The sequence below is a fragment of the Gopherus flavomarginatus genome, chromosome 2 (genome assembly GCF_025201925.1).
Source record: "Gopherus flavomarginatus isolate rGopFla2 chromosome 2, rGopFla2.mat.asm, whole genome shotgun sequence".
Classification (NCBI taxonomy): Eukaryota; Metazoa; Chordata; order Testudines; family Testudinidae; genus Gopherus; species Gopherus flavomarginatus.
Window position 1 is genome coordinate 290,717,685 of NC_066618.1, and position 243,793 is coordinate 290,961,477.

Below are 243,793 nucleotides of genomic sequence, written 5' to 3' on the forward strand. Positions count from 1 at the left end.
GGCTTACTGGCTGGTACTCATTTAAACCTCTTTGTTTTCATTATTGTAGAGGACCTGTCATCCCTGGTACGTCTATGTACTGACAACTTAACCGCTGATGTCAGATTTTGTTGAAAAATGAGTTAATTTATGAGTGCATGAAATGTTTGTCAAAAAGACAAAACACTTGGATCTGTTGGCAGTATATAAAACTATAAATACTGAAGAACTTGATGACAGGAGCCAGCATTTATTAAAATTATGATCTGTAATGTTTTCAATAACCTCTTTCATGTGTACATTATTATTCTGCAGCAGGAACTTTTCAGATAGCCACAAATCAGGCAGCTGAAGCAAGCCTAGCATATGTGTGGGCAATGCACTTTAGTATCAGAGAATGGTAAAAGTTGAGCATAGGAGAGATCTCTTAGATCATCAAGTCTGGGACGTCTCAGACTTTTCTCAAAAATGTGGCTCACACCTCAATGGAATAATTGTCTTGTGGATGCATCGCCTCCATTTGTGACTGTATGAGGCCCCTGTGGCAACTGCAGCAATAGCAGCCAGGGAAATGTATCAGGAAAGTATCTTACATACTGACTGACTTTGATAAAAGGTTTTGTCCATGTTGAAAGAGTTAATCATGCAGTTTCCTTTTGTTCATTAATTGTTTGTATTACAGTAGCATCTACAGGTCCCAGCTGAAGTCGGGGAGTCTCTGTCCTGAAGACTTTTAAATCTAAATCTATTAGACAAATGGTGCGAGGGCAATCAGAAGCAGAGAGAAGGGAAGTGACTTACCCAAGGCCAAACAGTGAAAAAGCCAGCGATAGAACCCATGTCTTCTGACTCCATTCCCAGTCCCTTATCTACGAAACCACACTGCCTCCCTTCCATTTCTCCCTCCCAATCTGTCCTAGTATTCTCCATCCCTTTGCTTCATACAAATGCTTCTCTGCCACCTGGTTCTTTCCCAGACCCCTCCACTTTCTTTCCTTCTCATCTGCTTCCCTGGACTTGGTGCTCACCTGCCTTGTCCTCTGCTTCCCTAGCATCCCTCTCCTGCTGGTGTCTGCCAACTCCAGTTCCACTGGTAGCTCCTGTTTCCTAGCTTTATGTAGAGGAATCCCTTAACAGTTCCAGCTGGGATAGATCCTCCTCTCTTTTGCTGCCAGTTGCTTTTACAAGCCTCCAAACTTTTCTTTGGGCAATGAATGCAGCAGCAGCTAGAAACAAGAAGCAGCCAGCACCATTTCATCAGCCAGCTTGCTGCAAAACACCATCAAGCACCCTGCAGCAACATGATCCACAGACTAGGATTTGGGAACCATTCCCTTTCCAGTGCAGGATTGTTCCCTGCAGTATTCCCTCCAGTTCGCTAGCTAGCCTAGTTCTAAATGACTCAGGCAATGGAGTTTTCCAATTGCTTCCTTTAGGAGACCATTCCAAAATGCAATATTGTTTATCATAATAATTTATTGAGTGTGGCCAGCATGCTCAGCTTTGTCAAGACAAAGGGTATGTCTACACTACAAAATTAGGTCAATTTAATATAAGTTGATTTTGTTGAAATCGATTTGATACAGTCAATTGTGTATGTCCCCGCTTAAGACCATTAAGTCGGCAGAGTGCGTCCACAGTACCGAGGGTAGCGTCGACTTCTGGAGCATTGCACTCTGGGTAGCTATCCCACAGTTCCTGCAGTCTCGGCCTCCTATTGGAATTCTGAGTTGAGCTCCCAATGCCTGATGGGGCAAAAACATTGTTGCTAGTGGTTCTGGGTACATGTCATCAGGCTCCTCTCCCTCCCTCCATGAAAGCAACAGCAAAAAAATCATTTCTCGCCTTTTTTTCCTGGATTACCCATGCAGACAACATATCACGGCAAGTATGGAGCCTGCTCAGCTCACTGTCACTGTATGTCTCCTGGCTGCTGCTGGAAGACGCAGTACTGCAGTGCTACACAGCAGCAGCTCCTTGCCTTTCCAAGTTAGCAAAGACAGTTAACAGCTGCATTGTACCTTCTGCTGCTGTCTCTTGGTTCCTCCTTGCCAGCCTCGGTGAGGTCAGTCGGGGACTTCTGGGCAGACATGGGAGTGACTCCCGGTCAGTCCCTTCTTTAAGTTTCACCTAATGGACATTTAGTCCTGCCTGGAATATCAGGCAAGCCTACCAAAGAACCAGAGAGGCAAACAGCTGCTTCAGGTCAGAGCCCCAGACATCTTGCTTCTATGATGAGCTGCATGCCATTCTAGGGGGTGCCCCTACAACTACCCCACCGCTGTGCTTCCCTCTTCCCCACCCCTCCCAGGCTACCTCAGCAGTTATCCCCCCATTGTGATGAATTAATAAAGAATGCATGAATTTGAAACAATGACTTTATATCCTCTGCAAGTGGAGATCAAAGGGGGAGGGGAGGGCGGTTGGCTGACAAGTAAGTAGAGTGAACCAAGGGGGCAGGTTTTCATCAAGGAGACACAAACAGAATTTTCACACCATAGCCTGGCCAGTTATGAAACTGGTTTTCAAAGCTTCTCTGATGCACAGCGTGCACTGCTGCGCTCTTCTAACCGCCCTAGTGCCTGGCTGCACTTAATCATTTTGTCTTTTAGAACAGAGTTCTGACAGCACAGATTCATCACCCAATACAGCGATCAGATCCAGTACCTCCCATTTGGTTCATGCTGGAGCTCTTTTGCGATTCTGGGACTCCATGGTCACCTGTGCTGATCAGCTCGCCACGCTGGCCAAACAGGAAATGAAATTCAAAAGTTTGAGGGGCTTTTCCTATCTACCAGGACAGTGCATCTGAGTTGAGAGTGCTGTCCAGAGCGGTCACAATGGAGCAGTCTGGGACAGCTCCTGGGGGACTGGCTTTATGACCCCTGGGGCCTGATTGGAATACCAGGCGGCGGTCCAGGGCTTCGGCAGCACTTCGGTGGCGGGAGGTCCACTCCAGGTCTTCCGCAGCACCGAAGGACCCCCCACCAAGAAATGCTGCCAAAGGCCCCCAGAGCAGACCCCCACCACGAAATGCTGCTGAAGACCCCCAGAGTGAGGCCCCCTTAGGCGTGGGTGCAGGGCCCTCTTCAGCATGGGGCTCAATTCCAGGGAACCAGGGGAATTGGCGTAAAGCCGGCCCTGGACCCCAGAGGCCAATACTATCGAATTGCGTCCACACTACCCCAAATTCAACCCAGAAGGGTTGATTTCAGTGCCAATCCCCTCATTGGGGAGGAGTACAGAAATCGATTTTAAGAGCCCTTTAAGTCGACAAAAATGGCTTCATCATGTGGACAGGTTCAGGGTTAAATCAATCTAACACTCCTAAATTCAACCTAAACTTGTAGTGTAGACCAGGGCTAAGATATAGTCCATTCACCAAGGAGCTTACAATCCAATCAGATTCCAGCCTTTCAGCTCAGACTCCAAGAGGAGGATCAATTTTGATGCAGTGCCAGTATTTCTGGTGGATCATTAATAGGACCATTAGGAGATTTGTTAAGTTCATGATTAGTGTCAACCAATATGTTAGAAAAGCTTCAGGTAGCTAGCTATTCCTTTTTCCTGCTCTTCTGTCTCTGATTAATAGTGATGGAAAGGAACAGCACTATAGCATTGGGGCACTAATGTTCAGTAAGTCTCTGGGAGACCATCATTTGCTTCTTTGCTGGTTGAACCTCTCTTTTGCCAGGCATCTTAATACAGGGTTGCTGGCTTTAATGTTTAGCATCCTGACTGAGGTGTTTTATACCAAGAAATTTAAACTGGTCTGACTGAGGTTGTTTCTATCCCTTGATTTCCACTTGCCATGAACCCCAATTCCACCTCTCAGGGAAAAAAAAAGAACCCATTCTATAGTTAGAGCACAGGTTCTCAACCCCCTCGCCCATTCCCCCTTGCTAAATGGGAGGGGAATCCCAACTGGATGGGAGTGAGGCTTCTGGAGATACCAGTGTGGAAGAGGTGGAGAACCGAACCACTGCTCTGGAATTCCAGCTACTCATCAGTGCACTTTCCAGGCTCACTGGGAGAAACTCCCAAAAAAATCACTGCTCCCTGTTTGGTGTGTAGGGAAGAGCTAGCCTGACCAGCTTCCCTATACATATAATGTTTCAACCTGCAAATGGGGTTGCTTGATCTTGAATGTGAAACCAGTCAGGCAGAGAGAGACTGTGATCCCAGACTACAAAGAGCTCATCAAGGCAATTACCTATTTCTTTCCTCAGAGAGGCCCTTTAATGATGATAATTATGCTCTCCCTCCAGGATTATTATGATGATGAAGAGGTATTTTGAAAACTATATACAGGGTTTCAAGGCTCCCCAGCAACAGTGATGGCAAAAGGGACACTGGTCGTACAATCTCACCCCCTACTCGAAGAGCTGAGACTTTTCCTTTTACAGCAGCCCAGAGATCAAGTGTTTCAAGGTCAGAGTCTTCATACCAGCTATTCAAACTCTTGGGAGGAGGGTGTGATGCTGGGAGGCCAAGTGCTAGCTCGTGCCAAGGCTGCAGGCATTAGCTAGGAGCTGACAAACTCATAGCTGGAGACCAGACCAATTCACTAATATAGTAGTTTTGTTAAAAATGGTCTTGTAAGAATACAAGTAGTGTTTAGACTCTATGAAATGTTTGTAAATTGCCGCATGTGTTAATCTCACTTACAATGTCGGTATTCTGGGCTATAAGGAAGTACGTACATTTTGCTTTATAACTTTGAACATGTTTGCTCTAAACTTGTGAACCCAGGCTCAGGAATCATTCGCCCTCTCTCCTTCTCCCCTGCCACCAGTCAAGAAGGACTATCAGAAACGAAGTGGGACATTATAAGATAAAATGTTGTTAATTGCCCCCTCCACCCTTGGAGAAGTATGTGCAGAATGCCTCGTGCCATCGGTTTGAATGATAGAAGAGGAAACTATAAGTAGCTGACATGAAGATTTTTCATCTCTTTGCTATTTGAACTCTCACAGGGCCAGAGACACAAACGAAGCCACCTGCCCCACCCCGGGTTCCCCAGAGTTTATCCCGTTTCCACCCTGAAAGATAATTTGAATTGAAAGACCACTGCAACTGTCACTCTTACGATTTAGACTGCAACTCAGTTGTGCACGTGCTTGCTTGCTTTAACCTGTAAATAATTCTTGATTCTTTTTCCTAGTTAATAAACATTTAAGTTAGTTTATGACAGCATTGGCAAAAAGCATTGTCTTTGGTGTGAGATCTAAGGTACAAATTTATCTGGCATAGGTAACTGGCCTTTTGGGACTGGCAGTCATCTGAATATTTTGTGATTTCTGGTGTAAGTGACCATCTATCACTAAGGCCAACTTTCCTACGATACACAGGAGAGTCTAAGAAAAGTGTCTGTGCCTCCATGGTAAGATTATTATAGTGATCAAGGAGTTCACATTTTTTGCCTAGTTGGTGAAATCTAATTATAGAACATATCACCAGTCTGGGGTGTCTGCCCTGTTTTTAACACTCTGCCCTGAGGGATGCACTCACGGTCATGCACCACTCAAGACAGCTTGACAGAGGGCATTCGTGAAAGGCATAGGATTGACACCAAGTGTCTGTTTATCCATGCAGCAAAGACAGCACAGGCAATGAAAATGCCTCATGCTCCCCCTGCCAATGAACCTGACCTGGAAGAATTCTTCATTTGAAGTGAGTGAACTGGCATCAAAGATGATCTCCTGAGGTCCCTTCCAACCCTGATATTCTATGATTCTATGAATTAGGCCCAGTGTCTTTTCCAGCCACCAAGCTGAGTGGACGATGGGGAACGATTGCTAGCATTTTATATGCACCACCTAAAAGAATGACGTCTGCAAGGAAGTACATAAACTGGCACTGGGGGAGGATAGTCTCATCTGTTTGAAATGAAAATAATGGATTTAAACTGGGACAAGAGTCTTTTAGTTTAAGGAGCATTAAAAAAAACCCACATTTTAACTCACCAAGAAATTATATGTTCTAGTCTGCAAAGCCAAATCGGGGCTTAGAAGGAAGTGTACTTTGATGGAACTGCACACTTCTTACTGAGAGACTCACACTTTGAAACATTTGATCACTGGGCTACTGGACAGGTCACGTCTCAGCTCTTCAAATAGAGGGAATGAAAGTGGGTAGGTAGATACGCTCCAGAGACTGATGGGTTAGTAGTAAGGTCACCCAGATCAGCAATGTCCTGCCTTTTCCAGCAATTGTTCCAATTTTCCAGACTCAGCTGCATCCTCCATAAGCCAGTGCCTGTTGCCTCCCATTCTCTTGTGCAGTCTGCATGGAGGTTCATACAAATCATACAAATGAGGTCTGGAGGAGCTCAGGTTCCACTGAGATTAAAGGGAGGAGGGCAGCACAAGCCATGCTAGCCTAGCACAAAGATGTATAATTTGGCGCTCAGCTGTGAGCCGGCCTATGTGTCAGCAGAGGGGAGTAAGCCATTGCCTTACAGGCTAGCCATGTCACGGCTCACAACTGCGGTGAGAGGGGAACCACTTCTGCCAGGTGGGCAAGGAGTAGGTGAGCAAGAGCAGGGAATAGGCAGAGGCCTGACTCCCCTAACTCCAGTATGCCAACCAGCACCGCTGATCTACTGTTGTATGGGAAGTAAGCTGTGCCAGGAGTGGGGCTGTTACAGCTTATTCTACCAGAAAGCAAAAGGGAAGCAGAAGCTGAGTTTGACTGAGTCACAGTTTGGTCCCTACTCTGCGCCTGTGCTGCCCTTTACTTCAGACAAACAGCAAGGTGCTGAATTAGCCTAGGATTGGGAGGACAGAAACCATAGTGACAATCACGACCGCTCAGTGGCCCTCCTTGTGAGCAGGCACCAGCTTCCAAAAGAGCTGGTAGAATCAGGATCTCCGCTTACATCACACCTTGACAAGCTGGAGATAGTTCAGAGAAATCAAAGATAATAGAGTCCGGGGCATGGGGAAGAAGGCAGGAGATGGACTAAATCTACCACAGTCACTTCCATTTCTAACAGTTCCGTGAACAAGGAAATTCTCTTTGGCTACGTCTTCACTACCCGCCATATCGGCGGGTAGCAATCGATTGCTCGGGGATCGATATATCACGTCTCATATAGACTCGATATATCGATCCCCGAACGCGCTTATATCGATTCCGGAAGTCCACCAACCTGAACGGAGTTGCGGAGTCGACATGGGGAGCCGTGGACATCAATCCCGCGCCGTGAGGACAGCGAGTAATTCAATCTTAGATACTTCGACTTCAGCTACGTTATTCACGTAGCTGAAGTTGCATATCTGAGATCGATTTTCCCCCATAGTGTCAACCAGCCCTTAGATGCCTTTCAGCACTACTGGAACACACAGGAAACAAATCGATTACACTGTTCGCAGAGTGCTGTGCAAATCCCTGGTCCTGGGATTGGTATACTTGATCCTCATCCACTCTTTTATGCATCTTCTCTATATCCTTAGATATGAATTCAGCTTTTTAAAAAAAAAAATTGTTGGAGATCTTGTATTTTAGCCAAGCTTTGATGTACTTTTCGATGTCGTCAGATTGGAAAATCTCAGCTCAAGTTTGAGCTCTAAATCAATGAGCTCTGAGACCTCTACCTCAGTGGGAAGATTTATTTGTCTTTTATTGTTGTTCTTGGCTCCTTGTGAGTATTTGTCGGAGTTTCCTTACCTCTCACATCACAAGTGTCACAACAAAATGACAGAGCAGTTGACAATACAGCCATTAGAGCATGTGGCAAGCTGCTTGCCAAACTGGACGTGTCACGAATAACCCTGTGAAGAGCATCATTCCAAATCACAGGGATACCTAGGACCCTCTAGCCATGCTGTATCTCTACACAGACAGGCCCAAGTCCCATTTCCAGGTGCATGATCCTGGAATGATGCCAAAGTGGCAGCTGCCTTGAAGTAGAGATGAAGGGGCATATCACACAAGACACAGCCTGGAGGAAGGAGAATGGTGTCGAGCAGAACACTGACCCTTTCAGGGCCCAGCCAGAACCCCTTCACAGACGCTCAGCTCCTTGAAGGCAAGGCATTCTGTTATTTGTAGCCCCTACAGAGCATGCGACTGGGCCAAGAGCAATGCCAGCTGGGAGAAGAGACGGGAAACAAAGACGGAGCCTGTTTGTTATTCAGTGTAGGAAAGAGTATGGACTCTTTCAGTGGAATGCCTGAAGGGGAACGTCTGCAGCTGCTTGGTCAAGGCTGGTAAGGGTCTAGAGAAGGAAACTGATTAAAGTAGTAGGCAAATTCCTGCAGCTGGGGTGGGCCCCTGACAGGGTAAAAGGATTATTCCTAGACTCTAGTGGGAGAGCTGTACAGAATCCTGGCCCTGATCTGCTCCCAGCTCCCCCGACATACCCCCTACATTGGGGCCACTTAGTGCAGTTAAAGTATATACCAGAGCAGCACATAAAGGCTTAAGGTGGGGGCCAGCATCGTCCCTGAAAAAATGAATAATACATTTGCCAACTGACATGAATCAGTGCTATTCTGTGAATCAAATTCTATTGCATGACTATACCGGGGAGGGAATTCTTTCCTAAATGTCTTTAGGTGAACAGCTCATGCCATGTTTTCCCTCCAACCTTCAGCCACTCGTACTGGCTAATGGCAGCACTGGCACCTCAATCCCCACTGATTTGAATGTGGCTTCCGGTTCTTTGCTAAATTAAATCCCTGCCCAATAGGTACTCTCCCTTTTCTTCCATCTGCCCCCATTGTCAGCCTCCTAACCCTGCCAAAGAGCTGTTTGATTATCTCGCACTGCAGAATTGAGCTCTAGCACATAGTATAGCAGTCCACTGGGTAATAATCTGGATCACAGGCTCTTCTCTGACTTTGATGCCTGTGCCCTACATGTTTTCATACTCGAGGTGAATACATAGACATCTGACCACAGACGGTGAACAGACGGTGAACCATGGGCAAGATTGGGAATTTAGGTTACTAGGCATGGTTGGAGGCAGTGCTGAGATGGTTCCAGGTGCAACTCATGTACACAGTATCTAGGAACGTGGGCCACAATGCCCACTGCTCTCCCCATCCCCTCATGCCAACCCAGTTTTTCTGGCTATGTTCTTCTGCCCCACCCGTTCCCTCTTGCACAAGGCTCGTTGCAGTCTAGCCCAATGAGTACTATGTTTTCTGGAGCTAATGCTGAACTAGATAATATTAAAATATTACCAACTGTTTTAGCAATAGAGAATGTTACTCTGAATAGGAACAGACAGACTGTGGTAGATGAAATTATAACCTGTAATTTAAAACTACTCAGTATAAAGGAGGACCAGAGACTCAAATTGATAGGCAGGTTAATTGAGACCATTTTGGACACTAAATTTGACTCAAATATAGAAATATATACGTATATAAGCTCGATGGCATGGTTGTTGAAAATCTCATGAACGTTTTAGCTTGGATGCTAATGAACCATACAATACAGAGAGCAGTGACTGGCTGGTTGTCTGACAATGCTTGATAGTAAGAAAACGAGATGAAGTGTAAAAAGGGACTGGACATAAATCCAGTAAGTAGTTTTTTATGCTGTCAAGAAAGAGTGTGCAGTCAAGGTGTGGAATTCTACTAAATAACAATGGAGGTATTTAAAACAAATTCTGTTTGATCTTTCATTCTCATGAAGTAGGGTGTTGTTATTTCTTATTCATTTTATTTTTGTCATGAGACAAGCGTTACAAATTGTCTGGGAGGAAAATCATAAAAAAAATCCTCTATTATTAATAGTTAGGTCCCACGGGTCCCAACCATGGCAGGAACCTTGCTGTGAGGAGTTTAAACAAACACACCAATCCTCTGTATTTCCAGTTCTTGGCTGTCCAGCAAGCATTTTCAAACAGAAAACACAGATTCATATTGGCATTCGTATTTACAGCAAAATTGTTCCTGGCAAGCAGCAGAGGGAAATAGGGGAAGAATGCAAGGACTCATCCTTCTCTTTATGTCTTAATATCTTTGTTAAACCAACAATATTAGTGCATCTCATTACACACTCTCCCAACCAGGCAAAACATATAAACAGAGGAATACTGCGTAGAAATAGGAAGGAGGCAATATTGCATTTTGTATTAGTGAGACCATTACTGGATTACTATGCCCAGTTCTGGTGTTCATACTTTGAAGAAATTAGAAATGATTCAGTGGAGAGCAACAAGAATGGTTTATGGTCTGGAAAATATGCCTTACAATGAAATACTACAGGAGTTTGATCTAGCTTATTGTAGAGAAGGGTAAGAGGCCACTTGATCATGGTCAATAAGTACCTGAACAGGAAGAGGATATCTGATACAGAGTTCTTTAATCTAACAGAAAAGGGCATAACAAGAGCCAACAACTGGTAACAGAAGTTAGGAAGGCAAACTGAAAGTAAGGTGCACAATTTTTAATAATGAGGGTAATTAATTACCAGAATAGATTACCAAAGAAAGTGGAAGGGTCTCCATCACATGGAATCTCTATTTAGAAGCAGATCTCTCTCCAAGAGGGGTGCTATAACTCACCAACAGTTTATTGAGTTCAATGCAGGAATTACTGGATGACCGTGGATAACCTGTGTCATGATAGAGGTTGGATTAGAGGATTTTAAAGCAGATTTCCCTTCCGCTCTCAAAAGTCTATGCAAATGATTTCCTAGGAAGAGTATAGCTCATGATAAATCAGTGGTCAATACAATATTCTTGGAGCATGAACTTTCGTGGGTGAATGCATGCATCTGATGAAGTGGGTATTCACCCACGAAAGCTCATGCTCCAAAACTTCTGTTAGTCTATAAGGTGCCACAGGACTCTTTGCTGCTTTTACAGACCCAAACTAACATGGCTACCCCTTTGATACAATATTCTTGTGAGTAAGCAGGTGGGATAATACTGCAAGGGACTGATGACTGCTACACATGCAAGAACTTAAATACTAGCTTTGAAGACAATTCTTTGTAGAAACTATATGTAGTCCCAACCACCGCCCGAGATAATCAATGTCTTCATTAAAATATTCAAGGTTACTCTTTCATCTCTCTTCACTGGCCCTACCATCTGTCAGTGGTAAACTAATAGGTGAAACCAAGTTATAAACTTTACAGTTCAGAGCTGCTGACTCAACTTTCTTTAAGAAGCACTCAATTAAGTGCTGTCTAGGATTGTTTCCTGGTGCTTAATTAGTGGAATGGCTGCTTTTATTACAGGGATAGAGGATGTCAACTGGTCACAACAGAGACAGAATTAGAAAACATTTTCTTTTAATAAGGAATTGGGTGAGACACAAAACTGATTTTTAAGCTCATTATGTGTAAGGCACTCAGAGTCACATACAGTAGGAACTTTATTGTGCATATTTGAGTTTGTCTGATGTATCATGTATATGTGTAAATGTACGGAATTCACATCACTCACTCATACTGCAGTACCTGCACAATATTTTCTGTTCTGTTTGGCAAATCAGCAACTAAATCTAAGACAAGGCTATATAAAATTATTCACTCAAAATGTTTCTGACTTCTTTTCTGGATATTTACTTTCCTTTATGAAATCACTTTTTTAAAAACAAAACCCAGTTTGCTTTGAATTATTATTTATAAGTGATCAGTTAACTTTTCTAAGTAACCATAAAATATTGTTTAGAATCAATTCATTTCAAGGATGAACTGTATCTTATGGATGCTGAAGAAGGAGAGAAACACCTGAAAAATAACCATTCCATTTGATAATGCACTGGCCCCAATAAATATCACACCGTACTCAGCAGTAAAAGCAAAAGATGGGCCCAGGTTGTAAAGTTTATATCTCGACTCAGACTCAAAGTTTGCCAAACTCTGGGAGTGTTTGTATCTGAAGTTCCGACTCTTTGGGGGGAGGGGGGTGTTAAAAGGAGAGGGCAGCAAACTTTGAGGGTCTGCAGAGAAGGGTGTTGTAGTAATCAAGGTGTGACATGACAAAAACAGGAGGAATGAGCAGCTCAGGAGAATGAGTGTTTAGGAGCAGTTAACATGGGCTGTTCTGGAAAGTGGACTGTGCTGAAGAAGTGACCACAAGTAACAGTGCCTGAATTTGCATTATAACTATATCCAAGCCCAGGAGCCTGGGCCCAGATCCACAAAAGGACTTAGGTGTTGCAATGCTCAGCATCACAATATCTAACTTTTAGGTGCCTGGAAACATCACTTGGATCCCTAAACCCTGAGTTAGGGGCTTAGATTCCCTATACAATGCATGGGGAGACATAGGCAGCTTAGAATCCAGTCCACAAAAACCAACACCCTAGGCGAGGAGCCACCTAAGTTAGCCACTGGAAGATACCCCTCATTGGTATGTCCTAAGCCAGGACTCTCACAAACGTAGGTGCTTTCCTGAAGCTTGGGCTTAGGCCTATCTCTGCTTGCAGTCCATAGCCAGGATTCTCTTGAAGCCAGGTGGCTTAGGCCTCATTCTGCTTCTTTCTCCTCCTCATCCTTATCCTGGTGCCATCACCACTTGGCCCCCAAATAAAACTTTTAGCCAAGTGGTTACAGCGCTCACCTGGGACATGGGAGACCCAGGTTCAGTTCCCTCCTCTACCTGATGGGGAGCAAGGATTTAAACAGAGGCTTCCCACAGAAGAGTGCTCTAACCACTGGGCTATGTGATAGTGTGGAGGCTATGGAGGCTGCTTCTCTTTGGATTAAATAATGAAAGAGTCATTGGGACAGAAAGAGAGAGGCTGGGAATACCTCAGGAGCTTGGTACTCACATGGGAGGTGGGAGACCTAGGGCCCAGTCACCCTGCTCCAATGGCTAAGTATATAGCCAAAGTGAAACATCTTCAACAGGAGAGATTGAGGGAGACCCAAATCAGAATTTCCCTTAGTTCAGTGGTTAGGGCACTCTCGTGGGAGACCCCTGTTCAGGCAGAGAAGGGAATTAAAGCTGGGTCTCCCAGATCCCAGGTGAGTGTTCTAACCACTGGACTAAAAGTTACAAGATGGGCACCATTCCTGCTCCCAAATCTCGCATGAGACCCAGTCAGGTAGGTGGCCTCTGAGAATGCCCACCAGATCAGGCCCCATGGTTAGACAGGCACGTCTCAGTCTATCTTCCCTTGGTGCATGGGGCATAGTTGGGAGGTAAACATAGAATCACAGAATATCAGAGTTGGGAGGGAACTCAGAAGGCCATCTAGTACAACCCCCTGCTCAAAGCAGGACCAATTCCCAACTAAATCATCCCAGCCAGGGCTTTGTCAAGCCTGACCTTAAAAACGTCTAAGGATGGAGATTCCGCCACCTCCCTAGGAAACCCATTCCAGTACTTCACCACCCTCCTGGTGAAAATTTTTTTCCTAATATCCATCCTAAACCTCCTTCACTGCAACTTGAAACCATTGCTCCTTGTTCTGTCATCTGCCATCACTGAGAACAGTCTAGATCCATCCTCTTTGGAACCCCTTTCAGGTAGTTGAAAGCAGCTATCAAATCCCCCCTCGTTCTTCTCTTCTGCAGACTAAATAATCCCAGTTCCCTCAGCCTCTCATCACAAATCATATGCTCCAGCCCCCTAATAATTTTTGTTGCCCTCCACTGGACTCTTTCCAATTTTTCCACATCCTTCTTGTAGTGTGAGGCCCAAAACTGGACACAGTACTCCAGATGAGGCCTCACCAATGCCGAATAGAGGGGAATTAGCATGTGCCTCAATCTGCTGGCAATGCCCCTACTTATACAGCCCAAAATGCTGTTAGCTTTCTTGGCAACAGGAGCACACTGTTGACTCATATCCTGCTTCTTGTCCACTATAACCCCTAGGTCCTTTTCTGCAGAACTGCTGCCTAGCCACTTGGTCCCTAGTCTGTTGAAGTGCATGGGATTCTTCCGTCCTAAGTGCAGGACTCTGCACTTGTCCTTGTTGAACCTCAGATTTCTTTTGGGCCAACCTATCTGGACACCGAGAGTGAGTGAGCAGTGTACAAACCCAGAGGCAGAAATTTATGGTCTTAGGGAATTTTTACAGGGAAAATATAGGTACCAAGCACAATTCAGCCGAGCAGGGATTTTGTGGATCACAGTGGTGCCTAAAACTGGGGTTTAGGTGCCTAAGTCCCTTTGTGGATCTGGCCCCTGGTGACTACCTGGTTAAGAGCTAGTGTAGACAGGGGACAACATTTACCAAAATATTCGAGGGCCAAAAGATGCAAGACAGAAGTCAGGTGGGATTTACAGATGTGCCACAGCAGGAAGTCAATGGGAATTAGGAGCCAAACCTGTGCCTATGAAAACCCCACTAAATGCCTACTTGCATCTTTAGGCGCCTACATAGCAAACCTTTGTAAACTCCCCAGAGGTCTGATTGTATCCCTGTAACTGTGGTTAAAACCTTTACAGCCAGTTTCTACACACAAAAGTGAATCACAAGAAGCAGAATTTGTCCTTCAATCTTCATCCCTTCCCCCGCTCCCAGTCATCTTCAACAACCCACAAGCTGTGCTTGGAGCAAAAAGGCAGTTTTTGCTGGAGGAAAACAAGCAAAGCTGTGCAGGCAAAAAGTGAATATGTTCACAGTTCTAACATATTTTGCCTGAGCTTCTCTCCATGTGCCTTGGGGGCCTGTCTCAGTCGTCTTTCGCTGTCCTGTGCTCCCAAGATCAGTACTAAGTTACTTGATTAGTTATCAGCAGACAATGGGAGCTAGAACTTTTTTTTAATTACATGCTTTGATTAGGGAATTCACTGCCTATCTCTATTAAAAATTATCGCTCTGGACTGCCATTTAAAACATATTTGCCGCTGCTTAGTGTTCTTAAGGATTGATTAGTGTGTTATACGCAGAACTGGGAGCACCGCCTATAGTTAAAGATTCCCTGGCATTTTCTCTCATAAGACCCTGGTTTTAGTTGCCTGTGAAACTTTACCAAATTTTAAGTGTTTGGGCTGAAAGCTTCCGTACCGAGCATCTGCCTTAAGCTAAGTCTTTTTGTGGGAAGTTTCAGCAAAAACGATTTAGCTGTTTCAGAGAATGAGGCGACACATTTTGCCCATGTTAAAACATTCTAACAGTCTTTTAACTGCAAAGCTCCAGTACCTCTAAGCTTTGAAGCAGGGTCTTGAAATTGTGCAAGGGGGGCTTACGTGGCAGACATGTGCCTTTTGCATAAACATTTGGCTGTTATAAGCATTGAAAAAATTGCCGTTCACATACACTCAGTAAGAGTATGTTACATTTGGCAGCTAAATTCTGCTAAACTTCTGTATGCACTTAGCATGCTCCAACCCGTGTCCAAAGAGGCTGAGCAGAACATTCCCTGAAATTGCTCCTTCTGGCTGTCAGGGGCCGCTGTGGCATTAGCACAGAGCCCAGGCAGTAGTATGACAGGAAAGCACAAGGGACCAGAAGCAGAGGAGGGGGAGAGGAGGACGGATGAGTCTGGGACTCTGATGAGGAGCCTGGATGGAGGGAGAATTGGGACTAGGATGAGAAGCCTGGAGGGAAGAAGAGCAAGTGAGATGGGACTGGGAAAGGTGCAGGCTAGAGGAGTCAGAAGCAGCAGCACAAGCCCTCACCGGCACCTGGAATTGAACCCACAAATTCCTTCAGTCTCAACCTTCCTGCATTCTACCAATAATGAGTGTATGTCAGGGCAGCTGGTGGGCTCATTAGCACAAGCTGCCTCTCTCCTACCACTGCCCCAGCACAAGGATGAATCTGGTCCTCCCTCTCCACCTAAAGAGGAGGGCCTACTGCACAAACAGACCAAGTCAGAGATCTCCTGGCAAGTTGCAAATGAAGCTCTTGAGCAGGCAGGTTAAGGCACCTCCATCATGGATAAAGAAAACAGTCTTGCACTGGGAGACAGTGGGGATAAAAAACTACCACGCTGCTGTGCAGAGGCAATGAGCATTCAGAGAAATGCTCAGCCAGCAACTAAAATAGAGACAGAAAACATATTTTTGTCAAGATTCAAGTCACCTCAAGGAGTAATTTAATACTCACCAATTCGGATCGCCTCACCCCAGTCGGGGTGGAAAGGTTGCCATAATTATCATTACAGTAAGCTCAAATTGCTGGAACAAGGACCATTTTAAAGAAGGCTAAGCAATTTCAAGACATGATGGTTATAACAATATTCGTTGTGCAGATGGCAGTTCTTTGCCTGGGCTATTTTTAAAGTCTATAAGAATTACTCATCTATGTTTAATGCTGCTAGAGAAAAAATATCTATCCAATATGTCTCAGGCCACAAGAGAACCTGGGATCTACAATATATGGGTTGTCTACAGTTGGTATTCTGCACTTGGATTAGGATTCCAGTCCTATATTTGCATATCTAGTTCCCACTGAGTCAACCTGGAAACAGTGAAAATGCATACTACCAATAATAGCATTTATTGGCAGAATTCAATATTTATTTTTATAATTTCAATGGATAATATCAATATTTATTTTAAGCATTATTTTCAATTGTTATTGATTTACATTTTCATAGTTGTGTAAAATTATGGGACTTAAGCTTTTTTTCCTTTCCTTTTTTTCTTTGTTTTGTCAGTTTAAAAGTTTTACAGTTGCAGGAACTTATGGGGACCAGACAATAATTAATTACCGCAGACATTGAGGTTCAAAGAGTTGCACTTTATAACTGTTAAAAACACAAATTGCCATCACCACATGTCAAAATAAATACCCTGAAATCAAACTCTAACAAATTCTCAAGCAGCATTTTCTTACTGTGCCTATCCGTTAATCTCTGCTATGATGGTTGGAAATAGCTTTTCGATGGTTTGTGTGTGTATATGGTGAAACCAACCTTTAGCAACATTTACGGATAAAAATCGAATCCTCCCACCCCTATTTATACACCACCGTTTTTTTAGGCTTCAAAGCACTTTACAAAAAATGAAAGTCTCCACACCCTTGGAAGGTAGGTAAGTATTGTTACATCCATTACATAGGTAGGTAAAGCACAGAGAAGTCAAGTAAGTTTCTACATAGCACTTCAGCGACTGAGCTGTAAATGATACCCAAGTGTCCCAGATTCCTCTCCCCTGCTCTGACTAGACCACTGCACCTCTTGGAGCGCTGCTACCAAAAGGAAGCGATACTGATGTTTTTACAACTGTGACAAGCATTCCTCAATTAATATATGTTGCAGGGCATGCTCATCTACCTGGAGAGTTAGATTATGCCTATCTAAATTCCCCTTCCACTTTCAGCTGAACATAAGAGATTCTGATTCCATTCCTGACCACCACATCTACACAGGACGGCACATTTTATTGACTGTAGCTATTTTATATTGTGATTTCTGCAGAATTTAGTTTTTCTGTAACTTTATTCAAGACTTACAGTATTTGAGCTCTTCTGTGAGTCAAGGACTACTTTGCAATATCAGCAGAACACGACCTGTCTAAAAATCTGATAGGAAACAAGATATTAGCCTGTAATATCACAGCATCTTGACCTAGGTAGCAAAACAATTCATAGGTCTGGCAAGAAAAAACGCTATGGACAGCTCTGCCGTATATATGACAGGACAAGCAATCAGAATATTTTTCAAAGAGACATTATTAAGGGCACAAGAGCAAACTGTCCCACGGGGTAGAAAAGATAGGAAGTTTGGCAAGAGACCACCATGGCTTACCCAGGAGATCTTCAATTGTCTGAAATTCAAAAAAGAAACCTTTAAAAAGTGGAAACTATGTCAAATTACAAAGGATGAATATAAAAAAATAACACAAGTATGTTTGGACAAAATTAGAAAGGCCAAGGTACAAAACAAGATTAAACTAGCTAAGGACATAAAAGGTAACAAGAAATACATTAGAAGCAAGAGGAAAAATAAGGACAGGGTAGGCCCATTACCCAATGGGGGGCTGGGGAAAACAGTAACAGAGAACGTGGAAATGGCAGAAGTTCTAAATGACCTTTTTGTTTCAGTTCACACCAGAAAGGTTAGTAGTGATTAGACAGCTAACATAATGAATGTCAGTGAAAATGAGATAGGATCTGAGACTAACATAGGGAAAGAACAAGTTAAAAATTACTTAGACAAGTTAGATGTCTTCAAGTCAGCAGGGCCTGATGAAGCGCATCCTAGAATACTCAAAGAGCTAACTGTGGAGGTATCTGATCCATTAGTGATTATCTTCAAAAACTCAGGGAAGACAGCAGAGATTCCAGAGGACTGGAAAAGGGCAAATATAGTGCCCATCTATAAAAAAGGGAAATAAGGACAATCTGGGGAATTACAGACCAGTTAGTTTAACTTCAGTGCCTGGAAAGATAGTGAGCAAAAAATTAAGCAATCAATTTGCAAACACTTAGAAGATAATAAGTAACAGTCAAGATGGATTTGTCAAGACAAAATCATGTCAAAATAACTTAATAGCTTTCTTTGACAGGGTAACAAGCCTTGTTGATAGGGAGGAAGTGGTAGATGTGGTATATCTTGACTTTAGTGAGGCTTTTGATACTGTCGCGCATGGACTTCTCATAAACAAACTAGGAAAATACAACCTAGATGGAGCTACTATAAGGTGGGTAGATAACTGGTTGGAAAAGCATTCCCAGAGAGTAGTTATCAGTGGTTCACAGTCAAGCTGGAAGAGCATATCAAGTCAGGTCCCGCAGGGATCAGTTCTGGGTCCATTTCTGTTAAATTTCTTCATCATTAATTTAGATAATGGCATAAAGAATACACTAATAACATTTGTGGGCAATACCAACCTGAGATGACTAGCAAGTGATTTGGAAGATAGTTTCAAAAATCAAAATGATATGGACAAACCAGAGAAATGGTTTGAAGGGAATAGGATGAAATTCAATAAGGACAAATACAAAGTACTCCACTTAGGAAGGAACAATCATTTGCACATATACAAGTGGGAAAGGACTGCGGAAACAGATCTGGGGCTTATAGCGGATCACAAGCTAAATATGAGTCAACGTTGTTGCAAAAAAAGCAAACATCATTCTGGGATGTAGTAGCAGCAGTGTTGTAGGCAACAAATGAAAAGCAATTCTTCAGTTCTACTCCATGCCAATTAGGCCTCAGCTGAAGTATTGTGTCCAGTTCTGGGCACCACATTTCAGGAAAGATGTGGACAAATTGGAGAAAGGCCAGAGAAGAGCAATCAAAATGAGTACAGCTCTAGAAAACATGACCCATGAGGGAAGATTGAAAAAACTGGGTTTGTTTAGTCTAGAGAAGAGAAAGACCAAGAAGAGACATATAACAGTTTTCAAGTACATAAAAGATTGTTTCAAGGAGGAAGGAGAAAAATTGTTCTCCTCAAACTGAGGACAGGACAAGAAGCAATGGGCTTAAATTGCAATAAGGGTGGTTTAGGTTGGACATTAGGAAAAACTTCCTAACTGTCAAGATGGTTAAGCACTGGAATAAATTGCTTAGGGAGGTTGTGGAATCTCCATCATTGGAGATTTTTAAGAGCAGGTTAGACAAACACCTGTCAGGGACGGTCTAGATAATTAGGGTGACCATATTTCCCCAAGGGAAAATGGGACTCTTCATGGGGCTAGCTCTCCCCTAATGGCCATTGGGGCTGACCTGAGCTGCTCGCCTGAGCCCCCCTCCTCACATAGGGCTGTACTGAGCTGCTCATCTGAGCCCTCCCCCCTCCTTGCCAAGCAGGGCTGGTGTCACTGCTTGCTCGAAGCCTTCCCCTGAGGCTGCCCCAAGCCACTCACCCTAGCCGTGCCTGCCCACCGTCCAAGCCCTTCATATGGCTGGCAATGCCACTCACTCCCTCCCACATGTTCCTCCATACCCTAATGTTTTGACAAAAGTGAGCATTTGTCCCGTTTGCTCTTGCCAACTGATCAAGTTGGCAACAGCAAATAGGACAAATGCCCACCTTTGCCAAAAAAGTTGGAACAGCTGGGGCAGGGCTTAAAAAAAGGGACTGTCCCAGCCAAAATGGGACAATGATCACCCTAAAGATAACACTTAATCTTGCCATGAATGCAGGGGACTGTACTAGATGACCTCTCGAGATTCCTTCCAGTCCTACCATTCTATGATTCTCATATTTTTGGAATTTTCCAGCACATATATGGAAGATAAAAATATTAACCAAAATCTGCTGTGCATGTTCTTCCACCAGTTCCTAAATACATGGGAATATTCATAGAAGCCTTCCCTCTGCTTTCTAATTCAAAGAATTGAAGAGGTCGTGCCAAGACAGCCACACTGATTTCCTTCTGCCTAATTTAGAAAGACTGGTAATCAGAGCAGAATAAAAATTTAATATTACTAATATCAGCAAGCACCACTGTGTGATTCAGAGATGTGACTTGCACACATCTGAGTTCAGCTCTGCTACAGGCAAAAATTGCAATATAAGTCAATATATTATCATGAAGACCAATGCAGTTATGACATTTATAGCAATTAACTAAATACAAGAATCAATATATGGACTAAACATTCCATGACTATTTAGAAATCACAAGCCAACTACTAGAGGAAAAGTTGATCTATCAATAGCTAAACACTTCAGCTGCAGTGACTGGAGGTTTACAGACAGGAACATTTCCCAAATAAAGATTATTCAAGGGCTGAACAGTATAACTGGGCTGTGTGACTAGGAACCAGTGATGCCTTTTATTTTCTTTGCACTGTATCTTTAAGTTTCTAAGTATCCGCCCTGGTGGCCATATTAAGCAGCCATTTTGTTCTTACAGTTTAGTACAGATTGTCAGAGGATTGTCACACACTGTGTGCGCTCCTTTGGAGTCTTTACCTTTGTTCTGTATTATTCAGCTCTTCTTAGTCTAAAAACAGTATCAGTTTACTTTTTGTGCATGGAAAAATAAAACTTTCAGAGAATTTCAGGATATATTATCTGAAAACACTCTCTTAATGAACACAACTTTTAGGATAATATTGTACATCCATCTGAGGGGGAATCATTATTTCAGTACCTAGAATTTTTTGGCTCTTCCATGGAATGAACGAACACACACACACACACACACACACACACACACACACACACTGTACTATCGAGCTGTGTGTTTTTATTTTGAATGCCTCGTTAAAGTCTGATGTCTTTTACTGCCTGAAGGAGGTAGAAACCAAAGCCTGGATGGATACATATTGTGGTGGTATTAATAACAAATAGGATAGGCTTGCATTTAGGCCACTATCAGTATTGTCATAAGAATATAAGAGCAACCATCTGTCCCAGCATCTTGACTTCCACCAGTAGCCAGTGTTGCCAGCTGCTTCAGAGGGAGTGAACAGGGCAATTATTGAGTGATCCATATGCTGTTGTTCAAGCCCATCTTCTGGCAGTTAGAGGTGTAGGGACACCTAGAGCCTGGGGTTGCATCCCTGACCATAAAGGCTAATAGGTTCATCAATGGCTATCCTTCATTAACTTATCTATCTCTTTTTTGAAACCAGTTATACTTTTGGCCTTCACAACATTTCCTGGCAATGAATTCCACAGGTTGACTATGCATTGTGGGAAGAAGTACTTCCTTATGTTTATTTTAAACCTGCGATCTATTAATTTTACTGGGTGAACCTAGTTCAGTTGTTATGAGAAGGGGGAATAACACTTCCCTATTCACTCTCCCCACACCATTCATGATTTTATAGACCTCTATTATATCTCCCCTTAGTCATCTGTTTTCTAAGATCAACAGTGCTGATCTTTTTAATCTCTCCAACTGTTCCATACCCCTTAATCATTTTTGTTGTCCTTTTCTGTATGTTTTCCAATTCTAATATATCTTTTTTGAGATGAGGTGACCAGAACTGCACAAAGTATTCAAGCTGTGGGTGTACCATGGATTTATATAGTGGCATCATGATATTTTCTGTCCTATTATTTATTCCTTTCCTAGTAGTTCCTAACAGCGTTAGCTTTTTTGACTGCCCCTGCACATTGAGCAGATGTTTTCAGAGAACTACCCATGACAACTCTAAGATGTCCTGAGTGGTAATAGTTAACTTAACCCCCATCATTTTGTATATATAGTTGATGTTATGTTTTCCAATGTGCATTACTTTTCACTTATCAACATTGGATTTCATCTTCAATTCTGTTGCTCGGTCATTCAGTTTAGTGAGATCCCTTTATAACTTTTCTCAAGGAGCTTCGGATGTAACTATGTAGAGTAATTTATTATGATCTGCAAATTTTGCCACCTACCTGTTAACCACCTTTTCCAGATCATTTATAATTTATAAAATGTGCAGTTCCTTGGGCCCCAGTTCTCCACTGTGCAAACTGATGATTTATTCCTACCCTTTGTCTTCTGTCTTTTAACCAATTAGTGATCTATGAGAGGACCCTACCTTTTGTCCCATGACCACTTATTTTGCTTGAGAGCCTTTGGTGTGGGACCTTGCCAACCCCAAGAATCCAGAAATCAGGGGTTCCAGAAAATCTTAGGTGTCCTTCAAAAGAACAGATTTTGGATTGTTTTATTTACCTTCTGGTTTCTGAGCCTTTAGGGTGCACTTACTTCAACTCCCCAAGCTTTTCTTTGCAACCACAAAGGCCAAAAACTTACCTTTTGTTTAATGCAAGCTACGAGTCTCATGGATTTGCTATTGAGTCCAATAGTTGGGGCTTTCAAGAAAATCAAAAATCACTAGACTTGTGATCAAGTCATGTGAGTTGGCAATAATGTACCAATGTTTACCAGGATAACATCCCATACTTTTGTGTTCAAGCATCCCTATCTCAAAAAACATTTTCTTCTCCCCCACCCACTCCAAAATATGAAATGGGTCAAAGCAAGGACACAGTATTCTATGGGCCCAAGATCTAGAACTGACAATATTTAGCCTTAGACTAATGTTAAAGTCCAGTATTTTCTGAACCAGTAAGACTATAAATAGATCAGGTATCCTGTTGAGAGCAGTAATTCCTAGACCCTGCACTCATAGTCTTCTAGTCTGGTAAAATGCAAGATACTGGTCTGTAATATCACAACTCAGAGGATCTTTAGAAGTTTTTTTTAAAATATATGTATAGTTACTAATTTCTCTCTCACATCACCTGGTATAGTTGGACAGATGGTAATTAAGGTAAGCAGGATTCACACAAGTGCAGTACCCATGAAATATTTTCTAACTTTCTGGTTCAATTTTAGAATAGGTCTTCTGTAAGATGGATGGCAGATACAAAGTACAAGGGTAAGGGCTGCTTGTGAGTAATGGGGTCTTCCAAAATGTCAATGAAATTGTAATGGTCTGAAGAAAACCCATAGGTACAGAACCACCTCTAGACACACACATATGAGATCTACTTATTCCACATATTTGGTGATGATAGCCTTGTGGTAAGTCACCTCACCTCCACTCTGACCACTAACTAATCTCCACCAAGATCATTTCTAAAATTCCAAACTTTCAGCTTCAAACAAATGCCTCACCCGAAAAAAAAATAATCAACCTGCTATAAAAATGTTTCTTTCACAAGTATGGAATTCCCCACTTAAAATGTCATTTGGCCTAGGATGAGCAAGATTCAGTCATGCACCAACTAGTTAGACATCCAATATCTCACAACCCTGCAGTGCTAGGAAATGGAACATTTTACCACTGGTGATGAGGATGCAGGGCATGTATGGGGTACATGTTAGGGAACAAAAGGAGGCCATCTGACAGCAGACAAGTGGATTAAGTTAGTTTCAGGAATTCAGGAAGAAGTCCCATCCTGGTCCATTCCTTCTCATGTGAGAAACTTCAGCCTTTTATAATTAATCCTTTCATGTGGGTCTTCTATGCCATACCTAGAGAGGAATATAAAACAGAGGCTGAGCTGAATGTTTGGGTCAATGGGCCTGGGCATTGTCCCATTAGAGCCTGAAATATTTATCATATTTTCAATTGAAATAAAAGTAAGAGATAGCAAGTAGCTATCTGGAATCAATCATGAGATTCCCTTGTGAGTAGAGCTGGTTGGGAGTTTTCTGTTAGAATGATTTTCCCAGGGAATATCAAGTTTCTGCAAACCTAAAGTTCACCCATGGGAAATTTTTGATTTTGCCAGAAATATTTGATTTTCCATCTGGGAAGGAAAAAAAAACCAAAACGAAGTAATTCATTTCAGGTAGATACAACACAACTCAAAATATCTGGCTTTGTTAAACTAACCGGAAATGTTTTGTTTTGAATCAGTTCAGTAAAACATTCGACTGCATGGCTTATTAGTACATTGCCTTATGAGAGTTGTAGTTCAGGCCCCCATTCTCTCATAGGGAACAGACTCCCTAAAGGACTACACATGACTCTGGGTGCGTGATGGGAGATGGGACAAAAGCAAGTGTTGAAATGTTGACACATTACCTAGGATAGAAATTCTGAATGGATGGATGAGATGGGACCAGCGATAGGGTCGTCTGGTACCAGGTCAAGCCAGGACCTTTTCTCGACCCAGAAGGGTTCAATCCAGTCCCAGCACTCCATCTCTGGTGTGCATGATGCAGGAGAGGGGAGCTCTGGTAAGTGATCTTTCTGAGTTGATGCTGCTCGGTTATGAATGGTAGAGCTGTCCTTCGCTTTGTTATATGCTAGAAGTGGGTTAAGGGTTAGAAATGTACAAACCTTGCTGTTTCTGTGTGTGCTTCACATTCCCCCGTGCAGCTATGCAGTGGGGCAGAATAGTGTGTCAATACACACTGAGATTTCATGGGAATCCTCCAGAGAGATCTCTTAGGAAACTTTCCTGGAGGTACTCGCCAATCATCTGCTGAAGGTTCCTTGGCAGAACTGTTTTGTTCCTTCCCGCATTGTAGGACACTTTCCCACACCAATCAGCAATCATTTGTGCAGGAACCAAAGTGGCACATGGCTGAGCAACATAGATACCCAGTCTGAAGCCACAAGAATGCAGGAGATGCCACTACTTACCCTCAGTAATGAGATATCAGCTTCAGTGACCTCTGCCTGTGGAAAATGGTGGCAATTTGCATTGTTGTCCCTAGTTGCTTGCAACGGTCTCCTTAAAAAACTGCCTAGACCCTTTGCCCCATCTTGAGTGTGCCCTTCCCGGGCCAAACTCACCATGTTTAGGGCATTCACTGAGCTGTGTGCTAGCCAAGGGACAGTGAGAAACTGATTTGTATTTTAAAAGAGGTGTATTTTACTAACATGATTCGATGCTGTGAGTGCACGAACAATCATGCTTCTGTTTATTGTTTCTTGTGCTTCAGCAGAAGCGGCCTTCAGGGAAACCCCCTACACACTGGTGGAGCCAGGGCCGGTGCTTCCATTTAGGCGACCTAGGTGGTCGCCAAGGGCACCAGGATTTGGGGGGCGGCATTTTGCCACCCTTGGCGGCAATTCGGCGGCAGGGGGTCCTTCCGCTCTCAGGGTCTTTGGCGGCAATTCTGCGGCGGGTCCTTCACTCACTCCGGGACCTGCCGCTGAAGTGCCCTGAAGACCGGGAGCGCGGAAGGACACCCCACCCCCCGCCGCAGAATTGCTGCTGACCGGGAGCGCGGAAGGATCCCCCCCCTAGGGCGCCAAAAACCCTGGCGCCGCTCCTGGGTGGAGCGCCTCTGCTAGATAAGGAAGTGACTGGGGAGAAGCAAAGCGGACATGTTTAGAGAGGTGCTCCAATCCTCAGATGCAGAAAAACAAGAACACAGGGCATGGTGAGAGACTATAAATGAAAATCAAACTAGACAAGCAGGACTGGAAGGAGAGTCAGGAGCATATTTTAAAGGGCCAGGGGTGGATGATAAAAGTGAGGAGGAGCAAACAAAGATGTTGAAGTGCCTAGTCACACTCCAGGCAAAATACATACATGCTCCCGCTCCCCTGTAGCAGATACTGAACTGCTTGGTATGCTCTCCCCAGACTCCTCCCAGGTATTCCTTGCATCTTCCCAGCTCATCTCAGTACCCCATTCACTCCACCCCTTCAGACAGCTTCCAAAAAGATAGCTGGAGTTACACACAGCTATGAGAGCCTACATCAAGACATGTCCACCAATGTAATATACACCATCATGTGCTAGCAATGCCCCTCTGCTATGTACATCGGCCAAACTGGACAGTCCCTACGGAAAAGGATAAATGGACACAAATCAGACATTAGGAATGGCAATATACAAAAACCTGTAGGAGAACATTTTAATCTCCCTGGACACACAATAGCAGATCTTAAGGTGGCTAACCTGTAGCAAAAATACTTCAGGACCACTGACTTCAAAGAGAAACTGCTGAGCTTCAGTTCATCTGCAGATTTGACACCATCAGCTCAGGATTAAACATAGACTGTGAATGGCTAGCCAACTACAAAAGCAGTTTCTCCTCCCTTGGTTTTCACACTTCAACTGCTAGAAGAGGGCCTCATCCTCCCTGATTGAACTAATCTCGTTATCTCTAGCCTGCTTCTTGCTTGCATATATATTCCTGCCCCTGGAAATTTCCACTACATACTCATAGACTCATAGACTCATAGGTCAGAAGGGACCAATCTGATCATCTAGTCTGACCTCCTGCACAAGGCAGGCCACAGAACCCCACCCATCCAATTTTATAACAACCCCTATCCCAGGACCGAGTTATTGAAATCCTCAAAAATGGTTTGAAGACCTCAAGCTGCAGAGACACCACCAGCAAGCGACCCGTGCCCCACGCTGCAGGGGAAGGCGAAAATCCTCCAGGGCACCTGCCAATCCGCCCTGGAGGAAAATTCCTTCCCGACCCCAAATATGGCGATCAGCTAAACCCTGAGCATGTGGGCAAGAGTCACCAGCCAGCACCCAAGAAGGAATTCTCCGCAGCAACTCAGTACCCATCGCATGCAACATCTCCCCGCAGACCATTGAGCAGACCTGTCTGGTGGTAATTCAAGATCAATTGCCCAAATTAACGATCCTATCATAACATCCCCTCCATATACTTATCAAGCTTTGTCTTAAAGCCAGGAAAGTCTTTTGCCCCTACTACTTCCCTCGGAAGGCTATTCCAGAACTTCACTCCCCTAATGGTCAGAAACCTTCATCTAATTTCAAGTCTAAACTTCCTAATATCCAGTTTATACCCATTCGTCCTCGTGGCTACATTAGTACTAAACTTAAATAATTCCTCTCCCTCCCTAATGTTAACCCCCTTGATATATTTATATAGGGCGGGCATCTCCCCCCTCAGCCTTCTTTTGGCCAGGCTAAACAAGCCAAGCTCTTTGAGTCTCCTTTCATAAGGCAGTTTTTCCATTCCTCGGATCATCCTCGTAGCCCGTCTCTGAACCTGTTCCAGTTTGAATTCATCCTTCTTGAACATGGGACACCAGAACTGCACACAGTATTCCAGATGGGGTCTCACCAACGCCGTATACAACGGTACTAACACATCCTTATTCTTGCAGGAAATACCCCGCCTGATGCATCCCAAAATCGCATTTGCTTTTTTAACAGCCGTATCACATTGGCGACTCATAGTCATCCTGCTATCAACCAGTACCCCAAGGTCCTTCTCTTCCTCCGTCGCTTCCAACTGATGCGCCCCCAACGTATATCCAAAATTCTTATTATTAATTCCTAAATGCATGACCTTGCACTTTTCACTATTGTATTTCATCCTATTTCTATTACTCCAGTTTACAAGGTGGTTCAGATCTTCCTGAATAGTATCCCTGTCCTTCTCCATGTTAGCAATACCCCCCAGCTTCGTGTCATCCGCAAACTTTATTAGCACATTCCCGCTCTTTGTGCCAAGGTCAGTAATAAAAAGGTTAAATAAGATCGGTCCCAAAACCGATCCTTGAGGGACTCCACTGGTGACCTCCTTCCAGTCCGACAGTTCACCTTTCAATACGACCCTCTGGAGTCTCCCCTTTAACCAGTTCCTTATCCACCTTACAACTTTCATATTCACTCCCAGCTTTTCCAATTTAACTAACAGCTCCGTGTGCGGAACTGTGTCGAACGCCTTACTGAAATCTAGGTAAATTATATCTACCGCATTTCCTTTATCTAAGTAATCCGTCACCTTCTCAAAGAAGGAGATCAGATTGGTTTGGCACGATCTACCTTTAGTAAATCCGTGTTGCAATTCGTCACAATTACCATTGACCTCTATGTCCTTAACTACTTTCTCCCTTAAAATTTTTTCCAAGACCTTACATACTACAGACGTCAAGCTAACAGGCCTATAATTACCCGGATCACTCTTATTCCCTTTCTTAAAAATAGGAACTACATTAGCAATCCTCCAGTCATACGGCACAACCCCCGAGTTTATCGATTGCTTAAAAATTCTCGCTAACGGGCTCGCAATTTCACGCGCCAGTTCCTTTAATATCCTCGGGTGGAGATTGTCCGGGCCCTCCGACTTCGTCCCATCGAGCTGTTCAAGTACGGCCTCTACCTCAGTTGCAGTAATATCCACTTCCATATCCACATTCCCGTTTATCATCCCTCCATCATCGCAAGGTTCCTCACTAGTCTTATTAAAAACCGAGGCAAAGTACTTGTTTAGATGTTGGGCCATGCCTAGGTTATCCTTAACCTCCATTCCATCCTCAGTGTATAGCGGCCGCACTTCTTCTTTCTTTGTTTTCTTCTTATTTATGTGGCTGTAGAACCTTTTACTATTGGTTTTGATTCCCTTTGCAAGTTCCAGTTCAATGTGGCTTTTAGCCTTCCTCACTTTATCCCTACATGTTCTGACCTCAGCAAGGTAGCTTTCTTTACTGATCCTGCCTTCCTTCCACTCCCTGTAAGCTTTCTGCTTTTGTCTAATCCCCTCTCTGAGTTGCTTGCTCATCCAGTTTGGCCTACAACTCCTGCCCATGGTTCTTTTCCCCTTTCTCGGGATGCAGGCTTCCGACAGTCTCCGCAGCTGTGACTTAAAGTAATTCCAGGCCTCCTCCACATTTAAATCCACTAATTCCTCCATCCAGTCCACTTCCCTAACTAATTTCCTTAACTCTTTAAAATTAGCCCTTGAGAAGTCAAAAACCCTAATCGCAGATCTACATTTGTTTATCCTTCCATCTAGTTTGAACTGAATCAGCTCATGATCACTCGAACCAAGGTTGTCCCCTACCACCATTTCTTCTACGAGGTCCTCACTGCTCACCAACACCAAGTCTAAAATGGCATCCCCTCTTGTAGGTGCTTCAACTACTTGATGAAGAAATCCATCCGCTATCACATCCAGAAAAATCTGACCCCTATTATTCGTGCAAGTACTCGTCCTCCAGTCTATATCCGGGAAGTTGAAGTCCCCCATAATCACACATTTCCCCTTTGTGTTTACTTCATTAAAGACATTAAAGAGGTCTCTATCCATATCCCAATCCAATCCCGGCGGTCTGTAGCACACCCCAAGCACTATCTCAGGGGAAGCTCTAGTTGCTTTTTTACCCAGCATGATTTTTGCCCAGACGGACTCTGTCTTATCCATTCCATCACATCTTATTTCGCTACATTTAATTTCATCATTGATGTACAAGGCTACTCCCCCACCTTTGCCTTTCTTCCTGTCTTTTCTGAACAGCACATAGCCTTCAATACCAGTGCTCCAGTCATGAGTACTATTCCACCAGGTTTCGGTAATCCCTATAATATCCGGCTTCACTTCCTGCACGTCTGATGAAATGGGTATTCACCCATGAAAGCTCATGCTCCAATACATCTGTTAGTCTATAAGGTGCCACAGGACTCTCTGCTGCTTTTACATCAAGACACTGCCCTTCACTGTTTTCTCCCTTTCCATCCAAACATTTTCTATGTGTGGTTAATTGGTATTTAATAAAAACATACTCTCTGAAAGATAATCAATCTCTGTCTCCTACACACGGTGGTTGCTGCTGGAATTAATACACAATGGCAGTTGGAACAATTGCAGACTACAAATCATGATCGGGGGAAACTATCATCAACATTTTCATGCACAGCGGCCAGTTAACAAAGCACGGCAGAGTGATGTATAGAAAGACACATTACTGGAGCTCATTGTCAAAATGGTGTCTCAAAGCCTCCCTGATTTGAATATCACCTTCCCCCACACACACCCCATTGTGCCCCTCTAATGGTCCTGGTATCTGGCTGCTCAAAATCAGCAGCCAGGCGATCCACCTCAACACTCCACCCCAGGGGGAAATTTTCACCCTTAGCCTCACAAATATTATGCAGCACACGGCAGGCCGCTATGACCATGGAAATACTTTCCTCATTTAAGTCCAGCCATAAAGCTAGCGTCAGCGTGCTTTTAATCTGTCAAACACACATTCAGTAGTCATTCCGCACCTGCTCAGGCTACTGTTGAAGTGCTCCTTGCTGCTGTCTAGATTTCCCATGTCAGGTTTCATGAGCCATGAGAGTAACGGGTAGGCTGGATCTCCCAGGATCACTATGGGCATTTCAACACCCCCCATTGGAATCTTCTGGTCTGGAAAGACATTTCCTGCTTGCAGCTTTCTATGCAGGCCAGTGTTCCTGAAGATGCATGTGTCATACACATTCCCTGACCATCCCGTGTTAATATCAGTGAAACAACCATAGTGCTCCTGCAATACCACAGACAAGTACCCCTTTCTATTGATGTACTCCATGGCAAGATGTTCTGGGGCCAAAATTGGGATATACATGCCATCTATCGCCCCGCCGCAGTTAGGGAATCCCATTGCTGCAAAGCCATCCACTATTTCACACACATTTCCCAGAATCACAGTCCTTCATAGCAGAATGTGATTAATTGCCCTGCACACTTGTGTTACCACACAGCCCCAACGGTGGACTTCCCGACTCCAAACTGATTCGTGACTGACAGGTAGCAGTCTGGAGTTGCCAGCTTCCACACAGGGATCACCACACACTTCTCCACCAAGACAGTAGCTCTCATTTTGGTGTTTTTGCACCAGAGGGCTGGGCTGGGCTGAGCGCCGTGCACAGTTCCAGGAAGGTTGCTTTCCACATCCTAAAGTTCTGTAGCCACTGCTCATCATCCCAGACCTGCGTAATGATGCGATCCCACCACTCAGTGCTTGTTTCCCAAGCCCAAATGCAATAGTCCACCATGTTCAGCTGCTCCATGAATGCGGAAAGTAATCTGGTGTTGTTTCTTTCCATGGCATGCAGCAGGACAGGCATCTCGGATGTTTAGATTGGGAGCTCATGATATACTGCATGACCAGCCACAATGTGTTCAAAAACATGACCACAACAGTAGAGAGCAGCGCAGGATCCATCCTTTCTGACAGCAGGCACTCAGTAAACCGGGGTCGTTGAAAAATGGTGTTAAATGCAGTCAGAAGCCCATGGAATGATGGGACAGAAAAAAACTGCATCATGGGATGTTGAGCCTGTGCCCATGATGCACTGCAATCCACTCCGCCTTCCCACAGCTGCTAGCTGCAGAAGGTGGTGAGTAGCACAGTGGGGATAGCTACCCACAGTGCATTGCTCTCACTGCCGATGCTAGAGCACCAACTGGGAACACGCTTCCCTGAGAGTAGGAGTATTGTGTGGACAATGCACAAGTGATGTAACTAAACCAGTTTTTGATCGTCAGCTTAACTTGAGTCAACAAAACTCTGTAGCGTAGACAAGGCCTTAGTCCCGCTAAGAACCCTGAGTCTCTGTGAGCCCAATTCTTATCACCACCTCCTATCATCTCCACCCATTATCCTTCTGCTGCAAAGCCATGCAGAGGTCTCACATACAGCCTGCTGGGAGCCTCCCATTGATAAGCATTAACTGCTCAGTCCTTAGGTTTCCATCCTCTCTGTCAGGGTCTTCCGTTCACAGGGGTTGATTCCAGGCAGTCCTTAATGACACACGCATATCACCCAGACAGCTATGTGACACAAACCTCTCCTGTCTCCTGCTTTGCCCCAACAGCACCATTTTAACCCTTCTGCATCCACTGGGTACCCAGGTGTTAGAAACTGAGCATACAGATAGATCATAAAAATATTACAGAAAATGCCCACTTCTATCACAGCTACGTAGCTTTGGAACCACATGGCAACCATGGGCTATAGCTTAGTGGGAACAAAGAGACAACACTGGAATGTTGCATTAAATATTACTCAGCAATAAAAGAGTCATGCTTCAGCCACCCAGACCATAGGCGCTGACTTCCCATTGTGTCGGGTGGTGCTCGACCCCCAGCTCTGCCCTAGGCCCTGCCCCACTCCATCTCTTCCCTCAAGGCCCCACCCCTGCCCTGCCCCCTCCACCTGACCCACCTTTTCCAACCTCGTTCTGCCCCCTCCCCTGAGCACACCATGTTCTCGCTCCTCCCCCTTTCCCCCCCAGCCTCCTGTACACTGCGAAACAGCTGATTGCAGCGGGCAGGAGGCATGGGGAGGGAGGGGGAAGCACTGATCGGCGGGCCCCACAAGCGGGCAGGAGGCACTGTGGGGGGGGAGCTGACGGGAGGCTGCTGGAGGGTGCTCAGCACCCACCATTTCTTCCCTGTGGTTGCTCCAGTCCCAGGGCACCCACAGAGTCAGCACTTATGACCCAGACAGTGATATACTTTGTTCAGTAGCACAGAAGGAATGACACACACCTCAGATACAGAGTGAACCAGGCAGCATTACAAGCCTTTCTTCCATGAAAGCTGCAGCAATTAGAATTTAGTTATTTATAACGTTAAACCAATGAAGTGTGAAAAGGCAGGTGCAGTCTCTCATACAATGCCCTCTTTTGGAGCTGCAAGACATCCTTTGAGTTCACCCAGCTCTGCCTTAATATCTTCAGCCCTGGCTTACAGGAAGAGTTGAAACTGCTATTGTTCTCCCTTGGCTCATAACACAAGAGCAAGGGGACATTCAATTAAATTGAAAGGTGGCAAATTCAAAACGGAAGAGGAAACACTTTCTCACTCAGTTGGATAATAAAACTTCGGAATTCACTGCCACCAGATACCACTGGGGACAAGACTTCCGCGTGATTCAAAGATGAGGTGTAAAATTATATGAATAAATAGCCAGAGTTATAATAACTAATACTAAAAGAAGAGTTTTGGAAGAGATCTAAAACTTCATGTTTTAGGGTCTAAGCCAAGACCCTCACGGAGGCAGATTACTCCCTATCTGCCTACTTTGAGATTTCATTTGCCTGCCTCAGACGCATCTGGCACTGACCACCATCAGACACAGAAGACTAGACTATATGGATCATGGGTCTGAACACTAGTATGGCAATTCCTAAATTGCACTATTTCTTTAAGAATGTCTTGTGATTGCCTGCCATCTGTAGCAGCACTAGCAGAGGAGAACCTGTTGGATGAGGGATTCCCTCCTCCATTCCTGCCATCCATATGTGGTGCTCTTCAGGTCCTGCATGATAAAAGGCAGTTGATGGTCCTGCTCCCATGTTCTTCCATCCCAAACCTGAATAGATTCTTCAGGCTCTGCAGCTCTTTGGAAACTTCAGTGCCTAACTACAGCCTATTCCAGATCAGGTTTTGAGTAGATAGGTGGCACAATGACTTAGTGCAGGAACCTAGGGTCTCACTATGGGGTTCACAAACAGGTATTAGGGAGTCACAACCATCCTATCCTTGCTACTGGTAAGAGGCTTCTGGCTAGATGGGAAGGGTAGAGTCAAGGTGATCCTGATTTGGAAGAGGGTGTCCTGGTATAAAACAGTTAAGAACCACTGTCCTAGCCTTCACTTCTAACTTCCAGGATTGTTTAAGCTAAATGGGGAATGAGTTTGATGAGCTGGTCCTGGTCCCTGGATGACAGATCTTTTCACATCACTTATCAGAGGCAAGCCAGAGCTAAAATATCAAGAGTGTTGCACGCTGGGAAAGTTGTGCCATGGCAGCACTATGTAGGAGGGCATACACAGTATCTGCCTGCCTCTAGCCAGTTAATGGTTATTGATTATTTGTATTACTGTAGAACCTACGAACCCTAGTCATGGCCAAGGATCTCATAGGGCTAGGCATCGAGCGAGTCCTTAGCAAGAGAACCCCACATTTTCATAAGCACTAGCTTTTCATTCCTTTTTTATGATGAAGAAGAAGAAGAGATCTTAAAGCTTATCATTCCCATTGATTTTTCCCTTCCTGCCAGATGTTGCATCGTGTGGCTGTGGCTGTCCTTGAGAGGACAAGAAGCGAGGCGACATTAGCCATGTCAGACTTTGAACTCCTGGATGCTGATGTCACAAACTGTTTGCTAATGAGGTGACGTGATGCTCTGTGACCCAGGGAAATAAGACTCTTGGCATAAGGAACAGAAGGTGAAGCAGCTTGGGAAACAGAGTGATCAGTAGTCTAATGACTCGAAATCTAGATCATCTAAACGGTGCCGACTCCTGCATTACACACAATAATTTGATCCCTGGCACGAAACAAGAGCCTTTGACAGATTATAACATTAAATTCTGGACAGATAATTTTTGTATGTGTCTGATGCCTAGACCATTTTTATTGAAGGTGGGGATTTATAATGTAAATAACTTACACTGCTTTTGATAAGTATCGCTTTCAAATCGGATTATAATTTGCAAAGTCACACAATGTTCCATGTCAGATAGCAAGATAAAGATTCAAAGAGACCCCACCACGCATTAGCTCTGGGGAGGAGCCAGGTTACTGGGAGACAGTGTCGAAGAACAAGCATGAGTGTAAAGGACACCGGTGACAAAGGGGAATTCTGCTTTTTAATTCAGGCTGAGACAAAGAGGAGATTTATCAGACATCCCAAGATGATACCATAGACAGGGATGTCTGTGCGACATGCAGCTGTTTCCGGTTGCTTGTGGTCTTCTGGCTCAGATCCGATCATCTGCCTTTCTGGCTGCGCTCATTCAGATCCCAAAAATCTCTCCCCCTTCCTTGAAATGGGTGAAAGACTACTGCATTCACCTCTGTGCCAGGAACCATCCTTCCGGCTTTTTTATTGTCTTTTTGGTACTGTACATCTCCAGTCAAAAAAAGCAGGCTGCTAGGAATCTGTGGGTATGCTGGATATCATAAACCACTATCTGTAGCGAGTGAGCCCAAAGGTTCACCTGAACAGGACACTCACTCACCATTGCTAGGAGCCTCTCGCTGGCTTCACAGAGAAGCGAGAATTTAAGACAGGGAAACAGACAACTATTCTGTGCCCCTCCTGTGTGTGGTTCATCACAGAGACGTCGACAGCGTGAGTCAACCACAAGCTGCTGCTGCATCATCTTTGCAGTCAGCTGGGGTAGCAGCCCAAGGAGACGCGTAGACACCAAGAAACTCCTAATCAGCTTGTTGTGGGGGATGGGAGGAGAGAAAGTGTCATTTGCCCCTGAGTTAAACCAAGGCTGTGTTATTCCAGGAGCGAGTGAAAGCCCTTCAAAAGGAGTGGCACTCTCCCCCGCTCAGGCATCCCTTCCTGCTAATGCTCTCTCTGTTCCATCTGTGCCCTTTGCCTGAATGGCAACACCCAGACTGTTCAAGGGACATCAGCTACAATGCTTATGCATCTCAACTGAAGGCTGCACATGTTAGGGACAAGCTCACATCTTGGGGCTGACTGACTACCTATAGCACATAGTGTATCACTTGCTGTCATTTCAGGATGTCATAAGAACACAAGGACCTCCAAGGTCATCAAGTCCAGCCCCATCCTATTGCAGGCAACAGATCAAATGTGCTGGGTTCAAGTCCCAACTCTGCCACAGACTTTGTGGGAGACCTTGGGCAAGTAACTTAACCCAGTAGTTCTCAGCCAGGGGTATGCGTCCCCCTGGGGGTATACAGAGTCTTCCAGGAGATACATCAACTAATCTTGATATTTGCCTAGTTTTACAACAGGCTACATGAAAACCTCTAGCAAAGTCAATACAAACTAAAATTTCATACAGACAATGACTTGTTTATACTGCTCTCTATATTATATCTCAATCTGGAGGGGTGCAATTTATTTTATAATTATATGGTAAAAATGAGAATGTAAGCACATTTTCAGTAATAGTGTGCTGTGACACTTTTGTATTTTTAGGTGTGATTTTGTAAGCAGGTAGTTTCTAAGTTAGGTGGAACTTGGGATACACAGGACAAATCCACCTCTTGAAAGGCGTACAGTAGTCTGGAAAGGCTGAGAACTACTGACTTAACCTCTCTGTGCCTCGGTTCCCTGTCTGTAAAATGGCGATAGTGATAATTCTTTCACTTATGTCTGCTTATTTTATATCGTAAGCTCTTCAGGGCATCTGTGTGTACAGCTCCTATCACGATGGGACCCTGCTCCTTTATGGCTGTGTCAGTGAGTGAGTGTGGTTGCGGGAGAGGTGAGCGCACAACGTTATTGAGGGAAATTTTGTTTCAAAACTAGAAGTAGGCATTTAGCTCTTCATGCAGGTAGACGAATCATTCTTTCTCTTGTCAGAGACAGTCACCAGTCCAGTTCCAGATTTGCAAAGAGAAGTTTTCATTTTCACCTGCGGGACAGAGCATCTGACAAGAATTGGAGAGTGGTTCTTCCATTAATTATGCCTAAATCCAGTCCAAAATATGGCCAATGGTGTTTTCCCAAGTCCAGAGATTGTTTCTGAGAAACATAACAGGTAGAGTTCAGGCTATTCTATGACCCCAGTGGATGCTGACATCTAGGACAGGGAGACTTACGGAATTCACCACTATATCAGGCAGCATCTTGATCAGCTCTTCTAGAAAGAGTAGGTTATTCTAGACTAGCAGGACACACAGGTCAGGCATTTCTGGATTCACAGACTAAGTGGATGTACTCAGAGGATTTTGATTTGAATGAGCTTTCCCTGCATTTGAGCCTGGAAGAGATCTGTCCTCCTTGATCCTGACTCTGCCACCCAGTTTCCTCAGCGTCCCTGGACAATTCTCTCAACCTCTCTGAATCCCATATCCCCTATCACCCGTAAGGGGAGCAAGAGTCTGTGGCAGCATGAGGGAGGGGTACAGAAAATCAGGGCCTCTGCTTGTGATTCATCCCTCTCTGGGAGGCAGAGGCAGACCCTTAGTCTATGGTGTGGAGCCTTCAGAAGGCGCACTCTGAGGAGGGAAGAGATCAGGAAGCAGCTGCCGCCTGTGCAGAACACTGTCGTTACCCATGCTGATATCACAGTGGAGTTAATTCTGTCCCTACCAGCATTAACCTCCACTTGCACTTGGAGAGGGTGGGTTTGCTTACCGCCTGGCTCCTTGCCCCAGCAGGAGGGGAAAGGCTGGGCATCACCAGCACTGCTGAGTCATTTCTTCTTTTCTCTGCATTTCCTGGGTACCATGAGACGTGGACACAACACCCTCTGCCTCCTCCATGACTTCCCAAGACCTCTGTCTGATGTAGGAAGCAACAGTCCCAGAGGGTCACCTGACAGAGTTTCCTGGGTTTCCTCGGTCCTTTATCACATGGGTACAGGGTGTCCCAGGATGGCCCATGCTCTCTGTCTCCATCATGGAGACACCAATCCTTACTTTCGGGGGTGTTGTGAGGAGGCTTAGTTAGCTAATAATGAATATTTAGCGCTCTGTAAACATTAAGTGAGGCTGCCCCTGAAGGGAACTAAAGGCTCTGGCTATCTGGAAAGCAGAGCAAACCATTCTTGGAAATCTACCCTAGCTTCTTTGACGGATGTGCAGTGTGACATGGCACCTGGGAAACTGGAACCATTTTTTTCTTTAAGTCTCTGGTGTAGAGAAACAAAGTCACATAACTAATTAAAACCACAAGCTGGCTACGGCGCCACTGAAAAGTGCAAAGCATGTTGTACATAGGTATAGGATTTACTGATGAAGGATATAGCTAGCAATCAAGCACTACATATCTTTCCACATTCTGTGTGTTCGCGCACGTAGGGGTGGGCAGGTGGAGAGGGGTGCATATGGGGCAGAGAGAGGTGGGGGGAGGATATATAGTGCCTTTTGACAGTTATTGCATCTGGATTAAGGTAGCAGCCAGAGGGCCTAGTCAAGTCAGGCCTCCATTGTAGCGAGTGCAGTAAGAGCAGAGCAAGACACACTCTCTACCATGAAGAGTATACAATATTTAAGGAAACAAGAGTCAAACTTACTCTGCCATGCCAGCATTAGTTCTTCCTATTTATTTCTAGGTTTCTCTTCTTAGATTGTAAGCACCTAGTGGCATGGACCATGCACCCTCTCTCTCATCTAACTACAGTATTTATATAACACCGATCACTATGGTAACTCTTCTCTCCACAGCACCAAGTATCTTGTCAGTGCTCAAGAACTAAAGAGACTCATCACAACACTGAAGCCAGGAGATCAACCCATCACCTGGTGAGAGGTAGTTAGGCATTATAATCTTACCAAAGAATTTTTATAGCATATTTAGATAGGGCGTATAGCAGGCTACGACCCAGCAGGCCCTTTAAATTACCCCCAAACAGCTCCTACACAGACTGGCAACAAAGCACAGAATGTTAAATTAAATATTCAGCAACCAAACTATCTTTCTCCCCTAGCTCTTCCCCCGCCCCTGCCCTGCCCCGAGGTGGAGTTCACACACAGTCTTCTCTGCAGTCTGGAGGTAGAGTCCAAGTAATTCAGCCTCACTCACATACCAGTAGGGCTCTTCCATCAAGCATCAACTCTGCTATGAGGGAAGAGGCAGATTATATGCTGGCCTCCTTTCCAGAATTTGCCCTGATTAGCTAAGAGCCCTGCTCCACCCAGTTCTACAAGGCTGGTGGTCCTGGGCCTAAGGAGAACAGCATATGGGGGGATTTCCAGAAACCAACTGTTTATCACTTCTTCTCTCCCTCTCAATAGTTCACTCTCTCTTTCATTCCCTGGGTCTTCTGCAGAACTGGAATGGAGTAGCCTGATCCCAAAGACATCCCCATGTGGCCTTAAAGTGCCAATATATGTCATTACAAGGCCGCAGCCTGCCCCACTGGACTCAGAGGGTGTTTTACCATTGACTTCCATGGGAGCAGGACTAGGTGTCTCAAAGTGATTTATATGCCCTGGTAGGAATTCTTTCTCCCACCATTAAAATGTAACTATCTCTGATGTGTGCACCAGAACTCTGTTGAGTTTAGCAAAGGAAGTGAAGAACATTGTATCCAAATGCAGCTGCAGGCAAATTCTACATAGGTAAAATGTTACTATCTCAAGTGAAATATCCAAAGTCAGATCAGAGCTAGTATTCCTATTCTTACAAGAAGTGCCATGGGATCTGTAAAAATCATGAGTGATCGGGATGAATTGAGTTTTAACTCTCATCCAAAAGATGTCCCCTCTTTTCATGCAGTCCTTCCCCTCTCTGCTGAGACCATACCATTAGAATACCAGTAGAACTGCCAGTTCAGGCAGAGTTTGTGACATTGACAGACCTGCCTGCTTTAAGCTAGACTGACACCGCAAAATCATTTCACATAAACTATGAAGATATCATCAGATTAAGTGACACTCGGTCACGGACAACCCAAGTAGCTGCATTTAACCCAATGAACTGAAAGTGACAAGTAACTGTATTCCATTAACAATCCCCTAGGCCACCCAATACCACCCTGCACAATTTCAGAGGGAACCACGAACCCCTCTGTAACCAAGCCTGCCCATATGCACTGACCTAAGGGAAGCTGGCTAAAAAAATACCCCACAAGTGATATCCCAATAGAGATAGAAAAACAAAATAAAACTGATTGAAGAAGGAAGGAGAGTAACAAGATCCTCATTTCATGTGTACAAGCTGAACTTAGATTTACTGTCACCAGTTAACTGGTTCTGTACAGCAGCCACTTATGTGTAACTGATAGGTAGTAAAAAGAATTATTTGATGATTATCCCATTGCCTTTCCATTACTGGCCTGACCTGATAAGAAGCAGCTCTCCTATCCATCAAAGCTGCGACCGCTCTTACTGAACTCATTTTTCAGACCACTATCAGCCAGCCTTGGCTATTTTTACTCCTGGATTTATAGGACAAATTCAGCCCCTAAATTCAATTTTCTTTGACGAAAGCTTTTCACAAGTTTCTCCCCTGCACCCTTTGTTTTCTGTGAATTATGTGCTATCTTCTCTGTCCCAGATATAAGTCCCAGACAGTTATCTGCAGGGAGATCATATTGCTTACCTACTCCTTTTAAAAAAAAAAAACCATTGAACTGCTTCAGCAATTATTTTCATCCAAACCTCATTTTAATGTTTACGAAACTTGTGAACCAGGAGAAATCTGTGCTTTTGTCAGCGTGATTATTTTATCTCGTCATTGGACCTTGGATCAGATTCTGATCTCACTTACTCTAGTGTGCATCTTAATTTCAGTGAGGCTACTTGTAAAAGCTAGTGCTCACCATTGCTCTGAATTATTAGTATTATTATTTCAGCTATATAGTAGCAAGCAGAGACCTAGATCTGAGTCCCATTGTGCAAATACAATCTCATTGTAGAAGAGCAACTCCAGCCGACATGTTCCCTTGTGGCTGGGCATGACATAGCAGGCTTCTTCCCTGGCACCTCCTGATGACTGCTACTCCAGACCTGCACCAGACTGTTTCTTCTCATGACTCAGCCTTCTGGCCAGGTCACTTAAAGTTCCCCCTCAAATAGCTTCTGGGAGAACAGAAAGTCCCACCCACAAATAGCTCATTGGCCTTGTGTCAGGTCTTCAGCCCCTGACTCTGGGATCAGGGGTCCTTCCACCCCTTTCCTCAAAGCTCCATGATCTTGCTATTTCCCAGGCCTCAAATCCTCTCAAGGTTCACTCTTCTGTCAGGACAGAGGCTCATAAGATGCGTCAGTGGAGTCCCCCACAAATCCCTACTGAAAATATAAACTTAAACCACTTCTGCTCTCCTCAGGCTTGAAATTTCATCCGCCTCAAGTTTTTGCTATGCTCCATTCCTCAGTTGAATAACAACTCCCAGGGCTGCCTCACCTGGAGTCTTGCCCTTATTCCAGGGCTTACAACAGCTGCTCCCCCCTCCATGGCTTTCTCTAGTTCTCCTTCCACCTCAGTCTTAACAAACCCTTCACTGGAGCAGCACTCTCAACCTCCTTCCTCTCTCCTGAAGCTTTCCCCTTCACCATTGAGCTCTCTCTTTGTAGACCTTCCTCAGGTCTGTCCAAAAACTGCAATTAAGCCACCAAAATCAGGATCAGCTGGGAGATAGCTCCTGCACCAAAGGCAAAGCTGAGCTTGAATCTTCCTAGCCAACCTGTGACATTAGACAAAACAACATGGACAAAGGGTAGTAAAGGAAACCAAAGCACAGAAAGAATTAACTTGCCCAAAGTGACACAGTAGTTCAGAGCCCTTATTCACTGATTCCCACACTGATTCCTTATTCACTAGATCAAAATGTTACGCATGCTGCAAACACATAGATTCAGGTTTGCATCTCAGAGTATGTTTAGTCACATCACAACACAATACCAGAGGATTTGAAATAAAGCCTAATCTGACCAAATGTAAGAGTAACATTTGGAAGAGAGATGTTAAGGAGAGATATGATTGAGGTCTATAAAATCATGACTGGCGTAGAGAAAGTAGATAAGGAAGTGTTGTTTACTACTTCTCATAACACAACAACTAGGGGTCACCAAATGAAATTAATAGGCAGCAGGTATAAAACAAATAAAAGGAAATATTTCTTCACACAACACACAGTCAACCTGTGGAACTCTTCGCCAGAGGATGTTGTGAAGGTCAAGACCATGACTGGATTCAAAAAAGAACTAGATACATTCATGGAGGATAGGTCCATCAACGGCTATTAGCTAGGATGGGCTGGAATGGTGTCCCTAGCCTCTGTTTGCCAGAAGCTGGGAATGAGCAACAGGGGATAGATCACTTGATGATAACCTGTTCTGTTCATTCCCTTTGGGGCACCTGACACTGGCTACTGTCAGAAGACAGGATACTGGGCTAGATGGACCTTTGGTCTGACCCAGTAGAGCCATTCTTATGTTCTGAGAACAAAATAGCTGCTGGCCTGTGCACACAGGGGAAAATGTTTACCAATTTAAAGGTACCATATGCAGAACACAAAGACACTACTGTGACAGATTTTTTTATCAATCTGCCTGAGGCATCAGGTGATCAGGTTGAGGCTGCAGGATTGTTAGGAGAGGAGATGAAGGAGCACACCAAATGACTAAGTTTTTAAGCTTTATTAATAAAATAACAGAGGTGAGTGCTGGGTGCTCCACATGTTACTTAGAGGAAGGAAGAAAGTGTTAGTGCCCCAAGCCCTAACCCACCTTCATACTCACACATGCACAACCCAAGGCTGAACAAGCCTGAGTGTAATGTACAAAGACTAGGGGCAAGAGTGGACAAGAGTTCTATCCTGTGCACAGGCCGTCCAGAGTTCACTGTTGATCTCTGACTTGCTTCAGCTCTTGGGAGGGCTTTAAGCCCAGGGTTCTTCTGGGGGTGTTTTGTTCAGGGACCTTTGTCCCCCGTGCTCTTTGTACCAGTCCCAACCGGCTTTCTGTGGCTTCCTCAACTTTCTCAAAACATACTGGCTTCAGGAACACGAGACTGTTGTTTTCTAACTCACAGACCTTCGCTGTTTTACTAGCTTGCCACCCCTGCAGTTTTGTTCAGCTCAGTTCTTTTTCTTTTCTCACAGTCGGTTGGGATTGAAATACGAACTCCCGGATTTTTGGCATTAGAGAGTTTGTGTGCATTGGCCTTAGGCAGCTGGAGTCAACTTCTTCTTATCTTCGGACCTAGCTGGAGCACTGAGTTAACCCATTCCTTTCTCCCTTCCTCCTTCTATGGCCTCTCGTAACCTGCAAAGGACCCTTTCACTCCACACTCACACCTTCAACCCTTCCCACAAAACACTCCACTACATATACAAGTGCTAGCAACATATAATGCTAAACTGCTTACCCAGAGGTCCCCCTGAGGCAGGGGAGCAGTTATATTGTGACGCTACAATGATAAGGCTCAATACGGAACAGATCTCTGTATTCAAATCTCTCCCCTCACACCCAGAAACCTGAAGACCTTGGATATGAGGTGCTCATCTCTGCTAACCACATATTGGATTATTAAACTATATTACTTTCATCATTTGTGCTATTTATTCATGTTGTGCCTGTCACTCAGCTCAGGTGGTACAGCTAGATTGGTCTCTTTCATATAAGCCCCACGTGGTATGGGAGATTGGCATGGCTAAGCACACTAAGCTAGAAATCTGTAGAATACTAATTTCTGGTCCTCATTGGTCAACCCAATCTGCAGGCTGTTATTTAACAATAGCCCCCAAATGTCTCAGGAATTGCTACCAAGACAATATTAAATTGGCTACTGTCCTGTTTTTCTTGCTGTTCTTAGCAGGGAACAGAGCTGGGACTCAAACATATGTCTAAATGCTGTAGCTTTGTCTGTATTGAGCTTTTTTCATGTAACCCTTCTGCCAGAGGGTGTTAGCAGCAACAAGGGCGGAGTAAATATCTACTGACTCCTCTTAACATTATAAAACAGAAACAGCTCACACCCCACTCAGAAATCAGGGGAAATTAAACATGATTCCGAGCGCCGCTAAGAGACAATACTTTGCAAGCACTGAGTATAACAAATGAAAACTTTTATTAAGAGGGGGAGGGAAGTCAGCATTAATGTGAGCAACCACTGCAACAATGGTTTAAAAATATGCAATCATCCACCCCACAGAATATTGGGCATTGTCCTTTGCCTCAGTTTCCCCACCTTGCAGTATGAAAGTCTGACAGACATAGATCCCTTTAACACCCCCCTGCTCTTCCCCTCTGCTACATTCCACTCACAGCTGATTGTCTGAAGTCAGGGAACTCCCAGGATTCAGGGGTACATTCAGGTGGATTCAGCTCAGACCCCTGAAAGGCGGGGGAGGGTCAATCAGTGCCACTAAAGGGGACAAAGCACCACACCCAGGAGACATGTGAGTTACATGAGCATCTCTGAGGCCAGCGCTTGGAATGATAGGAGGCAGGGTTGAATAAGTGAGTGGGAAGTATAGTCTATACGAGTAGTGGGCAACCTGCGGCCCATGGGCCCACTGGCGGGCCGCGAGACAGTTTGTTTATATTGACAATTACAGGCACAGCCACCTGCAACTCCCAGTGGCCACAGTTCACCGTTCCTGGCCAATGGGAGCTGTGGGCGGGTGTACCTGCAAACAGTCAATGTAAATACTGTCTCGTGGCCCGCCAGCAGATTACCCTGATGGGCCGCGTGCAGCCCACGGGCCACAGGTTGCCCACCACTGGTCTATACTGATCAGTGTGTGCACAATCCTTACTATTCCCAGAACACCGTAGGCTTATACAGACTGCCGCCCAGGCTTGATCTGAAAATCCTCTAGTCTCAATCCCCCTCAAACCCAATAATGGAGCTTCTCACCAGGGACGGCATTTCCCATTGGTTGCCACACTAGGGCTCTGTTGGGTTTTGAGAAGCTCTGTAAATTACAGGTAAAATAAATGGGAAAGCTTGAACAGGAGAAGGAAATCTGGAGGTGTTCAAAAAGCAGACCAGCAAGCTGCACAGGGTGCACACGGCTGCCTATTGAACATGAACGCACAACAGAGTTATAACCTTTTGCAAGGAAAGGCAAGGAGCCTGGGGTTCGCTGCTAGCAATCCACCCCAGGCTTTACTGTTCACTCACTTGGCTTCCTGTTAAGTGTAATCCAACAGGCAATTTCCTGTATCAAGTAGCACTATGTTTGAAGCTCCCTGCGGGAGGGCATTCCAGGAACTATGTGGGAGAGTCAGCCTTGGGCTGCTGCAAAGCCCGAGGAGAGGTGGTTTGTTCTGTGCTTAGTCATCTACCAGGGACCTCTGCAGCTCAAGGCACAGCCCTCTAGTGTGCAGAATGATCCAGGTGCAGGACTGTCCCAGCTATTTCCCCTCCCACTCCTACAGACTGCCCCTGCCTGCCTGAGAACCGGCGTACAGGCCCCCAGGGGAGCTGAGATGTGCTGTAAAGCCCCTTTGCAGCACCCAAGCTACTGCCAAAGGGCCTCTGGGCTATGTTAAATTAAGTCTCATTCTCCATTGCCCTGCGTCTTGTGCTTACATTTCCCCATGGGATTCCCCCTCACATTTTGCCATTGATATGGTGCCGTGGTTAAAAAAAAAAAGCTCTCCAATGGGTGCGCATTGTACCCACAAGGGTGGGATTTATTCCTTTGGCTCAGGATTTTCAAAGGAGTTTGTTCCAGGCATTTTACTGCTTAGCAGCAGCTTGTGTCCTGATTATAAATATCAGAAATCGAATCGAGGATGTTTCTAAGAGAGCAAAGCTCTATAAAAATTATGCCTAATAATTTTCTACTGTAACCACATCTCTTGCACTTTCAGAGTAGCCCAGAATTTAATACAGTTTAAATAATGTATGTGGTGGCAGTGGGAGGTAATCTCCAAGCAGAAGAGAGCAGTTTCAATGACACACATTATTCCAAGCGATTACTCGCTGGTACTGCGGCATATTATCACATCATGAGCTTGGAGCACCAGATGGACCTTAGGATCCTGTCCCTGCATGAGGCTTACTTTAAAAGATGCTTGAAGGTTCTATGTGGGGTTTTGCCCTCATCCGTGACAGTTTGGCAGGGGCAAAAGGCCACTTTGGTGAGTGAACCTCAAAAGCAGCTGGATTTAGAATCCTAGGAGGACCCTTGCTGGAGATCTCCAAGAACCTTAACTAATTGCCCACAAGAAATGTTCTCAGGGAAAATGACTTCCCAGCAACATCGTGTCCCTCCTCCCTCCCATGTGTTTTTCCCAGTATTCAGTCTGGTGCTGCTAGCGCTCATCTGGTCTGCTGTGTCCTTCCCAGGTATCTTCCTCCAGCTCTCTTCCACTGCTTCTTTGGGCCCCTCCAGTGCCACTTTCCAGCCTGTGTGCCAAGCCCCACTAGTTCTCTCAGACTCTCTAGTATTTCTGCCCTCCCTGCAACATACCTATTATTCATTATTATGTCTTGTACTGTGGTAGCACCTCAGAACCCAGGACTCTATTCTGCCCAGCACTGTATAAACAAAAAGACAGTCCCTGTGCTCTCTCCATGCCAATCCCCAGACTCTCCTCCTTCTCCCATCTCATCTTCACTCAGCACTCACTGCTCTCCCTATCTTCTCTTTCCCAGCATTGCGCTGGAAGGCCTTATCCAGTCTAGTTTCTAACATCTCCCTGGGGAGACTACTCCTCAAGAGAATTCCTCTGGCTGCTAGGAAGATTTCCTATAATAGTCAGCCTACCCCTGAGGAACAAAAAACTGTATGGCCCCCTAGAGTGCCTGGGGAGATTGTTTTATTATTCTGCGAGGGCTAAGTCTGTGCATTCCAGTGATGGAGCCTGACCCAATGCCTTTCCCCCCTGTGGATATGTTGCCATTGGCTAAAGATGTTGTTACTTCTGATACAATCTACAAACAAGAGCCTACAGATCCTGGACCAGAGAAATCACTGAGGTGCTCAGGGATCATTAAAAACCTTAAAGCCCTATTGGACCAAAATAAGCATGTCTATTTTTATTGTATTAAGAGTATTGCTTATCATCTGTATTGTGGATCAGTGCAGATCAGGCCCCATTGTGCTAAGCGCTGTACATGTTTTTTTGGAAGAAAGCCCCCAGCTGCAGGGGGGTTGTGAGGCTGTAGCCAGGGAAGAAAGTGCTGGTTTGTGCTTTCCCTTGCTGCAGCCCTGCAAAACTGCCTGCAGCCAGTGCTCAGCATGTCCTCGAGCTTCCTTGTGGGGCTGCAGCTCTGCTAACCTATCCTGTGCAAAGGACCTGCACAGGAGCTCTGGGCTGGGAGGGGAGGCTGAGGGCAGAGCAGTAACAGGGTGGGGAGGGCTGCAACCCAGATGGCATAGCTGCACAGTACTTCTCCCTGAGCTGTATCCTGTGGGAGGGCTGCTCCCAGCAAAGGATGTGCTGAAACATTTCAGGGGCATGAATCGCTCAATGGTTTGAGCATTGACCTGCTAAACCCACGGTTGTGAGTTCAATCCTTGGGGGGCCATTTAGGGAATGGGGTTTTAAAAAAAAACTGTCTGGGGATTTGTCTTGCTTTGAGCAGGGGGTTGGACTAGATGATCTCCTGAGGTCCCTTCCAACCCTGATAGTCTATGTGGAATCCCTTGGTGGCATCCACACAGCTTGACATAAATAAGCTTCAGCCACTCAAAGTGTGTTTTATTCATTAAAGTCCTAATCTCAGCCCCAGTGCTGAGCCTAGACAGCCAGGCTCTGCACTGGGGGTTTCCTCTGGGGTAGGACAGGCACAGAATTTTCTGTCAGACCACAGAGCTTCAGTAGCTGCTATTCCACTGCTAGTCTCTGCAGTGTTTCTACACACCCTATGCAGTGTTTCTACACACCTTATGCAGAAGGAAATGACCTACAGTGATCCCACTGTGACATACCAGGGCACAATCCAGACTAGTGGGAGGACTGCGTAACCCCAGCCTTGTAGCCTTGGGTGCCTTGCAATGCCTTGCTGTAGTAGCTCCCACCTGGGCTTCTCACAAACCACACCCTAAGCATCTCTGTGTAACTGCAGATTGCCAGCTATGCCCTGGTTCTCACCAGCCTTAGTTATACTGCAGGGTGATCTTAACACTACGCTTCCCTCCACCCCTAGTCCAGGATCTTCCTCCAGAAATGTATGCCCTGTACTGCCCAGCACTCTCCTGGACAGTATACATATATTAAGTCTGTTATTCCTTTCAGGGAGTAATGTGCCAGTTTATTACCCAAACACTTCAGTTTAAACACAATGGATTAGATAAAACAATAAAGCAAGTTTATTAACTACAAAGAGAGAGATTTTAAGTGAGTACCGGTAATGAGGCATAATAGTCAGACATGAGTGCAAGAAAAAGAAAGTAAAACACTTACTAGTATCTACTTAAGAAACTGAGTTGCAAAGCAAACTTTCTCACTACATGCTCCTGCAGATTACTGACCAAGCTTTTAGGTCAGAAACCCTCACCTGAGAGGCCAACAACTGTTTCCTTGTCTTTTCTCAGGGATGAATGAAGTAGGCAGGAGGAGACAGACAGTGGGGTTCCTTGGGGTGTTTGTGCCTCCTTTTTGTAGTTTCATTGTTAAATGGCAGAGAGCCAAGAACTGATCCCTGCAGAACCCCATGGGAAACACATCTGCTCAATGATGATTTCCCATTTACAATTCCATTTTAAGATCTATCATTTAGCCAGTTTTTAATCCATTACACGTATGCCATGTTAACTTTACATCATTCTAGTTTTTCATCAAAATGTGGTGCAGTACCAAGTCAACCACCTTATAAACGTATAAGTATATTACATCATCACTATTACCTTTATCAACCAAACTTGTCATCTCATATAAAAAAAAGATATCAGGTTAGTTTGACAGGAGCTATTTTCCATAAACCCATGATAGTTTGCATTAATTACATTGCCCTCCTTTAATTCTTGACTAATTGTGTCCTGTATCAGTCGTTACATTATCTTGCCCAGGATAGATGTCAGGCTGACATCATCCCATTAGGGTTAGAGCTTCAACCTACATTTTTCATTGTTAAAGAGTTTAGGGCTCACTGAAGGTACCTGACTGACATCCCCAGAGAACAAAGTCCTCTGTATATCCATAGCTGTAGTGCAGGCATCAGCAGCACTGTCTTGGCAATGCACCTCATCTGCGGGGCTGGCTCTAATAGGTGAGAAGGTAGTTCAGTGCTAAATACTCATTCAGTCCTTGCCAATAGAGAAGCTAACTGTGATGTGGACACTCACCCCGGGGGAACCGGACTGAGCCATTCAGCTCATTTCATATAGGCCACTAAGAAGTCATCAGAGGCTAACAACTTTCAGCTAATGTGCACACGGCTCAACTCTGCACCAGTGACCTAGAGATGAAAGATTCTGGCCCCCCATTAGCAACCTTGTGAGCCCTCCAGTCTTTTCATGGCGATGATTTGCAGATTTATGTCATCTTAATAAACATCTCCCTTCAGTGTGCTCCTGTCCTTACTCCCTGTGGTCTGGGTGTCCTTTCTCGCTTTCACCAGCAACGCAGAGCAGTCAGGAATTGTCGCTTTAATTGCATTTTATTTGCTGAGGTTAACAATATGTCAGCCCTTAGGTGCCTTTCGGATAGGATCGAAAAACATTTCCCCCACGCCCTCAGAGCACTGCTTCACTGTTTGTGTGAGGAGCTGGCTAGTCCCCAGCCCACTGCCGCTCCCAAAGTCTCTTACCCAAGCAACTTTTACTTCTCAGGCATAAGCAAAGTACCTGCACAGTTGTTCCGCCTACCCTGGGCTACAGCTCCCAGGCAATATACCCCTTGGCCTCGCTCAGTTCCTCCTGCTTCAGGGCTCATTGCCAGGTTCTCCCACACTCTGTTAATTAAGCCTCCCAGCGGTCTCTCCCTGGAAACTCTTTTCCCACTGCCTCCCCTCCCAGCAGGGGACTCTGGCAACCTCTCCCAGAGAACTTCCTGCTGCTCCTGCTCCCTAAGCATTCCCCTTCCTTACTGACAGCCGGGCCGTTGGTAGCCCCAGGTGCTGATCCTGTGAATTGGCCCAACTGGGAGTACCTGTTCTAGCACCGGAGAGCTAAACCTGCTTCCTTGCAAGAGGCCAGCCATTCTATGGCAGTCCTTTATTCTGTGTCCCATTGACAAGTGTGTGGGCTTCATGTTCAGCCTCCATGTGGGTAAATATTACTAGTATGGTTTATCTGAAAATCTATAGCCAGGGATGAGGAGGGGACCTCTGTTTGTCGCTCACTCTCTCTCCCTCATGTTCTCTCTCCCCACAGTACTCTTCATACGTCACTGCTTTCTGCAAGCTCTTTCCTAATTCCTCACATGCCACAAAAATTTATAGACTATTAACCTTGAAAACATGCCCCCTTCCACCTCCCGTCTTTTTTTAGAACAATTCACTGAGCCTTGGATCCATCTCACTAGGCTGACTTTGCTGGCTGAGGTTAATTTCTGCAGGGACACTGTGAGAGTTCTGATCCTTCCCTTACAGCTGAGACAGAGATGATGCTTTTGTGAACTGGGGCCCCATTTTCTTCCTTCTCTTCGCTTTGCAGGACGCTACTAATTCGCACAGCCTTCCTTAGAAATGATTGTGTGTGTGTGGTGGGGAGAGAGGGTGGAAATCAGGCCACTGCAGGATGCTGCCAAATGTGGTGTTAATGATATGGTGGGTAGCATTCTTCCTCCCGAGTCATTATTAAACTAGTGCCTTGGCCTGGACTTTATGGCACTGTGCTGTTAGGCTGTCAGTTTTCAGATGAGATGACTTTGGTCCTGACCAGCTGTGGTCCTCAAAGATCCATGGCACTCTTTGCCAAAACATAGGTTAGTCCCAGTCTCCTGGCCGGATTCCCAGTGGAGTCAGCATTGGGTGCCTAGCAACATTCCCCCAGAACTTGCAATGAAATACAGTTTTTCTTCATTTATTCCTCGAACTCAGCTTGTCTTGAACTAGTGATCTCAAAGGAGAGGACTATATGGGCATATTCAGCTTATGCTGCCAGCCATCTAGCCCCCTCCAGGGTAGTATTTCTTGTTTTCTTTTGACTTCCATAAGAGCGAGAGAGATATCTATGGTAGCCAGCATTTATGAGTCAACGGTTCCTTTCACTCCATCCCCAGAACTCTAAGCGTCAGCCACAGGTGACATGTCTGGGAGCAGTGTTCTTGGAACATTGTATATGAGTGCATGCATCTTCTAGCTTACCAATTCCAGAGATCATAAGAAGGGCCATCCATCAGCTAAATGCAGCAGTGGGTGACACATGCTAAAAAAAAGACCAGTAGCTGTAAATGGGAAGTGAGCAAGGCACTGGAATTAGGTGTCGGAAGGCTACGCTGGGATGTATGATGCGTATGCAGCGCTGCCTGTACAGCTGTGTTACGTCAGAGTCATTGTGTAAAAGACTCAGTTGCATTTGGGGGTCTTCACACAGATATGTGGGCGCTCTTCTTCCATGTGCTCACTTTCTATCTTTCTCAGTTGAATTTAGCGCTATTGGAAGGTGCCCAGTGGACAGTACTGGAGGCTAAAGTCCTCTGTTCACAGAACAGGTAGCCCATGCTTCTCACCACTGTGCCTCTCTGCATATCAGAAAGCTCTTCTATATTGGGCCTGTGTGTTGACACTTTCTTACAGGCAACCTTTTAGCCTCAATTAGGATGGCGCTTTTATGACATGGATCCTTGTCTGCCAGTGATCTGTCTGTCTGCAGGGCTTGTCTGCTACTCTCCTCACCAAAGCCAGCATTCTCTTCAGCTAGGATCCTCCGTGGGGCTCGAGGCAACGATACCGTGGGAAGCATCAGCTCCTCTGGGCCCGCATCTTTGATCCAGCAGCCTGACCTGCCTAGAGGGGTTTCCTTGGAGTCGAGGGAAGCAGGTGATGATGCTATAGACAGCAGTTGCCTCTCTGCCCCTGCTCTCTCTCCACCTTCAACACACGTGGATCCTCAAACATACAGAGTGGAGGGATTCTCTTGAGGCCAGGGGATGTAGGAAGTCAGCGTTGTGGAGCTGCAGCTTCCTCCATCCCATTGGATCAGGCTTCCCACCTCTCATGGAAGCAAAGAAGACAATTCAGACCTAAATATTTTCTGCATGGCTCAAAATATATTGCCACTTGCCCTTGACAGCGTGACCTTGATGACCTGTGAGCACCATTGGGCATATGTCTATCACGGCTCCTAGGCTTTTGCTGTGTTGTGGAGGGGAGGGGCAGGTGTTGCAAACAGACTGTATTTAATATTGCTGTTTCTCTAGTAATGAGACAGCCACACTAATAATCATGTTCTTCCACCTCCAGCAACAGCTTATGCTGTGAGAATTAAAGTGCATAGTGTCCCGTGTGCTCCCCCATCCATCATGTCACAGTCTTGAGTGGTTCATGTCTGTCTGCATTTACAGGAGTCAGAGTAGAGCCTGCCCTGGGAGGCCTCACTGCTGCAGGTAGGTGACCAGATGTCCCGATTTTATAGGGACAGTCCCGATTTTGGGGTCTTTTTCTTATAAGGCCCTGTTACCCCCCACCCCCATCCTGATTTTTCACACTTGCTGTCTCGTCACCCTAGCTGCAGGCCAAGGGTTTGAATCCCAGTGGTATACGTGCCTATATGAGCAAGCATGACACTCTCTCATGGGCTGTCGGTGTGCTGGGAGAAGGTACTTGGGGAGGATGGCTGGAGGTGGGGGGAGGAACATTCTTACAACAGGCTGCTTTTGAGTCACTGAAGTCAGTAGCAATTTAATATTAATAATAGCCAGCTCTTATATGGAGTGGTGTTGCCGTATCAGACCCTGGATATTACACAGGCAAGGTGGGCGAGGTAGTATCTTTTACTGGACCTAGTTCTGTTCGAAAGCCTCTCTCTCTCACCAACAGAGGTGGGTCCATTAAAAGATATTCCCTCACCTACCTTGCAGGGCCGGCTCCAGGTTTTCTGCCACCCCAAGCAGCAAAAAAAAGAAAAGGTTGTGGCAGTGCAATCCCGCTGCTCCACTCTTCGGCGGCAATTTGGTGGCAGGTCCTTTGCTGCGAGAGGAACTGAGGGACCCGCTGACGAATTGCCGCCAAAGATCTGGACGTGCCACCCCTATAGTGGCCAGAATGCTGCCCCTTGGTATTGGCTGCCCCAAGCACCTGCTTCTTTTTTCCTCTAACTTTGATACAGCACTTTTCATCAGTAGATCTCCCATTGGCATCAATGTAACTGTCCCTCTGGGAATAGAGAGACAAGGTGGGAGAGGGAATATCTTCTATTGGCCCAGCTTTTGTTGGTGACAGACAAGCTTTTGAGCTGACATTAAAGCATTTCCTGGCTCGCAGACTCACTGCTGCCTGGAAAATGAGAATACTAATGATATCCTACATTCATGTAGCACCTGAATCACAGAGCACTGTACAAGCTTGACATCTGTGGGAGCAACTTCACCAGCCACGGCAATACAAGCCTCTAACCTCCTGTACCAATAGGCAAATATTCCTAAATTCAGAGGATACCCTAAGTATTATCCTAATTCAAATATAAGCCTCCTCCTTTCAATTTTCCTGGACTAGCGCTCCTCCCTAGGTCATCTCCTTGCCTGGCATTGTCTTCTTGGGGTAACCTCCCCTTCAACAACTCAGAGAGGCTACGACCTTCTCAGATATCCAGGCAGCAGCCAGGTGGGCTGCCCACCACTCCCTCCCATTTTGTGGGAAACAGCCAATAGGCTCATCTGGCCCTTAAATTCTAGTATGGCTCTGAAGGTATTAGCCCCTCATCTTATTAGACTGTAAACTCTTCGGGGCAGGGACTGTCTCTATGTGTTTGTACAGCACCTAGCACAATGAAGCCCCATTCTTGGTTGGCCTCTAGGCACTATCATAATAAATATAATAAATAATAATAAGGCATCAGTGGAACCAGGAAACGTTTTTTCCCCCAGTCCCACAACTGCTGCCTTTTAGAGCTGTGGGACTGAGACAACCGAGAATTCACAGGGTCTCTGGGTAGTTCCCCAATGCATTCATTCAGGAAGCTGGGCAGGCTTCACCATCTGACGACCCCTGTCTGAATATGGGGTAAGTTGGCTTCCGAAAAAGACTGAATTTGAGAGGGGACCAGGCCAGATAGCTGCTCAATGACAATGATGGGGAATAAAGGAAACTGTGTTGCTACCCAGAAACCAGCACCACACAAGGGATGATTGGCTTGCACCAAGTGGCAAATACATATATATATTAAACAACATAGGGTGAGTATCCTCAGCCCCCATCCAAGGGCTTCCCCCCCACATAGTGCACAGTACAAATGCTACCCAGGACCAGCACTACACGATACTGGGTCAGAGGAAGGAATGCCATCTCCATTTGCTTGGGCGAGACTGTTGAGGCTCATGAACCCTGCCAGCCTGGTGTCCCCAGAGGCTGAAGTCCTCTATTGCTCTACAAATCAGACTGAGCACAGGCAAGCACAGTACAGCTTCTTGCTGGCGCGCCACAGCCTTACACTGGGGAACCACTGCTCAGGGTGAGAGGATAGTTTTCTCCCAACAGCCTGTTCAGTCCTTGATCTCTTTTGTGAGCCTGGCAACAAGGGCACCCCATGCAAAGATATTTTTTATGGGGACACCTGTCCACCAATTCCATTCATGTAGGTGACGGAACAGCCGTGAAATGGTAATAGCTTTGTTACCGCTACACATCTGGTCTGGACTGAAACAGTTAAGTTAAGGTCAAAATCTGCTTTCAGTTACACAGGTGCAACCACCATTGGCTTCCATGGGAGCTTATACCCATGTAACGGAGAGTAGGGTTTCCTCTATAGGGCAGCCTGCCTGCCAGTCCTGGCCACCCGCTGGTCCTGCAAAGCCTGCCATTTACTGAAAGCCCCGTCTCCCTCCCTGGAGTAGCCTGGATCTGCTCTGCAAATCTTTCATTCAAGAATTGACCGGCTGAAGCCTGGGAAGTCACAGGGCTTGGTAAGTTGTATTAGCCCTGCAAATAATTCACAGAAAGATCCCAAACGAGCCTGAGAACTCCCACAGGACTGTAAATGTGGTGCGATTTGCTCTCGCCCCAGGAGAGCATGCTCAGCATTGGCTGTAGCAGCTGTATGTGATTAATTTAAGTAATTTAGCACCCAGCGATTCACACTGACACGGAGATCGATGATTTGGATGTTCCCTGCTTTATGACTATCATTACAATTACCTCCCACAGACACTTGCGCTCATGTTAATGAACCAGAGGCCATTAGCTCCCCCGTCCACCACCTCTACATACCGTGAAGCTGTAAAAGGGCTCTTCCTCAGTGACCAGATCTCACTCGCTGTAACGCACGGGCAGGTGAGTTTACAGTACATGAGAAAAACCTGTTCCATGCACCTCCGGGGAAGACAAAAAGGTGAATCTTATGAACCTTACAAGTAAATGGTGCCTTGGGCTTGACACCTTGAGGGAGAGGGCTAGCTCAGCGGTTTGCGCATTGGCCTGTTGAACCTAGGACTGTGAGTTCAATCCTTGAGGAGGCCACTTGAGGCACTGGGGCAAAATCAGTACTTGGTCCTGCTAGTGAGGGCAGGGGACTGGACTCAATGACCTTTCAGGGTCCCTTCTGGCTCTATGAGATAGGTATATCTCCATATATTCTGATCCCACACTGGTGTCAATCAGGCTGAGGGCAGTGGAGATTCATGGGTATAAAACTAAGTGCAAGTGAAAAAGAGAATCTGGTCCCAGTTGCAAAAAGAAAGGTGTAATTTACGTAGCAGGCATAAGCAACCCCTAAACAAGGGGGTAAAGAGCAAGGGTGTGTAATTTACACTGATTTGGCATTCAATGGGTGTGTTCTGAAGGGGGAATATTCAACCACAAAATCAGTGTGAGTTGTGCCAGGGCTGAATTTGCCCCCTTGGTTTCTGTCCTAGCAGAAAACAAGCAGATCAACTTGCATTCAAGCAAGAGTGGGAACACATGTAGAAAAAAAAGCAATTTATCCAAATCTCTGTCAGCCAAGAGGCTGCAATAATAGGACATGCTAATACTGTATATATGTATCGCAATCAGTTGGCTCCTTCTGAGGGAACACTGTATTTTTTCCCTTCAGCAACCAAAATGGTCTTGCAGTAAAATGCTGGAGCCACATCCAGCCTAGCTATGAGCAGCTGCTAATCTTTTGCCTTTGACACAGCTACACCCTCTTGCAACATGGCTGATCAATGTCCAGCCTTCGGAATGACCTATCTGAAACATGCCTTCCAGAGCCTTTCGCTCCTCCTTTTGCAGTTTACCGTGTGATGCAGTTTTTAAGGCATGTGAAGGTAACCCCATGTTTGCTGTTAAACACTTCCTTATGCAAACATAGGAACTGACTTCACAGATCAGACCAGGGGACCAGCATCCTGGTTCCAACATCAGTCATTCACGGATGCTTCAGAGGAAAGTGCAAGAAATCCTACTCTGCACTGTTTCCCAAATGGTGGGTTGGTTCAAGATGGGTCATCACAACCAGGGTTGGATTAACCCATCACTGGCCATGGCCTAGGCAAGCACATCATTCTCCCAGACCAGTGCAGAGGGGAGGCATTAGGGGAAGGCAGGGTGGGGGAATGGGTTGGAGATGAAGCCCACTCTGCACTCACCTCACAGCAGTGGCTCCTGTCCCTTGGGCTGGCTGCCCACTCTAGACATTGTGAACTGGCACATGGAGTTACATCACCCCTGAGGGCTGGCCCAGCTACTTCTCCATGATGATTGGAGAGGAAAGTGCAGTCACCAGAGCCAGTCAGGTCTGGCCTAGCTGTAAATTTGTACTAGGTCACACTGACACTGACTCAAATTTGGTACAGCTACCCCTCCATCATGCCCAGGTGTGGGGGTGGGAGCCCTGTGCCAAACTGGAGTGGCGCTTCAATACTATGCACCACATCGCTATGCCTGGAGTGGACAGCCAAGCCCACCCCCACAGGACAGGAGCAGCTGCTGCAGAATGATGACAGAACAAGGAGCAATGGTCTCAAGTTGCAGTGGGGGAGGTCTAGGCTGGAGATTAGGAAAAATTATTTCATTAGGAGGGTGGTGAAGCAGTGGAATGGGCTACCTAGGGAGGTGATGGAATCTCCATCCTTAGAGGTTTTTAAGGCCCAGCTTGACAAAGCCCTGGCTGCGATGATTTAGTTGGGAATTGGTCCTGCTTTGTGCAAGGGGTTGGACTAGATGACCTCCTGAGGTCTCTTCCAACTATAATCTTCTATGATTCTATGATGTAAAAATCTACACACTTGGACTGAAGTGGAGATGGACATAGGAGACGGAAGGGTGGAGACTCTCTGGGTTAGGCTAAAAGGGGTAAAAAACACAGGTGATGTCGTGCTGGGAGCCTACTACAGGCCACCTAATCAGGCCGAAGAGGTGGATGAGGCTTTTTTCAAATAACTAACGAAATCATCCAAAGCCCAAGATTTGGTGGTGATGGGGGACGTCAACTATCCAGATATATGTTGGGAAAATAACACCGCGGGGCACAGATTATCCAATAAGTTCCTGGACTGCATTGCAGACAACTTTTTATTGCAGAAAGTTGAAAAAGCTACTAGGGGGGAAGCTGTTCTAGACTTGATTTTAACAAATAGGGAGGAACTTGTTGAGAATTTGAAAGTAGAAGGAAGCTTGGGTGAAAGTGATCATGAAATCATAGAATTTGCAATTCTAACGAAGGGTAGAAGGGAGTACAGCAGAATAGAGACAATGGATTTCAGGAAGGCGAATTTTGGTAAGCTCAGAGAGCTGATAGGCAAGGTCCCATGGGAATTAAGACTGAGAGGAAAAACAACTGAGGAAAGTTGGCAGTTTTTCAAAGGGACGCTATTAAGGGCCCAAAAGCAAGTTATTCCGATGGTTAGGAAAGATAGAAAATGTGGCAAAAGACCACCTTGGCTTACCCTTGAGATCTTGCGTGACCTACAAAATAAAAAGGCGTCATATAAAAAATGGAAACTAGGTCAGATCACGAAGGATGAATATAGGCAAATAACACAGGAATGCAGAGGTAAGATTAGAAAAGCAAAGGCACAAAATGAACTCAAACTAGCTATGGGAATAAAGGGAAACAAGAAGACTTTTTATCAATACATTAGAAGCAAGAGGAAGACTAAGGACAGGGTAGGCCCACTGCTCAATGAGGAGGGGGAAACAGTAACGGGAGACTTGGAAATGGCAGAGATGCTTAATGACTTCTTTGTTTCAGTCTTCACTGAGAAGCTTGTCTAGTATAGTGAATGTCTAGTATAGTGAATGCTTACGGGAAGAGGGTAGGTTTAGAAGAGAAAATAAGAAAAGAGCAAGTAAAAAATCACTTAGAAAAGTTAGATGCCTGCAGGTCACCAGGGCCTGATGAAATGCATCCTAGAATACTCAAGGAGTTAATGGAAGAGGTATCTGAGCCTCTAGCTATTATCTTTGGGAAATCATGGGAGACGGGGGAGATTCCAGAAGACTGGAAGGGGGCAAATATAGTGCCCATCTATAAAAAGGGAAATAAAAACAACCCAGGAAACTACAGACCAGTTAGTTTAACTTCTGTGCCAGGGAAGATAATGGAGCAGGTAATCAAAGAAATCATCTGCAAACACTTGGAAGGTGGTAAGGTGATAGGGAATAGCCAGCATGGATTTGTAAAGAACAAATCGTGTCAAACTAATCTGATAGCGTTCTTTGATAGGATAACGAGCCTTGTGGATAAGAGAGAAGCGGTGGATGTGATATACCTAGACTTTAGTAAGGCATTTGATACAGTCTCTCATGATATTCTTATAGATAAGCTAGGAAAGTACAATTTAGATGGGGCTACTATAAGGTGGGTGCATAACTGGTTGGATAACCGTACTCAGAGTGTAGTTGTTAATGGCTCCCAATCCTGCTGGAAAGGTATAACAAGTGGGGTTTCACGGGGTTCTGTTTTGGGACCGGTTCTGTTCAATATCTTCATCAACGATTTAGATGTTGGCATAGAAAGTACGCTTATTAAGTTTGCGGACGATACCAAACTGGGAGGGATTGCAACTGCTTTGGAGGACAGGGTCAAAATTCAAAATGATCTGGACAAGTTGGAGAAATGGTCTGAGGTAAACAGGATGAAGTTCAATAAAGATAAATGCAAAGTGCTCCACTTAGGAAGGAACAATCAGTTTCACACATACAGAATGGGAAGAGACTGTCTAGGAAGGAGTATGGCAGAAAGAGATCTAGGGGTCATAGTGGACCACAAGCTTAATATGAGTCAACAGTGTGATACTGTTGCAAAAAAAGCAAACATGATTCTGGGATGCATTAACAGGTGTGTTGTAAACAAGACACGAGAAGTCATTCTTCCGCTTTACTCTGCGCTGGTTAGGCCTCAACTGGAGTATTGTGTCCAGTTCTGGGCACCGCATTTCAAGAAAGATGTGGAGAAATTGGAGAGGGTCCAGAGAAGAGCAACAAGAATGATTAAAGGTCTTGAGAACATGACCTATGAAGGAAGGCTGAAGGAATTGGGTTTGTTTAGTTTGGAAAAGAGAAGACTGAGAGGGGACATGATAGCAGTTTTCAGGTATCTAAAAGGGTGTCATCAGGAGGAGGGAGAAATCTTGTTCACCTTAGCCTCCAATGATAGAACAAGAAGCAATTGGCTTAAACTGCAGCAAGGGAGATTTAGGTTGGACATTAGGAAAAAGTTCCTAACTGTCAGGGTAGTTAAACACTGGAATAGATTGCCTAGGGAAGTTGTGGAATCTCCATCTCTGGAGATATTTAAGAGTAGGTTAGATAAATGTCTATCAAGGATGGTCTAGACAGTATTTGGTCCTGCCATGAGGGCAGGGGACTGGACTCGATGACCTCTCGAGGTCCCTTCCAGTCCTAGAGTCTATGAGTCTATGAGATGTGTGCGAAGTAGGCTCATTCTCCAAACACCCCCCACTCCAAGTCTTTCCACACCAGACTGGGATTATGGTTGTGGTGTGAGGGTAGAGGGTGCAGATATTGTGGTTCACAAAAAAGACAAAATGCTGTTGGGGGTGGGGAGTCACCTGCATAAAAAGTTTGGAAACCCTTCTTCCAATGGATTATCTTGAGCAAAAGAGAAATTTCTTCCTATCCCCAGGCACTTAGTATTTGGATTATGCCCTGAGGTATGAAAGTTTTGCATCCATTATGTATTTTGTATCCTTTTTAATGAAACTGTGGCTGTTTTCTTAATCCATGAAAGTGTCTAATCCCTTGTTAACTTCTATTAAACTCTTGGCCTCAGCATGCCATCTTGTTCCAGCAAGATCCAATGGTTATTGTGGGTCATGGTTGTTTTTTTTTAATGTTTCCACGTATCCTTTTCAAATGTAGAGTCTTTCAGTTAAATTGGATGTCACCTCTTTTTGTATATTGAAAAAAAAATGGTAGCAGCTCATTTCCCTTCTCTGGCCAATTCATTATTCTGCACACCTCTAGCATGTACTGCTCATTTGTCTCCACTGAATGAAAGCCTTTCCCAAGGGAGTGACCAGAACTGAACACTCTATTCCAGGTGAGGTGCATATGGCGCAATCATATTCTAGGTTCCAGGTTTCATACCTGGTAATGTTTGTTTGGTTTTTGACTGCCACTGCACCCTGAGCGGATGTCTTCATTGTGGTGCAGAATGGTTGTATTCCTCCACTGAGTCTTTCACAGATAGGTTCCAGCAGATTCATCCATGGAGATGCCAGGAAGGGTCAAGGTTTAATGGCTCTGGGCCAGATTTTTAAAAGGTATTTGGGTGCCTGTAACGGGGTTGGCACCCACCTCTCACGAATGCCCCCTTCTCATTGGCCCTGTCTGCGTTCTTTAGGTCTAGAGACCCCTTTCAGTGGTTCTCCAATGGGTTTTCAGTGCCTCAGCCCTCTGGCTGAGTCACACTGTCTGCACATTAGCCAACACAAACCCCTTCCGGGGTATGCAGTCCACAGGGGCCTATCTAAGTACCCCTCTGATGGTGCTTCCCTCTAGTCCTCCTTGGGCTTTATTCTTGAAGTAGTCCAGCCCTGGTATGGAGCTGTATCCCCAGGACTTCCTCCCTGGAGACATTATCTTTCTGTAGCCCTCCCCAGACTCAATCCTTACTCAGTCCCTAACAGCCAGCCAGGAGCCTCTCGCTACCCCAGTCCCTGCAAGCAGTTTTAACTATCCATAGTCCGTCCTTCCTTCTGCTCCATGCAGCAGCTAACTACTGCACTGTTCTGTAGCTCCTTTTATATGGTCCTCCTGGGCCATGATTGGCTACTTCCCCTGCAGCCCCTCTAGCCTGCGGACGGATAACCTCTCCACTGCTCCTTTCCTGGGATGGATGTGACAGAACCCTGAAGCCTCCAGCAGGGGGCCTTTTGGCTTAGTCCACCTCATCACATGCCTAAAGCGGCAGAGAGGTGTTATTGTCCTGTCTGTCTCACTCCCATTGATTTCAATGGGAATTAGGCACCTAAGCGCTTTTGAAAAATCCCACTGAGGCCAGATCCTCAAAGGTATTTAGGTGTCTAACTCCCTTGATTTTCAAAAGTGCCTTATTCCCATGGGAGCCAGGCATCTAGGTGCTTTTGAAAATCCCAGTAAGCACTTAGCTGCATCTTCAGGCAGCTAAAGATCTTTAAAAACCTGCCCCTTTAACCAGCACTCTTTATTCCTTAATTGAATAATTACACCGAAAAGTGTTTGCCTGCACATGGGAGTGAATAAGGTTCAATAACTATTTCCTCTGCTTTGTTCAGCCTGGATAAATAGAGGTGCTAAAATATGCCACTGAACCTACCAGTGACAGTCACCCCAAAGAGAACAAAATTCTTGGCCCTAGTTGTGAATGATGACACTGTGTGATATGCCACAAAAATCGCATCTTAAAACAAGATTGTGTGGGTAGTGTTTATTGCCACCGTTAAAGAGGTCCTCCTCCTTTCTGTGCTATGAGGATGCCAGTTGACGCTCCCAAACCATTCCATCACCACCATTATTTAGCTATAGGCCAAGGACAGAATGGCAGATATACACTGTGTCCCACTGGAAGGAATCTGCCAGACCCACTTGTTTGTTTATAAGTGAAGTTAGTTGATTCATCACCTTTAAGGCCAGAAGGGACCATTACGACCCTCTAGTCTGACCTTCTGCATAGTACAAACCACAGAACCTCGCTCAGCAATTTCTGCATCAAGCCCAGAGGTTCAGTTTGAGCTCATGCGTGTCTTTTATAAAGATAGCTAGGCTTGATTCAAAGAAGGCAGTGATGGCGAATCCACTGTATCCCCAGGTAGTTGTTCTAATGATAATCACCCTCACTATGAGCTATTTCTTTATCTGACCAAGTAGAGACTTGTATTACTGGAGCCAAAGGTGATGCCTTTGTTCCTGGTTGCTGTACCGCTGTGGCTGGCTGATTTAGTTGGGGATTGGTCCCGCTTTGAGCAGGGAGTTGGGCTAGATGACCTCCTGAGGTCCCTTCCAACCCTGATCTTCTATGATTCTACAGTTGCGGGGTCTATGAGAAAGGAGGGTGTGTTCATTTCTCTGATTTTTTTTTCTACTGTTAGTTTAACAGCCCCGGAAATAAAACCCTCCAGTAGCCACAGAACTGCTGCAGCTGAGGAAGTGACAGTACTCAGATCCCATAGTGATGGATGTGGCAGAAGAGGCGTGCAGGGGAGACTCTGATCAGTTGGCATGCCCCAAGCCCCACCTGGAAGGGACTGCCATTAAAGGGTGGTTCATTCGAAGTGCCCATTCAGTCCTCTCCTCACTGCTGAGACTGCCAACAAGGATGCCAGGTGCGGACACTCCCCACTAGGAATAGCACTGAGACCCCAAAACCCACTTCACGCAGACCAACGCACAGGCAGTAATTTGGGGGGTGAAATCCTAGTCTCAATGACGTCAGTGGAAGTTTTGCCACTGACTTTCATGGGGCCATGATTTCACTCTTGACCTACACACTAGCAGCCTAGAAGTGAAAGGCTCAGTTGCCCATAACTAATTCCAGTCCCCCAGCTATGGCTGCTTTTTACTCTTTTCCCATTAGCTCTCCTTTCGATCTGGCTGCATCTGATTCACCTGGCCACAGCCTGAGCAAATATTTGATAAAAGTTCATATTTCACTCTCCACATACTTTTTTCAAAAAAAAAGCCTTTATTAGAATGCAAAATATCTTCTGTATAAGACATGTCTTTTGATTTTCCCCTTAAATTTACTGAATAAATCTTATTTTGTACATTGTGATTCATGTGTGTGTGTGCGCGTATGTCTGTGTGTGTGTGTGTGTGTATATATATATACATACACACATATATATCTATCTATAGATATATCAATACATTCATTATATACATCTGAACATATATAAATAATATATATATTTATACACAATACTATATATATATGTATATATATATACACATATATACACATATACACATACACTGGACATCTACTGGTTGCTGAGGGACTTTTCTTTAACAAAATAGGTCTCATCAGTGGACTTTACGTCTGCTGTGCAATTTTACAGGAAGTTAACATTTCCATATTCAATATAAAAGAAACAATATACCTTTGAAAACGTGCCATAGGATTTTTAATGAAAAAATTAGAAAAGTGCATTTATTTTACAATACTACAGTAAATGAGTCTTTTTCTTTTTTGTAAAGACATTGTAAAATATATACAGCGTTGCTTAGTGCATTCATTACAAAAGAAAGATGCAATCCCTTGCATAAATTACATAATGTACATGGGTTCGCTGTCTACTTGGACTTGTAAACATTTGTGTGATACAGTTTTCATTCTTTACATAAGCTGCAATAAATCTCATTTTCATTTGACTGTTGTTTCACTCTGCTAACTCCCGTACGGCATTCTAAGGCCATGAGTGAAGGCATCCTCTCTGGTAAGGGAGGAGGACAGAAAAATTTTTAAAAACCACAAACAATTAGAATGCTTTAATTGGTTCTCTGTAATCAGGCTATCACTGGCTTAACTCATTACATCTTGATGCGTGTGACCTCCTCTATCTCCATTGCTAGGACCAGCTCGACCACCACTGTGAAATTAAAAGTCTGAGATTAGGCCTGATCATTGACCCAGACAAGACAGCTTCCTGGAGGTAAATGTTCAGTACAATACACAGCCAGTTAAGAAGAGTGCTCCTATTTCTTAGTTTTTGCACTTTGCTCTTGATGCTCCGTGCACTGCACATGAAGTTTACCAACCAGGGGAGAAACGTAGCTTAAATGCTATCTCACATTGTTGAGAGCCTTTAGAATGCCGCCAAAATACCCTCACTAAGTCCTCCTACGCACATTCCGAAAAAGTACAAAAATGTACCCAAAAAGTGTCTAGAGATCCAAAAGAGACACAGCGGCAACACACACACGAGCTCCTGTTTGAGCACAAAAGCTCACTTTCCCAAGTGGAGTCCACAATTCATTTCCTTCATGTATGTGTGTTTGGAAATCCAAAAATTTCTCCTTGGGTCACAAATGGAACACTTATATCCCTGTTTCTCATAGATAAACAGTTTGTTGAAGTAAGAAATTGCACCTTAAAGAGACAGTATCCACATTCTTTTGGCCTGCTGGAAACAATCTGACAAGTCGATTTCTCATTATCTCCCATATTGACCATTTTGACTCCAAACGATTAGTTTCTTTGCACTCATATCACTAAGACCAAACATTTTCATCAAATATTCCTTGATGATAATAACCAGCCAAAAGAATCTTTAAAAGCATCTGGAAGAGCCACAGTTAACCCCACACTCTCAAAGAGAAGCATCTGGATTATTGGTTAAGTAGAAAATTATGAAAATTCTAAAAAGCAAAAACAAATTGTGTTTGTTTTCCGAAGAACCAGCAAGCCTCCAATCATTTGAGTGTGTTGGGTATTTGGTAAAGAGGAGTGTGGTGCTAAATAGGATACGTTCTATATAATGATTATCTTTCTCTTATGTGGTCCAATCCAGCAGTCCTCATGCACTTCAAAACCCATTAAATTCAATGGGACTAACCAAGCTTAAGGTCTGCAGGGTGGTGCCCATGCATTGGCAGTGGATTTCCAGTAAAGTCATCTATGGGAACAGGGGTTCTCAAACTGTTTCATAGCATTGACCACCTCTGAATAACAGGTTGTCTCTTGGCTCACATTCTCTCTTCTCCCATTCACGATTGTGTAGACCATCTCCATTCTACTGACAACTAACTAACATCAGTGTGGCAAGTGCAGCAATTGTTTATATGGAACAGTAACTTTCAGTAAGTCCTGCATTTGTAAGCCAATTTACCAGCAGGGAAGGGGGAGAGCCATGTTATCAGCCAGCTCTGCTTGGAACATCACCAAGTTCTCAGTGAATCGGTGGTGGCCCAAAGGCCACAGTTTGGGAATCACTTCACTAGAATAGTCATTCCTAATCTGAATACGAGACAAGTATGCAGTGAAAAATAATGAGAGCTTTGACTACGCCTTGAAAAAATAGTCTTGCAGAGGTGATATTTATTAATCCCTGTGTATAGTCAGCCAATTGCAAGACAACATTACAGGTTCCCACAGGATAAAGAGCTACTTTGGGCCAGATTCTGATCCCTTTATTTGCAATGAGTAGCACCGTACTATGGGACCCCACATTAGGGTCACTCACATGCTAAGAGTATGAGAATCTCACATTAATCCATCTGCATTTTGATGTTTGGGTTCATGGGAAGCTGTGACGCGCCAACTATTCTGTTCCATTCTGTATAGGTTCTTACGCCACCCTCATCACTTTAGTATCTGAACATTTCACTTAGGAAATCTATTGGACAATTCAAAAGACATGTATTCACAGGCAAAAACAGAGAGCTGGAATGAAGGTCCTGACCTTGACCAGTACAAATGCCAGTTTGAGTTCTACTTTTTAGAACTCTGATTTCTTTTTCTTTTTTTTAGTCCCCTAAACATGATGCAGTGCCTGAAGACGTCATATTAGATCCCAATGATTTTCTTGATGGGGTTGTTGAAATCACAACTGAAATTAGAAGAGTCAGGTAAAAAAAAACAAATCATGGGTACCAGTTTGATTCCTCTTCTCCTTTCCAGATAAGACTTTGTTCCCTGGTTATTTGCAAATCATTCTTCAAACCAGTGTGTATGAGAATGCTTTGCACTTATGGTCTTCAAAGCACTGCACAGACATTAGCTAACGAGTCCTCACAAAACCACTGTGCACTGGTGGTGTGCAAATCTTACAAAGAGTGAAACACATGCAGGCCCTGATCCCAAAAAATGGACTTCCATGGGGCAGACTCCCCCTGGCCGTTAGGCAGTTGCACAGTTTGAAGAGAGGGCACTTGGAAGTCTTCCCTAGCCACCATGCTTCATGTGAAGGCCAAGCAGAATTCCACTCCCTGATGCTCTGCACTCTTCACACCAGGGCAGGAAGGGACTGTGAGGAGGAAATGGATGCCCTGGCCACACTGACTAGCAGAACAGAGAAGAGTATTCCTCACGCATGCCTGGGAGTCTGGGAAATGCCTCCCTGTGCTCACACTGAGATGCAGCTTCACACCCACCTTACACTAAGCTGTGCCGTATGGGCCTGATCTATCCCAAAGGGGAGAGGCCCACAAAGAGGTTTATTGACAAAGCCGAGGTCACACAGCAAGTCAGTGGCAGGGCCAGGATTAGTCCTCACACGTTGCCCCTTGCTCAGTCCCCTAGCCCATGCTGTCCTTCTAATATGACACTGCTGGTTTCTCTTTCCTGTGCATGAGACAGGGCAGGGGCCAAACCCCACTCACTTTACTCCCATGAGCAGTGGGATTGAAGTCAATGGGATGATTCCTATAAATAGGGCAGCCCTGGTTCAACCCCCATCTGCCACCACGTCCTTCTTATTCTCAAGCCGTCCCTGGGAGAATAGCCTAGTTGGGACGTCAGTCTCTGGGAGGCACAATACACTCGCCCATTTTATTACAGCTAACCTAATTAAATGCCATGATCAGATTAACTAGCCTCTCAGTGATAATGATTACAAAAGAGCTGCATGCAGAAGCAGTCAGGATGGCCAGCAATATTTCATTCATGTCCTTTCTCTCAAGGTCAATTTTGATTATTGTTGTACAGTTGAAAAGTCCAAATGTACCAGAAATGAAGCTCATTGTGTAGCAAATCCCCTATCCCCCAAACTCAGGATGAGGAGCACTTTAGTGGCTAAGTAGCCCCTACTCCCTCCAGTGGGACAATGCATGAGGTCACATTCAGCAGCATCTGTCCCTTTATGAGGAGTAGGGATATTCTAGTCTAGGGGTAGATTGTGGCTTTGCCATAAACCCTGTGAATGGAGCACTGTGTAACCACACTATCCCAAGAGCAGGTCACGGAATGTCTCTCTCTGAGACACAATTTCCTCCCTGCTTGTTCTCAGGGTTGCCTGCACTGGCAGAAGCCAACACTCTCCATGCCAACTCCTGCATTTCGGGGGGAGGAGCAGAGCCAAGCTTCTCTCTGCTTCCTACCCACCTGTTTGCTGCTTTCACTCCCTCCCCTCCACAATCTCCTCTACCAAAGGAACAGACTAAAATATCTTGTCCTCTGGGCCTACAAATCGCATCTAATCAAAGTGTAAGTAGGCGGCACACAGACAGGTTTGTGCAAATTGCATTTCCTGTTTGAGTCCCTTGTTTTGGTTTTTAATCAATCTATATATTTCTTTTGCCAGTAACAATTAGAGTGGAACATTTCCTTCCCCAGTGTGCTTTTCTGTAATATAATGCTCTTCATTAATACATAATGGGGAAAAGTACAGCATGCAATGATCCTGGTTGTTAATATGCTTCTGTTAAATGGCAAGCTAATGAATTAGTGCAGAGGTAGTCAGGGATGCTGTGCACAGAGAAAGCCAAAGAGGGACACTGTCTGTAAAATGGACCCTTTGTTGTTCCTCCACACCCTGGCCCCAGATACAATGTTCTGGGTGGAGGAATGACTGCAAGCTTTGCCACATGCCGAAGAAACAATTTATCAAAGTCAGACCAGCAGCATCAGAACTGGTGCATGAAAAAGATGCATTAAAGAGCACGGTTTCAATTATTAAGCTTGCTTAGATCCACTTGTGAATTAGCAAGCAATGATAATTCTATTGCGCTGCTGTTTGTTCTGCATTTCTCGAAGTGAGCCCAGACAACACAGCTTGGAACTGTGAATATTAATTACCAACACAATGATATCATTAATTTTTTTTTAATCTGCTGCGGGTGTTGATGTGTGGCGGTGCTCCATACATGGCCAGGATGCAAGGTGGAAGAAGGCTGACAAGAAAATTAAGTAAAAATGAAACACACTGGGATTTTTGTTAATTACAATATTCATCTGTCACAGTTGCAGAAGGAGAGATGACTGGAGACTGCAGGCTCCAGGGATAATATTGCCATCCTAAAATTAGCCAGACAGATTTGTTGCCAGGATTCCAGGATTATAAAGCAAAAACACTGCAGTACAGTTGGGCTATTTAGTTTTCTTTAGTACTTTCTACAGTGCTGTTGCCGTCATTATAATGGTCAGGAAGGACTCTTTACTGTGAAGCAGTCATTGTATATATTTATTATAGGATGGTGTATAGAGATTGAGCTACATTCTGATCCCACTAACACTGGTGTTCGTCAAGATTAACGGAATTGTATTCAAATCATCTGGGTTACTCTAGTGTAAAACAATTGTGAGATTAGAATTAGACATATTGGGTCAGACTCCTCTCTTTTTTACACCAGTATAACTCCATTTACTTAAGTGAAATTACTCCTGCTTTCCCAAATGTCTACTTAGCAGCACCAAATATAGCATGTCCAAATCCAAACCTTATACATTTTCAGGGCCTAATTCTGGTCTTTCTAACTCCTTCGCCAGTTAGGAATAATTTAGCTGAAACAAATGGAGTTACCTGTATATGTGTAATCAGAATCAGGTATTCAATTCGCTGAATTCAAATTTCATGCCACAAGTTCTCCAAAGAAGTGCAGACTTGGACACATGAATCACTCAGGAGTCTATATAATTAGACAGTTTCATTAGATTTCTCAGCAATTTTGGAGAAACAAATGTGTATTTATATCTTTGGAAAGGAACAACAGAGCAATGTTTCCTGGGCAATCAGGGCCTTTCGGGATAAACCAAGCTGAGGAAAACTCACAGTGACCTCAATGGGTTGTCACAGTGCCTCAGGCCCCAGTTCAGCAAAGCACTACGCCCCATTGAATTCATATACTTAGGTTCTTTACTGAGCTATGTAGTATAATATACTGCAAAGAACAATCCTGCACTGGTAAAGGGATGGAACAGATGATTCAGTGTCTGTTCAGTCCCTGCTTTCTATAGATAAGATTCTTCTATATGCAGGAAAAAAGCTGAGCAAGTTCCCCCCTCAGGAGCTATCACTGAAACGGCTCATTGTAGGGTACGGTCTGCACCCCACAAAGTAGGCAAAGAGTTTGGCCATCAAAACCCAAGTATCTCAATAGATCTGCAATGGTCCAGGCCATCCATGTGGAGATCCTGATCTTCCATGAAACTCCTTGTCTACCATCTTGGACCTTCTACAGCAGTGCAGTCCCTAAAGGAGTCCCTGAGTCTCCATGCTGGCCTCTGTCCCAGAATTCAATCCCCAATTTTGGGTGAAGAAGTTGTCATTGTGGAGAGGAAGCTAATGTTAACCAGGTTACATCTGGTTCTAACAGAAACAGACCAACTCTGGGCTATATTCCTTCCTGTTCGAGTTAAAAAGATTATACCAGGGATGGGGGTTAGCTCTGGAAGGTGCTGCATAAAGGACACCTCACAGAACTGGGCATTATTTGGGGCAAAACACACAACTGCTGTCTTCAGAACCACTCCATTAGGATTTCACATGGAAATTATATTTGTGCTAAAATCTCGTACTTGAGATCTTTGCTTATTTTTGCCTCATTGGTACTTATTGCAAATTCCTCTGCCACCCTGGTTAGAGCAAGGAGTAAGAGAAGTTGGGGGACCCTAATTCAGTCTCCAAATCCTGATTAAATAGCAACAGAGTCCCTGTGTGCATGCCAGCTGTAATCAATCTTTCTGTGTCCAGTGTCATGCTATCTGTTTTGCCCTCCATGTATCTTGATGTTGGCTAATGCTTTCCATACAGTTTATCTAGCTGAGTTTTCTAAAAAGAAGTTGGATGTTAAAGCTGGATGGCAGGCAGGTAATAATGGGCAACCTTTCTGTTTTTGAGTCTGGAAATATCATGCACCCTTAGTTGCAAAATTAGTAACACTGTGATTCTGATTGTAATTTGGGTAATATTCCAGTTAATAATAGCCTCTCATTAAAATATGCATTAGAAAGGCCATAACATTAGTGTAATGGAGACATTCCAGCACATCACTCTGTTCCGGCTTCCCCAGTAAAGGCATTAAATGTATGTCTTAATTAGATCCCAATATTAACAGGAATATTACACAAAGTAAAATCAGGCCATAAACTTCTATTATGGGTTATTTCCATCATCATTCCTCCCTCCAGCATCCACATACCAAATAATTTCCCTTCTCCAGCCTCGTTCCACTGATTGCACTTTCTAGCTTTTAGCATCTAATGATGCCTTTTTTATACTGCCAGGAACAAAACCTTTCAAATCTTTCAGAGATGAGATAAATTACCTGGACAAGACTTAATTCTTAGGATTGTTGGTTACTGTCCCAGTGTTCTTTCAATCGAAGTACTAGGATAACTAACAAGATGACCTACAATACAGTAGATTAACTTGGTCACTTTCCTTTTATTTTAACGTATTCAGTTCTAAATGATCTGTTACAGAGGAGTCCATGCAGAAGAAAGTCCTTCGCTTAGGTTTAATATTCATCTTTTCCATTTGTTAATAACCTAGAGGCTATCTCGGAGTCTTGACGTAACATCCAAAGCTGCCTTCCATAGGTGTCTCCTTAAAAACACTGTACTGCAGGCATCTCTGCAAACTTCACAAACAAGGTTCTAGAAAAGCAGCCCGTTAGATCAGCCAGTGGATTTCTTACATAGTAATAAAGACTAAGCGGAGGGTTACGCCTGCATGGTTCTATTAAGTTTCCTCTCTCATTTCCATACCACAGCATGCTCAGTCAAAGCTATTTCAGGCCCTGCACTGATCAAACTGATTATATAACAACTCTATTGTACTATCATATTACATATTATCATCAAAGAGAAAAAAAATCAAAGTCGACTGTGGGGAGCTAAAATGGTGTTGTTTTGATAAAGAGCACATTGGTGTGACATAAATAGACTAATCTGATTTATTATTATTTCTAATGCTTAATAATGTGGAGGAGTGGGGGAAAAGAGGCACCTGAAATTGAGAATGCATTCCAAAATGATCATGCGAGTCTCTATGAACTGAGCTGTAGCTCACAAAAGCTTATGCTCAAATAAATTTGTTAGTCTCTAAGGTGCCACAAGTACTCCTGCTCTTTTTTGTAAAGACATTGTTTAGTTCTTTTGAGTATTATGAAGTCTTGTTATAATTAACTCCACTACTGCATGCCTGTACCCCATCAGAGCTTTCCATGCAGCGATGTCAACGGTGGGACGATAAAACTATTGTTTTTGTTTCTTTCAAAATAAAACAAAATTCTAGGAAGCAAAAAAAAAAGAAAGATTTATATAAAGAAATGTATTCAAATAAAAGATTATGTACAATGAAAAACAGAGTGACACAGAAACAAGCAAGAGTTTATATAGAATCCAGCGACCCAGAGATGGAAAAGACACATCAGATCTGCCAATCCCCCTTTACAGGGTGAATGTTATGGCTAATCCCCCACTGAAGTCAATGGGAATTCTCATGGCTTTTTTGTGTATGATTGTATTGTATATAATGTTTCCTCTAGTGCTTTGTCCATTCCAGTTCTAAATTCCACATGCAAAGCTGGACAAATATGGCAAAAGAGCATTCCAATGTGTATTTTAACTAGATTTCATTGTTATGGTTTTATTGTTATTATTGTTTGTCTGCAGATGTTCATACAAGAGAGTTTCTCTATGGGAGACCGGACACAATGCAAATGGTCCAAGATGACTTATGCTGGAAGTGTTTGGGCAGCCGTCATGAAATCGCTTTGATTCTTCCCCATCCATTTTACAAAATTTTCAGCCAACCAATCAGGGAACAGAAACAACACCATGTAATTTGGGCAATCCGCCCTGTGCCATAGAATTATAGAAATCTATGGCTGGAAGGGACTTCAATAAAACATCAAGTCCAGCCTCCTGCATTGAGACAAGACCAAGTAAACCTAGACCATCCCTGAGAGGTGTTTGTCCAACTACCCATAAAAACCTCCAATAACGGGGATTCCACAATCTTTTTTGCAAGCCTATTCCCTTATAGTTAGAAAAGTTTTCCTAATAGCTAGCCTAAATCTCCCTCGCTGCAAATTAAGCCCATTACAAACCACTGATAACTACTCTTTGAGAAGGGTCTTTCAACTATTTGCAAACCTACCTTACAGCACTTTCATCTAGACCACATTTCCCTAGTTTGCTTATGAGAATGTCATGTGGACTGAATCAAAAGCCTTACTAAAACCAAAATACATCACTTCTACTGCTTCCTCACATCCACCAGGCCAGTAACCCTTTCACAGAAGAAAATTGGGTTGGTTTGGCCTGATGTGTTCTTGACAAATCCAGGCTGGCCATTCCTTATAAACTTATTATCCTCTAGGTGCTTACAAACTATTGTTTAATAATTTGTTCCATTGCCTTTCCAGGTAGACTGACTGGTCTATAATTTCCCAGGTCCTCCTTATTCCCCTTTTTAAAGACAGGTACTATGTTTTCCCTTCTCCAGTCCTCTGGGACCTCACTGTCCTCTCTGAGTTCTCAAAGATAATTGCTAATGATTCTGAGATTGCTTCAGCTAGTTCCTTAAGTACCCTAAAATGAGTTCCATCGGGCCCTGCTGGATTGAATACATCCAATTTATCTAAATATTCTGTAACCTGTTTGTTCCCTATTTTGGCTTGCATTCCTTTCTTCTTCTTGTCAATATTCATTGTGCTGAGTATCTGGCCATCATTAACCTTTTTAGCAAAGACTGAAGCAGAATAGGCATTAAACACCTCAGCCTTCTTCAGGTCATCAATTATTACCTCTCCATCTCCATAAATAACTAATTGTGAAGAATAAAAAATAGACGTGCAACCAGTAGTGCATGAATATAACCCAGAGGCTGAAATATGTTCACAAAAAGACCCAGAGTTTGAGCTGTAGTTGAAGAGCAGTTGCCACAGTTCAAGGAGGCATAGTGCCAAGGGGGCTTTAAACTACCTTCACACTTCCCTTTATTCTACACCAATATACACGGGCCTGGGCCCTAGGCAGACTTAGAGCAGTGTGTGGACTGCTCTAAGTGGTGACTGCTACCAACAGCAACCAGGAAATCACCTGGACATGTTTATGCCCCAGTCAAATCTCCCTTTCCCCCACAGGAAGAGACATAGGAGCAGCTATATCCCCATGGCTTCACATTTACTGCTTGAATCTGGGACTGCCTCCTTCAATTGTCCCGTTTTCTCTAACCAAAGCATTTCTTGCCACCTAGCATCAGAGAGTGTACCACAAAATACACGTCAACATTTTCATCTAGTTCAAGAGGGGGATGAATACACAGACAAGAGGATTCAGCTAACTATACTACAAGTGCTTGTACAAAAGGGGTCTTATAAAGATTTTATATAAGGGACTGGTTTCAAAATGTAAACAAAGAGACATGAAGATCATATTTAAGATAAGAACACCAGACAGATTTACAGATCTTTCAGGCAGAAAAACATATCCTAAGGCACATAGACACCTTCTGTCTAATGGCATCCCACAAGAACACACTCTGTCTTTACATTCAGAGATTTAAGGTTAAAAAGGAGTATTATAATTATCTAGTCTGTCCTCTTTCATAACACAGGTCATAGGAATTTGACGCAGTAATTCCTGGATCAAAGCCATAACTTCTGGTTGAGCTGTAGCATATATTTTAAAAAGACAGACAGTCTTGATATAAAGACTTCAAATGATGAAGAACGCACCAATTCCCTAGGTAAGCTGTTCCAATGGTTAATTCCCCTCACTGTTAAAAATGTGCACTTTATTTCTCATCTGAATTTGTCTAGCTTCAGACAGGAGAATCTATAACTTCTCAGTTAGAACACATTACAAACACTGAACTTCTAGAATTCAAAACCTTGTAGAACTTTTGACAATTTAGTTCCACTTGGCAAGAAAAGCGATTCCTCCCCCTCTTAATAAAAAAAATCCAACTTTTTTTAAAAAATTCAAGTTTTTTGAAAAAAGTTCTCCAAGCCAAATTCTCCCCTCAAAGGCAGGCAGAATTTGAATGTTCAGAGCTTTGTGAAACCAAATATTTTGTTGATTTTCTTGAATTCCTAACATATATACCAGATATGCACAAACAAAAACATATGCAACAGTGAGTTTCAGAAGACCAGTAGATCTCACGTCTTGAAACAGATGTCTAGTTGGTTATCATAGAGGTGGATCACAGAATGTTAAGACTGCTTTCCAAATGTTTACTGGTTTCAAAACTTCTAACATCACCCTAAGTCTTAGAGTCTATTGGGTACTTAGAGCATGTCACTAGTTAATTATGTACACACAGTACCCATTAACACTAAATAAAAACATATTTCCCATAAATTAGGCTAAAATGTTCATTTCAGTGTCATGGTCACTCAGAATTCTAGTTTAGTATTTCACTCATGTTATGGGAGGTTTTAGTGTGCAATACCAGCATGATTTTGCAGAAATTCCCAAAAGAGGAAGTAATAGAAAGTTTTCAAAGCTGTGGATACTTTTGTGTTATAACACACTGAAATTACAGACTTTGACTTTATTGAATGATTAAAGCCAGGAGAAGAGAGTTGAAAGTAGAGGTCATTACTATCTTCTGCCCACTAATGCCCTGACAAATTAACCCTAGGAAGGCAGTCAACATCCCATAGGCGCACACGGCTGTTGAGGTCAGATCTGAAATGGAAGTTTGCATGAATTTGAGAAAAAATATTATTCAGGTACACTTAGAACTATATATGGGGGGTTATTGCTTTTATATAGCAAGTATATGCTAGTGTAATCAGCAAGAGAGATGATTTGTGCCAGATAGATAATGCTTTTTTTGTACATTGAATTAACCCTGAAGGTCTTTTAAAAGGTAGGATTATTAATTCAGACGCACTACTGTACCCTGATATGGGTCCCAATCCTGCCTCCATTGAACACAAAGACAAAAATCCAGTGTACCATATCCTGCTTGCATTCATCATGACAAACTTCCACTAGCATTAGTGGGAGTTGGACTAGGACCTAGAATTTGGTTCTGTAAAGTCAGTTTGGTTCAGATCATTAGCTGGGTGATGAATGATCCCAAAGGAACAATTTCACTTAATGGCATCATCAGCCTTCACTCCATCTGGCTAATGCAATCTGCTCCCGATATAACCCTTCAAAACACCGGAGTGCAACTGTTCTTGCCACATACAGGCACATACTTATGTCTTTCAGACTAGCCAAAAAGCAAGACCATATCTACTACTGCAAGTTCCCAGTAGGCCAAAAACGATCAAGATACTGTTCCTTGAATTCTTCCTGAGACCAACAAAGGCTTTCCACTATTTACAAATCAAAAGCATTTAGAGACAATCATCATTATTTTTTTTTATTTATTTAAAACAAGGAATGCCTTGTCACTATTATATAAGAAAAAATATACATCCGCCTATTTATACCCACCCTCATTCAAGCATTCCAAAAAATATAATTCCTATTCATGCAGGTAGTTGCTGCACCAAAAATTAAAATAAAATAATAGCCTTCATAATAATATTTTTTTAATAAATAAGAGTAAAGTAACAAAATGAAACTCTATAGTTCCAACAATTTTCCCAATTTCTCTTAAAAAGTTCTACTTGCACAACAATTGTTGGAACAGTAGCAAATGGTGAAAGTAAATGTAGTTAAATCAATTATATTATTTGCTTTTGATTATTAATTCCATTGCTAGTTTTTCTTGTGTTTTTTTATAATGCATACCAGTTTTACAAAGTGCATGCTTTATTTTTATTTTATTTTATTTTTAATTTTGAACTGGCAAACTAAAATGATCCATCTTTTCCTGCTTCTTTTTTTTTTAAATGTTAATACAATCTAAAATCTAGCATTCAAAAATTGATCATGATACACCTGGTATATTGACTGCTTATGACACATGCTTGACTTGGCAAAAACAAAACAAGTTGGCTCCCCCGTCCCCTATTCTTTTGGAAGCAGTCTAAAAGTTAAAAGCAGGCTGGAACACAATTGCTTCAAGGGAAAAAAAATTAATACCTGATGCATTTTTGTCACATGGCACTAGTTGTGGAATTGCACACACACGCACTCAACACACACGCGCACACGCGCACAGCGACCTGCTTGAGAGGAAAATAGTTTATTAGGTCCGGAGTGCCAGCGGCACAAGAAGGCTCCCAGCTTTGTGTGCAACTTTGGATTTGGTACCCACTTCATGTCACCTTGAATCCTCTGAAATCCACCGAGGGGGTAATGTAAGGCATACTTTGCTGGAACAGTAATAATCCATGCTTCATGCTCATGAGCTGAGTCTCAGAGGAGGACTGGCTTTTTCTATTCCCTTTGGCCTCACTCCGTCTCACTCAAGAAACAAAAAAGGTAATTGGGGGAAACAAGTAAAGCAAAAGAAGAAAAATCACTTTAAATGGACTTTCGCCTTTTCATCAGCCTGTGGTTATCTGTAAAGCTGTGCAACCCAGGTGAGATGGAGCTAACAGGAGATGGGAAAAGGCTGTTTTTTAATGTGCTTGGTGAGATCTCTTCTATCTTATAAGAGATGGAGTGAAAGTACTGAGGATTCAGCTTGGAGCTGAATGAATTTTGGTGAGACACCATCCGGCTGGTGTACTCATGGGACCTGTAACACATGCAGGAACAAACTGACTGAAGATCTGTTACTTCAGCCTTGTACCGTGGCCGAACATGCTGGGCGTCCTCTTGAATGTGGATAATCATGCTGTTGCGGTTCCCTGCCAGGGATGCCCGCTCCTCAGCATCCCGTCTCTCGTCCTCACTGTTCATGGTTAAGAACCTGAGAACAACCAGATTTAGAAATGCTCCAATGACTGTCAACCCCACTAGAATGTACATAAAGCTAAAAGCCACGTAGAGTGGCTTCTTTTGGAGGGCCCCTTTGGTCTGCAGGGCCACATAGTCACCAAATCCTATCGTAGTCAATGTTATAAAGCAGTAATAGTAAGCATGGAAAAAGCTCCACTCCTCATATTGGGAAAAGGCTGCTGCTCCAATGCAGAGGGTTCCCATGCAGGAGAAGAAACCCACAGTGACCATATTTTCCATGGAGACGTCGGTGCTCCTCATCCCGCAGCACTTTTTGATCCGTTTCAGGAGGTACTTGACAAAGGTGTTCATGCGCTCGCCCAGGCTCTGGAACATGACCAGCGTCAGTGGGATCCCCAGGACAGCGTAGAACATACAAAAGGCTTTCCCGGCATCCGTCCCTGGGGCAGCATGTCCATAACCTAGAGAAGGAAAGGAAAAGATAGGAGTGTCAGCAAGGAGTGGGAATTCCAAAAGCTTCCTCATCAGACCGGCAGCACAAATCATTAACAAAAATAACTCAAGCACCCTGTCAACACCCACGTCTTCCCCAGGTAGAATACTCTCCTTGCTGGAGAAGTCAAAGCCACCTCTTTCAAAATCTTTGGAAGGCACAAGTGACTCCTACTTTAATGAGGACTTCTTTGCTGCTGCAGCAGTGGAAGGCTTCAGCCTGAGAACACTGCAATGACGAACTGCACTATTGCAACAAGGAGCTCCCAAAGCCAGCGAAAACCTTAGGTGTGCATGTGCCTGAGGAGAAGACGGGATGAGGGAATGGAGAATCTATTCTGTTCCGTTCCAATTTAAATGAAAGCCTTGTCCTTGTAAGCAAGCAAGAAGAGTTGCAACACTGCTTAATGGCAAACAAAATTATACAGAGTTCATTTGCTGGAGAAGTTTCACTTCCTTCCTGAAGGATTTACAATGGAGTATAGCATAACATTCAACCTTTATAACCGGACATGATTGTCTTCACCAGGGCATTTAAAAAAACCACACACACACTGATACCTGGCATTGGAATCTGGTCCATTGCAAAGGCAGGGGATTTTGATGACCTCAGAGGTAAGTATTCTCTGGCAGGAGTGATTCAGCAGTATCCAGAGAACCATCAGAGGTAGAGAAACCATCCCAAACCTCTCTCCAGTTTGTTGGTGGAATTTTAACAAGCTTCTCCTAGGAATCCTGTGAAAGACACTCACTGCTGGAAGACTGTAGGGTTTTGAGGGGAGGGTTAAGGCTTGCACTATTTTTAAGTACGGAGGATTGCACAATTGATTCAGCTCATTCTACAATTACTAGAAATGGTTGGAACTATTAATTATATCTGGTGGCTCAGGTAGTCCAGGACCGGATATGTGGTATGTTTCCTGTTATATTAGTAGGGATATGAGAACTGGTTTACATTGAGTAAGAACCTACTCAAGCCATTGTGACTTAACTTTTTCACCCCACATTGTTGCACAAATCCATACTTCCTGCTAGGAGTGGGAATGTGAAAATACCTAGATCCCTGCGCGAATACAAAATTTGTATCCGCACCCGATCTGCAATCTGCAAACAAAGTCCGCAGATATCCATGGATACAAAGCTGATATCCGCAGATTTTCAGGGCTCTAAAAATACCTCAAGAGAGAAAGATCTTGCAGGAATTCTTGTCCAGTTTTGCAGTCCTAAGAGGTTTCACAGAATCTACATGTCCTGTTCCCCACTCCATTATGTTGGGGAATATGACTCTTCTGGAATCAGTGGCAATACGCAGGTATAAAACTGAAGTGGAGAATCAGGCCTATAGATGGTCATGGCCTAGTGAGCCATCTAATCCATCTCCTTGCCAATGTAAGACACACACAGGCAGGCAGGAAAAAGATCTCAACTTTTAGATACTTATCCACACTGAAAGTAATCTCTAAGTGTAAAATTCACTCCCTTGCAGAGAGATTGCACAAGGTCTTACTCACCACCTATTTTCCACTGAAGCCCTCCAAATAGGAATGAAGATGGCCTCTTGGCCCTCCACACAGGAGTGAATTTCTTTTGACATTTCCCCAATCAATACTGTAGCCCTATTCTGATATTTTCAGTCAGACTCTTGGTCCAAAAACTACCCATTTGCAGTGTGCACAGTATGAAATGCAACTAGTAGTTAATTAGCTACACTGCTGCAGGTAACGGTAGTAAATTGTCCTGCGCTTGGCTACTGATGCAATGATCTATTAATGCACTTTCACCAGAACTCAGTACTGAATACCATGCAAAGTAGAAAGAAACACTGGTCTAGAAAAAGAAACAAAAACTAGAAACTAAATCTTCAAAGATCCAGTAACAACCATTATTAACTCAACTGCTAGTTGCTGGCAGCTGGATGGTGATATAAAAACAAATCTGCAAAAAAAAATAGAAACAAGTTATTTTTAAGATTACAGAAAGAACAAATTGATTCACCTGTTGTACCAGACCTTGTTTTCAGCTCTTTACAAAGAGCAGCTTCCAAATTTCCTGGGGGAATAAATGCCTCCCATAGATTGATGCTGGATTTGTTCCACCTGACTATCCCTCAATAAAGGCTATAATTGCCTCTCATTACTAAGATCAGCTTTTGAACTACAGGGGTGTTAATTAAAGCAAGGACATCTTCCCATTTTATAGCTTTAGTTACAGCTGATAAAGGGGAGGGAAGCTCCAGAAAATGTGATTTTCCAGATGGTGACGGAGATGGCAGTTGGTAGAAACAGCTTTCACTTGGGCTCTAAAGAAAAGGGTTAGGGATGAAAAAAGATTTCCTTTGAAATTGTCCAATCCCACTCCTTAAGGATCCAGAGAGACAATTTAGGCAGATTATAATAAATTAATATTATGCACTTACAGAGTATCTTCCATCCGAGTTTCTCGAAGTACTTTATAGACCCCGTAATTAATTCACTTACAATACCCCTGTGAGATAGATAAGCTTTAGTAGCCCCATTTTGCAGGTAGGAAAGGTGAAGCACAGACAGATGGTGACTCTCACAAGGTCACACAGCTAGAAAGAGAATGCTTACTATACAACTTTAGTCATTAGACCACACTCACTGCGTCGATGTAGGTTTATACAATCGGATATGTTATATCACAGTTTGAACATAAACACGTAGCACAGACAAGGTCTTTTTTATTGAGATGGAATCAAGCCTTTAAAATAGGTACATGAGTGCTAGGCAAAGAACATTTCTTTAGTGCAGACAAGGCCTTGGAGCATACGTAGCTCCGTGGCACTGGCCTCAGAGATTAACAGTGAAATGCTCTGAACTTTACGAAGCAAAAGCAAAACTCTCATTTGCTTAAGTGGTGCAGAATCAGGCCATAAACACTGCAAATCAGCAAAAACCAAATGATATTAGTTAAGTTCTTTAAGTTTTAACAATGTAGGTCTGAAATTTAAAATGGGACACTGTCCCTTTTAATTTCAAACTCCCTCAGAGGCCCAATGTCAGAAGCCAGAGGAAGATTAAAGTTTGCCAGAAGAAAGTGGAGGATAAACAGTTTTTCTTACCTGTAAATAGTGTTCCTCCAGTGGATAAGGTCAGGCTCCAACTAGATGGGTTTGACTTTCAACAAGCCTCGGTGGACACAAGCGACCACTTCAGTAGCAGAAGATGACTGCCTAATAGGGTGACCAGACAGCAAATGTGAAAAATCAGGATGAGGGTGGGGGGTAATGTGAGCCTATATAAGAAAAAGACCCAAAAATCGTGACTATCCCTATAAAATCGGGACATCTGGTCACCCTACTGCCTAAACAGGGTGTCTAGAGACTCTTGTTAACTTCCCCAGCTCAAAAGCCGGGGCACTTTATTCAAATATGAAGAGAAATACTTACAAGTTGGGAGATGAGAGACACTGGGTTGGAATGAGCCTGGTTACAGAAATAAAGGCATCTGAATACACATGGTATTGGGTTTTCAGCTTAGATCATTTTCACCACCCTGAGAAGGGGGTGAAGGTTATGCAGAGGATCCTAGGACCATGATATTGAGAAGACATCCACTTAAGAAGCTAAGAGACTGAAGAAAACCAGGGAACTTGGGCATCCACAAGAAAGGAGAAGAGGTGCATAAAGGTGACACACCATGTCTACACCAGGGAGTGGAGCACTGCAGAGGGGACAGTTCCTTCTGCCAGGTTAGAGTTTCTGCTTATTCTGAATGTGAGCAAGTTCAATGTGCCTGGGAGATGAGCAACAGATAGAGGAAAGAGGTTTTGTTCTGCTCATCTGAGCAGTAGGATCAAACAGTAGAGAAGCCCAACTTGTGGAGCCTTAACTTGGAGCAGGGCCATATCTATCTAGGTATCTAGAAGGCTCCCATCACTGCAGTATCTGGAACGGCAGAATGCAAGGACTAGATTAACAGCAGGCAGGACAGTGAACAAGGAGAGTGATCCCTAATGTTTAAAGAGACATTACCAGATGGAACAGGGGGTGCACAAATGACTTTCACCTCGAATGGTGGAAACAAAGTGGCTTCTGTACCCATTCTTTCCCTGTTACGCCCAGATGCTTGCTTAGGCTTCACCGATGGGATTCTTCAGTTGTGCCCTGGTTTGGAGAAGGATAGTCAGGCATGAGGAACATGTCGTGTCTCGAAGTGTTATCCCTGTTTTGAGCCAATCTGTGTCAATTGCAGTTTCCTCCCCAGCTACAGCTGAGGAGATATGGAGCGTGTCCATTTCCTCAAACAGTCATGCAGAATGGTTGAGAGATTTAATCATGAGAGGCAGAGACTTGGGTCACCACAGCCTCATCCCAAATGGGTCACTGAGTTATTTTCTTCTTTGCTGGCTCTGAGGGATGCCTCTGGAACTCAACAGCACACTAAGGACAATTCTAGAAAAGCAGCGAGATCTAAACACTCATGTTTGCTCTGTTCATAGCAGAGTATAACTTGGGAGGCTTGAGGCAACCTGATTTGTTCCATTAAGTTGGCTGTTCCATTGCTTGTTTGCGCCCTTTTAAGAATAAGGGAAAAGGAAACCCACTTAGTTTGAGGCCGGCACTATCCAGTCAGGGAGAAATACTTGGTTAGTTTCCTTTCAAGCTTCTAAAAGAGTAGTACAGACACAGTACTGACCTCTTAAAGTCCCACTTATCCGACAAGGTGAATTCCATTGAACCACATTGAGTTCCTGTGAGAAGACAGACGTTCCCAGGACAGCTGGGAGTATTAAGCCACCAGCACTAAGCAAACAATGAAACGTAACTGCGATTATGCATCTTGTCACCTGGAATAAGCAAGTCAATGATAATTGGTATAATAAATTAAAAGGGAAAAAAATTCTGAACATTCCCAGTGCAGCGTGTCTACACTGTGGTCACCGTATTTAGACCGTTAGCAGTCCAGGGCAGAGTCTGTGTCTGTACTGTGTCCTGTGCTCTCAGCTCTTGGACAGGCATGGTTGCGCCCTAGGCCCTCGTACCAGACCAAGCACATGAGCAGTGCTTACCAAATCATCATATTAAAAATGAAACATACAGACAACAAGCTGTTTGGTATTTGGAAACGGTGTCAAACCCATGGTAAAGCTGCAGAGCTGCTGGGTTCATTCACATTTGCACTCAGATTTTAGACCATCTCGAGTCCTGAAGCAGCACAGCTCTTGGTGTTAGTCAGGGGGGAGAACTGTTTCCTCTGGGGAGTAGGATTTATTGCCTCTTTCCTTCTCATGTCATTCACTGCAGTGACGGCCACTTGGCATCTCTCACCGGGCCGCCTCTTCTTTGACAACAGCATGTGCAAAAAATGAACCGTGCCAGCCCCGTGACTCAACCCTTTCTTACTCATTCTGGCTGCAGCTCCGCAAAACAGATCATGAAACGGGAATGATGGCATCTGCAACTCAGACAGGGAGGCATAATTCAGATAAAAAAGCCAGGCTGGTGTCACAGGTTCACTTCAGAGGTTTATCGACATCAGGGAAAGTGCCCCGAAGAATTACCGGCACTTTTCTGACTTCAGAGCCACCACTTCAAATGGGAGGGAGAGGAAGCCACATCCTTTTTATTATAAAGATGAAACCGGTTGACATCAGGGTTTGGCAAGGGGGCTCTGGAGTTGGCTCTTCTACAAGGCTCGCTGTGACCAAAAGCAATTCCCATCTGCTCAGTGGCAGGTGTGAAGGGAGCTGCTGGGCTTCACTCGCTTCCCCATGAATAGCAAACAGGAAAGCACTATCGCAACCGGCATTCTCAGAAGACAGGCCAAAGACTGAATGAACCATGGTGACTGAACTCTCTTCTTGCCCTCAGAGATGACCCCTTCGGGCTGGAGGCGCACTGCATAGAAACGTGCACTGCTGCCGTCCATGGAACACATTTGTTCTGGGCAGATTTCAATCCTCAGGGCTGCCAATGATTTAAAAAATGACAATAAGTAACAGGCCTTGCCCAAAACCAGCACTGCAAACTGTTATGGCCCAAAGGGTTTCCCAGCACCAGTGGAGAGAGGTGTTAATCCCCTGTTAGAGAATAAAAGGGGTTCACCGTTCTTTTTCCCAGGCAGCCTTTCAGCGGAGAAATCCATTCATTCGGCAATGTTATCATCCACTGCCATAACGCCACAGGCTGTGCTCTCATTGGAGCTCTTTTTAAAAGGATGGGGCATGATTATTATTGGATGGGAGACATCCAAGGAAAATCCATGTGCTGGAGGAAGCAGTGTTGTGTGAGGACAAGTTTCCCTAGATGCCAGCATGAGCCAGTGACCCAACATGGTGCCGAGTGGCGCTGTGCTCCTGGAGTGCCCATCTTTCCCATCTTCTGACCACCTGAGGTTATTAAACATCCTGGGCAATTTTCTGCAAGATTGGAGGGCTAATCCCAATTCCTGGCTACCTTCCTGTCTGATTATATTCTGCTGAATTAAATTTCCCCTCCGAGTTTCCGATGGAGTTATTACTCTTCCTGTCTGTTGTGTAGCATAGCTGCTGAGTTCCACCCCAGATGTGGCCACATATCAGTGATGACTGGAGTGATATCCAAACCAACTAAGCTATTCAGCCACCCAGAGAAAAGAAGGTAAACAAATCAGACTCCTGTCAGAAAAGCAACAGCTCTCCATCTGATCTGTGCTCTGAGTCTTGTTCATCTGGATGAAAGATGCCTTGTTAAAATAAACATCCTCCCTGGCATTCAAGCAGTTATTCAAGGAAGTTATTTTTGACTCCTCCCTCTCCCTTGTCCCATGTATCCAAGCTATCTTTTTATTCTGTATTTGTACATCACCTAGCACAATAGAGTCCTGGACCATGACTAAGGCTCCTAGGCACCGCAGGAATACAAATAAATACAAAATAACAATATCCAAATCCTGCTGCCTTTTTCTTCCTGAACTTCTCCAGGATCCACCCTTTTCATTCCCTTCCTACAGTCAGGTTCGAGCCCTCATTATATCTTGCCTCAACCACTGCTACAGCCTCCCCTCTGGTCTCCCAAACGCACAAATTTTCCGCCTTCGGCCCATATAAAAGGCAGCTGCTAAAGTCATATACCACAACACAATGGCTTTCTCTCGGTACAGGGTGATGTGGTGACGTGGTGATATCACACACTGCTGTGAAGATGTCGTTGTCACAGATAGGAACCCTGCAGAGTTTGGGGAAAGTCCACTGCAACCTTTATGTAAAAGTAGGCCGGTACAGTGTACCAGTAAGAAGTAGCCACTTCTCCTGGCCTGTACGCAGCCAATGTTAAAGTTTGCCACCCCACCCTCACCCTCACCCTGTCAGCGGCCCTGCCGGTAGGGACCATAAGTCGTCTGTGTTACTTTCACCTCTCGGGGTGGGTGTCAAAATCTTAGCAGTATCCCCTATGAAGATTCCTTGTATGAGGGTGGCTCAGTTTATAACAACTGCTAATCTTTCCTCTGCTACCATACAACCCACTTTCCCCAGTAACCATGCTTCCTCCACTCTGATTCATAATATAAGTCTATATACCCTGTTTGGAAATTACACCGAATAGTTCATGTTATATCAGGGTCCACAGGGCGCAGCAGGTGACTTGTGTGGCTTTGTTCTCACTGGGAACCTTTCTTGTTGAACTTGAGACAAGTGTTTTAGTTGCTCACATAAAACAAGTTTAAATGAGCCTCAGCAGAGACTTGGCTGGATCTGTGGATCCCTCCAAGAGAGAGGCAGGGACATAAAGGCAGGAGGAATGGGCTGCTTCTCCTCTGATTTGTTAAGTTATTTGTCAGGTGCCAGCCTGAGCCCCTATTCTTGAGGGTGGGAGGCCAAGTCAGACCTCTGTACATCGTGAGTCATGAGACAGATAACTGCCTCAGCCTACAAAATTACTCCAGGAGCAGGAATCTCTTTAAGCAAATCGGAGAGACTGAATCAAACGCCTGCCAGCAAACTGAACAGATGACAGCAAAACAGCAGAGATGAAACATTCCCTCAAAAGATAGATAATGGCTGCTGTGTCAGCACATCCCTGTCCTCTTCAAGTCAGGGACTGGTTTCTTCAAAATCTTGTTTCCTCAAGCACTTTTAGATCATGTTATAGCCTAAATTCATTGTATAGAATCTTCTCTACCTAGATCTTCCCTGACTTATGAAACTTGTACCTTCTGTTTTAGCAAGGCCTGTCTAGTTATTGTAATTGTTTCCTTTCACATATCTCTGCGTAGCAACAAGATGCCCTAAGCACCAACATTTCCAATCTATGTAATGTACATGTGCTACGCACGATAAGTGGTGGCATAAATACCCCTGCCATGGCTGTTACACACACGTATTAATAGACTTCTTGTTAGGTGAGAGAAAACAGCAGCAAAGAACATATGCACTCAAAGAGACATTTGAGAAAATAAATGATGCTTCTGTTGCTCAGTAAAGCTAGCCGAACACAGGCTGCTCTGGACAGCTGGGGGGATAACAGTGGCAGGCCATCAACCAAGAAAACCTGCTGCATGGTGCTAAGCAAAACTCCATGAATCAATAGCCCCACCTGATCTCAACTGCTTGCCTGCCTTTGCTGGGAAGATACATTTCTTAGACAACCTTTGGGTACTGCCCCACCAAGGGCCACATTCAGGGCCAGATTTAGGGGCAGGCAACCCAGGTGACCACCTGTGGTGCCAGGCTTGGGGGGCCACCAAGCTCAAAGTGCTGTTTTTGTTGTTAGCATGAATAAATGCAGATGTACAGATCCTAGCATGCAAGCGTATTGCCTTATATGACAGGGATAAATCATGCATTGAAGTCGTGAAATGGGCTACAAATGCAATAGAAATAAGGTTTTCAAAAGTTTAACAAATGGCGAGGGGCACCAAAGACGATCCTCGCCTCGGGCACCATCATTTGGTCTAGGACCAGGCTGGCTACACTGACGATTTACCAGTGGCTAGAGGGCAACATTTAATGTGTGTAAACTCTTTTTTAACACAGGGCTGTAGCCCCTATAGACCTCAGGTCCGCTTCTATCGAGATGGAGTATTGCACGCAAAATTCAGAGGTCCTGTAGGTTCCCTGAGATGGGACTGCCTTTGAGTAGACTCCTCAGTGCTTTTCTAGGTGGTCAATGAAAGCAGCGCACGCAGCCCCCACCTACAGCCCACCCCTGCTTCACTCATGGGTCTTTGATGGATCAGCTTCCAGAGGAGACAATTGCGAATAGTGCTTTAGAGGCAGCATTCACCCTACCCTCTGCCATGCATTCAGGGTGTACATAGATGCAGGTCACACAACATGGCCTTGTAGGTAAATAACCAATGTATATTGAGGAAAGATGGAGCCAGTGAGATGAACTGGTTAAAAACAAAACATTAGAAATGGACAGAAAATAGTGAGCAACTTCCAAAAAAGGTTTTAAAATAAAAATATCTTGCTTTTCAATTTAGAAACAGAACCTGAAAAAAGCAATTTTTGAAAACCAACACATGTATATTGGAGCATGGAGGAGGGTTGGTTTTTCATCATATAACAGGATCATTTTGAAAGTAATGAATTTTTTCTGTGACAATTTTTGTTTTTAAAAAAGGCTGTTTAAAATGTTTTTGAAATGACAAATTCTGACTGGCACAACAAATTATTGATACCTATTTTGTAATAGTAAGTATGCTGGGCACTGAAGGTTGTAACCCGTAATCTCTATTACCTCAATTCTGCTGTATCTCATTATCTTGTACATTTTCTTTTTTACTGACAAGGTAAGAAATAACTGGGACTGTCAACAGTTCTCTTTACCCTTTAATAAAAAGCCTAATAAGTAAAATGGCCAATGTATCTGTTCTTTCACACAATGTTCTTAGAAAGAACAGGAGTACTTGTGGCACCTTAGAGACTAACAAATTTATTTGAGCATAAGCTTTTGTGGACTACAGCCCACTTCATCGGATGCATAGAATGGAACATATAAGAAGAGTATATATACGCATACAGAGAAGATGCCATACCAGCTCTAAGAGGCTAATTAATTAAGATGACCTGTTATCAGCGGGAAAAAAACTTGTAGTGATAATCAAGATGGTCAATTACAGACAGTTGACCAGAGGTGTAAGGATAGTTATAATAAGGAAATAGATTCAAGCAGTGTAATGACTCAGCCATTCTCAGTCTCTATTCAAGCCAGAGTTAATGGTATCTAATTTACAGACTAACACAGCTGCTACTCTGAAACCTGTCGATGTTCTTAGAGTACTGGAAATCAGAGACCTGTTAGATAACCTAGTCCAGCTCCCATACAAAGCAGAATGACTCCCTGACGTATATCCACTAGTGTTTTGTCCAATGTCTTGTCTACTCTGAAATGTTTCAAGTGACAAGGTTAGTTCAGAGGAAGCCTATAGAAACTAAGGGCACAGAGCCTGTTTCTCTCATTTGTCTCTCTCTCTCTCTCTCCCCGTGCTGTTTCACCTCCATTCCTCTCATTGTGTTTGCTGTCTCATCTAACTCCTGTCACATATGAGAACAGACATGACTAGCAGCAGCTTCTTTGTTTTATCTCACAGGAGACGCGGTAGCTGCATCTCCCTAATGGCATGATGCAGCGTACAGAACTCAAACTGTTGAGAGCTCAGTGCCACAGCCAGGATTGGCTTGGATGCTTCATGACTAACCATTTTCTTTTGGAGGCTGAATGCCTACTCCAAAGCCAGTTCTGTTTTGTCCATCATTTTCCCTCTCTGTGGCCATCATCCAATATGTACTGGAGCCCCACAAGGCAGGCTCCAAAGGGTGCTGGAGCAACATCCCAAGCAAAGTTTAGGGAATATTAATGCCGCTTTCCCAGGGATGAATGTATGGAACTACACCCGCAGGAGATAGCTCTGCTCTGCACAGGTGCCACATTAAGACACACTTCTCCACTGACAGAAGCAGTGTATTCTGTCAAGTCACAATAATAATGAACACATCACTTCAAAGCATGGAATGAATATTAACTAATCCTCAGAACCTCCTTTTTTATTTGTTGCTGCTGCTCTGATTCTCCTCTCCCTTGTGTAGTCACTTCTGCAAAGTAGCTATTTGGTGGCTTCAGACCATTCTCAGAGGACAAGAGTCCATATGACAGAACAGCCATCACAAGTGGTATTTTGCTGACCTTCTCTGCAGACATGCCCTGAACGGAATGGGTGTTGCAACTGAGCCGTGCCCTCAACACTAGGCTCCCCAGGGCAGAACTGAGCACAAGCATGAAGCACCAGGAGGGAAAGTTTCCAGTGCTATTGCCTGTGCTGACCTTGCTCTTGGGAGAGAGGACACCAGCCTCCCCCAGACTGTCCACCAGGGAACTTCCCCCTGACTTCAATTCACTTCAGAAAAAGAAATAAACACTCAATAGCAACAGCCCCTCCACCCACTCTAGGGCTCCACCTAGTGACTCTGCAGTACTGCCCTGGCACCTGGTGCCGAAGACTGTGGGGCCTGTAGCTTCCAAGCACTAAGGAGCTGGGAAGAGGCGGGGAGTCCTTTATCCACCCGTACAAGGCCACTGGCATTTCAGGGACTGAGCAGAGATTTTGGGTTAATCTGATGCTGCTAAGCAGACCATTATTTTGCTCTGGATTTCCTGCTGGTCAGTTGTTGACAGTTTGCCAAGACTACAGCTGAGCCTGGGCAACTTACTAAAGGAATAAACAATGCAGCAAATCAGCAGCCAGATGCCCTCCCAGGATAAGCTCCCTTTGGACTCATTATACACCAGGGGGGAACTGGCATGCTGGATTCTTCCAAAAATAACGATCCTCCAGTCACCAGGATGCGAGGAGTCACTGGATTCAATGGCAAAGGGAAGGAAGCAACTGACACTGAGTCTCTGGGTTCAGAAGACTTGCGTGCATCGCAGTATGGACTATTTAACCATTTACAGTGGTAGGGCCAGATTCTCCACTGCCTTGTACCTTGTGCCATCATTTACCAGTGTGGGTGCAAAATACTAGGATTCAGATTTGGCAGCATTTGACATCCCCTTTGCACTAATGTAAGACTATCAAAAATGCAAGGCAGTGGAGAACCAGGCCTCTAGCATTTCTGATTCCAGTTTCTTCCCCACTCAGCTCACATTCCCTCCATCTGACTCTATTCTAATGGTTGTTAATGAGCTCAAAGCACTTTTAGGAAGCTGAATTCATACTTCGCCCCTATATCCCTTCTCTCTACTTCCTGCTCCTCTTCTTGCTCTGAAGATGTCACAGGTTTGATCCATGGGTCACATCGCAGACACTCCCAAGACAAATCATGCCTAGAACAAGATCTCAAACAGAAGCGAATCATAGAGACAAGTAAGAAAAGATCTATTATGTCATGTCCATTCCCAGGGGCAAGTGCAGGCTGTTCCGTACAGTATATTCTCCAGGGCTTTGTCCAGTCTTGTTTAAATGTTTGAAATAACAGGGCTTCTGCCATTTACCTTAGGAGATTTGTCCACTGTCCAATAGATCCTACAATCAGGAAGTCTTTCTGCTATTCAGCTACATTTTCTTCTGTTCTTTTCCCCATCATTATTACTTCTATACCCCCATATCCCAGACACAATTCTCCCCTTCCTTGATGTTTAACTCCCTTGAAATACTTGTAGATAGTTATTGTCTCTCACCATAGTCAATAAGTTTTACATATTGTAGTATTCATGGCACAATCCTGCACTGAAATCAACAGACGTTTTACAGCTTTTGCTTACCTATACAAATACAGTTTTTAAATCTTTCCCCACATGCACATCCTTTCCTTGATCATTCTTATTATTCTTTTCTTAATTTCCTATAATCCCTCAGGATCTTTCCAGGATCTTTGCTAGCAATGTACACAGTCTGTCACATGATGACTTTGCCTATGTAGCTCCAAAGGGCCACATCTTTTTAACTATCCCATTGCATTACAAACTCATATTGAAATTGCCATTCATTATCACCGCTAGGTCTTATTTGTCATCACTGCTTTCCAGGAATCTTCCTCTCCCTGCACATCTGTGATGCAGACTAGGATTTGTGACCCTTGATCATATATTTATAGGGCAATAATAATGCATAATTACAGAAGACAATGTCCAGCTTGCCTGTTTCACCTCGGATCACTGTTCCATTGAACACATGTCACTGAGATGTGTTAATAATGAAAACAAGTATAAGTTTATTTAACAAAGAGCAGAAATTCAAGTGATAGCAAGTAGAAGTAATGGAAACAGATGGTTACACATAAAATAACATCATAACACACAGTCTAGAGCCTAGACTTAACTAGATACTTTCCTGTCTTATACAGCAATGCTTACCCAAAGTCCTTCCCATGTTTTACAGCCAGGCTTGGCTCTGCTCTTCTGTTCATGAGACAAGTCGCTCTGTCAGCTTGCCTCCTCATAAATCCAACCCCCTCCTGCTGTTTATTTCTTCCTATAAACTTCCTCTTTTAAAGCTTTCGCAATCACTCAATCAGCATTTGGCTCAGTATGCAAACAAGCATCCACAGGGCTGGATTTACATCTTACGCTCCCCTCAGCATGGCATCTTCCTTGTCCCCTCCTCCCCAGATCTACAGCTGATCTTCATGTTGCACACAGTTTTAGAAAGGTAAGGCACCCCTAGAACACCGATGCCCCTGGACATGTGCCTACTGTGCTAAACTGGAAATTCAGCTCTGAGCATACACCGTGAGACATATGATGCCCAGCACACACACGACCAGACAGAGGGATAAGCATGTGTTACCTCCTATTTGAAATGATCCTGTCTGAGACATGTCACCTCCTGGTTACATGTCTTAACAACAGAACTTTCAGCATAGACACATAACTCCTTAAATATTATCTGTACACACATACCACAACCATTACGATGTCCAGTGAGCTATTGGCTCTCAGTAGAGACCACACATAACATCCTTTAGTGAATTATTATGCACATATTCAACCCAGAAGATCACCATAAATCTCCGAGCAACCCCTGTGCCCTCTGTCAGTTGGCATCAAGAGGCCCCTGTGTCACAGAGTTCAACTTGCTCAGAATTCAGTTGTGATGTGCTGGGCACCCTTCACAAGGGCAGGGACCTAAGCGTCTCATGTCTTGTATGAGTCGGCAGGTCCATTTGATTGGTATGTCTGAGTAAGAGGGTAAGTACTTTCAGGGCAGAATACAGGGGCTTGTGGGGTAATGATCCCTGCAAAGTTACAAATGAATTGAGCTTCTTCTCATCATTAACTGATCTAAGAAACGTGGACTGGAAGCTGTCTGGAAAGCTTTCACTGAAAGGGTCTCAGGTGTTGAACCTTAAAAACTCTAGTTAAATATGTGTTGACAAAAGCAACCAAGAAACAGAATGTTTTAAATGTCAAATAAAAATCACTTCCTGTCTCCATTAAACATTTCATCAATACCTGTGATGACATTATCCTACTGGTTCTCCTGCAGTCCACAGAGTCTTACAAAACGAAGGCTGAGGAGAGATATGATTGCTCTCTATACACCAGAGAGATAAATACCAGGGAGGGAGAGGAGTTATTTAAGTTATGGACCAATGTTGACACAAGAACAAATGGATATAAACTGGCCACCAAGAAGTTTAGCTTGAAATGAGATAAAGGTTTCTAACCATTAGAGGAGTGAACAGCTTTCCAAGGGGAGAAGTAGGGAAAATAATCCAACTTGTCTCAAGACTGAGCTTGATCATTTAAAGGAAGGGATGGTATGATGAGACTGCCTACAATGACAGGTGGCCCATCCGTGACTGCCATTAACAAATATCTCCACTAGACAGAGATGGGACACCAGATGGAGAGGGCTCTGAGTTACTACAGAGAATTCTTTTTCAGGTGTCTGGCTGGTGGATCTTGCCTACATGCGCAGAACTAACTGATCACCAAATCTGGGGTCAGTCAGGAATTTCCCCCTGGGTCAGACTAGCAGAGACTCTGAGAGTTTTCATCCTCTTCTGCAGTGTGGGGCACAGGTAACTTGCTAGTATAAACTACAGTAAATGGTGGATACTCTGTAACTTGAAGTCTTTAACTCAATATTTGTGTAATTCAGCCAGAGGTTATGGGCCTACTACAGGGGTAGGTGGGTGAGGTTCTGTAGTCTGCAATGTGCAGGAGGTCAGACTAGAGGATCATGATGGTCCCTTCTGGCCTTAAAGTCTATGAGTCTTGATAGTCTTCCATGGGAAGCAGTGTGGCATCACTAGCTGCCTTATGAAGTCTATAAAACTAAGTACATCCAGTTAACCCCCCTTGAGAGAAGCAGGTTGGTAATCTACAGTAGCAAGAAAGGCTGTCACAGGTGGTCAGAGCTTGCCCATGATCTCTGTAAGATACTGATATTTTATCTCTATTAGGCTCCTTCTTTTCAATTAAACTAAGATTTATAAAAGCATAACAATTGCCTTCATAGGTAGTTTCCAGTGCATTTACAGGTTTATCTTGTTTTATTTACTGCTGTATCCGCCATAAATTGCACCCTGATAAAAAAAAATCAGTCTTTGCAAACTCTGAGAAGAGGTCTTTATGTGCATGGATTTTGAGTGTGGTGTCTCCTCAGCTTTCAGAGAGATGCTATGGCTTTCCAGTCAAGACGAAGGCTAAAGGAAAAGCTATGTGACTTCCTTTCACTGGGCTTGGGCTGGTCTACACTAGAAAAGCCATATTGGCATAACTATTGGGGTGTGATATTTACCAATACAGTTATATTGGTATAAGTCTTGTGCAGACACCATTATACTGGTATATCTTATATCACGTCCCAAATGGAAATAAGCAATACCAATATAAACACTTTTATACCAGTATAGCGGTATCCACATTAATGGGATTTGCCACTTTTACTACACCAGCAAAACTTCCTAGAGTAGACGAGTACTAATGGTGGGTTCACTTCTAAACATGCTGGGTGAGGAGGACCATAAAGCAAAAGGGCTAGAATGTCTCTGTAAAATGGGGATAATAGACCATTACGATTCATCTGCTATTGGAACTGGAAAAGGTTCAGAAAAGGGCTACAAAAATGATTAGGGGTGTGGAACAGCTTCCTTATGAGGAGAGAGTAATAGGATTGGGACTTTTCAGCTTGGAAAACAGAGGACTAAGGTGGAGGGGGAATATGATAGAGGTCTATAAAATCATGACTGGTGTGGAGACAGTGAATAAGGAAGTGTTGTTTACTCCTTCTCATAATACAAGAACTAGGGGTCACCAAATTAAATTAATAGACAGCAGGTTTAAAACAAATAAAAGGAAATATTTCTTCACACAACACACAATCAACCTGTGGAACTCTTTGCCAGAGAATGTTGTGAAGGCCAAGACTATAGCAGGGTTCAAAAAAGAACTAGATAAATTCATGGAGGATAGGTCCAGCAATGGCTATTAGCCAGGATGGGCAGCCTCTGTTTGCCAGAAGCTGGGAATGGGTGACAGGGGACGGATCAATTGATGATCACCCGTTCTGTTCATTCCCTCTGGGACATCTGGTAGTGGCCACTGTCAGAAGACAGGATACTGGCCTTGTCAGACCTTTGGTCTGACCCAGTATGGCCATTCTTGTGTTCTCAGCCAGTTCCAATATTTGCAAGCAGTTGAATTTCCCAGTTTGGAGGAAGCTGCTTTCTTAACTTTTTGCTTTTTTGTTGCCATCCTGTCACCATGCACAAGATCATGATCAAAAGCTAGCCAGTGGGCAAACAGCTCTAGGCTTTGAAAGGCTTCCTGCAGCTACTGGAATGGTATTAAACACCACTGTCCCAGGTTTTAGTTCTCCAGATCACTGACTACTTCCCTCATGTCAACAATCAGAGAACTTATTTTACCCCCCTCTTAAGGAAAATCTCCCAACGTAGTCTCACTCTTACTGGCAAATCTAGATTGCACTGCTGGGCAACTGAGTACTTGCCAGCGAGACCAATCATTGTTTCCCCAGCAGCTGTACCTGGCTTCAAGCAGCAGAAGTGCTCTGATAGGCAAAGCCCAGCTCATGGCCACCCTGCATAAAGACTCAATGGTGATTTAATCAGATTTACCTAAGGAACTGGGTCAAAAAAAGCTAAGTATATTTCATGAAAAAGCATTAATGAAATGAACAATTTTTGTTGTGTTCAAAAATCTTCTTTACATTTTTTGGGTTTTTTTCAGAGAAAATGTTCAAATTGTTTTAAACTGTGTTTTAAAAAAGAAAAAATTTGTGGTTTTTAATTTAAGGTTTTTGTTGGTTCCTCCCTCCCATTTCTCTTCTAAAAACCAGAAAATGCAAAAAATGAAAATTGGAAAGCCACAATAAAACTGTTCACAATTTTTTAAAAAAATTGCAATGTTTTATTTCAAAAATTTTCATTTAAAAATATTTTGACACAATGAACATTTTTCACAAAAATGTTAATTTTGATCAAAAAGGCATTTTTGTTTCAAAAAAAGTTAATGGAGAAAGCTTGACCTGTTCTATAACTGGAGCCAAGGAGGCAGTGGTAAGGTCTGAATTAAGCTTACCCAAATCAGGATTCACAGAATCCTAGATCAGAGTTTACCTACATGGAAACATCTAGTGGCATTAGTATACTAATATAATTATATTGCTATAGTTATACTAGTCTAACATGGACACTCTTCTTCAGAATAATCGTAGCATTTTTTAATTAGCTTATAACAGAAAAAAGGCCACTATTGTCCCCTTGGGTTGCTGTACTGGTGTAGTAGTGCTGGTAAATTTCCCCAGGTAGAGAAGCCCTGAGATCTTTTAAATTGTTGTCATGAGATTCTGGCCTCAGTTGACTGAAATCATTTCAGATAGTCAATTGTGTGATCTTTAACACTCCTCAGATGTGGAAATACCAGGTTCCACTTGCATCCAAACGAGAATCAGAAAAATCAGACTCCTTCCAGTTTGGGATCCAGCCTGGAATCAAAACTGAAGCAAAAATTGATATAGAGATTTGAATCCAGAACCCACCTCCCCGTCATCATAAGCTGAATGGATTTAGACCAGTGTGACCCATCTGTAAAAATTCACAGAACCTTATTTTGATCTCACTTAATCTGGTGTAAATCAGGAGCAACTGCACTGACGTTAATGGATTTGTAGCAGTGTAAAACTAGTAAAAATGAAATCAGACTTCAGCCCACCATCCTAACAATTAACTGGAGACGAAGCCGCGCTCTGATGCTTTGAAGGTGAAGGCTAAGAACCAAACCTTGCAGACACTGCAAATTGTTCTCCAGCAAATGACCCATGGAATGCAGGCTAGGATATGTGCAGTATTGAATCTCGAAACTGACAGACAATCCCAATTAGCCATTCTAAATGCCAGGAGGGTTCTACTTTGCCAATATACTTCTAGTTCCCAGCAAAGCCTTTCACACGAAACAAATCAAGTGAGTTTTTTCTTTCTTCTTTAGAGTTTACAAAACATCAAGCCTTTCCATGCCAGCCTGCGACACACACATAACCTACTGTAAGCTCGTGGGAGGCAACAGAGTGAGACACACCATTTAATGTACCTGACTAGGCATAAGCAGAGTAATCCATCATTTTTGTTTTCCATTTCCAGTGAATAGGAATAGACAAACTGGCTGGGATAAAATAAGAAACCACCTTCCAAAGTTTAGTTCAAAACTCTAAACTATTCCTTTCTCTTTGGGTTTTAAAAACATTCTCTTAATCTTTTTAACCTCATATTTTTCATTTTCTCTCACTTCAGAGTTCCTGGGTTCCAGGTAGAACAAAAAATCAAATGGACAAAATATTTCCTTCTGGTATCCATCACTGTCATATCTGAGCTGCTCGAAAGCATTGATTATCACAATTATTTATGATTTGTATTGCTTTAGGGCCTGGCAGCCTCCATCATTGTGCTTGGAGCTGTACAAACACACAAAAAATTATGGCCCCGAGTCTTCCTAAAATGCCTGTGAAGCTGGGCATTTTCAGCCTCCCTTTACAGCTAGAGAATGCTGAAAAGGGAGAGTGGGACAGGAGGATGTGTCTGGGAATGATGGGATGAAACAATGAAAGTAAACATTTAGACTGACTCTCAAGAAAGACTGACAGGGAAACATTCCAAGCAATAATTTCAAGGACAATGGAGTAAACCCATCACTTGGGACATTTAAACTTAACTTGGGTGAAACATAGGGACAACTTCTGCAGTTACAGGGAGATTGGGTGAGATAAAACAATAGGTCTTTTCCTCTTTGATTTCTATAAGCCAAATTCTCCTCTAAGTTTCATCCTCTGTAAACCCAGAGTCATCCCACTAAATTCAGTGAAGTTACTTAGGATTTGCAATACTGTGAGTGGCAGCAGAATTTGGCTTGGTGATTGACATTCCAAACCCACGATTTAGTCCCCTGAGCTCTTCCCTCAGGCTGCACAGCACAGTACCAGTGATATCACCACTGGCAGGCAGAGGGACTGTAAAATATGAATATTTGGCTTCTACTTGACACTAGCTGAGCCTGAATCTAACTAGCTTGGCCAAAGTGAGGTTCTCTTTCAGCTCGACTGGCAGAACAAATAGTACCATGACGGATGCAGGTTAAGTTTGAGTTGTGGGAGTGTGCAGGGCACCCAAGCTATGAAGCTGGTGTTTATATGGAAGGAGCAATGCTTCTATGTGTTTGCTATAGAGTCTGTCCATCAGATGCAAAAATGTTTATCTTTTCTTTTTTAATTCTGCAAGTGTACATCCTGCTCAACCCCACTCCCCAAACACTGCCGCCAAGATATACCCCATACTCCTTAGGCCAGGGGTTCTCAACATTTCCAGACTACTGTATCCCTTTCAGGATCCTGTCTGAAGCCCAAGCCCCGCCATCCATGGCTGAGGCCCAAGCTCTGCTGCCTAGGGCTGAAGCATGTAAATTAGTTTTGTGGGCCCCCCATTGAGTGGGGCCCCAGGCAACTACCCTGCTTGCCACCCACAATGCCAACCCTGCACTTGTGACCCCCTAAACCGATCCTGTGACACACACCCCGGACTCACAATCCCCAGGTTGAAAAACACTGATCTAGATGAGTTGATGTACCTCCTGGGAGACCTCTGCATACCCCAGGGGTACACATACCCCTGGTGGAGAACCACTGCCTTAGGCCAAACCCTCATTGCAACAGGGGTTGCAGTCACTCAACAACTCTCAAAATTTGGCCCTGAGTGACAAATGGAGTTAGTGGTGAGAAAGGTTCCTTGACACCACGTTCCCTAACTGTGTCAGCAGCAGGATTTTTTTCAAGGCTTTGAAGTAAAAGCTCCATTTCCAGGCTCGATGCAATTTGCACTGTCCCTCATTTATTGTGACTCTCCATTTCCTTTGAGGAGTGCAGGTCTGCTCGCATTGTACTTGAACACTTGTGCAGAAAAGGCAGCTATTTCCTGGCACCGCACAGTCATTCCCTGACTAAGCAGCCCCAGTGTAATAAGGTGGGAGATATTTCCTTTACCTTTGAAAGGTGCCAGCATTATTCGATTTCGAAGACTCAAATCAGAACCACGACAGTCAGCAGAACATCTAGCGCTAGTGGTTAATCAAGTAGGTGGGTCGCGGATAGCCTAGCTGACAGAGAAGCTGCAAATATCCCGCACCAAAGGGAAAAATCCTCTTTGGAGGCACTGCCCCTCAAACACAGATCTCCTCTGACCCGCATCCCTACTCCTCACCTCAATTCCTTTCTCGCCCTCTTTCCCTTGTCCCATTCTTATCCCATTCCCTCTCTTAGTCCCTTCTCTTTCATTCCCATTCCCAATTCTCTTCACAGTCTCTCTCTTTCATTCCTCTCTGCTACCTGTTCCCATTTCTCTCTCATTCTCCTGTCCTCTTTTCTTCGTTCCCCTTTTTTCCCCTCACACCTGGGTCTCACTCTTTCATTTCCCTCTGTTGGCTACTGCCAGCATTTACCTCATCAGGCAGCGCACAGCAGTTTGGGGAACTTTATAGCCTATAACACTTCATACAACAGTTGCTCTATGATCATAATAGTTGTCTATAAAACATCTACCTTATCTTCGCAGAGGGGATTAATTCTGGCATGATAGACAATAAAATTAGCCATCCCTGGCAGAGGGAGACAGACCAGCAGCATTTACAGAAAACAATTACATGTCATTTTGCACAAGCAAACTACAGCAAAGCTAAGAGGTGATGACCATCATGAAGCTGTTAGAGTGGGATGTGAGGCAACTGTGTCTTGGTTAGATCTGGCACTTGAGTGGGTTACTTCAGAGGCATTTTGTTAGCTCTTTTGTCTGCCACTACACATTAACTGGATGCTTTCAGAGAACCATCCATGATGACTCTAAGATCTATCTGCAACAGGATAATCTTCCTTAAATGCACCATTAGCACCATGATCACCCAGTGGCCCCACTGACTGTATAGCATCCTTCCTCCTTCTGATGTCCTTTGAAAACAATTGCAGCTCGTTTTTGCATCCTCGCTTAATTGCTCTTCATATTCTTTCCTGGCCTGCCTTATGATACTTTTACACTCGACTTGACAGAGTTTATGCGCTTTTCTATTTCCCAAAGAATATATTTTCTTCTAATTTTTAAAGGATTCCTTTTTGTCTCTAACTGCCTCTTTAACTCTACTTTTTAACCACGGTAGCAGTTTTTTTGTCCTTTTATTGTTTTTTAATTTAGGGTATACATCTAGTTTGAGCCCCTGTTATGGTATTTTCTGAATAGTCTCCATGCAGTTTGCAGGCATTTCACCCTTGTGACGATTCCTTTCCATTTCCATTTAACTAGTGTCTTCACTTTTCTGTAGTTTCTGTCTGACGTTAAATGCTCCTTTTTTTTTGGTATTTTCCCCCCTACAAGGATGTTTAAATTTAATTACATTATGGTCGCTATTATTGAGCGGTTCAGTTATATTCATCTCTTGGACCAGATCCTGTGTTCCCCTTAGGACTAACTCAAGAATTGCCTCTCCTCTTGTGGGTTCCAGGGCTTGTTGCTCCAAGAAGCAGTCATCTAAGCTTTGTAGAAATTTAATCTCTGCATCCATTCATGAAGTAACATGTACCCGCTTAATATACTTGAAATCCCCCATTATTACTGCATTTTCTGCCTTTGTAGCCTCTCTAATCTCCCTGAGAATTTCACAATCACTGTCACCATCCTGGTTAGGTGGTCGGTAGTATGTTCCTCCTGCTACACTCTTATTGTTCAAGAACGGAATTTCTACTCATAAAGATTCTATAGTTTGATTCATTTAAGATTTTTACTTTATTTGACTCTATGCTTTTTTCACATACAGTGTCACTTCCCCACCAGCACAACCTACTCTGTCATTCCTATATATTTTGTACCCAAGTATTACCACGTCCCATTGACTAGCCTCATTCCGCCAAGTTTTCATGATGCCTATTATACAGATTCCCTCATTTAATACCAAGCACTCTAGTTCACTCATCTTCATATTTATACTTCTAGCATGTGTATATAAGCCCCTATATATTTTGTCAATATTCAGTTGCTTGCCTTCATGTGTTATATTGAAATGGGACTCTTTTACATTGACTGTTCCTCACTAGCTCCAAACTGGACCTTACCAACTTCTTTCCAATCCCCTCTACTTGGATATAGAGTTCCTCCTTTAATAAATTCATTCATAAGGAATGTCTCTACCTGAACTGTGTGCTCCTCCACACCTGCCAGCTTTCCCCCAGTCCATAGTTTAAAAAATCCTCTACAACCTTTTAATCCTACATGCAAGCAGTTGGGTTCCATTCTGGCTTAGGTGGAACTCAGCCTTCCTATAGAGGTTCCTCCTTTTCCAAAAAGTTCTCCAGTTCCAATTAAACCTAAAACCCTCCTTCGTACACCATGAGCTCATTCACACATTGAGACTCTGCAGTTCTACCTGTTTTCCTGAACCTGCGCTGGAACTGGAAGCATTTCAGAGAATGCTATCATACAAGATAGGCGCCTACAACCGCTACTAGTTAATGAATAACCAGTAATGATATTACTCCTTTAACTCAAGAGGTAGAGACCTATGCTTTTAGGGTCTGAGCCAAAGCCCACTGAAGTCTGTAGCCTTATGGCAAGGGGCTTTGGACCATAATGATGAAGCTCCTAGGTTTAAATTCCATTTTGGGGGGAACCGGGTCCAAGTGTCACAATTGCAAAGAAACTAGAAACCAAGCAAGTTTCGTGTGGGTGGCTTGCTTCACATAGCTCTGCTTTGACACCAACCACAGGATCAGAGCTGAGTAAAAGGAGCTGGCAGCTTTAACATACTGCTGTTTACAAACAGTTGTTGGCCCTCGATTCATCTCCACCAAGAGAAATAATAATCTAGCTCCTTAAATGAACAGAGCTGCAGGATTTTGCCTGAGTGAATATGGCAGGGAGATACAACCATAAAAAGACATTTCATTTGTCCTATTAGTGGCTGACTGTTGTGGAAGGTGTTCAAACAGTTAGAAGGATTCTGGATCCTTGAATTATTGATAGGGTGAGCTGGATTAGTGTCTGAAATGCTTTTAGCTTAATTGGCCAACCAGTCATTGCTTCATTTTTATTTTATTTTTATTAATTTGGTGAGTTGCCAGTTTCTGGGCTTTTTATTTTGTTGTTGTTGCCAAAACGACTCCAAGCTCAAAGAGAAAGTGCTGAGGTAATGGCCAGGCAGTTTTCCTACCAGGCTGCAAAGGAGCCACTCATGAAAAAGGGGGCTGACTTGTTCTGGAGATTAAATGTAATTTCGGGGGGGGGGAGGGAAAGGTAAGCAGCAGCATTTCTCTTGAAAGGGAAATGTGAGGGAGCTCAGAATACCATGGTACCCTCACCTCTGACCTCCCAGGCTGTCACCCTGCCTATTCCATTCACCTCCTGCACCATTGCCTACCCTACCGCTGACCCCACGCCCATCCTCTTCTTACCTCATAGTGTTTATTGCCACCCATCCACGCCCCTCCCATTCCTCTTCCCCTGTCACACGGAGGAGTCACATGACTAGATGAGACCAGTGGACCATCTAGGCCAGCCTCCTGCCTCCAGCAGTGGCAAGTGTAACCCACACACCTCCTAGGTGTGGTGTTCTGTCCCATCTAGTGGCACCGAGACCACTTAGAGAGAGAATAAGCAATTAATGAGTCTGCAGTTGGCTTTTAGCTGATGCAGTAGAGGCTCGTGCACTAAGCTCCAGAGATCCCAGGTTTGATCCCACTCACCAACGACCGGGGTCTGTCAGCGTTACACTAGCTACATTCACACGTCTGCTGTAGACAGTATAAAATGCTCCACACGGTACCATCCCTACTCAGCTTCTCTGATACTGTCCTTCCCAGCCCTTCTAACCTGTCTCCCTACCTGTGGCAGAAATGGTGCTGCTCTGTAATAATTTATGAACACTGTGTGTTGACCTGATTATTGGGATGCTTCCTGGGTGAATGTATTGGTTTAGTTTAATGAGAGGCTGTAAGGAAAACAAGCAGAAAGGGAAGAGAAATAGCTCAAGATAAGCCACTTTTCAGCAAACACTAGGAGGTTGTTGAGAGACAATGCCTGAAATATTAGGGCCCAAGGCCAGGAACCAGAAGACCAAAAGGCCTGGAGCAGAAGTTATGGGGAACCAGACTGACAGACAGGACCCTCCCTCCCTCCTACAAGGGTACCTGATGGAGCTAGGCCTGCCTGGCCACTATCACAGTATGGCCTTAGGTGAGCTAGACATGTGCATAGATGGGTCCTTGTTTTTAAACCCTTTCCTTCTAAATCCCTCTAAATCAAACATGGGCAAACTACGGCCCACGGGACCGTCCTGCCTGGCCCCTGAGCTCCCAGCTGGGGAGCCTAGTCCCCGGTCCCTTCCCTGCTGTCCCTCCTCTCCCGCAGTCACGCCGCCGTGCAGGTCACACTCTGGTCCGCCGCTCCTGCTGGGCAGCGTGGGAAGCGTGGCTGGCTCTGGCCAGGTGTCGCACCTGCAAGCTCCTGAGGTGGTAAGAAGCAGGGCAGAGGGGGTGGTTGGGGAAGGGAGAGGGAGAGGGAAGTCCTGAGGGGCAGTCAGGGAGGAGGGGGTGGTTGGATGGGGCAGAGGTTCTGGGGAGCAGTCAGGGGATGGGGAACAGGAAGCGTTGGGAGTGGGAGTGTCAGGGGGCCTGTCAGGGGGCAAGGATGTGGATAGGGGTTGGGAGGGCAGTCAGGGGACAGGGAGCAGGGGGGATTGGATAAGGGAGTGGGATCTTGGGGGGCAGTTAGGGGCAGGAGGTCCCAGGAGGGGGTGGTCAGGGGACGAGGAGCAGAGGACAGTTGGATAGAAAGTGGGAGTACTGGGGGGGGGCTGTCAAAGGGTGGAGGTGTGGATAGGGGTCAGGGCAGTCAGGGGACAGGGAGCAGGGGGGTTGGATAGGGGACGGAGTTCCCGGGAGGGTGTGGTCAGGGGACAAGGAGCAGGGGGGGTTGGATGGGTTGGGGATTCTGAGGGGGGCAGTCAGGGGGCAGGAAGTGGGAGGGGGTGGATAGGGGGCAGGGGCCAGGCAGTTTGGGGAGGCACAGCCTTCCCTACTCGCCCCTCCATACAGTTGCACAACCCCGATGTGGCCCTTGGCCAAAAAGTTTGCGCACCCCTGCTCTAAATGAAAACAAAGAGTGCTTTGGTGTATAAGAAAGGCTGTTTGGCCAGGATATTCCCCACAGGTCACAGACTCCAGAAGGGAAGAACCGCAGGTGCTGAATCCACTCAGACCCTGGGTCTGCATGGTTGAGCCACAGGGATGTAGCTCAGGGCCTGGTCTAAGAGGTGAGCATTGCAGAATCCCACCTCCGGAGAGATAAAGACCTCACACCTGAGGGGTGAGCTCAGAAACTAAAAAGGGGCTAGAGATGCAGCTAGCTCTGCAACTGTGATACTCCCCACGGTGCCATGTCTACTCAGCTTCCCAGCCCAAGCCCTTCTCCTTACCAGTTAACTTCCACAAAGCCCATCCTCCTCTCCCCTCACCCTGATGTCCCCCTCCTTGTGTCCCCTTGACACTCTCCCCACCTCTACTCACTTCCCTCCCCCACTACTGCCCCTCTCTCACATCCCCACTCATTGCCACCTTTGTCTCTTCTCCTCTCCCAGGTGGGTAACACTGTGCATATAGCGTGGAGTAAAAACCAGCGACTTTTGGCAAGACAAGCAAAGGGCCTGTTAAATCCAGGGAACAGAGATAACAAAGAATAGCATTTGCATGGGCTTAAAGTAATCCAGTGTGCATACAAGGCCTGAGCTTCACTGCCCTTGATTGTTTAAGTCCAACAGCCATTCTGGGACTTTAGCTAAGATAGATTCACTGTGTGTAAGACTGCTCCATATTTTATAGACTAAGTGCATCCTAACTGGCTTTAAAGAATGATCCCTGCTTTTGCTTTGCAGTGTGACCTTAAAGGAGGGAAAGGAGCACACTGGACAGCATAGATTGATACAAATGGGTTCACGAGTTCATGGGTGAGATTCAGCTTCCTGTGAGAGCTGAGGAAACAAGAGAGGCAAGGAGGACGGGGAGAGACAAGAGGAGGATAGACATAAAGGAGAAGAGAGAAATAGAGCAGAGAAAGGGGTAATGAGACAAACAAAAGAAAAGGGAGAGAGAAAAAGATGACAATGCACAGAGCCAAGAACAGAAAAAGATAAGGAGAGAAGGGACAAGGAGAGGGAAAAAAAGAGAGGAGGGAGAAGAGAAAGAAGCAAGAGACTTGACAAAGAGAGGAGGAGAGCAGGGAGCCATTTCAGTGAGAATTGGAGTCGTGGCTAATGTCTGGGGAAATTAAGATGAGGAGCACAGTAACTGTGTGTCTCTGATGTGCCTGCTGCAGCATTTCCTACTTGGGACTTTGGGAGCCCAGGCTGGCTCCCTTGCTGCTGCATGGCATGGTCAGATTCCACATGAGCAGAACTGGGAACAAGGAGAGACCAGGGAGAACTATCCATTTCCCCAGCAAAATGCCCCTTTTCTAGCAGAGATCCAGTTGTGATCACTCGCTCCCGGGATAGAGCAGCACTATTCATGTGCACTCTCTCTCTCTCTCTCTCACACACACACATACACACACACCACTTACAGACTGTTCAAGTAAATAAACAAATGTAGCAACATGGTCATTATGAGAATAATCTCTATTTCTGCTGACTCATAAGGAAACCCAGAGCACAGACAGCATAAGCTGCCTTTCAGCAGGTCTGTGCCAAAAGAAAGAGCTTGTGTGGGGATGAGGAGCCACTTTGCTTACACCAGAAAAGCTCTTGGAGAGTGATTTCATTCACAATAAATCTCCTGCACTAATGGAGAAAAGGACTGAAATCAAGAAGTTTCAGTCTCTTCTCACTGCTAATTCCATTGACTGCAGTGATACTATTCCTGATTTACATTGTGTAAGCAAGAGCAGAATCAGATCCAAGATTCCTGGGTTCATTCACAGCACTGCCACCAATTCCCTGTGTGACTTCCAGCAAGACACTTAACTTCTCTGTGCCTCAGTTTCCCTCTCTATAAAATGGGGATAACACTTCCCTGATTCAGAGGGGAATTAGGAACATTTGAAAATAACTTTGGCTGACAGATGCTATATAAGGACAAAACACAGAATTCTGAGCACACGCACATTCTTGCTCTGATTTACCTAAAGTTCTCAAACTATGAGCTCTCCTACAGGCCCTTAATTTCCATAGATGCAAAGGACCCGATTCTCCTTTCATCTAGAATAGTGGAAATTCCATCCAATTCCCTACAGTTGTTTCCTCCTTCTTCATCCCAAGCCTCTGCCCTCTTGTTTCTCTATGTGCCTTTCCTTTCTGATGTTGTGATAAAGACAAGCTGAAGAATTCCATTTGACATTGGGCTCTCAAGGGCCAGACTCATGGCCCCCTCTTCTGGAAGACAGTTTCATTAGGCTGGCCACTGAGATCAATTGCTCTCCTCCTCCCATGAGATTGAACCTAGAGGTGGACAGCTTCAGAACTCCAGCAAGATGCAGAAGTTAAGGGAGATGATGAGAGAGCAAAGAGGATGTAGCTAGGGCAGTAGCCTGAGTGTTCAGCAACTTGGTTTCAAGATCCATCACTGACTTTCTGAGTGAGCTTGGACATAACCCTTAGTCTGTCTCTACCTCAGTTGCCTCATCTGTAAAATTGGGATAATTGCCCTGCCCTTCCTCACAGGGATATTGTGAAAATAAATACATGAAAGATCGTGAGGCTCTCAGATACTAAGGTGATGTGGGATCAGATAAGCAGACAGGTCTTTTCTTAGATACACTGGGACTCGAGCTGGTTGACTCTGTGTGTGTGCATGTGTGCGCATCTGTCTGTCCGTCTCATTGACAAAGGACTTTTTCTACCAAAACAAATTTTCCAGTTTGTCACTGAGAAAATAGAAACCAAATAAAAATGTGCAGTTTTTTGGTAAAAATTTATATTTATTGGTTTTCAAAAAACAAACATTTTTAATGAAAACCAACTTTTTTTCCTTCTAGAAAACAATCTTCAAAAACTGACCATTCTTCTGTTTTGGTCTTCCAGAAAAAATAAAAGAAAGTTTTGTGAAAAATTCCCACAAAAAATAATGGTCATTTTTCAACCAGCTCTAACTGGGACACTGGGAAAGAGGGCCATAGACATGGGAACTAAGACTTTGAAACTAACCCAGTGTTTTAAGGGAAGCCAATGTGGAACTTCATATACACAGGCAAAAACCAAACCGTGTTATAAAGTGGCTTGGATGCTGTGGCATTATAATACAATCCCTGACACGGTAGGTGCTTCAGGACAGATGGTGAGCTATTTGAAAATTCACAGTCCGATGCAGAAGCAAAATACCAAGAAAAGTGCAGCACGTTACACAGACAACGTGAATGCTGCAGAACAAAGGACAAGGGCAGCATTGCTAAGCAGTGCTATTGCCAAGCATTTTTCAAATACATTTCTTTATATTACTTAAGCAATTATGATCATGACCCAGGGCATTTCCTGGGTAATAAAGATCAGCTGAAAGTACCACACACACAGACCATTAATCCCTAACTGTCATTAGCTGCTATCTCCACTACCACCACTGTACAAGGGTTCTACAACATCCACAGATGGGGTCTCCAGGCACAGTCATAACAAAAATGGCAGATAACAATGATAGTACAGGTGGCACGCCAAGTGCAAAGACAAACACCATGGGAGCTGCCAGAAAGCTGTAGTGCAGATCTGAACTGAAGAGCAGAGCACAGTCATAAGGAGGCAAAACTCAAGTGAGTGAGAGCTTCAGAACTGGTTCATACTTTAAACTCTGCCCTGTCTTCTTTAACCTGCCCTGTCCTTCCTTCAGGCCTTGGCTCATGTTCTGCTTTCCTTCAAGTGAAACAGTTAAAAGGGTTTGTGTGAAGAAACACACTTCAGCCAAGGCTGGGGACAATACCGCAGCACAGCTCCCACTGGGGCATTACGAAGGGAAGACACCAGAACTCATCTCCTGTTGGAGGGGGCATCCATATTTCCAAATCCCCTGACCAATCTGCACTGCACTTGCACTGAAAGGGAAAGTTTGGTTTGATAAAGCCCTAACGCTGAGATGAGCAGTGAACAGTGGAGGCTAACAGAGGGAGTTTGCCTGGGATCTGTCTGAGAAGAGGTACCCTAAGCGCTGTATTAGGGGGGCTATGTTGGTGAGTATCTGAATGCCTGTTGCGGGGACAGTTTGTCAGTTTGACCGTGTGCTTGATTGTTTGTTTGTTTGAAAAGTGTGAATTGGGAGTGCTTTGTTCCAGGTGGGCCTTGAGTGGACCTGACTGTTATAAAAAGGCAGTCAGCAGCAAACCAGCTGAGTGGCGAACAGCGGAGGCTAACAGAGGGAGTTCACCTGGGGAGAGCCCACTGAGGCTTTCATCTTGCGGCCTTCTGTGAGTTGCTGCAATAGTTGAGGAAGCTCTTAGAAGGAAGAAATTATGGAAGGTGAGCATTCAGCTGTTGTAACCTATGCAGGTTGTGCCATGTTTGTCTTTCTTCCACGGGACAGAAGCGACTTTGTCTGTACAAAGAGCAAGCTGGTCTCTATATAAGAAGAGAAGGTTTGAGGTCTGGAGAAACAAGTATCGACCCTGCATTGCATAAGAGAAAATGAAGATTTCCTGGACAGACGTCAGGATATGCTTCTACCGGCACAATGTCCTGAAGAATCGGAGCAGGCTGCGCAGAGGGGACAGAGGGACAGTGAAGAAATTTGGCAGCATGTGACCTCCAGAAGAAGAAAGAGGAGCGTCCATGTACCAGCAATGGAGATACAGGTGAGCAACCATTTTCACGTTCTCTCCACAGGTACTAATGCGGAGAGTGGACTAGATGATACATCTGAGAGAAGGGAGCAGAAAGAGACTCCACCAATTGGAAGGCATGAAATGCACTGTCCTAGGGATGGGGTTCCAGGACCACCGCTCCCAAGAGAAGGAGGCGGGTGGTGGTGATCGGGGACTCCCTCCTTAGGGGGACTGAGTCATCCATCTGCCGCCCCGACTGAGAAAACCGAGAGGTCTTCTGCTTGCCAGGAGCTAGGATTCACAATGTGACAAAGAGACTGCCGAGACTCATCAAGCCCTCAGATCAGTACCCCTTCCTACTTCTCCACGTGGGCACCAGTGATACTGCCAAGAATGACCTTGAGAGGATCACTGCAGACTACGTTGGTCTGGGAAGAAGGATAAAGGAGTTTGAGGCACAAATGGTGTTCTCATCCGTCCTCCATGTGCAGGGAGAAGACCTGGGTAGAGACCATTGAACTGTGGAAGTCAACGAATGGCTACGCAGGTGGTGTCGGAGAGAAGGCCTTGGATTCTTCAACCATGGGATGGTGTTCCAAGAAGGAGGAGTGCTAGGCAGAGACGAGCCCCACCTAACGAAGAGAGGGAAGAGTATCTTCGCAAGCAGGCTGGCTAACCTAGCGAGGAGGGCTTTAAACTAGGTTCACCGGGGGAAGGAGACCAAAGCCCTGAGGTAAGTGGGGAAATGGGATACTGGGAGAAAGCGTGAGCAGGAGAGTGCAAGAGGGGAGGACTCCTGTCTCAAACTGAGAAAGCGGGATAATCAGCAAGTTATCTTAAGTGCCTATACACAAATGCGAGAAACATGGGAAACAAGCAGAGAGAAACTGGAAGTCCTGGCACAGTCAAGGAACTATGATGTGATTGAAATAACAGAGACTTAGTGGGATAACTCACATGACTGAAGTACTGTCATGGATGGATATAAACTGTTCAGGAAGGACAGGCAGGGAAGAAAAGGTGGGGGAGTTGCATTGTATGTAAGAGAGGAGTATGACTGCTCAGAGCTCTGGTATGAAACTGCAGAAAAACCTGAGAGTCTCTGGATTAAGTTTAGAAGTGTGAGCAACAAGGGTGATGTCATGGTGGGACCACCAGACCAGGGGGATGAGGCAGACGAGGCTTTCTTCTGGCTACCAGCAGAAGTTATTAGATCACAGGCCCTGGTTCTCGTGGGAGACTTTAATCACCCTGATATCTGCTGGGAGAGCAATACAGCAGTGCACAGACAATCCAGGAAGTTTTTGGAAAGTGTAGGGGACAATTTCCTGGTGCAAGTGCTGGAGGAACCAACTAGGGACAGAGCTCTTCTAGATCTGCTGCTCGCAAACTGGGAAGAATTAGTAGGGGAAGCAAAAGTGGATGGGAACCTGGGAGGCAGTGACCATTGGATAGTCGAGTTCAGGATCCTGACACAAGGAAGAAAGGAGAGCAGCAGAATATGGACCCTGGACTTCAGAAAAGCAGACTTTGATTCCCTCAGGGAAGTGATGGGCAGGATCCCCTGGGAGAATAACATGAGGGGGAAAGGAGTCCGGGAGAGCTGGCTGTATTTTAAAGAATCCTTATTGAGGTTACAGGAAAAAAAACATCTTGATGTGTAGAAAGAATAGTAAATACAGCAGGAGACCAGCTTGGTTTAACAGTAAAATCCTTGCTGATCTTAAATGCGAAAAAAGGAGCTTACAAGAAGTGGAAAACTAGACAAATGGCCAGGGAGGAGTATAAAAATATTGCTCTGGCATGCAGGAGTGAAATCAGGAAGGCCAAATCACACTTGGAGTTGCAGTTAGCAAGAGATGTTAAGAGTAACAAGAAGGGTTTCTACAGGTATGTTAGGAACAAGAAGGTGGTCAAGGAAAGTGTGGGCCCATTACTGAATGAGGGAGGCAATCTAGTGACAGAGGATGTGGAAAAAGCTAATGTACTCAATGCTTTTTTTGCCTCTGTCTTCACAAACAAGGTCAGCTCCCAGACTGCTGCACTGGGCAGCACTTGATGGGCAGGAGGTGACCAGCCCTCTGTGGAGAAAGAAGTAGTTCAGGACTATTTAGAAAAACTGGATGAGCACAAGTCCATGGGGCCAGATGCACTGCATCCGAGGGTGCTAAAGAAGTTGACAAATGTGACTGCAGAGCCATTGGCCATTATCTTTGAAAACTCATGGCAATTGGGGAAGGTCCCGGACGACTGGAAAAAGACTAATGTAGCGCCCATCTTTAAAAAAGGGAAGGAGGAGGATCTGGGGAACTACAAGCCAGTCAGCCTCACCTCAATCCCTGGAAAAATCATGGAGCAGGTCCTCAAGGAATCAATTCTGAAGCACTTAGAGGAGAGGAAAGTGATCAGGAACAGTCAGCATGGATTCACCAAGGGCAAATCATGCCTGACTAACCTAATTGTCTTGTATGATGAGATAACTGGGTCTGTGGATGAGGGGAAAGCACTGGATGTGTTATTCCTTGACTTTAGCAAAGCTTTTCATATGGTCTCCCACAGTATTCTTGCTGGCAAGTTGAAGTATGGGCTGGATGAATGAACTATAAGGTAGAAAGAAAGCTGGCTAGATCATCGGGCTCAGCGGGTAGTGATCAACGGCTCCCTTTCTAGTTGGCAGCCAGTTTCAAGCAGAGTGCCCCAAGGGTCGGTCTTGGGGCCGGTTTTGTTCTGTATCTTCATTAATGATCTGGAGGATGGCGTGGACTGCACTCTCAGCAAATTTGCAGATGACACTAAACTGGGAGGAGTAGTAGATATGCTGGAGGGTAGGGATAGGATACAGAGGTGTCATAAACAGATAGTTAAGGGTTAATGTCTCCCTTACTTGTAAAGGGTTAACAAACAGGGACCCTAAACACCTGACCAGAGGACCAATCAGAAGACAAGATACTTTCAAATCTCGTGGGAGGGAAGCCTTTGTTTGTGGGTTTTGGGTTTGGCTTTGTTCTCTCTGGGTCCTGGACGGGACTAGAGGTGCAACCAGGTTTCTGCCAATCTCCCTGCTACAGTCTCTTATCTATTCAGAATTGTAAGTAAGAAAAGGCGGACATAGTCTTTTAATTTGTTTTTTGTTTCATTTGCATATGTGTACTTGCTGGAAGTAGCTTAAATTGTGTTTCTGCTGGAGAACGTTTCTTTCTATTGTTTATAAGTTGAAAGACCCTGTAACTGTTTACCATCTAAAGTGCAGAGATAAACCTTTTACTTTTTTCTTTCTTTTTTTATTAAAAGTTTTGCTTTTTAAGACCTGTTTGATTTTTTTTTCTCCTAGTTAAGCTTCAAGGGAATTGTGTCTGTACTCACCAGGAAATTGGTGGGGAGAAGGGAAGGATAAATTTTCTCTTTGTGTTATATTCACGCAGCTTGTATTGCCTCTGGGTGAGGGGGAAGGTAACTCTCCTCTCGGTGTGGTGATTCAAGAAGTTGAATAAGGCGATCTCCTAGTGTTCCCAGGGCGGGAAGGAGCTGGGAGGAAGAAGGGAGGGGGAAGGGAATGGCTTATTTCTCCTTGTTTTAAGAACCCAAGGGATCTGGGTTCCTGGGGTCCCCAGAGAAGGTTTTGGGGAGACCAGAGGGTATCAGGCCCTGGAAAATTCCTGATTGGTGGCAGTATATCAGACCTAAGCTGGTAATTAAGCTTAGGGGAATTCATGCTAGTACCCATATTTTGGACGCTATCTGGAGGATGGTGTGGACTGCACTCTCAGCAAATTTGCAGATGACACTAAACTGGGAGGAGTGGTAGATATGCTGGAGGGTAGGGATAGGATACAGAGGGACCTAGACAAATTAGAGGATTGGGCCAAAAGAAATCTGATGAGGTTCAAGGACAAGTGCAGAGTCCTGCACCTGGGATGGAAGAATCCCATTCACTGTTACAGACTAGGGACAGAGTGGCTAGGCAGCAGTTCTGCAGAAAAGGACCTAGGGGTTACAATGGACAAGAAGCTGGATATGGGTCAACAGTGTGCCCTTGTTGCCAAGAAGGCAAATGGCATTTTGGGCTGCATAAGTAGGGGCATTGCCAGCAGATCGAGGGACGTGATCATTCCCCTCTATTTGACATTGGTGAGGCCTCATCTGGAGTATTGTGTCCAGTTTTGGGCCTCACACTAGAAGAAGGATGTGGAAAAATTGGAAAGAGTCCAGTGGAGGGCAACAAAAATGATTAGGGGGCTGGAGCACATGACTTATGAGGAGAGGCTGAGGGAACTTGGATTGTTTAGTCTGCAGAAGAGAAGAATGAGGGGGGATTTGATAGCTGCTTTCAACTACCTGAAAGGGGGTTCCAAAAAGGATGGATCTAGACTGTTCTCAGTGGTACCAGATGACAGAACAAGGAGTTATGGTCTCAAGTTGCAGTGGGGGAGGTTTAGGTTGGATATTAGGAAAAACTTTTTTCACTAGGAGGGTGGTCAAGCACTGGAATGGGTTACCTACAGAGGTGGTGGAATCTCCTTCCTTAGAGGTTTTAAGGTCAGGCTTGACAAAGCCTTGGCTGGGATGATTTAGTTGGGGTGGGTCCTGTTTTGAGCAGGGGGCTGGACTAGATGACCCTTCCAACCCTGATATTCTATGATTCTGTGAGGCCTCTCATTGACAGACTGCATTGTACACTCATCCTCAAACTAGGAAAGAGGAGATTTTACCCCAGTGAATCCATTACTTGCATTACTAAATGAGGCTTTGCTGATATCCTGTGTCCTCTCTGAAAGGCAGTTTAGTACTAACTGGGGTGTTGAAATACATTCATTTCCCTTTCCGATTCTCTTTTGTTCCATGACAAGCTCACAGCAGCTTTTTAAACACACATCAGCTTGTTTCAGCCAGTTAAGTGCCTTCCCCCCAGCTCCTCCCTCATAAAAGGTGCCTTCCATTGACAGGCCAGCTGCCTTTTGCTGCACAAAAACACTTTGCCACAAGTGCATCTTTCATGACCGCTCCTCCACCAACTCAAACACCCTTGCGCTTGCTGGGCCACAGCAACCAGGATCCCCGATAAAAGCTGCATTCAGACCCCTCTTTCAACACAGACCTGGTGTATAGGTCCTTAAGTAGCCCTTCGCAGTTCTGCTTCTCAGTCAGCCCTGGGTAATGATTTCCTAGGGACCATAATACTTATAAGCACAATAATTGAATGATATCATCAACAATAGCAGCATCTGTGTTGTCTGGTTAATTAACTGGGGAGCAAATGAGGCCCTAAGAGTCATTAGTCTGAACCTTTATTGGTTTTCTAATGATCTCTGGCTTCTCTTATTTGATTATTGGCTAAGGATTCCACTTTACAAAAACAGCAAAAAGCACTTTTAATAACAAAAGAAAATCTGTGTGCTCCTGAGCTATATACACTACTCCTCTTGCATTGCAGATGACAGTCTAACTGCAGGCGTCTATCTCCCCACCACACACTCCAGCCACTCTCCCCAACTTATGAGCTACGAAATAAAACTGGACCACAGTCATCTGCCCTTCATGGGAAAGAAAGAGCAAGCTTCGAACTGCTTTAGCAATGCAAAGCTGATGACTGTTATGGAGCCCCAAACCTCCTTGGCATTAACTTACAGCAGGGACTTGAAAGGGTGGAATCTTTTCCTCGAGTCAGAGTACGCTGGAGGTACTACAATTACATCCACTTCAATAGCTGCGGTACCCTTCCCATCACACACGGGCACCTGGATCCATCTATATACAGATCCACTGTCATGTCTCGCCATTCCTGGCCTGCCTCCAAAACCCCTTTTTTAGTTTTCAAAGATGAAGCCCTGCAGAAATTCAGAACCCCTACAGGGACTCGCCACAACCTGCCTTGATGAAGCAAAACTACACCAGTTCCACTGATGTACAGGCCCAAATCTCCCAGAGGGGAGGAAACTAATACATGCAAACATTATTTTAAAATATAGGTCCCTAGGTTGCTGCCCTGATACATGCCAATTGATAAAAGCAGGTATGAAGCTGCATAAATGCACACACAAAAGAAGTGATGTACATATGCACACACCTCATCTCTGTGCACATGTAACTTGAGCACCCACTGCTGAAAATGACCCCCTAAAAGCAAAACAAGAAGACACCACAAACCCAGTAGTATCACCAATGGGACTTCGTGGCAGGGAGATAGACAGGGTGATCAAAGAGGTCCCTTCCATCTCTACGGTCTGTCATTCCCCATGGGTGTTGACTTTACATTAACAAACTTACTTTGCAGATTTTTGCATTCTGAACAGCCGCCGGGATTTTCTACAACCCAAGCAGGTCTCTGGCACACCATGGGGAGAAACGAACTCCAGAGTTAAGGGTCCATATCCTCTGTTGCTACATTCCTGGACTGCCTGAAGAATGTGAAGAGGAGTCCAAGGTGCCTTTGCAGCCCCCCACCCCCTGCAATTCTGGACACAGACAGAGTCGAAGCAAAGGGCTGGCGTGTGTAAGATTTTTTGGCTCCCGAGGACAGTGTTATATCGAGGTAGAGGTGTACAAAATAAACTCCCTTGAAACCTCCTGTCAAGGTACTTTTCCCCCAGTTTGCACTTTAGCGTCCAAAAGTGGGGACCTGCATGGACACTTCTAAGCTTAATTCCTAGCTTAGATTTGATAGCATCGCCACTAGCCAAAATATAGTGTTTGGCACACTTTCTGTTCCCCCCAAACCTTCCCTGGGGAACCCAAGACCCAAATCCCTTGGGTCTTAAAACCAGGAGAAATAATAAACCATCCCCCCTCCTTTCCCCCTCCCAGACTTTCCCCTCCCTGGGCTACCCTGAGAGACTACACTGATCCAAACTCCTTGGATCTTAAAACAGAGAGGAATTAACTTTCCCCCCCTCTCCTTTCCCCCTACCAATCCCTGGTGAGTTCAGACACAATCTCCTTGGGTCTTAAACAAGAAAAAATAATCAATCAGGTTCTTAAAAAAGAAAGCTTTAATTAAAGAAAGAAAAAAGTAGGAATTACCTCTGTAAAATCAGGATGGAAAATGTTTACAGGGTAGTCAGATTTATATAGCCTAGAGGGACTCCCTCCCCCCTAGCCTGAGATTCAAAGTTACAGCAAACAGAGGTAAAACTCCTTCCAGCAAAATACACGTTTGCAAGTTAAGAAAACAAACATAAGACTAATCCGCCTTTTCTAGCTAGTACTTACTATTTTGAAACATGAGACACTGATTCAGAAAGATTGGAGAAACCTGGGGTGCACGTCTGGTCCCTCTTAGCCCCAAGAGCGAACAACGAACAATACCAACAGCACAAACAAAGACTTCCCTCCACCAAGATTTGAAAGTATCTTGTCCCCTTATTGGTCCTCTGGTCAGGTGTCAGTCAGGTTCACTGAGCTTCTTAACCCTTTACAGGTAAAAGAGACACTAACCCTTAACCATCCGTTTATGACACCTCCCATTTCCTTAATAGGCAGAAAGAACTATGTTGGTTATTTGCATTACATGGTACTTTCTGTGCATGCCACAATTTTAACAGTGTTATGGTAATCGTGTTGGTCCCCAGATAGGAGAGAGACAAGGTAGGTGAGGTAATAGCTTTTACTAGACCAGTTTCTGTTGGTGGCAGGGTCAAGGTTTTGAGCTTCACAGAGTGAAACCCTTCTACTTCACAATCTGTCCTACCTTGTGTTTAGCTTGGACCCTCTGGTTATCTTCTCCAGACATAAAGAACAGTGTGAAGCTCTAAATCTTGTCCTACAGAAGTTGGTCCGATAAAATATATTACCTCATCCACCTTGTCTCTCTCACACTTCTAACACACAATTAAGTGGTCATCTATTATCTGTGAATAAAGGGCTGTTCTGTGATATGAACTAGTGGTCTCATGTCCTGTCCTATTGCCCGCATCACAAAAAACAGTAACATCCTCAGTACAGAGAGATCAAGGTACATATGAGCACAGACCCTCTGCAACAGGGTTGAGGAAAATTGCCTGTAAGTTACTTGTACTCCTCTCTGGAGAGATGTTAATCCAACATCCTTCATGAGCGCAGAATTCATTAACTGAACCCTACATCCCCCAAGAATGAAAGGACACACTGCTGTTTTCTTCCTGTAAGATTTTAGAATCTTCTTTAAGTGCACACTGGAGGAATCGGTGCCCTATTGTGTAAGCAAGGTGATAGCTCTTCATAGATGGAAAGTTCATGCCAACAGAGAAAATGAGTAGACACCTTGGTACTACCACACACTAGAACAATAACAATGGCTTCACAAAAACAATCTCAACACATCCATTTGTGAGAATGCATGTTTATGAACCCCCACTTCGCTTGTCAGTGGACTTGGAGCCCCACATCTTCAACACTGAAGTCATAGTCTCTGCCACTTAAGATAAAGGACTAAGCCTCACTAGGTGAAAGTAGTAGCACAGTCATTAACCGCCTTCATGGACCAGCCAATAGAGGGAGACAGAAACCCATGTTCTCCTGGTGTGGTTTAGGAGATGCACTCCTCAATTAGCTCTATAGTGCTGAGTAAACCAAATTCTCTGTTCATTCCCTCTGGGGCACTTGGCACTGGCCACTGTCAGAAGACAGGATACTGGGCTAGATGGACCTTTGGTCTGACCCAATACAGCCATTCTTATGTTGTTCCTCCCAAATACACTAGGTAAATCTGGAGTGAATTTCTTTACACTAGTGTAAGTGAGAGCAAAATTAAACCTTGTACCTTTAAATAGTCTGGTGAAATGACTATAGCTTCAATGGGGTGAAAATAGCACGAAGTACAGAAAATCTACTATTTATTTAAAAAGGAATGAAAAGAAGGCAACTCATTAATGCGATTAGACATCCTCTCCATCAGCAGGGAATGGCAAAACTGCTGCAAGATTTGTAGCCTTAAAAGGGTTACAACTCAGCGGACATTTGCTCTGAGCTCCAGACCAGCTTTCTACTAGGCCAGCCTCTTAACTGTGACAGATGTTACTCTTAGTTACTCATTTGCCAGAAGAATTCTGCTACATTTCTAGCCATATAAGGAATGTATTCATAATCCCCGCTTTGCTTTTATCTTTCCCCTCCCCCACCCTTCTCCTGCTGCTGGCTGCCTCCTGTTCATCACCGGATGGATAAAAAATAAAAGAACAACAAAATACTGGTGTATGCTCCATAAGTTCAGAACACAGCAGCCCTCTGCATCAAACAAGAGTGAGTCCGACAGAGAAATCAAGGAAGCTGGTATCCTGGATTCAGGACAAGATTCCAGCACTCTGGCTCACAGTTTGGGTTAAAAGAGGCATCCATGAGTTCAAATGCCTTTGCAAACTGTCTGTACTTCAAGCCTGAAAAGCTGAGTTGGAACTCACACAGGAATAGTCTCTTTCATGAGATTTTCTGCAATCCCACTCCTAGTCTCAGAGGGATAAGCCACCAGAGATGCCTTTCCAACAGGATAATGGTACTTCAGGTTCCAGCTCTGGACAGAAACATGGGAAAAGTTACCTGAACATAGGGGAGGCAGTTTGGGCCAGTGGAGAGGACATGGGACAGGGAGCAATGAGATTGCCCCTAATTCTGCTGCTAACTTGCTGTGTGACAATAGCACCCATCTGTGACCCTCAGAGCATCCCAATACCAGAGGGCAAGGGGCTCCCCAGTACGTAGCAGAGTCTCAGTTGGCCTGACCAGCTCAGTGCACCCTACACACTGTTGTCACGCTATTTATTTAAAAGGAGTCCTGCAATATATCATTGGAAAACAAACAATTGCTTAGAATTTCATCCTGCTGGGTGATCCAAGCACCACTAACATTAATAAATAGAACAAATATTTGTGGGACCACCAAGTCATAGCTTCAGATGAGCTGGAGATGAGCTGTTAGAACATTAATCCCTTCTCTAAGGTCCAGTGCAGGACTGTCTCCTATTATGTATTTATCAATGTTTTTGCGCAGTCTTGTTTTAGAAATGCGAAGCCAAGCAATGGGCACTATTTCCCTTGGGGTATTACTCTGCAGGCTAATACAGCTGACTGCAAGGCCATATTTCTTTATATTCACCTGGTTTTCAATTCCATAACCTCACCCCAGAACTCCTCCTTTTATTAAGTTAAATCATTCCTCCCCCTGCTTGGTTTTTAAACACTTTAAGTATTTGTAGCCAGGTAGCATGTCCCCTTTTAGTCATCACTCTGTCAACCTCTCTAGATTTAACCCTTGCAGTCTCTCTCAGGAAACACTCTCCCCTTTCTCCCAGTGATGTCTGTTACTCTTCTCTGAACATCTTCCAGTGCATCAATCACTCTCTGGTAACAATATGTCCAGAACTGAAAACATGCCTCCCAGAGCTGTGAAGAGAGCAACCGCCTTGTCCCAGAAGGCTGCAACAACCCTCTTTGTTTCTTCATCTTTCTTTCCCTGATTAAGCTGCTGCTGCCGGAGTGCTCAACTTCCAGGTGACTGCTTCATCCTCCCAGGCCAGAGCTTTCAGAAGTGTTGAGTTTTTTACTACCTGGTGCTAAGCTAGCCATTTATTCTCTAAAGATTGGAGGATGTGCATACGATGGGAAAGGAAGGAGAGAGGCATAAGGACCCAGTGCTGTCTACAAATGCACTCCAATTCCCTACATGCATTCTAAATCTAAAGAAACATCCTCGAGGTAATAAGACAGACTGCAATAGTCCAAGCCCCAAAGGGGTGGAGTTCATTGCCATTCTGAAGAGAACAGGCAATATGGGGAACTGGAAATCTTGACTCATGGGCTTTATTCCTCATTCTGCTACTGAGTTGCTGTGTGAGATAGAGTAAGTCACTCAACCCCTTTGTGCCTCAGTTTCCCTATCTGTGAAATGGGCATAACAATGCTTTCCTGCCTCACAATGATGCTGTGACATTTAACCATGGTTGCAGGAAGGGAGAGGGAGAGCTCTCTCTCTGACTAGGTTTTGAGGCCATCCTCATTGCTGTAGTCATTAAAGGGGGCCACATTTATTATTATGAAAGATCACTCCCCCAAAAAATCACCGTGCAATGTAAATTCCTATAATCTCTAGGTTTCCAGGAGAGTGCAGATAAAGAACATCTACCAGACAGGCAGTTGCATTTAAGGTAATTGATTTCCAAAGACCCTGCTCCTTGCCAAAGTAAGTATCAGTTCCTCTGCGTTTTGTAGTTTATTCAGCAGTGCTTCTCCTGTGCATCAGGGATGCTCCTGTGCATCAGGGATGTGTACAGAGGAGGAGAGGTTGTGGAAGGAACAACTGCCCTGCTGATTTGTCAAGGGTCGCTGGTTTGTGCTGATATGGCATGGGCTGTAGTGCTGGGCTGAGAGCTCACACAAACCTAACAGTCTCCTCTTATTGGGAACGTGGTCTGTATGCCAGCAGGTGTCACTTCCCATTCTCAGAGCTCTGGCTGACTGACAAATAGGCTACAGTGTTTCTCTCTCTTTCTTTTGTTCAAACCTGAGAGTTTTGATGACACTGTCACAGCTCTGTTTTGCTCCAGGCCATGCAATGCCCCAGCAGTCAATGGGCACTGAGCCTTTCCCCCGCTTCTCATGCACTCTCCCCCTCACTGACTCTGTGTGGGTCTGACATTTACTTTCTCATTGGAGAAGGCGGCGCCAGACATAAGTAGAATCAAGCCCTTTCTTCCAAAGCTGCTGAAGAGAGAGACGCCTCATCTGTGTGCCATGCACAGGCACATGCAGCTGGACTGAGGAACACTCAGATGACATAAGGTTGTTTTGACTGTTGCTTTTTTTGGCCTGCCATGCTTTCAGTAATTGGGTTGGGGAGGGGACATGGTACCAGCTGGCAGTGAAAGAGAAGCTTCCCTCTAGCACAGCCTTGATTTCCATCTGCTTTATCATTACGTTTCCTTTCTCCTCCCATCCTCCTCAACTCCATCTCTCCCTCACGTTCCCCTTTTCCCTAGTATGTTGCACCTCTATAGCGCTTTCCACATCTCACAAGGATTAATGAATTTAGCTTTGTGCCCTCCCAGTGTGATAGCTGTGAGCATCCCCCATTTGCAACCAAAAGACAGAGAAGGCCAGTGCTTTGCCTGTGGGAGCATCTGCCCACCCTCCAGCCTTTAAAATGCTATCCTTTACCAACTGGGCTGGGTACCAAGGACACACCTGTGTATCCCTGTGCAGAGAATACCATCTCCGGGATGGTGGCAAGGTAGCTCTTGGTAAATGGTGACTCTCTAATGTGGGCCTCTGTACCAATTGTCCTGCTACAGAATTGGTACAGAATTGTCCCAGGTGCCAGGGACATCACAAAATGGACCCTGTTTTCTCAGGCCATCCGAACTATGTGCCACGCAACAGCTGCCTCTCCCACTTTCCGTGGTTGGCCAGAGACCTCTGGGAGGGAAGGAGAGAGAACTACAGTGAGGGCTGGGATATCTGCCATGCTCCAGTCTGTCCCACCATACCCCCACTCTAGGAGCACTCCAAGGCTGAGATAGGGAGTATGGCAGCCAGATGGCTACCTTTCAGTTACTAAACCCCATCACCGCTCACAGCCTTCTCCGTACAACAGCAGCTCAGAAGTCCTATGGAGCCACCAAATCTTCCCCTCCTCATAGAGCAGCAGCCTGATATCAAGTGACAGGGGCTGCATCAGCACCTGTTGGGCAGAAACACCGGAGAAGCAAGAACACCTGAGGGGCAAGGGCAGCAGTACTTGGGGACAGGAGGAAAGCAAACTGATTTCTCGTTCCCAAATGTTGGAGGGCCTGAGTCTGTAGCAGAACCATGAGCAGAACCCACCTCTGACTCCTATACCAGCACATTACCCATAATGCCATTCTTCCCCTCAGCTACAGCTACCTTGTCGTCTCCTAAATTTGTCAGCCCTATTTTCTTCCACATCTTTATTTCATATGATTGTCACTTGCATAAAGTAATGTAGCCCTGTCTGGCTTACCTGCATTTATATTGCCGGATTTTTTACAAGTTGTTTACTCATTCGCTTTGCTCTAAAAGCCACTTCGGGTAAGGACTGTTGATCTTATTCAGATTTATCGAATCACTTCATAATGCTGAGTGCTCTTGGGTTGGTCAGCTCAGGCTCTCCAGTGGGAACAGACTCAGATACTTAATCTTTGCTTACAGAACAAACATGTTTATAAGGGGTATTAATGAGCCTTGTTGTTCTATGCCAGCTGCAGTCCTCTTTAGGGGAAAATAATCATCTTGCCACTGAAAAAGCAACCAAACCAAGCACAAGGTCCCAGGTGAAGTCTAACTACCAAGGCCTGGGCAATAATCATGTGACTGGTTTGGGGTTTCCTTCTATCCCACCATTAAAAAGCACAATCAAAATCACTTGGACTTCTTGTGTTCACCCACACCCAGGCACGTGACACTAACCTATACAGCTTGTAGTACAGCAAGGATGGCTAAGGGCTCAATGAAACTCACCATGCAGTCCACAGCACTTGTCATCTTTAATAGGAAGCTGTTGTCAGTGGAGACCAAAGGCCCCAGACTACATGATGTTGTTGTTATAATTCGTGTTACAGTAGTGCGTACAGGCCTGACCTGGGAGGCGATGCATTTTGATTGCTGGGATCAAGCTGAAGCACAGTATGTGGAGATTTGCCATTCTGGATAAATATCAAGGCAGCTGTACTCTGATTTATTTTGTGCAAATCGAGTGTGATCCTTGGGCAACTGGCAAGTTGCAAGGCAATTGGGCAATGACTAGCTAGCCTCATGGTATCCAAAGCAGCAAAGAGCTACCGTGATAGACCAAATCAATCACCAGAGTCATTTCTTCTGTGTGAAGATCCCACAAAGCAAGCAAGGTGATTGCTGTTATAGGAAAAGCCTTCATGAGGAGGTGAGGACATAACTGCATTGGTTGCATGCCAAGTGAGGCTCTGAAAGGGCCATGCTGGCACTCTACTGGTCCAAGTTCTTGGACTTCTCACTGACATTGTGGCTAGGTCTGAACTGAATACTCAAGCAGAGGCAGAGTTCAGATAATGGCTATGGGTGGATTTGCAATACACTAAAGAGAAAAGTAATTTGCAATAATGCAGTTGAAATCAATGGAGCTACACCAATTTGCACCAACTGATGATTTGGTCACAGAATGTAATACACTGCATCAGGCCTTTGGTCTATCAGATTGGGAATCCTGATTCCAATCTGAACCTATTGTGATCTGATGTTTCAGAGAAAGGCATGGCCTTACACAAACACTCCCCTCCCCCAACTACAATGCAACCAGTCACGTGCATTATATACAGCAAGGATTCATTCATTCCTGACCCTTGCAGAACTCATTCTCTGCCCTGAACCAAAGAGGAACGATATTGCTGCTCATGAAATGTCAGCTCCAATTTTCAAAATCCAGCCTGGACAACTGAACAACGAGCTGCTGTTTGTAAACATCGAGAGATGTGACTGGAGTTTACAGCACGCATTTCAGCACCCTCTGTGAATGGTTATACGCCTTATACACCTTTTGCATATGGCGGGAACCCTTTGTTCCAAAGCTTGGTTCCCAGACCAGTATGTGGAAAAATACTGACATCCCAAGATGGAGTCCAGCATCATGTGCCCTTGTCACATGTTTTTGTAGAGGCAGCCATCACTCACAGGCTGTCTGTAGTTCTCAGGAAGGCTCACCAGGTGGGAGATAAGCTTCTCCTAAGGCCTATTGTTCTTTCTAATGGCCCATTACCCATAACAGGTCCTTTGCAACCAGCTACTTAGACTGAAAGCATCTTTTCTAGTGAGCAGATGTAACAGATACATACTCAGTATTTATTACTTCAGATACAAAAATGATACATGCATACAAATAGGATAATCATATTCAGCAAATCATAATCTTTACAATGACAGCTCACATGACCCATCTTGCACAAAATGCATCATAGTCATGCTATAATCATAATAATATCACTATGAAGACTATGGGGTGAAGTGTCACATAAGGTATCAATGGAAAAGTTACAATCTATCAAATATGATTATCCTGTTTGTATGCATGTATCATCTTTGTATCTAAAGTTATGAATATTAATTATGTATCGGTATTTCAAATGTGTTTACATCTAGTCTAGCCAGCACATGCTGAATGGACTATTCAAACTGATGACCCATTAAAGAACACTTAGGGGTCACAATGGATATAGAAGAAGCTTCTCCCCAGTTAGTGAGTCTTCCTGTGGACACTTTAGCCATAATTTGGGTAATGGCTACTTCTATGACTCATCAAAGCGTGCAAAGGCATGTGACTAGCTCATGTGACCCTGGACTCCATCTTGTGTCTGTAATTTCCACACGCTAAGACTGCGAGCAATCCCTCTACATGGAAGAAGTTATAAAACATCCTGGAAGCATCTCCATTTTGCCTCTTTCCTCTCTGATTTCTGGACTATGGATTTGCATTAAAAGGAGCAGTCTAATCAATGGACTGAGGAACTTCCAGTCTTTCCCATCTAATGGGATCTGCGGTGTCAGCACTCGGAGTCTTTATAAGCCAGCAATCTGTAACATCGCTGCTGCAAATCTGGTCCAAGAATTTTGCAATGATTATATATGTATATGATTTCTATGACTATTTTAACTCTCTCCTCTTTCTTTTCTCTTATAAATACACCTTTAGATATTAGATACTAAAGGATTGGCAACAGCGTGATTATTGGGTATGATCTGAGTTATATATTAACCTGGCTATGTGGTTTATACCTTGGGATTAGAAGGACCCTTTGTTTGATTAAATTGTTTTTAAATAATCACTAATCATAAAGTCTTGAATCTGGATGGTGAAATGTGTGACTCCTCATGGAGTAGTGGGGGGAAAAGACATATCTAGCTTCAAAACTAAGCTTGATAAGTTTATGGAGGGGATGGTATGATGGGATAGCCTAATCTTGGCAATTAATTTGGCAATTGATCTTTGATTATCAGCAGGTAAGTATACCCAATGGTCTGTGATAGGATGTTAGATGGGGTGGGATCTGAGTTACTACAGAGAATTCTTTCCTGGATGCTGGCTGGTGAGTCTTGCCCACATGCTCAGGGTTTAACTGATCGCCATATTTGGGATTGGGAAGGAATTTTCCTCCAGGGCAGATTGGCAGAGGCCCTGGAGGTTTTTCACCTTCCTCTGCAGCATGGGGCACAGATTCTCTGCAGCTTGAGGTCTTCAAACCACAATTTGAGGAATTCAATAACTCAGACATAGGTTGGGGGTTTGTTACAGGAGTGGGTGGGTGGGATTCTGTGGCCTGCGTTGTGCAGGAGGTCAGACTAGATGACCATGGTGGTCCCTTCTGACCTTAAAGTCTGTGAGTCCTGTTCCACTGTCTGGAGTGGCTCCCGACTGTGAGCGCCAGCCTCAGGACCTCAGTGCTGGAATGCCTAAGGACACTGCAGTTTGGACTTCTTGTTAACCATTGTGGTGAGACTGAAGTTTACTTTTGTTACTGGCTTGGTATATCTTATGAGAGAATAACCACCAGTTTGGGGTGTGTTTGCTTTATTTTTCATCAGTTTGTCCTGAATATGGTATTCTCATCTGTGACCCATTGACGCACGGGGACACAAAGTTATAGTAATTTCATCTAGACCAATGTTTCTCAAACTGGGGTAGTGGACCCCTGCTGGTCCTCAAGGGTACTTCAGGGGATCCACAGGCCCCACTGATCAATTCCTCCTGCTCCTTCTATCTCCCGGAGGCTACTGAAGCCAAACGGGCAGATTTAAGGTGCTAAAAGTCAGGCAGCGCAGCAGAGCTAAAGCAGGCTCCCTACCTGCCCTGGCTCCACACTGCTCCCAGAAGCAGCCAGCATATCCCTGCGGCTCCTGGTGGAAGGGGACGGGGGGGTCTCCACACACTGCCCCTGCCTGAGCGCTGAATCCACAGCTCCCATTGGCCAGGAATTGCAGCCAATGGGAAATGTGGGGGCTGTGCCTGCGGGCAGGGGCAGCACATTGAGACCTCCTCGTTCCCCTGCCTAGGAGGCGCTGCCAGAGAGATATAACAGTCACTTTTGAGAGCCGCCCGAGGTTAGCACTGCCTGGCCAGAGCTTGCACCTCTCACCTCCTCCTGCACCTCAACCCCCTGCCATACCCCAGAGCCCGCACCCCTTCTGCACCCAAACTCCCTCCCAGAGCCCACACCCCATGCCCTCTCCCGCACCCAAACCCCTTCCTGCACCCAAACCCCTCCCAGACCCACACCCCATGCCCTCTCCCACACCCAACCCCCCTCCTGCACACAAATTCCCTCCCAGAGCCCACACCCCATTCCCCCTCCCGCACCCAAACCCCCTCCTGTGCCCAAACTCCCTCCCAGAGCCCACACCCCATGTCCTCTCCCACACCCAAACCCCCTCCTGCATCCAAACTTCCTCCCAGAGCCCACACCCCATGTCCTCTCCCGCACCCATACCCCCTCCTGCACCCAAACTCCCTCCCAGACCCCAGACCCCATGCCCTCTCCCACACCCAAACCCCTTCCTGCACCCAAACCCCTCCCAGACCCCACACCCCATGCCCTCTCCCGCACCCAAACCCCCTCCTGCACACAAATTCCCTCCCAGAGCCCACACCCCATTCCCCCTCCCGCACCCAAACCCCCTCCTGTGCCCAAACTCCCTCCCAGAGCCCACACCCCATGCACTCTCCCGCACCCAAACCCCCTTTTGCACCCAAACTCCCTCCCAGAGCCCACATCCCATGCCCTGTCTCACACCCAAACCCCCTCCTGCACCCAAACTCCCTCCCAGAGCCCACACCCCATGCCCTCTCCCTCACCCAAACCCCCTCCTGCACCCAAACTCCCTCCCAGAGCCCACATCCCATGCCCTCTCCCTCACCCAAACCCCCTCCTGCACCCCTGCCCCAGCCTGGTGAAAGTGAGTGCAGGTAGAGGAGAGTGAACAATGGAGAGAGGGGGTGGAGTGAGTGGTGGGCAGGAATAGGTGGAGTGGGGCCTTCAGGGAAGGGATGGAGTGGGGGCTGGGGCTGAGCAGGGAGGTTTAGGGGGTCCCCCAAAAATTTAAGTGAAAATGGGGATTCTCAGGTTGCTAACGTTTGAGAACTGCTGATCTAGAGCACATTTCCCGAGTTTGCTTATGAGAATGTCACGTTGGACTGTGACAAAAGCCTTATTAAAATCAAGAAATACTACGTAGCCAGCTTTTCCCTTGTCCACTAGAGCCCTGCATGCATACAAAATGTATATCTGTGGATACGGATTTCCGTGGCTATAAACCAGATATCCACAGAGCTGCAGCGCTCTACTGGGAACCACATCAGCAAAGGCAGCAACATGTTGGGCTGCTGCTCACAGGAGTCAATGCCCCACAAGGACAGTTCCTCAGGCATGACTGTACTGCCCTCACCGCTGCCCACTGGGGCGGGCACTGGTCTCACCAGCAGCTGTCCCTGGTCGCACAAGTGTGTGCAAGTGGCTCACACACTCCCAGATGGGAGACACAGATCGCTGCATGGAAGGGTCTATTACTTATCAGCCTATTATCCTCTAGTTAATTACTAATTGTTTGATCATTTGTTCTAGTATCTTTCAAGGAATTGTTCCAATATGTTTCCATGAATTGAAGTTAGGCAGCCAAGTCTACAATTTCCCAGATTCACTTTGCTCCCTTTTTTAAAGTTAGGTGCTTCTACAATCCCCGGGGGCTTCACCCACCCTCCATCAGTGCTTGAAGATAATCGCTAAAGATTCAGAGATTGCTTCAGTTAGTTCCTTAAGTACCCTAGGGCGAATTTCATCCAGCCCTGTCAACTTGAATACATCTAACTTACTTAAATATTTTCTAACCTGTTCTTTCCCTGTTGTGGTTTGTATTCCTTCTCCTTGGCCGGTAATTTTAACCATGTTAAGCATCTAGTCATAATTAACTTTTTTAGTGAAGACTGAAGCAAAATTGTCATTAAACACCTCAGCCTTCTTGATGTCATCTATTATTAGCTCTCCTTCCCCACTAAGTCGAGGACCTACAATTTCCTTCATCTCTCTCTTGCTTTTAATATATTTATAGAATCTCTTCTTATTGTCTTTCATATCTCTTGCTAGGTGCAATTCATTTTGTGCCTTAGCCTTTCTCATTTAGTCCCTAAAACCTTGTGCTATACTTTTGTACTCATATTTAGCAATTTGTCCGTATTTCCACTTTTTGTAGGATTTCTCTTTGATTTTTCAGGTCATTACAGAATGGCTGATGCCACTATATTGATTCTTGCTATTCTTCCTATCTTTCCTTCTCACCAGGATACTTTGCTGTTGTGCTCTTAATGCTGCCTCTTTGAGAAGCTGTCAGCTCTCCTGAACTCCTTTTCCTTTAGATTTTCTTCCCATGGCAGGTCTCTGAGTTTGTTAAAGTCTGTTTAGTTTTGGGGTTTTGGCTTGTTTGTTTGTTTGTTTGAAGTACATTGTCCTTATTCTGCTGCTCTGACTCCTTCCTTTTCTTAGAATCATGAGCCAAATCAACATAAGCCAACTCTCACATTTCAGGGCATGAAGTGATCACCAGCAGGATGAAGTTCCTCCTCACAAGCACACTGTACAGTGGCTAGGAGGTGGGGAACATTCATATCCCTCTGAAGCAGGGATATCAAAGACAATGCTGGCCACATGCCACCTAATTTTCATTTAAATGTTGTGGCAAGGCATCTTCTCGGTCTCACCAGCCTCCGCTGCTTTTAGCCCTGGCAAGACAGGCTCAGGTAATACGGTCCCCCTTGGGACACAGGGGAAGTCCGTTCCTTCTCTCCACCAGTCCTTTTTAGCATATTTTTCTCCCTTGTGGGAGAGAATACTGCTTCCCCTCCTGGTGAGGCTCACTGTCTTGCTGCTCTTAACCTCTTGGCAGCATGGCTTCTCCTCTCCTCTCCTCCTTCCCCCCCAGGGGATGGTTTAAAAAGGTCTCAGCAGCCCTTAATTGGAACCAGCTGATCCTAATTAAACCTCAGGTAGCTCCCTCTCAGCTGATTCTAATTGATACTTTGGTAACCCCTTCTCAGCTGAACCTGATTGACCCGTAGTTACCCCCCAGTTGATAGGGAGGAGGGCCTTTTAACCCTCTGAGACTGATTTCTACCCCTCCCTTGCAGCTGTCTGTCCTGAGTTTATCACAATGTACATACATTATTGTAACAAAAATAATTGCAAGATAACATTCTTTGCATCAATGATATAGGAACACAAATGGGGTTGTCATGGTATAATTCCCCACTCTGAACCTTAGCGTCCAAAAGATGGGGTACCAGCATAAATTCCTCTAAGCTCAATTGCCGGCTTAGTACTTGTAGCGCTGCCACCAACCAGGAATTCCAGTGCCTGGTACTCTCTGGTCCCCCCAAAACCTTGCCTGGGGACCCCCAAGACCCAGACCCTCTGGATCTTAACACAAGGAAAGTAAACCCTTTCCCTCACTGTTGCCTCTCCCAGGCTTCGCCTCCATGGGTTACCCTGGAAGATCACTGTGATTCAAACTCCTTGAATCTTAAAACAGAGAGGAAAATTTACCTTCCCCTCTCCTTCTCTCTCCCCCTCCCAGACTCTTCCTGAGAGAGAAAGTAATCCTAACACAGAGAGAAAATTAACCTCTCTCTCCCCCTTCCCTCCTTTCTCCCCACCAATTCCCTGGTGGATCCAGACCCAGTCCCCTGGGGTCTCACCAGAATAAAAAAACAATCAAGTTCTTAAACAAGAAAAGCTTTTAATTAAAGAAAGAAAAAACAGTAAAAATTATCTTTGTAAATTTAAAATGGAATAGTTACAGGGTCTTTCAGCTGTAGACACTGGGAATACCCTCCCAGCCTAAGTATACAAGTACAAATTAAAATCCTTTCAGCAAAATACAAATTTGAACTCCTTCCAGCCAAATACACATTTGAACTCCTCCCCGCCAAATACACATTTGCAAATAAATAAAACAAACATAAGCCTAACTTGCCTTATCACCTAGTACTTACTATTTTGAATTTCTAAGAACCTGTAGCAGGGAGATTGGAGAGAAACCTGGTTACACGTCTGGTCACTCTCAAAACCCAGAGAGAACAACAACCAAATTCTAACAGCACACACAAAAACTTCCCTCCCTCAAGATTTGAAAGTATTCTGTCCCCTGATTGGTCCTCTGGTCAGGTGACAGCCAGGCTCACTGATCTTGTTAACCCTTTACAGGCAAAAGAGATATGAAGTACTTCTGTTCTATTAACTTTTACTTATCTGTTTATGACAGGGGTGTTGGCTGAATTTACCACCAGTCGAAACTACCAGCTGATGAGGTTTCTCATGCTGCACCTGAGGGACAGAACAGGTGTGAACCACATTTAAATTCTCTGGACCTTCGTGAAGCCTCAGGGTAAACCTTGGGCAATCCTGTTATGAAGCATCACATCCTGGTCACTGCCGGGGGCAGAGACCAGGACTCGATGGAGCAGTTTGACCCTGCAGGGACACTCCTGTATTCCTACTACAGTCTTTCTCTGTGGGTACTCTTGTTCCATCACGCACATAATGACCCTGAGTCTATCAGGCCTGGAGAGAGTGCTTTAAAGAAAGAGTAGCAAGGCAAGGGGAGGGATGGGACTTCATTCACAGAATGGACATACACTGTAAATAGCTCCAGGGTGGATAAGTACATTAAAGAAGCACGGCTATGAGTCTTGCCATGAGTACAGGGGACTGGACTAGAAGACCTCTCAAGGTCCCTTCCAGTCCAATGATTCTTGGCTTACCACGTATGAAAAATGTTTCACTGAGACAAATACACTGCCTCTGAGCTCTCACCGAGTGCTGTGGAGCCAGTGGCAACAGCATCTGTTCACATCAACATGTTTTCCACTTTTTCCTTGAGTAACCCCCCAAATCCTAACTAAGTCTTTCAGGGGCTTTGGGTGGAGAGGAGGACATGAGAGCCAACGTTAATACACTGATTAATTATGGAAGGCTCAGAGACTTTCAATTTGTCTAAAGTCTTAATTTGATGACAAAAATCCTCACAATATTCTGCACCCTTCAGCCTGAATACACGATTATCTTACTTAACAAAAAAAAAAAGTTGTAGAAAGCAGGCACCAGACGGGAAATTTGAGATGGGAAAGGATATTATAGTATTACGCTAGAGAATGCCATAAATAAATCTTACACAGAGATGAGTAGGCAGATTAGTGCAGTGTTCTACACACATCATGCCGCTCTACAAGACAATGACTCATCAAATTCTCCATTTCTAGCAGTCAGTCAAACCTGGTATTTGTTACAGCACAGAAGGAAAGCCAGAGGAAACAACCTGAAGCAGGGCTGGCTAGACGTAGGTTTTGTCCACTGGACAGAGCAGAGATCTAGTAGTTAGGACTCATGGATTGCATTCCTAACTCTGCCGTTCACTTGCTGAGTAATTCAGGGCAAATCGTGTATTCCAAAATTTTCAAGCTCAGGTGCCAAACAGTCGGCTTCTAATTCCATACTTAAGCATCTACATTTGATTCTTAACTTCAATGGGAGCTTTGGGCACTCAGAAACTCTGAAATTAAGGCCACTTATATAGATGCCTGTAAGCCAGTTGGCTAAGAACTCTCTTCAGCGACAGGATATATGTCCCCGTGTCTTCAGGGCTTCAGTTTTATTTCTTCCAAATAACATAAGTTGAACATATCAGTCATGACCCCAGAACTTCTATCATAAAGACTAAAATTGTCAGACTTATAGATAAACAAAATTTCTGGGGAAATAGTCAACATGGTTTTTGTAAAGGGAAATCATGCCTCACCAGTCTACTAGAATTCTTTGAGGGGTCAACAAGCACGCAGACAAAGGAGATCCAGTGGATATAGTGTATTTAGATTTTCAGAAAGCCTTTGACAAGGTCCCTCACCAAAGGCTCTTAAGCAAAATAAGCAGTCATGGGATAAGAGGGAAAGTTCTCTCATGGATTGGTAACTGGTTAAAAGATGGACACAAAGGGTAGGAATAAATGGTCAGTTTTCAGCATGGAGAGAGGTAAATAGTGGTGTCTCCCAGGGATATGTACTGGGCCCAGTCCTATTTAACATATTCATAAACGATCTGGAAAAAAGGATAAATATTGAGGTGGTAAAATTTGCAGATGATACAAAACTACTCAAGATACTTAAGTCCCAGGCAGACTGTGAAGAGCTACAAAAGGATCTCACAAAACTGGGTGATTGGGCAACAAAATGGCAGATGAAATTCAATGTTGATAAATGCAAAGTAATACATGCTGGAAAACATAATCCTAACTACACATATATAATGATGGTGTCTAACTTAGCTGTTACCACTCAAGAAAGAGATCTTGGAGTCATTGTGGATAGTTCTCTGAAAACATCCATTCAGTGTACAGCAGTAGTCAAAAAAGTAAACAATGTTGGGAATCATCAAGAAAGGGACAGATAATAAGACAAAAAATATCATATTGCCTCTATATAAAATCAGGGTACACTCACACCTTGAATACTGTGTGCAGATGTGGTTGCCCCATCTCAAAAAAGATATATTGGAATTGGAAAAGGTTCAGAAAAGGGGAACAAAAATGATTAGGTGTATGGAACGGCTTCCGTATAAGGAGAGATTAATAAGACTGGGACTTTTCAGCTTGGAAAAGAGGCGACTAAGGGGGGATATGATAGAGGTCTATAAAATCATGAGTCTTATAGAGAAAGTAAATAAGGACGTGTTATTTACTCCTTCTCATAACACAAAAACAATGGGCCACCAAATGAAATTAATAAGAAGCAGTTTAGAACAAACAAAAGGATGTATTTTTTCACACAACGCATTGTCACCCTCTGGAACTCCTTGCCAGAGGATGTTGTGAAGGCCAATACTATAATAAGGTTCAAAAGGGAGCTAGATAGATTCATGGAGGATAGGTCCATCAATGGCTATTAGCCAGGATGGGCAGGAATGATGTCCCTAGCCTCTGTTTGCCAGAAGCTGGGATTGGGTGACAAGGCATGGATCACTTGATGATAACCTGTCTGTTCATTCCCTTTGGGGCACCTGCCATTGGCCACTGTCAGAGGACAGGATACTGGGCTTGACGGACCTTTGGTCTGATCCAGTACGGCCGTTCTTATGTTTTTCTTATGGTCCCATGTTCTGAAGGAGCCAATCTACAAATCCTACAGGATCTAGCTGGGAGCCTAGGTGAGCCTCTCTGATCCCTACTCCTTTCTGGTCTGCTCCCTATGGGATTTAACTCTGCAGGCCGTCTGCCTGAGTCATATATATAACCAGGTTCTCTCTCCTGGCACAAGGAATCCCACAAGTGTCTACCTACTCTCCACAGTTCTCTAGCTCAGCTCAGCTACTTGCTGGTTTTTATGACAAGGTGATCTTCATGCTATCATCCAATTCTGGCCTCATCGCATCAGCTGGGAGGCAGCTGATCAGTAAGGTTAGTAAAGCTCCAGGAATTAAAGCTTAATCTTTAATTAAAGATTACATCACGTGATGAACCCTCCAAGAATACATTCAAGCAAAACTGGCAACCCTACTGATATGTCACGACATGGGGGTAAAGCCAAGCACCCTTAAAGGGCCACTCCACCATGTGACACAGCCTAAACATGGTGCCTACCTTTAGGCCCTTATGTATGAATATTTAATTTTAACATCTTGATGTCTCCGTTTAGTCATCTCAAAATTTATATAACAACAATTATTATTACTAGCTAGTTTACAGAGAGGCTAGTTGTGAGGTATTTGTTAACTAACTCGTAAAGGGGTTTCAGATGCTTTTGGGGAAAGTGCTATTGAAGTATTAAGACTTTGCAATCACACATATTTATAGGTAGGTAAGACGTAAATAACAATAACAACAATAATAAATAAATAAATAATAATAATAATTACTGTTATTCAAAAGTAATAACCTTTACTTATCCCATCTTCACTTCTCAATCCAGGACAGCGCAAATTGAAACCCATCATAAATCTATTGCTCTACATTATGTGTTTTCTATATTGCTCATCACCATAGTAACTGAGCATTGCTCAGGTACATCAGATATGTACAGCAATGTCCCTAGTGGATTTCATGGCAGCTTCTGTTCTTCTCCCTTTCATAATTATAGGAAGCTCCGCATGGAAGATGATAGAGAAAGAGAGACAGAATAAACTATGAAGCCATCTTCACAGAATGACAGAGTTTAAGGCCAGAAGGGATCACCAGACCATGTAGTCCAACCTGCTGTACATCGCAGGCCCCCACCACCACCTATCCCCTGCACACTAAACCCAGCAACCAAAATTAAACCAAAGTATTACAGCCCAGAGGAAACTAAATTATTATGTGCCACACGTAGAGAATAGGAGGGACCAATTCCTGCAATGGCAGCAAATTGATTAAGATATATGCAGATAATCTCAGCAAGTGACCCCCATCCCATGCTGAAAGGGAAGGTGGAAACCCAACAAGGTCACTGCCATTGTGACCTGAGGGAAAATTCCTTCTCAATCCCACCAATTGTGATCAGTTAGACCCTAACTATGCAAGCAAGAACTAGCCAGATAAGCATGTGTGAGCGAGAATGCTGGGTGTCACCTCAGAGTGCTGGCCCTCTCGATTCAGCAGTGTCCCATCTCCTGCCATGGCCATGTCTCATGTGTCAGAGGAAGGAGACCAATCCCCAGGCCGCAAAACAGAATACACTGGTGGTGGGGGAGGAATCCCCTCCCGACCCTTGCTGGGGACCAGATGAGGCTCTGAAGCATGAGCTTTTAGAAACATAAGGCAAAAACTAGAAGGGACCCCACCCCCAGGGCTGTATTCCCTGCCCCCACCCTCACAAGCAACCCCATCATACAATCACACTCATATATTTGTCCTGTCTGTCCCCAGTGAGATGCCAGGATAGGGTAGTTCCCTACAGTGTATTCCCTAATAGTTTGTTCAGTCCAGTTTGAACTAATTAAAGATATGGGGCTTCTACCACTCTACATTAGGAAGTGAATTTTTTTCCATCTATTTAATCTGCATTCTCCTTTGGCTGATTTATTCTCCACTTCATCTCCTTGAAAAACCTTAACTAAGTTCTCTCCTCCATGAGTTCTGTGTGTAGAACTCCCCTGGAGGGTCAGGGGGCAGCCATGTGCAGGATGCTTACAGAACCAGGCCCTTAAAGTTTACACTCTTTGGACATTTGTACACAGTTATCCTGTCATTTTTCGTTTGCAAAATCATTTGAAACAAGGCCAACATCTCAGTCCTTTCTCCACATGAGGCTTTGGTAACAAAGCTCATCTCTCCATAAAACAGGACAAATGAGCATTCTGAGTAGAAAGTTTGTTTGTATTTTCATTGGAAGTCTTTCCATTGACTTCCGTGCAGCTACCACTCAAGAAAAAGATCTTGGAGTCATTGTGGATGTTCTCTGAAAACATCCACTCAATGTGCAGTGGCAGTCAAAGAAAGTAAACAGTATGTTGGGAATCCAGAAGGGGCTAGATAATAAGACCGAAAATATCATATTGCCTCTATACAAATCCATGGTACATCCACATCTTGAATACTGCGTACAGATGTGGTCACCCCATCTCAAAAAAGATATATTGGAATTAAAAAAGGTTCAGAAAAAGGCAACAAAAATGATTAGGGGTATGGAACAGCTGCCATATGAGGAGAGATTAATAAGATTGGGACGTTTCAGCTTGGAAAAGAGACGACTAAGGGGGGATATGATAGAGGTCTATAAAATCATGACTGGTGTGGAGAAAGTAAATAAGGAAGTGTTGTTTACTCCTTCTCATAAAAAAAGAACTAAGGGCCACCAAATAAAATTAATAGGCTACAGGTTTAAAACAAACAAAAGGAAGTATTTTTTCACACCATGAACAGTCAACCTGGTAACTAATCTCTGGGAATGGTTTCCAACCTGTTATGCACCCATTTTATAGTAGCTCCATTTAAGTTGTATTTCCCTAGTTTGTTTATGAGAAGCCCATACACGACAGTATCAAAAGCCTTACTAAAGTCAAGATGTACCACATCCACCACTTCCCCACCATCCATAAGGCTTGTTACCCTGTCAAAGAAAGCTATTAGGCTGGTTTGACATAATTTGTTCTTGACATATCCATGCTGACTGTTACTTACACCTTATTATCATCTAGATGTTTGCAAATTGATTGCTTAATTATTTGCTCCATTATCTTTCCGGTTACTGAAGTTAATCAGACTGATCTGTAATTCCCCAGGTTGTCCTTATTTCCCTTTTTACGGATGGGCGCTATATTTACCCTTTTCCAGTCCTCTGGAACTTCTCCCATCTTCCATGACTTTTCAAAGATAATCGCTAATGGCTCAGATATCTCCTCAGTCAGCTCCTTGAGTATTCTAGGAGGTGTTTCATCAGGCCCTGGTCACTTGAAGACATCTAACTTGTCTAAATAATTTTTAAATTGTTCCTTCCCTATCATGTACTTCTGCACCAGATATGGACTGGTCACAGAGCTTCTTGCTGAGTGAGATACATGCCAGATTTGTTCATCATAAGATCCTAGCCGGCATATTACAATATATAGGAATGTACCATTCCAAGAATGAAGGCACGATTCTCTGTTTATATTTTTTCTGATATTTTGTTCATTTCTTATATGTGTAGAGTGCCCATATGAAAAAAACCTATCCATATAGTGAGAGCCGAAGATCAGAATCAAGGTCAGCTGCTCATGCAGTACTTCCCTCTCAATCTTCAAAAGGAAAGACCAGAAATGTCAAGATAAATTTTGTGCCCACTTTCTGACAGCCGTATGCAGATTTTGGTTTCTTAACAGAATGAAACCTCTGAACATTTTGAGGTTGTCCCTCCACTAATTCCACTATATGCTCCTAATTTAGGTGACAAGTTGAGGGTTGTGCAATATAAATGGTTCAATTAAGGGTAGATGTATACAGTATGCATAGATTAGAATAGAATAGAATAGGACTCTCCTGTGATATCTGACCACATCAAATGAAAATTCTGTACAAACAAAAGAAGGACAGACTAGCAGAGTTGAGATCAATTATGCAGATGCAATAGGAGATTTTGCCCTTAAATAGACACTTTTGTTTCCATAGGGTGAAGTGCAATCCAATTATTTTAAACTCACACACACACACATACCAAGCATGATACGGAGACTTAAAACCAAGAGTGGATTGGTCAGGAGGGACTAAGGGAAATAAATCTGTTCTTTGATGCAATGAAATGAAAAGAGGAAAATATGACATTACAGTAACACTGATGGAGGCTGTTGGGAAGTAGTGTGGTTCAGTGGACTGAGCATGAGAGCAAACGCTTAGATTGTCTGAGTTCTAATCCTGACTCTGTGACTTGCGTGCTGTATGTCTCAGTTTACCCATCTAAGATATGGGAATAACAACAATGCTTACTAACTTGTCTCTGGGTTTCATTGTGAGGCATACTTAGTTAATATTTCTACAGTACTTTGAAGATATTAAACAAAGGAGAAGGAAATTCAGTCTCCCACACATCTGATGGAGCATCTTTCACAGCCAGTAAAATCAATTTGATAATTAGAAACATTTCGAAGGAAGGAAATGAAGTGTTTCCACAGCTAGCCTGATTCTCCTCCCAGCGCAGCAAACCAGGAGCCTCCCCAATGATGTCAGGAAAGTTACACTGGTTTGAGAGGAGAATAAAATGTATCCTGCTGCTCTCCTGCTTAGCTAGTCAGTGCAGTCTCTGTGTAATTGATCGCTGCTAAGAGAGCACTACCCAGGACCAACAGCATATATTAATGATAAAACAGCACTGTTATTTAGTGCTAACTAGCAGGACTGGATTAGCAACCCTGAATAATAACATCTCCTCTCTATTGACAAAACATGCCCAGGTAGCAACAGTTCAAGTTTCCTTCACAGCATTCCACCCACATGCCTCTACTCTGACATGGGGGACCCACTTACAGGTGAGAGCAGAAAGGTTCCATGTTCATTCAACTTCTGGTCTCTCTGCAGAGATTCTTAGTACTATAATGCACATTTCTAAGGTGCCAATCCCCATAATATCAAGATGCCACTGCCGAGGGATTTATTATGTTGTGGATCTTTGTCCACTAGGAACAGCATTAAGAGGTCAATCTCTCACAGAACCCATTCGACCTGTGCCCCATTAAAATCAGTGGCCAGAGTTGAGAAGCTATTTATCAGACCCTTTACCTGGTTTCTGTTCCATCCAGTCCCAGTGCAATTCTGTGTTTTCCTGAAGTCTTGCTAAGTTGGAGTTGAAATTTTACAATCGGATTGTCAAAATGAACGGCATGGATTGGTATGTGAATTTTGGCCTTGTGTGTGTAGCTGAAGAATTGTATAGAACCATGTTTCAATGGACAATTATGCAGTATGCATGTGCAGCCAGGGTATCTTTGCATGTGCAACTGCACATTTTCACCCAAATGCATCATTTGAATGCAAAGTTTAGGCACTTCACATCTTAGCTGCCCACTTATCTTATTGTGTTACTCCCTTCTCCCTCTGCTCTGTCAATGATGCCTGCCTTGACCGCCACGTCATCTGTGCCTTCTAGAAACATCTTTATGCTTTTTTGCCTCTTGAACTTGTCCATAAGACTATTTTCCTCCTGCTAAACTCTTCTTGAGTCTCACTCCTGCCTTGATCCCCACAAGAAAACAAACTATGCTTAATGGTAGAATGAGAGGTGGCTGGAGCAGGCAGCTGAAAGGCAATAAGGGAAGACCAATATTTATCTGACATATCAGATTACAAACAGAGATCAAAGGCAACCCACACACAAAATAGGTTCTTGATTGTTTCCTTCTCTCCAACTTTGTGTTTGTTGCTTTGTCGTCTTAGATTATAAACTGTTCGGAGCAGGAACTGTGGGCCAAAATTTTGTTGGCATCGCTCCATTGACTTAACAGACTGGTGCCAGCAGAGTGTTTCTCTGTGTGTTTTCTTCTAGGATTATGCACAGCGCCTATCCCAAGGAGGCCTCATCCCTGATTAATAACAACAACTTATGTTAAACATAGTTTTGTGTTAATTGCCTTAGCTTTCTTATTTGCTCCACACATATAATAAACCCTCTGTCATTGAAAGCTGTCCTTTAGAGCCATTCCATGGTCAGTGCCAACATGAGACACTGCCCAAGGAGCTTCTAAAAGTTTGTCTACACTTACCAGGGGATCGACGCTGCGGCGATTGATGCAGCGGTGGTCGATTTAGCGGGTCTAATGAAAACCCACTAAATCTACCGCAAATCACTCTCCCGTCAACTCCTGTACTCCACCAGAATGAGAAGAGTAAGGGGAGTCGATGGGAGAGCATCTCCCATTGACATTGCATAGCGTGGCCCACACGGTAAGTAGATCTAAGCTACGTCAATTTGAGTTATGCTACTAACATAACTCAAATTGCGTAGCTTAGAATGACTTTCCCAGGCCTAAGCTGCTCCATGGTGGGTGTAAGTTCACTGATCTCCAATACAGTCTCACTACAGCTTCAGCACAACCTTGAAGACACACCAGCACTGACTGAAAGGTGCAGTTTAAAAAAACATCTCCCAATGACCTATTATCTGTGGATTTCCAAAGAGACCATCAAAACCCACCACATCAGTGTATGCCTAAGGAAGCTTCTGAGCTATGGATCCACAGCCATTCAGTATGTCTGAGAACTGAAAACATCCCGGTGGGATTAATCATAGAATATCAGGGTTGGAAGGGACCTCAGGAGGTCATCTAGTCCAACCTCCTGCTCAAAGCAGGACCAACACCAACTAAATTGTCCCAGCCAGGGCTTTGTCAAGACTGACCTTAAAAACCTCTTGTGGTAAACTAGTATTTTACACTTGGGAATGCTTCTCTCCTGACTGGGGGGGTTTACAGTTTCAGAGCAAACACTTAAATACTACCTTATAACATGGGGTACAGTGATTAAGTGAGATTAATCATGCAGCATCCTACCAGCACTTCATAAAGTCTAAACACATTTTTTTTTTTAATAAATCACCTGATCTACCAGCGACACAAGATGAACCTAAGCTAGGTCTTGAGTTTGTCATGAACCCTGAAACCTGGAGTTACACATGGATTTGGGGGGTAGTAACCAACTTTTTGCCTGGCTCTAGTCTCTACAGCATACAGTGTGAGCACAACATATACAGCCTATTCTTATCCTCGTTGGTGGGGTATTGCAACCTGTGCGCGCCTTTAGATGCATGGGTGCAACAAACTCTCCATGAATAGCTTTGTCCCTAGATACACAATATGCGTGTGCATCAGCCACCTCTGGCACCTAAACTCATCTCTGGATCTGCAAAGAATTCTCACTGGGTCCAAGCATATGTCTGTGACGAAGTGTAATAGACAATGGGTGAGAGGGAGAGCAGATGTTATCCTCTCACTGGGGCATCAGCACAGGAGTTAAAATAGCCTGAGGCGAGATTCCCTTCATATTGCTAAACCCATCTCTTAAAGGGCTTGGAGAGTGGGCTGTGGAATCCTTGCAGGCAGAGTCGCCTTGCCAGAGAACCAGGAAGAGCAGCTCAGAGCCATACACCCAGTGCAGAAAGATAGGACCTCTGTGCAGATGGCCTGTACATCCAGGGGACTGTGGGAGAATTTGATGGGGTTACGGCCTGAACCCCTACCTTCATCTGCAGAGGAGGCAAACCCTGGCCCTCCCTGGAAAAGCTGGAAGGAAATTATATGAGTTGTTCCTCTTGTGGGGGTCCAGATGCACATAAGACCAATTGGAATATTACTATTTCTATCTAGCCATTAGTGTGGCAGCACTAAGGAGTTACAGAGCTGGATTCAGAACCTAGCTCTGCCACTGACTCACTATGTGCCCTGGACTAGTCACTTAACCGGTCAGTGCCGTAGGATCCCCAGTGGTCAAATAGAGACAAGGACATTTACCCTTCTTGGTAAAGTGTTTTGAGTTCTAAAGGAGGAAAGTTTTATTCAGCATTATTACCATGGGGAGACAGTGTTTGCTGCTCACAACTCCTGACTGATTTATGCCTTGAACATTCATTTTTGTAAAGGGACTGCTCAACTCAACTACAACTCTCCTCATCAAACTGCAGGCTGGGAGCTTGCTGCTTTATTCATATGGCATCACAATACAACTGGGGATGGGGGAACTCCCACTGACTAGATGGAGATGTAAGGGTGGGGTGAAGCAAGGCTCCAACCCATAATAACCCAGTTCATCCGGTGATGACCATTCTACTACATTATGAGTCCTTGTAATTTTTACTCTGACACGTATGACAGGAAAGGCTAACCCAAGTAACATTTAAATCTTTTTTAAAAAGTCTTCTTAAACTATTTTCCCCAGTAACACTCTGCACCACTAAGGTCCAGTCTACACTGGGGGGGGACAAGAGGGGGAAATCAATCTAAGATATGCAACTTCAGCTACGTGAATAACGTAGCTGAAGTCGACATACTTAGATCTACTCACCATGGTGTCTTCACTGCAGTGAGTCAACAGCTGACGCTCCCCCGTCAATTCCGCCTGCACCTCTCGCTCCGGTGGAGTACCCGAGTTGATGGGAGAGTGCTTGGCAGTCGATTTATCGCATCTAGAGTAGACATGATAAATCGACCCCTGCTGGATCAATTGCAGCTTGTCAATAGTGGAGGGATAGCTCAGTGGTGTGAACATTGGCCTGCTAAACCCAGGGTTGTGAGTTCCATCCTTGAGGGAGCCATTTGGGGATTGGTCCTGCTTTGAGCAGGGGGTTGGACTAGATGATCTCTTGAGGTCCCTTCCAACCCTAATAATCTATGATCCAGCCAGTAATGTAGACAAGCCCTAAATTCTACAGACTCACTACGTGTGGCATGAAGAACGTTGCCTGTTACCCATTTTAAATGTATTGCCTTTGACATTCATTAAATTTCTTTTCATTCTCTATTTTATGGAACAGGGTAAAAAAAAAATCAGAGTGGCAGATTAACCTAATCTTTACCATTCATTATATTAAATTCATCACTCCTATCACCACTTATTCTTCTCCTTTCCAAACCAATTAACCCTAGTCATTTTCATCTCTCCCTACATTAGATAACCACATGCTGCTAAATCGCTTGCATTGCCTTTCTTTGGACCTGGTACTACTGTATTACCTTTCTAACAAAAGAGAGAGCAAAACCGAACTCCGCATGTGGGTGAGAATATGCTATCAATTTTAACATTTTCCATAGCCTCCTCCATCCCTTTCTTAATTCAGCTAATGTCTCATTCACTTCTTCAACCCTCCCACTGCGCATTGAGTAGATAGCTTCATTGAGCTGTTGACAATGATGCCAACAGATCTTTTTATTCCCCCCACCACCCGAGAAGTTAGAATTAATTCAGAGCCGATCAATGTGTACAAGGCATTTAAGTTGTTCCTTTCAACTTATGTTGAAATTCATCTGTCATCATGTTGGCAATTTCTGAGGTTTATTAGGTACTTATGGAGTTCCTTGTATTTCCTCACTCGTCTTTACTAACTTGACCTTGGGGGGGGGGGTACATTCCTATTAATGTCCTTTCCATCCTACAAATTGAATGTTTAGCCCTATTCTTTGTTTCTTACCTCTTACCCACTTTTTAATCGATGGCTGTGCTTTCCCTCACACTCTATGGTCACCGCATTTCACTAATACTTTCTTGTGAGGGGCTTAGTCAAAAGTCTAAATATATTGTATTTACCAGTTCTCCTTTATCTGCTGTGTTGTTAATGCCTTGAAAGGCATCTATGATGGACTGACTATCCCACACTCACCCAGCAGGGTTTAATGCAGGCCAGATGGGCCAAATAACCCAGAGATACAGTAGCACAAGGTCCGTAGAAAGGCAATGCAAGTGATCAGCTAGGCAGGAACAGGCAGGGCCTATAAAGCCCAGGAGCTGAAAGCAGAAGAGACTGCTGGGAAAATGCAGATGGTTCCAGGAGAAAGGGAGGAGTGAGTGGGGACTGCAGGCTGCGGTCACTCCCTGGGAAGAGGCAAAGGGTTTTGGGAACTGGTTGGCCCAGAAAGACAAGGGGAACCAGTAGTAGGAAGCAGCCCAGGGATAGAGCAGTAAGCCAGAGAAAGAAGGCCCAGGCTGCTGAGCTGAGGGTCCCTGTGATGGAACCTGGAGAAGAGAGTGGGCCCGGGTTCCCCTACCAGCCACTGGGCAAGAGCACTAAGGACGTGAGCGAGAGGACTGCCTGAAAGGAGAGAACTCTGACAGTGACACGGCCAGAGGGCCAACCACAAAGAGAATTCTGGAGTTTCTGAGGCTGCAGGCAGAGCTGCAGGAGGACAGAGTGATGATATGCAAACCGCAGATGGGGGGGATGTCAGCCTTCAGCTAATCCCCAGAGTACCAGGAGGAGGCACCAGTCCGACAGTGAGTGGTGTATCCCATGACAGCATCTACCAGGTTATTAATGTTGAAGAGGCGCAATTTATTGTGATTAACTGAGATCAGGGACCCACTGTGCTAAACACTATACATACAATAAGAGAAAATCCAAAAATCTTACAGTCAAACCAGATAAAAAGGGGTGGGAGCCAAGAAGTAGCATTATTTAAATTTTAGAGGTGGGGAACTCAGGCATAAAGAGATTTACCCTTAAAAAGTCATGATGGTTTGTCACTTTAAATTTACACTTATCAAGGTGCTTTATTCCTGTGTCTATCATTCCTTTCTCAGTTGTTCTTCCTGCAACTGAAATAAGACTGAAGGGTCTGTAATTACCAGGATTACCCTTAGCTCCTATTAAATAGATAGATATGTTGGCCATAATCCAGTCCTCCCTTGTCAAATTATTCATCGTAAGTAGCATTTGTTGTGCATTCAGCCCCCTTTTGGTTAGCAAATCAAGTGGAAACCAATTCTGATTTTCTTTAAATGTATGCAGAGCTTCTAAACATTCGTCCAATAGCGTGGCCAAACAATTAATCAGACAGTGAGGGCCAGAACCACAAGGGTCCTTAGGCACTGCTCTGCTCAGCATTGCAAGGCCTAATCCCAAAACACTAAGATGACCAGACAGCAAATCGGGACAGGGGATTGGGGGTAATAGGAGCCTGTATAAGAAAAAGACCCAAAAAGCGGGACAGTCCCTATAAAATCAGGACATCCGGTCACCCTACAAAACTCCCTGCTGCCTTGTGGAATTTTCTGCCCCAGGTTAGGCACCCCAGACAAGGCCAGGGGAGAGTTAGGGACCTAAGGAAGGGATGGATCCTCAGAAGCCAGCATTCCGAGCAGGGAGCTGACTATGCTACCCAAGACTGAAATGTGGAGGAAAAAGGTGGGCTTAGGCCAGATCCTCAACACTATTTAGGCACCTAATGCCCATTAAACTGGACCTTAGGCGCCTGACAGACAGGCCTGTGATAGGCACCTCTTTCTGCTTGGAATCTGCAGCTATTTGGCCCTAACAACACAAAACTGAGGCCTTTCAATGTTTTGTGCAAAAAAAAAAAAGAGATAGAGACAGAGAGAGTGCAAACACAATAAGACGACTTGGGGGGAATCTGATAACAGTCTTCCAATATGTTAAGGGCTGTTATAAAGAGGACGGTGATCGATTGTTCTGCATGTTCACAGAAGGTAGGACAAGAAGTAATGGGCTTAATCTGTAGCAAGGGAGATTTAGATTAGATATTAGGAAAAACTTTCTAACTATAAGAGTAGTTAAGATCTGGAATAGGCTTCCAAGAGAGGTCGGGAAGCCCCATTTTTGGAAGCTTTTAAAAACAAGTTGGACAAACACCTGTCATGGGTGGTCTAGATCAGCATTTCTCAATCTTTTTTGATACCAGGGACTGGTTTGCTGCCTTCCTAAACTGTGCCAGTGAGATCTAGGCACCAGCGCTGGTCCACAGACCAGTAATTGAGAAACATGGGGCTAGGCTTGCTTGGTCCTGCCACAGCATGGGAGGTGGGGGGACAATGACTGGACTTGATGCCTTCTCAAGGTCCTTTCTAGCTCTACATTTCTATGAATAGCCTGGTGATGAAGGCACTCATCTAAGATGTGGAGAAAGAACTTTAAATCTCTGCTTTGCCTGATATGGACCTGGGCCTGCCACATCTCAGCTGAGTGCTCTAGCCACTGGGCAATAGAGTCAGTCCCTTTCTTTCTGGCCCCGTAAAGTTATACAAAGTGGAACAGCTTCAACAGGAGAGCTCTGCTGCAGAACAGCCAGGGCACTCACATGTAGGAAACCTCAGTTCCAGCCCTTGCTCCAAATCAGGCAGAGGAGGGATTTGAACCTGGGTCTCTCCCATCCCCCATGAAGGTTCTACCCATCAGGGAAACACACAACTACTACCCACTGTCTTTTGTACAGCAGCTGCCCCTCCCCTAGTGTTTCCTGGCATCCAGCTGTCAAGGTTTTTTCCCCACTTTGAACTTTAGAGTAGAAGAAGTGGGGACCTGCATGAACACTTCTAAGCTTCATTACTAGCTTAGGTCTGGTCCGCTGCCACCAGCCAGAATTTAGTGTCTGGCACACTCTCTGTTCCCCCAAAACCTTCTCTGGGGAACCCAGACCCAAACCCCTTGTGTCTTAAAACAAGGAGAAATTAACCATCCCCCTCCTTTTCCCCCAAGACTTTCCCCTCCCTGGGTTGCCTTGAGAGGCTTCACACCGATCCAAACTCCTTGGATCTTAAAACAAGGAAAAATCAATCAGGTTCTTAAAAAGAAAGCTTTTAATTAAAGAAAGAAAAGGTAAAAATTATCTCTGTAAAATCAGGATGGACAATGCTTTACAGGGTACTCAGATTCATATAGACCAGAGGGACCCCGCCCCTAGCCTTAGATTCAAAGTTACAGCAAACAGAGGTAAAAAATCCTTCCAGCAAAAGAAACCTTTACAAGTTGAGAAAACAAACATAAGACCAGTCCGCCTTGCCTGGCTATTACTTACAATTTTGAAACATGAAAGATTGATTCAGAAAGATAGGGAAGGCCTGGAATGATGTTCTGTCCCTCTCAGTCCCGAGAGCGAAAAACGAACCAAACAAAAAGCACAAACAAAGACTTCCCTCCACCAAGATTTGAAAGTATCTTGTCCCCCTATTGGTCCTCTGGTCAGGTGTCAGCCAGGTTTACTGAACTTCTTAACCCTTTACAGGTAAAAGAGACATTAACCCTTAACCATCTGTTTATGACACCAGCCCTCCTGCTGCCGGGTCTTACAAATATCAGATTTTAGGTGAGCTCAGAGCACAACTCTCGCATTGGACCCTGCTGGCAAGATCAGTAGGGTAATGGCTAATTTGAGAACCCTGCTTTAGGGCTTCAGCTTAAGCTAGAGCTCAGAGCAGCTTGTTAGCTCAGTGGGGGGTGTCCAAATGTAGGCAGCTTTGCAAATGCCAACAGGAGGAAACTTACAAACATATAGGGTTAGTGGGTAGATAAGCAGTGGTTTTGAGAGTGTCAGTGGAACCTAAATGGTGGATTTAGGCACCTAAAGAGACAAACAGCTGCCTATGTAGCTTTGTGGATCTGTCCTCAAGTTATTCACGAACAATTTTCTTTGACTCTTTATTATTCATATTCTCTGATTGGTCACGTAAGTTGCACAGTGTTTTGTATCAGCTCCCTGATTGGCTTAAGCATTTTAAACAGGAAAGTAAGGAATAAAACATAACGCTCTTTTGATATGAATTTTGAGATGAACACAATAGAACTTTTAGGATTGGAAGATGCTTTTACAAATAGCTGGTGGTTGTCCAAATACTCCTGAGACATGAATGATACGGCCCCCGCAAAGCTAACTGAATTGAACTCAGCAACTGGGTTGCAAAAATATAGTTTAGCCAGATGATTTTCTATTTATTCAGCTGTACCTCCAGGGAGGTGGCTGCTTTTAATGGTAAATTACACAGGTTTTCAGCTACAGTATAATACTTTGTTCCTTCGCGCCTCCAGAACTCCCTAGGGGGATTTCACCCTGTCTTGATTTAACCCCAATTCTGCAAGCTGATCCATACAAACGGAACAAGGTGCTCAAACAGAAGCCAAATGACTTCACTGGGGATTTGCATGGTTCTGTCAGGACTGTTCCTGGCAAGATCAAGGCCTTAATTTCTTAACGTGTTCTTTTACCTTATTGGCTTATGCTTCTGTCTGACAGTGCCTCATCTTGGTCTGTGTAACAGGTCAGCCAGCTTCCTGGTGGCTGTGCGGGACACAAGCATTTTGCAACATGAAAGAGGAGAAAGTCCACTGAAGTGGTATCCTGGAGTATCCTGCACCCTCAACTCTTGGAAGCTGGTTCTTTTAAATGTCTCTTCCTTTGGCCTGATATATTCCTGAGGGGGAATAATTATTTTCAGAAGTACCCTGGTTCATGAACACAGGTCGTTGCTTGCAGGAATAGTACAGCAGCACCCACAGAGGCGGATTAAACTCCCTCAGAGGAAGGGAAATCCTCCCCACACACACAACCTAAATCCTCCCAATTCAGTCTGAACGCTGCTTTGAAATGAAGATTGATGCAAAGAAGTCATTTAACTCCTCCACAGTCTCTTTATCCTCCCTGATTGCCTCCTTTTCACCTTCAAGGTCTAGAGTCATCTCCACTAGCTTGTAACCAGGGAGAAGAGACTGAATCAGTTGTTTATTAACTCAGGCAGGAAATGACTCTGAAATGATACAGCAGCTGGAAGCCCACAGAGCTTTATCAGAGGCCTGATCAACTCGGCATGAATGAGGTCCCCAGGTTCACCCTGAGAAGAGAAGCTATGCCTGCTACCAGCATTGCTACATCACAACATCTGGGATTTAGGTGAGAGTTCTGGGAATGCTGCCTTTTATAATCCTTTTTTATACATAAAGTCACTAATAAATGGAAAGTACGTTTCTGCTACTGATGTATTGTCATAGTAAATTGTGTGTCCAGTAGACAGAAAAAAACAAAAGTTGGAGGCATCATCTCAAGCTAGGTATGTTCCTGACTCATACAGTCCAGCTGTGTAGGACAAAGCATAAAAGCTTTAAGCGAGGGGACAAGAAAGGGACAAATTGAGAGTGAGTGAGTGAAACAGAGGAAAAGAGCAATGTTTGCACTTGTCTATCTGCTGCTCCCTGCACCGCTAAATCCATATACCTTTCAGGCCCTGATTTAGTAAGTCTTCTATGTACAAACCAAAGTTTTCCTTTGACTTCCAGAAGCTGTATAATCTTGGAGATCCCAAGCCACCCAGTTGTATGAAATGACTGCCATGTGTCTTTTGCAGTCATTTACCCCTCAGCAAAGGGAGCGTTCAGTTCTACCAAATGAACTTCTCCACGCACACCAGCGATAGCATTTTGTACAGGTATAAATGAGTAACAAGTTGCAAGGCAGCAGAGAATAGATCCCATGGGCTGAAGAAGTGGTGCTGCTGATTAAGTAGATGGCACCGTCCTTTAGAATCACTACTGTGGCAATGCACCAGCATCATGTTAAGATATACTGTGCTGCTGGGAAGGCTGACTTTCGGAAGAGACAAACATCCCATGGCTGTTTTCACAAGTTAGTCTGTTAGACATGGTGTCCTGACTTTGAGAGCAGTGAGAGCAGTTACAACTGCCTACCTATGTTCTTCTGCAGTGTCAATTGGGTGTGGTATTTTTCAGTCTCAAACTGATGCGGAGTCTTGAGATCTGTTGTTAAACAACTAGAGTGTTGCATTCCAGAGATTACTTCATTTCAAAAGTGGCTGAAATTATTCTTCTGTATAGAGTGGGACATATGAATAACAGCCTCTGATATGGGGAATGTCTACTAATAGTGAATTTGTTCTGTGAAAAAGAAGTATTCATATGCATCAAATTCTGAAGGCCTTCCTCAGGTTTTAATCATTATTTAATCATCCTTAGTCAGATAAACCTACTGTATGTGCACATGAATGCATCTCTCTCCCTCTCTGTTTTTGTGCTTTGGTATAACCAAATCTACATAAGGTTTGTTTTAAAGTAAGAGCTGAACTACTAATCTAAGATGACATCCTGTCTCCATTGGGGTTCGGACACCTGCAAGATGACCCTGAAATCACACTCAGTGCTTGCTTTACACTGGAGGATCTCCACGCACTTTAGAAACATTAAGCCAATGAGGCTGCCGAGGATTAAAGATGGAGAGAGATTAGGTTGCTTGTCTGAAGTTACACAGCAAGTCAGTAGTTGAACGAGGAATGAAACCTAGAAGTCATCATTCCTAGTCTCATGCTTCAATCCTCAAACCATAAGTCTCTCCCACATCCTTTGGGAATGTGACTGTTTGTGGGATTGAGCTAGCATGTCTCAGTGATCAGTTCTCTGTGTTACTCAGTGTCTGGAAAATTTACCAGGTTTCCAATTTATATTCTCTGCAACAACTTGTGAAAACTTTGGGCAACCGTTTATTTAACATAGTTCTTTGGGTTTTGCGTTTTTTCCCTTCCTCCAGGTAAAGATGAGAAGCATATTCAGCATTTGTATAGTTAAAAAAGAGATAGTCTTGTTAGTCCAAATCCTGTAGTATTAGATCAAATCCTGAGGGATGCTAAGCAACTGCTGAGCAAACTGCTGTGCACTGTGAAGTCAACTAATTGCACTGGAATTGCAAGTGCTCAGAACCTGTCAGGATTTGGTGTATTACTGGGTCCAGTCCTGTCCTCATGGAGGTCAACTTCCACTGTCTTCAGTAGGCCCAGGAATAGGCCCATAGATATCACACACACCTTCCAACTCTTCAAGATACCTTATTATTCCACCTTGAGTGGGAATAGATATAAACCAGCAGCTCGGGGAATAGTGCCGTAGCTGATGCAAACTGATCATCAGTTTCTAATCTATTCTTCTGCAAAGCTTTGGCATCTACAGCATGGTCATGACATAATGGGCACAGGGTAATTATGGTCAACACTTCGCAGCCTGGCAGAGGTTTGAGATGTTAGCCTGTACATTTTTCATTGCCAGTCTGCACCTCCATCAGCCACGCTCCAGTGCTTTGGCTTGTATTAACCTCTTGATCCAGAAGGGAGTTGTCTCTTTACTGTCCCTCCCACTTCCATCAGACCCTCACTTACTGTTACTTTCCTCTGTCGTACCATGTCATGAGTTCATACCTCTGCACTAAGATGCTAACCAGCTTTAATCCCTTTATCAGTTCCTGCTCAGTGACCTGCCTGGTCACTTACCACATACCACAACATTTCAATGGGACACGAGGTGAGGCATGTGAATGCTGCCATTCTGGATGCAGCTTTGAGTGAAAGGGTTTAACCTATAGAAAATTGATGTGGGAGGCATGTCAACAGGCTGCAATCCTACCTCCTGCATAAGGACATTGCTGCTGTTATACATACATGTGTCACTTCCAGGCTACGCCACTCAATGCGCTCTACACTTTAAACTCATTTGGTAACCAAAGCTGGTAGAGAAAATAGCAACCTGTTTATGAAGCAATGTATCTCAGCAGCAGCACACACCGCCAGTATCCTGTGATCGACAGGAGCTGGTGGAGATAAGTAATTGATTTTAACCTATATGGCCTTGGACCTGCCTATCAAAAAGACTGCAAGTCTCCCTATGCTTTAGTGCCCTAGCTGCATTTAGAAATGATATTCAAGCTTTATCCTCTTCACTATAGGAGAAAAAAAGCAGGCAGCAGGGCATTCTCACTGACCGACTGACCTTCAGGGCATGCTGCAAAGATCATCTGTTTCCCAGGTTTATGGGGAACCTTGAGGGTGTAGGTGTCATAGGAAGTTTGGGACGGTAGGAGAAGATTTTGCTGTTCGATTTACTGGCTAATTAAAATTTTGTTATGTGGGGTCTGGGATTTGCTGCAGGGTGATGACTTGCATAGACGCTTCTCTTAATAATCCTTCAGGCACCTCACACAATGGAGAACTTTGTTTTCACTGTCTGGCATTTAATTCAGAACTAGTCACTCAAACGCTTTCTCTCTTACAGGATATGTATTACCGGATGGATGATCTACAAACAAAACTGAACAGCCATCACAATACTATTATGTTGTTTTTCAAGATATTTAGCCTGGCTGGGCCAAAATCACAGGTGTTCTTGATGGTGCCCATCAAGATTTGCGCCCCTATCCCTGGTGACCTTTGCTCTGCCCAAGGAGAGCAAGATATAGTTCCTGGGTGGAACCTGACTGTGCCATTTCAGGACTCATGTGTGAGGCTGAACATATTGGGCCTGATTCTGCCTTCACACAGGAGTGAAGTCATTGAGTCACAATGCTGAAAAATTAGTGTGAGATCACAGAAAGCCAGTGCCTACACTGTGCTCCCAGACACAGCCTGGCCAAGGGTCAAACACAGAGTCCTCCCATTCCTGTTACCTCTGCTGCTTGGGGGGGCTGGGTTTTGGCAGGTATTTTTGGTGAAGGCCTGTTAGCAGAGGGAGCGGAGCATGCTGACGGAGTGATGAAAATGCCAACAGGGCCCTCTAAAAAGAATCTACCTATAACGAGGAAGGAAAATTGTGTGAAACACACACACAGAGGCAACTGAAATGCACAGCGATGGGCAGACTGAACAGTTGCAGATGCTTTCTAATTTCAAACGTTATGAGATTTACTCTACAGTGCAGCAGTATTTAATAGGTCTTTTGAGGATGCTGATAATGCCAGAGGAATGAACTAGCCTTTAAAATGTTTATTCTCATCCGCACTGAGATTTTCTTCTGGAAATAACCCTACAGTAGGCAACAGCCAATCTTGTCACTGCAGGAGAAAAGGTGCTCTATGAGCTGTTACTGAACAGGGAGCAGTATGAAAGAGGTAACTAATCTACATAGAGAAGATTAAGGGGTGACATTTTAATGGTGAGAGTAACTAGCCACTGGAACAATTTATCAAGGGTCATGGTGGATTCTCCATCACTGACCTTTGTTAAATGTCGATGGGATGTTCACCGAAAAGATCTGCTCTAGGAGGCATTGTGGGGAAGTTCTAAGGCCTGTGTTATGCAGGACTTCAGACTCAGTGATCATACCATTCCATTCCGGCCTTGGAATCTATGCAGCCCAGGTAAGATTCTCCTGAGTAGTCTTGCCTCCTTTTTCTACCTCTTCTGAAATCCTTTGTTCCTTTTTTTTTTTTTTAAATAAACAACCCAGAAAAAGAGCCTGCTCAGATCCATGCTAGTAGCAAATCTATTCCTGGAAGATTTCTGCTTCCTTAGATGAAACTCAGCTTTGCTTGTTTATAATGCAGGGCCTAATCCTGCAGCTCTCACTCTGAGAAAACTCCCACTGCCATCTGTATGAATAAAGACTGCAGAATCAGCCCCTTAACCTGGAATCCTCCCAGCCTGCGTATAACAAGTTACTTCTTGCTGGCGTTATGTAATCAGCACTCCATTTCCCTCCAGTGGCCAGGATCTGGGCAGATCCTTATAGGTGACACTAGGCCACACCAGATGTTAGTCAGACTGGAGCTAGAGAGCCAGGAAGAACTACAGGATCTGTCTGGGTTCAACATCCTGAACAAAGAATCCTCTTTGGAGTCATCACAGCCAAGCTCTATCCTTCCTCTGCCACAAGGGACACTGCAAGTACCTATCTGCTTATATGACTGCTATCACCACAGCAGCTGAGCGGGTATCTATGCTGTGTGTGCAGACGTGGGTCCAGTAAAAGATATTACCTCACCCGTCTCATCCCATTGATTTCAATAGCAGTTGCACCTACTTACTCCAGAGCTGGATTTGGCTCTCAGAGACAGCAACATTTTGATGAGAACTCTGCCATCTCTGTCCCAGATGCATTTAATTTTCTCATGCCAGAGGAGGGCAAAAAGAACGGTGTAGAATAGAACTCCAGATCCAGACACAAGAAAAACATGAGGCTAGATTCTCTACTGCTCTGTGCCTTTGTAGTTACCAACCCCAATACAAAGTGGGTGTAAAATGCCACCAAAGCAGAAATCTCCACTCACTTACCACTAGGCCTCATTGTTTGCACTCCCTTTGCACAAGTGTAAGTGGAAAGCGATGGTGACTCAGGATGGAGATTTCGTGAATTTCAAAGGCATGCCCCACAAAGGACAAGCAGCTACTCTCAAGCACCACCTTGATGTATACCCCTTTGATGTATTAAATTCCATAAAGCTATTCTTTTTTTTTTTGCTTATCTACTATGTGACTCCCCCTGCACATTCTCTTTGATAGGAACCCCAAAGCTACCTACCCTCATTTTTCTCCACAGAATATTTCCTACATTTCTCCTTACACAGACTCATAAACTTTAGGGTCAGAAGGGACCATTATGATCGTCTAGTCTAACTTCCTGCACAACGCAAGCCACAGAATCTCACCCACCCACTCCTGTATTAAACCCCTAACCTATGTCTGAGATATTGAAGTCCTCAAATCATGGTTTAAAGACTTCAAGGCACAGAGAATCCTCCAGCAAGTGACCTGTGACCCATGCTGCAGAGGAAGGTGAAAAACCCCCAGGGCCTCTGCCAATCTGCCCTGGAGGAAAATTCCTTACTGATCCCAAATATGGAGATTAGCTAAACCCTGAGCATGTAGGCAAGACTCACCAGCCGGACACCCAGGAAAGAATTATCTGTAGTAACTCAGATTCCACCCCATCTAACATCCCATCACAGGCATTTGGACATATTTACTGCTAATAGTCAAAGATCAATTGCCAAAATTAAGCTATCCCATCATACCATCCCCCCCATAAATTTATCAAGATTAGTCTTGAAACCAGATATGTCTTCTGCTCTCACTGCTCCCCTTGGAAGGCTGTTCCAGAACTTCACTCCTCTGACGGTTAGAAACCTTCGTCTAATTTCAAGTCTAAACTTCCTGATGGTCAGTTTATAGCCATTTGTTCTTGTGTCCACATTAGTATGGAGCTTAAATAATTCCTCTCCCTCCCTGGTATTTATCCCTCTCATATATTTATAGAGAGCCCTCATATCTCTCCCCAGCCTCCTTTTGGTTAGGCTAAACAAGCTAAGTTCTTTGAGTCTCCTTTCATAAGACAGGTTTCCCATTCCTCAGATCATCCTAGTAGCCTTCTCTGTACCTGTTCCAGTTTGAATTCATCCTTCTTAAACATGGGAGATGAGAACTGCACACAGTATCCCAGATGAGGTCTCACGAGTGCCTTGTATAACAGTACTAACACCTCCTTATCTCTACTGGAAATACCTCACCTGATGCATCTCAAGACCACTTTAGCTTGTTTCACAAACATATCACACTGGCAGCTCATAGTCATCCTGTGATCAACCAAAACTCCGAGGTCCTTCTCCTCCTCTGTTACTTCCAACTGATGCATCCCCAATTTATAACTAAAATTCTTGTTATTAACCCCTAAATGCATGACCTTGCACTTTTCACTATTAAATTTCATCCTATTACTATTATTCCAGTTTACGAGGTCATCCAGATATTCCTGTAGGATATCCCAGTCCTTCTCTGTACTGGCAATACCTCCCAGCTTTGTGTCAGCCGCAAACTTTATTAGCACATTCCCACTTTTTGTGCCAAGGTCAGTAATGAAAAGATTAAATATGATTGGTCCCAAAACCAATCCCTGAGGAACTCCACTAGGAACCTCCCTCTAGACTGACAGTTCACCTTTCAGTGTGATCCGTTGTAATCTCCCCTTTAACCAGATCCTTATCCATCTTTCCATTTTCATATTAATCCCCATCTTTTCCAATGTAGCTAATGATTCGCCATGTGGAACCGTATGAAATACCTTATTGAAATCGAGGTAAATTAGATCCACCGTGTTTCCTTTGCCTAAGAAATCTGTTACCTTCTCAAAGAAAGGGATCAGGTTGGTTTGGCACGATCTACCTTTTGTAAAACCATGTTGTATTTTGTCCCAGTTACCATTGACCTCAATGTCCTTAACTACTTTCTCTTTCAAATTTTTTTTCCAAGACCTTGCATACTACAGATGTCAAACTAACAGGCCTATAGTTACTCGGATCACATTTTTTTCCTTTCTTAAAAATAGGAACTACGTTAGCAATTCTCCAGTCATACAGTACAACCCCTGAGTTTACAGATTCATTAAAAATTCTTCCTAATGGGCTTGCAATTTCATGTGCCAGTTCCTTTGATATTTTTGGATGAAGATTATCTGGGCCCTTTGATTTAGTCCCATTAAGCTGTTCAAGATTGGCTTCTACCTTGGATGTGGTAATATCTGCCTCCATCTCCTCGTTCCCATTTGTCATCCTACCGTTATCCCTAAGCTCCTCATGAGCCTCATTAAAGACTGAAGAAAAGTATTTGTTTAGATATTGGGCCATGCCTAGATTATCCTTAACCTCCACTCCATCCTCAGTGTTTAGCGATCCTGCTTCTTCTTTCTTTGTTTTCTCCTTATTTATACGGCTGTAAGACCTTTTACTACTGGTTTTAATTCCCTCTGCAAGGTCCAACTCTGCATGGCTTTTGGCCTTTCTCACTTTATCCCTACATGTTCTGACCTCAATAAGGTAGCTTTCCTTGCTGATCACTCTCATCTTCCACTCCTTGTAGGCTTTCTACTTTTTCTTAATCACCCCTCTGAGATGCTTGCTCATCCGTCTTGGTCTACAATTCCTGCCTAAGATTGTTTTCCCCTTTCTTGGGATGTACATAACATAAGAACATAAGAACAGCCATACTGGGTCAGACCAAAAGTCCATCTAACCCAGTATCTGTCTACCAACAGTGGCCAATGCCAGGTGCCCCAGAGGGACTGAAGCTAACAGGCAATGATCAAGTGATCTCTCTCCTGCCATCCATCTCCATCCTCTGACAAACAGAGGCTAGGAACACCATTCTTTACCCTTCCTGGCTAATAGCCATTTATGGACTTAGCCACCATGAATTTATCCAGTTCCCTTTCAAACATTGTTATAGTCCCAGCCTTCACAACCTCCTCAGGTAAGGAGTTCCACAAGTTGACTGTGTGCTGTGTGAAGAAGAACTTCCTTTTATTTGTTTTAAACCTGCTACCTATTAATTTCATTTGGTGAGTCCTAGTTCTTGTATTATGGGAATAAGTAAATAACTTTTCCTTATCCACTTTCTCTACATCGCTCATGATTTTATATACCTTTATCATATCCCCCTTAGTCTCCTCTTTACCAAGCTGAAGAGGCCTAGCCTAGCCTAGCCTCTTTAATCTTTCCTCATATGGGACCCTCTCCAAACCCCTAATCATTTTAGATGCCCTTTTCTGAACCTTTTCTAGTGATAAAATATCTTTTTTGAGGTGAGGAGACCACATCTGTACACAGTATTCGAGATGTGGGCATACCATGGATTTAAGTAAGGGCAATAAGATTCCTAACATCCTGTTCGCTTTTTTGATCGCCTCTATGCACTGCATGGACATCTTCAGAGAACTATCCACGATGACACCAAGATCTTTTTCCTGACTCATTGTAGCTAAATTAGCCCCCATCATATTGTATGTATAGTTGGGGTTATTTTTTCCAATGTGCATTACTTTACATTCATCCACATTAAATTTCATTTGCCATTTTGTTGCCCAATCACTTAGTTTTGTGAGCTCTTTCTGAAGTTCTTCACAATCTGCTTTGGTCTTAACTATCTTGAGTAATTTAGTATCATCTGCAAACTTTGCCACCTCACTATTTACCCCTTTCTCCAGATCATTAATGAATAAATTGAATAGGATTGGTCCTAGGACTGACCCCTGGGGAACACCACTAGTTACCCCTCTCCATTCTGAGAATTTACCATTAATTCCTACCCTTTGTTCCCTGTCTTTTAACCAGTTCTCAGTCCATGAAAGGACCTTCTCTTTTATCCCATGACAGCTTAACTTACGTAAGAGCCTTTGGTGAGGGACCTTGTCAAAGGCATTCTGGAAATCTAAGTACACTATGTCCACTGGATCCCTCTTGTCCACATGTTTGTTGACTCCTTCAAAGAACTCTAATAGATTAGTAAGACACGATTTCCCTTTACAGAAATCATGTTGACTATTGCTCAACAGTTTATGTTTTTCTATGTGTGTACCGACGTTAGACTTACCGTTCTGTAATTGCCGGGATCACCTCTAGAGCCCTTTTTAAATATTGGCATTACATTAGCTAACTTCCAGTAATTGGGTACCGAAGCCGATTTAAAGAACAGGTTACAAACCTTAGTTAATAGTTCCGCAACTTCACATTTGAGTTCTTTCAGAACTCTTGGGTGAATGCCATCTGGTCCCGGTGACTTGTTAATGTTGAGTTTATCAATTAATTCCAAAACCTCCTCTAGTGACACTTCAATCTGTGACAGTTCCTCAGATTTGTCACCTACGAAAGCTGGCTCAGGTTTGGGAATCTCCCTAACATCCTCAACCGTGAAGACTGAAGCAAAGAATCCATTTAGTTTCTCTGCAATGACTTTATCGTCTTTAAGTGCTTCTTTTGTATTTTGATCGTCAAGGGTCCCCACTGGTTGTTTAGCAGGCTTCCTGCTTCTGATGTACTTAAAAAACATTTTGTTATTACCTTTGGAGTTTTTGGCTAGCCGTTCTTCAAACTCCTCTTTGGCTTTTCTTATTACACTCCTGCACTTAAGCTGGCAGTGTTTGTGTTCCTTTCTATTTCCTCACTAGGAATTGACTTCCACTTTTTAAAGGAAGTCTTTTTATCTCTCACTGCTTCTTTTACATGGTTGTTAAGCCACAGTGGCTCTTTTTTAGTCCTTTTACTGTGTTTCTTAATTTGGAGTATACATTGAAGTTGGGCCTCTATTATGGTGTCTTTAAAAAGGGCCCATGCAACTTGCAGGGATTTCACTTTAGTCACTGTACCTTTTAACTTTCGTTTAACTAACCCCCTCATTTTTGTATAGTTCCCTCTTTTGAAATTAAATGCCACAGTGTTGGGCTGTTGAGATGTTCTTCCCCCCACAGGGATGTTGAATGCTATTGTATTATGGTCATTATTTCCAAGCGGTTCTGCTATAGTTACCTCTTGGACCAGCTCCTGCACTCCACTCAGGGTTCAGTCTAGAGTTGCCTCTCCCCTTGTGGGTTCCCGTACCAGCTGCTCCATGAAGCAGTCATTTAAAGTATCGAGAAATTTTATCTCTGCATTTCGTCCTGAAGTGAAATGTTCCCAGTCAATATGGGGTTAATTGAAATCCCCCACTATTATTGGGTTCTTAATTTTGATAGCCTCTCTAATTTCCCTTAGCATTTCATCATCACTATTACTGTCCTGGTCAGGTGGTCGATAATAGATCCCTAATGTTATATTTTTATTAGAGCATGAAATTTCTATCCATAGCGATTCTATGGAACATGTGGATTCGCTTAAGATTTTTACTTCATTTGAATCTACATTTTCTTTCACATATAGTGCCACTCCTCCCCCTGCATGACCTGTTCTGTCCTTCCGATATATTTTGTACCCCGGAATGATTGTGTCCCATTGATTGTCCTCAGTTCACCAGTTTTCTGTGATGCCTATTATATCAATATCCTCCTTTATCACAAGGCACTCTAGTTCACCCATCTTATTATTTAGACTTCTAGCATTTGTGTACAAGCACTTGAAAAAATTGTCCCTGTTTATTTGTCTGCCCTTATCTGATGTGTCAGATTCTTTTTTATGTGACTGTTTATCATCTGATCCAGCCCTTACATTATCCTCTTCCGTCCTCTGTTCCTGACTATAACCTGGAGATTCCCTATCATCAGACTCTCCCCTGAGAGAAGTCTGTGTCCGATCCACATGCTCCTCTGCAGCAGTCGGCTTTCCCCCATCTCCTAGTTTAAAAACTGCTCTACAACCTTTTTAATGTTTAGTGCCAGCAGTCTGGTTCCACTTTGGTTTAGGTGGAGCCCATCTCTCCTGTATAGGCTCCCCCTATCCCAAAAGTTTCCCCAGTTTCTAATGAACATCAACCCCTCCTCTCTACACCATCGTCTCATCCACGCATTGAGACTCTGATGCTTTGCCTGCCTACCTGGCCCTAAGCGTGGAACTGGGATCATTTCAGAGAATGCCACCATAGAGGTCCTGGATTTCAGTCTCTTCCCTAGCAGCCTAAATTTGGCTTCCAGGACATCTCTCCTACCCTTCCCTATGTCGTTGGTACCTACATGTACCACGACCACCGGCTCCTCCCCACCACTACACATAAGTCTGACTAGATGCCTCGAGAGATCAGCAACCTTCGCACCAGGCAGGCAAGTCACCATACAGTTCTCCCGGTCATCATAAACCCAGCTAACTGTGTTTCTAATGATCGAATCTCCCATTACTAACACCTGCCTTTTCCTAGCAACTGGAGTTCCCTCCCCCGGAGAGGTAACCTCAGTGCGAGAGGCAACCCCAGCACCATCTCGAAGGAGGGTCCCAACTATGGGAAGGTTTACCTCTGCTCCCATTGACTGCTCTGCTTCCCTGGGCCTTTCTTCCTCCTCAACGGCACAGAGGCTGTCTGAGCAGAGGTGGGACAATTCTACAGTGTCCCGGAAAGCCTCATCAACATGTTTCTCTTAGCTCCTCCAGTTCCGCCACCCTGGCCTCCAAAGTCCGTACATGGTCTCTGAGGGCCAGGAGCTCCTTGCACCGACTGCACACATATGCCACCCACCCACAAGGCAGGTAATCATACATGCTACACTCAGCGCAATCAACTGGATAGCCCCCACTCTGCTGCTGGGCTTCTGCCTGCATTGTCTCCTAGTTAATGAAAGGGTGGTTTAAAGAAAGGGGTTTTGGAATATGGTTTGGATTATAGGTTTTAAGGAGACTACAGAGGAACAGGTAGGACCAACAAGGGACCCCTCCTCCCTTCCCACTCCCCTTGCAAAACTCCCTGTTAGCAGCCCCTGGTCGCAAGCTCCCTGGTCACTTGTGCGCGGCTTTATAAAGCCCTGGCCTGAGTTAATGCCCCGCCCACTGATTAAGGCTCAGCCAATTACCAGAGGCTTCGAGCTTTCAAACCTTCCTTTGAAGCTCACGGCCTCCAACTGCCAGCCACAGCACACGGTCCTTCAAACAACCAACCAAACAGACTGACAAACACAAGCTCAGCACACAGCAAGTAACCTCCAAACACAAACACACACACACTACAGACAGTCACTTACCCCACAGATGCTGTATTTGCTCCTCCTGTAGGCTTCTGATAGTTTCTGCAACTTTGACTTGAAGAAATTCCAGGTGTCCTCCACCTTTAGATCCACAAGTTCTCCAGTCCAATCCACATCCCTAATTAATTTCCTTATTTTTTTAAAGTTAGCCCTTTTGAAATAAAAAACCCTAGTCACTGATCTATTTTTGTTTATCTTTCCATTTAGTTTGAACTGAATTAACTCATGATCGCTCAAACCAAGGTTGTTTCCTACAACCATTTCTTCTATGAGGTCCTCACTATTCACCAAAACCAAATCTAAAATGGCATCTTCTCTCATTGGTTCAGCAACTACTTGGTGAAGGAATCCATCAGCTATCGCATCCAGGAAAATCTTAGCCCTATTATTACTACTAGCACTTGTCCTCCAGTCTATATCTGGGAAGTTAAAGACTCCCATGATCACACAATTCCCATTAGTATTTATTTCATTAAAGTGGTGTCTAGCCATATCCAAATCAGATCCTGGCGGTCTATAGCACATCCCAAGCACTATTCCAGGGGAGACTCTAGCACAGGGGTTGGCAACCTTTTGGAAGTGGAGTGCCAAGTCTTCATTTATTCACTCTAATTTAAAGTTTCGAGTGCCAGTCATACATTTTAACATTTTTAGAAGGTCTCTTTCTATAATATATAACTTAACTATTGTTGTATGTAAAGTAAATAAGATTTTTAAAATGTTTAAGAAGCTTCATTTAAAATTAAATTAAAATACAGAGCCCCCAGGACCAGGAGCCAGGACCCGCACAGTGTGAGTGCCACTGAAAATCAGCTTATGTGCCGCCTTTGGCATACATGCCATAGGTTGCCTACCCCTTCTCTAGTAGCTTTCTTCCCCAATGTGATTTTTGCCCAGACAGACTCTATCTTATCCATTCCATTACTTCTTATTTCTTTATAGTCTACCTCATCACTGATATACAATGCTACTCCACCACCTTTGCCTTTATTTCTGTCTTTCCTAAACAGCACATAGCCTTCAATACCTGTACTCCAGTCATGACTACTATTCCGCCATGTTTCTGTTATCCCTATAATATCCAGTTTCACTTCCTGCACCAGTAACTCTAGTTCCTCCATATTGTTACCTAGGCTTCTCGCATTGGTGTACAAACATCTTAATTTTTGCTGTTTGGCTTCGCTCACATTCTTTACCCGATTAGGCCCAGACATTCTGCCACCAGTATCACCTATTAGACTGGTATCTACACTATCCTTCCTCCTTGTGGCCATTCTCCTACCCACGGCTGTATCCGTTCTTACTTCCTTTTCTTCCCCCTCAATGCTAAAATCCAGCGTGGAGATTATCTGGACATCTCCCAACCATTGCCCCCAATTCCTAGTTTAAAGCTCTCTTAATCAGTTTATAATTTATGCCTCATTCTGCAGTGCCCAGTAACCTCACAGAGATCAAGACTGAATTCTGTAATAATCCTTAGCTAGTTTAAATGCTTCAATCGAGGCATTTCAATGATGGTCTCAACCCAGTTACATCTGACTGAAAATATTTATTTTCAGAAGTGTTGCAAAGAAAAGGGAATCTCTGAAAAAACAAATGAAAAAAATGCATTAACATGCAAGGAGGGCTGGATTGCCTTAATGAATTGCTCTATCACTAGGAGATCACTTCGAGCTCCTCTCAAAAAACATGCAAAAAGATTTCAGGATTGTGCACAGAGCTTCCGCACAGCCATCTGGCTGCAGCAACTAATACAAAAAGCAGCGAGAGGTAAATCTCCCAAGGTTCAAAGGTTTAGTTCACATAAATACCTAGCACTTTCAATCCCTATCTGAACTCTCTGACACTCAGGGTTTGTAAAACTGGGCTGGAAGTTTCACAAGAACAGATTTTCTCAAGAGACTTACAATATCTCTTCCCTTATTAAAAAACAAATATACTGTTCTACACAATGGTCCAAATGCAGGTGGATTCTCCTCTTCACAAACCCAAAGGGCCAATCTGAGCAAGTTACTGCAGAGTTTGCAGATTCCCCCTCTAGAGGCAATAGGAAGCAAACGAGAACTGGGCAGCAAGGCTTCTGTGCAGCTGCTCCTTGCCCCTGGAAGATCTCAGAAGATCCACATACATCTCATGAGATCCATAGCTTTCAAAAACCCCTGTCCTCTTCCACAGGATCCCAGCAGGAGAAGCTACTCTGGTGCCTTGTACCATAAAGCCTATGATCCCACAAGAGTCTCCAAAGCAGCTGCAGGAATTCACTGAACAGCCTAGCAATGACAGCACAGGGATGTTGTTGTAGTGCCCAATTCTGAGAGGTGCTGGCTACACAGAGCTCCAGCTGAAGTGATTCTAGTGCTTAGCACCCCTCATGATCACCCCCATAAGGCTTTCCAGGCCAACTCCCACAGTGAAGGAAGAATAAGCAGGATGTAAAAGAATCAGGCCCTTGCTGTTTAGGAGACTGAGATGTAGGCACGAGAGTCAAGGCATTCTAAGCTTTCAGGATTTATTTATTCGGGGGCAGGAGTCATGGTGCCCTATCACAAATCTCACCATCCCTGTCCCAGGGACTCCAGTGCCCTGTCCCAAGAGCATCCTCACACTTAATGCCAATGTGTGTTATTAATATACAAGATAACCCTGTCTCAGTAAGGCATACAGAGAAACTATTTTCTCAGTCTCATCTCCCACCTGTGCCAGCTGCTATTTGTCTTCTTGCATGTTTACTAAAAGCCAGGTTTCTGTAAGATTTTGACTCAGAACCAGCAAATCACAATCTCTAGTTAGCAAGTAATGTCAGATAAAGGCTGCAGTAAATCCCTCGCGGCCCCAAAGGGGTTTTTTCCATATACCGAATCTCCCAGAGGGAATCTGACCCTGCACTGCAGCCACTTTGCTCAGTCATGCCCTTGCAAAGAGGCCCAAAGTCCCTTCTCCAGCACAGGTGACATTCCAGTTTGGGCAGGTGCTTGCTTTCAGGTTGTGGTAATCTGTGCCAGGGGGAGGGATGTGCAAATAGCATTCCCTCAGTCCCCGGGCTATGTGCTGCACCAGCGTGGGGATGAACTCAGCCTCCAGTCTGTCTTAGGGAGACTCGCTGAAACTTGGACAGGAGCAAGGAAGCTGCAACATTTGCCTGTTGGAGTAGCTAGAATGCCAAGTATAAAAGATCTTCTCTGTCAATTCTTGACTTAAGCATGGATCCTAATCCACATTTTTGCAGAGTGCATAGACATGTGGACCTGGCCCATCTCTTGTACTACTATTCAGAGGGCAGAAATGGAGGAAGTCCCATTACTTTGGTCATCTAACACTGGCTCGAAAAAGCAACGGGGAATACGTTGGTCAAAACAGGCCTCAGAGATGGAGCAAATGACTGAAGGGGCCAGCTTTCTGTGGATTGACACCTCACGCACAGTCATTTCAGATTTTTTACTGGCCCTGATGCTGCAATTCTTACTCAGGCAAACCATCCCTTGTTTTGAATGGGCATATTGTCTAAGAGCTGCAGGATCTAGCCAGCTCCCTCTATCAAACTGCTATGAATCCATGAAAATACCATTTCTTTCCCTGTGATACATCATGGCTTAAGCAATGGGCTTAAACTGCAGCAAGAGAGATTTAGGTTGGACATTAGGAAAAAGTTCCTAACTGTCAGGGTAGTTAAACACTGGAATAAATTGCCTAGGGAAGTTGTGGAATCTCCATCTCTGGAGATATTTAAGAGTAGGTTAGATAAATGTCTATTAGGGATGGTCTAGACAGTATTTGGTCCTGCCATGAGGGCAGGGGACTGGACTCGACGACCTCTCGAGGTCCCTTCCAGTCCTAGAGTCTATGAGTCTATGAGGGGAATGGGGAAAGAGTGTCTCATTGTTTCATACCTTGGGACACTTTGTGGACCATTTATGTTTAAGTTTGACTTTAGACCCTAGGGCCAGTGACTTCTATGGAGCTGTGCTCACTTCTACCCTAAAATCTGAAGAGGAAAACAAGTCCTGTCCTCATTTAAACCACCGCAAACCTACCTGCTTTCATCAGGTTTGCACAAGCGTGAATGAGTGCAGAATTCAGCCTCATCCCTTCTATAACAGGAATGAAACTTTGCCACGATGACACCTTCCTAACGCTGACACCTTCCTAAAGCTCCGTCCAGCAATGAGCCACTGCCAGAGAAAACGAGCATGACAAAAATGGTAAAGCCACTTATAGCATCAACCCTATTAACATGTCATTGAAATGGTCGGCAGCTACTGAGCGCGAGAGGAGGTCTCACATGGTAATTGGGCTCGGCTGTAACTTAAAGCATTACACCCATGTCATTTTGCTAATAGATGCTTTGCTGACGCATATTTTATAGCTTTATTGTGTAATATATAACAATTTGCTGGGATAAGAATTCAGTAGCTGATAAACCCAGCTAAGCAGGACCTTGGAATGAACTGTTAAGAACATTAGCGCATTTGCCACTAGCCTAATCCATCCAGCAAAACAATGAATGAAAGTGGAGGATCTCATTTTATCCCTCGTGTTAATAATTAGCCCTTGCATAGGTCTTTTCACTTCCACCGCACTGTAGAAATAAATAGTAACTCATTAAGCCCCACAAACACTCCTGGGAGGTTGGTAAGGGGGCATTTTTACAGGCAGGGAAACTGAGTCCGAGAGTCACAGCCGTATGCCCAAAGTTACACAGCAAGTCAAAGCAGAGATAGGACGGAATTAAAGGGCAGGGCCTCCAGCCTGAATCAATCTGCTACATCATGCTGCTGCTCTTGTTATAATCACTCAAGCTTAAAATTTAGCTTCCGATAGCACTTTGTATTCTTGCTTTCCTACGACTGGCTTTTTTCTCACTTTAAATGGGATCGAATGTGCGTATGCATTCGCAAATGCTTTCTTCTGTCTCACTCATTTGGCAACGTGTCCAGAGATAAGGAAAAAACCAAGGACAGCACCACAACGGTGACTTCAGTGTAACCTAAAGAGGAGCTTTTTTCTCCCAGTGACCACCTCAGAGCTCAAGTGCTTTCATCTGATACATCTGTCTTTATTCCCAATGATCTAATGCTACAGGATCACGAGTGGCTTCCCAAGAGTTTAATTTATCCACAATTCGGCCAAATGGTCAGGGCCATTCAAAATAAAGTTTTTACAGACAATGGGCTCGGTTTCCCCACTGTTTTGCACATTGTGGAATCTTTTACAGCTGAGCGAAGTGGGCGAGGTTCTAGGATACACCAGAGATATGCTTAGCTCAGCCTCCTTGGAGGAGCAGAACACATCTTTATGACCCCCCCCCTCCAATACTGGCCATCTTGATGCTGGTTCTATCCCACAGTGCAACTTAAAGCTGCCTCAGGGCTGCTCTAAATTATGCAACAGCCACAAAGGTTTGCCCCAGCTGCCAAAACTCTACACAGCTCAGGGACACTGGCCCTGTCTCCTTTCCTCAGCCATGCCCTCTTCACTAGAAATCAAAAGGCCGGTGTTCTAAGGGCTGCTACAAAAGCGCTACACAAGGGCAATCCTCATGGGACTCTGTAGGCCTTTCCTCCAGTCCAATGCAAGCTAGAGCAACACAAAACAGTTGGAGTACAGGGCAGAATCTGGGCCAGTGAGTGTAAAGCGGATGTAAAATGCTACCATTCAGACTGGGTTGCAGTTTACTCTCACTTTGCATAGATGTAAATATATACACAAGGATCAAGTGAGTGGAGAATTATACCCAGGATTTCTCACCTGGAATGAATGAGTTGGGGCAGGAAGGAGTAAAAATAGGAGAGATTCTTTAACAAAAGGAGAAGAAAATATAATTGAGCTGCAAATTGAAGAGAGTACAAATTAGTCGAAGGATAGCTCCCAGATCCATCAGAAAGTTGAGGTTATACTCATCGTTCCAAGGTGAAGAATGATTGGCCTTCGGGGTTTCCAAAGTCTATAGACAAAACTCATAAAAGCATCTGTATCTCTTTACTTTTCAATTCTGTATCTACGGATGATTTGGATCCCCCTGGCTCCCGACAAAATTCCAGGGTCATCAATTCCATCAGATTCTAACCTCTGAAGTGAACTCGTACTGTATAATTTTTCATATAATTATTAACTATTTCTGTGATAGTAGCAACTAGAGGCCTGATGAAGGAGCAGGGCCCCATTGTGCTAGGTTCTGCATAAATGTTACCAAAAAGGCAGTCCCCTGCCTTAGAGGATTCCCAATCCAGGTTTATGACAAGATACAACAAGTGGATGGCACAGACAAATGGAGAGTATGAGGTAACAGTAAAATCAGCACAATTCTGTATAATAAGCAGTACTTTCAACTTAGGTACTTATGTGGCCACCATTACCATAGCATCTGAGTGCTTCATAATCTTTTCAGCGTATTTATGCTCACAACACCCCTGCAAGGCAAGGAAAAGCTAGTATTGTTATTTTACAGATGGGGAATTCAGGCACAGAGAAGCTAAGTGACTTGGCCAAGGTCACGAAGGCAGTCTGTGATGTAGCAGGAACATGAGCACAAGTCTCCAAAGCCCTTGGCTAGCACCGTAACTAGTGACTCATCCTTCCCCATAATGAGACCATCCTTCCTCCCACTCAGCACGTGTCAGATGACAGGGTTTTATAGCCACCACAGCAGAGGTGAGTCTGAAAGAATGATGTAGAAGGAATCGATGCTGGCCATATGGATTTTAACAGAGTTTTTTCTCACATATAACGGGCAACATAGGAAAAAGCACAAAGATGGTGACTGTGAGACAAGTGAACGGAGGGGTAATAAAGACTGGCATTATTGACAAGATGAGTTTCTTTAGGTCGTGACAGATTGATGCCTGTGGCTTGGCGAGTGGAAGATAACTGTTGTTATAAAACAAATAAGATAAACAAATCCATCTTCTCCACCGCACATGTCTAGTCCTACCCAAGCTAGAAGGAAAATGAATTCTTATGTTTATCTGGACTAGGATTTTCTATTTCAGTTCATTTCCCTGCTGAATATCATCTCATTAAAGACGTTAAAATGTTCTCTTTTATGTTCATGACAAAGAGGTGGCATTTTTGAATAGTCAAATCAAGGGGAAAGAGAAGAGAAATGAGTCTGCTGATGAAAAGTTGAATGATTTAGATAAAAAGATCCGTTATTTGAGTCAATTCCATCAGACTTTGAATTATATTGTTTTTCTTAATTTTTTTTTTTATTGAGGCCTAATGATCTGGAATGTAACATAATTCATTCACTTACCATAACATCAATAAGGGGCTAATTCTGGAGGCTTTTTTGTTGAACAATTCGACCAGACTGAATGCATATTTGATTGATATTAAGAAAAGAACTGTTTGGACTAAGTTTTCTACTGATTTTTTGTATTAAAACTTTTTAACTGACAAATAATAAGTTTGTACAACAATAGTAGCCTTTTCTGATTAATTATATGGCAAATATAAGAGCAGTTTTGGCTTACCTCCTTATTGTATTAAAATTCTACTATCCAGAGGGTAATATGTTTGTATTTACTCATTGTGATATTCATCATTTTTAACCACACAGATGTTTCATATTCAGTAAACAGGTCTAATTTAACTGGATATTGGTTAAATTGATAAATAATGCAATTTGGGCTTAGTTTTTTACCATCTCATAAACTGAACTGAACTGAACTAGTATAGTTAGCTTTTTTATCCAATAGGTCCTATTACCCAAGGCATTTTGCAGACGGGGACACAAACTTTTATGTATTTCTTGTACAGCTGCTTTCAAACTCAAGGAATGTGCTCATCATTTTTTTAAATCAATTCATCCAAAATATTGAAATTATTAATACAATTTTGAAAAAAAGACATTAACTTGGATTCCCTCTCCACAGAATCTTGTGGTTACAAAGAGGAAGGAAAGTTTGCAGTAAAACATTACAGGCTGGCTAGATTTGGAGTTAAATAGGCTCCAGTTCAATAGAGCACTCAAACACGTGCTTAATTTTAAGCATGTGCTGAAATCAACCTGACTTCAATGGGACTTTGTTGTATGCTTAAGCGTTTTGCTGAACTGCAGCCTATATGATCCTGGGGCTTGAATCCACAGGGAACTCCCATTGATGTCAAACATAGCTAATGGTATACATTTAACATTCAAACCATGAACAGAAAAAGAAGCCACTTTCTAAATAAAGCCTGTTATTTATCAACACAGATTTTTTTTAAACTGTATATTGTCCAGTTCAATACTACTGTCCTACCTTTATTTGTTGTCATTGCTCATTGTTATTGCTTGTATTACAATAGTGCCTAGAGGTCTATTCTGCTAAGCATAGTACAATCTAAGGGCTTGTCTATACTTCTGGATAAATTGGCACTGCTGCAATCGATGCAACAGGGTCAATTTAGCAGGTCTGATGAAGACAACTAAGTTGATGGCAGAGTGCTCTCCAGCTGATGTCTGCACTCCACCTCCCCAGGAGTCTGAAGGTAAGTCGGCGGGAGAGCGTCTCCTGTTGACATAGCATGGTGTAGACACCGCTGTAAGTGCACCTAAATTATGCTGACTTCAGTTACATAACTGAGATAACGTAACTTAGGTCAACTTACAGCTTTACTGTAGACTAGCCCACAGAGTAAGTGACTCCTGCTGCTCCAAAGAACTTACGATCTATATAGACAAGACAGGCAAAAGGTGTGGAAAGAGGAATATTATCATCCCCACTTTACAGATGAGGAACTGAGGCACAAAGAGAGTAAGTATTTTGCCCAAGGCCACACACGAAATGTGTGGCAGAGCCAGAAACTGTACCGAGAACTCCTGAGTCCCAGCCTTAACCACACGGCTATCAATCACCTACAGCTTTTAAATCTGCATTATTGCAGGTAGGGAACTGAGAGTCTGCAGAGTAAACTGATTGATGAAAAAATACCTGAAAATAATGTCTAGTAAGTATATAACCTATTATAATAACTGAGTGTATATGCCAAAAAGAAATCCAATAGAAAAATAAATCAGTCGGCGCAAATCCCAGCTGAGTACACAAAAAATCTAAAGAGAAAAGAGAGTGTGTCTATGCTTAATGTCATATTAAACATATACAGGCTGAGAATGGCAATCTAAAAAGTCACACTCCCCACATCTGAACTCACAACCAATAAATAACAAGCATCCCATAATTCCACAAATGCACCTCGCTTTCCAGTTCACTGCTTATTTGGAGCTGGTCCAAAGCCTCCCTGACAATACCAAGATCCATGTCTCTCCTTTTCCATCTCAGAAAGCTGGTCCAACAGGGCACCAAGATGTCATTTTAACAATAACCTATTTACTTCACCACAGGTCCACATGGTACAAACAAGCAAAATGCAATTTCCCCATCAAGATGTCATTTTAACAATAATCTATTTACGTCACCACAGGTCCATGCGGTACATACAAGCAAAATGCAAATTCCTCCACAAGGGAATTTCTTGTGCCATCTCCATGTAATTGTTCCTACAAATAACCAACAATAAACACACCAAATGAAAAACCTTGCCCTTCTACAGCACTGTCAGTGGAGGATCTCAAAGCACTTTGCAAACATTAATCCACGACACCTCACAACAACACAGTGAGTTTGAGAGCATAATCTCTATTTCACAGGTAATGCTATGACGCGTTATCAGCATGGTCTGAAGCATGACCTCAGTACGTTTCCCAGAGTTTCCAACCACTCCAGCATCCCCGTCAAACACACACAGGCAAGACTTGAGTAGCCACTGCAACTTTTACAGCCTACCCCAGCACTGCCCCATGTTGGCACGGCTTCTCTGAACCCCAAAGCACTGACTTTGCTGCCAGGTTGGGAAGTGAATCATGACATAATGTCCCAAGTGCCCCAACCACAGGAGGGGAAAACAAATACATCAAGAACAAGTCCCAAGTAGCTCTGAGGGGTCAGGATGACTTAGCTGGAAACAGAGCCATTTGGGTAGAGTCCAACCAAATGAAAGACTAACTGGACGGAAAGTCCCCAAAGTAAGCATGGCCAAATGAAGAAACAACATCCTTCCAATAGGAGTAGTGGGGGCAAATAATCTAACTAGTTTTAAGATGGAGCTTGATATATTTATGAACAGTAATATTTTATGGGGTTGCTTGAGATAGCGGGCGACTGGACTCAGTGACCCAAGAGGTCTCTTCTAGGCCTATGTCCTATGTTCCTAAGCGTAACAAGGACCAGTCCAAAGGCACAATTCTGTGAGACGCCCCATTCCTTACAGCACCTATGAACCAATGCTATCTAAGGCTAGAATCCAGGGCACCTAAAGGAATAGACTAGACATGATCTGTCTCGGGCAGTCCAAACATTATGTAGCAGTTTTACCCTGAAATAGTCTCTAGAAAGAAAGCTAATGCCAAAAATAGAAATTGTTTGGGGATTTTGTTATCATGCAGTTCATAAATAGTGATTAATGGTTTATCAGCTTCTAATAATGCTCATGTTAGTCTAGCAGATGGTGGTGGGGACGTGCACAGCTCTAGAAATAAAAGGCATCCACCAGGAAGGAAAGAAAAGCGTTTCTGCAGAGAAGCAGAGATGCTTTACTATCTAAATCTTTCTTAGGGAAAAAGAACACTTTGAAACATTGCTCGAGCTTGTTTGATTCCCTGCAGCAGCCTGCATCCAATGTTCTCCATTAAAAACTAAAGTACACATTAGAACCATGATAAGAGACTCTCTTTGTTTTTCTGTTTTCTGACCAGGTGTATGGATAGGTCAGCTCAGTTCTGCCAGCTCTCCTTGAAGCCTCTAGGGGGAGCTCTGAAATCACAGTTCTTCCCCCAAGTGGCCTTTATATTTTGTGCTTTATTTTGAAAGGAGGATACTGTTAAAGTGTAAAAAGAAACTTCTTTCCCCCTTTCTTGTTATTTTTAAAATTAAGCATAGTCTCCCTTTGGATAATTCAAAGAGAGCAATGTCAGCTCCAAAATAATATTTTATGGCCCACTTTGCTGGATAGTTCAAGTGAACAAGCACAGAAATACAAGGGGGCTAACCAAAAAAACATTGGGGTGGAAACTAAAAAGGTGCTAAAATGTTACTCTCGGTGACAATGTTTCTTTGGGGCCGGGAACAATTTATATGTTTGTAGAGTGCTTATCAAAATGGGGCCCTGATTAAGGCATCTAAGTCCTACCATAATAAATAAATAATAATAAAATATTTTCTGCCTTTTCCCAGGTATCTATTTTCCACATGTTCCTTTGCATCTGTAGGAACTTTAGCTGCATGAATTCTGAATGGCTCTATTAATATCAACAGTATATTCTGCTCTCACCATCTAACTGCCCATCTCAACAACATTCATCCTTAGTATATTTATTAGTAAAATTACATCGTTAGTGAAACACATTTCTTAAAGAACCCTTTGGGATGCAAACTACATCAGGATATGAGTGTGCAGGACAAAGAGGAAGAGGTATCACTCTACCTTAAGCATATGTACTGTAAAAAAAATTAACACCAATAATTTCCAGTGAATCTGAAGCTTCCCCAGTGGCTGTCCCACTCATTCTTGAAGAGAGTGAATGGTGCATCACATTGATGATATGCCAACATTTCTAAGTCAATATTATAATGTTAGAATTCCCCTGCAAAAAAGGACCAGGAATTGTCATATTGCTTCAGAGGAGGATCTTTCACTGGTTGTTTGTGTAACCCAATGGCCTGTATCAGTATATGTTATGCGTTCATAGAATCACAGAATGTCATCTAGTCCAACCTCCTGCTCAAAGCAGGACCAATCTCCAGACAGACCATTCCCCCTCTGCCCACAGGGCATGTGAGTCTGTGGTAGACCCCATTATCTTTACCTTAAGAACTAAAGGACTTATGCTTTTAGCTCTGGAGGTCCCTCGTTGAATTCTTGCTGTTAGACAAGATGGTGCTATGGGCATCGGAGTCTCATGACACGCTTCCTCTGTACACAGGAAATATGTAACCTGCTGGACAGTGTGTATTCTGCCTTCCTCTCTGTGCCTTATCCTCAGATAATGTGTCTGTTACGGAAACTGTCCCTTCAGCTAGAACTGCAGACTTATGCTTTGAGCTCTAGGTATCTCAGGTATCAGCCAAGATAGTGGCCGTCACATTTGCCCACCTTTTGTATTTATAGTCTCCTGAATGAGGGTAGAATTAAAAAATAAAATCACTAGAGCTGTGCAAGTAACTGATTTTTCAGTTCATTGGTTAAACTAAAACATTAAGGAAGAAATTTGCTCTGGGTCAACCCACAAAGGTTTGTAAGTTTTGGTTTTTGGGATGGAGAGTTGTTTTTTTTTTGTCAAAATGAAAAAGTTAAAAAAAATTATTTTGAGTTGCACAAAATATTTTCCTTGACCGACAATGAAATATTTCATTTTATGTTTGAGTTTATTTAACCTTTTTTTTTTTAAGAAAATAGAAATAAATCTCAAAACATGACATCATTTGGAATTGAAAAATTGAAACATTTCATATTAAAAATGTTGCAACTGACTAGTTTGAATTTGTTTGGAATTATTTTTCCAACCAAAATAATTTTGCAAATTTGACTTAAATTCACAAAATGTTTTGCCCAGCCCTAATAATAACTGATGAAGTATATATAATTTAGCTGAATATTCTGAGAGGACGATAACAGGGAGAGTGCTGTTTTCTGACTGGCTCTTGGGAACTCCCAATCCCAGAGAGATATTGACACATTATAGAAGATAAGGAAATCTAAACACAGGAATAAGAAATTATTATGAGATTGGACAGTACTAACTAATGAAGAGAATTTAAAACAGACAAACAGAGATAATTTGGCTAAACAGAAGTTACAGTGAAGACTTGCTGACAGTCCATAAATATCTGAGGGATGAAAACATTATTTCAAGTAGTAAAGAGGAATAAAGCTAGGAGGAATGGGGAAAAAATATGAAACAGAAAATGTAGGTTGAAAATTAGGAACTGGATCCAATAGGCTGTGGAATGGTCTGCCAGGGAAAGTTCTCCCTTATGGAAAAATCCTGTAGTATCTAATTAGGATGGAATTTATGGGAACCTAAAGAAATTCTTTAAGTAGTCTATAGAAATTATTCTAAAATCTATAGAATTTAATGTGCAGTCTAGTTTTAAATGCTGTATGGAATAACCTTGCAGACTTTAATAGACGTTAGATAGAATTTTTGAACCAACTTTTATAATTCCATAGTTCTTTATTATATTCTATAGGGAGGTTAAAAATCTTATGGGAAGTTTATCATTCCTTCTAAAGTCTATAGGACTATTCCAGAAGGGGTGGCAGCCCTTAGGACATTTACAGTTCGCAGCTGCTCCAACCCATAGGCAAACCTTGGGAAAATGCTCTATTTTACACCAGAAGCTGAACCAATGCCCAGAGAATCCCAGAATCCCACAGATGCAAAAGGTGGCTTCAAGCCACCTTTATCTCCCCTCCCCTGGGCTTTACCTTCTGTGCTACAACTCCTGAAGACACAGCACAGAATCTCAGCCTAAATATCCTATAGGCCTTTTAATGTATAACCCCATGTTCCATCTGGTCATTCTACTGGATCTTGACTGCTAGGAATAGTGAGGTGGAAAAGTGATCAAAGTTGTTCTGTTCACTTCCTCACCCCACGAGAGGCAATGGACACACTCTGCTTGGCCCCCACGTAGAAACAAGCAGTGAATTCACATGAGTATGTGAATCAGAAATAAAACATAAAACTGTCTGGTTAGAATCATATGAGTCTATGGTAAAAAATGTCCCCTTATTTCTCAGTATAGCAGCTCCTGGGATGTGTCCAAGTCAGATCTGCTATTTATTTCAGAGGAACACTTTTTTTTACTACAATTAGCATGATAGGGTCACTACTACGAAGAATGAGCTGGATTCTATTCCACCTCACATACCACCAATAAAGGTGTTTCCTGCGTGCTCACTGCAGAATATTACCCATGATGAGGGCAGAGATGGAGAGAACACAGCTTGATCTTCAGGCTGCAGGCTGAGTTTATTAGGTTGGCAGTCGGCAAAAAATTATTGATTGGTAAACTGAGCAAATTTGGTATAAAAGTCACTGAGGGGGCATAAACATGGAATCCCAGGATGCCTTTTATACAGGCACTTCACTGAGTGTAAGCATGCTTTGAAAATAAGTCTTTTCCATTCCCTTCCTTTTTGTTGCTGAAGTTGAGATCCAATCAGAAATAAGAAGCTACTTACGCGTCCGTCAGTCAGTCAGATAAGGACTAGATTTTACCAACTGCCCTCATCTTTACCTCACTGGCGGCCTTCTTGAAGTCCTTGGGGTTGAAAGCTAACTAAGAGGAAATGACGCCGTATCACAATTCATCAGAGAGAAAAACCTGTCAGGCTCCGTCAGCTGTCTGAGTCAGACTGTCGTTGCTTACTGTTTTATAATGAATGTCAGGGATAGAAATCAAAAAAGCACCTCGGTTACATTATCCCTTCTCACAGGATGTTGGAAAATGCATCATACTTCTTAGAACTGGCCACATCATAATGCTGGGCTCTGAAGACGTATATAATAAAGTTTCCGAGTCCTCAGTCAGTGACATGTTCTCTGCGGGAACTTGCCTGCCCATCGGGTACCACGTGGCAGCTGCCATTTCAGACTCCCAGAATCCCTGTAGCTGCATTCAAAGCTTTTAACGCATCATGTGGCTCTCAAAGGCTCCTTTCATGGCTGTGAGGGTGGCCAAGGAACGTTACCTCCTACAGCGGCCATAGGGCTGTGAATAAGACAGAATGGTAAACATATTTGAGAAATGTGAAGACTACCCTGCGGGGACTATGCTGCAATAATGGCACTTCTGCGGTGCTGAAAGCCATCACATTGCAGCCTACCACTCACAACTAATGCAAACCTGAGAGGCTAGGACAGGAATCACCCTCCTGCAGCTTGATACAAAACTGATTTGACCCGTACATTCACTTTTCATCTTCACACACCTCTCCCATCTAGCAGAGAGGGCAAAATACCAACTGTTCCTATGAGATTTTGGCTGCGTTAGGAGTGACATATGGAAGAGTCCTGAAGCAAGTTAGAAACATAACTGATTGTATTAAGACCTCATGCAAATCAGCGTGCTGGAGAGAAAGGTTTCTGATTCCTATGTGTCCCATAGAAAATCCACCTGCCAGCCTCTCCAGCAGGATTCCTAGAAAGTGTCCTCAATTCCCACTGAAACCAGATGATCAGGCCAGAACACTTTCATGGGTGTTACAGACATCACAAACTGAGGCCCAGTTTTGCCGATATTTGAACAGTTCAGACAAGCATCTAAACTCTTGGTTCCCTACCTGAGCTTTTGAACGTTACCCATCACTATTCACAACATAACCGATATGGGCTGTTCTTCCAAATAACACACTCTGCTATATATCACCTACCCTCCTCCCAATACCCTACTCATCTATCAGATTGTACTAAGAGTGGCAAGATCTGCAAAAGTATATGGGTCAGAGATCAGGTGAAAGAAGAGAAGAACCAAGGGAAACAGGTAGAGATGGAGCCAACCCAGCATTGTGGCACAAAGGGCATGAGTCTAATGACTGAATGACATACTCTGTATAGAGTAAGAAAAATTAAATGCAGCCACTACTTTCCTGAATGGGGTAGTTGCAGGGGATGTAGCCTATACCCACTTCTCCTCAATTAATGGTATTGTTGACTCAGATGATCCACGCTATGCATGGATTCAATGATTATGTTCCCAGTGTGCTTAGACTAGATAAGTACTGCCAAGATCTAGCACTTGACAGTATGTGGGTGTGTGGAGACCGCCCCCCACCCCCACCCAGCATGGAGTCTTTGTTCTCTGGCCCTCTGCATAGTGGCAATGCAGTTTTCCTGTTGTGTCTGAGGCCTTTTCTGCCTGTACTGTAGGTCACAGCATTTCTCCCAGTTATAATATGAAGAGGTTCTACTCAGGTCAGTTTATCTCCCCTTTCTCACTGGTTTGTCCACTCTGGATTCATCTTCTTATCCTCTTTGTCCATATGATTTTATTTGGAAGATAGGCTGTTTGAGTCCAAACCATCAGGCCAGTATGGTTGTAATTATTAATTATTGGTTATTAATTATAAGTGTTGCCATTTAACTCACACAGTGTCACAGGCATTTTGTGATAGGTGTTGTACATATTGTTAAATGTATCAATATTGTAACAAATCTGTGGCCACATGGGATGGTATTGCTTGTCCTTGTATTGCTCTTGGAACTTTACAGCAACAGCGGGGATAGAACCCAGATCCCCCTGCTACAAATGCACTACAAAAGAGACTCACCGTTAACGTTATAGGTCTATGACACACAGCCGAGCAGTTCCAATTCCATCCATATAGACCAGTAGCATGTGTACAGTCTAGCTAGTTCATTACAGTATAAAGCACGCTGTACGAGGCAGGATAATACAATACATCAGCAATTCAAAGAGTTATACATTATGTCAATAGGCTTGTCTAACTGTTGGGGTTATTCTGAATGTTTCACCCTGCTCCATTTTCATCTGCAAACTAAACCCTCCTAGGAGAGAATCATCATATGTTTTTTTAAAAGACTGAATTGCTCATGCACCTGGAGATTGATGACAATAAATAATGAATTAGTTAATTTGATTAAATGGGCATTTAGGTTTTCCACTTATTGTTATCATTGTTATACAATAGCATCTGCAGGCCCTAACCACATACCTCGAGGCTATGCACTGTACATACGTATGTATGTCTGAGATAATCCCTGTCCTGAAGACTTTACCATCTGTATAGACAGACAACGAGTGGAAGAAGGGAAATGCTATTATGCCCATTTGACAGATGGAGAACTGAGACAAATTGAGATTCTGTAATTTACCCAGCGTCAGGGAAACTGCAGCAGAAGTGAGAATTGAATTCACAGCTCCTGAGTCCTGGCCCAGTGAGATCCCAAAACCATGTGTTTTCTTGTGTTCCCTGTTGAAAGACAGGCAATCAGTTGGCAAAGGGGCGGGTCTTGAACATGGCAATGGTTGACCTCCTCCCAACATCCTTGGGAAGGAGTTCCAGGGCCTTGGGCTCCACCTTCATCTCCTTAAATCTGAACCTAGGGTCTGGGAGTGATATTTGATACTATCCGCATATTATATGGTTAAATCTCCTGGGCACGAATGGAAGGTGGCTCTGATCCTGCTTACAGGGAGATGTGGTGGCCATGTCCACACCTGGAAGGAGAAGTAACATATACACACATAATATATCCTGCTCCTGACACCCTGTAACTCATCCATCCCCCAAAAGGCCAATCCCTTTCCTGTCATTTGCATTTTCATTTTACCTAGCCATTTGCAATACAAGGGAAGCCGAAAGGCTGCATTAAGCCAGCCAGCAGCCTGTTGCAAGACAATGCAGAAGTTATCACAGCCTGAGATGACAGTCACCCCTGCTATCTCCAAACAAAGGCAACAAAAAAGGTACTTGATTACTGAGTGATTTTCCTTCAGCTTTTGAATTTGCCCTAGCATCATTGGGAGCCATTGACTTTTCATGGACTTACATAGACTGTTCTCTCTTATCAGCACCAGACCGCATGGTTCTTTGCTTGTCAGCCTGGTATTTTTGCTTTGCAACAATGTTGCTGGTAAAGCAATTAACATTTCATTTGAGTTCTTAAGTCAAGCCTGGGTAAAAGCATTCAGAAAGAGGAGAGCTGTTTTTAGCAGGAAGGGCCATTGGAGGCACACAGTCCAACCGTTACACAGCCAAATACATCAATGCTTAGCAAAATCAAATAGGTTTACACCCAGTAACATTTGTGATAACTTTTGAAAGTGAATGTAGGGCATGTAAATGGTACCAGATTGTTGGTGTTGACAGCAGGCCTCCTCAGAACAGCTAGACCATGGGCAGCAGTGATGTATGGGCTTTCAACCTGGGGGTCCCAACTCCCAGAGAACTTGTGACCACCCTGTGCCTCTGTATATAGCTAGATGGGTTGAGGGTCATGATACTATGTGTGGAGGTGCCCTGGCATTTTTCCTGATTTGTAACTCGAGGTCACAGTATAGAAAAGGTTGAGAACCTCATCCCAACCAATAACCCCATCCCAACTTAACCCTGACCTGCATGCACCACTGTGCAGGATGAGAGAGAAATCCATTTTCAATCCTCATTCAAACCACAGCCCCTTTACTGAAGTTGTCTAGACAGGGGGCACCATTTGAGGATGAGATGCACAGATTCGTGCCAGCCAGGACAGTGGTTTTTTGGTAATACAGTAGATTTTGATATGGAGCCCAGGTTACTAGGAACTGGAGTGACAGCCTCCAATTCATTCCACAGAGATTCCAAAACAATCTCACACACTCACTTTCGTAGAAGCAGATGCCTATACATACTTAATAGCCACTTTAGTCATGGCGTGAACACGTTGGGGGGAGGGGGGAAAGGAACTAAATATTCCAATATATAATTTTCTCCTTTTGGCTTATTAGATTATACCCTTGTTTAAGAACTAACTGTTCTTCTACTGTGTGTCCTTTTGGCAACCATCTCTACCTTGCGACATGTGGGTGTGCATACTCCCCCAAATTCTCTAGCATTTGCACTGCAAGTTCAGATGAAATACATCTCAGAAATTGTACTCTTGCAGACCAGGCGCAGGAGTATTTAGAGCAATTAATCACAAAAATGAAGAAAATCCAATGACTGGCAGTGTGGAGGAAGGAAAATTGTTAACTCAGAGCACTACCGAAACGTGCTCCACATACACAATCCCTGAAGCAAGCAGCAAGGCTGCCTTAGCATTGACTCAGTAATGACAGCAACTGAGCCCCATACTGTTTGGGGTTGGGCTGTGTACTAACCTGGAGATTCTTATTCAATACAATTTTGTCTTGAAGAGGGATTTGGATAGCTCCTTTCAATGAGGGGCCGGGAGAACTTCTGTTCTCTTTGTCTCACGAGGAAAAAAAACCAACCACTCTATGGTTGTTTTTATTCCTCTAGTGTAGAATGCTTTTTAATGTAGAGATCTCAAAGCCCACTGCGGAGGATTTAAGTATCAGTATCCCCACTTTACCAACAAAGAACCTGCAGCACCAATACATTTAGGCCATATGTTTTTAAAAGTGACCTCTGCATTTGAGTGCTTCCATTTTTGGGTGCCCAACTTAAAACACCCAAATGCTGAGTGCCCGCAACTCTAGCTACAGTCTATGAGCAGCATTTGGCCTTGGCTAAGAATATTAGAACCCATAATTCACCCCCTGTGCAGCTCCTGCAATGTTTGCAGAAGAGGATGCTCGCGGTATATAACTCCGATGCTTTCATTACCATGTCATCTTACCCTGTTCTGAGAGAGGATTGTCTTCCTAATATTTCCTACTCTTGGTATCACCATTATAGCTCCATCACTAGTAACGATGGTAGAAGCAATATTGTAGATCAGACACCAGAGTTTTAACTACTAAGTCACTTAAAGCTCCAGTACTCTGTCAACCAGAGTTCTGCCACTCATGGAGCTGCACTGGTGCCACTGTAACACCAATGGATCCCAGTTGTTGGTAGGCAGGATCAAACCTGGGGCCTCTGGAGCTTAGTGCATGAGCCTCTACTGCATGAGCTAAAAGCCAACTGGCTCTCAGCTAAGGCAGTAGAGCAGACTCATTAACTCTCCCTAAGTGGTTCCAATGCCACTAGATGGGGCAGAACACCACACCCAGGAGGTGTGTGAGTTACACCAGCAACGGTGGGAAGTCTGATAGGAAAATCAAGTCTAGTGTAGAATACTTGGGCATAAATGCCTGTGCCCTGGCCACACTGCATCTTCCACTATTGCCTCCACTCCTGGAGGATGATGGGTTTTAATCTTCCTAGTGCAGAGAGAGTCCTTGGCTCACCTATGTCTCTGCCCCTTACACTTACAACACACCCTCCCCCAGCACAAGTCTGTTCATTAGTCCACATCATAGGCACCAAGTTTTCCAAGCGCCGGTGGGTACTCCCTCCCCACCCCACCCCCATCTAAAACCCTTCCCCAAAGTCCCCATCCTCTCCGTGCCCCATTGGACACCTTCCCCAAATTCCTGCCCTAACCCCGCCTCTTCCCCGAGCACGCCTCGTTCCCCCTCCTCCCTCCCAGCGCTTGCTGCTGTGAATCAGCTGTTTTGCAGCAGCAAGCACTGGGAACGAGGGGGAGAAGCAGTACCGCTGTGCACTCAGGGGAGGAGATAGAAGCAGAGCGGAGGTGAGCTGGGGTGGGGAGCTACCAGTGGGTGCAGAGCACCCACCAATTTTTCCCAGTGGGTGCACCAGCCCCGGAGCACCCATGGAGTCAGCACCTATGGTCCACATTCAGTGCCTCCTAAAAACTCACCTCCACCATCTTGCCTATGAGATGAGAGGTGGAGGGCACAAACAGGTGAATAATTGACCATAATTTGCCTTATTGAATAACTACATCCCCCCTCTCTTAGCCATGTGTGTCCTTTCCATTCCCTTCCCCACACCTTGTCTGTTTTATGACCCTCGCCTGTTGGGTCATGCTGTATTTAGTCATTTACCTCCTTGGGGCAGGGAACCATGCACTGGTCCTAAAAGTCTACAGGAACACACACCTCTGGGTGCTTGAAAAATAATTGTGGCCTGTCATAAACAGATAGCTAAGGGTTAATGTTCTTTTACCTGGAAAGGAGTAACCTGAAACACCTGACCAGAGGACCAATCAGGAAACAGGACTTTTTCAAATCTGGGTGGAGGGAAGTTTGTGTGTGAGTTCTTTGTTCTTGGTCTTCTGCCTGTGCTCTCTCGGCTATGAAAGGATTTTTCTGCCTCCAGCTTTTCTAATCTTCTGTTTCCCAGTTGTAAGTACAAAAGATAAGATAGTGATTTATAGGGTTTTTTTCTTTTGTATTTACATGTGTGTAGTTGCTGGAGTGTTTTGAATTGTGTTCTTTTGAATAAGGCTGTTTATTCATATTTCTTTTAAGCAATTGACCCTGTATTTGTCACCTTAATACAGAGAGACCATGTTTATGTATTTTTCTTTCTTTTTACATAAAGCTTTCTTTTTAAGACGTGTTGGACTTTTTCTTTAGTGGGGAACTCCAGGGAATTGAGTCTGTGCTCACCAGGGAATATGTCGCCAGTGACATGTCATAACATATTTCCAGATTTGGACCTTAGCGTCCAAAATATGAGTGTTAGCATGAAAACCTCCAAGCTTAGATACCAGCTTGGACCTGGTAAAGCTGCCACCACCCAAAAAATTAGAGTGTTTTGGGGCACTCTGGTTCCCCCAACAACCTTCCCTGGGGACCCCAAGACCCAAATTCCTTGAGTCTTATAACAAAGGGGAATAAACCATTTCCCTTCCCTTCTCCCTTCCAGGTGTTCCCTCCCTGGGTTCCTGGAGAGATACACAGAAGCAAGCTCTGTGAATCTAAACAGAGGGACGCCACCCTCCCTGTTCCCAGTCCTGGAAACACAAGTACTTCCCTCTTCACCCAGAGGGTATGCAAAGTCAGGCTTGTAAATCTAACACACACAGATTTCCCCCTGACTTCTTCCTCCCACCAATTCCCTGGTGAGCTACAGACTCAATTCCCTGGAGTTCCCCACTAAAGAAAAAGTCCAACACGTCTTAAAAAGAAAGCTTTATGTAAAAAGAAAGAAAAATACATAAACATGATCTCTCTGTATTAAGGTGACAAATACAGGGTCAATTGCTTAAAAGAAATATGAATAAACAGCCTTATTCAAAAGAACACAATTCAAAACACTCCAGCAACTACACACATGTAAATATAAAAGAAAAAACCCTATAAATCACTATCTTATCTTTTGTACTTACAACTGGGAAACAGAAGATTAGAAAAGCGGGAGGCAGAAAAATCCTCTCATAGCCGAGAGAGTACAGGCAGAAGACCAAGAACAAAGAACTCACACACAAACTTCCCTCCACCCAGATTTGAAAAAGTCTTGTTTCCTGATTGGTCCTCTGGTCAGGTGTTTCAGGTTACTCCTTTCCAGGTAAAAGAACATTAACCCTTAGCTATCTGTTTATGACATGGCCCTCTAAGGCTCTCTGAACGAGCACTGCATCCAGATCCCTAAAGCAGAGAACTTCGTACATCAGAAGCATACAAAGAAGGAAAATGTCCATTGTGCAAGTACTAGTCCTACAGGCATTTCAATACAGGTCAGACAAGTAATAATTGGTTCCAAGTGACACTCCCACAAGTGGCGATATTCTACACCTACCTGCTGGCAATGGCACTTAGGTGTGAAATTCTCACTTACCATGGAAAAGTATCAAAGAAAATCAAAGAAATTACTTCCATTCTGATCATTTAAGCCAATGAGTGGGCACAAGCAAAGGCGGACATATGATAAGGTGTCCAGATGTCCTGATTTTACAGGGACTGTCCCAATATTCGGGGCTTTGTCTTATATAGGCACCTAGTACCCTCTCCCACTCCCTGTCCCAATTTTACACACTTGCTATCTGGTCATCCTAACATATGAACACCAGTAAGAAATATTTTTCCAAAAGTAACAACAGAGCAGTGAAAATCATCTTCCTCACCTGTCACCCTAACAATATCACCTTTCTCTCCACATCTGAAATCCCTCACCTGGCTCTCTAATTTCCCTCAAGCTCCTTGTCATCACCTTCAACATTTTATGTTGTTCTGCCTCCATCTTGTCTCTCATCAGGTAATCTATTGCTCCACTTGCTTTGCCAATGATGTCCTCTGTCAATGCCCGTTGGTCTGTTTCTCCCACAAATGTCTCCACACGTTCTTTCCCACAGCTCCTTATGCACCATTGACTTTTGTGACTTAATCTGTATGGCTACACTACCATCTCCAACCTAACTGCACAGCAACAAAGTTTGCCCTCTCCTTCAAATCCCTCCTCAATGGCTACCCCTACTGCAACACATACAAGATATCTGCCTGCCAGCCAGTGATGATGAGGGTCAGTGACAGTGAGGGAGATATATTTAATATTTAAGGGGGGGAAAAAAACACCTTTCAAATGATTTGGAACAAAGTTGCCTATGTAATGATATGAATTCATTATCATTCCCCTTGCGCTCGCTTCCCTTTCCCAGCCTTTTTAACACACACTCTTGTCTCATTTCAAAAGAGATTGTAAGTCCTTCAAGGCAGGGTCTTAGGATAACACTTTCCAAAGCTCCTACGTGATTTAGGAGTCTAAGTCCAGTTTTCAAAGGTGACTTTTGCACTTAGGAGCTTCTGTCTTATTGAAAGTCAGTGGAATGGGAGTTAGATGCCTAAATATCTGAGGATCTAGGGCCAAAGTCGCTTGTTTTTTAAAATGGGACTTGGGTTCCTAAGTCAAGCTTTTGAAAATACTTCCGTGTGTCTTGCTTTATGTAGAATGCATGGCATAACGGGGCCTGATTCTGATTGGGCTCTTTGGGCAACACTACATGCAATAGTAACAACAGATCCACGTAACCAGCTAATCACTACGAGTGACAGCTGGAAAATCCCACTGCGTTTCGAGAGTACTGGAATCTATAACACTTTCAAAGTAGGAGCCAGAGCTCTTTATTGGTCTGAAAATCCAGGTATTGCTTCTCCGTACAACTAACAGATGCAGGACTGCATTGGCATGTTTTACTACTTCACGCTGTCACATGCTCAGAGCACTTTGCTGTATTTTCTTTTGGTTTTATTTCATCTTTCTGTGTCATGAAACTTTTCTGTAACCAAAATACATAGGGCCAGATTTTCTGGTCCTGCCAAGAAACACCTAACACCAGTCTGGGGTTGGTGGCAAAGATGTCTTTAAGCTGACTTTTCATTCCCCAGTCCTAAGGCCCATTAGTCCAGCCTTGAAAGACTTTTATATTAGTTTAAGGGAAACCACAACGTAAGGAAGAATGGAAGTTTAGTCTCCTCCGTTAAGGAGTGAGCTACAACAAAGACATATCTATCTGTATGTAATTAGATATGGATAGAATGCTAGTGGACGGCACTCAAGAACAGGCAGCTTTCTTCATAGGTTTTGAAGGACCAATAAAACTTGTTATTGTGCCATGCAAAGGGCTTCTTGTGTGGAGCTGTTAACAGCCTCAAGACAGAGCACACAGTGCGTCTCTCCTCTGAAACATGCTGCAACAGCTCTGCCTCAGGTAACAGCCACTGTCCTTGCACAGACAGCTGTGAGACATTAATGGTGCAGTACGTAGAAAGCAAAATCACAAGTTACACAGTTATATGTGCTACACTGTTCCCTCAGCACCCTGACTCTCTGTCTAGAAACTTATCCTGCTCCCATTACCACAGTATCTAAGCACCTCACAATATATCTCTGAAGTGTCAGCCACACGTGGGGAACTGTGACAGAGAAATAGTGAGTTGCCCAAGGTCACACAGGAAGCCTCTGGCTAAGCCAAGAACTGAACCCAGGGTTCCTGCCTCTGTGCCCCAGCTACTACTAGGCCATTGTTCCTGCTCGGCCCAGCATCCCTCTTACTCCATGAGCTTTGCCACCAAATGAAATTAGTGGGAGTTTGCCTAACCAAGAATCTCAGGATTTGGCCCTTAGCTTGTTGGGCTCCAGGTTAACCAGCTGGCTGTGTATGTCACAGAAGCCTTTGACTGTGCTTGGCAGCTCGAGGAGGCAATTCTATGTGCAGGGGGGTGGGGGAATCTGTTTGCCATTGGGGAGAGAATCTGGAGGGAACCCACACTTGGGATGCTGTTCAGACTAAGGACTGCCCTTCAGACTCTTCCCTGTAAATCAATAGATGGAATCAAAGTGAGATGATATTACAGACACCCCATTAGGAGCAGAGAAAAGATCAAAGAGCCTTGAAACCACCGAAGTCTCTGCCTCCCAGTGTTTCCTTGTGCATGGTTATGGAAGTTACCCACAAATAGCTGCCCCTCTGACACACTGGGCTTTATACTGGTCTCCCACTGGGGTAAATCTGGAGTCACTCCCCTGAGGTCAATTGATTTACACTGATGTAAGTGAGATGGGAATCAGAAGCACCATGCATGCAGCACCTTCCCTCTTAGCGTCTCTTTCTGAGCACAGGCTCTACAGAGGCGGAGTCTAGTTGCCTAGGTTTTATTCATGCCTCAGGCACTCTGAGCAGCAGAACTTATATCAAGGACTGCAGCAGCTGGAAGGTGAAGGGCAGGTGAGAGGAGACAAAAGCCGTCTCTCTCCCCTTGAAGATTAAAGGCTGTGGGCCTACCAAAGTTCCTACCGCAACTTGTAAGAGAAACAAATGGAGCAAGTCATATTAAAAGCTTTTGTATAAAAGAATATGTATGTTGTTTTAATAACACTAAGAAAAACTCCTCTGACCTCCCCTATCATGCCTCGGTACATACACGTACAGAAAACTAAAAGGACTGAAAACCACCACAGCCCATCACTTTCAGTCTCAGGAAATCAACTGAGTGAATGATTCTAACTGTTGATCCACCTGATCCTAATAGAGAATTTATACTCAGTCATCCAGAGTAGACACCCACGTCTTCAAAGTCCCTGTCAATATATGGTGCAGGAAAATCCCTTGATAACGTCCCATTTAGTGATCAACGCACCATAGCGCATGTAAGCAAGACTCGCCGTTGCAAGGAGACCATGGACGGGCCCACAAGTTTGATCCATATTACTTACATACCCTATATGGTTCAGTGCCAATGGACTGGTATTTTCTTTTAACTCTAACATAACTTCCCTGGAGAAGTTTTGTATCAGGCTCTCTGTGTTAATTAGCACTGTGCTAATCAGCACTGAAGGGCCAACAGGAGTCTCTCTTGCTCCCTGAACTGACAACGGCATTGATGCCCATGGAAAGCGGAGGAAAGGGAAGGGAGTGCCTTGGTTCCATCCACAACAAATCCCTCTGGTTGACAGAGGGTCGGCTTGGACAAATTTTTCATGAAGTCTCTCATGCCTACAATAGCAATGGCTGAGATGGAAGGCATGGAGAGTGAGAGAGGAGAGGAGTGAAATATATATGGGAGGGGAAAGGGGGTTTCCTCAGAGCTCCACAAGGATTGCAAGGGAGCCCTCCACGCAGAATAACAGCTCAGGAACACCAAACTTTTACAATGCAAAGAACTAGAAGCCCATCCTCTCCTAGACATTCTGACCTGGATTCTGTTCACACACCAGTATAAATCAGGAATGACTCCACTGAAGTGGCGATGACACAAGAAACACCAACTGTTGAAGAGCTAGTTCAAGGCTATTAGTCCATAACGCTATATACCATTTAGAGTTATATTCACACCAACATATTGCTTCCCAGTTTCTTTGTGTGGGGCTGGTCAACATGCATTGTTCAATGAATGCCCTTTGGGAGAAAAAGCACTTTCTGGTCTCTAGCCTCACCCTCTCTCAAATCCTCTGTCCAAGGTCCTGCTTATTACATACTGGCCTTAAATTCTGTAGCGAAGCCCCTGGAATTCTGCATTCACCACAGTGCTGAAAACTACACAGAGTGAGATGTAGAGGAAGACAATTTTTAATTAATTATATGGAACTGTATCGATTTTGTTGTTTACAGGATATATATATATATATTTTAAAGAAAACTCTGTGCGTGGGAACATTTTCTAGGCATTGCAGACAGCTGCCTAACCTCCCATTTGCTGCAGTAGCCAGTACTGACACTGTAAAATTCCGGGGGGGAGTCTTCAAAATTTAGAGTCAGTAGGTCAGATTCTGAACTCGTTTACCACAGTGTAAACCCAGAGTTACTCCACAGAAATCAGTGGAGTTGGGCTGGATTTACAATGAGGTAACCAAGATCAGAATCTGGCCTAGTATATCACACTCACTTCTTTTCATCAAGAGGGACGGATGACTCTATTTCACTCCTTCTGGTTGATGGAAGGGAGCAAGGGGACAGAGAGGCATAGGAATGGAAGCTAAGAGGATAAAGGACATTATACTGGGCTGAGATGTAAGTAGGAGCTAGCATTTGGTGGTGGGACTAATTGATAAGTCAATTCCACTGCAAGCTCAGGATCTCATAGTGTCTTGAGAAGAAGGCATAGAAACTAACTTGATAGTACACTTAATCTCAGCCACTCTTGAATAGATTCTTTCCCTTGGGTATGCACTGCCCATGGTTGCTTTGTGCTTTCCATGTCTTACAGCTGAAAGTGTGGCCTTCAGCTCATCCTCCATGCCAGTCGAGAGGCTGTCCCAGATTAGAAGAAGGTGAAATAGAACATTTGATGACATTTAATGGGTTGAGGTGGGGAATGCTATGAGATAGTTGACAGCTCCCAGGCGCTCTTGGACCGTGAATGGCCCTTCCCATGACGCCTCCATCTTATGGGTCTGTAGCGCCTTTAAGACAATAACCTAGTCCCCTACTTTGAAGGAACGCTCTCTGGTATGTTTATCATACCAGGCCTTTTACTCTTCCTGAGCGTCCTTTAGATTTTCTTTAGCAAAGGCTAAAGAGTGTCGGAGGGTGCTTTGTAGGTTGCTTACAAAGTCTAGAATGTTAGTTCCTGGAGAAGGCATAAACCTCTACCATTGCTGCTTCACCAACTGCAATGGCCCCTTAACCTCGCGACCATACAAAAGTTCAAATGGTGAAAACCCTAAACTGGGATGTGATAGAGCCCTGTAGGCAAAAAGCAACTTCTGCAACACTAGGTCCCAATCATTGGAGTGTTCATTTACAAATTTACATATCATGGTCCCCAAAGTTTCATTTAAATTGGTCTGATGGTGGTAAGGGGTGGCAACCAAGTGATTCACCCCATGAGCTTCCCACAGGTTTTTCATGGTCCCTGCCAGGAAATTAGTTCCTGAATCTGTAAGGATGTTGGAGGGCCAACCTACCCTGGCAAAAATGTCTGCTAAGGCCTGGCACACACTGTTAGCCCTGGTGTTGCTTAGAGCTACTGCTTTCGGCCATCGGGTAGCAAAATCCATGAAAGTCAGTATGTACTGCTTTCCTCTGGGTGTCTTCTTTGGGAAGGGACCCAGAATATCCACAGCTATTTGCTGAAATGGGACCTCAATTATGGGGAATGGCTGGAGAGGGGCTTTGACCTGGTCTTGGGGTTTTCCCACTTTTTGGCACACCTCACAAGACTGGACATAATTAGCAACGTCCTTGCCCATTCCCTCCCAGTAGAAGGACTTCCCCAACCTGTCTTTGGTTCTGTTGACCCCAGAACGGCTACTGGGATGATCATGGGCTAAGCTTAAGAGCTTTACCCAGTACTTAGTTGGAACTACCAACTGTCTTTAAGGACGCCAGTCTTCCTGGTGTCCACCAGAAAGAATCTCTTTGTATAAAAGTCCTTGTTCTACAACAAACCAGGATCGGTTAGAAGAGCTGAGAAGCGGTGGGGTGCTCCGTGCCGCCACCCAAGCTTACTGAAGGCTGTCATCTGCTTCCTGCTCAGCCTGGAACTGTTCTCTTGATGCCGGAGACATCAGTTCCTCCTTAGACTGTGGACTTGGGCTTGGTCCCTCTGGAAGCGATGATTTTCGTTGATTGTGAACTGCTCTCCACTGGTGCACTATGTGATATTTCAGGCTCTGGCTGAGCCTCTTGGGTAGGGATGTCTGCTGCTTCTGCCAGTTCAGGCCCACTGGTGCCCTCTGGCGTTGGAGTTGTAGATGGGCTTGCAAGCGCCGGAGTCAGTGCTGGCAATGGTTCTGGTGCTGGTTGCTTTGCCAGTTCAGGTTCCGAGACTGGATTCACTACGGCTGTAGCATTCATGGATAGAAGATCCGGTTCCACCACCTCTGCCTCAGTCTCTGGTAACACAGACAGGGCCCTGGTGGACGGCTCAGGAACAAGGATGGGTGTGGAAGCTTGCCTGGCCTGGCTGCGTGTGACCATTCCCACCCTCTTGGCCCGCTTCACCTGGTTGGCCAAGTCTTCCCCCAGTAGCATGGGGATGGGATAATTGTCATAGACTGCAAACGTCCACATTTCTGACCAGCTCTTGTACTGGACAGGCAACTCAGCTGTAGGCAAGTTTAAATATTTTGACATGAATGGGTGAATTGTCACTTGGGCCTCTGGGTTGATGAATTGGGGATCCACTAAGGATTGGTGGATAGCTGACACTTGTGCCCCCGTGTCTCTCCACGCGATAACCTTCTTTCCACCCCCTCTCAAGGTTTCCCTTCACTCCGAGGGTATTTGAGAGGAATCTGGGCCTGGGGATCTTTGGTGTGATTGTGGTGTAATAAATTGTAATCGGTTAGGGTTCTTGGGGCAGTGGGCCTTTATATGTCCCAGTTCATTACATTTAAAACATCGCCCAGCTGACTGGTCACTGGGACAAGGTGGGTTGCTGGAGACTGGTGAGGTGGGACAATAAGGCGTCTGGGGCTTTCCTTGGGTTGTAAGTGGGGCCTTGGGATACCCCGGTGATAGGATTTGGTTTCAGTTTGCCCCCTCTGATATTCGCTCCAATTGCTAGTAGTTTTTTTCTTTTCTGCCACTTCCACCCATTTGGCTCCAATCTCCCCCGCCTCAGTTACAGTTTGGGCTTCCCATCTGGGATTTACCTTTCTATTTCCTCAGGAACACCCTCTAAGAACTGCTCCATTTGCATTAGAAAGAACAGAGCTTCCAGAGATTCAGCACTTGCGCCTGGTATCCAGGCATCCCAATTCTTTCCAATGTGGTAGGCGTGTCGGGTAAATGACACATCTGGTTTCCACCTTAGGGCTCTGAACCACCGACGGGCATGCTCAGGTGTTAGTCCCATTCTGATTCTGGCCTTGGTTTGAAAAAGTTTATAATCGTTCATGCATTCCTTAGGCATTTCAACCGCCACCTCTGCTAAGGGTCCACTGAGCTGTGGCCTCAGCTGTATCATGTACTGGTCTGTAGAGATGCTGGACCCAAGGCAGGCCCTTTCGAAATTTTCTAAGAAGGCCTCAGTATCATCACCTGCCTTGTAGGTGGGGAATTTTCTGGGATGGGAAACAGTACCTGGAGAAGGGTTGTTAGAGTTGGCTGGTACATCCTGCTTAGCCCTTGCTAATTCCAGTTCATGCTTCCTTTCTCTTTCCCTCTCCTCCATCTCTTTTTCTCTCGCCTCCATCTCTTTTTGTTTCTTCTCCATAGCTCTTTTGTGGGCAGCCTCAGCCCTGTCCCAGTCTGTCATGTTCCTTTTGGCTCTCCTCAGCCTGGAGTTTGGCTAATTCCAGTCGCTGTTGGATGTGTTTTTTTTCTTTGCCTGACATTTTCCCCCTGGTCTACCTTAGCTATCTGAGGGGGTGGGGGGGAGAAACAGCTTGGAATCTTTGGTTACTGTAATGTGACTCTTTAGAAAAAAACAAGTAAAACAGGTTTTTGTGACTTGCCTTGGCAATATATTAATGACCCTCCAGTGATCACAGCTGGAGCTTCCCTTCTAACAAAAAGCTCTCTGTTAGAATCTCTTATCTGTTTGCCTTCAGGGTATCTCTCCTTCACTGCTTCCCCAGCATCTCAAAGGAAGAAAAAAAAATCTGGCTTTTGGTTCCTAAAAAATCTCTCACCACTGCTCATCATGTCAAGGTTCCTTCCCCACTCTGAACTTTAGGGTAAAGATATGGGGGACCTGCATGAGAAGCTCTAAGCTCAATTACCAGCTTAGATCTGGTCTGGCTGCCACCATTCACAAGCACTCCCTTCCTTGGGTAGCCTTGAGAAACTTCACCAATTTCCTGGTAAACACAGATCCAAACCCCTTGGATCTTAAAACAAGGAGAAATTAACCATCCCCCTTCCTTTCTCCCACCAACTCCTGGTGGATCCAGATCCAACCCCCTTGGATCTAAAAACAAGGAAAAAATCAATCAGGTTTTAAGAAAAAGGCTTTTAATTAAAGAAAAGAAAAGTAAAAGAAAACCCTCTGGGAGAGATTAGCATACCAGCTACTCTCACAGACAACGGATTCCAAACACAGAGGATGTTCCCCTGGGCAAAAACTTTATACACACAAGAATACCCAAATTTGATAATTCCCTTAATGGTACCAAGACAAGTTACAAAGAAAATAAACATAAACCTATTTACCCCTTCCTAAAACTTACTACTCTGATAAGAGGCTGGTTCCTTGATCTTTTTCACTCCAGCTGAAACTGAAACTCTAAACAAAGGAAAACTTCCCTCCTTCCTTTTGAAACATTCTGTTCCCCCATTGGTTCCGTTGGTCAGGTGTCAGCTAGGCTAGGTGAACTTCTTAAGACTTTACAGGTAAAAGAGGCATTAACCCTTAACTATCTGTTTATGACAGTTGATTAACATTTATGTGCCTTATTTTTAGAGCCCAAATACCACTGAAAGGACATGCCTACATAAGCAGAAGCAGGAAGTACCAGAAATCTCACAAGGAAGCATATTCAGAAGATGTTTGGATAGTTCAAAGCAACATCAGAGACGTATTGAGACTTCGAGGTTCTTCCCTGACGCAAACTTCCAAAACTAAGGTCAACTATCACTCCTTCATGGAGGGGCCTATAATATTTCAGATACAATAGCTTTATAGTCATAGCCTTATGCATTCCACAACACTGGAGTAAATTCTGCTACAACGTCTCTAGTTTCTGCAATGGACTTCATTTAAATTCCAAACCGGAGCTTTCATGAATTGTTGCAATTATTATTCCTACACTCACCATTGTCTTGCTCTGGATTAAATCAGGCCTGTTCCCCTGTGTACCACAGACCCCAAGCTGTTAACAGCTACTGGGGATTCTCCTTTAGCTCAGGTGGTAAAGGGCTGTGCTTTTGAAGAAGGAGACAAAATCTATCCCTGCTGCCCCAGCAAACTTCCATCATAACATACAACAAAGTGACAACTGCAAAGCTCCTCTGTGGCTGTAGATTTGTTAAAATACTGCCTTTGTGTCACAACTTCCATGGCAACAGACTGTGATGACTTAAACATAGGACTAGGACATTGCTGGTAGACACAGCTAAAAGAGAAGGTAGGTTGTCTGGGATAAAGCATGCCACCACCTGGACCTAAAATGTCTTCATAATAGGATAATGGAGACATACAGAAAACTGCTGGCACCACCAATTGCCTCGAGAATAGAATTTTTGTCTCCAATTTCTCTTCGGTATGAGCTTTAAGAATTTCCGCAGGTTGAGGGACAGCACCATTTGCCCTGATCTGACCTCTTGTACTATACAATTAGCTGCTGTGGGTTTCATTCATCACTCTATGTATTATCAGTCTCAGGAAAAACACGCCTTTCAGAAGAGAGACTGCCACATTGAGCAAAGAGAGCTATCATTTTCAATGATGGCAGAGCCTAAGAAACCATCTGCTGCTTGTCAGATCCCTATAATCCCACAGTGAGCGGGGTCTTCTACAAGATGTTCTTCTCGGTTGTGCTGCTTCAGTATGATCCAGGAATCAACTCACAGGACAATATACAATTCTTTCCCTCTTAATCACCCTAACAAGTAACAAATACATACGAACCCCTTAATAGGGTGTTGTCATTCATTGCAATGCCCACATCATCTCAATAATGCAAGCAGTTAAAAATGGAGAGTGAGCCTATTGCCCCTTAACCAACTGAATGTTGCATAAGCCTCCTGTGGCAATCTGCCCAACATTAAAAAAATGTTTATGTAATTCTGGAAAAAAATGCCAAGAAACTTGGAGGGGTGTTTTCTTTCCTGAAGCAGAAAGGAAGAAAGTGCATATTAAGCTTTAAATATAATAAAAAAAAACACCATCTCAGCTGATCAGAAGAGGATGTTAACTGTCAGGCAATGGGGAAAGAATGCATAACATTTTTTTAAAACAACAACAGCAAAAATAAGCATCAAAGCTCTTCTTGCAGATTTCTCTGCTGAAAGTTAGATACGTAGCTTAATCCCTCACTCCTTGAAAAAAGCTTCACGCTAATCCTAGCTGTAAACTCCAAAGACAACATAAGCTCAACCTCAGCAAACCACGTATGTTTCTTTGTTTGGGGGGAAAATGTGCATATGAAAACTGCACTTGTACAGCAAGAACTCATAACAACAGGTCAAAACATCGCTTGCATTCCCTTCTTTGAATGTCTGTTATTTGCTTTACACTACAGAGAACTCTCTAGGAGTCTGGGTGCTACAGAATGTGGCTCCTTGGATCGCGGAATGTATGTTGAATAAGGACCTGATCCAAAGCCCAATGAACTAAACGGGAGTATTTCACTGGCTTCAAGAGGCTTCTATCAGGCCCTAAATTTCCAGACATCCTAGGATCCAGGTAATATAGGCATAGGGTGCCACCCATGATCTACTGCGTACAATGAACATGTACTGCAGTCAGTAGCAACCTGTTGGCTCACATCAGAAGCAGAGAGGACTATGACTGATTAGCTCTGCATTACCAGCAGATGTCCTTGATGGCTAGCTTGTATTAGGGGGAAGACGGCTAATTTATCCAGCCGCAATCATAACAAAGGCTGGGATTTTCAATAAAAGTCATCTAGCTCTTTAAGCCATCTTTCAAAAATCCCTCCCCAAGATGATAATAAAACAGAATAGTACGTGCCCATCTCTATAATATGGCTGTATTTCCATGCACAGATTCTGCTGCTATCCAGAACCATGAGACCCAAGTTAGAGAAGCTTGTTTATAATATCACGAACCCACGACGAATGTCCGCCTTTGGTTTATCCACATTCAGGGGAGGTACTATTTACCTGGCTATAAACTAGGAAAGCCTGTGTGGTGTTGTGGTACCATGAAAAACAACTAAATATCAAGGCCCTTAAATTGAGACATCCCTCAAAATACAACCCATGAAAATTTCTAATGAAAGGTTTGGGGTTTTTTTTGAATGATTCACAAACAAAACTGGACTTTGAATGAAAAAGGCCTTTGAAAACATATGTTTAACGGTGACAAAAAATGTTGACATTAAAGATTCATCATGTTTTCCAAGCCTCCACCCCATAATAGATTAATGGATAGAGTAGGATAACACATATTGAATATGCTATTGAGATATAAAAATGAAGTACTGTTAAATGGTAAGACCAAGGGCTTTGTTAGCTAGATTTTAATAAATTGTAATTATGTATAGGGAACGAGTATAGAGAAGGTAACATTTCAGCCAAAGCCTTGCCTGGCATGAGTGATTTGTTTAAAATGACGTTATTGTTGGCGAGATAAGTAATATGTCATGCCAGAAATTGTAAGTAAGAGCTACACAAACATGTAATGATAAATATAAAACACGCTTTGTCTGGGAAGGCTCAGGAACAGAGTGACATAGAATGACGTGACCCCAAAAGTGCAAAAACAGCAGGAAAAATGCAGAAGTTGGGTAAATGAAGTCTGCACATACATCATGTACAGGATACTTAACAAAATCAAGGGGTAATGTGCTAAAAGTCGACTGGATAAAGATTAAGGAATCTGTAATGTAGAAATGTTTAAAACACTTAAGTGAACAAGGCTCAGATTGGAAAAAACACTGATGCAGAAAGTGAAGGAATGGGACTGAAGGCCTAGTCCAAGGGGTCAGAGAAGGGAACGGCCATCGTGGAATGTGAAACAACTTCCCAGTGCCCAGGATGTGGTAACTTGGGCCTATTTACCTATTCCATCTTGTCTGTTATTATTTGCTGGCATCAATACATTTGTCTGACAATAATTCTGTCTGAAATTGTACAAATAAAGGCAAAAACTGATTAAACCTAAATTGGGTGGATTTATGAGACAGTTTCATACTTTTACCTCCAGCAGTGGTTTGGAGGCATAAGAACAGGTTTTGGATCCAGCTCATCTCCAGTTCCCATCCTGGCTCTGCTACTGAAGCAGTGTGTGACTTTAGGAAAGTCACTTAACCTTCCTACCTCTCAACTGAGAAGATTTTTTACAGGATTTACCGATCCCACAGAAGTGCTGTGAGGGTTAATTACTGAATGGCTGTATAGCATTTTGAACATGCAAGGTAATATATGATGATTGTTATTCGTGTTACAATACAGCATTGATCATACCCATCACTGTTTACCAAACAATGGTCCCCAGCACAAGGGTATGAGCTCCTCCTCTGGGGAGCCAGCACCCTGAACTCCTATTGCCTTTGGTAGGAGTTAAAGACACTTAGTTCCTTGCATGAAGCAAGGATCAGATGAATTAAAAACAATAGGCTCGGTCAAGGGCTGTCTTTCCATTGGATAACTTTCCTTTGGCTCGTGTCCTGTATGCACAGGGGCCTGATCCGGATCCCACTGAAATCAATGAAGTTTTGGTATTAATTTCAATGGGATCAAGAGCGGGCCCATGGTTAAATCAATTAATGAGCTGTCTCTTGAGCTTCTTTTCCTCCTCCCATATTTCTCTTCCTCCTTGCTTCTTTTAACTGCCCCATCAATGCCTCTGCTCCTTCTCTTGTCCCACTTCTTTTTCTTTCCTTTACACCAGCTTGACAGTTTGCCCGTCTGTTTCATTTATACTGTGATTTGTTTTGGCATTGCATAGTTATTGCACAAAGTGAAGTACAGGTGTACAGACACAGACACTTATAAGCCATTCCTAGGAAAGGTGCACAAGAAATTCAGACACTTGATATGGGTATAGAAAAATAACCAACAAGTGTATTCAAAGACTATACAAGAGAGAAGAACAAAGTGTCAGTTAAATGATCTTGGGCTTCCTTTCTCCGTGAAAAAAAAAATGTACTGAGCAGGAACAGTTCCAGCCATTTTGCCGGCCAGGGCAGAAAACATTTTCACACCCGCCTCATCCCCAGTGACCAAGCCAAAAAAAAAAAAAAGATGCCCTAACCACAGCCAACAAATCAGTGTATTAAAAGAAAGAGGAAAAAACTTGCAAAGGTATGGAGCCCCTTAGAAGATGGCCCCCAGGGGCGACAGCCCTGCTTGCCTGCCCCTACAACTGACCCTGATCCCAAGGAGCATCAGAGTTTATGAAAAATAGAAAAAGGAAGAAAGTGAAGAAAAATTAAAAGGGAACAGAAAGGCAAGGAGAAAAGAGAGAAATGACGCCAAACGCTACATAATAATAATGAAATCAGTCACCCATTTCTCAGATTTGGATCAAGGAGCTCTGGGGACAACAATCACCAAAGGCTAAGGGACTTTTGGGTGTTTCAGAAACCAAACTGTCACGGAGTCCCTGGGCGATGCTCTGGAACTGCTCCCCACAAAGCTAGTCAGGACTTTGGGGAGACTGCTCTCCCCTGGAGCAGACTGTCTTCAGGGCAAGAAGCTCACACAGCTTCACCTTCCTGGGTCTGACCTTGGAGCATTCAGCGAGTCCGCCCAGGCAGGGTCCTGGGGAAGCCAGAGGGTCCTGCACGCACCCCCACTTCACAGTCAGACGTGGCTCTTAGCCAGACAGTAAAACAGAGGTTTATTAGATGACAGAGCTAAAACAGAGCTTGTAGGTACAGAGAATTGGACCCCTCAGCCGGGTCCATTCTGGAGCCCAGCAAGCCAGACAACCCCATCTGCCCTTACTTCCCGTCCGCAGCCAGCTCCCAACTGAAACCCCCTTCAGCCACTCCTTCTCTGCTGAGTTCCTTTCTCAGGCCAGGAGGTCACCTGATCTTTTTGTTCTCCCACACCTTTTGCATCCCCTTGCAGGGGGGAAAGGGCTCAGGCCATTAGTTGCCAGGAGACAGAGTATTGGCCAGAAACTGAGGCACCCACACAGTATTCTGAGGAAACATTAACAACAATCCCACTTCATCACACCAACTGCAGCCTATTATTGTATATATAACTTGGGTATGTTATCCTGGGCAAACATGGTTTAAGATCAATCTAAATTACATTTCAGCCTTCTTTGGAAAACGTTTTAAAATGGGTCTTGCTAACATGACTGTAGCATGATGTCGATAGGGTATAAGTATGAAAAAAAAATTTCTTTTAATAGACTGAAGAATTGTCTGTAAAAACATGTTAACAAAGTTGTGAACTGGCCATATTGACGGCACAACTGCGTTAACGGAAAACTATTTTTAAATGGTTTCATGCAGTTGGAAATATAGTATAGATGGGTCTTTTAAGATTCACTGAACCTATTCTACAGTTGTATGGACACCTGGAGTACTACAATGTGGCTGACTCTGCATGTTCATATATAATGTGATCATGTCCACAGAGTTCTGCAAGTTGGCTGACCTCATTGGTATGATGGTGCAATCAACAGAGACAACAAGTCTCACAATCTAATACTCTGGGCCAGAGCTCCACTGGCATGAATTAGAAGAGTTTCATTGACTTCAAAGGAGCTATGCCCATTCGTACCACAAGTGCATGTGGCCCTCCCTCTTGATCTGAATGTATTAAAGAGGAGAGTGGCTCAAATCAGCTGTCTTCTATTTAAATTAGATATGGCCTTCATGCGGCTGGCAAGTTGCTGATGCAGCTGTTGGCTGATCAAATCATGGACTTCTTTGTTCTATCATTTCCAAGACCTTTCCATACAAGGATCACAATGCACTTTACAAAAATTAAGCAAACAAATCTTACCCATCCTTCTGCAGTAGATATTATTATGCTCATTTTACAGATGTGTAAATTGAAACACAGAGAGTAAGTAGCTTAAATGCTGTCCTGAACAGAAATGCATTTAATTGTGTGTTTAGCTACTTTAACATAAGAACATAAGAACGGCCGTACCGGGTCAGACCAAAGGTCCATCTAGCCCAGTATCTGTCTACCGACAGTGGCCATGCCAGGTACCCCAGAGAGAGTGAAGCTAACAGGCAACGATCAAGTGATCTCTCTCCTGCCATCCATCTCCATCCTCTGATGAACAGAGGCCAGGGACACCATTCTTTACCCTTCCTGGCTAACAGCCATTTATGGACTTAGCCACCATGAATTTATCCAGTTCCCTTTTAAACATTGTTATAGTCCCAGCCTTCACAACCTCCTCAGGTAAGGAGTTCCACAAGTTGACTGTGCACTGTGTGAAGAAGAACTTCCTTTTATTTGTTTTAAACCTACTTTCTTAAATCTGGGGCCAAACACTCTGTGAAGCAGCTATCTGTTGTTTGCAAAGCATCCCTACCCATGGAAGCATCATCTACTGGGTATTGCAGATACTGTACAGCATTCTGCAAAAACACCACATATCTGTTGATCAGAGAGTTTCAATCTCTTCTCACAGTAGACTATGGACTGAGTTCAAAAAGTCAGAAGATCATCAAGCTAGAAAACCAGCTCTTTTGAGACTCCCTCTGCACATCACATGCCATGTCTGCATTCAGCTCTCATTACTTTATGCAGTCACTTCTTTTTTCCAAAAAAAGAACATCCTCAATCTGTTCATTGCTTTAGTTCATTTTAGGGCAACATAAACAGCTTTCAGTTCTTTACAATCCACACAAGCCTTCAGAAATATTCAGTGTTTACTAGGGCTCTGTAGTGTTAAATCAAGTATGACTATCACCCTTAAAAGCCTAAATGATGGAGTCATATCTATACTACTAACACATTTTGACAGTATCACTACCTGCCTAAGTAAAAACAGTTTACTCACCCTTGTAAACCTAGAAGGTGGAGTCACAAGTTACCAGAATTTCTTTTCAAAAGTTGGCATTGTTATTCGTAATACCCAGACTCTTAATTTAGTCAATGGTATAAACTACAGTGTATCATTTAAAAGATAAATAGCTGGAAGGAATAGTAGATTCATTTACTCTCTCTCATCCTCTTGGCCTGATAGCTGGAGGTGGATGGGAGCTGATATTAACGAAGTGAGAAGAATCCTGAATTAAAATCAGTAAGTGTTGAGGGCCATGAGTGTCTGATTACTTCCTTTGATCATGTGAAAACTTTCTCATAATTCTAACAGGACAAAAACTTCAATAAAAGAGATGTTTCTATTTTGCCACTGGATTTTAAGAATAAGGTTACAGAAAATCGTGATATTTGCTCTTGCTAATTCCTTGCTAGAGATATTAGAAAACAGAAGTAAAAAAATATTGTAATCTGAGTTTGGGAAGATCTCCTGGGGAAAGAATACAAATTCTCTTTCCATTTACTCGGTACTCTCAGATTCCTTTATTTAGTACTGGGATTGACAAGTTACGCAGACCAGCAACTACCTACTACTGCAAGCCAATAAAAATAAAATGATCTAGAGAATACAAGAGTAAAAAGTTGGCTAAATCTTATTACTGCAACTGACTTGGAAGGTTTTTAATTATTTATACTTCCGTTAAAATAGATCTTTAATGATTTATATTTAAGATGAACTAATGAGTTGTGTTTCTTTTTAATGTGGAGTCAAAATTTGGCAAAATGTGGATACTGCAGGACATTTGCTGCAGGGAGCTGTCCCTTTCAGCACCGTATTTGTACAGTAGACATTCAAAATGAAGCTCAATAAATACAAGTCAATCTTGCTTTCATTTGGGTCTTTGTTCTAAATAAATAGTCTCTACCAGGCTAAGATAGTCATTGTGATCATCAAAACTAATTTTACAGGGGCACTTAATGACTGGGCCGTCTTCGTTAACACAGTTTGTGCTGCTTGAATTCAACTGGGAAGGTTTTGAAGGAAGAATGAGATGTGCGTGCAAGCAATGTGTGCAAGTTTAGAATAAAAACAGGAACAACAACAGAAGATTAACCTGAACAATTAATATTACCGCACAATATAAGAAGCAACATCATAGAGGAAAAATGCTTTAGTATTTCCTTTCAATGTCCAAGAACTTCTTAAGTAGACCAAAATTGAAAATGAGAAGTTTTTTACTGGAAAATTAATCTTTTTGGATGAACAAGTAATTTATCCACAATATTTCATCCACTCTAATTTTTTTACAGACAATTGTTATAAAAGATAAAATCACTGGGCAACTTATGCTTTGACTGGATTATGTGAAAGACAGAGTAGAAGAAAAGCAAGACAGATATAGTAACTAATTTATTAATAAACTTTTGGAATATTGATCACTTATCTTAACTAGTATTTATAAGTGTATTCTCTGGCAGGATATCTCGCCATTGTGTCTTTCCACTGCACTGTTTCTTCCAGCACTTGACTACTGCTATAGATATTGTAATGTTATAAGAATGCTGACCTCTCAAAGTGCCTCAGCTCACTGATAAGAATGGTACCCAGTGTACGAAATGGGTACATGTCCAAGGCTATTGATTTTCAATTCTTCATTTTAGAAAACACCTAAGCATCATGTAACTGACATTGTTGACTTAATAAACTTCAGCCTTCATTTTAGCAAAAGAAATTGGACTCTTCTATATTTTTCATTAAGTCATTTCTATTCTATCTCAAAGGAAAACATTGATCCAACTTTCCTCAACTTTGGAAACAAAAGCAAGTTTTTGTTATTTCCAGGTAAAATATTGTTTAAGAAAAAAAATTCATTTACAACCCTTCATACCCATCACCAGCATAGCTTAGTGACTGTGAAAATATTTAACTGTTGTTTACAGCAGGCATACAAAAGTACAGTAAGTAAATGGACACATATTTAAATCATATAATAAGCCATATGAACAAGATAGTTCAATGTTTTAATAAGGCACAAATAAAAAACTAAAAGATGCAAAATTGGGGAGAAGAAATCCCACTGAACAAAACAGGAATCTAGTTCTAGCTTTATAGAGCATGCACAATAACCATATGTTGCATGGCCTCCTATGAAATATTTATGTTTTCTATTCATAAAAAGATGTCTGGCAGTGGGGAAAAAACTAATCAAGGAGATAAACAAAAGCAGAGACTCTCTCTTAAAAATCTCATCACCTCCATAAAGAGAACTAGGCTTCACATTGTCAAATGATCTTTCGTAGAAAATGATTCGCTGCCCCAGGTAAGAAAGTCAAAATATAGACGTAAGTAGACACTTTTTCCTGACAGCTCAAAGGAGAGCGGATATTCTGCTAAAAACTGACAGTATCTTCAGGTGGTAATGTGCAAATTTGTTGTAACAAGCCCTAAACAGTCAAAAGATAATGTCTGTCTTTATTAACAACAGTAAGCTGCTCTTTCATGTCCTGTTCAATATAATGCACTATCAAACATTCACTGAGCTGAAGTGACTTTCTCAGATCTCTAAGGATATTAAAGAGGAACATGTCCTGTGAGAAGGACATATCAGCTCCCTCATTAAATGCAGCCTATTTAGTATAAAACAAGTAACAACGTCAACACTATACAGGCCAAAGCAACAGTGCTACAGTTTTATCTGTAGATTACAGCCTCTAGTAGTCAACCCGCTTGTTTTTATTTCAGGAAACAAAACTTTGTTTGGAACCTGCAGTTTTACTGGAGTGAAATATAGAACTGCAAAATGACAGCCTGTAGCTTTGTCAACATATTGTCACTTGACAGTCTCTGGAAACTTCACTTTTAAGTTGAGTAATGAATAAGGGTGAGTGATTGTCTTTACGTTTGTTTAATTGTTTACCCCCAAAAAATGCAGGCTCGGGTGTGACACAATACACCACTGTTCAAGCACCAGTCACTGCAATTTACAAAACAAAATTTCTGGAAAATAAGGGTTGTAAACAAGACAGCCACAGACAGAAACGATGACTGTATTCAGCGTCTCCTGGCACAGCACCCACCACTACCAACACTGTTTGCAAACAGAGAGAGACAACTTTTCCCATGATTAAATGAAGACTTATGATTAGCTGATGCAGGCTTCATTGCCATCATCATCATCAAATAGCTCCTTGTATGACTTCCGTGCCCCCCCACAAAGTCCCTGAAGCTTGCAAGTGAAGGAGTGCCCAGGGTACAGTAAGTAGCTAAGCCAGGAGTTGCAGAGCAGAAAAGGTTGCACATCCCAGCCACCTGCCTTGAGGTTCCCGAGCAGAGTTTTGGGGTCTATTATCCTTTTCTTCCCCTTCCTCGGAGAGAGCATGAATCTCGCTTGGTGGCCAACGCCAGCCCTCTTTCTACCCCCTCACCCAACTTCAGACACACGCTCCAGGTGCAAGAGGACAAAGGCTGCCCCTCGGGGTGACTGGTGGGCCATCTCAAAGCCCCTGGAAAGACACTAGCTACACACCACGGGGATAGGGAGGGGAAGGGGTACTGAGCGACTTCTGCCCTGTTTAACCCTTTGCATCCAACAGCCCCCAGCTCTGGGAGCTCCTGGCATCACTGGGCCAGGCCAGGGGCCGGGCACTCACCGATAGTCGTGATGACTGTGATGGCAAAGTAGAAGGAGCCGGCGAATTTCCACTGGACCCCGGCCCGGTGGGGCTCGGACTGCATGATGACCAGCTCCAGCTGCCGATAGTCCTCGCTGGTGATGTTGTATTTCCCTTTGAGCCGGATCTCCTCGGCTTTGAGCTTCTCCTCCTCCCGCATCTCGTTGTCGGACTCCAGGGCATCAAAGACGGCGGCCCCGACCAGCAGGTAGGTGAACGTGCAGATGATCAGGGACAGGGTCCGCACGTTCTGCCTCTTCATGGCCGCCAGCAAGGGGCGAGTGAGGGGACCATGTCCCCCCCTGGCCGTCCGGGGATCCGACAGGGTGCAGCAGCAGCAGCTGGCGGGGGGCAGCTGCAGGGGGCAGCTGCTGCTCCCAAGGCTCCGGGGCGGCTGCTCCCCGCCTCCCTGCTCGGGCTCCTGGGAGGAAGACAGGCACAGGAGGCTGCTGGAGCGCCTGGACCAGGTGCCCTGCAGCCGGGAAACTCTGCGCAGGACTTGCCCAAACCAAGCCGTCCCAGTGCGCAGGGCCATGCACAGCACCCCCTCAGCACCTCCCTCGCCGCTGCCTCCAGGAGTGGGCGGGGGGGGGAGACGAGTCCCACTGTCCTGGGGAGGGGAGGACCAGTCCTCGAGTGCTGGCGAGGAGAGGCTGAGCGGCACGGGGAGAGGGGTGAGGGTGCCAGGCGGGGAAGGGCTGGGGGAGCCACCCAGCAGCAAGGCAGACTCTGTGCAAGGGGAGGTTGGGTTTCTGCTGCTTCTCCGACAAGTTTCTTTACTCAGCACTTCTCAGGCTGGCGAGGGGGAGGGGAGGAATGGAGGATGGGGGAGGGAGGGAGAGGGAGCAGCATCCCCATCAGAGCTGCCTCGGGCAGGGCTGCACCGGGGTGGAGGGCTGCCGCCCAGGAGGAACGGGGGTCGCTTCTGGAGAGGGTAGGGGAGAGTCTGCAGCGGCGAGCACGCCAGATGTGCCGGGGAGGTGGGGCAGGGGCTTGCCCGGGACTGTCACTCTCCACTGGTTGCGTGCGGGAAGGAGGCGTGAGAGGAGCCCTCAAAGGAGGGCTGGTGCAAGGCACCCCCGCTCCGTGGCTGGGGAGGCCAGCTCCAGGCTGATGGTCAGTGGGTGCAGGTCCCCTGCCCAAAACGGATCGGAGCGATCTCCCGGGCACAGAGCACGCCCCTAGCACTCACGGGGCACCGACTGCACCGACGGGCTTGATTGCGGAGACCAACTTTGTATGAATTGTTCCTAGCCAAAGAATTCAAACCGGGCGCTTTGTGGCGTCTGCCCTCAGCCGCTCCCCGCTGAAAGAGCCAGTCTGGAGTCAGGTGGCTGGAGATAGCCGATGCTCAGCCCGCCTATGAACGAGACAGTATCAGACGTTAGCCTGTGAGTTTTCGGCAGCATACCCACAAAGCTGACTGTCCTCGCTGCGGGGAACCGAACTCGGGGGTGCCGCTTCCTTCCTGGGTTTAAGCAGAGTCCGCCAGCGCCGGGCACAAACCAGCGGGAGGAGGGTCCCTGGGGCCACGGAGAAGCGTACAAAAAGCAGAGGCGTTTCCCAGGGTGGAGGAAATCAGCAGCCCACCTGGCTGGATCTCGCTCTAGCTCCGAACAGACACAAGCCCATCAACCTGTCTGGCCCATGGAGGTGAAGCATCAAATCCCAGGGAGGCTCATTCCATCCTTTCTGCGACGGGCAGGAAAAGACACCGCAACCATCACCCGAAAATACAACAGGAGCCAGGGGTGTCGCGCCCCTCCCCCTCACACACACACACCCCCAGCCAGACCCCAAAACTGCCACTTTCTATTGCTCCTGTCCTATTTGCGGCTGTTGGGTTTCTTGGACCAATGCCTTTTAAAAAGAGCAATTCTCCGCCTCCTCCCAAGGACTTGACAGCATCTCGGGGAAAATCAAGCCACTGCTCCAAGCCATCTCGCTCGCTCCCGTCCTCCCAGCAGGTGGGGGGAACAGTCCCCAGGCAAACCAACCTGCAGTGGCTTTTGTGAGCAGCAGGGGTGGGTTTTTCCTATTAACCCGCTCCTTTCCGAACCACTTTTGATGCTCCCGCGCTGCTCCCACCTTGCCTGCAAGAGGCTGCACTGATCTGTTGCTCCCCTGGTCTCTCTCCCCGCAGGTCTCCTGCCTTGCACCATCGCAGGCGGCTCGGTCCCCTCCCCCGCTGTGGCCACTCCCAGCCTGCTCCTACTATTCTCAGCCTAGCAGGGTTTTGCTGGGAGCCAGGCACCACGTGGTGCAGGTTTTCCAGGCAAGCTCCCTTCGCTCTTTCAGCCTGTCCATCAGCTGGGGGGGCAGAAGTAGCGGGGCGGGGGGGCGGGGGCAGGTCTTGCTTCCCTTCAGAGTCCGCTGAGCCAGGGGCTGCGTGTGAGGAGGGATCCTGGGACCCGGGCTGGAGACGACGCTTCAGATCTTTGCCATGCGCTGAGGCCAGGAGTGAAACCAGTTTAAAACACGCTCCGCAAAGTTCTCTGCTCCCCGCAGGTGTTGCTAAGCGGGCAAGGCAGGTGCCGAGCCCGCATTTTTCTACCCCCACCTGCAGCCCTGCTTTTCTTGGCTAGCTCCGGCCGAAAGGGCACGGCGGGTCTCCCCCCAACCCCCGCCAGCTACTTTTCTCAGGTGTGTCACCACCTAGTCCTCACCCCAGGCAAGACCCCTGGAGCCAGTGTGTAATGCGGGGCTACTCGCTGTGTTCGCCCGCCTGCAGCAGGGGAGCCGGGCACGGGACAAAGCAGAAGTTACCCACCACGAGTGGGTTTCTTTTTCCCCTGGTGGTAATTGCAGCGGGTGGAATCACAGAGCCGGACAGGCACCCACCCCACCAGAGCCTGCCCCTCTGGGAGCCACAAAGAGCTTTGGCAATATTACGCGGCGCGCTGTGTGAAATAAGCACCTTCGGTAAATACGGTGACTCAGAGGAAACAGCTGTTTATGGTTAAATAAAGCAAACCCCATTATAGACCCTGGAGCAATGAGGCGCGCGACGATTAGAGCAATTATGAATCATGACTGGGCTTGGCTGCTCACGGCCAAGGGGGCTCTGCCAGGCGCTGGGAGGAGGCAGGTTGGTTCTGGGGCCATCACTCAGTGGCAGCTGCTAGCCAGAGAGGCAGGGTGGCCTTGTGAAGAAAGCATTGGGCTGGGATTCAGGCGGTTCTTGGCCTTGCCCCAGCCTCCCTGTATGCCCCTGGGAAAACCAAACTCTGCCCCCTACAACAGAACTTCATTGCTCCCCCTCTCACCGATTGAGGTTGGGATTTTCAAAGAAGCACAAGAGCATGAGTTGATCACTGGGAGTCTAGTGCCTAATTTATTTAGGACACAACCCCCGCCTTAGAGGATAAACTCTTCAGGACAGGGACTCTCTCACACACTGTGTTTGCAGGGCCTCTAGTACAATGGAGCTTTGATCTGGATCGGATCCAGGTAGGTGCTACCCTAATCCGAACAAACAATAACAACCACCTTATTTATTCAAGGCTGACAAGGTTCCATACACAAAGACAGAGTTGGTCAGGGGATAAAGGGAGGGAGCTCTACGATGGCAGTGTGCTATATGTTTTTAATATGGATTTTCATTTAATTAAAGGCCTGGTGATGATGCTCATCACAGATATTCAGGAATGAGGCTTCACCGTGTTCCAGGTGTTTGGATACAGGCAATTCAGGAGATTTCCAATAGCTTGGGGCATTCTGAAAATCCTGAGAGGGCCTCCTCCTGCTATTTTTACATGGCTGGGACAGGTGTATTTTAGTAGGTCTGATTTAGGGCCAGAGCCTGAGGTGTTCGCTCAAGTCAAACTCCCCTTGATTTCAATGGAGACGTCGGAATTTGGGCCTTCAGATGTAAGGCTGGGATTTTCTAAAGAGTGTAAGGGTCTTAGGTGCCTAATTCTCAGTGAAATCCAATGAGACCTGGGCAACAAACTCCTGCAGACTCGGTTCAGAGTCTCAGCCTATGTTTCCAAGGCTCTGTCTTCCTCGGTGCTTCCACAGCAACTAGGACATCGTAAGGCTCAATGGATGATGACCAAGATTTTCAAAAGTGACTAGTGATTTTGGATGCTCAAATTTGAGCAAATGTGTTAAGCAGCCATCCTCTGAAAATCAGGCCCTTTTAAGATGGCTCAACTTGGGTAGTCAAAAAGTGAGACATCAAAAATCACTTTTGAAAACCTTGGCCAATTATTCTTGTAATTGAATATGCTGTGGGATTAGTTTACAGAGCAGAGTAATATTTCATTAAGGTAATACCTTCGTCACAGCAGCTACATAGCTTACGCACTTCCAAATCCACAACAACGACATATATGTCAGGAAGGACTCACAGATGACGGACATGAGCTACAGTGTCTAGGGCCAGAGACTGAAGAAAGAGTTGCTTGCCCCCTGGCTTTTTTGCAACTGAGCAGTCTGATTAAGGTTGCCCATTTCTGATTCTCCAGGGGAAGTGTGGGCGGGGGGGGAGAATCTATAAATAGCTTGCAATACAGAGAATCCTACAGCAAAGTTGCTGGGAAGATCAATAGCATGAATCAAGGAGGGCTCTAAATTACATCTCAGGGGAGGGAGGTGCTGAACTGAATTGAAAAATGAGTTGCAAATGCTGTATGTGTTGTGTGTATCTAATTAACAGAGGGTGACTAGGATCAATAGCAAGGAAGGAGCGGGGCTAAAAATAGAGCTCAGGCAGGGATTGCAACCTGCGGGCAGCAGCTTGGATGAAAATGTCCCCCTGAGTAATTAACCTTTAGCTGGAAAGTGATGTTTAGTGCTGGGCTGAAACGTGTCCTGAGAACAGCCTGGAACGGATGGGGGGTGGGGAGGAGGGGAGAGAGAGCTCTGTGGTACAGTACAGTGTGTACAATTAGGCAGGCTAATGCCTCCTTTTCGCCTAGGAGACACCAGGCTAAGGAACTGGTGTCTTGTTTTCTGGGAAAATATCTAAGTGCACTCAAAGCTGCTAATGTCGCAGTGGGGCTGTGGAAGCAGGAACAATTTCTCTATCCATCTCCCTAGATACTTACATGGCCTCATCGCCATCATGTTAGGGAGTCTTAGATAAGGCCACACACAGCTCTAATCGAGCTTGCTTGCATCCCAGAACGGCAAAGCTGTGGCAGCAAAAGCCTTGGCACAGGCTGGAATTACTCACAGACCTAGCCTGCGCTGCAGTGTCACAGTTCTGGGACCCCAAGCTGCTGGGACACCCAGCGATCTCAGTCTGGACATGGCCTTGCAGATACACCCTTCCCTGGGGTGTTTCTGAGGCAGGATAGCTACATGCTGCCCTTCACTCAGGGCTAATGTCCTAAGGATAATCTAGAGGGGGCACATCATCGGGGGGGAGGGAGAAACAGGATAGGGACTGTTTGTTTCTTTGTGTTTGTACACCAGCTAGCAAGATAGGGCTCTGATTCTTATGGGGCCTCTTATGCGCTACATGACTTATATCCAATTTAAATAAGCCAGGACCGTTTATCATAGATCTTTTGTCCTCCACAGCCCCATAAGCATGTCCTAAAGAAGCCAGGATACTGAGGCAGAAGGAGAGGCATTTCAGCAAAACACGGGCGATAGAAAATTACTCCAGACATTATTTCGAGTGGTGACAGTCGCTTATTTTCACAGAAGGTGATCAGACGGAAGGAGTGGTTATTGCCACCCAGTTTACGTGAGGAGCATTTCTGATCAAGGTTTCCAGATTCAGAATGATTCTCACAGTTGAAACGTGAGAATTGCTATGCTTGAGAGACGCACCCAGATGACAGTGACTGAGGATGGCTCTGCAGAGTTCCCTAATAAAAGTTCTTTCCTGTAATTTTCAAAATGTTTCTGGGAATGAGCTGACTGTGAATGAAGACTGTCCTTCACCATGGAGCTAGAGCACGGACAGGAGCTTTGCAATTTTAAATGAAATACATTAAATGAGGCCTGATCCAAACCTAATTCGATGGGAGGCTTTCCACAGACTCAGAGGGCTTTGGATAAGGCCTTTATTGTGAAATTATTTTCACATAAAACGATGAGGGCCTGATTTTTACTGATCATTATTAATTTGTATGACTGAAATGGCTAGGAGCCCCACTCACGCACCAGGACCCCATTGTGCTACTCACTGTACAGCCCTCGGGCAGTCCCTGCTTCAGAGAGCTGACAATTTAACTATGGGACACGAGACCACAATTCTACCACGGGGATCACAAGCTCTGTTCTTGGCATCTGTTTTCGTCACACTTGTGCTTTTACGAACCCAGTGAAAAGTTTATTGATTACATACCTGCAAGGGGAATTCTACCCCTGTTTAATACATGAACATGTCTGTGTTCATACTGCAGTCGCTCAAGGTCATGATGGAGAAGAGAACCAACAGTAATTCCTAGCTCATCTAGTAGATCCCAAGTACTTTACAAAGGACGTTAGTGTCATCATTCCTATATTACTCATGGAAAAACTGAGGTATAGAGAGATTAAATGACTTGCCTGTGGTCACCCAGAAGACCAGTGGCTGAGCAAGGAATAGGATCCAGGTCTCCTGAGTCCCAGTCCAGTGCTCCATGTACTAGACCACACTGACCTTGCCAAGGATGTTTTCTTTCCTCTTTTTCCTTTTGGATGCTCCACTGGATGAGAGGGGAGCTTCACCTGAGTTAGGTGTGCAGGGTCAGGTCGCCTGTTCTTTAGCATTTTTCCTTACCAAAGTCACACCCCCCGTACAGCTGAAGGCAGAATTGAGACTGCTGCTCTAATGCTCACCCTATTGCCTAGATACTAATGTGGCAGTCACCTTGAAAGAGACTTGAGATAAGGAAAACTTGCATGGCTAGTTTCATTGACACTTGGGAGAAAGGGGTGCAGAACCAGCCTCCATTTCTAATTTTTCCACTCAGCTTTCTTTTTACTGTGAACATATTCATGTGAAATCAACTTAGGTAGCAGGAATTTAAGCATCTGGTGCAACCTAGTCTCCTCTGTTGTATTTTTCTATTCATGTGTAATTTTTATTCTGCAGAGCTTGTATGTGGCAGGAAGTTAAATAGTTAAGCCAAAGGTCTCTTCAAGAGCCACCAGGCAGGACACTGAAAACAATATTGGAGAAAACTGATCTGTGCATTGCCTTTCCTACACCGCTCAGCAGAGCAGAAGTTGCCATCTTTTGTCCCCAGACAATAAATATTTGGAGGCAACCTTGACTTACAGACCACCCTTTTTAATTAAAAATGTCGGGCCACTTCTTTGGCCCTTCAGCTATTTTTCTCCCCTCTTAGGAAAAATGTTTCTCAGAGTGCATCCAGTTCCCTGTCCAAGGTACATACATGGCCCCTGTCACTGTAGTATGAGAATATCTCACAATCTTCACAGCACTTGTCCTAACAACACCCAGTACTATAAACCTCATTTTACAGAGAAGGAAAAGCACTTACCCAAGGCACACAAGAAGTCTGGGGGAGCAGAGAATGAAACTTGGGTACACAAGTCCTAAACTAGAACCCCAGGCACTAATGGGCCATCCTTGCTCCCTTCCTAAGAGGATGTATTTAATGCATTCCACTCAGTCTGCACGTGTGTAGCCAAAACTCCATTTTTATCATTATTAGTAATTTGTATTGTGCTGCACAAACTTATAGAAAAACAAGGCTTCTACCCTAAAGGGCTTACAGTCTATGACCCTGTGCTACAAACACTTGTGCACTTATACTAAGCACATATGCATGTAACCACTTATAAAGAGGGCTAGCAAACTGGATAGAAAGAAGAGATGGACAAGACTTGAAGACAATCCTGAGTTTGAGCAAGGGAAGGATAGTAGAATTGCCAGTGGTGATTCAGAGGACATAGGAGGAAATATGACTTGAGTTTAGGAGAGCATTAAATTATTGTCTTTTTAATCATTCATTTTTAAAACTTTTTTTTTAAAAAAAGAGCATTGTTGTAATTAATATGGCCACTTAATCAGTATGGACCCTCCCCTAATGTAGCACCACCAAGCCAACCCTACTGGCTCAGTTTGCTATCAACTGCATGGGAGGCCAGCATAGCACCTCATCTTTATTCAAATGCTATAAGTATCAGAGCTCTCTCACCTCACAAGTGTGTCAGAAGGATTAATTAGTTAATGTTTGCAAAGCACTTAGAAAATGTAAAAAGCACTAAGTGCTAAGTATTATTGTTATTATTATTATTGTGTTATAATGGAAGTAAGAACATAGCAGAGCCCTACATCTAAACAAATTCAATTACATTTAGCTGTGCAGATGTCTCCTAGAGCCACGTTCTAAAATAAATCTCAGCCTGGGTATTCACAAAAGGCTACACTGTTTCCTTGAACAGAAGATTATTGTTTTACTCTCTAAGAGCAAATGGGTCATGTACCCTAATAAAAGTTTTGCCGAGAAACCAAGAGGGACAAACCAAGGCTAAAGTCAAGCACTGGATGGAACATTCCACCACCTCATATTGCCGACTCCAGAACAAATGGAAAACAAAATAGACTTTTACGTGACTGCTACAATTCTGAGAATCCCTTTGGATCAGAGTAGTCAATCTGCAAATTCTCAAAACAGCTTGTAAACACACAGGTAGCTAAAAAAGGCTTGTTGCTGAGTAAATATGAGGTGCACGTTCTCTCATTATTGGAGACAAAAATAAGGCTTTTTAGTAGGTTACATTTGGAGAGGAGTGTAGGTGGCTGTAGTATTGAGAATTTCTCTCTGTGTTTTTAGCATGCTGGCTGCTCAGCTGGAGAAAAGGGGCTTGATTCTCATTTCAGTGCAAATCAGGACTAGCTCCACTGAATTCAATGGAGTTACACTGGTGTAAAAGTGATGCAGGAAGAAAATTGGAGCAAGGTGTTTGCACTAAAGTGATATATTAGAATGATTTTTTAATTTACATAGCACCTTTCATGCCAGGATCTGATAGCTCTTTTAAAACATTAATTAACCTCAATGTCCCCAAGAGGTATGGATTACTATGCCCATTTTGCAGCTGGGTATACTGAGGAACAGAGCAGAGTTATGTGACTTGCCAAAGGTCAACAAATTAGTTAGTGGTAGATTCATGAACTCTGTTCCCTTTGTTCTAATCAATATCGAGCAGTGCCTCGGCCTCGCTATTGTTTAGTGCAAGCCCATATGACCAAATATCTCAGCATTAAACAGCAGTTGAGATGTTCTGGGCTCCACCTCCCTATTAAGCTTCAAAAACAGCATCTTAATGTGATCATAATAGGACGCCTCTATAGAGCCATGGTGGGACATGTGCCTGAACTATCAGTCACAGACCTAGGGTATGTCTACACAGCAATTAAAAACCCATGACTGGCCCATGCTGGATGACTGTAACTCACAGGGCTTGGGATAAGGGGCTGTTTAATTGCAATGTAGACATTTGGGCTCAGTTAGAGACCGGACTCTAGGGCCCTGCAGGGTGGGAGGGTCCCAGAGCTTTGGCAGCAGCCCAAGCTCAAATATCTACTCCGTAATTAAACAGCCCCTTAGCTCAAGCCCTGCAAGCCTGAGTCAGCTGGTATGGGGCAGCTGTGGGGTTTTAACTGCAGTGCAGACATACCCATAGGGCTCTATTAATCACTCCTCAGCTAGGCAAATCCCCAGAGCAGCCACTGGAAGTTTGGCTGAATAAAGAGTGCCAGATGGGACCCTTAGAGTTTAATTCTGCTCTGGATTCAGCAGTGGCCAGTCCAGTGAAGTTAGCTAGTCTAAACTGTGGTCTAGATTGTACCTTAGGCACAGCCCTAAATGGGGGGTGGGACTATGCTCCCGGGGCAGATCTCAGCAAGCACTGTGTCCCAGAGACACACTTTTGAAGCACAATTCCTCCTAGGGCTTCCATCTTGCATGGAGTGGGGGAAATCACTTCATAGAGTGAAGCATAATCCCCCTGCACCTGGGTGACAAACTGGTAGAGTGGGAGGAAATGGAGCCACGGCTCCACCTAACTTCTCCTTTCCTACCTACGCTATAAGTGGAGCTTCCTGTACCATTCCTGTGTGCTGAGGAATCATGGTGGCATTAGCAAAGGGAGATTCTTACTCCCTGTATTCTTCCACATGGCCACTTTAAAGCTAGGGACACCCTAGCCCTGAGAGCAAAACCTGTCCCTTAGTAGTGATTTTGCAGAAAAACTCACCACTAGATGGAGATAGCTGGAGCTGGCCATAGTTCTGAAATCTGTACACTTCTGCTAACTCTTGTGAAGTGCATTAGCTACAAAGCCACAAGGGTTATGGAGCAAATGTCTAAGGGGAAGATGGTAAAATTAATTTATTGGTCTGCTGAGTCAGGCAGCGGTGGCACCACCTCTCCCCCTCCCCCCGCTCAGAAGATCATGTCTTGGCAAGGATAAGAATTTTAGGACAGATTGAAAAAGCTCTGTTAAAGAAATAGGCAGAAAGTTGAGCTCCATGTAAGAAACTGATAGTAACTTGTCTTATGAACCTATCAAGCAATCTCATTCTTTTAGCTACTGTATGAAAAAGTAAAGAATATGATTGAGTGTTTTCCATATAAATGTCATGAAATAAACAGTGTTCCATTTTCTGCCGCACATTCCCTTCTAGAGTAAATGTCAGGTTTACAAGATAAAACAGTAGCTAAATCCATTTGGCCTCTATGCATCTCCTCTGTTCTAAACATATAGTACAAATATCTTTGCGCTGACTACTTTGTACATTGAAATCTCAAATTCTTCCAACTTATAAGTGGGCTACTAATAAAGTTATATAGAAGGATGAAATACTAACAATAATTGAGGCTAAATATCAACCTAGTCTCTTATCACATCCCCCTGCCATACTCCTTACCCCCATCACCCCACCAGTTATTCCAGCCTCAGTGCTCTATTCTTTTTGGTCTCTTCTCCTGCTCCTGTGTTTTCTTTCATGCCTCCCCTTATTCATGGAATACTGGGTTTGCCAAGCCACTCCCCAAGCCCCCACTAAAACTCACTTCTTTCACGGTATCCACTAAAACTCAGGTGAATACAAGTGACTGTATAAGGCACTGCACAGGGTGTTAGGCCTGGTTTCTATCCCTGCGTCTGCCACTAGGTGGCTGTATGACCTTGGGGAAATCACTTCTCCTCTCTGTGCCTCCATTTCTCCACCAGCCAAATGAGGGACTTGTAGTCTGATCCAGCATGCCATGCCAGCTGCTTGGAAACCAGCTCTTTTTGTGGGCCTAGCAAATCGTAAGTCTGGCCTTGGTGTAAATAACTGGCTTTATTGGGGGTTTGTGTAAGGACTGACAATGGATTAAGCAAGAGTCTCAGGATTCAGCCCAATGATTTTATTATCACAGTGTCTCTACACTGTGCCTAGCATGACTTCTGTCGTTTGGGTGAGACGTGACCTCCAAGACAGACTCATAACCCAGCCTAAAGGGAAGAGAAATGGGAAGGTGAATCTAATTCTGCAAAAGAGCACTACTCGGTGCTAAGATTGTCATGACGTTTCAAAGGAAGGGGAAGGGAATGAGGAGAGAGAGGGAGAGAAAGAGCCTCAAAACAACACTTTTCATTTTCAAAACCTTTCACTGGCTCACCAGAGAACATGGCAGCTGATCCCAAACCAGCTATTTCCAGCTCTCCATTTTGAGAGGACTCCCCCCATGGAATTGTAACTAGGATATTTCACTGCCCCTTCCTTTCTCACATGGAGCAAAAAAACAACTTGAAAACAGGACCAAAAGCATGGTTCTCCTCACGGTAAAATGCAACAGAGTTCATCCCTCTATGAGGCTGGTCCTATCTAAGGTATTTATATGGCCACCATACTCGTTACTGTGGTGCCTCACAATCATTGGTGGATTTCTCCTCCCAACACCCCTGTGAGGTAGGGAAGTGCTATTATCCCCTTACAGATGGGGAACTGAGGCACAGACACTAAGTGACTTGCTCAAGGTCACATGGGAAATCTGTAGCAGAGCAAGAAACTGAAGTCAGGTCTCCTGTGCCCCCAAGTGCTATAACCACTGGGTAGTCCTTCCTCTCTGCAGCTCCTATGTGGGCAAAACACTTATAATAATCCATGGAGTGTTCCATGGGAAGGACTGCACAACCAGGCCTTCAAAGGAAAATTTCATTGTACAGTAATATCAAAGTCATACTGGGCCAAATCTTCAGCTGATGTAAACTGGGGTAGAATCATTGACTTCAAAGGAACAAGGTATTTATACTAACTTAAGATCTGGCCTATTCTGTTCACTGTATCTAAATACATAGAGAATAAAACACAGAATTTATTTAATATAAAATCAAAGCAATCACCTAGGCTATCAGATTATTTAGAATAGATCTCAGGGAATTGGTTACTACTTGATTAGTAAGAAAGAAGGAACTTTTAATGTAAGGGAATGCTTTTGTTTTTAAGCAACCATTATTAAATTAATGCTTAACAAAATTGGAGCTTACTTTATGAAGAAAGTTTCCCCAACCCTATTTTCCCACACTAGCTGAATCCTCTTAGTCCCACCCACCAGCAGCAATATGGAGTTCCCGGTGAGCAGCATTTGTGAAACAGCGGCTTCCACTGAAAGAGAGAGACTCTTCATACCATTCAAAGTCTTGGATGTAGGGCAATATTCACAGGGGACCTATACTGTCCATACAGCCCAAGGCTTGCAGTGGGGCTGAAAATATTTCCCTGCAGCAGAGATGACACTGTTTTGTATATTTCATAAATTCCAAGACCAGGAAGGACCATTGTGACCATTTAGTCTGACCTGCTGTATAACACTGGCCACAGAACTTTCCAAAATAATTCCTAGAGCAGATCTTTTAGAAAAAACATCCAATCTTGATTTTAAAATTGTCAGTGACGGAGAATGCACCACAACCCTTGGTAAGTTATTCAAATGGTTAATTTCTCTGATCGTTACAAATGTCTGCCTTATTTCCAGTCTGAATTTGTCTAGCTGAACCTTCAAGACATTGGATCATGTTATACCTTTCTCCGCTAGATCAAAGAGCCCGTTATTAAATATTTGTTCCTCATGTAGATATGTACAGACTGTAATCAAGTCACCTTTTAATCTTCTCTTTGTTAAGACAAATAGATTAAGTCTATCATTACAAGGTATGTTTTCTAATCCTTTAATCATTCTTGTGGTTCTTCTTTGAACCCTCTCCAATTTATCAATATCCTTCTTGAACTGAGGGCATCAGAATTAGACATGGTATTCCAGCAGCAATTGCACTACTGCCAAATATAAAGGTAAAATAACCTTTCTACTCCTACTCAAGATTCCCTTGTTTATGCATCCCAGGATAGCATTAGCCCCTTTGGCCACAGCATCAAACTGGGAGCTTATGTTCAGCTGATTATCCACCATGAAACCTGAATCTTTTTCAGAGTCACTGCTTCCCAGGATAGAGTTCCCCATGCTGTATCTATGGCTTACATTCTTGGTTCCAGTTAGCCATATTAAAATGCATATTGTTTGCTTGTGCCTAGTTTACCAAGCGATCCAGATAGTTCTGAATTAGTGAATTGTCCCCTTCATTATTCACCACTCCCCCATCTGTTGGGCCATCTGCGAATTTTTTCAGTGATGATTTTATGTTTTCTTCCAAGTCATTGATTTTAAAATGTTAAATAGTGTGGGGCCAAGAACTGATCCCCACAGGTCTCTACTGGAAACACATCCACTCAATGATGACTCCCCATTTACCATTATATTTTGAGACCTATCACTTACCCAGTTTTTGTGATGGCCTTTGCAGCCCTGTGTGTGGCAAAGGGAAAACTCACCCTTTCCCAAATATTTTGGTAAGTAAGACAGTTGTTGGGGATATGGTAGGGTAGTGGACTGCATAATGCACTGGCCTTAATGCCGGACATGCCTGGCCCAGAGGATCTCTGTCCACTCCAACAACCTACAGACTTCCACCTGTATAGGAGCAGTTGCTCCAGGCCCCAGCCTAGGTTTGTGAGTGGATTTAATTCCCAACCCTCTGCACTCTTTAGTTGCATGGAGTTCAGTAACTACTCGGGCTTTACATGGGAAGAGGGTGACTTTTACCCCTAGCGAGATGACAAATCATTTACAAAACTGGTTTTGAAAATTCCAGTTTTACACACACAGAGCAGGCCCTCACAAATCTAGAAACTCAGCAAGTCTCATATTGGCACTCTATCCATCCAAGTACTTTACAAACATGAATTAATTACTAACATCCCTCTGAGGCAAGTGAATATTGTTATACCCAGTTTTCAGATGTGATACCAATGGAAAAACTTCTATTGCTTTAAACGGGACCAGGATTTCACTCACAGAAATTAGGTAACTCACTACAGTTTATACAACAATACTGCAAAAAACTATGGAAGATATGAAATTTTGCTGTTTAAAATAGAAACGTCACAACATAAAGAATAAAGACAGACTAAGCAGTGACATCTACTTCCTGAGCAAATGCAAGAAACAAAACATCATCCCCAGAAGACTTACCATCTATACCCTTCTGGTCACTATATATAACTCCAAATATGCTAAGGATCTCTTCAGAAGACTTCTGAAAAACTGAGAAACCATCTTCTGAACCTTACGTTCTCCAGAAGAGACCACCTGAAACAAGAAATCATCATATGCTCCCACACGCTGGAAGAAAAAGAAAAGAAAAAAGAAGAAGGCAACTTATCTTAGATCATGAAGGAAACCCAAAGCTATTTAAAAAACCCTGATGATATCCATCCAACAAAAAAAAAACAGAACCAGCTACAACCAACATGGAACATCACCTCTGGGAAAAACCAAGACACCATAGCACATCACATGATCACTACACTACAAGAACAAATAGATATAAACTGGCCATCAGGAAGTTTAGACTTGAAATTAGATGAAGGTTTCTAACCATCAGAGGAGTGAAGTTCTGGAACAGCCTTCCAAGGGGAGCAGTGGGAGCAAAAAACATATCTGGCTTTAAGAATAAGCTTGATAAGTTTATGGAGGGGATAGTATAATGAGATTGGTCTTTGACTATTAGCGGTAAATATGTCCAATGGCTTATGATGGGATATTAGATGGGATGGGATCTGAGTTACTAGAGAGAATTCTTTCCTGGATGTCTGGCTGGTGAGTCTTGCCCACATGCTCAGGGTTTAGCTGATTGCCATATTTGGGGTTGGGAAGGAATTTTCCTCCAGGGCAGATTGGCAGAGGCCCGGGGGGGGGGGGGGTTTCGCCTTCCTCCACAGCGTGGGGCATGGGTCACTTGCTGGAATATTCTCTGCATCTTGAAGTCTTTAAACCAGGATTTGAGGACTTCAGTGGCTCAGACACAGGTTTAATACAGGAGTGGGTGGGTGAGATTTGGTAGCCTGCATTGTGCAGGAGGTCTGACTAGATGATCATAATGGTCCCTTCTGACCTTAAAAAGTCTATAAAGTATACACAACACCCAGGGTCACCAACCTATCAAGATTACCCTTAACCGGAAGTGAAATATCAATACTCTCAAAGGGACTGCATATCTGCTCCACCACAAAACCTGATACCATACCAACAAGTGGAGAACTAGAAGAATACTTATGCTGACTCCACCTCAAGGAATTCTTCACAACAGAGATGACAGACATTATATCCACACCGACAGTCATAAGGTGTACATTGTAATTAAACAGACATGGCTGGCCCATGCCAGCTGACTCAAGCTTGTGGGGCTCAGGATGAGAGTTTTTTAAATTGCAGTTTAGATGTTCGGGCTCAGGGTGCAGCCCATGCTCTGGGATCCTCCCACCTCACAGGGTCCTAGAGCTCTGACTCCAGCCCAAGTCCAAACATCTACACGACAATTAAACAGCCCCTTAGCCTGAGCCCCACAAGCCTGAGGCAGCTGGCATGGGCCAGTCATGGGTTTTTAAGTGCAATGTAGACATACCCAAGAAAAAGGGTCATCTAACTGTACACCCTTCAGCAGATGAACTCACACACTGGATCATTACATTGATTGCTTCAGAGTGGGGAAAAACAACAATGGTGAAATCCTCAACAAATATTACAACCACCACGATCTCTCTACCACCTAGAGTATAGTTATACAGTCCTTGAAATCAAACCACCAAATAACAATGAAACCTGCAGACAAAGAGGGTGCGGGGAATCATAGTCCTTAATCATGATGACTATGTCAACAAGGCCAACAGACAAGTCTGTGACACTATAAAGAACTCAAAGAAAACCCCACACCACAATTCACACAAGAATTTAAAGCTATCTCAAATCTTTCCCCAAACAACTCCAAGAAAATCTCTATAATCTCATCCCCTATGTAGCTACATGTTTCGCAAGATACACAAACAAGGGAATCCAGGCAGACCCATCATATCCAGCCACAGCACTCTGACTGAATGAATATCAGATCTCATAGAAACCATCCTTAAACCACTCACCACACACAGGGTCTTCTTCTAAAACACTATTAACTTTCTGCAGAAAGTCCAAAACATTAACAACCTCCCCCAGAACACCATTCTTGCCATCATGGATGTCACTTCCTGATACACCAACATCTCTCACCTTGACAGCATCACTGCCTGCCTGAAATACATACAGTGGAGTTGCATCTTACGCAGGGGTTAGGTTCTAAAGTCAGCGTGTAAGGGGAAAATCGCGTATAGTCAAAATTACCCTTGAAAATCCCTTGAATCACCCATAAAGTACAGAATACTGTACATAGTTTTGTGTACAGTATACAACCCTGTACAGTAATATGTATAAACGTATAATGTATACAGTAATGTGCAATATATAATAGAGTGTAAATATGCAAAATATAATTTTACAGTACTGTATTTTTAATTACAGGGAGTAATTACAGGGGGTCGTCAGGGCTTGATATCGATCCAGGAGACGGAGATGACGGAGAGCGAGTCATAGACGAAGTGGTTGGCTCTGGTTCAGCTTGAGAAGTTGATTGCATAGGCTTATCTGCTGCTGGTTGTTTTTCCTTGATCAGCAACTGTCACTGTTATCTCTTGAGCTGCTCAAACATTTCTTGATATGGTCTCAAATCATCAGTAATACTACGTGTGGTTTTGAGGCTTCATTCCATAGAGGGATCGTATTCAGAAATTAAATCATTCAAGTGTTTCGCTGCTTGGAACACTTCAGCAAATTTATGAAGATTCCAACTTGCTGGTCTTCCTGTTCGTCGTCATCATCTTTGTTTTCTGTAGTCGATGTTATCAGTTCCTCTAACTCTTCATTAGTCAATGCTTCTCTATGGCTCTCAATTAATTCTTCAATTGCTTCCTCAAGGATGTCAACAAAGCCATCACCACCCACTTGCCTGGCCACGTGAACAATGCATTTCACTTCTTTGTCAATGGTCAGGAAACCCTTAAAATTATTCACACATTCTTTCCATAGGTTTCTTCAACATGTATTGACTGTTTCAGGCTTGATTGCATCCATTGCCTGTTTAATATAAGTGATGCAATCGGCAATGTTGAAGGACTTCCAACACTCTGTCACATTAAGATTGGGATTAGCATCCATAGCACTACATATCCATGAGAACATAAGCCTCGTGTATGTGGCCCTGAAACAGTGAATCATGCCTTGGTCGGAGGATGGAGGTGGTACTGGAGGGGAGAAAGATGACTTCAATATTGTTATGTGAAAACCGGAGTGCCGCAGGGTGGCCAGGCGCATTGTCTATGATCAGCAACACTTTAAAGTCAAGTCCTTTTTCTTCGAGGTACCGCTTGACCCCCAGAATGAAACACTTGTGGAACCAATCCAGAAATAATGCTGCCGTCACCCAAGCCTTTTAATTTGATTACCAGAACACAGGCAGAAGATTTTTGTTCTTGCCTTTTAGGGCATGGGGATTTGCAGCCTGTAGAGCAAGTCTGGCTTTATTAAATGCCCAGCCACATCGCCACAAAACACAGTCACGTGGTCTTTAGCTGCGTTGAAACCAAGGGTTTGTCTTTCTGATTTCGAAATGTAAGTGCAGTTGGGCATTTTTCTCTAGAAAAGCCCAGTCTCATCAGCATAAAAAACTTGTTCTGAATGATAGCTGCTTTCCTCTATGATTTTCTTTAATTGTTTGGGGTAGGCTTTTGCTGCCTCTTCATTGGCAGATGCAGCTTCACCAGTAGTCTGCACATTCTTGAGGTTGAAGCATTTCCTAAAACTGGCCTTGGCCGGCTTTGAATTCCTTGTCATCAGAAGGCTGTCCCTCTTCAGCAGGAAGTTTGAACAGTGCGTAGAGGCTAAGAGCCTTTTCTCGCAATGTGTTGCCTTCAGTAGGCACACGTTTACAGTTCATATCTTCCAACCATAAGTTTAATGCCTTTTCAGTCTTCACTAAAGTCTTATCACGCACCTGCCTTGTCACCTTAGCAGTTATTGGAGCACTTGATGCCACGGCTTGACGAATTTCTCTCTCTCGAATCTTGATGGCATGAATGCTAGATTCATTGCGGCCATATTTACGTGCTATGTTGGAGACCGACATACTGTCTCTCAATAAGTCCAACACAGCCAGTTTTTCCTCCAGCTTTGGAACAGATCGCTGTTTATTCGGTTGAGCACTAGATTAAGTAGTTGGCTTGCGTTTAGGTGCCATGTTGTATGAAAAATACATATCTTTAAACACTAGAATCACACTCAGTGCGGCAAGATGCTCACACTATGAGAGGCATGCGGGACCTGAGACCAATTGTGGGAACAACAGATTCATGTCTCCCATCTCACGCTCACTCCAGGGCATACGCTTATTGAGTGGAATGGTGGGTGGAATCACCTGCATTATTTACATGTATCTTCTTGTTTTTCTTTTTTTTGCCGAGTGCGTATAGTTGAATTTGCGTAAGTTAAATGCACGTATGATGCGACTCACCTGTACAAGACAATGCACAATGCTTGGAAATCCACCCAAAACCATCACCAAACTCTGCCAGTTCATCCTCACCCACAACACCTTCACATTTAACAACAAATACTTTGAGCAAACCATAGGAACATGCATGGATATTAGGATGACTCCCCCACATGCCAACCTCTTCACAGGCCACCTCAAGGAAGAATTTCTGGAAAAAATGCACCATGAAACTAATGATATACCTGAAATACATCAACTATCTTTTCATTCTCTTGACAGAAGACCTAAATTACCTCACATATTTCCACCACAGATTCCACAATCACCACCCATCATCATACTCTCTCTGGAAAACTCCCACACAAGCATCTGCTTCCTGGACCCACGATTAGCTTAACCAATGGAACTCTACAAATGACAATACACAAGAAACTCGCCAATCACCACATTTACCTCTACAGATCCAGCAGCCACGCCAGATACACACATACGCACAGAAATAGCAATATCTACAGTCAAGCACTCAGATACTACAGAATTTGCTCTGAATAGAAAGTCCAGGATACACACCTAAACACACTTAAAACCCCTTTCACTAAATAAGGACACTCCACCAGAAAAGTAGATTGCATCATGGGGTATTTGGATGGCCCTTTCCAAGAGAACCTGCTTCAACACAGGAAAACAAAAACCACCAATCGCACAACCCTAGTTGTCACCTACCACCCCACGCTGTGTTTGGTCTCAGTCAGGGCATTTCCTGGACCTCACCTCCAATTAAGTCTAGCAACCCTTCAATTTTAGGGCCCGCAGTCTGGTTCAGTCTCCTGGCTGTTTTCTTGGAGATAGCATGGTGTGGGCTATTGCCCCTTTGCTAACCTTTCAGCTGCCATTTCCTTCTCTGCACTCCCTCATTTATAGCAGGCCTTGTTTCCTCTATTGATTGCAGCTGTGGGTGCCTGCCTCCATGATTGGCAGCCCTGCCAGCTGCATGTGGGGTTGGGAGAGCGGGGAATCAAGCTGCCTGCTTGTAAACAGGAGAGGATCTTCTCCTGTCTCTGTCTACGCTCAGTATGGGGTTTGTAGACCTCATCACACCAAGGCTGAATTTGTCCCAGTCATTGTGGTGGGCAAACTGACGCTGAGTATGAAGCAGGCTCTGACAGTTCTGCAAACAAGAGTATTGGAACAATTCCATTGGGTGTGTGGGGATTTGCCTCTCACAAGACAGTACACACTACAGTTTCAATTGGATACAATATTCTTCACTTCCTGTCCTAAACTGTTGTGCAGAATGTCTGTGTGATATTAAATGTGGCTGTATTTGGACAGATGAAGTGAGTCCTACATGTGTATAGCTACAAACTGATACATACCCAAACTGTCTATCTCTGTGTGTATTGGGGGACAGGGAGGTGAGAGGGAGAGATGAGCTTTGCTATATTTACAGATGAGAAGCATTATATAATTGTAGAATATCATTTTTGTTAAATGCCTCTCCTGTTTATTTCTTTTAATTTATATTTTTGTTTTTCTTTGACTCACCATAATGACATCTGTGCTTCTTGACTAATGAATTCTATCATCATAAGCAAGAATTATATCCTAATTAGTTATACTATAAATAAATGCCTCATTTTTTGTGCAGAAGATTACACAATCAACTTTTCCTTCCAGTATTTTGCATTTACCCAAGTCTATAGGACATTGTGTTCTGATACTCCCAAGGTAAATTCTCGGAATCCCAGATGTTTTCAAGTGTTTACATTCTGAGTAGAGCTGCAAAAATCCTGCAAAAACCTTTTCTATGAAGTTGTCTGCACTTTTTAAAGAATTCACTTCAGCTGGGCTGGGGTCCCTTTTGCATTCACTTTTCACTAACATACTAACAAAACATGTTTATTGACAGGAATATTGGCCAAAGTGCAATACCCGCCATTGCAGCGGACACCTGGGATTGAAGTGGGGATTGCTAAATCTGCTTGAGTTGGAGCCAGGCTCTCTAGTAGGTGCATAAACTCTGTAGATCAGGGGTAGGTAATACATGCTAACCAAGAGTTGTAAAAGCACCAACATCTAATTGAATATTACACAAAGCAGGTTTTGAATTTGTATTCTCTCAGCAGAAACTTCATTCTGAGAGTTCTTGTAAACAAACATGGACTAGAAAAAAGCTATGTAACTTAAGTGTCCAGTGAAACCAATCAAATGCATGAAGGGAACTTTTCACAAATGAGCACCAGATAGATCAAGAATTAGGTGAAAAAAATTGTGCAGCTCCTAACTTCAAATGACAAATTTGAGAAACAATCACAATCTGTTATCAGACAATTAGAACAGAAAAAGAAGTGTTGTTCTTCAGCTAAATTATTCATTACGAATTATTCACCCAGCTCTGACTGACTGCTCCATTCCATCACTATTACCTTACCTGATCTATTCATGCTGCTAAGAGAAAAGTCCAGCGTATTAACCAGGCTTGCTAATCACCCAATGAACTCAATGAGCAAACCGCTAAGTGCAACTTGCAGAAACATGCACTTTGACTTAATTATTATGTAATCTTAGGGCATGCTTACAAAACAGCCACACTGATTTAATTCAAGGTGTGATTTTTACAACTATTTAGTGAAACTGGGTGCAAAAGGCTATGGAAACACTCCTATTTGGGTTTAAAAATATGCTTATTTCTGTTTATCTTAAATCAGTTAGGAAGAGGCTTATTTAACTGAACTAAACCATTCTTAAACCCAAATAAGAGGGTTTAACTAAGCCCTGATCTACACAGGGTGGGGGAAGGAAGGGGGGATATCAATCTAAGTTATGCAACTTCAACTACATGAATAACATAGCTGAAGTCAATGTACTTAGATCGGCTTACCATGGTGTCTTCACCGCAGTGAGTCAACTGCTGCCCCCATCGACTCTGCTTGCGCCTTTCATGGCGCTGGAGTACAGGAGTCGATGGGAGCGTGCTCGGGGGTCCATTTATCACATCTAGACTAGACGCGATAAATCGATCCCCGCTGGATCGATCGCTACCCGCCGATCCGGCCGGTAGTGAAGACATACCCTAAGCCAGTGCAAGCTATGTGCAGACAGGGCCCCTTTTTTCACATGAAGTATCAGAGCTCTAGCTAGCTGTGTGAAGGCCATGGCAACATGAAAACCTTCAAGTCATAAAAACCTCCCTCCCCAACAAATTGTTATATTAATCTTGTTTAAAAAAATCTGAAATTGTAGGCTGGGAAATATAGGGGGCCACAACTTTGATCTCAGCAAGGTCCAATGAGAAAATGTAGTTCTATAATAATTCTCCAGTAAGGAGTGTGACAAAGTTCCTCCTCTACCTTGGTGGGTCCTGCGCTTATTGGCAGATTTGCTCGTCTCACAGATTCACCCTGTGGGTCGGGAAATAGCCCAGAGACCTTCCCCTCTGGTAGAAGCCACAGTCCAGGTCAATTCCTCCTGTGTTTGATCAGGGATTGGGAGGTTTGGGGGGAACCCAGGCCCACCCTCTACTCTGGGTTCCAGCCCAGGGCCCTGTGGACTGCAGCTGTCTAGAGTGCCTCCTGGTACAGTTGTGCGACAGCTACAACTCCCTGGGCTACTTCCCCATGGCCTCCTCCCAACACCTTCTTTATCCTCACCACTGGACCTTCCTCCTGATGTCTAATAACGCTTGTACTTCTCAGTCCTCCAGCAGTATGCCTACTCATTCTCAGCTTCTTGTAGCCTCTTGCTCCCAGCTCCTCACACGCACTTCCTCTCCTCTGGCTCCCTGGCTCTCTTTGGCCTGACTGGAGTGAGCCCTTTTATAGCATCAGAGGGGCCTTAATTAGAGTCAGGTGCTTAACAGCCTCACCTGACTCTTAGCAGGTTAATTGGAGTCAGGTGTTCTCATTAGCCTGGAGCAACCCCTGCTCTGGTCACTCAGGGAACAGAAAACTGCTTATCCAGTGGCCAGTATATCTCCCTTCTACTACTCTGCTGTTCCCAACTGACCTGGGTCTATCACAGGACCCAATGCAACTAAAACTTACAAGTTGTGCATTGCCTTTGATTCAGATTACCCAGGTGCTTCAAAATAGGCACATGCTTAAGGGCACTGTTGAGCAGGGATGGGTGTACTCACAGGTGCCTACTATCTGCAAATTAGACCTCTAAAAGGTGTCTCAAGTTGGGCCCCAAAAACTGAGGCATTCAAAGTCATTAAACATTGTGGAAAATCTTGGATCATGTTTTCACAATGCCACAGAGATTTTTGATGCATGGTATTTGCTTTGGTGGTTTCGGGGTTAATTGTAGTCAGAATTAGAATATTAAATGCCTTTAGAAACATGCAGTGTTGTGGAACAATACACCACGCTTACCTCGTCCTGTTGAACCACATCATCATCCAGCACGGCATCATCGATTTCCCCTCTGAATCTCTTCATAGGCTTCCTCGTCCCTTCCACATTCAAGGTTCTCTTTCTCAGTCGGGGACCTGCACAACTCCACTTCTATTCTCATGCTTCTTCCTACCATATTGCTGTTATTGGTATTACAGTGGCAACTCAAGGCCCCAATCAAGACCAGAGTCCCATTGTGCTAGGCAAGGCCACAAAGATTTTGGGGGCAAAATCAGAAACGGAGACTTCCTATCCTTCCAAAAAGTTACTGCTGAGGCAAGGCCCTGTAGGAGAACTGTGGGGACGGTTGGATTGCCTTGCACTCACCCCACAGTAGCGGCTCCTGTCCCACAGGGTTGGGCCTGGGTCCCCCCTCCAGGCATTGTGACCTGGCCGCAGTGTCACAGCGCTGTTCAAGTTTGGCCCTGCCACATCTCCAACATGACAGGGGGGCGGCTAGACCAAACCTGAATGGCCCAGCAAGATGGTGCACCAAGTCAGCAATGCCACTCCCTCAAATGTGACCTGGCCTCCCCTCCATCCTGACTGGGGGGCAATCAGACCAAACCTGAGCAGTGCTGCTACTCAGATTACAGTGACCCACTCTGTTTTGGCCCGTTCACCCTCCCCTCCATCATAAGGGGAGAGATAGCTCAGTGGTTTGAGCATTGGCCTGCTAAACCCAGGGTTATGAGTTCAGCCCTTGAGGGGGCCACTTAGGGATCTGGGATAAAAATCAGTACTTGGTCCTGCTAGTGAAGGCAGAGGGCTGGACTCAATGACCTTTCAGGATCCTTTCAGTTCTAGGTGATAGGTATATGTCTTATTATTATGACAGCAGGTCAAACCTGAGCAGTGCTGTGACCCTGTGCACTGGGCTGCAATGCCGCTGGGTGTGGGGGCCTTCTCAAATGGGGTCCCCAGGGCCAACTATCATCAGCAGCCCAGGTGCTGAGTATTGTACATAGTATGTACTACAGGACACCTAGTAAGAGACATGGTCCCTACCCCAAAAATTTTTATTATTAATGTCTTAATATTAAAGGCAAAAAGTGGGAGAAACGCATATCATCATCCCCATTTTGCACATGGGGAATGGACCAACAGAGAGACTAAATAACTTGCCCAAGGTCATGCAGGAAGTCTGTAGCGGAGCTGGGAACTGAATTCCCGAGTCTCAATCCAGAGCCATAACCACAAGAGATATATATCCCCCTTTTGTTCCATCAAGCCCTTTTACAAATTCATAGATTCCAACACCAGAAGAGATCACTGGGAACACCCAGTCTGACATCCTGTATACTGTAAAACAAGGATCGGCAACATTTGGCACGTGGCCCGCCAAGGCAAGCCTCCTGGCTGGTTTGTTTTCCTGACGCGTCCAAAGATCGGCTGATCGCAGCTCCCACTGGCCACGGTTCCCTGCTGCAGGCCAATGGGGGCTGCGGGAAGCTGCGGCCAGCACATCCCTTGTCCCACGCCACTTCCCGCAGCCCCCATTGGCCTGGAGCAATGAACTGTGGCCAGTGGGAGCCATAATCAGCAGAATCTGCGGATGTGGCAAATAAATAAACCTGCCCAGCCCGCCAGGGAGCTTATCTTGGCTGGCCACATGCCAAACGTTGCCGATCCCTGGTATAAAACTTCCCCAAAATAATTTCTAGACAAGATCTTTCAGGAAAACATCCGACCTTGATTTAAAAATTGCCAGTAATGGAAAACCCTTGGTAAATTGTGTTTTACAAGCATTCCAACATTCCCACATCAGCAATGTTCTACTAAAATAGCTCACCCTCACTTAAGGTATACCCATGATTCGGAGGAAGGAATATGCCACACTTACTAAATCCACATATGCTGCTGTTAATATCACTGATGTAAAAGGACCTGGAGCCATTAGAGAGAAGCTCATTTTACTCCCTACAGCAGACGGGCTAATTACACTCGCTTACACCTTATTTCCAGCCTGAATCTGTCTAACTTCAACTTCCAACCATTAGATTGTGCTATACTGAAGGGCCCATTATCAAATAGTTGTTCCCCATGCAGAAGTGAAAGTGGGCCAGTACAGAGTATCGGTAAGAAGTGGCCACTGGTTCTGGCCTGTACACAGCCAATGTAAAAGCATTGCCGTGGCAGTGCTTTAATGTCACTGCCCCTTCCGCCCCCGACCCCCACCCCAGATGATTTAAAAGGGTCCGGGGTTTCCATCCACCGCCACTGCTACTGTGGCAGCAGTCCGAGCCCCAGGCCCTTTAAATTGCCGCCAGAGCCCCAGATGGTATCTTTTATGTTACTTTCACTCCTGTCCCCATGTAGGTGTTTTTGAATCCTCTCCCACTATTACTTTTAGGAATTTTTCCATGCTGTCCTTTATGCCGGAAATCCCACCTGACCCTATTACAAAAGGCCAGTTCCTTAACTCCTTCTTGCCAATCCTACCAAGCAAAACATGCATGTCAGTGGCTGATGAGCGTGTTCTGCACATCCCAGGAGGCACTCAGCACCTTTCAGCATCAGGCCCAATGACAAAACTATGCTCTAGGTCATCCACCGAACTTTGTGTGTAAGTTCCTGCATCTTGGCAGAAGGTTAGACTAGGTGATCATTGCGGTCCCTACGACGACACATTCTGAGGGCTTTAATAAATAATAATTAATACAGCATCACAGAATCTGTCAGATGGCATATGTGATGTTTCTGCCACAAACACCTCATCACTGAAACATTTAAACAATTATCTGCCAATCAGAATGGCAGATGAGCACACACACTTTTTTGGATGCCACTTCTGGTTTCCATAGTAACCATTTTAAACCTCATCATCTCTCAATTAAAACCTCTTATAATTTCTCTATCCTTATGGGATCATTTTTGGTTCCCATGGTAATCACTGAACTCTCATGATCTCTCAGTCAGAGCCCCTCAATCAGGGGCTCCAGCCGGTAGCAATGTCCTGCTGCTGGAACAGAAAAGCCCAGTTCTGCTCCCGTTAAAGTCAATGACAAAACTCCCATATAATTCATGATGCAGTGCCACATAAGAGAATGCCTCACACATCTTTGTCTTTCTCAACTGTCCTCTGCTCCTGATTCCATCTATCAGAGACTCATTCCAACATTGCATACCACTCAGAACGCTTAGGCATCTTTTTCTTTTTAAATCAACCTGCCACAGAAATTATTCCTCCCTCACCCTACAAATGTGGAAATTCTCCCTCAAAATTATATTAGTCCAAGCCCTGAGCTGGCAGAATATAGTCCTGGATGTGAAAACATCACCCACTAATTATGGATTTTATGAATAATGTTACGTATTGGTGATTATACAGGCTTAGCTTCTGTTTGCTATGCAAGAAGTCCATTTCCATGAGTTGTCTTCGTGTTAAAATGTGTTGTGTTTCCCATTAATGGCTAGTTCACATAGAGAATTATAGCTTACTAATGTTACCGGTCAATGGGGCTACATCATGAATTCAAACAGAGATGGTCTGCACTACAGTATTGAAGATCTTGGCTTTAAAGCTTGATAATGAGCAATGACGGTGCTACTTATGCTTCACATACAGATCAGTTTTCAGGTCAAGAAATTAGATTCCAAACCACTGGCCTACTGGAAAGCTTCTTTATGTGGTTGGCTAAAATAAGAGATTTCTCCTCTCAAAAGAGAGGTGAGGTTATTATTTTATTAAACATTACTCATAGATTCAACACCATTTTGACTTGGTCTTTGACTTAAGTTGGGACAGACTGAAGAGTTTCCCATTTGAACTTGTGTGGAGATACATTCCATCTTTCATGTCTTTAAATGCACAGTTCAAGAGTACCGACAAGAAGATTCCAAAGAGAGTAGGTGCAAGAATGCATCCTTGCTTCCCTCCATTTTTCATCTCAAAGCTTCTGAAGTGGACTAGTCAAACTGGACAATTGCTTTCATGTTGTTGTGGAATGAACGTATAAGACTTAACAGGGTTGGTGGACAGCCTATCTTTTCTAGTATTGCAAATAGACCTGCTCTGCTGACTATGCTGAATGCTTTGGTTAGGTCCACAAAGGTAATGTACAATGGTCGGTTTTGCTCTCCGCACTTTTCTTGGAGTTGTAGCAGAGAAAATATCATGTGAGAAAATATTTCTGTGTCTGAGACTGTCTGTATCTCTTCATAAAGCTTGATCCAGTAATAACTTGCACAGCGTCTGCTTACTTGCTGCACCTCAGTTGGTGCTAATCAGGGAACTTCTATTCACTGATGATGCTGCTCTCATAGCCCACAATGAAGATCTACTACAAGAATTCATGGCCTGCCTTTCAAGTACCTGTCAGACATATGCTCTCACCACCAGCGTCAAGAAAACCGTTCTATTAGGACAGGTGGTTCCACAAGATCCTTCAATTACCTTAAATGCAAACCAGCTGGAAGTAGTCCAAAAGTTCAGCTATGTAGGTTCTACAGTGACCACCAACCTCTTACTGGATGAAGAACTAAATGTTTGCATTGGAAAGGCTGCCACTACCTTTAGCAGACTAGTTAAAAGAACCTGGAACAACGCAAAGCTCACCATCAAGGCCAAAATGCTAGCGTACTAAGCCTGCAAACTCAGCACTCCCATGTATGGTGAGGAAATATGGACAACTTATGCTTATCAGGAGAAAAGGTTAAACAGTTTCCAGCTACACTGTTTACACTGCATACTCAACACAAAATGGCAAGATAAAGTCACCAATGCTGAGGTTCTTCAAAGGGCAAATTTACCAAGTGTGACAGCCCTGCTCAAGCAGACAACTGCGCTGGCTGGGCCATCTGAGTAGGATGGAAGATGGGCACATACCCAAGGACATGCTATACGGGGGAGTTATCAGAAGGAACAAGAACAACAGGATGTCCCAAACTTCATTATAAAGACACATGCAAAGTGAGATATGAAGGAATTTGGAATTGATCCTGACCAATGGGAAGTCTTGGCAAGTGATCGTAACAAGTGGCACCATCGACTTCATCAGGGTATCAAAGTCCATAACAGGAGCTGGCTCCTACAGCTTGAAAAGAAAAGAGACTATAGGAAGCAAGCAGCTCCCAACCAAGATACATGCATTTGCAATAACTGCCAAAGATCTTACAAATCTCAAATTGGACTATTCAATCACATGAGACATTGCAAACCATCTACATCATAGGCTGCAATTCCCACCGTCTCTCGCAGATGAAAGGATGCCAACATAGATTCAAAGTCTTTAAGGTCAGAAAGGACCATCATGATCATCTAGTCCAGGGGCGGGCAAACTTTTCAGCCTGAGAGCCGCATCGGGACTCGGAAATTGTATGGAGGGCCGGTTAGGGGTGGGGGTTGTGACCTGGCCCCCACCCCTTATCCACCACCCCCCTGGGACTCCTGCCTCATCCAACCCCCCCCTCCCTCGTTCTCTGACAGTCCCCCTGGAACCTCTGTCCCATCCACACACACACCCCTGCTCCCAGTCCCCTGACTGCCCCCAGAACCCCCACCCCTGACTGCCCCCTGCTGCCCCACCCACCCCCTCCTCTCATTCCTGACTTCCCCCCCAGGACCCCTGCCCCATTCAACCACCCCTTCTCTCTGTCCCCTGACTGCCCCGGGAACCCTTGACCCGACTGCCCCCCACCAGCCCATCCAACCCCCCCCTCATTCCTGACAGACCCCTGGGAACCCCTTCTCCATCCAACAACCATCCTTTCTCCCTGTCTCCTGACTGTGCCCAAACCCCTGCCCCTGACTGCCTCCCCATTCAACCCCTCCTCTCATTCCTGACTGACCCCCGGGACTCCCGCCCCATGTTCCCCGCTCTCTGACTGCCCCGACTCTATCCACACTCCCGCCCCCTGCCCACTCCCTCAAACTCCCCTGCCCTCTATCCAACCCCCCCACTCCCTGCCCCCTTATTGCGCTGCCTGGAGCACCGGTGACTGGCAGCACTACAGCTGCACTGCCCAGCTGGAGCCAGCCATGCCACCACACATCTCATAGAACTGGGTCAGGCCAGGCTCTGCAGCTGCGCTACCCCAGGAGCTCACAGCCCCACCACCCAGAGCACTGCACTGGAGAGCTGAGGTTGCAGGGGAGGGGGAATGTCAGGGGAGGGGCCAGGTGTGGCCTCCCCGTCTGGGAGCTCAGGGGCCAGGCAGGAGAGTCCTGCGGGCTGGATGTGACCCACAGGCCATAGTTTGCCCAACTCTGATCTAGTCTGACCTCCTGCATATTGCAGGCCACAGAACCTCTCCCACCCTCTCCTGTTATAGACCTCCACAGTACAGCTGGTGGGTTTAAGGAACTGTTTAATATTATTAGTACTAAGCAGAGTATCATTTTATTTTGTAGCCTGTCAAGGTTTTTTCCCCACTTTGAACTTTAGAGTACAAAAAGTGGGGACCTGCATGACACTTCTAAGCTCAATTACTAGCTTGGTCTGGTATGCTGCCACCAGCCAGAATTTAGTGTCTGGCACACCTTTCTGTTCCACCAAAACCTTCCCTAGGGAACACAGATCCAAACCCCTTGGATCATAAAACAAGGAGAAATTAACCATCCCCCTCCTTTTCCCTCCAGACTTTCCCCTCCCTGGGTTGCCTTGAGAGGCTTCACACCGATCCAAACTCCTTGGATCTTAAAACAAGGGAAAAAAATCAATCAGGTTCTTAAAAAGAAAGCTTTCTAATTAAAGAAAGAAAAGGTAAAAATTATCTCTGTAAAATCAGGATGGAAAATGCTTTACAGGGTACTCAGATTCATATAGACTAGAGGGACCGCCCCCCCCAGCCTTAGATTCAAAGTTACAGCAAACAGAGGTAAAAAATCCTTCCAGCAAAAAGACACATTTACAAGTTGAGAAAACAAACATAAGCCTAATCCGCCTTGCCTGGCTATTGCTTACAATTTTGAAACATGAAGGACTAATTCAGAAAGATTGGGAAAGCCTGGAATGATGTTCCGTCCCTCTCAGTCCCGAGAGCGAAGGAACAAAAAAAAACCACAAAGACTTCCCTACACCAAGATTTGAAAGTATCTTGTCCCCCTATTGGTCCTCTGGTCAGGTGTGAGCCAGGTTTACTGAGCTTCTTAACCCTTTACAGGTAAAAGAAACATTAACCCTTAACTATCTGTTTATGACACCCCCCCCCCAAATCTCAGACAGTGTGGAACCACACTGGTGGTGATTTCTTCCTAGAACTTTAGAATAAACAGATTAATAAAACACATGCACCTTTACATATACTACTAATTATGTAACTACAAGACTTTTCATATCTTAAGGACAATTTTTAACCAGTGGATTCTGGGAAACTTTCACGGGAGAGTGCATCAGCTACTTTGTTAGAAGCTCCTGAAATGTGTTGAATTTCAAAATCAAAATCTTGGAGAGCTAAAGTCCATCGAAGCAGTTTTTTGTTGTTTCCCTTGACAGTATGAAGCCACTTTAGCGCAGCATGGTCGGTTTGTAGCTGGAAACACCGTCCCCAAACGTATGGGCGTAGCTTTTCCAGGGCGTACACAATGGCGTAGCTTTCTTTTTCACTGATTGACCAGTGGCTTTCCCTGTCAGACAGTTTCTTGCTGAGAAACACGACAGGATGGAAGTTTTGATCCAGTCCTTCCTGCATTAAAACTGCTCCCACACCACGCTCAGATGCATCTGTTGGTACTAGGAATGGTTTGTCAAAGTCTGGGGCCCTAAGCACAGGGTCAGACATGAGTGTTGCCTTAAGCTGGGTAAAGGCCTTTTGACACTCATTAGTCCACTTGACTGCATTTTGCTGGGTCTTTTTGGTCAGCACTGTTAGTGGGGCAGCGATTTGGCTGTAGTGTGGTACAAATCGCCTGTAATACCCGGCCAAGCCTAAGAAGGATTGGACCTGTTTCTTTGACCTTAGGACAGGCCACTTTTGGATAGCATCCACCTTGGCCTGTAGGGGGTTTATGGTTCCTCGACCCACCTGGTGCCCCAGGTAAGTCACTCTGGTTTGGCCTATTTGACACTTTTTGGCCTTAACAGTTAGTCCGGCCTGCCTGATACGCTTAAAGACCTTTTCCAGGTGTTCCAGGTGTTCTGTCCATGCATCAGAAAAAATGGCCACATCATCGAGGTAGGCAACTGCATATTCCCCCAGTCCTGCTAGTAGACCATCTACCAGCCTCTGGAAGGTGGCAGGTGCATTTCGCAGCCCGAAAGGAAGCACATTAAATTCATACACCCCTGCATGGGTGACGAATGCTGACCTTTCTTTGGCGGGTTCATCTAGCAGTACTTGCCAGTACCCCTTGGTTAAGTCTATTGTAGAGATGAACTGGGCATGTCCCAATTTCTCCAATAGCTCATCGGTGCGTGGCACTGGATAGTTGTCGGGATGAGTTACAGCATTTAGCTTCCGGTAGTCCATGCAAAAGCATACTTCCCCATCTGGTTTGGGTACTAGAACCACTGGATATGCCCATGCACTGTTAGAGGGGCGGATTATACCCATCTGTAGCATGCTTTGGATCTTCCGTTCTATAGCAGCTTGGGCATGAGGGGACATCCGGTAGGGTGGGGTTCTAACTGGATGAGCATTACCTGTGTCAATGGAGTGGTATGCCCATTCAGTCCGTCCTGGGGTGGCTGAGAACAATGGGGCAAAGCTAGTGCACAGCTTCTTGATCTGTTGCTGCTGCAGCCGTTCCAAGGTTGTGGAGAGGCTCACCTCTTCCATGCCACCGTCACTTTTTCCTTCGTAGTAGACATCTTCAGGCCACTCAGTGTCATCTTCTCCCTGGGCTGTAAACTGACAAACCTTTAAGTTTCTGGAATAAAAGGGCTTGAGAGAATTAACATGGTACATTGAGGTGGGAAATGCTATGAGATAGTTAACAGCTCCTAGGCGCTCTTGGACAGTGAATGGCCCTTCCCATGACGCTTCCATCTTATGGGCCTGTTGCACCTTCAAGACCATAACCAGGTCTCCTACTTTGAAGGAAACGCTCTCTGGTATGTTTATCATACCACACCTTTTGCTCTTCCTGAGCATTCTTTAGGTTTTCTTTAGCAAGGGTTAAAGAGTGTCGGAGGGTGCTTTGTAGGTTGCTTACAAAGTCCAGAATGTTAGTTCCTGGAGAAGGCGTAAACCCCTCCCATTGCTGCTTCACCAACTGTAAAGGCCCCTTAACCTCGTGGCCATACACAAGTTCGAATGGTGAAAACCCTAAACTGGGATGTGGTACAGCCCTGTAGACAAAAAGCAACTGCTGCAACACTAGGTCCCAATCGTTGGAGTGTTCATTTATGAATTTAAGTATCATGGCCCCCAAAGTACCATTAAACCTCTCCACCAGGCCATTGGTTTGATGGTGGTAAGGGGTGGCAACCAAGTGATTCACCCCATGAGCTTCCCACAGATTTTTCATGGTCCCTGCCAGGAAATTAGTTCCTGAATCTGTAAGAATGTCAGAGGGCCAACCTACCCTGGCAAAAATGTCTGCTAAGGCCTGGCACACAGTTTTAGCCCTGGTGTTGCTTAGAGCTACTGCTTCCGGCCATCGAGTAGCAAAGTCCACGAAAGTCAGTATGTACTGCTTTCCTCTGGGGGTCTTTTTTGGGAAAGGACCCAGACTATCCACAGCTACTCGCTGAAATGGGACCTCAATTATGGGGAGTGGCTGGAGAGGGGCTTTGAGCTGGTCTTGGGGCTTTCCCACTCTTTGGCACACCTCACAAGACCAGACATAATTAGCAACGTCCTTGTCCATCCCCTCCGAGTGGAAGAACTTCCCCAACCTGTCTTTGGTTCTGTTCACCCTAGAATGGCCACTGGGATGATCATGGGCTAAGCTTAAGAGCTTTCCCCGGTACTTAGTTGGAACTACCAACTGTTTCTGAGGATGCCAGTCTTCCTGGTATCCACCAGAAAGAGTCTCCTTGTATAAAAGTCCTTGTTCTACAACAAACCAGGATCGGTTAGAAGAGCTAAGAGGCGGTGGGGTGCTCCGTGCCACCGCCCAAGTTTTCTGAAGGCTGTCATCTGCTTCCTGCTCAGTCTGGAACTGTTCCCTTGAGGCTGGAGACACCAGTTCCTCCTTAGACTGTGGACTTGGGCTTGGTCCCTCTGGAAGCGATGTAGATGATGGGGTTATTTTTGCTGATGGTGAACCGCTTTCTGCTGGTGCACTGTGCGATATTTCAGGCTCTGGCTGAGCCTCTTGGATAGGGTTGTTTGCTGCTTCTGCCAGTTCAGGCCCGCTGGTGTCCTCTGGCGTTGGGGTTGGAGATGGGTTTGCAAACGCTGGCGTCTGTGCTGGCAAAGGTTCTGGTGCTGGTTGCTTTGCCAGTTCCGGTTCTGGGACTGGATGCACTATGGCTGTTGCAGTCGTTGGCAGGGGATCCGGGTCCACCACCTCTGTCTGGGTCTCTGGTAACACAGACAGGGCCCTTGTGGACAGCTCAGGAACAGGGATGGGTCTGGAAGTTTGCTTGGCTTGGCTGCGTGTAACCATCCCCACCCTCTTGGCCCGCTTCACCTGGTTGGCCAAGTCTTCCCCCAGTAGCATGGGGATGGGATAATTGTCATAGACTGCAAAAGTCCACATTCCTGACCTGCCCTTGTACTGGACAGGCAGTTCAGCTGTAGGCAAGTTTACAGATTTTGACATGAATGGGTAAATTGTCACTTGGGCCTCTGGGTTGATGAATTTGGGGTCCACTAAGGATTGGTGGATAGCTGACACTTGTGCCCCCGTGTCTCTCCACACGATAACCTTCTTTCCGCCCACTCTCAAGGTTTCCCTTCGCTCTGAGGGTATTTGAGAGGCATCTGGGCCTGGGGATCTTTGGTGTGATGGTGGTGTAATGAACTGCACTCAGTTCGGGTTCTTGGGGCAGTTGGCCTTTATATGTCCCAGTTCATTACATTTAAAACATCGCCCAGCTGACTGGTCACTGGGACAAGGTGGGTTGCTGGAGACTGGTAAGGTGGGACAATAGGGTGTCTGGGGCTTTCCTTGGGTTCTATGTTGGGTCTTAGGTTGCCCTCGGTGATAGGGTTTATTTTCGATTTTCCCCCTGTGATATTCGCTCCCCTTGCTAGTAGTTTTTTTCTTTTCTGCCACTTCCACCCATCTGGCTCCAATCTCCCCCGCCTCGGTTACAGTTTTGGGCTTCCCATCTAGGATGTACCTTTCTATTTCCTCAGGAACACCCTCTAAGAACTGTTCCATTTGCATTAAGAGGGACAGCTCTTCCAGAGAGTTAACATTTGCTCCTGATATCCAGGCATTCCAATTCTTTCCAATGTGGTAGGTGTGCTGGGTAAATGACACATCCGGTTTCTACCTTAAGTCTCTGAACCGCCGATGGGCATGCTCAGGTGTTAGCCCCATTCTGATTCTGGCCTTGGTTTGAAAAAGTTCATAATCATTCATGTGTTCCTTAGGCATTTCAGCTGCCACCTCTGCTTAGGGTCCACTGAGCAGTGGCCTCAGCACTATCATGTACTGGTCTGTAGAGATGTTGTACCCATGGCAGGTCCTTTCAAAATTTTCTAAGAAGGCCTCAGTATCATCACCTGCCTTGTAGGTGGGGAATTTCCTGGGATGGGGAACGGTACCTGGAGAATGGTTGTCAGGGTTGGCTGTTCCATCCTGCCTAGCCTTTTCAGATTCCAGGGCCTCCCTCTGGAGCTCCAAAGCCCTCCGGTGGTCAGCCTCTTTGGCTTTCTCTTCTCTTTCTCTCATCTCCATCTCTTTTTCTCTTTTTCTCCATCTCTAGCTCTTTTTGTTTCATCTCCATAGTTCTCCTGTGGTCAGCCTCTTTGGCTTTCTCTTCTGCATCCAGCCTAGCCATTTCCTGTTTAACTGCTTTCTTGGCACTCATTTTTCTGCTTTCTTGTGCTGGCTGCACCCCTCCTGCAGCTTACTGACTGGGATGCTTCAGTTCAGGGCTGCTTGGTTAACAGAGATTTTCTAACTAGCTATACCTGAGAGGTAGAAAGGAAGAAAACAATTCAACTTGTAAATGCCTTTTGCTGGCTGTCTGCTGGTTCACAGCTTGAAGCCTCCTCTTAACAAAGACCCTTGTTAAAAACCTAACACCTCTGCCCTCAGGCTGCTTTCCAAGCAGCTAGAAAGGAGAGAAAAAAAAATCTCACTGGCTTTTGGTTCCTAGAAATCCCAAACCGCTGCTCACCATGTCAAGGTTTTTTCCCCACTTTGAACTATAGAGTACAAAAAGTGGGGACTGCATGAACACTTCTAAGCTTCATTACTAGCTTAGGTCTGGTACGCTGCCACCAGCCAGAATTTAGTGTCTGGCACACTCTCTGTTCCCCCAAAACCTTCCCTGGGGAACACAGATCCAAAACCCCTTGGATCTTAAAACAAAGAGAAATTAACCATCTCCTCCTTTTCCCCTCAGACTTTCCCCTCCCTGGGTTGCCTTGAGAGGCTTCACACAGAGCCAAACTCTTTGGATTTTAAAACAAAGAGGAATTAACCATCCTCCTCCTTTTCCCCCCAGACTTTCCCCTCCCTGGGTTGCCTTGAAAGGCTTCACACCGATCCAAACTCCTTGGATCTTAAAACAAGGGAAAAAATCAATCAGGTTCTTAAAAAGAAAGCTTTTAATTAAAGAAAGAAAAGGTAAAAATTATCTCTGTAAAATCAGGATGGAAAATGCTTTACAGGGTACTCAGATTCATATAGACTAGAGGGACCCCCCCCCCCAGCCTTAGATTCAAAGTTACAGCAAACAGAGGTAAAAAATCCTTCCAGCAAAAAGACACATTTATAAGTTGAGAAAACAAACATAAGCCTAATCTGCCTAGCCTGGCTATTACGTACAATTTTGAAACATGAAGGACTGATTCAGAAAGATTGGGAAAGCCTGGAATGATGTCCCATCCCTCTCAGTCCCGAGAGTGAACAACGAACAAAAAAGCCCCACAAACAAAGACTTCCCTCCACCAAGATTTGAAAGTATCTTGTCCCCCTATTGGTCCTCTGGTCAGGTGTCAGCCAGGTTTACTGAGCTTCTTAACCCTTTACAGGTAAAAGAGACATTAACCCTTAACCATCTGTTTATGACATAGCCTTATATAGGTTTGAAACGACAGAGCGCTAAGGTTATTGTAAAAATTCCATACAGATCCCTGTGGTGTAACAATGTCAGAACTTAAGAGGAAGTTCTCTTGCTAAGGCCACATCTACATTACCATGGTACGTTGGCAAAACTTCTGTCACTCAGGGGTATTAAAAAATACGGCCCTGAGTGAAGTACGTCTCACCAGCATAAGTGGTAGCATGGACAGCGCTATGTCGGCAGGAGAGCATCTCCCGCCAACATAGCTACTGCCACTCATTGGGGGTGGTTTAATTATGTCAATGGGAGAATTCTCTCCCGTTAGCATAGAGTAGCTACAGGAGAGATCTTACAGCTGTGCCATAGTAAACTCTCGAGTGTAGACTTAGCCAAAGTATTTATAACCACAAGGTATCAAGAAAGTGTCTTAAGTTTTTTAAATACTAAATGGGTTATGAAGTAATTGAATATTTGATCATCATTAACTGAATACTAGGATCTATGGTATATCAAAGGAACTGAATATTTGGTATCCACGTTATATCAAAGAATGAGGGAAACATTTAATTTATAGTTTGAAACCCCGCAGTGAAATCAAAATCTTCAAGGGAAATCCAATCAAAGTATCAGAAGGAAAAGAACAGCCACAGAGGCTTGTTAGCATCTTGATTAGATGAGAGATCCTGGCTTAAAAGTGAAATAAGGGCAATCAACAATACTAAACAGGTGCTCATGCACTGAAGAGGAAAACTTGTAAGTGTGCCAGCTGAGTCCAGCAAACACATCAAAATTACACGTTACAAAAACTGTAACACCTCCCAAAGAGCCCAAGCATTAGAATGTCTGCAAGTACGACACAGAATCATAGAACATCAGGGTTGGAAGGGACCTCAGGAGGTCACCTAGTCCAACCCCCTGCTCAAAGCAGGACCAATTCCCAATCTATCTCAGGACCCTATATCGCTCTGGTTCCAACCTGTCTGAGTTTTACCTGGACAGTACAGCTTTTGGCTTCTGTGTCTGGGTGCCATTTAGGGTTGCCAGGTGCCCGGTTTTCGATCAGAAAGTCGAGTTGAAAAGGGAGCCTGGCAGATGTACTGACCAGACACCCAAAGTCCGGTTACCCAGGGTGGGGGGAGGCACCAGGTCATTAACCCAAGCCAGACCCTGCTCAGCCGGAGATGCCTCCTACCTGTAGTCATGCTCCTTGTCAGGCTGCAGCAGCTCCCGTCCCAGCCCCAGAGCATAGGAAGTGCAGGTGGGGTGGGAGGAGGGAAGTGGGGATGATCCAGCAAGCAATAGGGCACGAGTGGAGAGGAGTGAAAGATGGGGGTGGAAGACAGAAGAGGCAGCGAAGGGACGGGGCCTCAGGCGTCCAGTTACCAGCAATTAGATAGAATTAGAAAGGTGGCAACTCTATGTATGGCTCCCATCTGAACACCTCCCAGTGTTACTATATTTATAATCACAATACCCCTGTGATGTAAAGAAGTGCTATTATCCCCATTTTACAGATGGGTAACAAGAACACAAGTGACTCACCGCTAGGTTAAAAAATGGTTTTTTTAATAGAACAAGGACCTGAACGCACCCCGCACAGCCTTAGTTACTGCTATATCCATACACCACCCTTGTACTCACCTCAGCCTATTGCCATATAACCCTTCATCCCCCAGTCTCACCCCAGCGTAACTCTGCCCCCTGAAAAATACTTCTCAACCTGATGGGAAAAAGACGGGGGGAGGAAGAAGAAGAAAAAGACAATTTTTCAAATAACATCTCAAACTCCAGCTGAATGTTTGTTTCTTAAATTGTCTGTGCTTAGCAGTGTTTGCATTTTAAATGGTCCCCAGCCAGGCTTTGAAGTAAGAACTGATTGAGGTGAATGAGGTGGTAGAATTTACACCTCATTGACATAAATGGGCTATTAGGAATAGAATTCACCCTTTTCCTTAATGCTGTTTAGCCAGAGGTAAAGTTCAGCAAGGCTGAGTTAACAGGACAATCACGCATTTGACTTAATTACTTTGGGAGTTTTGCTCTGAGCCCACTTTTGGGAACTTACTCCAAAGGTCAGTTCCTTCTCAACTTGCTCTCCATTTGTAGACACACTGAAGTCAATGGGACCCATGCGGCACTGTAAACCTTATCGACACTGGGATTTTAGCCACTGTAGCCGCACTGATGCAAATTCCTAGCGTAGACAAAATTTACTCCAGTATTGTGTGGCTTGGATCTATGTGGCTTACTCCAGTTTGAAAACTGAGCTGCACTGGCACAAATCACATCTACATTAGGGGTTTCCTCCAGGTATCTGCACCTGTGGCTAAAATACCAGGGTATTTGTAGACAAGGCTCGAGTTTTAATTCCAGTGTCCAGGACTCTTTTTCTTATCAAAAGCAGGACAGATTCTGATCTTAGTTACACAGGTCACTTGACTGACATCTATGTCAGTGAGCTCAGAATCTAGCTCAACTTTTCCTGCTTTTTGTGGTGCTTCACAAAAATGTTCACAGTTTAGCTAGATCTGTCTTATAAACCACCTTGACCATTCTAATCATTCAAAATAATAGGGCTCTTTACAGAAGGAATTCTGTTACAAGTGATGCAAGGGGATGGATTTGATAACCTAAGAGGGCCTAATATCTATGAAAAATTCAAATTCTTGACCCCTTTTTTATTCCTCTGCAATTCCATTCATTCAGGAGCAGTTATACCCTGAGCATCTGGGAGATTTCTCTTCAGTAACTCCCCAGATCTCTTTGCTAGTCAGCATGCTGCAGCATTTTCCTAGTTAGCATATTCCTTCTTTGCTTCAAGACTCATTATTCTACATTTATCTGCACTGAACTGATTTTGTCATCTTTTTTGCCCAATTACTTAAATGATCTAAGACCTTTTGTGTCAAACTGCATTGTTCTTCATTATTTACCTTTCCTCCCAATGTACTGTCACTTGGAAAGCTTGATTTCAATACCATCCAAGTCATGTCTATAAATAATAACACACTTAAATACACCAAGGCATTATACTTGTCTTGAAATGCCTTGCCAGTTTAGACATGAAAAATAAACACCAGTTCCGTATGTTTTACACACCATCATATGATGCCTTAACGTCACTCTCCGCTACCGTCATCTCTGGCACATATTGAAGTTGCCAGCGTAAATGTGAATTTATGAGCTGACTGTCTTAGCTCCACAGACTAAAGGAATGTTTATCCTTTGAACTGGACCCACTAGGAAGAGGTTGAAAACTAACCTTACTCTTATGTTGATGTGAGTGACTCTTCTTGTGAGGTAGGTCCGTCTTCTTCATTGCGTGGCTGCTTTTTGTTCCACAGTATATAGTGCCAGAAGCCCGGCTGATCAGTTCAGTAACTCATTCCACAAGTCCATTTTTATTTACAGAAAAACGCTTACGCCATGTGTTGTCAGCAGCAACAAGGCCTGAGTTCAAATATCTACAGTCTCCCCTTAAAATTAACAAACACCATCAGCTTGAGACCCCACTCATTAACTTGGGAATAACCTTACCTGGCAAGACTTTGCCACTCACAAGCACAGAGCCTTTGTATAACACAAGGAAAACTCTAGTAGGTGATAAAGGAGCACAGCATTATTTTAGGACAAACACAGCACCAATAAATCCACAATACAGCTATCGGAATAATAAATAAGTCTCACCCGCACAGTAACTTCAGCAGTAGTCCTTTACTTCATCCCCCCACGCACCCATGTGAATATCTGATCAGCAAATATCCCTTTGAGATATCACTTGCCCCCACCCTTCCCTTCTCTAGCTGTCCATCCCACCCCACTCACAGTTTGGCGTCAGTGTGTAGCATTCCCAGAGTCTGGAGTGCTCTCGTGCAGGTCTGTCTCCGGCCACTAGGGGGAATGCTGCCTGGTCTGATACTGAGGCTCCACCATCCACCCAAGTGATTTCAGCTTTACTGGTGCTATGTAGGGGAACCATCACCAGCATTCACTCAGCTCCATTACTGCCATCTGCAGCTTCAACAAAGAACCAGCTCCCTGCAAAGTTGCCTCTGCCCCTCATCTCTGTGTTGCCTCTTCACAAAGTCTCCAGTGGAAGGAGAATCAGTGGCATTTAGGATCCTTGAGCAGAGTACTGGCAAGAAGTGCATCCCTGATAGCTAGAAAGTAGACCCCACCCCCTCTCTTCTCACTTCAGTCCCACTACTCCAACAATTCTGAGTTTCTGTATAGTTCTGATGACTCCCTAAGGTGTCACTTGGAGGATTTCTGGGTAGAAAGTTTATGCAAATGAACCCTTTCTGTAGCAGCACTCTCCCCTGCTCACCAATAGATGGTAGCAGAGAGCTCCTTCCCCAGTGGAGGCTCTGTCTGTTCTTTCCCCTGTTCATCAACATATGGTAGTGAGCTCCCTACCATCTAGGACAGAGTTTCCTAACCCCTGCAGGTCACAACCCAAAAATGGGTCACAAGAATGTGTCAAAGAGTTTTGGAGCAGGCTGGGCTTGGCTCCCTGCCCTGGGCATTGCGACCTTGCGCACAAGGTCACAGGGTCGCTCAGTTACGACCCAGCCACACCTCTCTCATGATAATGGCGGGCCAGCCAGGCCAAATCTGAATAAGTGTTATTGTGACTCCATGTGCCAGCTTGCAATGCCATTCTCCCAAATTTGGCAGGGCCAGACCCCCATCAGGGGAGCCAGGCCAAACCTGAGCAGTGCTGCAACCCCAGAGGTTGCAAGGAGCAAGAAGACGTGCCCAGACAGCCCAGTGGGACAGGAGCTGGGAGAGATCACTTGAGGTCTGTTTGCACTGGATGCAGCAGGTCAGTCTGGGATACAGTAGGGCAGGCAGGGATTCTGGGGTTCTGAATGCTCCCCTGAATCTGCCTCTTCTTCTCACAGGAGTGGGGAAGAGCAGCCTCCAGATCTGGTTTGAAGATAACGTTCTCCAGTAAGTAGCAGCCACCCAATATACTCCCCATCCTGCAGACAGATGAAATCTTGTCTTCCATACCCCCTGTCTTGCTGTCCACTCTTCCCAGAATAGGCCCCCCAATGTATACCTCCCACGCTGCCAGGCAACTCCCCCTCTGCCAGACGACCCATCCTGGGACCCAGCCCCCCAAGATATTCCCTCACTGCATTCTTGGCCCTTTTTGTCCCCTAACTCCTTCCCTCAGCCTCCCCACTTTACCCCCAGGACCCCAAATACCTGCCACCTCTTTACCATCTGCTGTGTGAAGAGGATGTGTGTTTGGGGGGAGTTATCTGCTTGCTGCCCTTTTCACAAACCCTTCTGCCCCATATCCTTCCTCAGTCCCTTACTGCACCCCCACATGCCTTTGTCCCCCAAATTCCCTCCTTACTAAACCCCAGGCATCCTGATCTCTGTACTTTTCCTCCAAATCCTACAATCAATACCTCCTACCCTCTGCCCCCCATGAACCATGTCTGGGAACTGTATATTATTTGGGGGTGTCCTGGCTCACCACCTCTCCCTCCAGTTGTTGGGGAAGGAGGGTTCTCCAGCTGTTCACACCTGTCTGGAGCATCTGAAATCCTAGCTCTGTGCACCTACTCTCTCCTGATGGATCATGACAGCGGGCAGAGGGAAACTGGCTCCAAGGGCATCTCTCAAAGTTTAAAAATGGATCCTGAGCCCAAAGAGGTTGGAATCCAGTGCTCTAGAGCCACAGGGTTTACACCTAGATTCCAGAAAAGGGAAGAATATACCTTAGTTCATCTGTAATTTTTCTTCTTCAAAACATTTTAAAGGAGATTTAGGATGGGGACCAGACTTACAGTTGTAGAGGTTAGAAATAGAAAAGGCCTATTAGGTCACGTAAACCCAATCTCCTGCAACTCAGGATTGATCAGTATAGTATATTTTCTAGTACCTTTTCTAGTGTAGTTTTCAATGTCAGGGCTTCCACCACTTCCCCTGCAATCTTCCGAGTGTTGTACAGAAAGAGCCCATCACCTCTCGCCATCTGTCATAATGGCCTAGGAGATCATACTGTAGACATCTTCCCAGATAGACCATTTTTCCGCAGCAGAACTACATCCTGTAGTTCACAGGATGTTACTCAACCCTACCCCCTATTGCTCAAGAGAGCTTTACCAACACATGGTTTGGTCTCTATCTTCAGATATTTTCAATTATATAATTTTTTTTTAAATTACAGATGGAAAGGAATCATCAAGATGCATACATGCTGAAACAGTGTCACCTCAGGATCTTACCACTGTAGCTCTTGCCCTTCCCTAGACACAACAAATCCTGCATCTTGGCAGGGGGTTGGACTAGATGACCTCTTGAGGTCCCTCCCAACCCTGATATTCTATGATGACATCTAGCTTTTCAGCATCAAAATAAGTGACCTCTTTTTACAGAGGTGCCAAGCATCAACGGCTCCCTTGGATCTCCAATTTGAAAAGTTGACCCTAAATTATAAGACCACAACCACTAAGTCCATCCAAAGACCCATCATCAATTTAAAAAAAAATAGAATCTCTTCCTTCTGTTCATTTTTCTTTCCAGTCAAGCCACAGCTAATGCAATTGTAATTTTTTCTTAAACACCCACAAACACAAAATCAATAAAGGAGACTATTGAAAATGCACCTATTTTTCCCTTCTGTTAGATACAAGACTCCTGCAGGAATCAACAGTGTGGTTCTTAATAAATAAGCTACTTTGCTAACTGGGCATCGTCAAACAGAAAAGGTGAAGGCAAGTTACGGCACCAGCATTCAGGCTGTTTCAGGCCTTGATTTTTGAGTTCTGAACTTTTTGTGTTTGTTTGTTTGTTCTTTCACGGCCAGTGAAACAAGTTAATGGGGCTAGAAAATGAAAAGCCATTTTTCTATTCTGTGTTTTAATAATTTAAGGGCACCTCTAAC

At 44.4% G+C, this 243,793-nt stretch overlaps 1 protein-coding gene and 1 long non-coding RNA gene across 2 annotated transcripts; one reads left to right on the forward strand and one right to left on the reverse strand.

The window, feature by feature from the left end:
• Positions 1–75,917: 75,917 nt before the first annotated feature.
• On the reverse strand, positions 75,918–200,976 carry KCNK9 (potassium two pore domain channel subfamily K member 9). Its single transcript, XM_050941044.1, has 2 exons — positions 200,526–200,976; positions 75,918–77,018 (listed from the first exon to the last, which is right to left on the reverse strand). Exons 1-2 carry the CDS (start codon positions 200,806–200,808, stop codon positions 76,177–76,179), a joined length of 1,125 nt encoding a protein of 374 aa, XP_050797001.1. The 5' UTR covers positions 200,809–200,976; the 3' UTR covers positions 75,918–76,176.
• LOC127045468 (uncharacterized) lies at positions 200,671–243,175 on the forward strand. The gene is made up of 3 exons (XR_007772742.1): positions 200,671–200,754; positions 241,794–241,842; positions 243,077–243,175. It is a non-coding gene; the product is annotated as an uncharacterized LOC127045468 (long non-coding RNA).
• Positions 243,176–243,793: the final 618 nt, after the last annotated feature.

What these genes read in the sequence shown, in the direction of transcription:
- KCNK9 (XM_050941044.1), bottom strand. Translation starts at nt 200,808, where the DNA reads ATGAAGAGGCAGAACGTGCGGACCCTGTCCCTGATCATCTGCACGTTC. An exon ending in CACAGTCATCACGACTATCG is followed by an intron (nt 77,019 to 200,525) that starts GTGAGTGCCCGG and finishes TTCCTTCTCTAG; the next exon opens with GTTATGGACATGCTGCCCCA.